The 264,293-nt window shown below is 47.7% G+C and overlaps 1 protein-coding gene across 3 annotated transcripts; it reads right to left on the minus strand.

The window, feature by feature from the left end:
- Positions 1-15,130: 15,130 nt before the first annotated feature.
- On the minus strand, positions 15,131-189,627 carry LOC119374846 (zinc finger protein 423). 3 transcript variants are annotated; one of them, XM_049420348.1, is made up of 7 exons: positions 189,076-189,627; positions 172,512-172,649; positions 155,288-155,437; positions 23,822-24,069; positions 21,021-21,416; positions 19,093-19,203; positions 15,131-17,448 (listed from the first exon to the last, which is right to left on the minus strand). In XM_049420348.1, the coding sequence occupies exons 1-7, from the start codon at positions 189,113-189,115 to the stop codon at positions 15,742-15,744; spliced, it is 2,790 nt and encodes a 929-aa protein (XP_049276305.1). In that variant the 5' UTR covers positions 189,116-189,627; the 3' UTR covers positions 15,131-15,741. The 3 variants fall into 3 exon arrangements, with proteins under 3 accessions (XP_049276305.1, XP_049276307.1, XP_037500981.2); XM_049420350.1 differs by lacking the exons at positions 155,288-155,437; positions 172,512-172,649; positions 189,076-189,627 and adding an exon at positions 97,844-97,951; XM_037645053.2 differs by lacking the exons at positions 155,288-155,437; positions 172,512-172,649; positions 189,076-189,627 and adding an exon at positions 33,853-34,030.
- Between the last annotated feature and the right edge of the window lie 74,666 nt (positions 189,628-264,293).

Here is a 264,293-nt window from a genome sequence, read left to right on the forward strand (position 1 = left end):
GAGACACACAAAGGGAATGTGTGCCTCTTTTTAATTTTTTTTTCGTGAATTGCAGCGAGATGCGGGGCTAATGTGCCGCCGTTTCCCATGCGTTCGTGTCCTCGCGGTTAGCGCATCGAGCAGACGCCAGCCCTGGAAACGAAAGTAATGTTCTGGCGCGTTCGACCACTCATTATGCTCATCTATTCTACCGCGTCCAAGTAAACGTTAATGCGGCACTGGCTCATGATACCGCCACTCTCGTGCCCGTACAAATGTCGCAACTTTCATGCCCGTCCCGCAGAAACAGACAGTACACCACAGAGAACGCCGGCACAACGCCCACGGCCGCTACGTAAAAAAAAAAAGGTAGCGGCCGTGCAACGCCATTCGCGTGCTCGGGCTGGCTCGTGCACGTCATGCGCACGTGACCATGCATGCGCATGACGTGTTCATGCGTATGTGTTAAGTGAAGAGGGCAGGGAAGGGATTTGGCTCGCGAAGGCTACACGGGGCGAGTGGCAAAGGTTTGAAACTCGCCTCCCCGCATCATGGTTTCGCGCCGCTACAAATTATTGTTTTCCTCAGCTCGTAATGCACCGATCTGAAAAATTCTTGCGGCGTACTGCTCTCCATTCGGCACACAACAACTTCCAGCTTCTAACTAAAAATTGCTATGTGGCCTGGTGAGGGGCGTTTTAAGTGCCAGGTATCTCTGTGCCCTTTACAATTGCGTGTTTTGTCTGTTAACGATCGACGCAAGAGACACGCAAGGGTATATGCATGCGATCTCGTACACGACGTGCTGCACGCCATTAAACGAAAAATGAAACAAAGGAAGGAGGTTCGCGCGCATTTCTAACCGAGTGCAACCACATGCAGTCCGAGCACGTAGAATTTTGCCTCGCGCTCTCGTTGCTTACAAAGTGATAAACAGTGCACGAGACCGCGCAGATCTTGCATTAGCGCGGTTACTGGGAACGTTTATCTCACACATATATTTTTTAAAAACTCATTTCCATTTATGCTGCGCACTTAGCGTTAAAGGGTTTTGCTTGCTTGGCTTTGCAAGCTAACGATCACGAACGCGTCGCGGAAAAATCAGCCCCTCAGGTTTTACATCATGAGCCAGAGATAGCGAATAACCTGCATGGTCTTCTCATTTCACCGCTGCTGCGCGAGCACAGCCGTACGTCAGCACACGATCAAACAAGAGTGAGTGCGTATACGTGCCTTTCCGCAGTGTTGTTCAGGGCAGTTCGGACTTCGGGTCGCTTTCCTTGAATCAGCTTTCCAAGGAGGTTGAGATGATGTTCGTTTACCTGGTCTTGGCAGCTAATAAACGAGCAGCGCGGTACGAGATTATGGCATGGTGACATGTTCGAAGGCTCACTGAACATGCAAAGTAAAAAAATTGAGCAGCTTGCATTCAGTCGCGCAAGACTGGGGCAGTGGAAAGCTGGTCGGCACTCGCTTGTGCTGGCTTGACTAGGCACGAAGTCTCCACATGATCACATTGTAATAACTGGTAAGGTCTAACGTCCCAAAACCACGATGTGATTACGAGGGACGCTGTAGTGGAGGACTCCGGAAATTTCGACCACCTGGGGTTCTTTAACGTGGACCTAAATAAAAGTACACGGGCCTCAAGCATTCTCGCCTCCATTGAAAATGTGGCCGCCGCGGCAGGTATTCGATCCCGCGACCCTCGAGCCAGCAGTCGCGCCCCATAACCACTAGACCAGCGTGAGGCGGGTGTGATCACATTGTAAATCACGAGTATTGACTAGGTATCGATCGGGTTCGATTGGGAATCGCTTGGCAATCACAGCACCAGGTAGCTTAATTACCTTGGTTATCTTAATTAGCTTAATCAGGCTATTTAGCTTAATTCGCTTAATTTGCGTATCCGATGCTTGGTCTCGATTACCTTGCATCCCAAGTCAACCTAGGCATAATGAGTCAATTGTCCCAATTATCACTAACTAGTCTCAATCTTAATTCGTCTTAATTACTCTTAGCTCAGACCATCTTGCCGAGCTCGGCATGGATGTGTACACCAGAATCTCAACTCCGCTTGATTATGAGCAATTAGGCTTTGGCTTAATTAGCTTAATTACGTTTAACTGATTAGGTATTACCATCCTCAACTAGGCTTAATTAGGCTTGGCTATGATTAACTTGGCTTAACGTGGCCGCACCGGCGTGATGATTATTTATTGTCTGCAAACAGCTCTGTTTTAAAAGGAGCTCAAGGTGTAGTGTGCGCGCACGCACGCACGCACGCACGCGCACGCACACACACACACACACACACACACACACACACACACACACACACACACACACACACACACACACACACACACACACACACACACACACACACACACACACACACACACACACGCACGCACGCACAGAGTGACGATCGGACAGTATACGTGCTCCTCATACAAATAGTCCACCAATACAAACAGTCCACCAATCTGCAGTTATTCTTTCTTTTTTGCATGCCCAGTTGCATGCACATGTTATTGAGTGTTTCTAATATACTGTTTTGCATTTCGTGCAGCAGATCCACCTACGGTCGTTTATTTGTCTCTTTTATTAATAATAATATCTCGGGTTTTACGTGCCAAAGCCACGATATGACGGTGAGGCACGACGTATTGAGGAATCCACGAATTTTGACCATCTCGTGTTCTTTAACCTGCACTTACATCGCACAGTACACGGGCCTCTGGCATTTCGCCTCCACCGAAATGCGACCGCCGCGGCCGGGATCCAACCCGCGACTTTTGGGGGCAGCAGCCGAGCACCGTAACCACTATACCACCGAGGCGGACGTCACCATATGACGTCATCACGACGTCACATATTTTGGCGTGACGTCACATGATGCCATCGGGATACGACATCATAGCTTGGTCAAAAGTGGGCAGATGACGGAGGCAGTGCAAAGCCAGGTGAGGTGCCTCCGATCCTGGGGCCAATGCAAAACCACGCTAGGTGCGCAAAGCTTTCGGGCTGTTGCGGGGCAGGATCAATACATCGACTGAGAAGGAGAAGATGACTTTCGCCTTCCAGTCGTCTTAAGTGAATGCATAAGGGACCCTGTGAGTTTTTATTAACTAGTTTTCCATGAGGGGCTCATTGTACAATTTGACCTTAGTTTCATGCATTTTTACTGGCAGCGTGTCTACTGTACACAATGCTGCACCGTCTTCTTGCTTTCATGCGTCTTCTTTGTACAGACGCTTCACGAGTGCTGTTTGTATGCGCACTCCCGTATGAGCATTCATGGCTTACATTATTAATAAATAAATAAATGATAAATAAGTTATGCTTGCTCAAAGAATTTAAATACTGAATGTGTGTGTGTGTGTGTGTGTGTGTGTGTGTGTGTGTGTGTGTGTGTGTGTGTGTGTGTGTGTGTGTGTGTGTGTGTGTGTGTGTGTGTGTGTGTGTGTGTGTAAAAGGTAACCTTTTACAGGTAACACAGAAACAGTAAGAATAAAAAAGATTTAACTGCACACATATAATACATGGGCATCAGACAACACAGAAGGCGTACCTAAACCACGGAAAGGAATATAGAAAACAAGAACCCACCGTGGTTCCTAGTGGTTATGGTGCTCGACTGCTGACCCAAAAGTCGCGGGGTCGAATCCCGGCCGCAGCGGCCCCATTTCGATGGAGGCGAAGTGCCAGAGGCCCGTGTACTTAGATTTAGGAGCACGTTAAAGAACAACAGATGGTATAAATTTCCAGAGCCCTCCACTACGGCGTCTCTCATGATCATATCGTGGTTTTGGGACGTAAATTCCCACAAATTATTATTATTCGAAAAAAATAAACATATATTCTGCAGACAAACACGCATAATGTATTCCATGATACATTTCACATCCCCCCCCCCCCCCCAAAAAAAAAAGCGAAAGCAAAATATTAAAGGCAGATACAGGACCAACCAAGTGCAGTAAGGAATGTTTACAAAGTAAAATGCAGGGATTCATGCACACGTGAACCAAAATCCTTTAAGCATACAGCTGATATCAGTGTGCCCATTTTCTTACGCAAGGTTGACGCCGGCAGAAGTTTTGCTTGCATTCCATTCGAAATGCCGGCTGGAAACTTACGCTGCGAAGGGATGATGATGTACAGCTTGTTTCCCTTCAATCGAATATTACGAGCGTACGTCGATTATTATGTTACGTCAAATATTACGAAGTTACGGCGCAGCTCATAGCTGAATCGTGCCGCTCGCTGGCGTTGCGGCGTGATACTGCGCCTCGGCAAGAGCAAACGCGGTGGGCGGGCCCGAGCCTTGCCGTGGGCGCCTGTCAATCAAACTACTTGGCACGCGAGCTCGGCTTGAAACTCGTTGATTCTGAGAAGGCCCCAGTTCAACTTGTGACTGTCATAGTGCGAGGGTGACTGTTATGCGTTTCATGCGGTGGACGCTAATTAGCAGCTTTTTCCAACTTTTTACGCGGCTAAACGTCAACTCATTCTTCTCGGTCTGCTCAGTCTGCTTCGGAGTGAAGACCGCGTCAGCTCGGTATCAATTTTCATGGTATTAATTAACTTGGTCTTATTTACTAAGGTATTAATTAACATGACATTGAATATACCTGTCTTAATTAGAACTTTCTAATTATTATGACCTTAATTAGCTCATGCTTACATAGCAAGGTCTTCATTAGCTTGGTCATGATTAGCATCGTATTGATTAGCGTGGTTTTAATTAGTTCGGCCTTAGCATGACACGGCTTCATTAGCGAGGGCTTAATTATCATGGCCTTAATTGGCATGTTCTTAGCAAGACGTAGCTTAATAAGCTCGTTCTTAGCATGACTTAGCTCGGTCATAGCATCTCTTGGTTTAATTAACTAGGTCTAGCGTCTAGCTAATTAGCTAATCAGCCGGGCGCATGTGTTCGGGGAGCAAGCAGAAGATGAAGAAGAGGACGAAGAGAGCGAGCGCCGGCCGAGCAGCGCGCTAGAAAGTAGAGGCCCATCATGATCGTTATGATGACACATGTGGCCTCGGTGATAAGCTCCGGCCGCGCGCTGTTGAAAGACGTTTGGCCGGAGCTAATCTCGGAGGCCGTGGTACTAATTATTCTAAAGAATATTTAGTGCTGGCTTTAAACGCTTGAAAATGAATTTAAACAGCCCGTACCTATAAAAACATCATTGAAGCATTGGAGGGCGAAGTAATGCATGTTATGGGCACGTATCTATATCTAGTATATAGTCAGCCTAATTATATAAGTTTTCAAGGTTAATTAAAAGCAAATTCTCAAGCATTAACGATATAGAGCAAAACTTTGAATAATAAAGTTAGTGCGCTCTAGGGAACATCGCATTCGGCAGCTTCTGATTTACTGCTTGTTACGTAATTGTTTCGCTTGCTCCTTGAAGTAAGCCCACGTTAAAAAAAGAAAAAGAAAAATCATGTGAGAAGCCCTCTTGCGCGCTGCGATTGCCGTGCTATCAAACATGCCGCGTATTAAAAAGCAGCGCCTTTAGCGTGGTGGGATATACCGCTTGAAAAGCGACAGGGCTGTGAATGACGGTGCAGTCTTCATATATGTAGGTTACATGATCCTCTCCGGAGATCCAGAGAGGTGACGCAAATCGCGCAGCCAACGACTGCGTTGGTATCCTGTCATTTATTAAAGCGGCATTACATGAGACTTAACGCGTTATTCATTAATAAGCGGCACGCTTGAAAGCACTGTAATCGCGGCGCACAAGTGGGTATGGCACGTGCTCCTTGTTTTCCTTTTCTCCTTTTATATATTTCGCGGGCTTTTTCTAGGTTGTAAAACATAGAGATATTAGATAACTAGAAGAGTTACAGAAGCTTTTGAATTAAATGTGTCTCGGTAAATACGCTCTACAACTTTCTCGCTGGTACTAGCCTAAAGTTAATACTTGCGAAGTTGGTAAGCCGGTGACGCATACTCTGTACAATAGCCAACAACACGGACCTGGTTGCGTCCTTTCAAGGTGCCTTGGTGCGTTCTTAAACTTCGGTTGATGTTATCTGGGACTGTATAAAATACAGATAGGTTTTAAGAAAATCGGTAAGCTGCTATTTACGGAGTCGGGACTCGGGAGTTGTCGTATGTGCTCCAAACCGTATTTATTCGTTGCTGTGGCTATACGAGTTCCAAAGTTTGATAGAATGGCAAAATTGAACTTTTTATCTATAGAAATTCGACCGCTTGAGCTTTCTTGATACTTTTGCTATTGCTAACTTGCGACCTGATTAAGCTTTACGAAAGGTTCTTCGACGAAGTTTTATGCATGAAGCTGTTCAAATATTCCATTTATGGCTGTAAGTTGGCAGTTCATATTTTACAAGTATTTACAGCATCTTTGTCTGCACGACTGATAGATAAGCTGGCTGCTCAGTTTTGAGCCAACGGGTCTTGGTCAGGTACTCTATATAGTTGTATGTTGCGGGTGAGGAAACAGGAGCAAAAAGAAATATCGATGATGGTTGCGATGGGTCATAGAAAAGAATCGCGTGCATCTTATGCGAGAAAGAGAAATTGCCACTAGCAGAGGCGAAGGCCGAATCTGTTTTGTGCAAGAACAATTCCACCTTCCTGCATTTTGGGTGGATACAATGTTTCATTCACCATTGCATCATTCTCGTGCAGAGTTGCAATGTATATACTCTGTATTGATGGGCCACCGTAACGTTGCGGATGTTGTCAAAGATTCAACTTCAGGGTTACCAACGAAAAGATACGGTGGGGTGATACTGCGCTGCTACGGCAACTCGTTTAGCATATAACATGGTCACACTCGAGCAGAGCCATGTGGGGCGCGCCCCTTGTTTACGTTCCTTCCAAAACACGTATAAACGTCGACGGCACGCGCATCATCACTTTGTAGGGCGCGCACACCAAGCGGCGGCTTTGGCATGTTTAGCACCTTCCAGGTCCCGCACAGAACTGCTCGCAAAAAACCTCGCCTGCGAAACGTAAACAGTACGAAAGCCTCCAACAAGTAAAAGGATAAAAAAACAAAGGTTCGTGAAGCAGAGGAGGCGATACACGTCGTCAGAGCCGTCGGCGCAATTAAAGGCGCATCGGGTTGACGCCGGGCGCACGCTGGGCGAGCGGCCGTCCAGCATCGGGAGAGGCCCCTCGTAATCTTTAAGGCCCATTAAAGGCACTTGGGCCGGCATCGGCGAAAGGTGGCCTTTTTTCCGGCGGCCGAATAGGGTGGGGACGGTGGAGAGGGGCAGGTGCAAAGGAGGCCGACGCGGCGCGTGAGTGATTAGGCCGTCGGCCGCCGGAGACACGCGAACATAAAAACCGGAGCTATAAAAAGGGTGTAAAAGGCGACCGGGATGGCTTCCGGAAACTAAGATAAATTCCTCTTAATCCGGCACTTTTAAGTGAAAAAAAGGAAAGGGTCTTCGGCAAGGGCCCTGGTGTCGAGGGTGTGATTTCGCGGGCACCCCAGACGAGCGCTGACTAGAGGGGCGCTTCCCATTTACGGACGAAGCTCGTTTTGCGAGTGCGTGTCGCTGTTTTTGGGGCTCGGTGGCTTCTGCGCGAGGGAGGAGAAGAGGCCGCGCAGCAGCAAAAAGAAGTAAAAAAATGGTGACAAGGAGGCCGGAGAGACGCGATTTACGTCGCGCCCGCTGCTCCGAAGAGAGAGCGATCCATACATCTTTGTTTCTGATTAGGGCGGCAAAAGTTACAAAACAGCCGGCGCTCGCCTAAAAGCGGCCGAGCGAGGTGTATAAATGCAGAGCGCCGCGCACTAGCGACCGAGGCTGCTGTTTGTACCTTTGCCAGGCTTGATTATGGATCGTTGTTCACTCCGCGTGCGCTTTTTATCCTTCCGCCCGTCCCGACTTCTGAGGGTGCGCTGCTTATCTCTGTGCGCGAGACATTTGTTTACGGCAGGAAAGAAGAGTGGCGAATTAGGGGCACAACGAGCTGGTGGACATGGGGTAATAAAAGATTAGGGCGCTCTCGCGGATGCTCATGCCCGAGTTCCGCAGGCGCAAGGAATATGGTAATTTCGATAAATCTAAATTAACGCTGTTTGGGCTGGTGCAAATGAGTGGGGTTATATATACGGCGTCAGAGAGGACCTGTACATGTATACGGAGAATACGGGTATGGCTCGCGCGGAACTTTCTGCAACTTACGCATACCACGCCATCGCGTTATACATGTGGTATAGTGGTATAGAAAATAGAAATTGCTGCAACAACAAAATAAGCACGCCCGCTACAGCGCACTAGCACACTCACTCTCTCTCTCTCTCTCAAACACACACACACACACACACACACACACACACACACACACACACACACACACACACACACACACACACACACACACACACACACACACACACACACGTATATATATACCCCCTGCCAACGGATGAGACCAGGACGGCCGGATGGATAGACAGGTGGTTTTCTTAAATCATGCATACGCCCGTGCACACTTTCTCGAGGTGGTTTACTAGGAGTCGTTGAGCACTAGGAGCCATACCAAATTAATGAAAAATGGCGTGCGTTGTGCGATACGTCAGCAGAAGCATATGTCAGCAATTACAGGCCTATATTTTTTACAAATATCTGCAAAATTAATATCAGAGCATATCTTTTGTAGTAACATTATGACATTCATAGCCAACCATAACCTCCTTAACCAAAAGCAACACAGTTTCAGACAAGGACTTTGCTGTATAACCCAGTATATACAGAATTCGTTCATGACATTCGCAGTACACTGCAGACGGCCGTTTGATTCACGAAGGACTTAATTTGATCAAGAGTAGGCAAAAATAGAGATATGAAAAATGCGAATGGCACTGCGCACTGTACTTTAAGGGAACACTAAAAAGAGTGACGCTAATTCAGGGCCCGTATTCATAAAAAGTTCTTACTTTGAAAAGTTAGTAAGAGAAAATTTCAGCCAATCCTGATATTGGACATATTATTAGCGAAGGTAGATAGCCAATGGGAAATATCGCACGAACGAATATCTATGTAAATTCGGCCCCTGTTGTGTAAAGTATAATGTTTGAAAAATATTATTTTCATTAATATGAGGGCATTCTTTTTTTAATTATTACTCCATAAAATTAAAGCAAAGGGCAAAGGTTCCTCTTTCATTGATGCTGCGACAATCCACCAGCACCGGTAACATCTATACGTGTTATACCCAAGAATTTCCTCATATATGGCCCGTTTTGGTGCTAGAAGATCGCGACTTATTATGTGAAGTCTATAAATTACTTTAAAATGTGATGCAACTCACTTATTGTCAAATAATCGACTATTCGTTCAAACATACGCTGTCTAAATTGGGTGCTTCCCAGAGGGATTTCGCTAACTTCAATTCGGCAGCGATACCGTATTCCTTCTTGCTCACCAAGCACCCTATAGTAAATATGGCCTTTTTAATATTGTAGAAATGTCAAGTTAGACACCAGTGGACAGTCAGCATTTTTTTTTTAAATCGTACACCTCGCATGACATCCGTTTATTCTTTCAACCCCTCGTAACAATCACCGATAAACTTCATCGACAAAAACATCATGGCGGTATACACGGAAACTAAAGGCAGTTCCCGACTACCCTGTACATTCCTCTCAACGAAATAAAAGGCGCAAGGTGAGCGCGTGCTGTCACTTCCCATCATAGGCGTGTGCAAGGTTCCCCATCAGGGGGGGGGGGGGGGCAAAGGTTCATCGCAGCGCCCCCCCCCCACCCTACTAAGTCAATGTATGGGGCAGATTTTGCGCCCCCCACCCAACTTAGGTGACTAGAAGGGTCAATGTACGGGGCAGATTTTGCGCCCCCCTCTTAAGTGATTAGGGGGGCGGCCGCCCCCCCCCCCTGCCCCCCCTGTGCGCACGCCTATGCTTCCCATGTATCTTGTTCATACTATATTCAGTTGATCTCGTTAGTGAATAAACCAATCGAACAGTTTGCCTCATAGCACATTTATAAATGTTTTCACAACGCCCATCATTGCCCCCAAAACCAAACAACTTAAATCTCTATATAATGTATCTGTTTTGCGAAGGCCTATTCGTACGTCAACGGCCTTTGGTAGTCACACAGACGCATGGCACCCATTCAGAAACAGCGTGAAACTCGCGCAAAAGTCACGCGATCCCACCGTCCCGGCCGCCTCTCTCTTTCTGCTGGATACACTCAGGTGCATAGAATAGCCGTTATACATGCAGATGGAGGGGCTGGTCGTGGCTGACATCGCGCCTATCGCGCTCGCACTTGGCATAGCTAGACCTCAGCCCTTCATGAGCAGTCAAATGCTGTCACAGCTTAACCGAAAACGGCAGCATAAAGTAAAGCGGCGATAACTTGGCTTCGGACTCGATTTTTTCCCCTAATTTATTCCTAATAGTAATTGTTGGGGTTTTACGTCCCAAAACCACGATATGATTATGAGAGACGCCGTATAGGAGAGGGCTCCGGAAATTTCGACCTGATCTCACAGTACACGGGACTCTAGAATTTTGCCTTCCATCGAAATGCGGCTGCCGCGGCCGGGATTCGATCCCGCGACCTGCGGGTCAGCAGTTGAGCGCCATAACCATAAGGCCACCGCAGCGGATAACTCGTTTATTATTATTATTGCGGATTAGGTGGGACGCGCATTTACTGGCTCCGTGGTTATACCAATTTTCGAAGACATCTTAATGGCCTGTGCTCGAGTGATTGTATGTAAAACGGCCGTAGGTAGAACGAACCATGCATCCAAGAAGCGCGAAATCCTGATAGGCTCAACACTTAGTGCTACATTGTCCACGTGTGTCCTGTAGAAATAAAGGGCGAGGACGAGTTAGTGTTTGCAGGCATGGCAGCGAAGGCGAGAAATAAACCGCTCTCTTGTCCTCGAAATCAGAGTGGCTTAGGGGTCATTTAAGAGTACAGCGCCTTACGGAAGGTCATGTGACTATGTATGAAGAGTAGGCGCTGTTTATATTCGAACATAAGTACACCAACACGTTATTCCTAATATTATACATGCGCAGCGCTCCAAAGAATAATACAGGAAAAAGAAATGTCTATAGGCGGATACGACCCAGCGCACTTGCCTTGTTCTTTCACCGCAGCGCGAAGTCTGCAAGGGCCTAAGCCTGATCACGGCCGCTGGATGAACCGTGGCCAGATAATCTCAGTCTCTTGGCAACATAAACGCTAACAATCAATCAATCAATCAATCAATCAATCAATCAATCAATCAATCAATCAATCAATCAATCAATCAATCAATCAATCAATCAATCAATCAATCAATCAATCAATCAATCAATCAATCAATCAATCAGCATGCCCAGGACCATCCTGGCGTAATAATAATAATAATAATAATAATAATAATAATAATAATAATAATAATAATAATAATAATAATAATAATAATTCTATATATGCGATACAATATTCAAGGATAAAAGGTGAAAGTAAGATTTGAGAAAAGCATATGTCAAAGGCAGGCTTTGCTTCAACCCTTTCGCGTAGTGCACAGAAGCAACCTTTACATACCGGTGCGTAAAGTTTTTTGTGCACTGCGGGCAGTGCTGGACATTCCCAGAGAATATGCGCTACTGTGGCCCTATTGGTGCAATACTTGCATTAGTTGGTTGTATACAAATCAGGGTAAATGTGCTTCATAATTACGGGATTAGTGTAGGTGACTGTTTGTAATTGCCGCCATTGAACGGACTGGGCCCGGGTGCGTTGGCGGGCCGCGCTGCTCAGCTCAGGACTAGACAATCAACTCTGGGCGATCCCAAGGAAGCTGCTGAGAGACACGGTCTCTCGGCCGGTTCCTAGGCGGGAACCCAGCCCGGAAACCTGCAGGAACTGAATAAAGTTATTCACTCACTCACTCACTGCGGGCAGTCTCCCGCAGGTAACTGTGTCTACCACACTTCGTGATCATGTTGTTCCCACAAATTGGTCAATTTTCATCGACTTTTCTGGATCTGGCGTTGCGACACTGAGTAGCCACAATATTGTACGCAAGGTGTTCGTACAACAACTCCCACCGAGCGATATTTCGGTGTCGCTTTTGATGCATTCAGGAGAAAGCAAGGCCTAACGATCGATTAAATTTATGTAAACGTGATTGTCAGTGACTGTACAGAGCTTGCGAAGGGATGGAGACTGCAAAGAACGAACGCTATACCATTTCGTTCTTTTTACTGGCTGTACTTTGCACAGTGTATAGAGTGTTGATAGAAGTTGGGCGGAAAGTAGCGTCGAAATAATCGATTATTTAGTACTTCTTCAGTTATTTCCGTGACACTAATAGGCCACGACAATCAATTAAATTCCGGCATGAAGTAACTGTAATCGTTTTTTTTTTTCTTTCTTCCATATAACGAATACAAGTATGGTACATAGCAACCTCCGCATTTATCTTTCCTGGAGCTGATGTGTACTTTGGCCACGCTTGCTCCGAAATGCGTAGGGCATTACGTACGCGACCCGTCAGCTATCGCCCTCAATGCAACATCGTCTAGTGGTGCCGGCTGCCGACTCACGTACCATTTCAATCGGCAATCGCCAGCGTCTTGGAGATCCTGACAGCGCCCACACTGCAGGCAGCTCCATGCCGTTGGTTGCACTTGCACAGCTGCTCCTCCTCATCGCATTTCACCTCATCGACAACCGCGTAAATTGCAGCCCCTTCGCCTTTTGTTCCAAAGTTAATCGCCACATGCACTCCTTCTCCTCAGCCAGCCTAAGCGTTCTCTCTGTCATATTTCTACTCCCCCTCTTCACTTCCTTGTGCAGAGCATCCAACGTACCTGATCCTTTAGCATTAACCTCTCCCTCTCAAGGTAAATGGCTCTCGGACGCGGGTGATATATTTGTTTCAAAAGGCACAACAACCATCGTGCAAGTTGGAAGAGGTTCACGACATTGTCAGCGAGAGGGCAATTTCGTGGTTCGAGACAAGAGTGACTGTGTGTAACGGGGTTCCTGTTTCACTTGAGGAGCTCCGAAGAGCTCAGAATTAATGAAAGCGTCGCCCTCGCCCTCGGGAGCTTCAAAGCACGAAGAGAGCTCAAGGAATAGAAGCAACTTAACAACTGGGGCCGAATTTTCAAAGCTTTTCGTTTATTGTTTGCGATTGGCCGGCCGCCGACGCTAATAATATATCTACTACAAGGATTGATTGGCATTTTTCTTATGAACAGAAACTGAGAGAGACATTTAAATATAACAGTACTTGTGCAAGACCTCTTTGTGAACGCAGGCCCAGGAGTCAAACTCACAAAGATTTTCGCTTCGAAGTGCTCTTTGCTGGCCATCTTCGCTAATTAGATGTCCAGGATCAGCATTGGTTGGAATGCACTCTTACGAACAGTTATACCGTAAAAGCTGTTTCAATGAGGACCTTGTTCGCTCACCTTGCGCAAGTGAACAGAGTGGAGACGAACGCTGTTCAATTTCAATGACTACCGATATGGTGTTATGATCGGATGTGGTCACTCATTGTTCCCACCATGGCGACCGGAGCTGCGTTCCCGCTTATAGCAGTTCAGGTGAGTTTTACATTGGTCGAATGGAATTCGGCATGGATGTCGATATAGTAAAGAATTCACTTGCAGGCTCTCGATTCAGTAATACGGTTGCACCTGTCGCCTTGTCTACACCGATGTGTGAGGATTGTACTATGTCACTTGGTGGCTGAGCAAATGTGGTGTTCATTTGACACTCTTTTTTTTCCTCTGCCTGTAAGCGAAGATCGCGAGCGGTTGTGGCAACGCTCACAGCAGCGGCGAACCAATAATGACCGTACTTCTTTCTCTCCTTTTCACAATCAATGACTTGCCCTCACACTTTTAGGCTTGTCGGTTATACTTTTAGGCTTTTCGGTTAGATATGCTGCTGCTTACCTTGCAATTGTTTTGTTTGTTTGTCCTGTGCGTTGTTCACTAGCCTTTCATATAAAGAGGCGAGTGTGCAAGGTCATTGCCTCATACCCTCTCATTATATCTCGATCTACCTGCTGTTTGCACTAGCGGTGTACATCTCCTCACTGATTGTCCTCCATGCCTTTCCTTCTCCTTCTCCTCTTTCACAAATATGTGTTTTATTAACTTTGCCATGGCGATCAAGAGCAGTGCAACGGTTTTCGAGGCCTAACGAAATAATGGCCACCTGCGACTATGCGACTAACTCTGAAGTGTACTTGTGCACAGTATATCCTATACCCTCACCATTTACCTACGTAAGCTAGATTTCCTTGGTGGTCGACATTTCTGTACCGGTTATGACACAAGAAGTAATCCACGAAAAGCAAGATAAACCGTGCCCTCGTTCGCTTTCAAGTACGCACGCATGCACGCGCACCGCCTCAGCTTTTGTGCCTCTGAAACTCCACTGTTGTTTCGAAATACGACTCTGCTCATTAGTGACAGCAGGCTTCGTCATGTTGCATGCCTATATACTGCCTTTATTTCCAAATTACTTATTGTTGTAGTTACTTTACACCCCACGCCCAGCCGTGCTTTTGTAAAGTGGTCTTCCGAGACCAATGACGGCCTTTCTTGGGCTGACCACTTATAGCTTACTGATTTGTTGCGACTATGTTTACATGCTTTTGACATATACGAGTTCATAGGTGACTACTTTCAAAGTGAAAAATGGTATGTGTGATCACCACCACGTACCTCTGAATCCAGAAAAGCCTCTGACGCCCCTTCTTAAACATAAAGGCGCCAACATTAGTGTAGAGAGAAAGCGCATACCCAAAACACCATGAAGTATAGAGTTCGCAGCTGGCCTGCAGAGCTGGTTTGATGTATCCTACCACGTTAGGCTGTTCTAAACTGCAAGCCATGCGTTGTCTAACGAAGAGTTGCAGGCAATGGAAGCACAACTTCATTACGTTTCACACCAACTCATTAACGTTGTGCCACTTTCCCGTGATCTTAGCCAAGCGGAGACAATCCGCTTGTCTTAAATAGTTCAGGTGTTGGTCCCTTTAAACGTTGTCTGTCTTGTCATCCTGTCTGCTTTGTTCAGAGGCAAACCTTTGCAAACACTGTCGACAGGAACATGCATGCGTATTCGTGCAAGAATGAAAAACAAAATGCGTGTCTCCCTTGAAAATACGAACTTTATTTGCCTCGTGAACCTTGTAAACCACACAGGCAAAACGTAAAAATAAAAAAAAAATATCAAAAATAAAGAACTAATTGATATTGTATAGTTGCGTAAAGAAACATAAGGATGCTTCCGAAACACAAACACTGATACTTAAACACTGGGATGAATAAACTATTCATATTTGGCTGTGGTGTATTCACTGTTACAAACGTGCTTCATGAAGAGTATTATACCAAGGCATAAAACAACCGGCAGCTTAAAATGTATGCAGTTTCATACCCTGCTTTATGATGTCGACACACAGAACAAAAACATGGCGATGAGTATGGATAACTTGTATTTACATATTTGGGTGAAATTCTGCACCAGAGAAGCACTCGGGTAAGAACAGCCTGAAGACCACACACGCCCTTTTCGTTTTGACAAGATGATCAGATATATTAGGAGGTACACTTTCTAAATAGACGTGTTGCGATTTGTCTCGAGCCACGACTGGGAAAACACGAGAGGCGCGCCACGGAAGAGAAATAAGTTAACAGAAAGACCGCGGGCGCGTTTGATTGTTTGCGATGTGCACACCGGTGATGAATGAAATGGAGCTGCTCAGCCGCCGTGGCTGCTGCGCACATGTTGTTCGAGCTCGAGTGGCGACTCGAACTTGATTCGGCACTCGGGGCAGCGGCCCTGGTCCTGGACACCCTTAGCGTGGAAGCAGTCTTTGCACATAAACGACTGCCGCTCCTGCTGGCGGCCGGTGATGATGCGGCTGGCCGCGTCCAGGGGCCGCTCGCAGACGCAGCAGAGCGAGCCTTTGTCGCAGTGGGCCACGTGGAAGCGAGCGTGCATGCGCAGTTCCACCTGAGACATTAGCGTTTGGCGGCACACCACGCAGGGCAGCGGCAACGCGGGGCCTCCACCGTGAGAGTTGACGTGCGTCAAGAACTGCTCCTCGGAGCGGAGCACCTCGCGGCAACCGGCACACGTGGAACCCTTGACGACCTTGCAGTGTGTCAACTTGTGCTCGGCCAGCGTGGTCGCCGAGGGGCACATCTCGTCGCAGATGTTGCACTTGTGCTTACTGGGACTTGCCGTGTGGCTCTTCATGTGGTTCTCCAGGTCCGAGCGCGACTTGCACGGTTCGTTGCAGTACGCGCACAGCAGGCTCACCGACTTCTGCGACGAAGAGCGCACGTTGTGCACTTGCTTGCGGTGCGCCGCGAGCAGGGAGTCCGTTCCAAACGCCTGGTCACAGATGTCGCACCTGTTGTCCTTGATCCTCGACTTGACGCTCAGGTTCTGCACACCATCTGGATGCAAGGTTAGGTCGGCCGCGTGACAAGCCTGCATGTGCTTCTCGAGCAAAAACTCTACGTGAAAGGCTTGGCTGCACAGGGCACACGCGAATTGTTTGCCGTGCGTATCCAGGTGGCTTTGCAGCAGGGGCTCGCTAGCAAATGTCTGGTCGCACAGCAGGCACCGGTAGGGAGCAGCCTTAGCCAAGTGCGTGACTTGAACATGAAGCGCGAACTCTGGCTCAGACCGGTAGGCGGCGTTGCAAGCGCTACACTTGAATACTTGGCACTCGTTGCTATGTTTGACGGCGAAGTGAACCTGAACTCCAACTTTGGAGTCGAAGACGTCCCGGCAGAGCGCACAGCGGTAGAGGTGGTGGGCGTGCACGTCCAGCAGGTGCTTCTGAAGCTCGTCAGGCCGCGGGAAGAGCTTTAGGCAAGCCTGACAGCCGTACTCCACCGACGTGGCCAGGAAGTGCGCGGCGACGTGCGCTTCGAGCTGCTGCGAGGATGGGAATTCGGCGCGGCACTCGGGGCAGCAACGCGACATGCGTCCTTCCAGGTGAGACGCCAAGTGCGCCCGGAACGACTCGAAGTCCGGCGACGCGGCGCCGCACTGGCTGCAGAGCAGAGGCCCACCGCCCGAGTCGGCCCCCATCATGGCCGACATACGCTTGCTCAGCACCTCGCTGAAGCTGTGCGCGGCTAGCGTATGAGTCTGCAGGGCGTGAACGCTGGGCAGCTTCATACCGCAGTACTCGCACTCGTACGATGCGTCCACCAACGACGAAGCCGTGGTAGCGGCCGGCGGTGACTGGCGGGACGCCGAGCGAGGCTCCGGCCGCAGTTGGCCCCCGTGTGACGGCCCCACCAGTGAAGCCGCCGAGAAGGGAACATGGGAGGCGCGCACGTGCGCCTGCAGAGATTCTAGGTTGCTGAAGTCGCGCCGGCTGCAGAAGCCGCACGCCAACGGCTCGCCGCCGTCGCGGGGACTCGTGCTGCCAGCCCGCTCGGATATCTGCAACGAAACGCAGGTCGTCAGCCTCTAGAACACATCCGTCTTAGAAGGTTGATGAAAAAGCCACAGGCAAACCTTTTTTTTTTTTTTTTGCAAATTTAAAAAGCGAGATTAAAGCCTGGTCATTGCAATACTAAAGCTTGCTCCTTTTACATCACGTCGCAAACTCTCCTTTATGGCTTCATGGAAATTCATTTTGAATATGCAGAACGGGGGGACATGAAGGAAGCGGTTCGATACAATCCACATGACCCCGAGTGACCAGGCACGAAGCGAGAAGATCTGCGCGAGCGCACTCCTCTCCCCATTTCTAACAAATAAAGAAAATACGCGAAAAAAAAATGTTACGTACGAAAGCACCTTACCTTCGACCGGGCAAACAAAGCTCACCGTCGTATGTGCCTTACCCCGCTATTCATTTCGATCCGGGAAGAAAAGCCCCAACTCCTATATCTTTTTGTTACGTTGCCTCCCTGCTATACACAACGTGCATCGTCGCATGCAAATACAAGTCATCCTCCCACCCCCGCTGTGGTCCTACCCAGTCAAACACAACCGAACTGTTGGATACGGATCCCAGTACTTTTTGTTTGTCTGTTTTTTTTTTTCCGTTTCCCGCTGGGAATAGATGGACAACAGATTTTCCTCTTTTGATAAAGGAAGAAGAATAGTACGTCCACTTTCAAATCTGCGTGGCTCAGGTTCCATACGAAGCTGCATCCACCAAAATCCCCCATATAGACTCTGCGCGGACGCCGCGGCAGCCACTATGAATTGCACGGATGGGGCTATGCGCATGGATTCCACGTGTGGAGTCAGCACGAACAGGAGCCCTTTGCGTATTCTGTTTTACTGAGCATCCGCGTCTCTCGACAGTGCCCGTATCAGAGGAGAAGTACTTTAGCCGGTCTGTTTACAAATTAAAATGATTCGCTCGCCGTCATTTCATGTCCGAATACCGTTGTTTGCAGCAACAAAGCACCAACTTCACGGGGCTTTAGCTCACTAATAAAACGCCCTGGGTGTGAGTGCGAAAAGCGACAGAAGTCCCAAGACACCGCGCATAGGTCCGGTTGAATTAAACGGGAAATGAAACTTGTCGCAAGTACCGTGAAACACAATATGGGGCATCGCGAAATCACCAGAATGAGGTATGTTCATTACTTCAATTTGTTCGGCATACGACAGCGTACGGATGTGTTTGCTTCAAAACATTATCAACTCACAACGAAAAAAACTGAGTTCGTATTTAACTATGAGTTACTTACACCGATAAATTCTCGGCCGGCCTCTTGCTGCGGACTCTTATTTGTGTCGGCACACGTCGTATTAAGGAACGTGACAATTTCGTTTAATTTGTGAAAGCAGCTCACTTTTAGCCCACATTATTCACACTGGCACAAGCACACCTTACAGGAACCCTCGACTATAACGTTGTCGCTTACAACTTGTAAATGCTGCCCAAAAGGGCAGCTTTCTTGCATATTTATAATTTCTTGTGCTTTGTTAGGAGTGAAGGGAAAACTCGGCGTACGCGCGAACGTAACTGTAGTTGGATGGCAGGTATAGTGCAACCATCTTATAGTATACCGCCGTAAGACGTCACAAACAGGGCTCGGATCGAAATGGTGAGTGTATACTTACCGATTTGCACCCGTTTGTTTGGACTTCAACGCTGCCCGGACCAGGGCTGCCACCTGTTAGGCTCAGTTTGTCAGTCGAGCACGAGGAACTGTCGTCCCGGGACATGGACGTCTGCGACAAGACGGGCATGTATACGTTAGAACAGTATCAGAAAGGCCGCACGTGCGCACGCATACAGTGTGCACTCGTGCAACTCTTAAAGGTAGTTGCACTACATTTGGTAAGGTTGTAGATTATTACTTCATATTTATTTTTTACATTTCAGGTTTTGGTTTAAAAAATGCAAAATGATACTATAGGATGGGACGCCAGGAAGCAGTCGCTCGTTTTGCGAACTATCGTCGAAGTGGCGTAGCTTCTCTCTCGTTAGTGGTGTTTGCCACTGGCCAGCTTGCCTTCGCTTATGAAAATGACGAATGACTGTCAACTTCCTTTACGAACGCGGAGCAAAAACTTTTTTTTTTTTTTGCGAATACAGATCCCCTCAGCTCTGGACTACTCGTGTAATAAAATGCACGTGGAAAAAAAAAAAAAAGCATTCCGTACTGCATGCAAGTGGCGCGGCGTAGCATATGCGACATGCTATTGCCTATTTGGTGGGCGTCTGAGCCACCCTTACGCAGCAAGTATATACTGGTACTTATAATTGTTGCTATAATACTACTGCTACTAACAAAAAAAAATAAATAAAGACGGGCCTCTCGATCCATTCTTCTTCTTTCGTTCGCGAGGCCGCTTAGGCTGAGGTTTTTATAAATGCGAAGCACTTCTTAGCGAACCTAAGGCACTTTGAGCGTTTCTATCTATCTATCTATCTATCTAGCCGCCTACGTGTGGGCCCTCTGGTGATCGCCTCCTTATCTTGGGGTACACCAAAACAGGCAAGGGAAGGCAAGAGGATTTCACGAATATGACTGTCTGGTCATGACATGAATAACGTGAAAATCCTGTCCCGTACGTCGTCAAACCCTTTCCTCCAGACACGTGTGACACATACCCGTTTACCACGGCCAGCGGTGTACGGGTATGCGCCATAGGTGATTGACTGTTTATATCTACCCAGGAACGTCGAGAACAGACATTGGCAATTTCAATGCGACAGCGTTGAGAAAAACCGACATCGGCAGCGTTCACCCGACGAATGCAAAGAATAAAAATTAGGATCCCGGCAGGAATCGAACTCAAGCCTTCCGCGTGGGAGTCAGGTATTCTACCACAGAGCCACGCCAGGTCCAGAAATTGCTTAGGAAAAACATCCTCTGCAGGCGCGGTGCAACGTCAATTGTGGTTGTGGTCCTCGCTATCTAATTTTATAACAAAGCAATAAACCCTACATATGCACTCCTATGATACAGGCGTCATATCAGATTAACGTCTGTGGTTCCAGTGTTGGCTCCGCTTTTATAGCAGTCTCATAAACGTTCAGTTTGTATTCCTCTAATTCAGCAAGCAATATTCAAGCGTTGCTCGACCCCGAAGGAATACGTTAACGAAAGTTACGTATAATACTCACATTATCGCACCGTAAAGTGCACTTCATTTCGATAATTGGCGTATGTGCTCTGACGTGAGTGCTGACGTTACGTCACACTATAGGTTACCCTTTAAACGCCGGAAGAGGACTTTGAGGGGCTCGGTTCTTCGTTTGACACAACGTTAATGAAAACCAGCAGACAATGACGCCAGTGTTGTCGACGTGCCTGGTAAGCCCACGATATGCACACAACTACTACGTTTACAAAACACGTCGATCCACCTGGTAACGCTTGGCTCAAAGCCAAAAGATTCAACATATAACTACTCGTTGACTGCTTTGCATGAAACCGATTCCCACAAGGCGTGGGATCTTCCGAATTTTTCTTTTTAAGATACTGGCGCAACTTCTTTAGGGGGAAATCAAAGCGTTTTAGCGTATGGCATATACTCACCGAACCACCGTCAGCTGGATTTCCCATTGCAGTGAGCGTGTTCGTTCCATTAGCCGATGCCAGACTGGAGCCGGGCCGGGAGAGCGCGGCCGACGGCTCGAGGCCATTGGTGGCGGCCGCTGCAGCGGCGCTCTTGCGGTGGTTCTGCATGTGCGAGGTGAGGGCCGCGGCCGTGTTGTAGCCGCGGTTGCACATGGCACACTGGAACGGCTTTGCGTGGTCGTGGGTCTTCATGTGGATCTTGAGGTGGTCGGAGCGCGAGAATGCCGCCTCGCACTGCGAACACCGGTACTTGCGGTCGCCCGTGTGCAGCTTCACGTGTCGGTCGCGACTGCGTTTGTGCTTGAACAGCCGCTGACAGAAGTCGCACCGAAATGGCATCCGGTCGCTGTGCACCTGCGAAGCAAAAGCAGCCACGTTCGACGTCACGATCACCGCCTCACGGCAAGTTGCCGAAGAGCGCCGTGCAAGCTGAGACATGCACGAGGTGTCAGAAGCCTTACATCTGGCCGACTTGGATGTGTTGAACCTCGACAGTCGTGAGAACCAAAGCAGCCGTGTACTGCACGTTTATCGGGAAAGTTCAGGTTGCTCAAGCCAATTAAGTTACTTGGTGCCTCTAACCCACATGTATTTCTCGAATTATTTAACTATATAGTGTCCTCACCGTTGTTTGCAGTGTATATACATTGGATTACTAATGCCGTCGAGCTTTAACGAAACGCCGTTCCAAGAAAGCAATGAGCTCCTTTTTGAGCATACAAGTTTATCCGACAAACAGCCGGACGATTATCGGTGAGCATTTTCATCTCGTCATCAACATCAACGAAATGCCGATGTCTCTCAGACGTTTGAAACACCCGCTAAAACTTGTTGACAAGATAATTTTCTTTCACTTCTAGTGCGAGTGTTCTGGTTGCCGAACAAATTCGTGACAGAAGCGTGGTGCTCTCGCTGCTTAAATGTTCGAGAGCACCACGCTGCTCAGTCGGCAATTCTGCAAGCTCAAACCTGACCGCGCAATGCAGACGCTACCAATGCGACCCCCTCTTCCACCAAGCCACGGTACTATTCAAAAATGGAAATCAAGCAAGCCGATAAATACTATAGAGGCGTAAATCATGCGCATAATTTCTCCTCGCGTGTTTGTAAAACAGCAATTTCAATGCATCAAAAAGAAACAGAATTTTTGAATGGCATGACTGCCTGATACCTTGAAAGACGTAGAGGAAAACATGAATGCCTGATACCCTTGCTTATTTGGGGTGCACCCCGTGATCTGAGTATTTATTATGACTTGCAATAAACTTTCAGTTGTCATTTCAGTGCTCGTGTCGTCCATACTTTGTACCTCGTCCGTGTTGAGCCGCACATACATGCCAAAAATGTTAACTTACCAACTCGCCCAACTGTGTGTGGTAATTCTTTTAGCGACAGGGATAAGAAACGTGCTGGGTTTTTAATACTTAATGCGGGAGTGAGTGCTAACAAATCTCTCTCTCTCTCTCTCACACACACACACACACACACACACACACACACACACACACACACACACACACACACACACACACACACACACACACACACACACACACACACACACACACACACACACACACACACACACACACACACACACACATATCTACACGTGCTGCATTATATTTATAAGACCCGCTAAGAAGACGAAAAGTCGTCTACGCAGCCATGAGATTGCGTTCTGTCCATTAGCGCGGAAGGGTGTGCTTCGCTGCCTGTGTTGACCGAGCAGACAATGGCAGCACCATAGTTAGTCCTCGCTTGTTACGCATAGACGCCCTTGCACAAAAGCTCATTTGCGCTCGCGTAAGCCCGTAAGTGGACATGCGCGCTTCTCTGGATGGTCAGATCAACGGTGTCCTCCGATCCGCCTCGGCGGTAGGCAGTCACGATTGACGGCGAGTTGGCGCCCATTAGCGGGCCAACCAGATAAACAGGCCGAATGGGAAGCAGAAGCAGGACAGCGAGTATACTACCCCAGAGGTAACCGGCCGGCGTTAATCCACTTTGGCCGGCTGCAAGGCCAAGCCGGGGATGCCTCAAATTAGATGATCTAAATTGCGTTGTCGCACCTCGGCGCCATTCTCTCCGTTTTTCTTCTGTTGTGCGGCGCCAGGTCCAACGGCCATGATATTCGCGGGTCCTGGATTAGGCGTAAGCACGTTAATGTGGATCGGGTAACCGCATTGCGGGAAGGGACTCGATCGTGCTCTCGAGGGAGTGGGGTCTGGTCAGCGTCTCCTCGTGGCACGCTGCATTGCGGGGAGCCGCTTTATGTCTCGGCGCTGAGCGGGCGAAGGACGGCCCCTCTCGTCAAAGATTTATAGCCTTTTTTATAGGCTGGGCACTCTCCCGAGCGACCCGTTCTGTGGCGTGCGAGCCTCGGAGCGAGACAATTGTCAACGAAGGGCAGAAAGGACAAGTCCTCGGCAGCTCCCACGAAAATGCTGTGGACCTCATACCTCGCACACTGTGCCAGAAATTGCCGAGGCAAATAGCTAATAAAAACGGGCGTTGTTGGTGCGCGAGCGCATAGCACGAGCAGACCGAAGCCAGCAGCAGGCGGTTAAAGTGAGCCCGTCCCATCAAACAGCGTGGCGTAAGGGAGAGCATTCGTTCGACGCTGGTCGTTTGGCTAGAAAGGGAACTATGCATTCATGTGGCTTGCCTATTAGTGGCGTATTCTATGCGCAGGGCGGCATTCGAAGAACGTATTGCGCGCGGGAGGATGCGCGATTCGGAACCACGGTTTGGCGTACCTGTTCGTGTCGCTTGAGGTAGCTGAGCCTGGGAAAAGCCTTGTCGCAGAAGTGGCAGGCGTAGGGCGTCGCCTCAGTGACACCGATGGTGAAGGACAGCTCGGAGTCGGAGCAGGAGGCCGACGCCGGGCCTCCGGCCAGCAGCGAGGGCGGGGGCGACAGTGACGCCGACGTCAGCTCGTCCTCGGGGCTGCCGGACGAAGAGCGCCACGACGAGGGCGTGCCTGCGCCGCCGCCCGGGGCTGCCCCTGGGGACAAGAAAGGCGCGCGCTCAGAACCCGCGGACACGCCCGGCGCGACAGCACGTGTCTGCCGCCTTCGCACACTGCCTCATCTTCCCGAGTGGCACTTAGGCAAGCAGCGCTTCAATAACGCCAGGAGAAAAACGGGCATCACTCGGACAAGTTCAAGGGCACTTTGCAGAACGCATCCGTGAGTTTGTATGACATGCAGCAAGGAAGCGAGCAATAAGTAACACATGTCTCGATGTGGTCATGTGCAAGGCAGACGACACCCAATTGCGCGCACCCTGTCCGGGCGAACCCTTGCCGCGACGCAAGGGCGTGCGTGGCCGCCCGCCGAGATGCGAGCGCATCCCAGACGCGCTCCACGGGGGGTCGCGCGTTTAATAACCGGCGTCGGAAAAGGAGGAAGTGCGCACAATGGTAGCGGGGGACCGCAGCAGCGGTGCTCCATAAAGCTGCCTCCCCCAACCGTGACCTCTCCGCCACCCACCCGCGATCGGGAAAAATAAACCTAGCGCACGCTGCCAGGGGCTCTCTTCCCAGAACTCGTCGGCGTCTGGCGGGGCCGTTTTGTCAGCCCCATCGGTCGGTGCCGGATTTTCGGGACCCAAGGTGGCCCTTCTTTCCGTCACGGAGAGGGCGAGAAAGCGCCGTTTCGCGAGCCTTGTCTAAATCAAGCGCCGCGTGTGTGCTCCACCCAGTTGGGCGCCATCGCCCCTCCCCCTTCCTTGCGGCGCTTGCTTGGCCGCTTGCTCATCCGAGCTGACAACTCAATAGAGCGGGCCGCTGGGTGACCCTGCGCACAAAGGGCCATCCAGGCCGGATTCCTCGAAATACCCCCCCGTCGCGGTCTCCGCAACAGGTCCGGACGTCTTCATCGACGAACCCACTGCGCGCCGCCCCGGTGTGCTTGCGCGAGCCCTTTGTGGCGCGGCTGCGCCCGTGGCATTCCGTGGGGCCCGGAGGTGGCAAAACTGAGCTAGCTCATGAGCGTGAGCTGCGTACGTGAGCACCATTAAATGAGAGACAAGGCGAGCCAAGCTGGCTTTCCATAAAATGCCCTCGCTTCAAACCCCTCGATCGCAGATAAGGTCCTCAAGATCCGGTGACCGAAAACTGGACGCGCACCAGTACATCTCACAGAGCATACAAATTAAGTTACTTGGCGTTGAATTTATTAAAGGTGTAATATATAGGCGTGAACTATTCTCCTCCCCCCCCCCCCCCCCCAAGAAAAAGAAAGTGCCTTAAGTAAGATACTCAAACGTCATACGTGACTTTGATTTCTTCTTTGAGCAGAGTTCGGAGAAAGGTTTGCCATTAAATGAAAATAATAATAACCATAGTAATCATAGTGAAAGAAATATTCATCTTTGAGATCGCCCTCCCATCATGTTTCTCTTCTCAAGAACAAAAAGTGAGAGCTGTACATTTTTGAGAGTGATCATAGTATATTCAACCCACAGTTTCTGTGCCGCAACAGGGAAACATGCCTGCTGCTATTACTAGCATCATTTTTATTACAGCCACAAGGAACTATTCAGCCGAAGTGGCCCGCAGCTGTCTTTGGCAACTTCACACAACGGGCGCACATACACGCAGGAAGCCTTAATGGAATGGCAGCTAGAGCATGATTTGTGCGCGCCTTTAAAGAGCTTGTTGCGTCTGTCTGTGCTGTTTGGAGAAATACTTCAATGAAGAGAGCGATAAGCAGAAGGGGCGACTTGCCAGGTAACGCAAAAATGAAGTACATGCCCCCAGGAAACAAAGTGCTTGACACAAAATTCCAAGCTACCGAGTCACCGGAAAAAAAAGAAAAAAAGAAGAAAGGTGGGCCCCCGAGTATAATCTCGTGGAAAGTACTCAGGTCGAGTGCCCGCCTGCTAAAAACAAACTCGGCTAGTGACGAGGAACGTGAAAAACCGCATCCGCCGCAGTCGAACGGGCAGTCCATTCAGCCAGCGCTTTGGCACCTTATCGGCATCTCTTCGGACGGAGAGATTGCGCTGCTGGCCCGTGTCCGGCAGCCGCAGGGCGGCCGTCCTGGCTTGGGCCAGCAGCGAAAGCGAGAGCCCACCGCGCGTGGGCACTTTTACGACTTTGTTTTTGCACTGTCTCTTTCTTCGTGCCCCTCCACTGCTGGAGCGTCTCGGCGAAGGTGGTCTTTGCTGGGCGCGCCCGCCGCAGACTGTGCTTGGAGTGGGGGGTGGTGGGTGGGTGGTGGTGCCGCGGGGGTCACAAGTGTCGCCCGCGTGGCCGGCTCGGTGCCACGCACGCGCGCGCTCACCATGCGCGGGCGGGGGTCGTCTCTGCCCCCCCCCCCCCCTCCCCCAGTCCTTCCTACCCTCACTCTACGGACGCTGCACCGGGGAACGCTCGCGCGCCAGGGAGGTCGCACGGCCAGATGCAGCGGACAGATAGGGCGCAGCACCTCTTCGCCCCTGCGGCCTGCCGAGCGCGGCGTCGCGTGCGTACCTCCGGCCACTGTCTCTACAATCGCGGACCTCCGCAAAGCTTGCCTCTTTGTCCACAATGACCCGCGATGCCGCTCAGCGCTTGGGACACAAAGAGATTCAAGGGCTCGGCCATTCTTTGTCGGCCTGGCTGCAAGCAGCGTCGCTACAGTAGTTTGTTTCCAGAGCGTTTTTCTTTTTTGGTGATCCATTCACTCGAGCTATATTTTGTTGCATGGTTCCACTCTCCCATAAGAACTGCTTGACTGTCTTCATCAATCTAGTCAGCCAACACCAGTGACGTTATTATTTAATTCGCGAGACATGAAGCACCGGCGAAGCAACACCTCGCGACCAGAGAACGACTTGCCGCAGGACAGGAAAAAAAAAAAAATGCAAGAAATGACTAGTCACACGGGCTCCCAGACATGACGGGGTTTTCATCACGAGAGAGCTGTCGGGCCTGGCTGCCGCACCTGAGCTCGATGCAAGCACATGCGGAACAGTCGATGCGCGTTAACAGACACGACTGCGAGATTTTCTCCAAGGGAACCGAGGTTAAGGATCATACTGCGACAGCATTCGTCTCAACGAAACCTCCGCGAGCGAATTGAGACATTAGTAGTTGTATAAGCGCGCTGACAGACGGTCGGTGGGTTGGAAGGGGTGCAGCGCAACCTCGGACAAAAGAAGGGCTGTTGCAGAAGAAAGCCGTACTTGTCTAGCTACGACCCGTAATTTTCCAAGAAGCGGCAGCGGTCCCGTCTGAGGCACGCCGCCGACATGTGAGTGCACCTTGCGGGGGGGGGGGGGGGGGGGGGGGGGGGGCTTTCGCTACGGCCAAGGTGCGCGGCCGAGTGGAGTCCACGACAGAGGGGCGCGGTGGGAGGCGCTCCTTGCACCCACATGTGAGCCGCGCCGCAGAAAGCGAGGAGGGGAAGCGGGCAGAACGCAAGAAAAAAAGAAAGCGTGCTCGAGCTTGGGAGTCGGCGGCGGCGAACAAAAGTGAACCGCAGCGGCAATTGCGTGCGCGCCGCTGGGCCGGCATCTTCCCGTAATGAGGCAGCGCGGAGAGATTGAGCTGTTCGCGCAGGAGATGATCGGTGGCGTCTATTTATCTGCCCACGTACTACACGCACCCGCGGTTTGTTTCTCTCCGCTCGTTCGCTTCCTAACTTAATTTACGCGAAGTGAGAAGACACGGCTGCAATTTACGCCACCCGCGCAGATCGGAAGAAAAAAAAAATAGGGAACGGCACTTGGGCGCCAAAAAGAAGAAGGTAGGTGATGTGCCAACCTTGAGAAATAGGACGTTTCAGGGCTGGCCGTATAGAGTCGAGCGGTGGCCTGCATCCCTGTTTTTCGCTTGTTTTCTGTTGTTGATGGTGCGATCATTTTTCGTGTGTAAATTGCTGCGGGGAAACCGCGGACCACCGCCGTCGCTCGGGGAGAGCCAATATCGAGCCGGCGCAGCACCTGTCGGGCCGAGCGCGTAAATTTTTTACTATATGAAAAGCCACGATGTCCGGAATGAACGGCGAAAAGTGTCGGGGCATGTTTCACGCCCAGCCGCGTCGGCGAAGCCATGCAACGTATAAATCAGTGTGTCAGCAGTGGCGGCTCGCAAGAATCAAGAACCTGTCGGGACGGTTCAGAAAAAGAATCCATTCGCCTCTGACAAACGGAATCCCGCGTCTGTTGAAATTCCCCGACATTCCCAGGACGAATGTTCGCTGTTGCTGCGTCGGCCCTTCAAGCCTCCTTTATACGTCTGTCGCCCACGGCAGCTCCCGGAGTGAGGATCTAGAAAGACGCGCCTTCTCGCGTTTCAGCGGATAGACGCAACAGAGCTGAAGGCGACTCGAATCACGAGCTTAGCGCCGCAGTCGGTTCGCAGCTCTTCCGTGCGCTTGCTCCGGTACCCGAAACACGTGAGCTGCCATTGACGCCGAGTAACACAAGACGGTGGCCATGTTTCTGTTCGCGAGTGTTCGTATGTACTCCTGCTGTAGCAGCGGAGTTACGCGAGTGCTGAAGCCGCGTATTTCGCTCTCGACAATGGGAACTGACAAGTCACAAGAGATACACTCATTCTTGAGGCCCATGTGCTTAGATTTAGGTGCACGTCAAAGAACCCCAGGTGGTCGAAATTTACGGAGCCCTCCACTACGGCGTCCCAGAAAGTCATATCGGGGTTTGGGATGTTAAACCCCAACAATTACAGTGAAAGCTCGATGATACGAATCTCACGGGACCACCAAAAATATTCGTATCATCCGAAATTCGTATCACCAGAAAGCATGGAAAATTAGCATGCGACAAAAGAAAGCTGGCGTGCATTTTTATTTATTGTTTTTCAGGGCCGCAGCAACGTCAGAAAGTTGTTGTTGCTAGTAGCGCTGTGTAGTGTTCCTGTGTGCCTTCTCGTGTCCGTGTTTGCTTTCGCGCTACACCAAAAGCCTTTCAAGTCAGAAAGAAGCCTGAATAATTGTCAGTTGAGTTTTTATATGTCGGCAATTATACCAGCACTCGTAAATATACGGCCCGTACGCTCGTATTTAATTAATGAACCAGGTGCGTTGTGACCCACGCCCCTTCAAAATTTTAGTATGCTTTTTTGCATGACAACGGAGTACTGCAGCGAAAGTAACAAAAGAAGCGCCTTGACGCGATGGATCAAGGCCAGAAAATTACTAAACCATGCTCCTGTGTTATGATTTTGTTATTGCGGAAGAGTTGGGGATGCTTTTTGGGAGATTTACGGCTGCGCCCGCAAAAGTGCAACCTCAACAGTCGCGCATGTTGACGATGTGAGGCCTTACTCCTTCGCTAAGACCATCCTCGCCTTGTTTCGGACCTTGTCCACCTTTCATAGGATGTCTGATGCTCGATGCAGGCACGTGTAAACACAGTACAACGACAGCAGCCCGTGTCGACACGTTAGAAAAAAAAAAACATGGCGCTAATGTCCTCTGTAATCTAAACGCGAAGGCACACGGGGGCACATAAGAGCCTCAAAGATTCGCGCACACAATATCGGAGGCCGCGACGCGTTTCTGAAGGTTTATTCTGACTGTAAGAAAAGTGTTTTTCTTACACCGTGATTCTGACGATTTGGCGGTGCGGCGCGCATGCCCACACTTGCGTTCCCGCGCTCGCACGTGCTTGGCGCGTCTTCCGCGACAGCGCGGACAGCACCTATTCGTACCTGGGCGGTAGTGTACGTTCGTATCAAACGTGGCTGGGTGAAAATAGGTTCGCAACAACCGTAATACATTACATTGCAGGCCAATGGGCCTTGGCCGGGACCAACGAAAAATTTGTATAACCCCGAAATTCGTATGAGCTGTGATCGTATCACCGAGGTTTCACTGTATTATTCAGATGCACTCATCGAGAATACCCCGCTGATGAATAAAATATTGAAGCTGTTTTCTTGTTTGCTTCGAGAGTGACTGCATGTAAGATGATCCTCTGTCACGGTACAAGTTGCTTAGATGAAGAGTTTCACTGCCGAGTAAAAGGCGCGGCTTGCGAGATTAGGATATGTGAATTCTAAAAAGAAAAAAAAAAGAAAGAATATCAAGGAAAGCGCGCAGAAGGAAGACAGAGAAGACGCCTCACTATCCTCTTGAAGAACATCATATCTGTCCGTACCAATAAAACTAAACTGCTGAAGTATACATTAGGCATCACAATTCAACCGCACATGCACTTTGAGTAGTATGATCAAACTTCGTGCAGCTCCCAGCCACACTTACATCATTTGTAATTTTTTCCTGTCAAAGAGCATTGCGTGCATCGAAAATTGGAACATGCGACTAAAAGCATACAAGTACAAATAATAATAAAAAAAAGAATCAAGAACACAGAGCTTCATTGAATGTGGGGAGAGCGGACACCTCTGACAGGCAGGGAAAAGGGGTTAAAGGCGTCTCGTCGCGTCGTTGGAAAGCTGAACTGAATGCGCATGTGTATACGAAAGATATGAGCACAGTCGTCGTTATTTACAGGAGAAAAATGGTTACGGCTGTATTTTCCAGGTGTCGCCGGTCGGTCGTATCGCCCCCTCTGGTCCCTAATATAAGAATTGGGCAAAGGATTCGGCGCCGCGAAGCCACAGTTCTGGGTGAAAGGGACGCCGTTGTGGAGATCGCTTATGGGATGATTTTTTATCACTGAGGTTCGCGCAACGAAAATTCACTGGCCCCTCTCCCTCGTGAAAATCTGGCCATCGAGGCCTAAATCGAAACCGCGTGTACACCATGGCCACCGAGACATCGTGGCAGGTGCCTATCACACTAAAAGAAAGTATTTGTGGCGTCTTTCTGACAAACAACAACAATCATTATCTGTCCTGCGCGCCTTCTCTGGTGTATCGCCAGGCGTCCAGTGAGTATATATGCTTTCAGGTCACGAACGGCGTGCGCCCTATCTGCGTGAGTAGCATTCTTAATAGGAAAGTAGGGAGCGGGCAGTTTTAGAGAAAGGAAACGCAAGTAAGCCAGATGACGATTACCGCTGTGTGGCAGAAGCACGGCCGAATACGCTTTCTTTCTTTCTTTCTTTAGAGAGAACGTGCTAATTTTAACACCTTTATGGATGTATCAAAGGTCCCAGTGCTGACACCTTCGTTTTTACGAGGTAAGATGAAATCATATAAGTGGTAACAAAAGCAAATTTCTTGTGTGTCGACCTTGGACGACACCTGTAACAACGGACAACCGCAGAAGTGTTGTCAGATATTTCTGTGCACGCCAGGTGTCGGAATTATTACACAGTATTTATAACGACGCGTTTTCTCGTTACATATATACAGTTAGAGCTAGCTGTCGCGTGTAAATTTTATGATTGCCGGTAAGGTAAGGCTGTTGATACACCTTGGGTGCAACAATACACACTAAATAAAGTAGAATTTAAATGGTGTATGGTTCTTTAATCGTATCTTCGATTGAGTTATTGCTGTTCGTCAGTAATTTTGTTATTCAAAGAGCACTTTGTATTTTGTCATACAAAGAACATTTCAGATGGCAGAAAAAAAAGGGGGGGGGGTACGCTTGGTGCATACCTATGAGAATACGAAAACATTATTAGTTAGTACAGCGTGACACGAGCCACAGGTTCACATATACGTTTGTGTACTGTTCATAAGATATACAGCGTCTAGGGTGATTGCGGAGTACATTATTAACTGCCCACGACGGCGAGTAGGGGCCGCCATATGCCCTAAAGTACGACACACGTATTCTAAATTTCAAACTTTACATGCCTCACACGCAAAAAGTTGGAAGCTTAGAACGGGGATATAATATTTTGAATAGTGTTGCCTTTATTGTGACCAGCACAGCCATTCGTGGAGTAAAAGAGCACAGTTTCTACATAAAGATTATGATGATATTATTATTATTATTATTATTATTATTATTATTATTATTATTATTATTATTATTATTATTATTATTATTATTATTTGCTGCCGATGCCCTGAGTTAGGGAAGCAGCAATGAAGTATCAGTGCCCCTGCAGTTGGTTGTGTTGTTTTAGCGTTAGTACAACTTCAAGACCAGATAAGTATAGCCAGATTCACGAATGGGGATGATGATGCGCAAAAAGAAAATTGCGGTAGGTTGTAACACATTTACAACATATTTACATAAAGTATATGCGCCGAGGATTATTTGGACAAAAGGCCGCGTGTAAATTTTGTTCACACAGCTCAGTGGCCAGATAGCCAGATTCAGGAACGTCGGTGGGGGATATGCGAATGATTCTTCGCCCGAAGATCGAATAAGTTTGAATGGGTATACGCACACAGTAAAATACGGGCGTGCTTTAGTACAAAGGCTCGTGCTCTCTGAAAACAAGCGTACCGGCTGGAGATATGCAGGCGCGAGAGAATATTTTTTAAGGCTTCAGAATTGTTAGTTGTACGTTTGTTTGCCACTGAGAACGGTGGGGCTACGGTTTATAAAAATAAATAAGTAAAAACGTGGCCATATTATCACAGATCGTAGAAGAGAGAAAGCTCTTCAATGAAAAACAGAGAATTCTTCCGGCGTATACAAAGGCGCATACATGCTACTCTGTATAGGGGAAAAGGATTGAGGACAGAAAGGCCCTAGGAGATCGTATGAAGACATTGTTAGGTATATTTGATGTAATGTAGTTTTCTGTTTCCCTATATTAGCACCCGTAAAATACATCTACGTTATAGGCAATACAGGATAACATGTAATGGCATTCTGTACCCCGACGATAGCTCCTGATTGACTATTCGCGTTGTGCCCTAAGATCACTCTAAAGAATTACAGAGTAATTTTTTAAACCCTGGTTGTAGCTCTCATGTGAGGGAAACTTTTAGAAGTGCTGTCATTTGAAAGCTGCAGCAACGAGTCACAGTTGTCGTGAACCTTTACTGCACAATTCAAAAGAGCAACAAAGCTTGCAAACTGAACGTCAGCGCCGAAAGCGCAAGCACCTATATAGCCGTGCAAACTGCATTTATAAGAATAAACTGCTTGTCAATCACCAAATTTTAGAAAACTGAAATGAAAGTGCTCAATGTCTCATTACGTCATGCCACCACATTGTATATAGTATGTGGCGCATTACAATACGCTACTCTGTTCTAGCATGCTGTGTTAGCACCGTACGCTCTTCGCAGGGCTGTGATCATATCCTCGCGCTGCATGAACGTCGAGAAAGCAGCACTATATACGGATCATAACCACTGCTGTCCTTCCTTCTTCACAATTTGCGCAGTTTCGTATGGTATCGATATTACTCGCGAAGTTGTCACTTTCGTGCAATTTTACGCACAGCTGTAAAGCCGAGCTAAATGTCCACTGTTTCAAAAAGTTGTATACTACACACTTCGCATATTTCTAGTTCGTTCAAATGCTGTACTAAAGTTATGGCTCCTTCACTTTGAATTGGTACTTTGCTTAACGCAGTGTGTAAAGATAAAACTGTCATGTAATTCAGTGACATTCTGGTCAAAGTCGCGACAGCTTATCCGCCGGAAGTTACCTCACATTTAACGTTACCGAATTTGAAAGTTACGACCAGGCACAATATAAATACCGTCAGACACAGGACGTCGGTCAAGCCACCGAGTTACGAACATTGACATGCAGTGATCCTCGAGTATTTGAAGGCACCAAATACGCGTGGCAAACTCACGGGACGCACAGCTGACACATGGTAGTGGACGAGCGCCGAGGAAGGTCGGCGGCGACCACCAAGGAAGCCAGCGCCCAGAGCGGCGAAGGCGGTCAAAACTCGAGGCGCACGTTTTGACGGCCCTCGCGGAGGTTCAGCGCACGTCACTCACCGAGTCTAGAGGCGTCGAGCATTTCCTGCGGTTGCGATTCGGAGCCGACGTCGAGCTCCTCGGTGCCGTCGACGTCCACGTCGGAGCCGGGGTCCGAGGCGGCCATCTCTCGGCACATCCCGCACCAAGTCCCGGACAGAGCGGCGCGCGCGATGCGAGCGTGTCGGCCAGCGGCGGTCGACTCGCGCGGCGAGCGGGCGAGCGGGGCTACCCACGGGGAGGCGGGACCCCCCGGAGGAAGAGGGCGCCGGGGGGGTCCCGAGGGGGGCCGCAGCACGCGACCTCCCACAGAGCGCGCACCCCCTCTGGGCTCTCTTGTTGCCCGCTTCTTCTTCCCTTCCCCCTCGCTGGGTCACCCTGGTGATTATACGACCACCGGCTTTCTCTCCGGCGCGCCGAGAGAGAGCGTGGGGGCTCTCAGACGATGTCTTCATTACGGCGACTCGCTGTACGCCTTTATTTATGCTCTCGGCCAGGTACGAGGCCACTTCTCTCGCTGCATTTTATGCTTTATTTTTTGCCGGGCGCTCAAGAAACGCCGGCCGAGCGCTGCCAAGAGAAGACATGGGTGGCGGGCTCCCTTCTGGCCGGCAGGTGCGACTGTGTGTGAGCGCGCGCGCGCGGCGGTGGCGGCTAATGAACCTCGCGTGCGCGTCTTCGCCGAGCGCGGGCCCCGGGTCGCCTGACGAACGTGCGCTCCGCAGGGGGCCTCTCAGGCCGCGCATTTCAGGGTAGACGGTGTCCACGCTAAGCGATGTGCCAGCTCGCACGCGACGCGGGTGGGACGCACCCCGTGGAAACGCTGCCTCCCCGCGGCGCGTCCATCTGCTGCAGTGTCTGTCCATAATGAAGACTCGACAGTCGCAAGTGGACTTAATCGCGCGCGACTGTTATCGCACGACGCAACGCAGCACTTTCACGCAGAGTATGTAGGCGCACTGCTCAACTTGCTTGGGTGTTCTCGATACGCTATACGTTCTGTTAAATACACGACAACGGTGTGCAACGGCTTCCACGTGTATTCTTCAAGACAACGGAGGGTGAAGAGGATATGACAAGCATGTGGCCTTATAGCTGCAGTATTGGATGGATCACTATGGAGCAAGAATTACTTCCTTTCCGTTGAAAAGCACCCCTGATAAGAACTAAAACCGTGGATGACAATTTGGACATTGTTTCTATCCATGAGCGAAAAAAGACGCCAGACATGCGCTGAACACGCAGTAGTCAGAGGGTGGGCGGAAGGAACGGCCTTCCTAGAGCCCGTTATAAGCTCTCTTAATTGCGAGGTACCGATAAGCACTACGCTTATCTTCATCATTTCGCGAACTAGGTAAGACTACGCCACAATTAATTATTTTGCGAAGTAGCGAGGTACCCACGCGTCTGTAAGGTAATGCGCGCACATTATATATCTAGCTGCACACTTTGTTGACACTGTCGCTGAAGATGAATTATGGCTGAGCCCTTTTTTGTAATGGATGGGAAGCCTTAAACCACCCACTCGTCACGCAATCCACAGTGTGTGACGCCTGGTGTGATCTCATTCATCTGCCACGCAATCGTATACATGTGTTAGCATGATTCTTCGCCCGACACGACGCTTGTATAGGGTGTTTTTGCGAAGAAGTTTGAAGCTTCTTGTATACGCTTATAGAGGCGGCCTTGAGTATTTTGTTCTCTATGTATATACATTAGGCACATTAGTTATAAATACCATGAAGGGAAGGGGAAAAAAAACCCGGCACGGCTCTGTGATAGAACATTCGATTGCAACGCAGAATGCGTGGGTTCGATTCCCGCTCGAACTCTGCTTTCTTTTTCTTTTTTCATTGTGTGCAATAACGGACAACTACGCCATAATAATCGGCTGCTGTTGTGAGCTCCATAACACCTTATGCTGTAAAAAAAAAAAAGATCATTTGCTGATAGTATATCGCACTATATTCACGATGACCTTAAGTTTTTTTTTCCTCCTTTCTTGTTCTTCCCTTGAAGGGAGTAGCGTATGAGTATCCTACTACGGCAATTACTAAGATTTATCAAACACTCTACAGTTGGTTGACATGCAGATGGACACAAGTGAGCGCACTCTTCCAGTCTGCATGACGATCAGCCACTTGACGTGTAGTCTGGCTAGGGTCCCTATAGTCTGGCCACTCAGTTCGTTGACCTTTCCAATCATTGTAACTGCTGCACTTGACACAATTTGCTCGAAGAGAATTCAATTAGGAAAAAAAAACTCGATTAGGAAATAATATTCAAGTATTTGCAAGTAACTGCCCCGAATACGTTCAACACTTCCATAAAAAAAAAGGAAGCAAACACTGAACAGTACGACCATTATACTTCGAGAACGAGGAGAGTTGCAAAGTAGATGACATCTCATGCGCTTGTGAAAAATATTCATTTCAAAGAAGGAGCCTGCCCTCAAGTGAAAGGAGCAGGGAAAAAAAAAAAAACAACAACAAACATTTGCACATATTTGTCATACGCGAAACCACTGGGACATGGTCTATATAGATTTTATTTTTTTTTTTTTTTTGTCGTGTGTAAGCTGCTTTTCTCCGAAAGAGTGTACCAAAGATATGTAATGTAGTGCGAAGTGCCCATGTGAAAGGAGACGAGGCAGAGGCATGCGCGAGCTTTACGTTCGAGATACACATATGCATTGTATACGCACAACTTTTCCTGGTTTATTTCGTAGTCAAAGTACTTTTCTGTGCAACAGCGATGATGCGGTAATGTACTGTGCACAGCCGAATATACTGACACTATACAGGGTGTTCAAAGTTAAGCGTTCTGGTTTTGTTAAAATTCAAATTTGTTGTCGCTGTCAGCCGCCCAATTAAATTAACTAAGATAAAATAATTAACTTTTTAATGAGTGCATCAAGCGTGCATGTTTGTATCGAAAAGTTGGAGGCAGTAGCGTTTCCACACAGTTCCACTTGGAAGAATTCTTCTAGCATGTCTGTGTCCCGAGATACCCCACTGCAAAGTTTAATTGCATTTTGCATGATTACGCATGCAAGACAGTCCGCATTCGAGCAAAGCTCCTCCCCAATGTGCCGCGGCAGTTGCGTGCGGCGTTTAATCTGACAACTGGTCGAAGGCATAGGCAAAGATGATAACGGTACACTTTTGCTACCGGCTGGCGATAGCAAGCAATGAGTGCTCGTCACATCAGGGAGGAACATTGCGCCAATCCTCACCGTCTTGTATGCGTAACCATGCAAACCGCATTTAAACTTGCAGCGGGATATCTCGGGGCACAGACATGCTAGAAGAATTCTTCCAAGCGCAGCTGTGTATAAAAAGCGATGCCTCCAACTTTTCAATACAAATATGCCCGCTTGCTGCACTCATAAAAAGTTCATTATTTTATCTTAGTTAATCGGGCGGCTGACAGTGATAATTATTGTCTCACTTTGTGTCCCCCCGGATAGAACACTTATCTGCAAAGGTGGTTTTCACGCGCCTCCCAGTGCTGAATTTCAGCAAAACCAGAAAGCTTAACTTTGAACACCTACATATGCGTCCTTGCGGAGTTAACCATCTTTTTTTTTTTTTTTAGTAAGTATAGGAGCGCTTCTTTCGCTTGCAGTGTTGAATGTATATACTTCCAAGAGTTAGGACACTTTTTTTTTTAATGCTGTGCGGTTTCTACAAAACTATACTCAAGCGTTTCCTTTCATTGTTCCAAGGTGCCGAATGCACGTGGACCTTTTACGCATATAGGTATATATGTACATGCATGTGCACGCTCACAGCATTTGCAACATCACAGTCATAGATCAACATCTGTGCAAGCAGACGCTGCGCAGAATTTTCGATGCCGTGAATCTTCCCACTGCATGCCGTCGTTTAAACATTTCCTTTTCCTTAGGAAGGCTTTGCTCGTTGTCCCACAGTGCATGCGCTGTGCATCACGGCGCCCCTTATCCTGAATGAGCAGCTGCCTTTCAGAGCCGTGGACGGCTTGTTGCGCGCGTTGCTTCGTACTAGTGTACGTATACATACGTTTGTTTGCGCAACTCCGAAGCATTACGCGTATGATCCATTGTGCGTATTATCCATTGCGCGCGATGTGCAACAACATCGCGCCCGTCGGTGAAACACGATCGTGGATTTGAGAAATTTCGTCACGAGCACGTTGCGCGGACGTTGCACACGGCACTCGACTTTACATAATATCGGGTGGAAATCGCTATGTATAATTAACGAAACACAATTATTATTCTGTCTAAGAGCTCGAAAATCAACAGTGCGTGCGATGGATATTGAGACGCGCATATGCATCCTTGAATATATCCACGCATGGGAATTGATATATATATATATATATATATATATATATATATATATATGTGTGGTGTGTGTGTGTGTGTGTGTGGTGTGTGTGTGGTGTGTGGTGTGTGTGGTGTGTGTGTGTGTAAAGGTCAACCTGATACGGCTACATTGTTTTGTCTCCGGATATGGTCGCATTATCTGAGCTGCCGTATTGTATACAGTTTCCAGCATATAATTTCGCGTCGTTACATCGACGGTGAATAGTCCCCGGACACATTATATTTTAATTATGCAATAAATAGAAGCTATCGCATACTTATGTGCACCAACTAAAAAACTAAAAAGAGGGGTAGGGTTGTGGACTTGTTCGAACATATACGGATTGGATTATACTGCATGGAAGCATGGTCCCGTTGATGGCCAATGACTGAGCGAAAACGAGGACAATTTTTTTTTTTGCTAATTCTATAAAGTATCTAGCCACTAGGAGGATGCCGCTCTGCGCACGCTAAACTGTATATACCGACACGCATAATGCTGACGTCTTCTTTCTCTGTCGGTTCACACGGCGTGCCATGCCACTCAGGGTGTAAGATTCCGTACCGCGCTATGTGCTACGCTAATAATCCCTTGATCTATGGAGTCGTTCTCACTCGAGAGAGCCGGGACTTCGGGGCATGCTGCGGTGGCCTCGGCGAACAGTGCGCACGCAGGTGACTGCGATGACAGATGGTTTGGTTACCGCGGATATGCGTCGTCTTTCTTGGCTGCTACCAACGCAAAAGACGATGAAGGAGGTAGCGACGAATTCGTGCGGAGCTGCGCGGAGCGCTGAGGATGGCTCCTCTCTTTGCGTGCAAGAATCTGCAGATCCGCGCACTCACGTATAGACCCGCTGTGCGAGCCGCCAGCCGTCCCGAACTTTAGTTGAAGATGTATGGTGCTGGTGGCGGCGTGTTGAGCCTGGTTTAGCCAGGCGATAGCGGCCGGCAATTGTTCCGCCTGGGCTTCTTAGCAATGCCACTATATAGGGTGCTTGCCACCTGTCGAACCGATTAGTCTACCTTAGAAATGCAAAAACAAGGCGTAAATATTCACTCTGGAAACACGAGGTGTCGCGTGTATACGCGCATGAAATACATTTCCTAATTCTGTAGATTTCGAAGAAGGTCCCTTTCCGGGATGATTGGGCACGACCACAGAAAGTGCTCGATGTTTCTTGTCCCATCGCACAAAGCGCAGGCGGGAGAATCGATATGCCGCCTCTAGAATGATCGTGCGTGGGTATATATACATGCAGATGCTGTCCTTATTTCCAGTGCAGCATGAAAACGTACGCCTGTCTACTGCCATGTGCGCAAGGCGCAAGCGACAGAGTGCGGATGTCAGATTTCGTGTCTTCGTTGCTTTTTTCGTGTGCACGTTGACTTCATGGACGTGAGATATTCTACGTATGCAAGAGCATAGTGTTTAATCATTTCCCGCAATACTAACGTGAGACAGATTACAATCAAACTTCACTGTGAAGTCTTTGTTGTTGCGGTGTTTCATGAATGATATATCAACTAGCATCTAAACTCGCTGAATGGTATACGAGGGGTTGCTGAAATGTTCCCGGCTTTGCACAGAAATAATATAGTCATAGCTTTGAAAGCACACACTCAACGCAATCCCTCCTCAGACTGATGCCCTTTCTACATTGTCGTTTCATATTTTATAGTCCATAAAAAAAAGCTTGCGATTGGTCGTCAAACCAGCTCACGTCAGCATGTTTGACATCAGCAATGTGGTCAGAACGACGCTCCCTCAAGTGTTTCGTCATGTTAAGAAAAAGATGGTAATCGGAAGGGGCCAGGTCAGGTGCTCAGGAGCGATGGTTGACCGAATGAAAACCCAGGGTCTTCACTTCGGCATGCCACAACTTTGGACGTGTACGAATGTTCAGTGTTGAAACATTTCGTTACCCAGTTCGCTAAAAGCTTGCGCATGTGTAGGATATTGGTATATAGTGATGAAATAAACGGGCCCCCCACAGATGCCCAGGAACTGGACTACATATCTTTCTGGTGGATGTTCGCATATATCATCAAGAATCAGCTTGCGGACAGCACTACCGGATCCGTTGTGATTGTTGAGCGGTCATTGCTGTGTTCATCTTCAATAATAAGATGTGTCTTTAAACGAGATACCTAGGTTATTACTTTGCTGTAGCAAGGACACATCCCCCAGTGTTTTTGACATCTCATTGTGAATTTCCCGCGAAAAACAAGCAAACAAACAAAAAAAAAACCTTCATAACACTCGGAAGCTCCACAGACAATAAACCTGCTAGTGCCTCTGCAATCTTAAGTTCCGTCTGAAATTAAAGATAGTTACGAAAATCAGACACATCTCATACTGGCACAATAACTTAACAATATAGCAAGATTTTATGTGGTTCTACGTTTCGATTCTAAATGGAAGGTGACAAAGCCATGAACTTTTCAGCTCCCCCCGCCCCCCCCCCCTTCCCCTCGTAGGCCGCGAGAATGTTCTTACAACGTATCGTGTCGAGTGCGTATGGACAACGATATATTTCACAGGCGATGCCTTTATAGTTCTCGTCTTCAACTCGCTACGCCGTCGACAGCCGTTGATGAACTTAGACGCGGTTCGTCAAGTTATATCTATGTTTTCGTAATTTTATGTTCGTTTTTGACGTATACATGTCAGTCAGCAACACTTTCGAAAGGACGCGAAGAACACACCTGGGGGCTCATCTTCCTCTGCCACGTGCGCTCGATAAATGGCGAAGTAACCCCCCCCCCCTTACCAGCATAGCAGCTCTATAAAAATAGTGCGTCATACGTATGTATACTCCAGTCTGTATACCGATATTTCCCTTTACGCTGCTCTCCTGTGAACCTTAAGTTGTCATACATACATAGGGTGCCCCAGTTAACTCTAGCCAGAATTTAAAAGCATGCCGACACACTCTATGACGGCGAGGCCAAATGCATGCATGCTGCTGACTATTGCATGGATTAAGTTACTATCTTTTGTGTCTTGCTTCATTGCTTAATTAAGCAAGATTAATTAATGAAATTTTGAAGCAACGGAGCTCAGGGAAAAAATTCCAATGAGAAAGTTGTAGATCGGTTTGCAAAACGTCCGAATAGACAGTTTTTTAACTTTTTGTCTATTAAGTATTGGTCTTTTTTTCGGCTTACTATATATGCCCACAAAATACAAAAATATACCGCGTGACATGTCCGCTTGCGCGCCGTGATGCTTCCCTGGCGGCGGTAAGCTTGTGCGGCCGCAAGCAACAGGTGCGTCATCACACAGCCACCACTATCGTCGCTGCCCTGTCGCGGCAGCCCGTGCACCCGGGCAAAAAGGCCTACTATATAACGATGCGAACGACTATATCATAGTCGTTTGCACGCGGAACGTTAGGGAGCACTGCTATCACGGCGCGCATATATAGGTACGCAAACGGGTATGTCACGTGGTATATTTTTAATGAAACAATTGTGTCGAACAAAAGAAACGAGTCCTCGATCAATCCCCCCTCTTTCGTAGCATATTTGTATTTCGCCTGGCATCTGTAGTGAGCGGAAAAACGCTAATGCTTAATAAATAGAAAGTTAGAAACGGTCTAATCGGACGTTTCGCGAACCGATCTACAACTTTCTCATAGAAATTCTTGCCCAGCTTCATTGCTTCAAAAGTTGCTTAATTAAGCAATTATACAGAACACTCACAAAAAAAAAATAGTGTGACTTACTCTACGCAATAGTCAGCAACGTGCATTATTTTGTCGCGTCGTCATAAGGTGCGTCGTCATATTTTTAAACTCTGGCTAGAGTTAGCTGGGGCACCTTGTATGTATATGGGTCATTCCATAACAAGTGGGTCCGGTGGTTTTTCCGCCACCTCCAATCCCACTGAGAAAAATCGTGCTGACACATGTGAATGTGAGAAGCAGTTATTGAGGCGGTATTCTTCGGGAAAAAAATTTGTGATTCCGTGAGAGCGCTTCGAACTCTGCGCACGGAAGTTAAACTGTGTCGGGCAAAATAATTTATACAAAATTACTGTTTTGAGCCCTTACTATACGGAAAAACTTTTTCCTAATGTGAAGGCGCCGTTTTTCTATAGTTACCATAGTTTATTCATTTTTGTTGCAATGCGCGTTATATATGGCGACACCGGTTGGAAGCAAGTCTCTCAGGCGTTCATTACCGTCGCTCAGTATTCGGTTTTTCTACATTATCAATGGTTGCCGCATGTAATGGCGTGTGCGTGTGTGTTCCGCGCAGTAAGGTAAAGTGCACCCTACCTAGCATGGTGTAAAACAAAATGCAACATACCGTCACACTATTCTCGTAATAAGCACGTGCCTGTATCCTTGTAAGCAGAAGTTAATTCAGGCATAACGGCAGACCACCGTGGAAGATGAATGGAACGCGTGCACGTTTTGTTTTTCACAGTGAAAGGAGGCGCTTTGTCTTGAGAGAAGAGATATACGACACTGGAGGTTTTATAGCCCGATAAAAGAAAAGTAGATTAGTTAAGCGTCTACTAACCCGAAGAGAAGGGCATTGAAGGCAAGAATAGGGGAGAAGGCGTTAATCGCAACTAAGCACGGCGTGACTTGCAGGGTAGCCCCTCCGGTGCTCACACATTCGAGCCGGCCTGCCCTCCTCCTCTGAAACGACGAGAGGTGCACCCGTCCCGGGCCAGCCGGGTCGCCAGAGGTGGATCGCCCCCACGACGGTGAGACGCCATTGGCCGGCGGCTGGCCAGCCGGGCCGGCAGTGGGTGGACGCGCAGAAAGGGCGCGCGCTCGCCCTTCTGGGAATCGGCGGAGACCACACAGCGGGCCGCCGATCCCTGGGCGTAGCGCCCGGGACCTTGGCTGCGGGCCACGTGGGCCGCGGGGCGTCCGCGTGATTTGCGCACGACGCGCCGCTGCCGCCAGAGGCCGGAAGAGCTTCTCGGTACCGGTCCTGCGCGCCAGCCGTCCGGCGGCGCGCGTCACACTGTGGCCCCACCTGCTCTCGGCGCTTTATTTACGAGGCACCCCAGCCTTTGTGCTCGCGGCGTCTTCTTCAGGCGCGCGGTCTTCATTAGGGCGCCCGGCTGGAGGTCTACGAACCCGTGGCGACGCGTACTCCCGCGCGCCGCCACGCGCGCCAGCGGGCGCCCTTCCCTGAAAGCGCACCTCCCTAATCAGGCCTCGTTAAAGCACGCGCGCGTGCACCATGGCGCGAGTCGCGGTCACCACGGGTAACACGGGAGTCCCTTAGCGCCCGCACAATGTGTCCCCTGCACGCGCACAAAAACGCTACGGGTCCTCACGGCGGCCCGCCGGGCGCGCCTTCGGGGAAAGGAAGCCGGGCAGTGATGAATGCGTCACGATTCTTCTTGGGTGTTCGAATGCCATTCCCGGCTCCGTCACGCTTCTCTCTCCCACTGGTACACTCGAAGAGCCGACGATGCTCACCCATCGCGGCGCTCTCGGGATGAGCCAAGGACTGGCTGAGCACTGAGCGACTGCCGTTGCAGCGCTCTACATTTCGCTCATTCGAACAAGTAACGAGACAAACTATTTTGACTTCCTTATAATCTGTTCTCGCCCCTTTAAGAAATCAAACGAACGAATCGTTCTCGTGCATCTGCTCTCGCATGAGCCGGTGGTTCGCTGGGGAGAAAGAGTGTCTGGTCCAGTCTCACGACGCACGTTAACTACTCGATAAGTTCCGCTCATGCAGTTTTTAGCGTCGACGTCAGTACCAGAAAACAGCGGACCAGTCGTGCGAGTCTTTGCGCCGAGTTGTTGCCGTCATTTGCCTATGTGGGCGGAGGATGAAGAGAGAGTCAAAAAATGAAGAACCGGGGGCTTCGATCGGCGCTCAGACGCAGCGCGAACAAGGCCGCGCGGCGGAAGAAGCCGGTGAAGGAATCCCGGTGCAAGGCAACATCTCAATCATGCAGGCTCCTATTAGTCGAGAATGGAGGCTCCCCCCGGACTGATCCCTTCAAGGCCCTCGGCATGCTTCGGCGGGCACCGTTGCCGTGCAGGAAACTCTCTTCTTTCAGGATTAGCGCCCACGCGTCTCCGGCCGGCGCTGCGCAAGGGGAGAGCGCGGCGGTATGGGCGAGCTCTAATCCCCGGCCGCCGTCCTCGCCGGCCGCGACGCAACAGGTTCTAGGGCGAGCGCGTCTCGTACTTCCTGCATGCGCGCGCTGGCCGGTCGCGCGGCGACGGTGGTGGCCCGCAGCTGTGCGCTAGGCCGGCGGGATGCGGCAGAAAGAAGAGAGCGAGGGGGCCTTGCTCGAAGACGTGCGCAGACTGCGGCTTGTCGGCGTCTCTCCGGGAGCGGAGGGCGCTCTTCACCACTCGCGCAGATGACATTGTTATGTTAGAGGATAGCCTGAAAGGATATTACGCTCTTAGATAGCCAACGCGGCGGGCTATATAGGTTTCAAGTTCAAGGTGTGGAAGTATCGACCTTCATGGTGTAGCGATCAGAAATACCCCGGCCAGTGGCGTAGACAGGGGTGGGGGAGGGGTGGTTTGGGAGTTTCAAACCTCATCCCCTGCGAAATTTTTACGTTTTGTATGTATATACACATACGGGCGCACATACAAACACACGCACTCACATACATAAACGGAGAAGTCGCTCCCTCCTCACCACCAAAAAAAAAAAGCTTGCTGGCTACGCCCCTGTCCCCGGTGTATGGTTTATGAGTAGGGGAAAACATGGATAAACGGGAACAGGTAATTGATTCCAAAGGTCTATAGAGATGAAACGCTTGGAGGCGCGCTAGACTTCAGTTTGTGCTCGGAATGAAAGAAAGAGTCACGATTCCCGAAGTACTCCGTTGCAGTCCAATTTGTTCATACTCAATATCAATGTATTTGCAATATAAGTCCACGCCCAGCATTTTCTTTCTTTACAGCTTTCCTGTACTCGATGCAGTACACTGTTAAAAAGCGTTCTTACTTTCATTTTTTTCCTACGTATTTATCAATTGTAGAGCTTCAAAGATGGCTGATATACTGCTTCATCTCGCGCGAGGTGTATTAGACTGGATGAATCCAGTTTCTGTATATCATTTAAATTAGCTGTTCTTGTCTCTTTTTTTAATTAAAACATGTACTATCTCGTTGCGTACACACATGAAGTTTGGTTATAGAAATGTACTATCACCACTTTAGTTCGCACTTCATCGCATTGTGAGGTATGTGAGGTGTGTTTTCCCTTACACTGTGCTTATTTTTGTACGTTGCATAGCTAGTCACCCCCACTTCGTTACACGACCGTTATGTGACAAATTATTACGTGCACTGCAATGAAGAGAAATGAAGGAAGAAAATCATTCCAATGTGGTCCGCATTCATTGTTTTCCCTGGACAGAACTCAAGGTTGATATCAGGCACACTTTGGTAATTTCAAATATAGCTGCTCTCATAACGCTTACGACGTCTTGGTGCTGCGGTACATTAGCCCATTTACTACGGGTTATTACCCTGCCGTTTTAGTAGCTGATATACTAACTGCAGTTGCCATGCAGTTACTGACACGGTTGTAACATATGTGACAACATATTAACCTAGACCTGCTATAATTACTGCAACCTTTTTTCTAAGAGCTTCCAACTACCATTCCGGGAATCATCAATGAGTAATGTATCTAAAATTGGAAATTCAGACGGGTTTAAGAGAAAATTGATGGCAGGATTGTTTTAGCTGTGCATTTAAACAGCTAAAAATGACTCAGTGCAGGGAGACGCGCTCTCATAAAGGAGCCTTGCAACACTTTTTAAACACGGTCAGAAAACGCTGCTTATCGGTAGTCGAGACTATACGAACACGTGAGCCAAACGTTATAGCCCTGAGCACGACAGGGAATTAACAATTACGTTGAAAAGTCAGATAGAAATCGCTCACTCTTCTCTCGGCAAATTACCGCATCGACGGGCCCGACTGCGTCAATGGAGGGAGTTATACGGTCATTGGCTGATTTGATGTTCGCGAGAACATGATCAGGGTTATGACCCGCGCTGCCTCCTTGTGAGGTCATTCGATGATTACTTCGAAAAGCTTTGCAGGGCCCCTTTAAAATACACACTCTAGTGTGCCCAAGCTAGTAGTTATAACTACTTATGACATATTTTACGACCATTTTAGTGACTGCAGTTACAACGCGGCATAAGTCAGTTACTATGGAAATAGTAATTGTTACTAATGGTGCTAATCTACCGCCTCTGAAACCGTACAAGGTACATGGCGTCAAGGGGCGAGTAACGTTATACAGAAATATACACAACGCATCAATGCACTGGCTACTACGCGGCAAATGTTTAGTTCCCTCAAACATAAACGTAGGGACCGCAGTTCATGCAGGTGTGCACGTAGATATATTTTCAGAAATAACTGAAGATGTGGTCATATATTTCTGCGTCGAGAAAGGACTATAGTATATATACGAAGGCTAATAGGTAGGTGAGAGGACTATCACACTAAAGCGCATGTATAAAGAAGAACGCTGACGTACAGTGTAGAAGAATAACTACAGTTAAAACTCAATTTAACGAAATGATGAGCACACGCATTTCGTTAAATCAGGAAGTTCGTGAAATCGAGGAAGGAATTTTTCGGTCCTTAGATCTGTCAAATCACAACATAGCGACACCCAGAAGCGACCACGCCGTTGTTTTTGCCACCAACCCACGCCTGCGCATGTGATTGATTGATTGATTGATTGATTGATTGATTGATTGATTGATTGATTGATTGATTGATTGATTGAAAAACTTTACTCAATAGATAAGAGAGATAAGGGAGCAGCAAGGGTGCGTCCCTAGTCCAGGACTCCAGTGGCCGTTGCTGCGCTCAACCTGTGCAAGAGACGGTGAAAAAACCCGCGAGGGCGGCCCGCGCATGGAGCCTCCTATGTCGCCCGGCCATGGAGCTCCCCGTGTCCGGGGTGTGCAGGCCAGTAGACGGTCACGTGAAGCTATAATATGCTACCGATATGCAAATACGCGGCGAACGAATGTAGTGATTGTGCGATGAGGCCGAGCGATAAAGTTGCGAGTAGATGACGTCTGTCGTATAAACCATGCATAAGATAACGAGAGCAACCGCCGCAGTCCTTAGCGCCACTTGGTACGTAAGGGAGCTACCGACTAGTCCGTTGTAGCGTGCATGGGCTCGGCGTGGAGCCCCGTCAAATTGAAGCTAGGGTCGTGACTATAGGCGCCAAGGTGTTTTAACGCGATTGCGCTATAGAACGACGCTTGAAGAAAAACCCGTCTGTGCCAAGACCAGATGAAAATCATTGATTTTTTTACTCAGTTATTTCAGGAAAAAACTTCGCAAAATCGGGTTTGGTGGCCAAGTTAGTTCATTAAATCGGCTTGATGATAACATTGAACCATATGGCTACCTACCGAGGAATTAAATTTTTTTTAGTTAAATTGGGAACTTCGTAAATATCGGGTTTCGTTAGATCGAGTTTTAACTGAATTAATAGGAAGGAAATCCGTGAGCGAATCAAGTAAATGTCGATCGCAGACGATGTATAAGTGAAAAAAAAAGCTAAATATAATGTGTGTGTGTGTGTGTGTGTGTGTGTGTGTGTGTGTGCGTGCGTGCGTGCGTGCGTGCGTGTGCGTGTGTATGCGTGCGTGCGTGTGTGTGCGTGCGCGTGTGTGTGTGCGTGTGTGTGTGCGTGCGTGTGCGTGCGTGCGTGTGGGTGTGTGTGTGTGTGTGTAACGGTCTCTTGAAACCTGTAATTATAGAATATAGGGTGTCTAAAAGAACTTAGAGGCATGAATTGTCGCCATTAGTGCGACAGCCAGGAGTAGTGCGAAGTTGAAATTAATTAAATCATGTTCTGGTGTATTACGTGCTAGAACCACGGCATGCTGATGAGGGACACCGCGTATAGTGGGGAACTTCGGATCAATTTTGACCACCGCGCTTCACCTAAATCTGAGCACGCATGTGTTTTTGCATTTCACCCTCAATGAAGTGCGGCCGTCGTGGCTTGGAATCGAACCCGCGTTCTCGAGCCACAGCAGCGCAACACTTTGGCCGGTGCGGGTAGTAAGCATGAAGCTACAGAAAAGAAAAAGAAATGCTGGCTTTCTTCGTAACATGTATGGGATTTTACATTGTATAGGTTCTCGCTGTATACTTACAATATACTTTTGGGTCGACTCAAGAGGAGCATGCATGGTCCCTACAGAGCACACAATCTAGCTCGGCCGCGCGCCGTGAGCTTATTTGCAGTTACTGCGACAACGCAATAAGTGACGTATACGGTGGCACTCAGCTGGGTGGCAATCAGCTGATCTGAGCCAAGTTGCGGTGGAAAATCAGAAGAAACCCATCACATATAGCCACGCATTGCATTCGAGTCGGTGAATTAATCTTATCAACTATTTTGATCGCTGTTTCGTCGAAGCAGCTCGACCATGGCCCGAACAGAATTACAGACCGACTATCGGTCGTTTCGTGACGTTTTGTTGCATGAAACTGAAAAGGCAGTGTTAAACGCGAAGCATTTCGTAGCGAACCAAAGGCACTTTGACAGTTTGTACACATATCTCTATATATCTATCTGCCGCCTATGTCTTGGCGCTCTTGTGGTCGCTTCCATAACTTAATATTAACCAAAATTGGCATAAGAGGAGATGAGCGTATGACGAACACGATTTACAGGTCATGGCATGAATAACATGTTACGCATACCCGCATAACATGGCCGGTGGTATACGGGTATGCGCCACAGGTGATTCACAGTCTATATCAACCCAGGGACAGCGAGAATAAAATTTGGAAATCTTAATGCGATAGTGCTAAGAAGCCCGTGTTGCAAAAAAAGCCGGCGTTGTCCACAAACGAAAATCCCGATGGTAGCAAAGAATAAAAACCACAGTTCGAGGCGGGATCGGAGCCAGGTATTTTGCATGGCAGTCAAGTATTCTACCACAGAGCTACGCCAGCGCCTAAAATATATCTTAGTAAGAAGACCCTATCCTAGCATCATCTCGGGGTAACGCCAAATCTTGTTGCAGTGTGTGCTATCCGCCTTGATAAAAATGTAATAGACATTCACTCCGCAAGCTGCATGTATGCTCAAGCGTTGCTCGAATCCGCCAACGACTGCTACTTATGATATGCACATTATCGCACCGTAGCGTGCACTTCGTTGGGACAAAACTGAAATTGCTTTAACTTGAGTGGCGCCGTTACTCGGACCCTTAACGCGCAAGCGCAGTCGACGTGCCTGTCAAGCCCACGATATGCGCACAAATACTAAATTTACCCAAATACGTCAATCCACCTCGCAACGTTTGACTCAAAGCGAAAAATCCGGCATAGGCTGACTACTCGATCACCGACTGCTTCGCATGAAATCGGTTCCCACAATGCGTGGAATCTGCCAGATTTTTTTCTCTGTGACGATGATCGTCCCAGATCTCAAAAGATATTACCGGTGCGGTCAGCCGCTCGTGGCGCTGACATCAGTGCAGTAGCTGGGCCGCAAGGTGAGTGTTCGCTCTTCAGAATAATATGCTTCTCGATAGGGAGAGCGGCAAGCTGTCCCTAATGCGCAGTGAGCACGAAAAGTCGCTCTCAGGTATCCGAGCCACAGAACCTGCCGCCGTACTTGTCTCTGTTAGTGGTCTGGAACTTGCCCAGAAAATCTTGTCAAAGCACTTAAAAGACTTGAGCCTCTCAGTCTATTCAATTATGTATTCCAGCACAAGCGTATTTTTTAAACCTAATATTATCGTTTACCGCAAGTCCTGGTCCTGTGTTCGATAGCTTGAGCAGTACACCATCGTATAGCTAAACTGATTCCAAGAGCAAGAGGATTTCCAACGGGCGACTTCAACGCAGCGCATCTAAAAAACGATTTTTTTTTTTTGTTACGAAGGCTTGCCCTCGGCCATAATACGAAAGCGTGTCAAAAATAAACGAACAAACAGTGATTGGCTACCTTTTGCAGTTTGCGTAAACGAGCCATTCATGATAAAGCACTTCGATCCAGATCAGGCCCAATCACGATCAAAAGTGACCGTGTGACATCGGTATAACATCGGTATAACATCGGTATAACCATGTGACATCGGACCGTGTGACATCGATTCAGGTGGCAGTACCGTCACCAAGTTAGTCTGGAACGGTTGTCTCTGGCACGCGTTATCATTATACGTGACAGTGCTTTGAATTTTTCGATATAGGCCGATTGCTTGCTCATACAACGATCTGACTACAGTGAACTGGTGATCACTCCAATGATAATTTTATGCCCGAAACGCTCAAAGGGTTCCTTTTTTAAGCGTAACCGAAGCGCTAATAGACAACCTACAGTGTCTGGCACTCATCAGCCCATCTGTCCAATTCACTTGCTTGGTGTTCTTTTTTTTTTCACGGTTATCCTGCGTTCTGCTTACTCTGCTTGCACTGCTTTAGCGCAAACAAACAATAATGCTTCCTTTTCTGCCACACCTGTAACGAAGTCGTCTGTGTTCTTATACATCGAAGCTAAAGAACAAGTTAAGAACAGTTAAGTCTGCTTCACCGCTAGTATTTGCAAGTTTACAAAAACAGAACATGTTAGTGTTATTAACACTATTCGGAGGATCATAATGTTCATCCACGTATGCATATATTTACTACATTCACTGTAATAATTTACTATCTAACAAAAAGGTGTCAAGAAGGAAAGCAGATGATTTTTCAAGGGATCGTTTATCTTTGTTAGACACAATATTAATGAGAACTAACTTGTCTGTTAGTTCTCATTAAAAAGGTGTCAAGGTGTTCAGGCACGTAGCCAGGATTTTTTTCCGGGGGGGGGGGGGGGGGGGGGGGGGGGGCAACGCCTAATTATTCGAAAGAAAGTCTTTTCACGGTAAAAAGAAAAAAAGCTGCCCGGGAATATAAAAGGCTGGACGAATTTCGGGGGGGGGGGGGGGGCCTCCCCTTGCGTACGTGCCTGAAGGTGTTATTGTGCAGATACGTGCACTGTAGAACTTAGAATAAAACCGCGGTACGCCTGTCCTTTAATTCTTCAAGAGTCCGGCTTAACTTGATATATAGGCCTACCAATATGGCATAAGAGGACACGAGTGTATGACGAACACGATTCGCAGGCCATGACATGAATAACGGGTCTTTCCTATCGCGTACGTAATGAAATCCTTTCCACCAGTCACGTGTCGCACATGCCCGCATACAACGGCCCGTGGTATGCGGGTATACGTGCCACAGGTGATTCACAGTCCATATGAGCCCAGACTTCGGAAATCTTAACGCAACAAGGAGCCCGTGTCACAGAAAAGGCGGTGCAGGGGTCCGCGGTGTTGTCGATGGGTGAAATATCCCGATGGAAGCACATAATAAAAATTACGGTTCCAACCGGACTCGAACCCAGGCCTTCTGCATGGCAGTCAAGAATTCGGCCACAGAGCCACGCCAGTGCTTCAAACTGTTTCGGAAAAAGACCATTTACAAGCGTCAAGTCAGGACAACGCCAGCTGTGATTGCATGTGGTTATCCGCCTTTACATAAATGTAATAAACATTATACATACATACACCTATGCCTCAGCACGATATATAATAAAGTAGTATTGCGCGAATAAGCAAAGGAACCCTACTTATGATACGCACATCATCGCGCCTGTGGACCTCCTGGCGATAAAACTCACGTCTCTCCTCTAACGTGAGTGCACCGACGTTACGTCGGACCATGAGCTGCCCTTTACAAGCCAGTGTACTCGGCGCGCCTGGTAAGCCGAAGATATGCGCGAACCTATTGTATTTACACGAAGACGTCCATCCATCTCGTAACGCTTGGCTCAAAGCAAAAAATCCGGCATAGGCTGCTTCGCATAAAATTGATTCTCACAATGCGTGGGATCTGTCGGACTTTTGAAGTATAGCGTACCTCGTGTTTACTGCGTGTCAACAACGTATAGATTTTGCGAACTTGTCGAAGCAAAAATGCCTCTAAATATGCATCACACACACACACACACACAGACACACACACACACACACACACACACACATATATATATATATATTATATATATATATATATATATATATATATATATAATATATATATATATATATATATATATATATATATATATATATATATATATATGAGGGGGGGGGGGGGCACGAAAATTCCGACTGACAAAACGGAATGCCTTTTCAAAGTTACGGCCGGGGGACCGGCCTCCCTAGAGTAACCGTTATTCGAAATGGTGCTCATTCTTAGGAAGGCCGGTCCCTCGGCCGAAAAGTGAACAAGAAAAACATAAAAAAAGCACCCCTTTTTTTGGCGTGTGTCTTAATTTTCTTGAAATCCCTTGCCGGAATTCAGGAAGTACCTTCCTATCATTACATATATCGACTTGGGTATGCAGCATGATCGATATCACAGCTATAAGGTGTCTATAATGTACATGCGGTTCATTTATTAACAACTGTCCGTAATTACTGAACATATGGGACTTATTAAGGAAACTCGCCCACAGCAGAATCGGACGCCACTAACTGCGCGATGATCGCTAATAAGTTTCTTAATTACCTAGCATTTATTGATTACCTATGCGTTTATATCGTTTAACATTCCGAGGCAACATAGGGGTTGCGAGTGTCGCCGCACAGTTACGGCTCCGGATTATATATTTCGGCCACCTGGAGTTTCCTGGACTTCCTTTCGGCCACCTGGAGTGCTCGGTGTTGCATCCAACAAGTGTTGCGTCCACCATCGCTGCTCGCGCTAGACAATATAACTTTATATAGTCACTGATCCATTCAGTAATTACCTCTTAAATTAATAACTCTAGCGCTTTTGTTGCGTTTGAGGGGCAGTGGACGGTCACTCAGCCGTACAGCGCTTTAATGCGTGTCGACTTATCAGGGATCCTAAAGCTGAGGATACCGCCGTGCACTTTCGAGACACTCCAGTAAAAAAATCGGCAAATATGTGTCGATTCCGCCCCCACCCCCTTGCTGTTTTTCTCAAGAAATGCATCCAAGGAAAGTAAGAGGGAGATTCGGGAATATAAGATCCCCAAACCGCCTTGCGCACTTCAATACCGTAATTACTCTACGCCTGTTGCGTACGTTTCACTCTTAAAAAAAAGTTCGTAAAAAGGTAGTAACTGGAAGGAAAATGTTAGTAACAGCCACTGTTACTAACTCTCTGAGACAGTTACTAACCATTTACAAACTCGAAAGCAACAGGCGTGTTGTTACTACCCAAACAGCCAAGTTACTAACTCGAGTTAGTAACAAAAAGCTACTTTGCTTATAACCCTTCACAGTGCTGCAAAAACATGCATTCACTCACTGAGCGAAAGTTGTTAATATATTTTAATATATTTTCTCAAACCCTTCTCGTATTCACTTTTTTTGATCATGCCTTGAAGACATATAATTTGTACGGCCAACATTTTTAGAGGAATTGATATTTGAGTCTGATTGCACACTCCTATAAAAAAGTTTGGAAAAAGCTTGTAACCACGAGCAAATAGTAACAGCAGCTGTTACTAGCTTTCTTGGACCATTACTAACTTTTTGCTACCTTTTTACTACCTACGTTAGCAGACACTTAAAAGTTGCAACGGTTACTACCTCTTGCGTACCGTTACTAACTTTTTGCCATGCACCTGTTAAACGAGTTTGTTAAACCAATCTTAGAAGTTATTATTACGAGCTTTTTACAACCTATTCACTAGCACGGGAATCGATTCAAGTTCATTGAGGCGATATTAGTAAGCTTAGTACCCCGTCTTGGGTCTTGTATATTAGGCCATGTTGAGACGATATTACGCAAAATATACATAGCATATTGATTGTCTTAATATGCTTGATTAAAAGTCCTACGCTATGTCACCTCGCGCACCTAATAAAATTGTACGCTATATAAGTATAGGCGCATAACTTAAGCTATTTATCCTAAAGCCTAGCTGCCCACTGGCACCAGCTGCGTTCCCCAGAGGTAGGGCTATATATACTCCTGGAAACGCTTACGAATTGTACGTGTCGCGTAGCCTTGTTGTTGTGTATGTGTGCTGTTCTGATTCATGACGTGCTGTGCATAATTACCTAATGATATATCGCAATGTTGATGCTCGTGAAGTGACCGTTATAAAAAAAAGAGGCGAAAGGATCACGGCTACTTAATTTTTTTTTTTTTGTAGTAACCGTTACTACCTATTTTACAAGTTAGCAACGAGAAGGGTAGTAACCGATACTAAGTGCGTTTGTAACGGCGAGGGTAGTAACGGTTACTAACCTCCCCGTTACTAACCGCACTTACTAACAGGGTAGTAACATATGTGACAAGTAGTTAGTAAACCGAAGTTAGTAAGTACTACAACCTTTTTTTTAATTGTACTGTCTGTTGTTGAATCAAAGACGTAACTTTTCGCGGGTGGAAAAATAATGCAGGAGACATCCGCTCACTTTCAGCGCAGCGAGGAGACTATACTTTATTCCTGTACGAGAAAGTGCGGAAATTGGGTGAGACAAACGAAAACTCGCAACTCAATATGCAAAGAGTCAACAGTGCTTTTCCTGTCTAACTTGCACACCGCGCGTGCAGGCAGGCGCGACTTTGCCCAAAACCTTCAGGGAAGGAACCGCTTGCTACTGGTGTTTCTGTGACAACAGAAGTTCGCGGACTTTGTCGAAGGCATATTGGTGTACTGGAGCCCAGGGCGCCTCTGCGTCATTTTTTCTACACCCCGCGCGGCGCGGACCACCGTTTCGGTCGTTAAAAGTGATGGTGAACAGACCTCGCGCGGTTCTTCCCGGGAATGTTTACTGAAAGCGGCAGGCGCTTGCTTGTCATCGCGCCCCTCGCATTCGAACTCCGCCTTGTTGTGTTTCGAACCCGAGGACTCGCCCCTGGGTGGCTCCTCTTCACCTTGTCACGGGTGCCCTCAAGCCCAGCGACGCGTCCCAAAAGCGGATGCGACGTTCCAGAACGAGAGAAAACACAATTCACTGAACCAGATATGCCGCGCCATTCCAGTGCTGCATGTGTCTGCAGCGCTATACGGGGCCCAAACATAATGAGGCAGGACACAATATCACCGTGCTACTCGGAGTATGCCGTAGGGATGCTAATAATTTAAAGGCCAGTACTTTTGTGTTCCCCATTATACCTATGCTAATATGATATCCTGATTTGTGCCATATGTTTCAGAAGTGGATACGTCGTCAGCTGATATCGTGACTTCGATTCAGCAGATTCCACTGAGTGGAATGTTTTCTCATGAAGATTTAGTCAGTTAAGTTTATTCACTTGGCGATTATTGCTGAATTTCTCATGTCCATCCCAGCAACATCTCCGTCCCTTCCCTCCCTTCGTACTTTGAGCAGCAGGAATATACTTCTGCCTGAAATTCGCCACGTTTAATCATTGGATGGAGATCGCAGCTAAAAAACGGAACGATTGTTGTAAGTGGTGTCACCTAACATGTTCTGGCAGGCGCCTTCATTAGCGAACGACAATTTGGTACCGATGTACAGCACGTGCGAAAGCGTATAGTTCAACGGCTACATGCCGAAGTGAATACTTGATGCCGCATGGTCATAATGTATGTTATCGCTTGGAAGCTTTGAATATCAATATATATATATATATATATATATATATATATATATATATATATATATATATATATATATATATATATAATATATATATATATATATCTATATATATATATATATATATGTGTGTGTGTGTGTGTGTGTGTGTGTGTGTGTGTGTGTGTGTGTGTGTGGTGTGTGTGTGTGTGTGTGTGTGTGTGTTCGCAAGGGCACGAAGCGCTCGAACGGAACGAACATGAGCGAATTGCACCAACAAAACATCTGCAATGGTGCAAGTGCTCGAGCAGTCTGGCATTTATATATATTATGACGAAAGGGACGGATATGCAGGTTTAAAGCACGGAACGCAAATGGTTATGGGCCGACGACTAAGTGCGGACTCGCGTAGTACAGCATGCTGTATACATGTCCGCAACTGTAGTTACACAATATATGACACAAAATGGAGTTATTTATTTTTTTCTTCTCATTTTGACCGCTGTTCAGAGTTTAGTTAGCCACGGCGCGCAAATTGAATTCCAGTTTTTTCTTCTTCTGAATTCCTAACTGTCGCTATGGCCGTGAATAAATTGTGTGCGCATCACGTTGTAATGCAATCATGGTTAGTGGCTCTCGGCATTGGCGTAGCCAGATGAGGGTCGGGGGAGAAGTTCACGCTCCCCCCGCAATTTTTACATTTTTTAAGTGTATATATACACGAACACATACAAACACGCAAAAACATAAATAGAAAGGGGTAAGCAGAAATTCTGACAACGCCCCTGCCTTTCGGTTCGTAGATTGGTTTCTCCGAACAAGTTGGCACGATTGCCCACCCCCCCTTTTTTTCTACCGATTAATTAGCATTGGCACTTTGACAACTCTCTTTTGACTTGTTCTAGATGCTGTTCCATTTTTTTTTAATGCGAAGCATTTTTTAGCGAACCTTTGGTACTTTGAGCGTTTATATCTATCTATCTATCTATCTATCTATCTATCTATCTATCTATCTATCTATCTATCTATCTATCTATCTATCTATCTATCTATCTATCTATCTATCTATCTATCTATCTATCTATCTATCTATCTATCTATCTATTTAAAGATTCCTTAGAGGCCTCGTTAGAGGCATTGGGTTAGAGGCATATCTATCTATCTATCTATCTATCTATCTATCTATCTATCTATCTATCTATCTATCTATCTATCTATCTATCTATCTATCTATCTAGCCGCCCGTCTGGGTGCTCGCATGATCGCCTCCTTAACTTGGTGTAGTCCAAAATTGGCATGGGAGGGTAGTATATGGTTTGACGGATATGACTGACGGGTCATGACATGAACAACGTGAAAATCCTGTCGCGTACGTCGCCAAACCCTTCCCTCCAGACACGTGCGGCACATACCCGTTTACCACAGGCCGCGGTATACGGGTATGCGCCACAGCTGATTGACAGTTTATATCTCCAGGAACGGCGAGAACAGACATTGGTCATTTAAATGCGATAGCGTTCCGCCACGGTGGTCTAGTGGTTATGGCGCTCGACTGCTGACCCGAAGGTCGCGGGATCGAATCCCGGCCGCGGCGGCTGCATTTTCGATGCAGGCGAAAATGTTTGAGGCCCGTGTGCTTTGATTTATAGGTGCACGTTAAAGAACCCCAGGTGGTCGAAATTTCCGGAGCCCTCCACTACGGCGTCTCTCATAATCATATAGCGGTTTTGGGACGTTAAACCCCAGATATTGTTATTAAATGCGATAGCGTTAAGAAAAACCGACATCGGCAGCGTTGACCTGACGAATGGAAAGAATAAGAAATTAGGATCCCAGCAAGAATCGAACCCAAGCATTCTGCGTCGCAATCAGGTATTGTACCACAGAGCCACGCCAGGGCTATAAAGTGGTTTGAAAAAACATCCTATGCAGGCGTAATGTTAGTGCAACGTCAACTGTGGTTGTGGTGCTGGCTATCTAATTTCACAAGAAAGCCATGAGCACTACATATGTACTCTTACGATACAGGCGTCATATCAAATTACCGTCTGTCGTTCCAGTGTTGGCTCCGCTTAGGAGTCTAACAAACATCTCAGCTGAGTCTTGGGTCATCTTCACCGACTCAAGAGCGGCGCTGCAGTCTCTGAAGTCTCCACGCACGCAAGACCAACTCGTCATGGACATCAAATATCTATGCAACAAAGCCTGTGACCTCCATCACCGCATTGCTCTGCAGTGGATACCTGCCCACTGTGGAATACAAGGCAACGTCCATGCTGATGACGCTGCCAAAGCTGGACATGACGCCTCGAGAGAAATCATCAAGATACCTTTCTCGAGAAAAGATGCCGCGACAATCGTATCGGCACACGCTTGGCGGCTCCAGCGATCCCTCTGGACAGATGCTAATCACCAGTATGGACCACTTTACAAGATTGACCCATCGTGTAACTTTGATATGCCGCGAGACCTAAACAGGCAAGATGAAACATGCTTGCACCGCATCAGACTGAACGTCGCATACACCAACTACTTCAGGAGCAAGATTAAGCTGTCGGACTCACCAATGTGCGTCCAATGCAACGTCCAAGAAGATTTACATCATGTTCTTTGTGAATGCAAGCGATACGCATCAGAGAGACAGTCTCTGAAGGCAGCCTTGCATCTTCAACGGGGATCGTGCTTAGAGTTGCGACATGTTCTGGGCCCATGGCAAAGCAGCACCTGTGCGCTACGTGCCACGAAAGCGCTGTTGAATTTCTTGCGTACCACGAGCCTGAACCAAACTTTGTAAACTTGTGTGACTGTATGTGTTATGTGGTTATCACTGTATATATCATAATCGTCACCCAGCACCTGGAGTAGCATGTCAGGCGAACAGCCAGGCAAACATCTCCAGCTTCATTAAAATGTTTATCTCTCTCTCTCTCTCTATGATTCAGGAAGCTATATTCAAGCATTGCTCGACCCCGGAGGAATACATTACCGAAAGTTACGTATGATATTCACATGATTGCACCATAAAGTGGACTTAGTTTTCATAATACTGACGTATGTACTCTAACGTGAGGGCTGACGTTACGTCGCGCCATAAGTTAACCTTTCAACGCCAGTGTTGTCGACGTGCCTGGTAAGCACACAATGAACACACAGCAACTACACTTACAAAAACACGTCGATCCACCTCGCAGCGCTTGACTCAAAGCCATGAAACACAGCATAGAAGTACTCGCTGACTGCTTCGTATAAAACTGATTCCCACAACGCGTGGGATCTGCCAATTTTCTTTCTCTGACGATTGCTTCTTTTTAACAGTCTTTCTCGTTGAAATTATCTCGACCGTCCAACGTTCCACTTCCGATCTGTGTTCGTCATTCAAGGTTTCCATGGCACGTCGATCAATCAATGGCCTTCTCGTCAATGTCATATTATGTTTACCACCTTCCACTATCGAAACACTGTCCAGAAATTTCGATCTTTACCCGTCCGGGTTCTCAATCTATCCTTCGTCTTCTTTTTTTTTCATTATAAAAAAAAACTGATTTTTTCCCCCGTCTCGCCTTGCGCAAGACTGTGTTGTAAATGTCATCTAGCGTTTTAGGGGCACGTTCGAATAGTTTATTATCATTCTTGAGTATTAGCTTTCTCAGACAAAGGCCAGTTTGTACTGCACTCAAGAAGTTTAACCGATGTCCATCGAATCTCTATAAGACTTGCTTTGTTAATGATCCTGCGCACGTAGTGATGACGTATAGTGTTTTGTGGGCAAGGGATTCTGTGACACGGTCGACCGAACGCCAGCGAGCATGGAAACGACAGCAAATAAGAGGGCAAAATTTGTTCTACGTCGTTCAGAAACCCGCTTGAGCGAGAAACGAAAAATTGTGGAGGGATGGTATGCAAAGCTCACCACTTGTTCTTAACTGTCGGGCGTAAAGCATGCTGAGTAATATCAGTTCGTGCATACGTGGAGCTGCATGCTCTGTCACGTTTTGAACTAGAGTCAACTTAACGCGCACATTAAATTCGCTGCGTCACCTTGAATATTACAGCTCTAGTTACTATACAAACAAACTACCTGCATGTGGTGTAGTTCTGCTCGCAGCAACCACAGCTTTTTTTTTTTTTTTTTTTTTTGCGCATTGGCTTCTTTTTGCGATATAAGGAGGGAAACGGAATCCGAAAGTGCGCGCGGCATACAGGCATGCGGCGTTTGGAAACGGTCCTTCGAGGAAGGCCGGCACTCTTTAAGCGTCAACGCTGCAAAGTGATTCGGCTTCTGTATGCAGGAATTAAACTGTTCTGTTGAGATCATGTAGCTTATAATTGACAACATTGGAAAGTAGTCTGCAACACGCTTGTATATGTGTACGACTGTCATATATAAGGTTCCACACAGCACTTAGGGCCAAACAACGAAACGTTCCTTTCCTCAATAAGGAAGCCTTCATTTTGGTGAGGCCGCCTTATGTCACTCTGAAAGCTTCCTCACTGAGGAGCCCTCGGTGAAGGTTTCCTTGGCGCTTCCTCAGCTTAAGGTTGCTTTGGGGCTACCTTCGTGCGTCCTTAGGTCCGCTCCTGGGCCCTGAACGAGCGCTTCACCTCACAGCTAGCCCACGTGATGAGCTAGCCCACGTGATGCTTGTTTCCGAGGCAACCCTCCCACCCCACCTCTGCGGGAAGACGCGAGCGTGCGTGCACGGTGAAGCGCGTTTAGGCTGACAGCGTTGAGAGGCGGGCATTTTCAGTGTTGCTAGAACGCACCACGTTTTGCGCTCGACTACGGTGGCTTTTCACATTTAGTAATCGCAGTTGGAAGAAAGCGTACACGCGTCTCTGTATTAACACTTCAATTTGGAAGTGATGTGGTGACCCAACTTTTTCTTACAGAATAAACGCTTGTGAGCAAAGCTTATATTCTATAATCTCGAACGCTGGAGCGCGCAACCATTCCTCCCGCGAGGACGGGTGAAGGGAGCTTTCAGAGTACGCTTGCTTCCTCCGTCGGTACTTGGCTGTAAAGAGGCCTCACGTAAGGTGAGGACGCGGTCGAAAGAAAGGAACGTTTCGTTGTTTGGCCCTTAGCGCTTAGGCTTAGCGCTTATAAGGTTCCACAAAGCAGCAAGATGGCGCTTAGGTTGCTTCTCATAAAGATACGCTTCTATGCATGACAATTCTAGCAATACTTTTCTAGACTTTTTTTTGAAACGTTCAAAATGGTCATTTGCCTGTTCATGTATATACTGTCCTAACAAGCAAATTAAAAATAAACGAATAGGCCTACTGGCCGATTATTCAGTCCTAATAGACGAGACGTGCGCAGTCTCCCTTGTGTGCTGTCCTAACTGCGCATCGTCATTTTTGGAACAATCATGGTGCTGGACGTACAAGCGGTCGCTGTGCCAGCCGATGGCGAGCAGCACTTACGAATAGGCGATCGCACTGGGTGGGCCAGGGGGGCCGTGCCCCCTCACCTCCCCATTGCCTGGGGATTGGGACGGAACGAAAGAGGGGGGGGGGCACATGAGCCCCCCTCCCCCATTATGATTTTGCAAGTAGCACGCGGAAGATCACGCATTTCAGGTGAAATGACTGGAAAGAAAGACAAGGTTCTGGGGCCGAATTCACAAAACTCACTTACGAGCAAATTGTCGCGTAAGAGAAATTTTGTCGCGTAAGTCGATTCACGAAGCGAAAAAAAACGTCGTAAGAGGCCATCGTTATCACATCGGCCGCTGCGGTAAAGCGCGCTGTGACTGTCCAGGAACATGTCAGCGATGGTGATGCAGTTGCTATATTTGGTGACGTCACTGAAAAAGGCTCGTAAGTGGATTCACGAAGCGAAAAAATTGCGCGGAAACAGCGTGGCTACGAGAAAATCCCAAGAGTGGTCCGGACCACTCTTACGAACAATATGGCTGTTTAGAACATGCAACTGCGGCGGGTATCTGGGTGCCGTGGCTAATTTAGAGCTAATTCATGGCAATTTAAGGCTTCTTGATGATTGCTGGTACGCTTTATTTATTTAGGCGCTTTGAGTTTCGTGTGTTGTTTCGCTTGTACGCTATGGACTGTATTGGCACTCGTAGTCGTCCAATAAACTGGGAGTCGCAGTAATTAAAGAAGCCTATTGGGTGTCAATGGCGAAACATTATGCATGCAAAGACTTGTGGTTGGATTAAAACCAATGGTCTACATGAATGGTCGATGAAGTCCAAAGCGGCGCGGTATTTGGTCAACATTTTTTTGTTATGTTGTTGTGTTGATCCGACTTCCTCCAATTAGACGTCCAAGTTATCATGATGTACGCAGCATTGGTCTAAACCACCACCAAAGAGCTTCAGAGGAGCACATCAGCTGCACGCCATTGGAAATAAAATTGAGCGGAGCATTTCAATTAGCCGTTATTAAAGCCTATCATGTGATACCACAACTTGTCTAGTTGGATAGGCTTTAACTGCCCAATAGGCACGATCGCTGAAACGCAGCTGTCGCTAAGCGCTTTGGGTCAATCCAGAGCAGGCTCGTACATTGCAAATCGCAGCATATTATAGGTGTGCGAGATTATGCATGAAATCTGAAACAAATCAAGCTTTCGATGTTCACTGTTCGGAAACCGACACGGAACGCGTTTATACGGCGAGCAGTCAGAAGTAAATGGATCCAGTAATTTGAAACGACATCAAAAATATGTGCGAATGCTCACGATTCTCGAGTATAAACAAGCCTTTGCCGGATTCACGTCCCTTTGATTACTAACTGCCATTTAACATGGCGTGAGAATATCAATTGAAGGTGGCTTCACCCACTCATAAATGTATTTTGTGCTCATAAGCGTCAGCTTGACCTAGAAATCATCGCGTAGATAAGGCGAAACCCCCGCAGGAGGCTACTATCGTAGCAGACGACAAACGATAGCAGACGACGGCTTGGGCGAGAGGTGCAACTCGTGATTGGTTGGGAAGCAGTACTCTCTACAACAGCCCATCTTATGACGTTGACAAAACACTTCTTTCATCGCGCGCTCCTGTCGTGTTCGTCATATCTTCCCCCTCGCACATAAGAGAACTTTTTATCTTCTCGCGATCAACGCGAAAGAGCTTTTTCTAAGTTGTCTTAGCGCCTACCCCCTGCTGCGCAGTTTGTAAGAACAACATGGCGCCGTAAACTGTAGGTGTCGGCGCCGATTTTCGCAAACGCATGAGTTCCTTCAGCGTTCAACTGGATGTGCTGTGAATGCCGCTGCTTTTCCGGTGCGCGCAAGCAGTGTGAAGACCGACGGCAGTGTCTCTTGGTGTGTCGTGAAGCGTAGCGAAGCCTGTGCCACGGAGTGTTTATGAAGCGGGGATCGGCGCCTGTGTACCGACGGTAACTTGCACTGGAGGAGCCTGCAATGTGTGTTTGAGTGTCGGTAACACTTCGTTTGCTTCGCGTTCCTGTGTCTCATTAAGGTGCAGTGCGGCATTTCGAATTGACAGCATTTTGGCACGTTACTTGAGTGATTCCGTGCTTCCGTGATTCCGTACGGTAACGCATGAACTACGCTCTGTACTTTGTTCTTGCTTCGCCAGTGGTTAGCCCGTGCGCTTCTATTTTCTTGTGAGCAGTCCAGGCAAATGCAGTGTTCGGGAGTGAAACGATGTGCGTTGTGAACAGTGGTGCTGTGTTGACATTTCCAAGACTTGTGAAGAGGCTGTGCCCGTGTGACAGAAGATTAAAGTGTTGATAACCGTGTTTCGTCCTACGAAGTTGCGATGGTGCTTTTTGAGGGCTTTAAGGATTTGGCGCTGGGCTTGGCGCTTTCTTTTTTAACTCGTTGCTTCTCCTTTTTGTGATTACCGTAATTCGAACGTCATAACGTGTCGAACCAAAGTCGCTCGCCGAGACATTGTGCTGTAAATGTGGCTGCTTTGGCAGTATGCCTTGACAGTTCTCCGGTGAAAACTTGGACTTGTACCTGGCAGCAAAAGCACGTGGACGTCACGCTTCGCTCCGGACAGAACACAATTGTCACTGGTGCTTTGCCTTGGATGAAGTCGTAGACCAGCACCTGCTAACTACAGGTGTTCGAGCCCATCTGTCGTGTCGTTTTGCACGGGACTGGAGCCTTGACTACAGCGGCCCACGGCGATTTCTCACGCTTCACCAGTGGACGCACACGTCTTGCTAGCGTTGCATTTCTACGTCAACGGCAGTTTCCAGTCCACGGACGTCTTTTGCCTGTGGCTGCAGAGCACATTCCATTCCCGATGACGCTGACGGCTGCTAATATCGTTGTGCCATCGGTGAGTTGAACTTGCGCAACTAATTTCGTTGCTATTCGTGTAGTGCTATAACGTACGTTTGTAAGTTTTTCATCCCAGCAGATGTAATACCACCCCTTGTTAAGTTCAAGTACGAAAAATGTACTACTACCGCTTGGTATATACGTATATATGGCCTATATACATATATTGCAATAGGAGCAAGTACACCAGCATTTTTTATGATTTTGCTTAAGCAGGCTTTTATCTGATTATTAAGAGGAGCCTGTCTGTTTACCACGCTTGACAGTTGAGAGAAACATATTTGATGCGAATTTATCTTCCAGGAGCCATTTAGCACTTTTTCGGGAATTTCCTTTATATTGCAAAATTACTTGTATAGAAGATTACCGCTGTGGCAGCACTATACTTTACCAGGACATATACATTACAGTATGTAAAGCTTACATGGGGCTTCAGTTTGTTTCAAATTGAATAAAGCATATTTGATAGCTATGACTAAGCGATAATTTTTGTGTTTCTGCCAAATATGTATTAAGAGCGCTTTCAATGATGGTTTTTTTAATATATCCTTTTTGGCCTCTTCACAGATTGCAGATTTTCGTAAGGTCGTGGGATACATCGATTGCAAGCACTGGCAAATCAAGCCACCTTATGACTTGGAGCACCTGTACAGAAATAGGAAGGACTTGTACTCCCTAAATCTACAAGTCTTTTGCAACGGTGGGGGTGCCATCATCCAGCCGAGCTCAAAGGGGCCTGGAAGCACGCATGACAGCCTCATCTGGATGGACTGCGCTCGGCCTGGGAGCTTCAAGGGTAGAAAACTGCATAATGGCTGGTTGCTAGGTTAGTTTTTTTAGGTGTTTTATGTGTTTAACCACAGTAAACACCGGTTAATGTACACAGGCATCCACTGTTAAAGGGAACATCGGAGCGTGTGGCGGCAGCTCGGCGCCACCGCCGGCCAGCGGCTGCAACGAGTTTAGCGCAGGCGCAGTGCGCGCTGTGAGTCGTGCTCTTTCGTCGTCTGCTGCCGCCTGCTTCCGCGCTGCGAATCGTCGCGAAGCGAACCGCTGACGCGATAAAAAAGCACCGGGCACGGTGCTCACTGCGTCTGCGCGAATCTCGTTGCAGCAGACGGCCGGCGGTGGCGCCGAGCTGCCGCCACACGCTCCGATGTTCCCTTTAACAGTGGACGCCTGTGTACACACCTTCACAACCAAAACATTGTTACTAAAAGTGGATGCTTGTATTATTTTCACACAGCGATGCTAATTGGACGCGTAAAGAGAAGCAAATTATAATAGAATTGACAATGTCGAAAGTGTAAAGTCTACAGCTTATGAATTTTACTCCATAGATGTGAGACTGGAAAGTTGTGCTTTTGAAATAGCACAATTACTTTTATTGCTTATTGAGCTCTTGTGCCTGTCACTCACACAGTGTATCAAGTGCTCTGCATGGAAATAGCAAGCGGGAGAAAATCGCCTGGCTGTTCGCAACATGCCGGGAGAAAGAACTCTAGTTCAAGCCTCAGGCCACACAGGAGCAGTAAATGCGCATTTTACCTGCCGTAGCTTATCTTTTTTCAATGTGGTGGCACGTTGTATTTCCGCCGTACATGTTCTCAGCACAATTGCATAGTGGCACGGTCATTTCTACAAATCGTATGTGTCCTGAGTATACGCCTGTTGATCTCTGAAGGTGACTCTCGCTATGCCTGAGAGCCATGGGTGCTCACCCTCCTGTCCGTGGCTGGCCCAGCTGAGCAGCAGCGCAGTGCAGCCCCCACCCATGCAAGACAGGTCATACAGTGCACCTTTGGTGTTCTGAGCAGGACACAGCGTATCCGTCCGGCATGGCAGTGACATCAATAATAATGATGCTGAGTGTTTGTGGAAGCCATAAGAGCCCATTAACATGCATTTATGGATTATGAGTGTGTTTGTTGCTCGCAATCATTTCTCCTAATCAAGTGCATTTTTTGCAAAGTGTAATTTTGTTAGGAAAAACCGTTTCGAGCAACAAAAACACACATAATCCAATAATGCTTTGTGTTTTCAAGTCTTCAAAATTGCTCCTTCACACTGTATGATGAGGTGGCTATGTTAGATAACTTTAAAGTGATGAACAATAACTGTTGTCTTGTAACATAGAAATGCGTGAGTACACTCTAGGAACAAATCGTCTATTTGGGAGTATTTCTGCTACACAGCAATAATCAAAATCTTGCTTGCTCGCATTTCCTTTTATCAAAACTTCGCTCTTGGCACTTTTCTGTCAAGAATGCTATGTCACTTTGATAACACGCGCGTCATTCGTGACCCGGAAGTCCCGGGACCGTGGTGATAACGCGTGGAAAGTACGTGAGGTGGATGACGTTATAGTTGTGGGGTAGCAATACTCCACAAATACTTGATTTTTTCTTAGAGTGTAGCATGGCTAATGTCGCAACGGCGCAAAAGTCTTTCGAAGAAAAGTTTGTCGCAATGAATACGCGAATATTGAAAATCGAGGCCCAATGTGACAAAATCGATGACGTAAAAGAGCGGCTCAATCTAGCAAAAAATAAATAGTAAACTCAATTTTGGTCGGCTTCTTGCACCTAGTGTAAAGTCGAAATAGAAGATACTTTATTGGCTGATGTCTCACTATTAGGCAGAAGTTTGTTGCCTTCAAAATGAACATCGTAGGTATACATTTATATCAGAAAATAATTTTTCAAGGTCTTCATTGTTGGTGGCTCTATGTTCAGACCTTTTTGCCTTGTTTTTTTATTATATTTCATACTTGTCATTGGATTCTGAAAATACGACAGCTAGACTTTTTCGCACATATCAGCTGTCGATTTTTACACATAGCATGGTTGTAACAATCATCTGTATTTTTCTATGTTCCAGCAGTGCCATGGGATCAGGCGCCCCACTGTCATGTAATTGTACAGTGTATCTCGGACAAAACACACAAGGCCAACAAGTAGAGAGCGACTACCAGTGACTGTGTCCTTCTGTTCAAAGTGCACGTCAACAGAAAGAATGCTTTGTGATAGTTGGAACAGCTTGAATTGTATGGTGAGAATCTGCACAGCTGCAGTTTAATCGTTGAGCAGTGCATCATTCAGCAATTCCTTGCACCTGAGGATTCAAAATTAATTAAATGCTGCATTTAATATACCAAACCTTGACGTTGATGTAAATCACACTGTAGTGGTAATGTGCAAATTAATTTCGGCTACCTTGAATTTTTAACATGCACGTAACTCAAAGTGCATGTGCGTCTCTGCATTTCACTGCCATTAGAAACAGCAGCCATGGTCGGCAACCAAAACCGTGTTTTCATGCTTGGTAGTGCACGAATGAAACCATTGAAGCGCGTAGTTTTGCTTTTGGTCTATATAGGCGTTCAGGATACATGCATTATTATAGCACAAATGATTTTATGTATATATAAGCTCTGGAAAGTCATTTTCCGCGGAATATTTAGATGCAAAAGGAGCGTCACTATTCCCAGTATGTCCAACAGGCTTTAGCACCTGTGTAATGTTATCATATCGCATGCTTGTCCTCTTCAACGGTCAACCTTTCTGCATGTACTGTGTAAGTTTTAATTTTTTTTTTCATATAGTGTTTGCTGCCATATGTTTCTCTATAATGTACTTGTATACTCTGCAAATAGTTTATCATCTATGCAGCTTTGCTCATATTACTGCTGAAAGTATTTATTGCTTTTTGTATGGTGACTATGCATGCATTTACTTATGCCTTTTGATGCGCCTGTGCAATGGTTTAGCCTGAAGAGGGCTGCTGGTGTGCTCTAAACTTGAAACTGGCGACTTCGAACAAATTTGAAGGCTGATAACCATTACTACTATATTCAGACAAGCTGTGATAGCTCCATGAAAATATATTTAAGATTCTGTAAACTGTGCCAGGTAAATGTTCTTAAATTCCTTTATTGTTGTCCATGTTTCATGCACCTGAAACATAATTACTTTGTCGTGGCACATTATAAAATGTTATTCTGCCCATTTGTGCTGATCAACATTGCAGCTGAGGCCAGCAGCAAGATATACATGCAAGGTACTCAATCTTTGCATCACATTCCTTGCCCAGCAGTGCACTGAAATTTTTTTCAAGCGAAATGAGAGACTGATATACAGCAGTCTCTCATTTGAAGGAAGTCAGCACATGTGCACACTTTGAAACCTTTTTGAGGAGTGTTTTCAGAAGAAGCAATAGGGTATATACATGTTAACAACAGCATTATTTGTACCGAGCAGCTTAGTAACAGTGAATTGTTTTATTTATGTATTGTCGAGAATTTGTCCGAGCTGTGCCAATCTTCCAGCCCACGTCACCTGACATGGCTTGTTATAGTGTTGTCAATATGCCGGACTATGTAAATAAACTATGTGTCATCTTGCAGACATGTACCAGAATGTGATGCATTGCGTTTTTCCTTGGCATCACATTGTCGGGGGTTCTTTTCTTATATATCGCCGTAGGCTGCCGCCCACGAAAATGTATAAAAACTGCTTGTGAGTGGGCAGAAGCAGAAACTATACATGAAATTTTTCCAAGAGGGTTCGAGAAATGCCGAGTTGGCACATAAGAGTGGTGAGAGATTTCTCTCGTAAGTTACTGCCTTGAAACCTCATGTGCTCAAGACTGCGTGTATCAGCATTGTTGTTTTATAGCAGTTCATCCTATTTACTACTACTCAATGTATGTATGTATGTATGTATGTATGTATGTATGTATGTATGTATGTATGTATGTATGTATGTATGTATGTATGTATGTATGTATGTATGTATGTATGTATGTATGTATCTTTTAAACAAAAACTTACGTTTTTTTTGTTTAGTGTAACTTTCATAAAAATTTTGCTACTTGATTTCTAGTTCTTTTTCTATCTCATTTTCATTTCTCAAATATGTTTTCTACTGCGCAAAAATTAATGTAACCTTACAAAAAATATGTGCATTCAAACAAGATGTTTCACTTAACAACGTACAGTTCTCAGCAAGAAGTTGGCAACTATGCAACCAACCAGCAAAAATAAGTTTATAGGACAGCTCCTCTGTGTAACATTGCTTATACACATTGCGTTTGTCTAATATGTACAACAGACTAGGCGACTTCAACCAGGAGAACCACGCTTTCGCCCGTGGCTGTACATACTTTTACATATGTGCGTGGTATTTCTACGTATTGTCATACGTGTTGCCAATTACTATTAAGGGCACAAAACTAGTCAAGCTGAATATGCGGATTTTTGTCTGTTCACCTGTCATCTATACTGTAACTGCTGTTGATAAAGAATAAACTCGCGTTTAAAATGTTCATGTACTTACCAAGGGAAGAGTAGCCCTTTATGACGCAAATGAATTTGCCGTAATTTTTTGCAAGCCTACTGTTTTGCCCTCTCCTCAGAACTCGATAGCCTGCTGGAGTCCTTTATAGCCATTGACAGAGGCATTACACGGAGCTGCGCAACACGACAGAGACCGAGAGAGAAGACACAAACACATCACTGTGTTTGTGTGTTTTCTCTCTGTCCCTGTCGTTTTGCGCAGCTGCTTGTAATGAATCCCACCCAAATAGCACGCAAACGTGTCCCGACAATGGCACTCATCTTGGCCGCAAGCATTTTGGCCGCCGCGTGTCTCCTGATGTTATTGAAAACACCGCGATGTCTGACCGGCAGTCGAATAGCCAGAGTCGTGAAAAGTAATGCCCAGGTATGATAATTGGGTTTGGGGACTGGGCACCCTTGCGATAGTAGTGGTTAGAGCAAAAAAAAGATACTCTTATTTCTATGATCCGTGAGGGAGCACGGCAAAGCGCATTTGGGTATAAAGGGGCGTGAAAGAAGAGAGCGGAAAGGCCACCTTCTCAAGAAAAGAGTGCTCGCAACACATAACCTCAGGCCGTGCTATCCATTTTTCCATTTAAAAAAAAAGACGTGGGTGCTTGGCGACACTGCGAATCGAACCCAGTACCTCCCGCATTGTAGTCTGACGCTGTAACGACTCGACCACCGCTGCAGTGTTTCAGAAGAGAGCTGGCCACTGTAACACTTACTTCATTGTATATATATTATCTTTCCCTCGAAAGGCACGTTATTCAAGACGTCCGGTGAAAGTCGATCAAAAAAAGAAGAAAAAGCTCGGGATCCTAATGCATTCGCCTAAGGTGACTCGAAGGTTAAAGCCATTAAATGGGGCTATATTACCGTGCACTTTGTATCGAGTGCGACATCACTGATCAACTATCGCTAATTGACTGTCACTAATGTCACTTTCACTAATTGAATATTCAATGTGTTTCGATTATTGTCGTTTAAATAAACTTTCACTAAACAAATCGCTACTCACTTAATTTGCTTCGATTCTCATATATAAGCACAATCACACGTTCGCTCGCTTTTGTATGGCTTTCGCTCCCATAGACGTTAGTAAGTAACGCGAACGCCGTCTCTTTTTTTTTCTTATTATTAATCGTGCGAACGCGCAGCACGCGCGCCCTGTGAATCCAGGCGCATGTGTAGTCATGTCACTTCAGGCCGAGACAACACCGCTTCTTTTATGTTTGCTCACGCAAACTCGGCAAGGACGAAGTGACTGCGCCGTGTTTTCTGAAAAGCATTAGCACGTAGAAACCTCCCGACGAATCTTCCTTGTTTACGCGTGCAAATATCTAAGCGTATACGATTGCTCTCTCATTCCAGCCCTGTCAAAATGCTGCGGTGAATCGGACCTGCGGCATTACGCTATGATACCTTTCTTACTGCTGCTTTGTATTTCTGTACAGTTCTCCGTAGGCTCAAAAGCCGCTCCTATGTCTTGTACTGAGATCTTCGTAAGAAATGCAGAAGTTTACGTCTAGCTACAAAACGCCCTAATGGCAACCACCATACCGTGCTCGAACATGCCTAGTTAGTTTAGTGGCAGCGCAGCTTCATGAAAATGTAACTAAACTGGTTGTGGTAAACAAGGGGAGACGTTTCGGTCACATCTTCAAACCTTCAATGTTTCAATTTACTCGCGGTTTAAAGATGCAGTGCGTCTGGAGCGTTGTTCGCCTGCACTTGACGGGATAGCGCACGGATTATTAACGCCATCGAGCAACTAGATTTTTGTTAGCTACAGTCATCGATGAAACACGAGCACTGGGCTTCGCGGAAGACCCCAGGACGTCTGCGGCAACACGTAAGAGCTGTAGCAGACGCCCGGAACTGGAAGCTGAGATGCAGCGAAAATACATTGGGTATCATCGTATACCCTCGATGCTAGACGTTTCGCGTGCAGCCTTGCTATCACCTGCGCGCACTTCTTTCTTTCCTTGTCGTTTGATCGGCTTTCGCGTTGCCTCCTTGCCCTCAAAAGTGGCTGGTAAGTTAAATTCCTACCATTGCTATCGTAATCCCTCGAGATACGAGAATTCTTGGCTAAGAAATTGCGTAGGCAAGAGAAAGCTTTGTGAATTCGGGCCCTGAACACGTTTCGCGTCGGTGCTGAGAAAAAGTATACATGTCGGTTGCATTCGCGAATTTTTTTACTGTGTAACGCTGCGCTTTTTTTTAATTGAAATAAAAAATATATGAAGCGGTTGTCGCCATTTCTTGGCGACAGCTACTCCTTTCCGCTTGGTTGTTAGGATAAAAAATAAAATTTATGAAAAAGAATATATATACATATATACAGTCCTGAATTGGGCGAGTTCAAAAGTTCTTGTTGTAACACAGCGCACATAGAAGCACGGTGTAAAGCTGCGTTAGTTAAAATGCGATTAACTGTACTCGAGTACAGTTAATGTTCGAGCTGTGGTATAACATTTAAGTTGAAATCTATGCTTCCCTGAAAATAAATCATGCTGTATGTGCAAGCGAGGGCCCCCCCCCCCCCTTTTTTTTAGCGGACGCTAAAGACGAGGAGGGGCGGCGGGAGCGGGCACCTCAACGCAGGACCCAGCGCTATCTTATGCTGACGCACAAAAATCTTCGTCGTGAATTGGACCCATATTCAGCTTCCCCGCACGAAGAGAAGGGCTGGGGTGGAGCACCTAAATCTGAATCCGGAATTTCTGGCTATGATCCCGTTCTAACGCTGTCATTAATACGTGTTCCGACACAACTTCATACTGTCGCCAGAGGGCAACGCATACTTGGTGGAAAAAGGTTCGCAGAGGAACGCGAAGTCGTGGCACGTAGTGGGAAAGAGTTATCGCCGCATATAGCGGGGCAGCGCGCAAGCTGTGGCTGCCCACGAGGCGCGCCTCTTGCAGGCCCCCATGGCTGCACTTTAGTGTAACGGAGGAGCGACGACAATGTGCGCCACTTTCGCCGTCTGTGGGCCACCCGCTGGCGCGACAGCGCGCCCCTGTCAGCGCCAAGCGGCTCCGAGTTTTCACTGGAGAGTCCAAAAGGACGTGTAAACACGGCTGCGGACACACTGAAACCTTTCACGGGGCAACGGGATTGAGAGGCAGCGGCGGCATATGGCAGGCCGCTCGCGCACGCCAAGCTCTGCTGCTGCTGCTGGACAGGGCAGGGGAGCAAAAAAATCTCTTAATAGCTCTTTGAGGTTCACCTTTTTGGGCCGGTGGGGACGGGTTTTCCGAGTGGGCGATTCCACCTTAAAGGCGCCGGGTGAAAGCGGGCGGGCTCATGGCGCGATGGTCTCTTTGACGGGCCCACCTGCAGGGAGGACGGCTTGCGCGCCCCAACGGGACATTGTGCGCCCCCTTCCTACCGTCCTATAGCGCCTCCGTGACAGCAGTGTAGCTCGTGCCACGTCTTTGGCAAATCCTGACAGCAGCTTTTACTAAGCGGCCTTGCCATCGCTTTGAGTCGTGGTCTTTACTAGAGTCATTTGCATGCATCGCCCAGCAGGAGTCGCTGTAAGAAACGTTGCCATGTCGCGTATTGAGTCTCTCTTTTTCACCCGGGTGCGGTGAATGGATGTTTAACAGTAAGTATGCGCTTTGGGGCTGCTGCGGATATGAGGACGGATCATGCGGACGTACATGTCAAAACGTCCTCAAGCAAGCTCGAGCCAGTGAACGGGTGCCGAATAGGTAGTGTTGCGGCACACGATCGTATATTTTCCTTTTTTTTTTTTTTCATTCTTTGACTTCCTTGCGGCGTGTTGGTAAGGTTCATATTAGTCGGGGTGATCGGATTTACAATCTTTCCCGATCACTTTACATTCGGTGCGCTGTCCGCGCGCGGACTTCTATGTCGATGCTATCGCACTCAATGAATACAGCAAACGTGAGCTTCCGTGTCCCCACCAACCGAAATAAACTGCGGCCCGCATTGATTTTTTTTTTAATTTTAATTTCAGTTCAGTTCTGATCGATGTGGTGCACTCGAGCCCTGTCGACGTGGCTCTGAGACATGAAGCGAGAGCAGGAGTGACAGTGCAGCCAAGGGTGCGCTGTCATCGAGCGGACGGGCGTACGCATACGTGGAACAAACAACGAGGGCGGATGAATCGCGATCGTGTAGTAGTAGGGGGGGGGGGGGGGGCAGTATCCTCTCAGTGGTGGTCGACTGATGGCGGCCACAGCGAGTGTCGCGGCCGTATAGCGCGCAGGTCATGACGCGCGCGGTGGGCGTCTGTATATAAGATACAGCGGCGCGCGTGCGGCCGCCGGCGGGCGCCCGTCCGGCGGGGCCTTTTGATGGCCGGGCCGCCGGGGGCGATGCCGTCGCTCTCGGGTGCGTCCGCCACTGGACGATGGGAGACGGCGGCCGCCGATCGTCTGGCGTGAGCGCGAGATCCTGGGTGGTCGGGCCGCTTCTCCGTGTCCCCCCCCACCTTCCTCCCCCTGCAAGCAGCCCTACGCCCCGGCGGTTGTCGGCGGCGGTATTTCGGCCGGCCCCGGGGAAGGTAGTTATTTCTAAGGTGACGTTGTAATTTGAGCGGGAAGGGAGGCCACTTCCTCTTGTTTAAGCGACGGCCTGCGTGGGGGCTCTCGTGCCGGGGCTGGCCTCCTCCGACTCTGACAGCACGGACGACGGCTTCATCACCGCAGCTGCACAGCGCGGAGGACCCGCTCGCGTCTCGCCCCTGGATGGAGGCCGCTACAGTGAGTGCACCGGACTCGGAGGGACCGCGATTTGCAGCAAATCTATAGACACTTCGAAACCCCGGTGAAGGGATCTCACAAGTGTCAAGGATCCTGCAGAAAACTGTATTCTGAAAGTAAGAGAAGCCACGTACCGCCGAAGATGAACACATATATAGATGCAATCACACCAGTTCGTCAGATATTCTTGATGTTCAATAAAATGACGTGGTCTTGGGGAAAAAGCTATTGAATGGCTATATCACAAACGACTATAATAACAGCATCAATTCCAAATCAGAATTTAAGAAGATAAATTGGTGATACGCGTTTCCAGTTCATTGGTGAAATAAAGTGTTAAGATTCTTAAAATGAAGTGAGAAGAATCCCTGTTTGCGTACGCAAGAAGTGTACAGTATAAGACTCAGCAACATACAGGAGAAAAAGTAATAATACGACAATAGGAGTGGCAAGTTCACAGGAAGGCTTATAGGCATCCTGGAAGTAAGCAAGTGCAAACTATAGTATATATACGCACCAGTAGGCTCTCCGGTATTGCCCACGTAACAGGTGCTGTTGTAATCTTCGAATAGATCGTGAACGAAGTGTTTCACGCAGTGCTAGGGAATGTGCCGTCGTGCAAGTTGAGCGTGGCCAGGCGTATATCGGCAAGGTGTCGCGTTGGCCGAGCGTGCTGACACGCATCGCTAGACGGGCGCTGGGAGAGCAACGCAATAATGACAGACGCTCCCATCGAGCGCGATTCGGTGGGACCACCGCGCCCCGCACTTTTGTTGCCAAAACAGAGGTCCCCCACCTCGGAATGAAACCCGCACAAAGCGACCCGTCCGCCCGTAGACCAAAAATAAGCAATCCGAGCGGCACGAGAAAATTGTTTCCTAACTACCGCCGGATGCTGCCGGCGGCGCAGGGGCGATACGCGGCTTCCAGTTGGTCGAGGACCCCCCGCAAAGGCCCCGCTGCGCTGCCCCTTTTTTCTTTAAAGCGGGAAGAGGATCGGCGTCATCTGGCGTCTGCGGCGGCGGTGATGAGTCCCACCGAGAAAGCGCTCTTGAAGAGGCCGGCCGATAATCAACCAGCCGAATGAACTCGTTCCGGCTTCCGGAAAGTGGTCGGCGCAGATCGTTGCGCGACAATGAGTTTCGACAGGCGCTCGCCGTGGTCCGAGCGAGGCATAAGCGAGCGGAAGAAAGCGTCCAGGAAGAACGCGCCGAGAAATGGGCTGCAGGGAGGCGCGCACCGTGCCACTTCGCCCAATTGTCGGGCTCGACATCAATTATGACCGCCACAAATGATGGCGGCCGGAAGAAGGACCACTGTTTGAAAGACGCGTGGGGCAATCCACGGCACCATGGGGCTTGCGTCAGGACGACTCAGTGCGAATAGGAATTTGGCAGTATGAAATGCTCTGGACGCATACTGCGCCCCGTTGCGACCAATCACGGCAGTCGGCTTGCGAGATGTTTCTCTCGCGCGCGCCGGTATACGTCTTGCGTGGGAAGAATGTAGTGTTAACCTCCTGGGCGCAGTACGGTCGTTGAAGAATGGGCAAATTTTTCAGAGCCCTCTTCACGTTTCTGGGAACGAACCGAGCCTTAGGTACGTGAGAAGTGTGGCTTGCCGCCATGCAGATACAAAGCAATAAGAAACGCACAAATAAGAAATTCGAAGTTAATTAACAGTCCTGGAGTACAGTGCTCCCGACCAGCAGCAACCACGCATGTCGTACAGCGCTTTTCTGTTTATTTAACATAGAAAGGAGTTTAATCTCGACGCTTCTTGTCCGCCTTTTTTCTCTCCTTATGGTGTTCAGCGGCCTTTTTTATATTGAGAAAAATCAAACATACCATATCTAGTACACTTTCTCCAGGACGAAGCCTAAGAAAGCCTAAAGGAATATTTGAAATCTTTGATGGCTGCCACGTCTTTACGCTGACATTGCGCATTCGACAGACGTCGTCAGTTTTCTTCACAGCATATCAAAAGGCTGCGCTTAACGGCCTTAATACTAAATCTTTTTTTTTCTTCTATATATTTGCAGGTCCGAAGGGTCACTGCTCTCCAAAATTGCGCACTTTTCTGGCCATCGAAATCTACCGGAGAATACTTCACTACGAGGCGCTTCGCATGATGAGACGAAGCTAATGGCAACTGAACTGAGGCCATGCCTTGGCTGGAAGGGCCGAAGGAACGCGTATCCTGGGTGGGACCAGTGCAGGTCCTTGCGATAAAAGAGCGAGTAGCGCAGGAGCGCCGACATAGCACGGGGCTTCGTGGAGACAGCGAATGGGCGGCCCCCGGTGCCTGCTTGTTTGCTGTCCGCGCGAGAGCCTGCAGCAGTCGCAAGTGCCTTTGTCGCCGGCAGCTCCTGCGGCCGAGTCCATCAGCGGCCACTGAAGGCGTCACGCCGAGATGGACGGGGAAGAAGCGCGCTCGAGCGTCCAGCGTACTCCGCCGGGGACAGTCAGCCCCCGGACTTTAATGAAGGTCTTCGGAGAGTCTCACGGGAGCCGACGCGGGCTCCGGTTTTGTTCTCGCGTGGGGGCGGCCCCGAGCACGCCGGGTGGCCGCCGTCGAACGACGACGCTTCTGGTCCGCCGCGGCGCCGCCTTCCATTTGGCCACGACCGAGCCAAGGTCGGTTCTCAATGAAGCGGGCCCCCACCTTTCAAGATTGTCGCACCGCCGTCTTATTTTTATTATTTCCCGCCCTGGGCGTATTCCCAGTCACCACGGCCAACGCCCGGGCTGGGAAGCTCGCAGAATGTGGCCCGCGGAAACTTTAGGCACAGCGGCGTCGACCCTTCACCGACTCTCGGGGCGGCGGCGGACCGTCGGGGCGAGGCTTCTGCGCAGAGAAGACGACGGGCAGGCGGGACACCCGGGGCACCACCCTTGCTCCCGGACGATCGCGCGCAATGCAGGTGCAAGCCAGGCACCCCTCGCGGGGCGCGCGCCCGCTGACGAGCCCCTGCGGAATGCAAAGCGCGTGTTGCCGCAGGTTGTCGCTTAGCGGAGACGCCTGAGTCCACTGCGTGTGACTTACGCCAGGTCGCCGTCGCTGACTCGGAGGCTGATCACATAGGTACTGTAAACATACGCACCAGCTGCCTGTCAGTGCGTGCAATTAGAGTGAGGCTGTCATGGAAGTTTAGGCGAAGTGAGGGAACTCGGTTTAGCTGCACGTTAGAGCTCTGCGGAACACAATTTTGGTCGTTTGTCAGAATGAGGGAGCTGCTGCATCGACTGCAAGATGAGGAAAGCTTCCTGTATCGACCCTTTAACATTTTCGAGAAATTGAGTATTCGTCTCTCCAAAACTATACGCCACGCGGTTCTCACTCGCCGCTTGGGAAGAAGCTGAAACTCTTCACTTCCAGACTGTGATTATTTAGACAACGTGACCATATATGTATGCAAAGTTGAGTATATGAAAACTCCTTTCGACTCTGCAACGCGTTCGAAAAAAAATTAGGTTTTTTTTCACCTTTTATCTATTCAGGTCACATTTTAATTGTTAATGTATTTCCCAAACAAAGGGATACGTAGACAGAGTAGGGACAGCAGCTGCGGGCCTCTTGTGGTCACGCAGCCTCGGGAATGCAGCGGGTGCGCATGTCCCTTCAACAGCTGACGCCTCGTGGTGGCCAGGTTCCCATGTGAGGCTGCAGGCGGCCCGTTAGGCTTGCCTTGCCCACGGAACGTCTCAATCGCGCGGCGCCACAAAGCAGTTGCACGAGCCCCCGCGGCGCACTCGCGCTCCCCAGGCGTCGGCAGCGCAGGCCCCATTGACCTTTCGATTGGGGGCGGTCGCCGCAACGGTCGGGCGTCCAGCTGCAACCCCCGTTGTGGCCGCTGTTCAGGCCGCAGCCGGCAGCCCATTCTCCGAGACGCGGGCCTTCCAGCGAATTGGACATTCATTACGTCCCATTTAAAAACGGGGAGCGTCCTGGGCACGCGGGGGCTCGATGACAGTTGCCCTGTTAGAGCAAGCCTCCTCAGCGCAGAGAGCCGTCGTCGGGCCTTTGTTGCGCGCCCGAGTGGCTCGACTCCTTGTTCGGCACTCGGGGTCCGCCTCCGAAGGAGCGGCCCAGCCGAGATGCGTCACCACCCGGACCCAGCGGTCGACCCACCGCCACCCTGTTCGCTTTTTTTCCACGCTCACCGTCGTGACGATACAAAAAGAAGGCGCTCTACAAGCACGGCTCGCGCGCACACCGTGTTTCCACATGACGGCCTTGTGTGCAAACAGCAGATTGATGCGCCAGGGGCAGCGTACATAATGGGAAGACATTTGCTCGGAGCTGCTGGATACGCGGAAGCTCTGGCACCATAGTTGCGGATCAGATACTTTCTTCGAAAGGGCTAGAAATCGTGGCCGCTTAAAGGGTGCAAGAAGTGGGACCACTCAGAGGTTGCTGACTACCGAAACTGAAATGAAGGTCACTTGGGTCTTGGTACTTTTTCCTGAGGCCACTCTTCCGAAGTACAGCATTCAGAAGCACTGACTGTATTCGGTTTCCGCGCGCTTTGTCCGCTGTATACCACGTGCAGAGACAACTTTAATGAAAACCAGTAAATAATGAAGGCAAGGAAGGTACAGCGGACGTTAATTGTACTGTTTTAAGTGCATTGTAGTCAGTGGCGTACCAACTCGTTCGCGAGAGGGGGGGGGGGGGGGGGGGCTGGCGTCACTCACTATATATATATATATATATATATATATATATATATATATATATATATATATATATGTGTGTGTGTGTGTGTGTGTGTGTGTGTGTGTGTGTGTGTGATTCGAGGCCACATTTAATCTGTTCTTCATCTGAGCATTACATCGGCAAACTTCACAGTCTCAGTTTGGCGTTGTAAATACGATGAGTGTAAAGAACCTGCTATGACTCTAGCTTAAATTATCACTTATTAAGATAAGCCGAATGCCAATTTCTTTACTGTTAGAGCACTCTAATATAAAGTCTTTCTAAAGGAGAAGCTCAAGTTCAATCGAATAATCCTTAAGGAAACCACATTGAGCTGCTTGTGTATAGTTATACGATTATAAATTACTACGAATTTATGTCCTAGGTGTCGTTCCTTGCCCTCCTACTTTCCCCAGCTTGGGTGGGGGGGGGGGGGGGGTGGACGGAAAAGCGGTGAAGTGGCCCTTTACTCCTCCCCTCCGGTTCCTCCAAGTAAACAGGTCGTTGGCTATTAATGATTGGTCGAAATTTTCGGGCTCATGTTGACAGCACCTGCTCGTAAAACGACGCAACAACGTGACTCGTAAGTGATCCACCGCGTAATTACCACTTACGCATGACTGTGTAAAAAATAAATAATAATTAGCGTTAGTCTGCGCAAACTCGCGGCGTTAAAATGAAGTGTGCACAATAAGCAGCACATTACTGTGCTGAACAATAACTCTTATTTTTTTTCGGAATAGCGAGACTGTGTCTCTTTCTGAACGTAATTTAAGAAGGCTGCGCGCCAATCACATTGGCAGCGGCTGCTTATACCAGCGGGCGAGATGGATTCATATGTGCATAACAAATACTTTCAGTTGTAGTATAACGATGTTGAGCTGTTTTTGCGCGTGTAAAACTCTCTCTGAATTCATCGTTGCTGTCAAAGAGGTAGAGAGAGAAATAAACGATATTAGGAACAGACACAATCCTTTGCAGGTAGGCAGCCTTCTTAGTCCAGGAAACCGTGGCGCTGATCATCTCCCTGGTGAGGAAGATCAAGTAACGGGGCAAACTTAAAAGCTGGGCTTCCCAATGTGCTCGAGTCCACCGCCTTCTTAGCTGACCTGGCTAGGCACAACTAAAATACTGGACATTTCTGCACACTCAACCCACAGCAGCTTGGATGTGGAGCAGTGGCGATGCTATTCGTTTTCAAAGAAAGAAACTGAATTTCCTGAAAAAGGAGAGCGTTTGATCGGGCTATAAAACGTTCACTTGTCCCCGCACATATTTGCGTCGCCGATTACGTAAATTTCAGGCCAGGCAGGAGAAAACAAAATTATCACAGATTGCTGTGATGTTGCTACTGAGATTTCAGCCTCCTCTGCAATGCTCGTGCGCAAGGCGCACAAGCGTGGAATAGGCAGCCCACACCGCAAGAAGCCTACAGTGCGTGGCAGGCCCGTATCCAGCAGGAGGGGGGGGGGGCTACGGGCCCGCCCCGTCCCCGAAATTTTAGTGAAGTAGGTGGTTTTGCCTAAAATAAACAATGAAAATAGGTATTTTTCTCAAATAGTCAAGGTTTTCAGCAAGTGCCCCCCCCCCCCCCCGGGGAAATACCACGTGCAGAGACAACTTTAATGAAAACCAGTAAATAATGAAGGCAAGGAAGGTACAGCGGACGTTAATTGTACTGTTTTAAGTGCATTGTAGTCAGTGGCGTACCAACTCGTTCGCGAGAGGGGGGGGGGGGGCTGGCGTCACTCACTATATATATATATATATATATATATATATATATATATATATATATATATATATATATATGTGTGTGTGTGTGTGTGTGTGTGTGTGTGTGTGTGTGTGTGTGTGTGTGTGTGTGTGATTCGAGGCCACATTTAATCTGTTCTTCATCTGAGCATTACATCGGCAAACTTCACAGTCTCAGTTTGGCGTTGTAAATACGATGAGTGTAAAGAACCTGCTATGACTCTAGCTTAAATTATCACTTATTAAGATAAGCCGAATGCCAATTTCTTTACTGTTAGAGCACTCTAATATAAAGTCTTTCTAAAGGAGAAGCTCAAGTTCAATCGAATAATCCTTAAGGAAACCACATTGAGCTGCTTGTGTATAGTTATACGATTATAAATTACTACGAATTTATGTCCTAGGTGTCGTTCCTTGCCCTCCTACTTTCCCCAGCTTGGGTGGGGGGGGGGGGGGGGGGGGTGGACGGAAAAGCGGTGAAGTGGCCCTTTACTCCTCCCCTCCGGTTCCTCCAAGTAAACAGGCCGTTGGCTATTAATGATTGGTCGAAATTTTCGGGCTCATGTTGACAGCACCTGCTCGTAAAACGACGCAACAACGTGACTCGTAAGTGATCCACCGCGTAATTACCACTTACGCATGACTGTGTAAAAAATAAATAATAATTAGCGTTAGTCTGCGCAAACTCGCGGCGTTAAAATGAAGTGTGCACAATAAGCAGCACATTACTGTGCTGAACAATAACTCTTATTTTTTTTCGGAATAGCGAGACTGTGTCTCTTTCTGAACGTAATTTAAGAAGGCTGCGCGCCAATCACATTGGCAGCGGCTGCTTATACCAGCGGGCGAGATGGATTCATATGTGCATAACAAATACTTTCAGTTGTAGTATAACGATGTTGAGCTGTTTTTGCGCGTGTAAAACTCTCTCTGAATTCATCGTTGCTGTCAAAGAGGTAGAGAGAGAAATAAACGATATTAGGAACAGACACAATCCTTTGCAGGTAGGCAGCCTTCTTAGTCCAGGAAACCGTGGCGCTGATCATCTCCCTGGTGAGGAAGATCAAGTAACGGGGCAAACTTAAAAGCTGGGCTTCACAATGTGCTCGAGTCCACCGCCTTCTTAGCTGACCTGGCTAGGCACAACTAAAATACTGGACATTTCTGCACACTCAACCCACAGCAGCTTGGATGTGGAGCAGTGGCGATGCTATTCGTTTTCAAAGAAAGAAACTGAATTTTCTGAAAAAGGAGAGCGTTTGATCGGGCTATAAAACGTTCACTGGTCCCCGCACATATTTGCGTCGCCGATTACGTAAATTTCAGGCCAGGCAGGAGAAAACAAAATTATCACAGATTGCTGTGATGTTGCTACTGAGATTTCAGCCTCCTCTGCAATGCTCGTGCGCAAGGCGCACAAGCGTGGAATAGGCAGCCCACACCGCAAGAAGCCTACAGTGCGTGGCAGGCCCGTATCCAGCAGGAGGGGGGGGGGCTACGGGCCCGCCCCCTCCCCGAAATTTTAGTGAAGTAGGTGGTTTTGCCTAAAATAAACAATGAAAATAGGTATTTTTCTCAAATAGTCAAGGTTTTCAGCAAGTGCCCCCCCCCCCCCCGGGGGAAAGAAATTCCTGGCTACGGGCCTCCATGACACATGGAGGAGAGTCATCACAGCAGAGTCGTAGGACAAATTTTATTACATAATTACGTTATTGCTGCTTTCAAGTAAAACTTTGCCTTACTTGTTAGTTTCACAGTCTGCAACCGACAATAACTACTGTCGAAAGTGGGGGGCTCCGCCCCCCTAACAGTGCTCAATAGGGGGGCTAGAGCCCCCCTTGCCCCCCTTTAGATACGCCTATGATTGCAGTAATCATCATTCGAAAAAGTAACACAAGCAATTGCACATAGAGGCTGTTTCACACTTAGGGAAAAGCTTAGGGGTAATAAGTATACAGGTTTGAGGATAGCAAAGACGCTTATTGCTGCAACCCATAGGGAGCACGGCGCAGCCACGTTGGGGGACTGGGGTGCAAGAAGGGAACGGAAAGGAGAGGCCATCTTCTCAAGATGTGAAATCCCATGCACCGAGCGCCAGGTCGGGGTACCGTTCTCCCCATTAGAGAAGCCGGTGGGTGCCTGGTGGCACGGGGAATCGAACCCAGTGCCTCCCGCATGAGAGGCGGACGTTCTAACCGCTTGACTACCGCTGCGGTCTTTTTTAAGAGCACAGATCTTTGGGTTAGTTGGTTGGTACATTCAATGACACCATAGGGCTGAAAACAGAGGGACCAAGGAAGAGGACAGTCCCCCCCCCCTCTTTTTTTTGGTACTTATGTCCTCGACCTCTCATGCCATCTTATCCTTCTCTTTCACCCAGGGTGTCGGAACGGAACGAAAACCGAAAACGAAAAACGAAAAAAAACGATATTTTGGACCGGAACGAAAACGTAACCGAAACTTTATCTATTATTTCGTTCCGGAGTGAAAACGAAATTTTTTCAATCGTTTTTCGGTTCACGAGGAAACTTCGCAATCCGGAGCAACTGAGCTCGTGCAATGTGAGCATATCTCAGAGTACGGTATTAGCGCGTACCTCAGGCAGGAATTCCAAAGCAACGATATCTTGAAATTGTGCGAAAAACGAAAACAGTGGCAACCAGAGATGTTTATATTAACGCAAGTGGATTTTTGCGCGCCTGTCTCGCAGGCCAGCGTAGAGAGGGCATTGTCGGCGCTGAAGTTTGTTACAGCGAAAGCTGTTATGAGATCACAACAGCCAATTTTGGCATCATAGTTGTCCACCGCCGCCGGTGTCCGTGACCGCTATCGCGTGATATAAAAGAAATAAATGAGAAACAAATTTCTAAGATCGCATGGCATTTCAACCCGCGCCCTCTGCGTGGCAGTCGGGTCTTCCACCACAGTGCCACGCTAGTGCTTCTATGCTTGCGAGGAGCGCTTGACAAGCATGAGTGCTGACGAGCAGTGCGGCCCAGTGTTCCGTATTCGATACAAAGGCACAAGGTGCCTGAGCGGTGCACTGTTCCAACTAATACCAGCAGATCTAGAGGGTCTTATTCCCCATTAACCAAATCTTGCTTTCCTCCATATTCACAACCGCTCCAGACGCGTGGCAAAACTGCTTAGTCTTTTTGAATACTACTTTTGTCAGCAGAAAAATGCGCTACGTCGTCATTTTAGCCGTAACACATTTAAGCATAAACAATGTTAAAACACCACCAGTCGTTCAAACATGCTGACCATGCAAATACTATAGGTAGCGGGAGAACTGCCCCTATGGGAATTAGTAGAGTGGTTGTACTGCACGAGATATGTAACCAAGCTACTATCCCTCGACCTTGGTAACCTGTTTTGCGTACTATTGCAGTTCTTAATGCATCTGATGACATCAGATTTATGGGGAGTTCATTCTTAACTCAATAAAACTATCAAGATGCCTTTCTTACGTGTAGGAATTACATTGATGGATGCCTTTCTTACGTGTAGGAGCTGCCCGGCAATTCCCGGAGTGCGAATTTTTTCATTCCGAGGAATTGAAAGGAATGGAATTGCGACAAGTTCTAATTCCCCGCAATGGAATTGAAATAGAATGGAGGCGCCCATTCCGCCACACTGCTTCCCAGCCACTGCAAAGTGCTCAGCTATAATTCTTTATCATCATCAGTCACAGCGCAAAGTGCACATAATGCCTTACAGATGTGTAGCGTGTACCACGTGACTCCGAAGAATGACGAAAAATGGCATAGTGGGAACTTCTCTACTTCAGATGAATTGGGATGCTTTATGGCGTAGTGGGTACCTTGCATGTGTACTTGTATTATTGCCCCAAGAGGCTCTCCAACGGGCTCTACAAAGTCCGCTCTTCCAGCTTTCGTTGTGACTGTGCTGCGTGTGTCGCGCAGGCCTGGCGATCTCTTTATCAGAACAGCGGTCTCGCACATCAGAGAGTACACTCAATGACGTGCTGCTTCTGAGATCGTGCTCACTCCCTTGACACAAAGCATTGAGCCCACTAAAAAAATTCGTATTTGTCTTTTGAGAAAATATATACTATGACTTTGAAATTAATACTGGTTTGTGCTAGTTGGTAGAAACTCGTGGTACAGTTACTTCCGCTCCTCTGAAGAACGTATTTTACCCTTGTCTCACTTTCCTAAGAGGAGGGCAAGTAACTACATCACAAATCCAATGTTGATTATGATTACCTTAACTTCAAATTTTTCCATTAAAAAAAACCGTTACAAACCGTTACGGAACATTTTTTTTTTCGTTCCGGAGCAGAAACGGAACGGAACTTTTTGCGGTGGAACGAAACTAAAACCGAAACGAAAAACATTTCGTTCCGACACCCTGCTTTCACCTATTTCCTTCGTCGCGGTACAAAACAAGCTGCTACCGCTTAGCATCTTCCCTGTCTTTGGCTTATCCCTGTATGTGTCACGTTGCCGGGAACACTGTGACCGAGACGGTTATCAAGTATCAATATGCGCACACTTGCCCTGCGCCCTAAAAGATCACGTTGATGTGAGTTTACGCAAACAATCTCTGTTCATGAGCTATACCGCTATCATGAATGGGGAAAATAAAAACGAAGGAAGAATGACGAGGAAGACGAAAAAAGTTGTAAATTTTTAATCTTTTTTATTTTTTTTGCTAATGAACATGTACCAGAAGCATAGTTTGCTGAGCTATAGTGATGTTTTGCAGATTTAACAATACTGTCCCCGCCCCCTCGCCATAGGAAACACGAAAGATAACGTGTATACATAGACGGTGCACCTGACGCAGAAAAAAAAAAAAAAGGAAGGCACTTCTCAGCACTGATATGGGTAACTAAACGGAGCGATGTTAGGACTCGTGACGAACCAAAAGCTCATGCATATTATGAACCCAATGCGATCGAGAATCAGAGGAAAGGGATGCAAGACATGCCTGCTTAAAAGGAGATCAAAGAAGAGGCCGAGAGGGCACGGCGAGACATCGGCTGTCGTGGAATCGATGCATCACACCCGGAGGAGCTGACACCCAGCAGAGTATATACGAGAGACCGGGATAAAAGCAGAGTGTCTGGTTGGGAAGCAGTGCGGTGGGCTCCCGCTGCACGCTTGGCCGCGATCGCAATCAAGCGGCATGGAAACGCCGCGCTCGATCGGAGCTCTCTGCTCGCGCGAGGAGGGCTTAACCAGCGGTGCGGGGCATCTCCACGCTGACGGGACACAGCCATTTGCGCCGCTAAATTGCAGGAAACGAAGGGGATCCGCGGGCGGCCCGTGGCTATGCACACCTGGACACACGGCCGTGCGCGTAAGGTGCGCTATGCCAGCCGCGCGCGCCCTCTGTCCGCGCTCGCTGCTCTCTCTCGAGAGACAGAAGCGACGGAATTACGTGGTCTGGCCGGAGTCAGGCCGCTGGCCGACCGGCTTCGGCCCGAGAAAACCGCCGCGTTTCGTCAAGAACGAGCGAAGCGAGACTCGCCGCGCTGAACCGCGACTCGGAGCCGGCCCCCTGCAGCACGGGCGAGGCGAGCGGTAGTGCGCCAGACGCGGAAGCGAATGCCTATGCTGCTGCAACGGCGGGTGTCCGCGCGCAGATTGTGTACCCGGTATATCGTTCCGATCCGGTGTGACTGCTTAGCGTCTTATTTACTCTCTCTCTTTCGTTCCCCTTTACGCGCTCGATGATTACGGAAATCAAACCTGTGTCTAAGGTAGGGACATCTAGAAAACGCCACCAAGTTCTTGGCAGCTATCACCATCACCGTTATCATCATCGTCGTCACCACAACCACCACCACCACAATCATCGTCTTTTACGTTCAGCAAAGCTTCAATTTGGGCTAGTTGGTACGGCATAGCAATGTAGATGCGCTGAGTGAAGCACAAACGTAACAAGACTTACCACTATCCTGTCCCTTGTTACGTTCGTGCTTCACTCAGCGCATCTACATTGCTAAGTCTTTTACGTCCACTCCAGGACGAAGGGCTCACCCAGTGATCGCCAATTTGCCCTGCGCTGCGCGAGCCGATTCCATTTTATGCCTGCAAATTCCTTTATTTCATCACCCCACCCACTGCCGTTCTTCGCTGCGTTTCCCATTCCATGATATCAATTACGTCCCTCTGACTGACATTCGGTTATCTGTCCTAACGCATTACGTGACACGCCGAGGTTCTTGTTTTTTTCTTCTTCTTAACGTCAAAGTACAATGATTATGCACTTTCCTCTTTAGGGACAGCGATAAATTGTCGGTCATGATTTGGAAATGCCTGTCGTATGTGTTCCAGCCCATCCGACCATATTCTTCGGTTAAATATCCATAGCATGAGTATATGCTCCCTTCTTAGTACGCACAACTGACCTTCAGATGTACATACTCTTGTAAAGGTTCTGGCACCTGGTTGCCGATCGTGAACTCTTGTTCTCTCGCCAGGTTATAGAGCATTACCTTTATTTTCTGCATATTTATTTTCAGCCATACTTTAACACTTTCGTTCTTGGAAAAATTTGAACACTTTCGTCCCAATTTGTCGCCAGAATTTCTGATGTCATCTGCAACTGTAAGTTGCTGAGTTATGCTCCGTTAATCCTTATACTCATTCCTTCCCAGTGTAGTTGTTTGGATACTTATTTTAAGCGCGCAGGGAACAACATTGAAGCGATTGTATCTCCTTGACAGACCCTTTCTCAATTGCAATAGTTTTGCTTTTTTTGTGGGAAAGCAAGGTCGCTGTGGAGTCCTTGTAGATGTCAGCTGATGCATTCGCATACAGTGTTTCAAGTACTCTTTCTTTGGCGACAAAATCCTTTCGATACTACAGGTATGTTTCTACTGAGTTTAGGTCCTCATCGCAGTCTATGATAGCCATATAAAAGGGTTTGTTGTACTCGGCAGATTTGTCATTTATCCGATCGATCAAACGGCTGTAATAAATCGTAATGAACCCTTTCCTGAAGCCAGCTTGCTCTCTGGGTTGTTTAAGATCAAGTGACTCTCATCTTGTTCGAAATTATCTTCGTGAATATTTTGTTTTATACTGAAATAAAACTGATGAATCTATAATTCTTCACAGTCTTTTACGTCTCCCTTCTTCTGTGTTGATATAACGTTGGCGTTTTTCCAACTCACGGGTACATATCAAATCTTAAGACATTGTGTCAGAATGTCGCACTTAAGCTTCTTAGATATAAGATCCCCCCCTCCCCTAATTTTCGATCAAATTTAATGTCATACCGCCTTCACCGGCCGCTATTCCGCAGAACGTGCCTCGTATAGTGACCTTCTAACCTCATCGGTAGTTAGTGCGCATGGTAGTTGACTGCCTTGCTCGACATTGATTTCACGCAAGGTTGGATGACTGATCTGTGAACTGTATAAAAGTCATAATAGAATTCTTCTGCTACGTTTGCTATGTTACTAAAATTGCTAACAACTTTGCCCTGCCCACGGGCGACATTATAAGCACAGTGGTCGAAGTAAACTGAATAACGTGCGGACCACGCAAAACACACGATGGAAGGCCGTAAACGGTGAAAATGGGTATACAGGTTAATAACAGAATGCAATTAGTACCATTCTTATGAACGAGGTTACTTGTGCCACAACAAGAAAACGTTATTCGGACACCACGGCAGGCAGCGAAAAACGTTCTTTCATCCTGAGCAGCTGGGCGTGACCCGGAATTGGGACATTTCGATGTACGCCAGCAGCTAGAGGCCCGTGCACTGTCCTGAGCTTTATCAGGAACCCCCCCCCCCCCCGCCCCCAACTACAGCGTCTCTCATAGCCCGACTCGCTTTGGGACGGTAAACCTCATAAACCAACCAGTCAAGCTGAAATTGGGACATTCAGTGGATTATACTGAAGGAACACACACGCGAGGATTTCAGTGCTTCCTTATAGACTGCTCGTTCTATAGAAAAAGAAAATTAAAATCGTGGCATCGGATGTCTTCGAAACTTCGTTTGCCAGTGAGTGTATGCGAATTCTGTGCGAGAATTCTGTTCTGTGCGGAGGGTATCGGAGTGTGCGAATTCGAACCATAACTTTCCTTCATGATATGGCCTATTAGCAAACGAATGCACACACTCGCCACTAAAGCCATAGGCGTGCGCCGGGTCCTCCATTAGGGGGGACGGGGGTGGCGAAGTTTAGCCGCCCCCCATCACTACGAGTCCTCCATTACGGCGTGCCTCATAATCATATCGCAGTTTTGGCACATAAAACCCCAGCAATTATTAATTATTATTATTATTATTATTATTATTATTATTATTATTATTATTATTATTATTATTATTATTATTATTATTATTATTATTATTATTATTATTAATGTCGCCGACTCACAATAATGTCCCCGATGCCTTCCCACTATTGGGCTAAGGTAAATGAGGACATCAAGCGAGCTGAGGGCGCTGAATGTGCTCTTTATACGGACTTAATTGGCGCATGTTTTGAAGCTACGGGTTTTTTCCTTTTTTTTTTGCACCGCGTGCTTATTATAGGAGAGTGACATCCACAGGTATTTCTGGTATTGAACATCTTCAGCAGAATCCTGTAGCACCTACTCCACCCCAATAATATTTCTCCAGCCTCCGTTTTCTTCAACAAGCCTTTACCTTTCTTTTAACCTCATCTCTCTAATGTTCTCAAAGTGGAAACAAAAGTAAGGTAATCTTGGTGCTCCTCTTCGACTCTGTCACCGGGACAAATGTGAAAATGCAAGTGTATACTATGTCTTATCATGAACTTGTCTCAAAACAAGCGCTTCACGTCACAGTGTGCGAAGCAGCCGCCGGTTGGTACGGGCAACGGCGAAAGGCGAGTCCGCTCAGGAATACAGACGAGTTCCTCAACGAGCACAGAAAAAGGTCTTTGAAATTGACAGCCAGCAAGGACGACAAGTAGTTCGCGAACGCGTCAAGAGATAGCCACCGGCAGCCGGACAAAGCGGAATTGGAAGCGAGGCGGCAGGGATGGAGCTCGTTATAGGACCGCGGGCGGACCCAGCAGTGCTCATCGGTTCGAGAGAGACGGTTCCGAAAACGGTCGCTCGTCTATTGCCCGCGCTCTCGAGGGCCAGAAATTTGTGTCCTCCGTCGGAGCGTGAGAAGCGGCTCGACCGGCCCCCGCGATAATTGGCCCCAGCCAACGACCACGCACTGGCCGCCAAAGATAAAGCGGGCGAACCCAAGGAGAATAGGCGACGTCTCCCAGACAAAGCGCACGGATTCGCGCGCGCCACCTGGCCAAATAGCATTATACGCAGAAACTCGTTAAAATATGGCCACAATAACGGCGGCGCGCAGAGCGCCGTAACCCCGCCGCCACCTGCCCGCCTCCCGGCTAACGAGTGCGATCGATAATCATCGAAGGGTCGTCGATAATGCGCGCGATTGTCTTCGGCCGCTTTGTGCCGGGATGTCCGGGTGATGCTCGCCGTTGCGTCCCGAGGCGTCCTCGGCTTTTGTCATGTAAAGCGCCCGATTGTCGTTCGGCCGGGGAGCTCCTCGGCGGAGATGGGTCGTACAGTGTTTCACAATGTGGCACCGGACGCCCCGGAATGCCGAAGACGCCGCCGCCTGCGGCCAAGGCCCACGGCCGCATGGGAAATGCGCCCGTGAGAGCGCCCCTCGGCCCGCTTTCGCCTGTCCTCCTTGGCGCCCACGCGAAAAAAGTCCCGACACATGTGTTGTTACCAGTGCTAGCCCAATGTGACGGTATGCCCATCATTTTCGGACCAATTACAACAAGGTGTTGTGACTGGCACTGCCGTCTGTGCGCGTCCGATAAGTACGCCGTATCTTCCATGGTTCAACATTGAAGGCTTATGCAGAGAAAGAGAGATATTGAAAGAAACGTAAATGCAGAGAAGTTATCCTATGCAGGTTGCCGTTGCTCACAACTGCGTACATTGATGTTAAGAAATACGTTGGATTGTGCAAGTTGGTAGGGATTCGCTTGCCTAACACAGCGAATGCGGACCAAAAGAGAAGGCACACGAAACGCCACAACACATGCCTTGTCGCTTTTCGTATTCGCAGTGTCGGATTTCGTGCGCTTTATAATAGTTCCTTTTCCCTTACGCTGTGTTAGGGACATTGAGGCAATCTTTATACCCACAGAAGCTCCATTCTCTGGACAGATCAATACGGAGACGCGCAGGAATATAGATAAACACGACGCATCCCGCTTAAATAGAGTTAATATGATCCTTTCTTAGCCCTATAAAACACTGTATCGAGTACATTGTAAAAAGCCGCCCACCCCTGCTCCCTTTCCTACCCAATATACACACATTCACAATGTTAAAAAAAAAAAATCCGGCAGATCCTACACACTGTGGGAATCGATGCAATGCGAAGCAGCCAGCAAAGAGCTGCATACACCGCTTTGTTTATTTTTGAGACAAATGAAATCATTCATGCCATTGCATCTAGTTCACCATATATCGCATGTTTGCCATGCACGCGTGCATGCACAATATGGTATATACCATGCCACTGAAACGTATATTCTGGTATATACACTGCATGACCGGTCATTTATGTTCATCACGCACTCCTGTCATGCCATACCAATTTTGGTATATATCCAGTTATCTAAACAGCTGGAAGCGCACCATAAGTGTCATGTAAATCATACCGTACATGACATGCATAACATAATTCGCATGTTAGGACCTGTCATTTATGTTCGTCATACAGTCACATCGCACAATACCAATTTTGGTGTATATCAAACTAGCGAAGTGGCCGCGAGTCCACCATGAACGTGGCATGTAAATCATGCCATACATGACATGCATGTCATGGTTTTCATGCTACCACTTGTCATTTTTGTTCGTCATACATTCGCGTCACGCAATAGCAATTTTGGGGTATATCAAGCTAGCGAAACGGCCGCTATCGGACAATGAGCGTGGCATGTAAATCATGCCGTAAATGATATGCATATCATAATTTTCAAGTTACCACCTGTCATATATGTTTGTCATACAGTCACGTTGCGCAATACCAATTTTGGTGTATATCAAGCGAGCGAAACGGCCGCGAGCGCATCATGAGCGTGGTATGTAAATCATGTCGCACATGACTTGCCTGTCACGATTTTCATGTTACCACCTCTCATTTACGTTCGTCATACAGGCGCGTCGCGGAATATCAATTTTGGCGTATATCAAGCGAGTGAAACGTCCGCGAATGCACCATGAGCGTGGCATGTAAATCATGACATGCATGTCATGGTTTTCATGTTACCACCTGTTATTCATGTTCTTGATACAGTCACATCGCGCAATACCAATTTTGGTGTATATCAACCTAGCGAAACGGCTGCGAGTGCATCATGAGCGTGGCATGTAAATTATGTCGTGCATGACACGCGTGTCATGATTTTCATGTTACCACGTGTCAGTTATGTTCGTCATGTCGAAATGTCTCGTCATAGCAGTTTTTGTATACATCCATTCATTTAAACGGCCGCAAGCGCCCCGGGACCATGTCATGTAAATCATGCCGCACATGACATGCGTGTCATGATTTGCACGTTAGGACCTGTCATTATCTTCGCCTTGAACTCTTGTCACGTCATACCTGTTTTGGTACATGTGAAATTAACGGAATGGCCGCAAGAGCCCCAAGGCCGTGGAATGTAAATCATGCTGTTCATGACATGCATGTCATGTTTTTCATGTTAGGACCTGTCATTTATGTTCGTAATACGGTCATGTTATTCCATACCAATTTTGGTATACATCCGATTAACGAAACGGCCAGGAGAGCACAAAGTCATAGGCGGCTAGATAGATAGATAGATAGATAGATAGATAGATAGATAGATAGATAGATAGATAGATAGATAGATAGATAGATAGATAGATAGATAGATAGATAGATAGATAGATAGATAGATAGATAGATAGATAGATACGCTCAAACTCGCAGAAGTTCGCTAAGAAGTGCTTTGCATTTAAAACAAGGTTGATATGCAATGTTCGTGTAAGGGCGCCTGACAGGTAGCACGCAAACCGAATTGGTGCCGAAGTTCCAAGTTAACAAGTGTTCTACTTCGCCGCCGCGAACTGCCCAAGAAACCATTTGAGCCTACGAGCGTTGTTGACTTACGCTCCGTGTTTGGGACAGTGCTTGGTACGCAATACGGCACGGCAAATCGAAGAGACCCAACTTTCGTGGCTTCGATGTCTGCCTTCTCCACTCGGTTGTTCGTGACCGAAAATACACGCGGCCCTCTCAATTCTCTCGCGCAGCTTCAAAAATAAGAGCGCTCCCAAGAAAGGGAACCTAGGCTTAGTCACAACGACACTATAAAGCTGCAGATGCTCTTCACAGCGTGACAACCGACCACGAAAACGCCGTTGCTGAGTGCCCTCATGGCCATCCAGAAGCGCAGCATCAACGTGATACGTGCGTGGAAGGAAGAAGGGCGCGCGCGCATCCGTGCGGCAGATGAGCGGCGGATTTGGAGGAAACAGAGGACGCCAGCTAAGAAACGAGTGCACCTGCCGAACAAGTGGCGACGCGTGCCAGCGCGCGCAATGAGCATCCGGTGCGCGTGCGGACCGCCACGCGCGACACACAGTCCGAGCAAGGCGCGCAAATCCACTTCCCCAAAAAGAAACGAGCTTGGCATAATCGGCGAATCCCTTTTCATTAAGGGCGTCCAGCTGCCTCCCACATCGCAGAAGGCAGCTCCTGCTCGCCCCCGAGGTGCGCACCACGAGCAGCATCCACCTGCCCGTGCCACGGATGCGCCGCCGAAATAAGGCGCCGCGTCAACCCAACTGGCGACGGAGCGGGACTGTCCAGATGCGCGGTGCATACAAAACGCGAAGCCTGGGAACCGCTCGAGCGCGCGCGCGCACTCCGCCGGCAGCTGCTTGGCACCGCGTCGCGCCGTTGCGAATTTGATGGGCGCCAAGACACGGGCCTTAAGCCGCCGCTTGTGGGGGCAGGTATTGCGAGCACGGGCCATCGCTGCTCGCTGCTCGCCCAATCTCTGCCGACGCTCGCGTTGTTGCTATAACAGACAGCGCTGTCACCGTGCTCGGCTACCGTGCGTTGGTCCACCTTAATGGCGCCCCTGAGGAGTTATGGCCGGGGTGGCGATATGTAACACAAAACAGAAAGAAGGACCGCAGGCAGGACGAATGCGTCGAGGTCAGTGAGGGTATTTGTGACTTCTTCGTTTAATGACCAGGTGCTGTCTAGCATTTTTAACTGTCATATAAACAGACGAACATTTAAACGCCAAAGGCGGTCGGATAGTTGAATTGTGCTGCATCTTTGGCAGCTCCTGCGTGCGAGATCTAATTGGTCCTTTGAATAATTCGGTCCGCTCAACGGTTAAACATAGGGCACAGCACAGCGCGTATACATGTTCTTCATTACCATTTGCTGATATGATGTTAACATAGCACAGTGAGCGAAGCAAAGGTAACTGGTCTGATGCAGTGTTGCGGAATGGGCGCCTCCATTCCATTCCAATTCCATTCCGGGGAATTAGAACTTGCCGCAGTTCCATTCCTTTCAATTCCTAGGAATGAGGAAACTTAGCCCATTCCCACTCCTGGAATGGCCGGGCAGTTCAATTCCATTCCTGTAATTCCTGAACGTAGAAAATGCATCTTGATAGTTTTATTGAGTCAAGAATGAACGCCCCATAAAGCTGATGTCATCAGCTGCATTAAGAACTGCAAAAGTACGCAAAACACGTTACCAGGGTCGAGGGATAGTAGCTTGGTGACATATCTCCTTTAGTACAACCACCCTACTAATTCCCATATAGGGGCAGATCTCCCGCTACCTACACTCTTGGAAAAAAAGTTAGTAAACAAAGAATAAACGCATGTATTTACTAGCTTTGAGCGTATTTTACTACCTTTGCGATATCCCTTTACTAGCCAGCAGCTAGTAAAGCTTATAACTTTTGCCGTTACTAACCAGGGAGCCTTTCTTAGTGTATTTAACTAGGTAACTACTAAGCCACCCACGTTGCCAGATCTTTCGTAGATGCCGCAGTATATTTTGCCGTAATCGTGACAGTGTTTAGAAAATTTAGACAAACTCTAATTTTATTGATTACCTTGGAATAAAGGTTTCGTGTTATGTGATGGCACACATACAATAAAATGGAAGGGCACATGATGATGTGTAGAAAGCATCACTTATTCTTCTAAATTCCATGGCTGCTAACCAGTACACGGTGTGCTATCCCAAAGTAGGAGCATAAATAGCCTTCAAGCTGCTGCGAGAGAAAACATCAGCTAGGTAGAAGTCTTGATATTGTGTGTGTGCGTTTGTGTGTGTGTTCTCGTTTGTGATCCATTCATGCCTCTATGTATGTTGCTGTGATTCGTACTTACCATGGTAATTACATGGAGCAATTAGCAACCGTTAATTAATGTACGCGGACAATGCGAGTTCGCTTTTTTATCCTATACATACTTTTGTAATAAAATCATCTTGATATGGCAATGCACACGCCCATATAAACAAAATAGGTGTAAACCTGTAAGTGGCTTAATGCAGTTCACTAGACTTCATACGGTTACTAAGTTGCTAGCGCTGTTACTAACAACTTAGTAATAGACTAACCATTCGACTCGGCACTATCCACTTACTAACTAGGTAAATTTCACTAACCTGCATTTTACTACCTTCATTTTAGTGCTTTTTGTGACAAGTAAACGGTTAGTATTTTGTTAGTGAATATGCCGACCTTTTTTTTTTTTCTAAGAGTGTATAGTATTTGCATGGTCAGCATGTTTAAACAAATGGTGATGTTTTAATATTGTTTAAGCTCAGATGTGTTAATGCTAAAATGACGATATAGTGTATTTTTATGCTGAAAAAAGTAGTGTTCAAGAAGACTAAGCAGTTTTGCCACTCGTCTGGAGCGGTCGTGAATATGGAAAAAACTAAGATTTGGTTAATGGGGGGGGGGGGGGGGAAATCCCCTGGATCTGCTGGTATTAGTTGGAACAGTGCACCGCTCGGCCACCTTGTGCCTTTGCATCGAATACGGACCACTGGGCCACACTGCTGGTCAGCACTCACGCTTGTCAGGTGCGCCCCGCAAGCATGGATGGGGTGAGAACTTTTTGTGTTTGCCTGTGCGCAGGTATGCAATGTCTTGTTAAATTGTTAAATTCGAGGCTCTGACTTACTAATGTTTGATGTTTGAAAAACAGCGCGTAGACGAAAACGTGCTCTATTTTCGGGAAAAGACGAAATTCCATTCCCATTCCATTCCGTGCAAAAGGCGCTTAATTCCGTTCCCATTCCATTCCTCAAAGCGTTGTCCCCATTCCATTACCATTCCATTCCGGGGTCGCGAAAATGTGGAATGATTCCGGAGTCATTCCAATTCCGGAGTGGCAACTCCGCAACACTGGTCTGATGTCACCGTCCCTCAAAGAAGAACGAAAGGCGTCAGTGACAGCGTCACAGAACGTCACTGATGCGGACTAAGCCATCCACATGGTATACTAAGTGTATTCAAGTCAAGTATGGAGCATATATAGTGGCAACAAAACTTGCCAGACAGGCAATTAATAGAACATGAAATTGAATTCTGGCGTATTACGTACAAGATACATTATTAGGCATGCCATGGCGGGGGACTGCTGAATAATTTTGACCACCTGGCGTGAGGTTGTTTAGCGTGCACGTAAATCCAAGTCGCTAAAGCATCGCAGCGGCTATTCTAAGCAGTCAGCATGGGTCGCTGCAAACACTGTTGTAAAATCACGTTATAACATGATTTTAACGTGATTTTAGTGCCCATATAGGGACACTAAAGAAAAAAACTATTTTTTTCTTCTATTAGTAATAAATTGCCTTATCACAATAGCAAACGCACAACTCTTGCCGCGAGGAGGCGCTTGGTAAGAGAGCAAACACGAAAAATAAAATGTAGGTGGCGACGCCACCTCGAATTCCCGCACCAACTTTGTAGATTTTGAGACAGCGTCTGCTATGGCCCACGCAGTTCTTAATGGGTAAAATGAGGTACATCGACCTCTGAGGGGCCAGAGACTCAACGTACAAAGTTGCAGGAAATTTTGTTGAGCCGGTGTGGCCAAAATACGAATTATCCCTTCGACGACGTCGCGCCGACATTCATGTGCAGAGATTTTGGCTCGAAATTTGAAAATGTGACCCTTTTCTCTTCTATAATGCGAAATTAACGACAGTGCGGTTTCCAAGTAACAATTTATCAGTCTAAGCTGACTCATTACTTTCGCTTGTCAACTAATATTTATTATGAAAGGAGTTCTTACGCTATAATTTTTCGCAAATGCGGATGCAGATATTGGGAATTTTAGTGAAAGTGATCGGCCAATTACAAACAGAACTTACGAACAGAAATTCTCGCGAATTGGGGTCTCTAATCTTGCACGGGAATTATTACAAGTGCAGCGTAACCAGTTCCTGTCCCTCCTATATATCTAATTTTATAATGCCGCACGTCTGTAGTGCGCGAATTATTCTGTAAGTTGAACTTGGATAGGAACCACAAAATATTATTACGAGGCATTGCCTCACAGCAAAATGAACGTAGCCGTTAGAAGCCTACAGTGGTTTGTTAGTATAGTCTTATCGGAATGGTGCTGAGGTAACATATAAGCCAACTGTGTTGGCACGTACTTGAGTCCGAGTGCTGGTGCTGCGTAAATTACCTTCGAATCCGGGTCGCATATATGCGGTGGGCCTCGCCAAATGGAATTTTTTAGACTATATATATGAGTTCATTCACTGAGACAGCAGTCATTCACCGAGCACTTCCTTTTACGCACCCAACTTTGTCAGTATGGCAACGAACACAACGGCGGAGAGGCTGCAGCGGCGTGTCGGGATGAACGAAGGGGCGGCGCAAAGCATGCTTCAAGACAGTCGCAGTAAAATATTTTTGACGCAGCGTAGCCTGAAGGAGAATTTATACGAGAGGAGGGAACGTTGTTTTGAACACTGCGGAGCTAATGAGCATTGCACTCATTTAAACAGTTTAGGCAGCCGCTGATGCGCCGACGAGCTCCATCCGGACATCGTACACTGTCAAGGTAAAGCTTTCGGGACTGCCCAGCGCACGATCTCTCGCGCTCCTTTTGGTGCCCATCGAGTTCCCTCGTAAAGTGGACCGGGACAGGGGCGTGTGCGCAGCTCGGGCTGTCGAAGGCGCGTGGCGCCTCTCACTCACCGGGGCGGCGGCCGGTCGGCGTCGTCGGCCAGGACCAGAGCAGCGGTTCGAAGGCGGCCCAGCAGAGCGGCCATGCGGCCGCGCCTGCCGGCATCATGGCGTTCGCTAGTCTGCTGGGCCGCCTCACTGGCGCGTCCACGACGCGAGGTGTTGCATTGTCTGGCCCTGTCGAAGATGGATTGGCCCTTGCATCGGAAAGTAGCAGCGGCGGATAAACGCGCCGCAGGCGCACATATGCGTAGGGCGGCTCCCCGGGGAGACTTCCGTGGGGGTACAAGCTATAGGCGACCGGCGTCGCGTTCTGACCGCACTATCGCGCCTTCGCGGAGCTCTCAGCGCAGCCGCGAGGCAGAACAACGACATGTCGTAATGACAGCTGTATTGTCGACCCTTAGGTTGTCCGGCCGAACGCGTGGGCATTCTGCTTGGAACCCAATATCCGGGCGACAACTGTTTCGCACTCAAGTGTCCTCCCGAATATTTCTTACATAAAGTGGGCTTACGCGGCCCTCAAGATTGCCGGCTCACAGGTGCTGCTAAGCAGCTTTAACTTGAAATGAATTTCACGAGGAGGGAAAATAGCTCAATATGATACTTTCAATGATGCCATTAAGGGAGTTTAATGTTATTCAGATTCTGCCCAAGATCGAACTTTCCTGCATGTAACGAGTGCAAAGACTGTTGAGTTCGAATCCTGGGTAATTTCGTAAACAGCTGCGTCAAGTGTGCAAGCTCGCTATTCCCCTTCTCATATATAGTCCCGCGATCACGGATACTGATACCGCAGCTGAGTATGAAATGAATGCAGAAACGTAATCTGTGCAATACGTCACATCATGTGAATTCGGAAGCTTTCACTTGCCCTAGCTGTTACCAAACTGGGATCAGTCATTTAAATAGCCTTTATCGGATCTTAAATGGGCGGAGCGAAAGGCTCTAAAAATGCCTCGTCATGACCACAGCGAGGATCGATATTACAGAATACGCTACACTCATAGGCGTGTGCAGGGTTCCCCATCAGGGGGGTCAAAGGTGGATCGCAGCGCCCCCCCCCCCTACTATGTCAATGTATTGGGCAGATTTTGAGCCCCCCCCCCCCTCTTAGGTGACTAGAAGGGTCAATGTACGGGGCAGATTTTGCGCCCCCCCTCTTAGGTGATTAGGGGGGGTGGCCGCCCCCCCTCTGCGCTCGCCTATGGCTACACTAACTTGCCACTTCGTGTATACGTGCAGCTTGCATGCTGAGTGTATGTTTCTTGCAACTAACGTCTTAGTGACCATTCAACACAGCCACCCTTTTATCAGGAAGTTGTGCAAAGAATAACCGCGCTCCGAAGCATCAGACGCAGGCACAGAGCATGACCTTGTCTTGACTGATGGAAAGGGGGGGGGGGGGGCGTTATAGTTTTGCTGAGTAATTCTGCGGTCGTTGTAGCAGCATTTTCGAGCGACTGCGTGTCTTATAGATAACAGGTGTAGTTGAGGCCTATGTGGCACATGCCGGTGCAGTTGACCGACCATGCCAGGAAGCTATACGGGCACAACGGGGACAGGGCAAATGGCAAAGCACGCAGGCAGTTGTCGTGTGTGCTAACTAGACTGCACCCTTGCTGCGAGAAAGAAAAGGTAGAAAAAGGAGCACGCACACGGCTAGCGCACATATATAGTACGCGAAGTCTTCGAACAACAAAAAGGCGAGAGTGGCGCCGTCCAAAAGAGGGAGTATACAAGCGGTGCTCCTAGCGCACCAGCGCGGTCCTGTAATTCCAACGACTTGAAAAGATCGCGCGCGACCGCACTTCGCAGAGAGACAGGCCCGCAAGCGCCATTTTCTTCTTCTGTTTTTTGACAAATTGTGCCCGGGACGTCGAGCGATCAGAGCGGTGCTCGGTCGACGCCAGAGGCGAGGTGCATCGGGAGAACAAAGAAACAGCCCGACGAGGCGGCGCGCCCTGAAAGGTGCCGCCAAGTGGACTGTCCGGCAACGGCTCGTTCGGAGCCGGGACCAAAACGGCAGCTTCGCTCGTAAACGTTTTCTTTTCTCTTGCGCGGCGGACGCGAGATAACGCAAAGGGGGAGGGGGGGTGCACCACCGCCGCGTGCACGAGAGCGCGCGCACAATTTGACCCCCGCGCGGCCTCTGCGCCGCTCTTCATTCCGACGCTGAGGCACAGCGAACAAACACGGGGGCTGACAGCGGCCGAAGGCAACCTGTCAAAGCAAACCGACCTGCGTGGCAATCAGAGTGAGCCTCCGTGGCAACAGTAATCGTGGCAACCGAGGGGGCCACAGTCGCTGTGCATGTTTACCCAGGATCCGCCTCGATTTGATACAGAACCTTAGAAGGTTCGCCTCCGCAGGCGTGCTAGAACGGGACAAACTTTACTGCGGCAATTGCAGTCACCGCGAAGCCGTGCAATCCGCCCGCGACTAAACGCATAGACTGTATGGATAACCTAAAAGTGCTAAAAGCGCTAAGCTTGGGGCTGGTTTTCACACATGTCTGCGATAAAAAGGAATCGCAGGCGCGAATAAGGCATGCCGCCGGCGACACGCTGTCTGACGGACGCTGCATGGCGTGTAACATTCACGTGCACTTTTATCCTTTGAAACCCATATTTGGGTCTAAAAGATTATATACAAAACGTAACGTCAGGCGTTCCTCAAGGTGCAGGTTTATCCCCATTGCTGTTTCTAATCTATATATCAATGACCTTCACGCTAACATAAAATCAAAACTACGCCTCTTCACTGATGACTGCGTTCTTTATAACCCTATTCACAACTCGGATGACATCATTACTCTGCAACATGATTTAGACATTATCGCTACATGGTGTAAAGAGTGGTCTATGCCATTAAACTTATCGAAATGTAAACTAATCTCATTCTCGCGAAAACGCACTATGATTAACCATACATACCACATAAATTCGTCTCCCATGAGCTCAGCCGAAATTTACAAGTACTCAGGAGTGTACCTAACGCCATCATTATCATGGGTATCACATATCCAAACAATCTGTTCTCAGGCATCACGTACACTTGGTTACTTGAGTCGCAATCTGAAATCTGCATCCGCTGACATCAAGAAGCTGGCATACCTAACATATGTGCGACCGAAGCTCGAGTACGCGTCATCCATTTGGCACCCATCCCAATCATATCTTACAGATGAAATCGAAGCAGTGCAAAACCGCGCAGCGCGTTTTATATCATCCCAACACTCACCATACATTAGTATAACTGCTTTGAAACGCACCCTATCACTTCCAGCCCTTGAATCACGTCGCGTAATTGCTCGTCTTTGCCTGCTCCATTGCTTCTTTTATCAGTCAGCACATACGCTTCTTATTCCACCTGTACGAACATCATCGAGATGGGCTCACACATGTCCCATTGCACACATAAGTGGTCGCACAGTGGCGATGAATAACTCCTTTTTCCCACATGCAATAACCTTGTGGAACACGCTACCTAACGCCATTGCTTCCTGTTCAGATCGAGAAAAATTTCGCGAAAAACTAACCTGCCATTTTGTCCAACAATAGGTGCCTACCATAGCATGTTGAATTGTCTTGTGCACGCAATGCTACATTTGTTTCGCTTTTCCTTTTTTTGTAACCAATTACAGTTATTTTACCTTTGCGAAACCTGTGTATCTCCTATTTTTTCTAGTATGCGCCTACCGAAGGATGTTGAATTTTTCCTTGTGTACGTACCCGACGCTACATTTATTTGTTCTCTTTATTTTGTTTGATTTGATTTCTTACCAATTATTGTATCATACTGTTCAGAAACCTGTGTATGCCCCCCCCCCCTTATGTAATGCCTTCTGGCCCTTAAGGTGTAATAAATGAAATGAGATTATGCATACACAAACGTCTCCCGTTCACCTCCCTCATTACAGCGCAAACAAAACACGACACTATAGAGTAACCGAAAAAAAAAATGAAAATCTTCATACATATGTAATGGTTCTACTGTGTAACGATACTACTGTGTCGAATATTCAATACTTTCTGTGTGTCTATTTAAAGTACGCTGAACTTGAAATTAAGCGCACCGCCGCTACAAAATGTATCCGGTGTCCTGTTTAAACCGCGTCTTACTATAGCATTGTTGATCGGTGCTGCTTTTCGAAGATGCCACAAGTCACCTCCTTGCAGTGCAGAGCTGATCTATATCGCACATTTCCTTAATGTCCCTGGGCATCGGATGCTGCGTGTGGAATGTTGCAATATTCCAGTATCCACTGAAAAATCATCGTGTGCTACGCTTGACCGGGGTCTTTGCGAGTCCTCTGAGTCTCTCATAAACAATTATATAAGACTCGCTGTTTTCCCACTTACGCAACAAACCGTGCGAGTAATGCGCATAACACCTGAAAACTATTCGCTTTTGCTGCTCTCAAACGGAACTTATGAATTGAACCACACAGAGGATAGCGAACAGTTCATGTGATATATGTTAACCGCACCTGAGAAAACATTAAATTGTTTTTGTTTGTTAAGCTATAAGATAAAAACAAATGACGAAGCGTGTAACGTCCAAGGCAGCATCATTATCAATGAAGCTGTTGTTCCACATACTGTACGTATATGCAGTGTTGTCCGTGAATGCAGCAGGATTTTGATGCCATGACGCAATCACGCACTGCACAAGCTAGAATGCAGTGTCTAACGTTGAGAAAGCTGCGTGCTATAGTGAGCACAGACCTTACGTAAATGAGTACTTGAATTCTACACGCTATGTGGAAAAAAAAATGTATGTTGTTAAAAATCACGAGGAACAACAGTTTCTGCAGGGTGTCCTATGGGCGAGAGCGAGGGGACGAAATAGGTGTCGCTAATTTGTTGCAGGACTCCTTGCTTCATTCGCGGATAACTATAGCCCACTTAAATGGTACTGTTGTACAAGAGTACACTGTTAATATAAACACCCGGTTCCGTGAGTAGATTGCAAATAAATATTAATCGCGGATACGCACGTCTCACCGAATTATGTTATACACGCGATAGATTTCAGAGTACCCTATACGCTGGACCGAATTCGAAAATGCTTTCTTGTCTGATTCACAAGGACACTGCAGGGCGAGGTGATTTGCATTACACGTGTAGCTCGAGCGACGGATATAGACCATACACAAAGAACAGGGTATTCGTATTGCACTAGTATGTTTTTCGGATGTCAACGCATACTTCGCTCGGGCGACTGTTAGAATTCCTCGCAATGCTATCCGGCAGGGGCGTAGCCAGAAATTTTTTTCGGGGGGGGGGGGGGGGGTTCAACCATACTTTATGTATGTTCGTGCGTGCGTTTGTATGTGTGCGTGTATATATACGCAAGCAAAATTGAAAAATTTCGGGGGGGGGGGGGGTTGAACCCCCCCCCCCCCCCCCCCCCCCTGGCTACGCCCCTGCTATCCGGCTCGTGCTTTCCGCTGGCCCGCCGCTGCAGTGCGGTACTCTCAAACACGCGGTATAGCCGAACTAATTTTACCCGCGTAATGGACCGTTTCGGTAATGAAATATGACATGTCACCTCTCATTCGAAACGGCTGGTACACCTATACGTCCACCGTGGTCGGGTTGGCGTTACGCGGGAAATCGATAGCTTTGTCAGTCTGCTTATACCGCCGTCACAAACGGTCGTGCACCAAGGCTCGACGCTACAACAGCAATTACACCCAGCCATTAATATCACCTTGTCAAAGGGATGAAAACACCACAGCGTTAGGCATGGTGGTGTACCACAAATAACTCACTCCATACTTTTCAGCCGTGGAACGTGCGTTAGCGTCTTTTCAGCGTATTTAAGAGAGCAGTACTACTCTGCTAGGCAAGGCGATAGCTGGCAGACCTTTCGGCTTTCTCGCTTTTATAGATTAGAAGCGTACTTCACGAAATTTTTTTTAACGCTAGTCAAACGAAAAAACAAAAGTAGACACGCAAAGGCAGCACGCCGCAAAAATTTGAATTGATGGCTTTCGAATGTATTTTAATACAGTGCTGATGTATGCTATATGCCGTGCATATGATAATTAAGAAAGTTATTTAACTAATCAATGCAAACTAACCAATTAAGAAGAACGCAAATATACTAAAAGCTCATATCTGTTAGTAAGCCTCCTATCTGTTGCTAACAACGGCGTAAAGTGGGCTTCATCTCCACGCGGGGTTTCGATTGCTTAATACCGGTGTCACACGGGAACTTTTGATCGCGATCAGAGCCGATCCGAATCAGGTGCTGCGACACGGTCACATTTAATCGCGATTTGGCTGACGTATGCGCCAAACTCAATCCGGATTAGGCTGTACCATGTAGCAGCGACCTTCTTGTTCTTGTTCATCGCGATCAAGAAGTCCGATCCGGATCGGCCCTGATCACGATCAAAAGTGCTCGTGTGACACCGGTATAAAACATATGGGTGCATAATGTTACTAACAGCGCAAAAAAGGACGAGGGACTGCAAGAAGAAACACAGACAAGCGCTGACTTACAACTGAAGTTTATTTCCGAAACGAGACAGCATATAAGGAAACGGCACGTGGACAAAAAAGATTGCAAAGCACTTATTTGCAAAAAAAAAAAAAAAAACCAAGACAGTGTTATCAGCCTACATCACTTGCGGTGGTCATGCGCACGGGACATGTACCGAACTTCTTTTTCCATCAAGGCAATGGACGGGACACTCACGCACTTATCGCCAAGTTTCGCGATTTCTGCAGCCTCAGTTATTTCCCGCGTTGATTGAGAAGCAGATCGCCCCACCACACGGCACCTCTCGAATAGGGGTTTACACTCAGCAGAGTCACACGTGCTGCAACGAAGGGCTAAGTGCCCACTGTTCATTTGCCGAACATTGTTGCTGGTATCTTTCGTGAAAAATCATCCCCTTTAATTCATTACCCTTTGTTCTTCCTCTCAATAATTTGTTTTTGTTTGTGTGTGCTTTCTTTCTTTCTTTCTTTCTTTCTTATTACAGATTCAGAGCTGCGCAATTTTTTTTTACAACCGGCGCTTTTTTTTTTTTGTTACAATATGGTTGCAGCACGACCTTTGGTAGTGTCGTTTTGCTATTGGCATGTCACATTTCTGGTTTGTATACAGGGTGCTGCAGGTCCAAGGATTCAACAAACGTCGGTCACGAGCCCGTATGCATTCCTCCGATGGCGTTCGCCCAAGGCCTGTCACGCATCGCGTGCCGACAAACGCACAACACCACAAGTGCGCGTGGTGGCTCGAATTCTCGAGCACATGTGCGTCCAGCAGGCGCGAAGCGTATATACACCGCTCGCTGACGAGACCACATACATTGGTCCTCGAAATGGCACGGAAGGCAACACCGCTGATGTGGCATGGCGCTCGAGCGAGGAACGCGTGGTTGCACCGGTGTGGTACAATTCATGCGCCTGCGCTGCCGCCATCGTGAGTAAACACACGAGACACACGAGCAGCTCGAAAGCACCGCCCCGAACTGACTGCAGCGGGCTCATCTCGTGGTGGCGGGAGGGATTCCACGGCTATGCCGCGGGTATCGAGTTTCTGCCGCGTGAAAGCGCTAACACGCAGTGGGCCGAATGCTACGCTTTCAGCGATACGCAACAGCCCCGTCAGCCTAGCAGCAAAACTATATAGACCGTCCAGGCACGACCAGATTTATGGGCAAGACCGAGGCTCGCGAGGAACCTGTTATATGAACCGGACATAACTTTTGTCTAGGAACCGTCCTGCCTCGTGCGCTTTATTGTTTTTTTTTTCTTTTCGATGGAACCTCGCTCGAGGTTTTGTTTGACAGGCGACGCGGCACAGCTCGAAGTGTGAGGAACATCGATAGTATTCTACCGGCTCTTATAAAGCCTTCAGGGGCCCAAAGAAGAGCCGATGAAAACAGGGCGAGCGGCGAGTTTAGCGTTCATAGTTGCGCAAGACGGCTCGCTCCCTCCATTAGTGCGCAGGTGCGAGCTCTCGCGTTTCCCGTCGCTCCAACTTCGGACACGCGAAGCTCTAGTCGCCCTCAACCTCTCATGGCGTGGAATGCATGACGTCATCTGCGAGAAGGGCTTATAATGCACATACTAGTAATAATAATCATCATTACTATTGCTATAGCATATGCGCAGAAGACCCAGTATCGAGCTTATAACTATACTGTATCAGTAAACTCTTAAACTGTCGCGGCCCTTTTTGCAGATGCGGGATGGATGGGGCGCTTCCAAGCGGACCAAGTACTTTGGGCCAATGAGCGTACTATGGGGAAGGTATACAGCAGGGGCGTAGCCAGAGGGAGGGGGGGGGGATTGGGGGGTTCGAACCCCCCCCCCCCGCCCACGAATTTTTTCAGTTTTGCTTGCGTATATATATACCCCCCCCCCCCCCCAGAAAAAAATGGCTACGCCCCTGGTATACAGGGCGATCAGAATTAGGCTTTATGGTTTTCTTAAAATTCAGCAATGAGAGGTACGGGAAAACCACATTGGCAAGCATGTATCCAGGGGCACACAACGTGAAATGATAATGATCGCTGTCAGCCACCCAATTAAGTAAGGTTGAATAATGAACTTTTTAGATAGCGGGCATGCTTGTAATGAAAAGTCATAGACATTCGTGTTTCCACACAATTACACTTGGAAGAATTCTTCTAGCGTGTCGCAGGCACGTAGCCAGGATTTTTTTTCGGGGGGGGGCCCAAGGCCTAATTATTCGAAAGAAACTCTTTTCATGGTAAAAAGAAAAAAAGTTGCCCGGGAATGTAAAAGGCTGGACAAATTTCGGGGGGGGGGGGGCGGGCCCCCCGGGCCCCCCCCCCTTGCCTACGTGCCTGGCGTGTCGTGTCCATGCTCCGAGATATCCGGCGACAAAGTGTAATTGCGGTTCACATAATTACGAGAGCAAAACAGTGATGATTAGCGCAACCTCTGGAAGCGTCGTTGTATCGTCGTACACATCGACTGTCCACGGCATCAAACAAGCGCGCTGTTTTTATTTTTTTTGTTTACTTTACACCTATAGCTGTTGTTTCACATCGCAACTGTTTGCATGACCAGCTTCGCGTGCTTTCAACATTACAAGGCTTCAAGTCCAAATTAAATCTTCTGAAAAAGAACGAAAGAAAAGTAGGGCTCGAACGCCGGTGGAGATAACCAAAAGGGAATTCCGGCTACACGATACGCTTGTCGCTGCAGCGCAAGGACAGAGAACGGTGGCACGTATGCAGCTGGCGCTTCCAGGGGACTTCGTCACGCTACTTCGCAGATTTGGGGACACGGTGAGTAAAGCTAAAGACAGGGACCTCAGGTAAACCCATCAGCGAAACCAACGGCGAGCCCTCGCACATGCGAAGTCTATATGTTACTTGTTATGGGTTTCCCTAAATTTACCTGTATATCTTCGAACATATTTGTTCGTTCACTAACACGTCACCACCGATGCACGTTAGCAGTGACGTAACATAGTAAGCAGATTGCAGTGTTATAGTGAGCGGAAGTATTTACGAAAATTTCGCAATTTTTCGGTGATAACTGCAGCTTCATATGTATCGATACTTTAAAAAAAAAATTTTTTTTTGTGTCCACTGACAGCGGTGTTTCGTCTAATTTCGCTCAAGCGACAAGGCGTAGGCGGCATCTTTCCCTGTTACTGACGTATACGTAACTACATGTCTGCGACGAAAAAAAAAAAATTGTCGAGTTTCCCAATATTCAACCACAGTTGCCTGCTCACAGCTAAGAGACCCTGAACAAGACACCAGCTTTGTTTACTTCGCGGTAGATTGAACTATGAAAAAAAAAGATAAAGAAAACATAATGAAGAACAAACCCTGACTGACATTCAAGGAGGCGTTCAGCATACTTTGGAAGACGGTTATTTGTAACATTATGTTGCACTATGCGCCGAGGGTGGTGTCCCTCTTATCACCATGCCTTATCTCGATACACGGGAGCCCAGCGATACCTTGATCACCACTTAAGTTCGTACACACATGCAGCCTCTTCGACCAAAGGCGCAGCGTCTCAAGGAGAGTGTTTGAAAACGCTAGCTTTCACTGTGTAGCAAAAATGTTCGAGGACATTCTCCTTACCATCAGTACCAGCGGTACCGCCGTATAGGGTGTTGCGGTGATATAGCGTACCACAGTGGGGACCATGAATACGGCTATACTATGGTCAAAATAAAGAGTTCCCAAAGAACGTTAATAGCATAAAAAGATGGCCATCTAATAATGTCCTGACAACGTTCCTGCATGTCAGCACCGCGCATGGTGCATCATGAGCACTCTGTGGTGGTGCACTTTGTTACACGTTGGAACATAGTACGTAAAGCTGGTATAGGTGCATAAACAGAACGTGAATTATCGTCGAGTCAAAGTAAAACAATGCCAGCCGAGTCATCTTGCTTTAATATAGCAAGCCACATGGATGTGTGCCGACCTTTGAAAAAGTACTCGTTGTAAACGGGAAATATGTTGTAAAGTAAACAATAGACGCCAATTAAGCTTGCAATGAATGCCGTAACGCTGAACACGGCGCTGATCGATCGCGCCGATGTGATGGAAAGTTGTTGCTGCTGGAGAGTGCGATCTACGTGGGTGAGGGCGCGATAAATGCGTTTCTGTCGGCTCGAGTATCTCAAAAGCATCTGGGAGGGTTTATTGCATATAAATAGGATAACAAGCAGAAACAAAACCGCAGTAACGCATAGAACGCTATACTTAAACGCACATAATAAAGAGACAACAAGAACGTGTCGCTCGAAAGTAAACTTTTATACAACGCAAACGCCTATTAAAGCAAGAACCATGAAGGAATCACCCCTGTCACCACTTCCTGCTATTTCCCTGGCACTTAATTAAGTGATATCGATTTACTTCCGAAAGACGTAATCTGGCTTTACGATCTAGAGATGCCGTGTAGTGAACGATCGGAGTGGTTGTGCGAGGTGGGGCCATAGTCAGCCTCCATCGAAACGCAGCAGAGGGAGAAATCGAACCCCTATAGCCTCGTACTGAATCACCAAGGTGGCTTTTCCTGAGCTTGAGGACATTTACAATAAGCTCCTCTGAATATCGGCGCTATAGCCGCTACAAAACGCAATCGATGCTCGACTCTGTGGTGACCCTGGCCGTATACATCGCGCAAAACGCAAATAAATGGAGAGGTTTGCATTGCCGTTTGTAAATTACTTTTCTCTCCACCTTGAAGGAAGATACAGTGGTGTCCGAGCTGCGGAATAACCTCTTAGGTCCAGACCAGACACGAAGTACGGCGAAGGAAAGCAATATGTCACGGCGCCTACGCACGCACCACGGAGTGAACAAGCCTTCTTCGTTCGCGAACTTCACCCTGACATGATAAACCATTGCGAATGACGAATACTTCGGACACGGTACTTCGTCACACCAGGAGAAGTGCGTTCAGAACGTCACGATTTGAAAATTATTCGTTACTCAATCATATTTGGTATTATGGAACGCCCTGCTATAAGTGTCCTTGTTCGAAGTAACGCAAAGAAGTCGCGCCTTCCAATTCAGTTATCACTTAAAATACCTGTCCATGAACGCGGGAATAGAAAGAAGTTATGTTCAACAACAACGTGTGCATTTGACTTCGACAATATGTATTTCATGTTTTTGTATGATATTGCTAAACTGCGCGAACCCAGTGAACAATATAGAAGACCGTTTTTTTTTTTTTTCGCACTCTGTACGTCCGATTGGGGGTATCTGATTTACAGTTTTGGTTCTTTCTATTACTTGAGATCGACTACACCCCCCCCCCCCCCCCTGCGAACTGCTAAATTAGCTGAAAAGGTTCACGAAGTCACCCATCGTCACCCTTCATTCGTTTAAACATCGCGTGTTGCGGAGAACCCGGCGACATACTGCACTTGTTGCCAACATTTATAAGAATGAACTAATCAATCGCGAAGTGCACAATAAGCCTCTGCATTCATTTCTCTCAGAATATTGTCATTAGAGCGTGTGTCAGCGCGTCACTATTCCAGCCGATATCGTATAGGCTATTGAACAGCTCAAGGCGCCTCGTTTACATTTTGTAGCATCTTTTTTTCTTTTTTTTTAAGTTCTAAGTGTCGTCGCCAAATCTGTCACATCGGCATTCCACCGGTCGGTAGCATTTCACTGGCACAGGTCTCGGAAAGGGACGTCCTTTCCGACTGCAACTGACAGGCCCTGCGAGGCCAGCTCTCGGTTTGTACGTCGGGGACAAAGCCGGATATATGTTTGTTTTCAAAGTGGGTGCGTACACAACGCAAGCACGAGCTCTGAACCGTGTTTTCCGAGCGCCAGGTGCCCTCCCATTCACAGCTCACACCTCGAGGAGCGATTAAGCGCTCACCGTTTTGTGAAATGTCTCTGAAGAAGCAGAAGCTCCCCCAAGTGCGGCATAATGGGGCGGGTGCGGGAAGCACGTGAAGTGCGCGCCTCCCTTGTGCCACAAGCATTGCTGCAAACACAGCTGCAAGGACGCACAAAACCGCTTCTGCGACGCACTCACTCCGCAACCTGAGCATTGGGGCTACCGGTAGTGTGGCAGTTCATCTCGCTCGAGTCGGTCCGCTGCCACTTTTCGCTCGAGTATCTTTCGTTATCGCATTATTATTACTTTTTTATCATGAGCGGAGCATTCTGTTGACTTCGGTAGTAAGAGAATCCCCTAATTTATTTCCTGCTTCGGGGGTGGCGCGGTTAGGAGGGGAGGGAGGTGACTTAGGCACGCATAAATGTATCTATCTAAACACCCAGTTCAGCGAATGACAACCTCTTCGTCGGCCCCCGAACGCTGGGTGACGTACAGCTGAAGCGGCGGCACCGCCTGAGCGCCGTCAAAGACGCGAACGGGCCCATGTAGACGCCGGTGGATTCCAGACCCGCGCGACGGACTGGTGTGTAAAGATCGGCGGGAGTATTATACGCTGAGAAGGGTGAGTTCGAGAAAACAAGAACCGGAGAGAACGAAACAGAGTGAGCGTCGCAAAAAAAAAAAAAGAAATAACAAAAAGCGCCGCTCAGCAGTCACATTTTCTCGCGAAGCGCGCTCAACGGCGCACCACAGCTGGGAAGTTGGGTGGAGGAAGCCAGGAGAAGCGGGCGACTGCGCAAACAGTGGGGGCTCCGGCAATCGCGAAACCGAGCGAGGAGAGAGACGGCTAGTCCTTCATCCTCGGCGGCGATTCTCGCGGTCAGAGGTGCTTGGGTGAGGCAAACTGTTCGGCGCGCCAAACATTCTCTCGACCGCCCGTGGTGAGGCCCAAGGCGTCGGTCAGCGAGACGCGAACGCATATCTGTCCGCATCGGCCGCCGCGCGAGGTGCGCCTTCTTTGAGAAAACTGGCCCTCTCTCTCCTCTGCGGGCGGCCCCGCCTGCTGCAGAATCGGGGCCGAGTCGGGAGCGAAAGTCAACACGCGGTCGGCAGTGCGAAGAAGAGCCTTTCAGCGGACACTGCGCGCGCGCACACACCTGGCGGTTCTCGCTAGGAGACCTCAGCGACGAAGCCAAGTGGTGCTTCCAGCGAACGCCTCTGGAGTGGCGGCTGCTAGCTGCGTCTGTTAGAAAAGGGGGGGCGATCGCACCCCCCAACACCTTGGCCTCCGCAGGCCTATAGCACACTTTCGCTCGTCCCAACAGAGAGATTCAGAAGAGTGTAACTTGGCGTTCCGCCTCCTTGAGGGACAAGAGGGATACAAGGAGGTAAAATTTGAACCGTGAGTTAGCGAGTACACCTATACATGTGCATTCCAAGGCACACGATAAGAAAGCCCAATTCGATGTCGTAGTTCGGCTGTGGCCACATTTGTTTCGGCATCACACGAGCTCCGCTGGTGGAAGCTGAAGAATGAGAGAAGGTTCGTGTTCGCTTTGTTTGAGGCCTTTAGTTTTGCCCGACGGGTTAAATTTGACCACCTGGGCTTCTTTGATGTGCCCTGAAGTCTTACACGAGCTTTCCTTTTCCTTTCCCCGTTTTACTCCCATGGAAACGCAATCACCGCGGCAGGGATACAGCCCTCTTCCACAGCAACATCGCGTCATGTTTCTATTCATAAACAATCCTGATAACCTATTCATAAGCAATCAACATTTCAAATTTAGTACCGTAGCACCCTACTTGTAAGCTATACGGAGTGTCAGCGTATCTGGCAACAGATTTTGGGAACCACTATGCCGAAACTATAGTACTGACCACCTTTGACTCTGATTTCAAATCTGTGCCCTAAGGCAATGATTATAATGGTTTATTGTCAGTATTGGAAATTAATTTGAACAATTAATAAGCACAATGACGTCTGTGACCGCAATGAGTCCGTTCAGCAAGGACACAATTAATTCACTGATCGAACTGTCTTGAGTAAACGGCACGTTGTTCATAATCTGTATAACAACATGACATATATCACTGAAGCCTAGCAATATTAAAATTATAATTAGCGAAGTAAAGAAACCATCCTTAATCTAAATTTAAGGTACTTTTTTCTTGAAGATGTTCCGATTAAGCTAACCCGCGGCGCCTTTGATCAAAGCAATAGTGAGATTACCTCTCACGTGGGTAATAAGATGAAAAGAAATTCTTGTTTACTTGGGTTTAGCTCTTCAGCACGTAATACAACCTAACAAAATTTACAACCTAACCGGAGTACAATCTAACCTAACTGCATGTGCGCGGTCTCGCGCACATGCAGACTGGTTGCGCAATGGCTTTCGAGCACAAGCTTAAATAAATTACGTCAGTTAAAATTAAAGAAGACCACGAAAACGTCGACCGTATAAACAAACACAGCCGCTGTCATGTGCTTTTTGAGCTTGCTGCTCGCGGTGTTCGAAGACAACGGATTCGTACACGACCATCAGCTCAAGTTTTTATTGTCAACGTCAAAGTTGTAAATTTTTAGTCCCGCGAGCTTCTTCTATATGAGCGCGAAAGCTGCACATTTTCATCCCACGTGTATGTAAAGAGTGAGAGCTACAGGTATATACAAGAGCCGGGAGTGACAAATGCTCGTATATGAGTGAGGCCTTTTTTGTTTGTTTGTTTTTCGCATATATATTTTTCACACGCGAAGTATCCGTATGTCGGACAGTGCACATGTATACACATTCCAGCAAACGTGCTCACAAAAGTGCGCTGTAGGGCGAAGAGGCCCGGTGTCCAGGCGACCTGTCGCGCGCGAAGGTATATTGTAGGGGAGGGGGCTCGAGGATTGGCGTCACGGCTATATGTCCAAATTAGCGTGCGCCGAGCGCGCGCAGGGGCAGCTGCTGTTCCAGGCGACGGATTCTATCTGCGGCCAGTGGTCGCGCGCTGCCAGACGCGTTGCACGCTTCCGGCCGCGGCAGCGCCGGACGTCTGCCCCGCGAGCCGGCCATTAATAACGGAGACGCCGGTTTTGGCGCGCGCCAGGCTGATTTGATCGATCGGCACGGTGCGCGGATATAATCCTTCCGCCCTCGCTCCGTCCGGGTTCTATAATATATCGAGGGTGACCGGTGCAGACCCTCCGGGCGCCCACGGGGAACCACGCAGCGGCGCTCCCTTCCTTCGTCGCGCAGTGCACCCCGACCTGAAGCAGCGCTGCGCTGCGACGGCAGGCTAATTGCGGCGGCACGGCGCCCAGGTGATTTCGGCACCGGTACATCCCGCTAAGCTCCGGCGGGCCTCGCGCGAACCTCGACTTCCATCCGGCACCACTGGCTCCCAGCGTCGCGCCCTGCCTTCGGCTGTGCTGGCGACAGTCGCGGCTGCGGGGCGTCCGCGGTGCCTCGCGGGTACCACATTGCTGGCTCATCGCCAGATGGTTTTCTGGTTTGTGGCTATAGAGACGAATATACAGAAGCCGAGCTTGAGGTGGCGCGAGGGAGAGTAGCGGTTGGTGCAGGCTCTGCTATGTAAAGGCTGTTTCACAGTTAGCGGAAAACCCCCCAGTGTGAAACAGCGTGTACATAAAGGATGGAATGACGGAATCTATGCCGGATATTGATATGCAGTATTTATTTCCTTAATCTGCGTGTATACGCATTCAGCTTTTCACACATAGCGGCTTATCGACGGAGGCAGGGGCCGTTCTGGGCAAAATGTCCGAATAAAGATGGAACGAATTTACGTTGTCGCCAGATACCTCCTCGATTTTGCGGAAGCAAATTACTTCCTATGTTTGTCCCGCAATGGGCCCTCCGTTCCGTACGCGCTGAGGTACTATGCGCGCATGCGTATGGCAGCCTTCCCCAACTACAGCGGAGGGTGAGAGCGCATCCCGTTAGGAGGCGCGCGAAGGGGTCGATGCTGCTGGTCAGGCGCTGTCGGAATGCGCGTGGACACCTGAGGAGAGACGTCGCTCGCGGCCCTCCCGGGGGACAGGAGGATCAACGAACTCGGCGTGGCACGCAGCCATCCATCATGGGCGCAAGTGGCGCGCCGCGGAAGCCCGTGAATATTCAGGGTGACGATCTAATCCATTTCGAGCCGAGCGGGAAGAAAGCTGCGAGGGTCAGCGCATGGGAAACGCTGCTGGGTGCGTTCGGCCGACGCATGATGGAAAAGGTCCAGACCGCGGGGTCGGTGAGCGCGCGACCCTGTCAGGCCCCGTGGCTGCCGATCATGGTTTTCCACGTACTTTTCAATTACGGTCGCTGGGCGAGCGCCGCGCTCTTTAATGACGGATGTGGCGCTGACGACGGGAGGTGCAGCGCGCGCCAGGTGGCGTCTGCATCTCAATCCTCCGGCTTCCAACTTCATTACACGCGGCGACCACTGGTGGACATCTCGCGCGACGCAGCAGCGGTGGCAGCGGAGCGCCATTTCGGCGTCGCGCGGTCACGCGTCGTCAAAACGCGTCCGCGGCGCGGCTGCAGCGGGTGCGCGCGCGCGCCAGCGGCGTGGACCAAAGGGCCTTAATTCACGGGCACCTTCGCCAATTAGCCGAGAGGCCGGTACAAGAACGGACCGCTTAGAAGAACGAGTCCCGCCAAATTAAAACAGACGACGAATCGATAGGCGCCAAACTCAAAAGTACTTTCGGAGCTTCCAGAAAGGCCTCGTTGCTGCAAGCAAAGAGCAAAACTGGCGAACTTGGGTGCTGCAGCAACAGCAGCAGCAGCAGCAGCAGCAGCAGCAGCAAAAAGAGACAGAAGCGGCAACCTCGTTGTGCAGCCGGGCCAAAGAACAACAGGCAGCGTAAGCCCCGCCAATTACGAGCGAGGCGAAGAGGCTATTCTTCGGTGGCTCTCTCCCTTATTTAAATTCCTTAATTGGAAGCGCAATTCCCCGGGCGCGCGGCCCCCTCTTCCCCTCCGAGCTTCGCTTTTTTTTTTTTCCCCCGCTTGCTTGCCGAGACCGCGAGCGCCACCTCGGGAGCAGTGCATGCGACACATAATGGACGCCTTTTGCAGTCGCTCCCGCGTTAAACAAAAGACTGCCGCAAAAAGAGGTGCCACGAGTAGGTGCACCTTTGATCGCCCACTCGGAGCCACAAAAGAGGCAAGGTCGACTGGGAGCCACTTCCGCCGTCCGACAGGTGCTCAACAGCACCCTTGTTCTCCACATCCTGCAGCTCGCGCCCCGCCGCGATCTTGACATCAGTCTTGCTCGCTTCAAACTAGCTCAACTCTTGGTTCTTTCTTCTTCAAGCAACTGGCTCGCGGGGCACACAATGCATTAGAGTGCTTCGCCGCGTGACATCGTGCTACGAGTCTAACATCCGTGCAAGCGACTTATGTCGCGAGCGAGCTCATTTCCTTTCTTCTTATTGCAGTCCTTCCTGCTCTTATCGGCAAGCGTTTATTTGTTCGTTAATTCCTGCCTTCATATTATCATTGTAATTATGTTTTTGTTAACATTTACTTCTGATGGTTACTGCCCTGTGCGGTGCATCGGGAAATGATACAAGGATAATTCGTCGTCCCTGGACTCGTAAGCAGTATTTGCCAGAAATTTTCTCAACCAGCGCTGGTGGTCGAATTCCAATAACTAGAAAGCCTTGACGTATATATATATATATATATATATATATATATATATATATATATATATATATATATATATATATATATGCGAGAGGTACTGGGATCGATACCCAGCACCTCCACCACTTTGTTAAGGCGTTTATTGACGGCGGGATTGACGGCGACGATGCACAACGACAGAGCGCAGACTCGCAGACTCTCACGAGCACGAGCACGAGGGGCGTGCTCTCCGACAAGAGGCGAAGAGGGCGACCCACTAGAAGGCGCTGGAGAGGACGGCCCATTACAACGTTCCAATTCTTCTCTACAATTTATATATATATATATATATATATATATATATATATATATATATATATATATATATATATATATATATATATATATATTTCATTTCTTATTCATATGTTCGATTAAATACACGAGTGACTTTTCAAAGGATCCGTTGAAGCTATCTGAATCAGAATTCTTGGGTAGAGCAAAAAAAAAAAAAGAAAAATTAAAATCTAGTGCCATTTGGGAACAGCTACCTGTCTCCCACTTTTTGAGATGCCTACAGAGGTACTTGTAAAAAAAAAAAGAGAAAACCACCGACGTGAACGATGTGCTCTGATTATATTAGTATATATTTTTTTCGCTTTTATGTGCTGTGTTCGGTGTGTGGCGTCTGTTTCACGTGCCACAACTTTAGGTAATCCATACCGCACTGCCCCAATTGGTACTACAACAATGGACGTATCAACATTGCGAACCTCTGACTGACGGAAAACAAGAATATGCGAAAAAAGAAAACCTCCGATGGAGTTGTCCCCTTCCTCTTTGTTATTTAGAGCAATTTCATAGTTATACCGCAAGAGTAGTGAAATTCAGGCGAGTCGAAATATGTTTACTGTCAACTAGCGCAAACGCTACAAAACGACAAGAATAATTGATTCTGCAGTTGCTGTGGGGCTGGTTGACTGTGACGGCATTTACACGTAAGTAGAATTTCGCTTTAAGCGCTTTATCAGTCTGCAGAAACGCGGTACCATGCCTTTTTTTTAAAGACGATAGTCTTTCTTGGGGAACTTAGACGCAGAAATTTTGGTCTGTCTGTCTTTCTGTTTGTCTGTCTGTCACCCGATTCAACCACCCGGCCAAAGTTTAACCACTTTCTGAACGCCGAGCCATCTTGCACTGGTATCGCCGTTCATAATTGTGAACACTGTCGATCAAAAAGCAAATGCTACGCATACCTGAGGCGCAACCTCAATACATAAGTATTAGGCGGGGTGTTCCTTTACTAGAAAATACATAGTTACGTAATTCTACAGACCCTAGTGTTTCTTGCACTGCGCTCAAAAAGCTAGTGTTTTTGGCCTGCGCTGTAAATGCGAAGCTAGGAGCCAGACGCTGCGATTCAACATAGAGGAGGAGGACTCATGTAGTACGGCCGGCAGAAGACTATCGTCTTTCGACGACACTTGCAGCGAAGCACGCAGATACGCGGCCAATTTTTTTTTAACTGCGTAGTGCTTCTTAATAAACTCAGCATAAGCAGACTTTGTGCATCGAATAAACTATGTCTTCTTATCGACTTCCATGCAAAATAATAGCGAGTTTGCTCCTGTCTGCACTATATTAAAAAAAAAAAAAGGTGGGGGGGGGTGGGGAGGGGTCAGGGCGGAGCAGGAGTCTTTAGCATTGTCTCGTGTTCTTAATATATGAGAGCTATTTTTTTTTTCGCGATATACCGCGAAGCTAATTCAGAAAATTGTCCCATATACCACCGGTTACCTTACGGTCAGGAGAGACAACAGGTTCGTTCGATTCGCTTACACTTCGTAAAGTACTCCAGGGAGTGCTGCGGCTCACCGCTCCTTCCAGCTGTGTTAGCGAGTCACCCTCTAAACTGCACCGCGAGGAGATGTGCTCTGACGGCCTCCCGGAGTTTTCTTATAAATGGTAATTCAATTAATTTGATTCGATAGCAGATTCTATGAACTCTTTTCATCTGTTGATTTTATGAACTCATGCTGGCTGCGTGTTTGATGCAAAGACCACTTGCAAATTCACATTTTCGTGTTTCACGCACTTCGCCCGTAGTATCAAATAGACACTGATACTTATCTAGATAACAATATTTAATGATTACTCCGAATATGTTACCCTGGTGTGTGCATCGCCTGGATGCTACTCCCGGTGTAGGGTGACGACTACGGTATATACATTGATCCCAAGTACATACAAATAATACGTATCGTCACACACGCACATATACACAGAAGGCTTGTGTGCTACTTACGTAGGCTGCGGAGCCATGTAATCGCATCTGGTGAATCATTCGTTTAAGCACAATAGTCTTTCTTCCGAAATAATTGTCGAGCCTTCCCTGAACTGCATCCGGCACTGAAGTCAATGGAGATCCCAAGTGGTAGATAGATGAATAGACAACATACATACATACATACATACATACATACATACATACATACATACATACATACATACATACATACATACATACATACATACATACATACATACATACATACATACATACATACATACATACATACATACATACATACATACATACTAGAGCCTGCAGCAGAAAAAGAAAAGCTGGATAAGCTGCTGTTATGGAAATGCATGCGCGCAATTATTTATGCACCGCTGTGGCGAAATAAGGCCACAGAGAAGTCGTGATTTGTACTCCATACGCTTACGTCGTACGCGAAAAACATGTATAAGATGTCTGGCGCTGCGTCCTCACTCTGCAGCCCACGAGCCAGCCCGAACACCGAGCCTCAGCACGAGCTCTATTAGCGCAGCCTAAAGCGGTGCCTGCACGCAGCCAGCGCCGGGCATGATTTGCCGTCAAGCGGCGGTCGCGCAGAACGCCGGACGCCGCACTTGGGACCCGTATTGCCCGTATCGTGCGCCGGGTCCCCGATCTGCGACGGCGCACAGGTGGAAATGCGGGAGGGGGGGACATGGGCGGCACGCCACCGCGGGCTCGCACGAGCAGTCGTTAAGGCCGTCGCCAGGGGACGCTGGGAATTCGACGCGAGTTTTTAATCCCCGGAGGTGCGCCAGCATGAGTCCCGCTGTCGGGGAACGCAGGAAAAATGGCCACGCAGAAAAACGAGGAAAAATAAAAGTACTACGCGACGAGAAGGAATTAAGAAAAAAAAAGTGTATAAAAGCCGTGCGTCAAGCTGGGGAGGAGGGAGAGATGGTCCCCTCGCGAAAGAAGCTGGCAACGTGGGCGGAGATGAAGCGCGAGGCGCGTAAATAACGCAGTGTGATGAGAATATACGGCACCGCGACGAAGGCGTGGCTTTCAGCGACGTTTATCGTCGCCGACGAAGCTGCACCGCTACACCAGTCGCGCTGAGCGGAAACGATAGTGGAACAAAGGAGCGCCGAAGCGGGAACGTAGACGACGAGCCAACTGCGGTCTCCGCGTGCGCGAAGTTTCTTTTTTTTTTTTTTCTCCTTTTCCCAATGGGCGCCGCCGTGTGCTTATATGCAGTGCTCGTCGCTGGAGGAAAATGTATGCGTCGATTTGTTTCGTCATCCCTACGTTGGTATACGGGCGTGACAGAAATCTTGAGCAGGAGACGGGCAGAATATGGGTAGACTGGTGGCGACAAGTTGGCTTTTTGAATCGATCGCGCCAACTATTGCCGCTTAAATAAGGAACAACGTCATAGGTATACTATCAACTACATGTGTGGCCCATGGGATGCACACGGCTTTCGTGCAGAGAACGCGGCTTTCTCAGCGAAGAAAAGTCCTGCAGTATACGACTAGCAATACTGCTGCACGCTCAATCGGCAATTACAACCTGTTTGCGCTCTAAGGGACCCTCCCCACTCCTGGAACTCTCATTCACAAAGAGTGAGCGTTTCAAGAGAAGGTACAGGTGCGCATGCATGCATGGAGGGGACAGCGCACAGCGATTAAGAAATGAAGGTAAATTTTGTAAGAATAAAGGCGTAATGATAATTGTTGGCGTTTTACGTCCACCATATGATTATGAGGGACGCCGTAGTGAAGGGCTCCGACCTCTTCTTTAACGTGCGCCTAAATCATTTCGCCTCCATGGAAATGCGGCAGCCTCGGCCGGGATTCGATCACGCGACCTTCGGGTAAGCAGTCGAGCGTTATAACCACTACACCATCGTGGTGGGTAAGAATAAAGGGGTAAGAAAATGTTATCGCAGTCTTGAAGTAACGGAGATTTACTGCTTGTGTGTCCGGAGAACACCCTCCATGAACACACAAGATGCCCATTTAGTTGAATGAGAGACGGCAATACTTCTGTGTGGCTATTCAACACGATATAATAATGATAATAATAATAATAATAATAATAATAATAATAATAATAATAATAATAATAATAATAATAATAATAATAATAATAATAATAATAATAATAATATCGCATACTTAGTTTGATTTGAAGGGGTTTGCATCAGGGCGAAGACGCTCTTCTGTGTTCCTGGCCGCTCTATTAGACCATCGTCATCGTTGATCTGAGGATTCATGGATTGATTGATAGGTAACAACGACAGGCTCAATAGTATCTCCAACAGTGTACAGTGCACTGTCGAATCCTAACCGCAGAGACATCCACGAGTGTGGGACGGAGGCGCAATGTGCCCACTCTGAAACCAAGCGCGCTGGTTGCTCTTTCACGCGACTCTCAACTTGGCGGGAGCGCCACGTGCGTCGAGCGAATGGCTTCGCCGGAGTGGTGGAGAGCGCTGCGGGAGAGCCGCCTTGCAGGCGCGCTTCTTCAGCGACGCGCGCACCACGCAGAGAGCAGCGCTTCTTAGGCCGGCCGTGCGCCGCCGTATCCTTCAATCGTTAATGAGCGCTGACCGAGGCCCTGGCTAATGCCGTCTGCCGGAGGACGCCCCTCTCCCTTGCGAGGCCGCTAAAACGGAAGTTTGTTCAACTTAAGAGCCCTATATCGCGACAACGCGGCAGAGAGGATGTCCCTCGCAAGCAGTACGTGCCGGCACACCGAGCGCGACGCCACGGTCCAGATTCGATTTGGGAGCTCATTCCGGGCCCGGAGGCCAGCGTCCCTGGGGCCGGCAAGCCCCCGCCAGCCACTGGCCGAAATAAACTTTGAGATGAGCGCTGCCTCGCGGGGGTGTCTCCCTCAAGATGGCGCACGTGCGGCGCTGGCCGCCTGTCGGCGCCGAAGCCACTGCGCGACTCCCCCGGGGCCGCCATCCCGGGGGGCTACGCTCGCTGCCGGGGCGCCGATGCGCGCACGCAGCCCCCGCCGGTGACGGGAAAGAGCGCACGCCAGGGGAGCGCGCACGTTGCGAGCTGAGCACCGCGTCCCGCGGCGGCGTCAACGGATGCGGCGGCCTTATCGGGCGCGACCCTCTATGCAATCTGTGGCTCTGGTTGGCGTACAGCCAGTCCAGCACTTCCCGCTCACGTTGCGTTACTGCATTCTGTGGCATAAAGTGACGTACGCTCCCGAGGCAGAAAGTGTATTAGTAAGTTATTCTCAGCAGTGTGGAAGATTTCTCTGATTTTGGCTTTACGCGAAAGATGGCAAAGGAACGAAGGCTGGTTGTTTCTGACCTGCGAAGAAATTTCCAAAAGGAGTTCCAAAATTTCTCATGCGCATGTTCGACGCTGCGTAATTTTGAGTGTGCTGGACTGATTCTTGTAGCGTTACATCTGTCAAATCGCAAAAGATTACGGGCCTCCTAATATGCTGTCACCCTGGCAGACATATGATGAGCTGACACAAGCGTTAAAAATGTCCGGTGCAGCATCCATACAGTGATAGCAATGTGCAACACAATTAAACAAAGCAACGTCCGTTTTAGTGGCCATATGTATTGCAGAAAAAAAAAACAAAAAAATAACATCGCTTACTAATAAAAGCAAGCATGTCACGCGCCTATATACGGGCGTACGTGAGCAGGTTTTATTCGATGACCGCGAACAGTCACTGTCAGCGCTGGCTTGGTGAACAGCGCAAACATGTAATGAGCAAACGCATCAGCGTTGCCTTGATCGCTGAACATTTGAAGTAACGTGACTTCCAATACTAGGCGCGCGTGAAGATAGTACGCACGAAGCCACACAACCATTTCGACTCTCGTATCCTTTGCACCTGCTGCAGATTAATAACCTGCAAGAAGGCAACCTATTAGTCGAGTCACGCAGAGAGCTTGCGCAGCCGCGACGACAGGGCTGACTAGGTGAAGAAACGCGCGCTGATCCCCCCTCCTTCCCCCCCCCCCCCCCCCCCCTCGCCTGCCCGTGTGTGTAAACCGGGAACACAGCTAACACCCACAGCGTACCGTCGGCACGGCGCGATAGGCTCTTATCCTACTTGGACTTGATAGGGAACGCTCGAAACCTTACCGCAGACTCACACAGAGACGTCATCGACGCGCTGGGAAAAGGGAAACCTTTATTTACAGCTGCAAATTGAAAATCTTGGTATGTGTTGCCCTGCACTATACAGCACAGCAGCCGCTCGATCCCCAAGTGCCTTGCCACGGCGACCGCGAGTATGGCACAGCGCTTGCTCGACCTGCTCAACGAGGCGCACCACTTCAACCTTCCCTGTATAGAGGTCAATACGACCGCCCGTCTGGGGAATCGGATGAAAGCGGGCTGACTGAGCGCTCGCACGCGCGCGTTTGAGCTGCTGTTATTATTTTTTTTTTCTGCCATTATTTCTGTGACTCGCTGCACCTGACGAGTCGACCGCGGTTTCCTCGCTGCGACAGGGTCCCCTTTCCGTCGCGTGTGGGCCGGGGGTTCCTTCGGTCCGTCGGCCGCGTATAGGGTGCGCGCGGACACCCCCGAATCTGGTGGGAATCGGCGGTCGTGTAACCCATAATACGCCTAATTGAATGAGCGCGAGGGCGCACGTGATTGGGCGGGCAGCGTCAGCGGTTGATTGAGCGGGCACACGCCCACCCCTCGGCGACCGGCGCGCGCGGTCGCTCCGAAACAATGGTGAGCGGGGCGGGGTGCCGCAGCGGCGACGGGACAAAAGCGACCGGTGCGCATGTCAAGCCGGTCGCGCTATTAGGCGACGGATAAACGCGCGGCAAGATCCAGAGCGGGGCCGCGCGACGCAGCCGCGTGAGAACCCTAATACCTCGCCACCCTTCTCCCGCTCCCCGAGTTTCGGCGAACCGCGGCTTTTCTGCCGCAAATGGGCCGCGATTACTTGGCCATCGCGTACAGCGCGTGCGTGCGGGCCCTATATGCCGACCGAACACCAACAATGCGCCGATTCTTGGGCGACCCCTTTCAGCGAGTGCGCAAGGAGCGGGGGCTGTCGCTTTGTCGGTGTCCTGACGGCGGCGGCGGCACGCGGCATGTTCCGTGGTCGTGCACTCCGTGTTTCTGCGTGGCTTCCCGCCCGCCTGCACGGGCGCTCTTGTTCCTCCGGACTCGGGGAAAGTAAGCTCCGCATTTAAAGCAACAGGCTGGAGAAATATAGGACCCCGTATTCACAACGTGCATTACGATTATTCGTAAGTGAAAACTTCAGCCAATCTTGATGTGGGACATGTCGTTGTCCAAGGCAGCCGGCCAATGGCAAAGAGCATGTCTTTCACCAGCCGTGGAGAGAAACGTTACAATCGGAGCCAATGCGACGTGAAGCTGCAAGTGATGATGCTGAACGGATCACCGATAAATCACTGTAGTTTTCGCTGCGAGTATTTCCTTGAAGTTAGGAAGAAATCACTTCTGGTTTCGAAGAAGCGCAGTGATCATAGGCGTGCGCAGGGTTCCCCATCAGGGGGGGGGGGAGGTTCATCGCAGCGCCCCGCACGCTACTAAGTCAATGTATGGGGCAGATTTTGCGCCCCCCCTCCCCTTCTTGGGTGACTAGAAGGATCAATGTAAGGGGCAGATCTTGCGCCCCCACTCTTAGGTGATTAGGGGGGGGGGGCTGCCCCGCCTGTGCGCACGCCTATGGCAGTGATGAAGCGGGAACTTTGTGTCGGACGAACGTGGCGCATTTACACGCGACAGTTCATTTAGTAGGCACTCTTCCGTACTTTTATTCGTACACGCCCTTCAGTCGAGCAGGGACCGCATGCTCCAATCTGTTATAACGCAAGGCACTAAAGCCAGTTTGCGATATGCGAAACGGAAAGATAAGTTGGGTATGCAACTTGAACCGCGAGACAGTGTGGTTGCCCAAGTTGAGTGACCTAACGGAATGCAGACACCGAATTATCGGCTGATTAAAAAAAATCTTCGTACTACATATCTTGGTGACCGTAATAATACACGGTCGGGTAACAAGTGATTTATTATCGCGCAACTTCTATCGCACAGTTCCCGATTTACACATTTCCGCAAGGAGAGGCAAATAACTCGCTTAACGACGAGTAACTGGGAGACATGCATTTGCGTTTCTCGACCGCGTTTAGAAAAAAAAAAAAAAAAAACGCATGTACAGAAGTTTCGACAAGGAAGGTCGTCGGGAGTAGCGTCTTTAACGTGACGCTGTTTTGCTCTTAATGATTGTGTTTTCATGATGGCTAAAACGACGAGTCCAGATAAGTGAGCTAACTTTTATTTATCGTCTTTAAACTTGAAATAAATGGACTTTTAGCCATCTCCGGTCAACCGTAGTTCGAGAAAGTGCTTCATGTAAGCGTGCGAAACTTGCTCCAGCTAATTTTGTCTCTAAAATTAACGCCTGCTCTCGTTTAAGGTGAACGGACTTCCAAAACATGAGGATGTGAGTGGAGCTCTGATGTCCGCTCGCAGTGATATTATTTGTGTCTACCTGTCACGAACTTGCTGACCAAGTGATATCCTTCAGCGTTGACCAGTCATACGTAACTTGTAAGCTATTTTCTGTAAAATGGAGCGCGGACCTCAGGAGTATGCGCGCAAGTATTAAAACGCCGCTGAATTGCTCACGATCCTTTCAACACCCGTATCTGTCTCCCTGTCTGCATTTAATTGATGGCTGCCGACCTGTGGTATAGGGCCTCGGCTGAGAAGTGAGCGTTTTAATGAAGCAGACGAGCCTATCGAATAGTTGCTGCGGTGCAGCACGTGCGCATAGCTTTCCCTGTATACTTTCCCACAGAGGCCGCATGTCATGTAAAGTCACATATTTTCTCGCTTCTGAGAAATTTATGCTATTTTTTTCCTTATCTGGAGCTTTTCCTTATCTGGTGAAGGTAGGTGTGGTATCAGCGCGACGGCTTCACTGAGAAGTGTCAGACGCCCTCTGTAAAGCGTCCAGCAAATTCTTCAAGGTAAAACCCTAGTCTTAAATTCACGCACCTGGCTGCATTGTTCCTCATTTCCCTCTCCATGCTTGTACATACGTCGCTTAGACAAACTATATATCACGGCGTGCTCGATCAAAATATACATCGCCGCTAGCAAGACGCAAGATTCAATCTTTTTAAATGATAAAATTTTGCGTTAAACAAGTTTCTCTCATAATAAATGGCAGATTAAGGAAATTAACGCCGCTAACGGTTGTATGATTGCGTTGCGAAAGCGCGCCGACAGTGCTCGGAAGCGCGGTGAGGGCAGCAGGACCTTCTCTCCTACTCGTGGGAACAGGACGTGAGGATAAGAAAGACAAATATGAGTGACTGTCTTAAGCATCTCACCCAAGAATACTGAAAGAATAAAAAAGAGGGGAGAAAAAAAAAAAAACACTGTCTAACAGTATACACGTCGCGCTGTTTTCCTTCTTGCACTGCTTGTCTGAGCCCTTCCTGTAATACACGAAGGAAGCGCCCCCCCCCCCCCCCCCCCCCCCCCGACTTAGAAGGGCTCGCAGAAGTGAAAGCAAAATTACAAGCAATCTTTACAAACAAACGCCCGCCCGCTTTGCTTTCCATCTGTCTTGAGAAAACAAAAGCAAGAGCGAAGTGGAATTGTTTCCAAATCCCTTGACATGCCCTCGGAGGATTTACAAATAATGTGTTTTCCACATTCTGTGCAGCGAATGTTTTCATCTCTCTCCCTCTTTCTCTCGGTAGTCCCCTCACGTCGGCCTCCGTCTTTCCTCTCCCCACCAGCTATCAGTCTCGGGTCTGAGCTCCGTCCCGAAAAATCCGCCTCATTTGTTCGCCCGCTCGCCCCGCCACCTCATCCAGCTGTGATGCACGTCTCCCGGACAGAAAGACAGAACGCTCGTCATAGCGTACTCTCCCATCGCCCTCTCTCTCTTGTTTGATGTTTCTCCTTTCATACGACCGGCATTTAAGTGGACTAGTGAGTCGCAAAGCCGAGGTTCCGCACCAGTTGTGTAGTCTCACGGCGAGCGAGGACACACGCCTAAAGAGAAGGATATATACGCTGTAGGGGAAAAAAAAAGCACGCCTTTTCGCTTACAGCATTGCGCTGTACTGAATGTGCGACTCAGAGTAACAAAAAAAGAACAACAGAATAAATAATAACCAAGAAAACGCCGCGTATAGAGCACTATAGAGGGCGAATACACGAATGTTTTCGCTTTCTTGGGATATGCTCGTCGTTGCGACGTCACCTACACTAAAATTTGTTAGCACGATTGCACCTTCTTACGGTATGCTGACTATCACGATGATGTGGGTTCGTTCCTCTCGCGCTAAGGCGTCTCTAGTAACACAGGTGCAAACATTGGACGTTAGAATAAATAAGTAAACCGAACAAGACACTTGAGAAGTGCTATAGCTTATCCAACTAATTCGTGAATATGGTCTCAGAATACAGACGACTACATTGAAGCAAATATACAGAGCGAAAAATACGTCACCGAAAGAAAGCGATCGTGCATCTGTCATTTGGAAGCGGGTGTATATGCATCCGCATTAAATCTGCTGATCAATGCCTTTATGTACGTCAATTTTACCACCGCGCGTGAATTGACGTCAGCACGAATAAAACTCTCGAGCTTGCGCACGCACCGCTTCCCGGGCAGTGGCTTACAAACTGCCTCTGAGGAAGACGGTCTCCTAACCAGCAAGCAGTATGCAAACACATATGGGACACACGTGAAGCAATTTCTTGAAAAGGTCAACTAAACACACGGGAGGAAGAGCGTTAATTTTTGGTACGGTGTTAAGCTACAAGAACCCCAATATCGACTGCGATAGGGATGTCGGTAGAGGCTAGCAAAAAAGAGCTAAGCGATCGGTTCGGGCACACTTCAATGATCTCCCATCTTCTTCATCTTCAATGATATCCCTCTTCGTCATCGGGGTACTTCGTCCACTGACGTGGCATTTCGCTTCGCGAATGAGAGTACCTCATCTGGGAGCTAGCATCGAGCTCACTCATGAAGACCGTGCTCGTAATCAGGAGGGCTAAGGTTTGATTTCCGGCTCCTCCAAAGGGGCGACAAATTTCATTCGCTTTGTTTTTTCGGACGACCGTTGACGGATGGTCCCCTGCGCGAACAGCCAGCGAGGCTCTTAGCAGAAATTGGCTCAAACCGAACGAGCAAGCAGTTACACTTTCAAGTGAATTTTTACCCCTGATTACGACGACGACAAAAGCAAGAACACTGGCGTATACGCTTGTGCAAAGGAGGTTCACCAGAGTATGTATATAAAAACATAAAAAAAGAACCGCGACGGTTTCCTCCCTGCTTGTTTAGTCGGTTGTCTATATACGGCCGTTCCAAGCCCTCACTCACTTCCTTCTTCCAAGCTATTTGTAAACGCAACGCGAGTCTGTGAGCAACTTGAAATCACGCTGCACGTCAAGCCGAGATGGCAACCACGACACGCAATATATACGCACAAGTGCGTGAGATTTGAGATTCAGCGCAGGCAGGCCAAAAATAAGAAGAGGGACGATGGATCACTGGTGAGCTTGGCGAGCCGGTCTGCGCGCTGTCCCCGCGGGCGCTGGCCGCAGCTGAAACAAAGGCTGCACCGAGAGGAGCGGTTGGTGCGGGAGGGGCGCGCCCCGAAGCCGCGAGATGATCGACCACGAAGCGCGGTCCCAGCGAAGGGCCGACCAGCACCCCGCTGAGCACCCAGCTGGCGCGACCGGGGCGAACCGGTGGGGGAGAAAGGGCGCGGGGAAGGGCGAGCCCGCTTGGCTGCACTAATGACACGCTCCCATGGATGGGAGCTTTGGCATAGGGCGCGGAGGAGCGACCGCGGCTCCACAGGCCCCGGCAAGACCCCCCTTTCCCAGTGCGTCACTTGCCTCGACTGTCCGGCTACACCGTACCACCCTGTTGTTGCGAAGAGCCTTTCCCCTCTTCCGCCTGTGTTTCCCACGAGTGAACGACGCAAGCGCGCATATTGCCCAGAGTCAGGAGCCAGATTTTGATTTGGAATGTCGTGCTTCTCGGTGCCCGTTTGCCAATCATCTCTTGGAAATCACAGGTCGTCTGACTGGCACCTGTTAACGGCGTATGGAAGCATTCTAGGTTCCGAATCGCTCATTCTGCATGTGCAACGACAGTTTGTCACGTCGCAGCAATGCGCACGATTATTTATTTATTTATTTATTTATTTATTTATTTATTTATTTATTTATTTATTTTATGACTGATTGAGTTAATGTTCATCAATCATTCCTGCTAAGTTGCACACAGTTACGGCAGAACTCAAGTGTCATCTTCGTGTTGTGAAAGTTAACGTACCCACTTGCCGAATAGGCCAAGCAAGACTCATTTCCATGCGACGCTTTCCCGTACAGCGTCTCCTGTAAATCTGGCCTCCAAGTTTGCTTTCATGCATTGCGGGGCATACGACGCATAGGGACACAACTGGCCGCTTACTCCTGTTGTAAGCTGATTAAAAGCGCGCCACAGTGGCAAGAGAGCAAATCCAAAGATGCTCCTTAGTCGCATCCTGATCAAAACACAGCTAGGGATAGCTTTTTAAGGCGCAAAGCAAGACACGTACACAAGAGAACAAACAAATACAAGTGTACGTGTGCGCTTGTCTGCATGTGTTCGTTCCCTTGCCTTTGTCCTGTGATATGCACCAATTAGCCCGACCGCAGACGTTACAAAATGCAGTTCAACTAATATAATATAATTCAGACGGAGAAGCTTTGGTCATTCAATCGGCATAATTGAACATAGTGCCGTAATGGTCCGCCGTAAAACGTTTTCTCGCATTCTTACCATGATCACCAAAGCTTTAGCTCATATTAGCACTCTAAGAGCTCGCTTACATCGCCTTTAAAGCAATACATATCTAAACTTAAAAATATAACGCGATCGGGGAATAAGAACAAGTTACGTACGTCTGAGTGGTAACGAATATTTATTTGGTTTCGAAGCAAACACATTTCGTAGCTTGAATAACTCTCAGCTTGGCGGAAATGTCTATGAAAGTTCACGTTTCTGTAATGTCACCTCTTTAAGATTGACCAATTTTTCACGGCACAGAGACTCGTCGCGAGCGCAGTGCGGCAGTGGACATCTGCGGCCGTCGCGGCGAGTCCAGTTTTTAAAAGCAGCGGCCAGACACGTCTGTAGCCCGGGCAACGCAGGTTCATGGGCCCCAGGGCGGCTAGCAGCCAGGCAGCGCCGCCACGCGCGCACTATCCCCTTGAGCTCGCGACGGCGAGGATTGCGCAGTTGCGGCGCGCTTCGGTCGCTCCGTTAATCCCTTCGGGTAACCCCCCCTCAGGGAAGGGCCAGGGCGCCGCACCCGGGGGCCCTCGGGGCTCGCCGAATTGGAAAGTTTCCACGCGCCTCGTGGGAAGGGCGCTCGCCAGCGGCGGCCTCCAAGTTTCTGGCCGCGGTAATCCCCGCCAGTCCCTCCTGCAGCGTGTATCCGCGGCTCCTCCAAGGCATCGCGAGCCTATTTCTCATCTGTCGAACGAGCCGCGCGGTGGGCGTTAGGGAGCTTCCCCCTTTCCGGCCGCTCGCCCGCTTCCGTCGTGCTGGACACCCGCGAATGCCCACCGATAGCTCGCCGATCTCAACCGCACTGGGCCCACCGCCGCTTTTCCCTACTTTAGACGCGCCACGTCCTCGACCATCGCACGTGTGACGTGCGCGAGGAAAGGATGGCTCGTAGGAAACTTCGTTTAGCTCATCCTCGATGCGGTACGCATCGCGCACTGTGTATGTGTGTGTGTGTGTGTGTGAGGTTGATAGCGAGCTTGGTCAGCCACAGGTATACGCCTAGATGGCCTCGCACGACAGCGCTAAGCTGAGACGCGCGTGCGCGCAGACCCGGGGGTGGACGGGGCGAGCGGAGGCGCGGGATGAATAGGGCACGGCGTGCCTGAGAGAGACATTTCTCGGGGTGGAGGCGACACGTTACCCGCGGAGCACCGCTGCAGCGGAGAGAGCCCCCTATCTATTATGAGAAGCGCGCGCGCGCGCCGAGTGCGTGGCCATTGTGGCAGGCGCACATGCGCGCCAGCCGCCCCGAGGCGAGTCAATTTGGGCGACGGCGGCTCCCCGGGGGTCCGGCCCGGGCCGGCTCCGCGGCAGGGGGTCCGTCGGGGTCCCCGGGGGAGCGCGGCCGCCTGGTTAGGCCTAACGAGGGCCCGCTGGGACACGCGTCTCCGCTGTCCGAGCTCCTCGGCTGGCCGAGCTGCGGGCCGCGAACAAAGGGCCGCATGCGGCAGGCCATCGGGCAGCATGATGACCCAGTTTGCAGAAGGAGCCTCGCAGTTCGAGGAAGGCGCGTGGTTCTTGTTTCTTTCTCTTTTCTCGCTCCCCAGGAAAGGATGGCCTTTGGAGAAGTCGTGCGAAGGAGTGGCGTTTCTCGCCACCCTGGAAGCGCGAGGACTTGCGGCGCACCGCCACAGGGGACGGCGCACACATGGCAGTGGAAGGCCGGGAAAAGGCGCACTTTACGACTTGGGCGGGACTCGGAGTCACATCTTTCACAACAGACGCGCCTTTCGTCGTGGCACACAGAAACACCAGAACCGAGAGGATGACAGCTCTGCATAAAGCCTGGGATCGCACGTGTAGAAGTTAAAGCACTGATATGCAACGATAGCAACAGCAAAAGTCAATACGATAAAAATGTAACTACTATATTATAGAGATTAAGGCGTTTAATGAGACATTCGGCCTAATTGTTAGGTCGTTGCGTGTGACCAACATTATAGCACAAACCCTTTTATGCTCGAACGTGACGATACTTCCCTTTTCTCCACAACAGATGTTAGGCGATGCCCGCGCGTGTCTCGGCTTCATAAACTCAACGCACGCATCAACATCGTCTTCGCTTGTGTGTTTATCAGCGTGATTAAAGCAACCACATGTCTAGCTCATTTCAGTCATAAGGCATACGTACTTATTTCCCTCATCACCATGTTCCGTCTACGCTCCGTGGGAAGTCTGAGGCATTGTGTAGGATTGAATTTGAAAAGGCGGGCTGAAGGTAACCAGCAGATTATCTTGCATAGCAGGTACGAAATTCCGTTCTTTGATTAAGTGCGACAGAAGGAGATAATTCAGGAATAGGGATAGCGTACAGGTCCCGCAATAATACAGAACATCGAAAGCTACCGCTCAATAGCGCGCGCTTTAACGGGCCAAAATTGGTGATTTAAAGCGCACGCTATTGAGCGGTGTCTGTGAGCCCGATTACGCGTCTCTTTCTCTCTCTCTTCCCTTTCTTCCCCTCGTAGCGCCTCAGAACCTGAAGCTTTAAACTATATTCTGACACATATGCCTGTGTATTCAGTATTTAATCATGTATATGTCTGATGACTGTGCTATATCCATATTATGTAATGGACTTATTTGCATTATTAAAGGCCCTTTGCCTGCAAAATTCCAAGATTTTATGAGGCGTGCTGTAGTGGGGGACTCTAGATCAATTTCGACAACCAGGGGTTCTTTAACGTGCACCTACATCTAAGCGCACGTGTGTTCTTTACATTTCACCCCATCTAAATGCTTCCGCTGTCGCCGAGAATCGAACCCGCGCCCTCAAGCTTAGCAGCGCGATACGACACACCTTGTAGTCTTCACTGTCATATATTGCTTCCGCACCGCTACCCTTAAACTTTCATGATTGCAAACATGTGTTCAGGCGCGGCGCAGCACGTCGCATGTCCTTGACTTTTCTCGGCTCGCTATCCTCAGCTACAGCGACTGTGCACTGCGGTAAAGCTAGCTTGCTGTTGAAGTAACTTCACTATAATGTCCTCTTCAATGGCAGCATTCGTTGCACAGGAAACTCCGGGAATGGTCAGAAAAGTAAACGAAAGAACGACAAATCGTTCGAGTACGACGCAGCTGGAGTTGAGAGGAGATGCAGATACCTCAGTACCAACACGACCAAATGCACTCGAAGCTAAAGGGCGAGAAGACGTCTTTTCTAAGCAAGGGATGCATCTGAGACTTACTGGCCATTACTTTAACAAAACAAGGCAGCGAAGTGTCACTAAGGAGTATTAAAGCGGGCCCTTTTTTTATAAACTGAAAAAACATTATATTGTTTATGCCCAGACAGACACAACAAAGATGGTTCTACAAAGCTCGTGCGAACATCCAGCCGTAGAACCTTTCACGGGCTTACGAGTCGCCAGTGAGCAGTCTAAATCCAAACGAGCAGGAAGACTAAAACAAACAGAAATGCAAGTCATCCCATCAGAGATGAGTCGGAGGAGCTACGGAGCGACGGGCAAAAAGCACAGTTGGACGCGGGAGCAACGGGGAAAAGAAAATATGCGCCCCATTCCCTTCTCGGTCGGCACGCACGCCTGTAAACTTTCTCGGCGCGAGCACGTTACACGCTCGCCGAAACTGTTACAGCCAGAAAAAATCGCACAGTGCCCGTCAAGACGAACCGCGAACGACCGCCGACACGAAGCTCCGTGCTCTCTTTTACATGCCGCCGCCGCTTCTTCTCCTGCTGCTGCTGCTATTTGGCGCACGTACACCTCTTTTTATTATTCACCGTTGCGTCCCTCTTCTTTTCCGCTGTAAATTATTCACGCGCTGAGCGCGCGCAGTCGGCGAGCCGCGTCCAAAAAAGTGCTCGCCTCTGCCGGGAGGGCACTCCGCGTGCTGACCTCCGACGGGCGTGCGCGAGCGGCTCCGGTTCTTCGGGATGCGGACACCGGGCTGCCTACATATGCGCGCGCGTCCGTCGAGCGGAAGGGGACAGGTGCGCTCCCAGTCTCCGCAGGGGAGGTCACTTGGAGAACAAAAAAAAAGGGGGCCCCATCTGTACACACACTCGCATGAAGAGAGTGAAAAAAAAAAAAAAGATACATAATCAAAACAGCGTTCTGAAGGGGTTGAACGAGTCGCAGATGTGGGTTGTACGTTTCTTTCTACGCTCTCGCAAAAGCTATATATAGTGTACGCATTCCCGTGAGATAGTTGTTAATCCTTTTGTAGTAACTAAATCTATAGCGCGGAAAAAGCACATTGCACGAAAAGTATATATGAACGTGAACTCCACACGGAGTCTTTATTAGCCCGTGCTTTGTTTTATCTGATGTTCTAGGCTCGAATAAATGACGTTCTTAACAATGAATAAATGAATGACCCTTTAATTCGCACAGTCAAACGAACTGTCCAATGCTGCGAAGAGGTGGGGTGAGGTGGAAGTTTCGGATAGTGGAAGAGAAGGAGCAAGCATGCAGAAGGATAGGGCACCGTGCATACGTTAGGAGCCGCCACAGTCGCGCGCTGTCTCCAGCGCCAAAGCGGCCACGGCAGCAGATTTGGCGGGATAAGGAAGCAGACGACGCAGGCGGCGGCAAGCCACTGCGCCGTGCTTTGGTGCTTCGCTTGAGGCGTTTTCTTTCCCGCTTGCTTCCAAAAGACGTCAAATTTTTATCAGCTGTCAGAGAACGTAGCGTTAGCGCGTGTTCTTCTTTACGCTACACCTCGTGTATCCTCAGGCGAACGCGGCAACATAAAATGCATGAGCTGGGGCAAGACAACGAAGTTGACGAGCCCGTTGAGCGAAGCTGCCCACGTGTAACGCGGGCTGCCTCGCTTACTAAACAATCGCAGCCTATCACCCTCGGGCTAAGGCGGCAGCGAACTCAGCGGCAGCTTGAATCTGGCGATACCAGCAATTGCACTGTTACGGCCGCTGAATAACAAACGCTTTCCATCGAACGGCCATGGCACTGCATTCGCTGTGCCGACTTAACCAGTGCCGCCGAGTTCGTCGTCGAGGCTCGCGTTTTGCTGCCATGGCAAAACTCACTTTTTTTTCGTCGAACGAGTGCGGTCCACCGTTCAGGCCGATTCCGTTCATATTCTCTAAATGGAAACCGGTAAAAACGCGTGCCCGGTAAATTCCTGTAGGTGTTATTGCACCCAACAACGCAGCAATTATTCCTGGAGTTCGGCATTCCTACGAACAGAGGTACACTCGCGGAGCGATGTTTTATGCTATATTATTCTTATCGCCCACCACCTGCGGCTGAGTGATCGCGCTGATAACGCGGACGGACCGTCGCTCTGGTCACTGGCCAAGAGCGAAAAGCACGAAAAGTATAGTCATCGTAAAAGGCATCGTTCCTCGGCTTCACCCCATCGCGAGCGCGTGAGAGCATCCCGCCAAATCTGCGCTTTTTGCCGCTAGGGACGCATTCGCTCGAGCAGCGGAGTTCCGTCTGCACGGAGCCTCGGTCTTGTTGGAGAAGGCCTGAGGCTAGTTGTGTACACCCGGTACGCTTGTCATGCTGGTTATAAAAATTAAACTTGGTGACAAGACAGTGGAGAAGAGAGGTAGAGTATTATCGGCAGTACCGATGACTAAAGAAATGTATATGCCAGCGAGCCAACAGTAAACCTCGCGTTTTCCTACAACCAGTTTCTGCATTCCTTATTCAAACCGACGTGTTCACGGCGAAGACGTGTAGTTCACGCTCTCAGGGGTGACCAGGGGCCAGCATCTTAGAACATCCGGCACTGCATAGTTCAGAACGTCGCTACTATGCTGTGCAGTGAAGAATCAAGACGCAGCAAAATATGGGCGACTTATAATCACAAGGCCATCTTCGCACTACAAGCACTTCGTATGAATGAATAGGTGCCGGCAAATCGCGATAGCGTACACAATATTAGCTTAAAATCAAGAGTATATATATTTTTCAACCCTTCGAAATCAGCTGTTTCTTTACTTTCTTTGTTTTTTGTGCATTGTTTTTGCGCATTGTTTTTATGCACTGACATAAAAGTACATTGACGCACAAGTTTTTGCATCGGCACACAAGCTTTTTTTGTTCATTGACAATTTGCTATGAAGCATTCACCAGTCAAAATGCTGCGAGGGCGCCTGTGAACCATCTTTATGTGGACCATCTGTCAGTATACTTCCAATCCACCTCATACAGTTTGGTAAGGGAAAACATAAGTATTCAGAGAAGTGTCCATGCGCTTAACCTCGCATCTCTCGCCGTGCCTGAGCGACTTTGTACTGTCTTCCCCGCAAACAGATGCCCATTTCGAGAACATTAATATGACAGCGTGGCTTTGCTAAGTGTTCTCGCTTCGTCGTCGATAATCTTGCCTGTGCACATTACCGACGAAGCTCATCAGAATCTTTGCGCAATGTTTTCGTGCTTCGCTGCTTGCCTCTAGTTTTCTGACACCAAACAGAAGCTTTCAGAGAACAGGTCTTTGTGTTCTTGTCTTCGTGTTTGATTGTTCGCGAGTGTAGGAGACCAGTGAAAATAAGACAATGCTCCCGTCCTTGCAGGCGTACATTAGACTGCTATAACAGAGGTGATACCAATTTTGTGATTACTCAACACCCTAGGGATACGTTAATAATAATAATAACAATTGTTGGGGTTTAACGTCCCATAACCACGATATGATTATGAGAGACGCCGTAGTCGAGGTCTCCGGAAATTTCGACCACCTGGGGTTCTTTAACGTGCCCCTAAATCTAAGTACACGGGCCTCAAGAATTTTTGCCTCCATCGGAAATGCGGCCGCCTCGGTCGGGATAGGCATAAGTACCACACAATGTATATGACTTATAGCTTCAAAGAGCAAACCCGCCAAGGAAGCTTAGTGGATGTATGGGTAGCGCTGCTGAGGTCGCGGGTTAGATTCCGAACACGGCTGTCGCGTTTTATTGAGCTCTTGTAGAGACAGGTGCAGAATTGCATGTACAGTTGAATGAACTTAATTATGTGCAGAATATGTCTCTATGTCATATTTATTGCGTACAGCGAGCCCCGGCCAAGTCGGGAAATTTTTATTCTTTGGCCAAGGCCTCCATGTAGACATTTACTGATAATCATTTAAGTAAGAGAAAAAAACGGAAGCTGAGTGCGAGAAAAGTTGCCGTGGTTGAAGGCAGTTAAACCAAGTTTGTCGAGCGACAGCTAGGTTTTGCTTGTTTTGGGAAGAATGAGACCACTGGTTTGCAGAAATTTTAACTTTATTGCATGTCTTGGTTTAGGCAAGGATGACGAGAATTCTATACGCTTCGACTACACGCTGCGACAAGGGAGCCAATGTGTTGCTCTAGAAGGCAACACACAGACGCTGCTCGGCGCCGTCGGTGCTCTCGGTGCGAACGCGCAGTGAACTTGGAGGCAGCCAGCGCCTCTGGTGGTGGCGGCACGAAAGACTCACCTTGAGCCGCTGCTCGTTATCGGGAACGCGCCGCGATGGTGTTCGTTGAAGGTCTTTCGCCGGCGTTGACCTTGTCCGAGACTGAAGGTCAAACGCATGCACACATGCGTTTCCTAGGCTTGCACCGGGAGCAGTAGAGCTATCGCTCTAAAAACTTCATCCAATCTGATTTAGATTCATGACACCATGAATATATGGACGCCAAATTATATGAACGCCATTCAGAACTTTATTACGTCTTGGTTGCCGTTGCTGGAGCCGCTTTTCCAGGGCCCCACTGGCTATTGCGGCTCGCCAGGCCTGTCAAGGATCACCAACTGGCTTGACATGCGATTAGCATTGTGAACTCCACATGGAACGTCCGCAAAAGGCTTTCTGCTATGTTAATACCAAAGTATTTATATGAGGTGACGCTCACTGGTGTCAATTTAATGAAGCCAAGGAAAGCATATGGACCATTTATTGTAGTTTTTAACTGAAGTGTTGTAATTATGTTGCAAAGGGAAATTAACTAAGATTTACGAAAAAAAAATAAGTTGCCACCGCTGGGGACAGAACGCACAATATTCGTTTCGTGGTATTGATAACGTATTCTGAATGGCAATAGTACTGTTAACCAGTAGAACAATACGGTATACGTTATTTGAATGACGCGAGACATACGCATGCTCTTGCGCTTAGTGACGCTGATGTTCACTAGATAGTTGGAACGCGAGGAAGAAACGTTATCCAGGCCTTAGCAATTTTGCATTGCCAAGCAGTTCTTGCCAGTTCGATAAGCAACACATTCGTCGGCAAATAGGTTGATAGTACATAAAACTTTTGGCAATCACATCGTTTACATAGATTGGGAGTACACCGTGATAGGGAGTAACAGTGGCCATAGAACAAAAACACTGTGGAAGGCCAGAGACCACAGGATAAACTCTGGAATTACAGCCACTGCGTTGAACGACGATTCGAAAGACATTTGATGCACTTTAGTATGTTGACATTGATGTTAGCTGGCTTAGGTCATAATAGAGTAAAGAAATGAGGAAAGGAATCAGGAGTTTTAACAACCTTTAGGAATATGCAGGCTGTCATAAAACCATCGATGGCCTGAAACAACCACAATGGGACAAGACCTGTGTTTCGCAAGGAAAACCTTCGTGAAACCACGTCGAGGAGAAAAGAAACTAAATCACATTCAAGAAATCTGACCAAATGCGAGTATATTGAAATTTTATTAGTTTACGTGGAACACTGGTTAGCGACATTTGACAGGAATCGGGAGGTGATGCGAAGACTACCTGATTTATGCACAGGCAGTGCACCGCCTTTCCTATCGCCCAGTCGCGTCGTACGCTGCAGGACTACACTGACTGTGAGAAAATATCACAAATTCTAAAAGATGAGCGTATGCGGCGCCACCCTTTAACAATTTCGATTTAATGCCACCAATTCCAGAACGAGCTGATGTTAAAAAGCTCCTAATCAACAAAACAAAACCGTTGTAATCAATTCGACAGGGTACATAAGAATAAAGTGGCTATGGTAAAAAGGAGGATAAGTGCTTGCATGATAAAAAAAAAAATGATGCGAGAGCATCATTCACCATTCCAAAGCAGCTCCCACAATGGTGGGAGCTGCTTTGCAATGGTGGGTGTTGGTAAAGTATATAGCGCCTCGTAATTTGTGTAAATTGGGTGGCGCGGGTTGAGCAGGTTGTTAAAGTTCATTGTTGTTCGAGCTGCATCTATACGATCGTGCACTTACGAAGCCAGATCATATAGCCCATAAGGTATAAGATTAAAAGAACCAGATGATTGCCCGTCCATACAAATCTGATGGCGCTGCGTGCGAAGCGCGTGAACAATGCATCCGTTGAATTGCGCCACGGCCACGCAAACAAGACGGACGTATATTAACAAGGAGCATAATTTTATCTTAGAAAAGTACATAGTTGCGAAATCAGCATACCGCTGGCTTGCTTTCGCCAGGAGTAATGAGGTCCCGCGATCTTCCCCGGTTCAAACTTACGGCGAGACGGACCATAATTAGCTGCAAAATAACGTGGCTCGGTAACAAGGCGACTGCGAACCGGTGTCTCGCGAGGGGTGCCTGAAATCGAGGTCGATACACGGCCAGTGAGTGAGGGGCGCCGTTCATAAAAGCAGCGACAAAGGGCGGCGGCGGTGTGGGAACGAAAGGAAATATTAAAGACACTCATTCTTACGGGCACCGAGCTATACCAACACGGGAAGAAGTACGAACAAAGAAGAATACAAAGACGGGGTGCGGGCGCCGGATAAGGAAGAACGCTGCGAACTTATGCTCTCGAACGGAACACTCGTACATAGCCCCACTTGCGCTGTACGTAACATCTAATGAACAAGCGAAGAGGGGACAAGGAAGAGCGCGCGCATGAGCGATCGATGTTAACAAAGAACGCATTAGATAATTAAAACCGGGAGAAGGCTTCTCCTTAATTCAGAGGTAGCTAATCAAAACAAGGCAAGAGACTAACCGGCCTTTTTAATCTTCCGCGCCCATTAAGAAAAGTGTCTGCGCGCACTCCAAGAAGTGGCGGGCCGCCGCCTCTCCGCCTCTCCACCGTTTGACAGCCCGGGGCCGATGTCGAGTTTCGCGCGCGCTTCTTCTCTCGGAAGAGGAGAGGCGGCGCCGGTTCAAGACGAGCCCCTCTCTTCCCAACACTCACCGGCACTCGCGCAAAAAGAAAAAGAAATGTGCGATATGAAAGGAAGGGACTCGTTGAATTTAGAACGATCGCGGTCCATCAGACGAATATCAAGGTATACAACAATGAAGGAGAAGCCGAAACGAGGAGCCCTATGGTTTTGTCAGTCACAATAAGAGATGAAGTTAACAGACAAAGAGGCCAAAGGGAAGCATAGAGGACTTTACTTGTTTTCATTGAAGCTAAAGAAAAATGAAAGCGAACATAAGAACAGTCTGCTGCCGGTGCGTGCCAAACCCACAAGCTCCGCATTACGCATGTTAAGCGTGCACTTTCCAACCTATTGCGCTACAGCGGCGGCAGTTCGTACATTAGGGCCTTTTAGCAGTGCCGGTTTACTGTGCGGTAATTACGTAACTAACGTACCGTCGTGGTCGGCATTTCGCTATATTAATCTGCAAGACGTGTGTTAGCCAATATAGTCATCGCAACAAGTTAGCGGAGGCATCGAGAAATTCGCGCACTACAATGTTTTCGGATCGTGGTGCATTTAACCCTGAATGGTAATACCGTAGCGTAAACGGTTCATTGCTAAAAAAAAAGAAAATCTATTGACATTCTTAGATATGCGTATGTGCATACAAGAGTTGAACAGGGGAGCACAAGTGATACTAGCCTAGCCTAATCTTTATGCGGTTGGACAACTTAATGACGTTGTAATTAACATCTTGTAATTCGCCGATGTTTCTTATAACTGGGCGCAACCACACCCAAAAATATTGAACATTGCCTCTCCTGCAGTCTGTTGTACTTCACTACAGTACACCAGCGATCCTCAGAGGGCAGCATTTTCTTTTTAATCACAAGAAAGTGCCTACTTTCAACAAGTTTCATTTTCGACAAGGTATACTTCCGTCCATTGAGATACACCCTTAGACACAACTTCCGTTGAACTTAAAGCATCGTTTTGGCTCTGGTAATTTTTTCACATCTAAATAAGAAAAATCTTCATTGCAGCAGGGAATTTGTGATTAAGCACCGTAAATCCGTTTGTTATTAGAAGGAGGCAGTCTTTCGATGTTGCTGACGGAAAATTGTTGAAAGTAAGCCGACTTTTTCAAATATAATTTTTGAAAATGTTGCCCGTTCGGTAACGTTAGTTCACTGCCGAGAAGTTCAACAAATGACAGAAAGGGCGATAGTAAAATTATAAGGCACGCACTTCCTTGATAACATAAAATTTAGAGCAGTAATGCATGGTTTACGATTAATCATAATTGAGCAACTCACTGCCAGCAACAACAACAATAACAACAACAACAACGACAAAAGACAAGACTGATAGATGTTTAACCAGCCTGAAGATTACGTACTTGTTTCTGTTTGCGTAAACTGGTCGAGTTTTGTTTAAAACCTTGGAGCACTGGTAGATGAAAGCTAAGAGAACCCTTTATTGCACACCGCGATCTAAATAAAGTTTTAAGAGTGCCGACTTGATAGCGCTGGGGGGAAAATGTTATCTTTAGGCTCCTATATAACTAGGCTTTATATATCTATGTGAGATATGAAGAGATATGAAGTTAGGGTGCCATTTTGAAATAAGAAATCTGGCTTCTTCTTTTCTGGCGGGTGAATGTTTGCTGACATTTGTGGTCTAACGTTCCCGAACGATTACACTGTTCTTCTGTTGGGCAGTAACGTTCTTTACAAGCGATATGCTGACATTTGTGGTCTAACGTTCCCGAACGATTCCACTGTTCTTCTGTTGGGCAGCAACGTTCTTTACAAGCGATATGTTGACATGTGTGGTCTAACGTTCCCGAACGATTCCACTGTTCTTCTGTTGGGCAGCAATGTTCTTTACAAGCGATATGTTGACATTTGTGGTCTAACGTTCCCGAACGATTCCACTGTTCTTCTGTTGGGCAGCAACGTTCTTTACAAGCGATATGTTGACATTTGTGGTCTAACGTTCCCGAACGATTCCACTGTTCTTCTGTTGGGCAGCAACGTTCTTTACAAGCGATATGCTGACATTTGTGGTCTAACGTTCCCGAACGATTCCACTGTTCTTCTGTTGGGCAGCAACGTTCTTTACAAGCGATATGCTGACATTTGTGGTCTAACGTTCCCGAACGATTACACTGTTCTTCTGTTGGGCAGCAACGTTCTTTACAAGCGATATGCTGACATTTGTGGTCTAACGTTCCCGAACGATTCCACTGTTCTTCTGTTGGGCAGCAACGTTCTTTACAAGCGATATGCTGACATTTGTGGTCTAACGTTCCCGAACGATTCCACTGTTCTTCTGTTGGGCAGCAACGTTCTTTACAAGTGATATGCTGACATTTGTGGTCTAACGTTCCAGAACGATTACACTGTTCTTCTGTTGGGCAGCAACGTTCTTTACAAGCGATATGCTGACATTTGTGGTCTAACGTTCCCGAACGATTCCACTGTTCTTCTGTTGGGCAGCAACGTTCTTTACAAGCGATATGCTGACATTTGTGGTCTAACGTTCCGGAACGATTCCACTGTTCTTCTGTTGGGCAGCGACGTTCTTTACAAGCGATATGCTGACATTTGTGGTCTAACGTTCCCGAACGATTACACTGTTCTTCTGTTGGGCAGCAACGTTCTTTACAAGCGATATGCTGACATTTGTGGTCTAACGTTCCCGAACGATTCCACTGTTCTTCTGTTGGGCAGCAACGTTCTTTACAAGCGATATGTTGACATTTGTGGTCTAACGTTCCCGAACGATTCCACTGTTCTTCTGTTGGGCAGCAACGTTCTTTACAAGCGATATGCTGACATTTGTGGTCTAACGTTCCCGAACGATTACACTGTTCTTCTGTTGGGCAGCAACGTTCTTTACAAGCGATATGCTGACATTTGTGGTCTAACGTTCCCGAACGATTCCACTGTTCTTCTGTTGGGCAGCAACGTTCTTTACAAGCGATATGTTGACATTTGTGGTCTAACGTTCCCGAACGATTCCACTGTTCTTCTGTTGGGCAGCAACGTTCTTTACAAGCGATATGCTGACATTTGTGGTCTAACGTTCCCGAACGATTACACTGTTCTTCTGTTGGGCAGCAACGTTCTTTACAAGCGATATGTTGACATTTGTGGTCTAACGTTCCCGAACGATTCCACTGTTCTTCTGTTGGGCAGCAACGTTCTTTACAAGCGATATGCTGACATTTGTGGTCTAACGTTCCCGAACGATTCCACTGTTCTTCTGTTGGGCAGCAACGTTCTTTACAAGCGATATGTTGACATTTGTGGTCTAACGTTCCCGAACGATTCCACTGTTCTTCTGTTGGGCAGCAACGTTCTTTACAAGCGATATGCTGACATTTGTGGTCTAACGTTCCCGAACGATTACACTGTTCTTCTGTTGGGCAGCAACGTTCTTTACAAGCGATATGCTGACATTTGTGGTCTAACGTTCCCGAACGATTCCACTGTTCTTCTGTTGGGCAGCAACGTTCTTTACAAGCGATATGTTGACATTTGTGGTCTAACGTTCCCGAACGATTCCACTGTTCTTCTGTTGGGCAGCAACGTTCTTTACAAGCGATATGTTGACATTTGTGGTCTAACGTTCCCGAACGATTACACTGTTCTTCTGTTGGGCAGCAACGTTCTTTACAAGCGATATGCTGACATTTGTGGTCTAACGTTCCCGAACGATTACACTGTTCTTCTGTTGGGCAGCAACGTTCTTTACAAGCGATATGTTGACATTTGTGGTCTAACGTTCCCGAACGATTCCACTGTTCTTCTGTTGGGCAGCAACGTTCTTTACAAGCGATATGCTGACATTTGTGGTCTAACGTTCCCGAACGATTACACTGTTCTTCTGTTGGGCAGCAACGTTCTTTACAAGCGATATGTTGACATTTGTGGTCTAACGTTCCCGAACGATTACACTGTTCTTCTGTTGGGCAGCAACGTTCTTTACAAGCGATATGCTGACATTTGTGGTCTAACGTTCCCGAACGATTACACTGTTCTTCTGTTGGGCAGCAACGTTCTTTACAAGCGATATGCTGACATTTGTTGTCTAACGTTCCCGAACGATTACACTGTTCTTCTGTTGGGCAGCAACGTTCTTTACAAGCGATATGCTGACATTTGTGGTCTAACGTTCCCGAACGATTACACTGTTCTTCTGTTGGGCAGCAACGTTCTTTACAAGCGATATGTTGACATTTGTGGTCTAACGTTCCCGAATGATTCCACTGTTCTTCTGTTGGGCAGCAACGTTCTTTACAAGCGATATGCTGACATTTGTGGTCTAACGTTCCCGAACGATTACACTGTTCTTCTGTTGGGCAGCAACGTTCTTTACAAGCGATATGCTGACATTTGTGGTCTAACGTTCCCGAACGATTACACTGTTCTTCTGTTGGGCAGCAACGTTCTTTACAAGCGATATGTTGACATTTGTGGTCTAACGTTCCCGAACGATTCCACTGTTCTTCTGTTGGGCAGCAACGTTCTTTACAAGCGATATGCTGACATTTGTGGTCTAACGTTCCCGAACGATTCCACTGTTCTTCTGTTGGGCAGCAACGTTCTTTACAAGCGATATGCTGACATTTGTGGTCTAACGTTCCCGAACGATTACACTGTTCTTCTGTTGGGCAGCAACGTTCTTTACAAGCGATATGTTGACATTTGTGGTCTAACGTTCCCGAACGATTCCACTGTTCTTCTGTTGGGCAGCAACGTTCTTTACAAGCGATATGCTGACATTTGTGGTCTAACGTTCCCGAACGATTACACTGTTCTTCTGTTGGGCAGCAACGTTCTTTACAAGCGATATGTTGACATTTGTCGTCTAACGTTCCCGAACGATTCCACTGTTCTTCTGTTGGGCAGCAACGTTCTTTACAAGCGATATGCTGACATTTGTGGTCTAACGTTCCCGAACGATTACACTGTTCTTCTGTTGGGCAGCAACGTTCTTTACAAGCGATATGCTGACATTTGTGGTCTAACGTTCCCGAACGATTACACTGTTCCTCCGTTGGGCAGCAACGTTCTTTACAAGCGATATGTTCACATTTGTGGTCTAACGTTCTCGAACGATTACACTGTTCTTCTGTTGGGCAGCAACGTTCTTTACAAGCGATATGACTCAGACAAATTTGTAATGTTCAAGTAATGAACATATAACGCTCGCAAATCACGTTACGAACTCATACGTACAAATACACTTGATGACGGGCCGGCATATTATTAATACTACTGAAGGAAACATCATGAACAAGAATGAGCGTCCTGTTAGCGATTTCTTCTTTACTGATTTATTCGAGCTTAGAAGTATTCAACAAAGTAAGAAAATCACAAAGAGTAGTGCATGCGGGCACACCTGCTTCGAAAAAAGTGCGATGCTTTTCCTTGTCTAACAGGCGCTTGCTGTTGTAGGATATTATCATTTTCACATTGAGTATTTCTACGTTAATCGTATAGATTGCTGGGCTTTTCATTCTTCTGTGTTGTTATCCTGTTTTACTGGTTCGTGCTATGCAATCGTGACTAAAATTAATTAGATACCATATGTAGCCGAATCAGCCTATCTTTTTTTTTTTTGGCCTAATATAGTTAGATAAACACCCTCTTAACGTCACAGCTTTACCTTTTCAATGCAGAGCAACGTGAACACTGAGCTCGCTTCCGAGCCCCTTGCTGCCGTTTACATGGTAAATGCAACACAGAGGTCCACTGTCGTATTCATGAAAACTCGGCTGTTAAACGCAGCAAGCTTTCGATTACGGCAGTCTCCAAATACATTGTATATGCCGGTTTTCTCTTGAGTGTTAAGTGAAAAGAAGGCATATCCCATGCTCGTCCATACATGATGTTAAAAGGTCGGCAGGTGTTACACTTTTGTAACGCAAGAAGGCGAAAACCTGGCCGCCCTCATGTGAGGGGAATGAGGCGCAACGATCAAGTATACATGTTTTGCCTTACAATAAACCTTTGAACTCCTCACGGGAGCACTTTTGTCATTGTATGTCTTTTCTTCAAAAAAATTGCAGACCCACTACAAGTCTGTGAAGCAATACGCGCACCTATGCGTAGCTGCACACTTTGTTGATGCTGTGGCTGATGACGGTAATGAATGATGGCTGAGCCCTTCGTAATGGGTGGGAAGCTTCACACCACTCACTCGTTGCGCAATTTCCATGGTGTGACGCCTGGTGCTATCCTACGCTTCTGCCACGCAGTATTACGGCTATTAACCTCACTCTTCACCCGACATGAAACCTGTACAGGGTCTTTTCCCAAAGCAGCTTCTAGCACTGTAGTGGCTCTGAGGTAGAACAATTGACTACCACGCAGAGTTTCTGTAACGCACGCCGCGTTTTTCGAGCCCAGCGTCTGGTGAGGCACTTGAGGCTTTCGCCTTAGCCATACGATATATCTTGACTATTTTCTAAGTTGAGCAGCGCTCATTGGTTTTGTTAGACGTGTATTTATTATCATCACGTATACGAAAGGGCGAGCCTATGAAGACATCAGGCTTAACCTGATTAGCTCGGGGTGCGAAAATTTGGAATAACCCAGTTTTACTTTAAAACAAAGGGCCTTAGAATTATATATAATATGTAGCGGATACATATCACCCTGCACAGAAACATTGATCCAATTTCTTTTAACGGCTCATCGCAGCTTTCGTCTTCCTCGTCCTCCTTCGGTTCTTCCAGTCGGTCATCTTTGCTAATTTCTCGGCCGCGACAATGTGTACATCGCTCTGGCTGGTCACGCAGTTGTACAAATCGGCAAACTATGTAGAACACATTTTTAGAGTGCGGGCTTCACCATCCTCAGCCTATTTTGATGTCCACCGCAGTACGAAGGCCTCTTTCAATGATCCAGCATTTACCGTGTCCTGTGAGAGCCGATTCCATTTTGTGCATGCAAATGTCTTAGTTTTGTTGCCCCACCTAACCATCATGCTGTCCTCGGCTTCATCTCCTATCCCTTCCTATTCATTTCGCCGCTCTAAATGACCCCAGGTTTTCTGTCCTACGCATTACATGGCCTGCCCCGGTAAATTTTGTCAAGAATATCAGCAACGCCTGTTTGTCCTCTGATCTACGCTGTTGTCTTCCCGTCTTTAATACTACGCGTGACATTTCCCGTTCAATCGCACGCTGCGTAGTTCTTAAGTTGAGAAGAAGTTAACGACAGTGAGAGCTTAAGCTGTCTTAAAAGCAGAGATTACACCAGTTCACGAAGTAAAAGATACTGTTACTTATCGCATCTCTCCTGAACAGATACATGTTTAGGGATTCATATGTGTTGTATACGACAGCGGACCTGCATTCAAGGGTCATGCACTTGCACGGTGGGCAATGAATGAATGAATGAATGAATGAATGAATGAATGAATGAATGAATGAATGAATGAATAACCTTGAAGGTTACAGCCCCGTATAATATCCATCAGTTAATGGACTCGCTCAGCGGGTCACCCGAGACATAAATCAGTATATGCGTATATGCTCTTATGACTGGCAGTCGGTGGCGTCGCGCTGACCATGAGAATCGGCGGGCGAGGCGCTCTCACACTGCTAGAACACCTGCATCTTTCCTGGAAACGGCGTTCCCGGGACGGCAAAGCCGGAGACAATGGGCCACCTGGGCTTGACTTGGTATGCTGCCGAAACGACATGACCTGTATCTTTGGACAGGAGTCGCCGCAGACCCTTTTCTGCCTTCGGGGGAGAATCGGAGGAGCAAGCACGTTCTGCCTTCGGGGAAGAATCGGGGGAGCAAACACGTTCTGCCCTTCGGGGAAAAGAAGAGTACGAGGAACGAGCCCGAGGAACCTGTCGCCTTGCTTCCCCCACAAGCGTGCCGTTGACCACCTGACCCTTGCTGTTTCAAGAGTGCAACGACCCCTCAGCGACAGTGAAATAGACTGTGCCATGGTTAAAGTCCCTGCCATGGTGGGTGGGGTCGTGTGTGTGATTGGTGGTTATCAAGAAGGAGGAGCCAGCCTGAGGGGTTAAAACGACGGTGCTAAGTGAGAAATGGGGCTCTGAGCCCTCGGTAACAGGCTCATCCAATTCGCTCGTCGCTGAACTCTGACCTTGTCATGATGTAATTGAGTGCACGAAAAGTGCCAGTAAACTTGTTATTGTTTTCCCAACTTGCTAGCATCAGTTCCTCAACCCGGAGACTCGACTATATACGCTACCAAACGGAGTCTGGGTACGACGCTGCCCTATCGTAGCAACAACCTGGTTGCCGAGAAGGGATGGATGCAAATACCCAGGCACGACAATGCTGCTATAGGATTCCCGGGAGGGTTGCAAGTGTTGTACAGGCAGCACTGTATATGTGATCATTGTATATACCATAGTCATCACCCGACACCTGGAGTAGCAAGCCAGGCGACAAACCAGGCGAACCTCTCCGGGAATTTCATTAAAGAATATTATCTCTCTCTTTCTCAGGCAGCACTGTCGTATCCCAACATATCTTGTACGAATGCCCCGGTATGCAGTCCTCAATACGCCACCTTTTTTGAGCCAGCGTATCTGGCTGCGGACCACATGTATGCTCGGTATAACCGAGAAGCTTCACTTGGAGGAGTGGAAGACTCCAGAGGAGCAAACAAAAGCCCAGGGAAGCGATAAAGCCAGCATTCTGCTACCGCTATAACACTAACATATCCGCTATAGGCGATATGGTTGGAGTACGGAAATGGTATGAGGGTCCTATAGCACAAAACTCGTGGGCCTGTGTAGAGTGGTAAAATCAGGTAAGGCTGCACGTGGTGCGATGGAAACAGCAGCCGTCAGCCACATTACTTCTTATGTGCAGCGGAGAGATGAAACGAAACCCGGGAGAGTGCAGTGAGCCAAACGTGACAAAGGGCAGATGTGATGCAAATGGGGACGAGAAGAATAATAATAAATCAGATCGTTCTGGTATTCCGTGCGGGTCAGTCTTGAGATGATATGTCGCTGTTATACTCACCTAGGTTACGTTTGTCTTATTTTGGTTCACATGCATGTACTCATATAATTTCGTTGCGATACTTCTCCTTTTGGACATACGTGATATAAATGGTGTTACTGTACGTAACTACTTTTGGTATTTGTATATATGGCTTTTTTGCGCTTTTAACTATTTTCATGAAGTTTTAACATTGAGCATTGTATCATATTGGGTGCGAAATTAGCGTCAGGCGCTCTGTCAGGCTTTCGGCCTTTTCGCTGGTATCCTAAGTGCTCTTATAGTTTTGCCTGGCTGCTTGAAATAAATTTCAACGCCAGTGTTTCCGTCAAATTTCTGCAGTTGACATTAAAAAAAATCCATCTATAAATCGTGCGCTCATGTCCTCACTTGGCAGGTGTATTCGGTTATTTCGAGCGCAAATGCAAGTTCTTTATAGTCAAGCATGAAGCACAAACTTTTTCAGCCGAATTCAATCTCCGAAGTCTTCCAAGCGGCCACTAACAAAGAAAGCTATGTTATGTACTTCTGCACACAGTACGAGCGGGGCAATGTGAACAAGGCGAAAAAAAAAAAAGTCAGGAAAAGAAGAGGAACTAACGTGCTGAGTGCCGTCCACGTGAAAGGACCGCGCGACCGACTCAGTTACGTATCACTGGGCGAAAGCCTCGCTTTAGTGGGAGGCTTCTAAGGACGGCTTTCTGTTTCTATTCGCAGCACTCCGATTCAGCGAGTCCGAGCTGCCTTTAGCGCGCAGCTTTCTGGAGTGCGCGAATAATGGGCGACTCGGCAGGCTCTTCTCGTGCGCGTAACAATGATCAATACGGGCAGAAATGCGGGCCTGCTTACGGAGCCCTCGAGGCAAGCGGGAGTCTTTTATTTCCAGCGTCCACGAGAGTGGCTGGCCGCGCGCGCGGGGAGCTGTCGCCCGCCGGGCGCGGTGACGTCGAGGTGTCGCGCGCAGGCCCCTTTATAATCGAGGAAGGAAATGCCCGCTTCTCTCCTCCGCTTAAAGCGTCGCGTAGGCGTCCGCAGGGGTAGCGTCGGTGGCGTTCATTTATTAGGGGACCGGGGGAACGACTGCGCCGCCGCCGCCGCCAGCCCCGTGGGGGAACCGAGCGCGCCCGCGGCCCGCGCGCTCTCTCCGGGGCCGTCGCCATGACGACGCGCGCCACTCGGTTTCTCTCGGGACGTATGCAAATTACTCGGGTGACAATTGGAGGGCTGCCGGACGACGGACGGACAAACAGGCGGCCACAGCAGGGCGCACCTTGGGCGGCCGCCGAGGTGCGCGGGCTTGCATGTTCCACAGCGCCAAGTTGGCCGCAATGAAGACTTATGGTTCAGGTGAACGGCTCAGCCGGCTGGTCCCCCCGGACGCAACCGGCGGAGCGTCGCGACCTCTCAGGGATCCGCCGCGTATCTTCATTAGCTGTCCCCGGCGGCGTGCAACGTCGCCTCGGATCATTCCGCACCGGATCCCGGCGAGCGAGAGAGCGTGCCCCCGTGTGGCAGGGCGACGCATCTCCGACCCTAATCTCCCCTGGCACGGATGCGCGTGCGAGACGCGCAATGAATTGCTCCGCTTGGTTTCTGCCATGTTCGCGCACTGTCGGGCACATCACTCGCGGCGCTGATCAGCCGACAGCACCGGAGAGCACCAATAGACACAACCGCGCGCGCGACACAGAAAATGACCTTCGCTGCGCGTGTGCGGAAACGTAATACAGTGGCACTTCGTATACCGGTACTTTTCGCATGTGCATCGGCGAACCACAGAGAAGACCATGTTGGAGAAGGAGGGAGGTACAAATTTTAAAGATACCTGGTGTCTGGCTGCCGATGATCAGGAAACTATACCGAATTACGCACTTACCTCGTTCTCTATGTCTGGAAGCTATAGACGATGTACATGGCGTGAATCTCATTTTACACGACTTTTACGCTAAAGACTTGAGAGGAGCTTGTTTCCTTTTTCTCTCTCTTTCTCTTTCGCTTTAATTTTATTTATTGGGCGATGTAAAAGCTTTGGCGTCATGAGGGTATGAGAAGCTGCTTTATACCCATTCCTGGACACTCCGTGGTGATATAATAGAAAAAAAAAGTCGGCAGATCCCAAGCTCTGTGGGAATCGATGTTGCGCGAAGCAGCCAGCAAAGAGCTGCATACATCGCCCTGTTTGTCTTTGAGGCAAATGAAGTCATTCATGCCTCGACATCTAGACTCTAGTCCACTATATATTGCATGTTTGTCATGCATGCATGCGTGCATGTACAATATGGTATATCCCATACTAATGGAACGTATATTCTGGTACATACAATGCATGACCAGTCATTTATGATCGTCACGCACTCATGTCATGCCATACCAATTTTGGTATATACCCAGTTAACAAAACAGCCGGAAGCGTGACAAGACAGTGTCTGTAGATCATGCCGTACATGACATGCATATCACGATTTTCATGTTGCCACCTGACATTCATGTTCGTCATACAGTCACGTCGCGCAATACCAATTTTGGTGCATATCAAGCTAGCGAACCGGCCGCGTGTGCACCATTAGCGTAGCATGTAAATCATGATGTACATAAAATGCATGTCATGATTGTCATGTTACTAGTAACCTGTCATTTACTCTAAAAATACAGGGCGTGCAATCACGGACACAAGAAAGAAGTCACGACACCACAACGCCGTACCAAATTTGATACATGTCAAGCTAGCGAAACGGCCGCGAGCGCACCATGAGCATGGCAGGTATGTCATGCCGAACATGACATGCACGTCATGATTTTCGTGCTACCACCTGTCCTTTATGTTCATCATACAGAAATCTTTTGTCACACCAATTTTGTTATATATCGATCCAAGCAAACAGCCGCGAGCGCCCCGAGGCCATGTCATGTAAATCATGCTGTACATGACATGGATGTCATGATTTGCCCGTTAGGACTTATCCCTTATGTTCACCGTACACTCTTGTCACGCCATACCAATTTCGGTATATATTAAGTTAACGAAACGGCCGCAAGAGCACCAAGACCGTGGCATGTAAATCGTGCCGATCTTGACAGACATATTATGATTTTCATTTTATGACCTGTCATTTATGTTCGTCATACAGTCATGTTATGCCATACCAATTTAGTTCGCTAAGAAATGCACATTTAAAAACTAAGCAAGTGTCTAAGGACAGAATGTGTTGAGTGCCAGACACTGTTGAATGTCTGTTCGCGCTTCTTTTACGCATAATCAGAACGCTTTGCACGTTTCGGACATACGATTATCATTAACTTGGCAAAGGTATACTGCCACCTGAATCTCGCATTCAATGGGCTTGTTGTTTGCAAGGCGTATGTGCGTCTACATTCACGCGACTTAACCCGTCTTCGCCACCTCCGAGCAGGAGGCCTCGTGCCTGGCCGACCATCCGACCTTGAACGTTGGTTTCATGGGTCATTTAATCGCTCCTTTCAAGGCTTTGTGCACGATTAAAATTTGTTCGTTTATTTTTGACACGCTTTCGTATATCGCGGAGGGCAAGCCTTCGTAATTAAAAATAAAATGGTTTTTGAGATGCGCTGCGTCGAAGTCGCCCGTTGAAAAGCCTCGTGCTCATGGGATCAAATGAACTGCAGGGGTTTACTGCTCAAGCTGTCCAACACAGGACCCGGACTTGCGGTAAACGGTAATATTAGGTTAAAAGGAATACGCTTGTGTTGAGATCCATCATGAATACACTAAGAGAGTCAAGCTTTTATGTGTGTCGACAAGATTTTCTGGGCAAGTTCCAGACAGCTAACCGAGACAAGTACGGCGGTAGTGTAGATAGTGGTTTTGTGGCTGGGATATTTGAGAGTGTCAGTTGGTACACACTCCATGCTGTGCAGACTTGTTATGTAGCTGCGTAATTAGAGACAGCTTGCCGCTGTCCCCATCGAGAAACACATTATCGCAAAGCGCGGACTCTCCCGTGGGGCCCTTCGGCCCAGCTAGTGCACTAATGTCAGCACCACGAGCGGCTGCTCGGACCGGTAATTTCTTCCGAGATTCGGGACGATCATCGCCATAGCGAAAAAAATTGTGGCAGACCCCACGCATAGTAGGAATCGATTTCATGCGAAGCTATGCCGGATTTATCGCTTTCAGTCAAACGTTATACGAGGTCGATCGACGTTTTCGGGTAAATTTAGTAGTTATGCGCATATCGTGGGCTTGACAGGCAGGTCGACTACGCTTGCGTGTTAAGGGTAGATCATATAGTCCGACGTAACGTCGACACTCAAGTTAAAGCAATTTCAGTTTTATCCCAACGAAGTGCACGCTACGGTGCGATAATGTGCATATCATAAGAAGTGGTCGTCGGCGGATTCGAGAAACGCTGGACTACAGCTTGCGGAGTGAATGTTTATTACATTGTTATTAAGGCGGATAGCAAATTCACTGCAACAAGACTTGGCGTTACCCCGACGTGGAGCTTGTATAGTGTCTTTTAAGTGCGTCGCACTTTAGGGGCACGGCTTGTCGTCCATTCAGCCAGTGTCTGAGGTCGCATGGTCGCGCTCAAAATCAAGTGGTCAATACAGGCCTAAAACAAGGCTACAATAATATACTTAACAGAAATAACCAGGCAATAATTGCAATAATTAACTTAATATCCTTGAAAACGCTTCGGAAACCTGCGGCTGACCCGCGGGCCGCTCAAGAGACGGCGCCACCACCTCGCCAAGCGCGCTCATCCCCCCGGCGCTTCTCCGGCGCCTTCGTCGCTACGCCTGAAAGGAAAACAACTTGACAGAACTCGCTGCGGACGACACATATCTCAACTGCCGTAACCGTAACAAGCAGGAAGGCGATGAAGCGCCGCAAAAAGTAGCTCGCGTGTCACACACCGAGTTTGCGAGTCTCTTTCACGAGATTTCTTACTCGTGCCGGGGAAATCCTACATGCTTACCTCAAACATGGACGTCATCAACGGTTTGGTAAACGGAGCTGTGGGAACTCTACGATCGGGAATAGCTGGGTGCCCGTGCTGCGCACTTCCTCGGGTTTCACAGCAGTGCATTTAGCGCAGGATTTAGAGCTACACCAATCGCTACCAAAGAACGACATTTTTTTTTTTACTAAGCAGTTTTAGGCGCTGGCGTAACGAATTCCAGGGTTCGATTCCGGCTCGATCCATGATTTTAACTGCGGAGCTGTTTAAGCTTTCGCGTATAGCGCGTAGACGAGAAACGCGCGTTGCCTATATGGCAAACCCTTGGCACAACAGTACCCCGCTTCGCGTATGAAAGAGAACCATATGATTGCGTGGCTAAGGGCGAGAGAACGAGAAGAGACACACGGAGAGAGAAAGAAACACAGATAAAGAGAGACGACGAAAGAAAGAGAAATATATAGATAGAAACAATGAGAGGGAGAAAGAAAACATAGCATAGCGTTGTATAATAGAGCAAGGGGGTGGGAAAGGGAAGTGGGGGTGAGAAGGAAGGATAGGAGGAGGGTAAGGCCACCAGCTCCGCTGTTTGCTCAGTCTTCGCACCGCTAGTGCATAGGCGCCCCAATTTTTATTATTCGCTTCCATCGGGATTTTTCGTTCATGGACAACGCCGTCGACGTCGGCATCGGATTCTCTGCAACACGGGCTCCTTAAGGCTATTGTATCAAGATTTACAAAGGTTATGCTCGCTGTTCCTGGATTGATATAGACTGTGAATCACCCGTGGCGCATATACCACGGGCCGTGCTTTGCGGGTATGTGCCACACGTGACTGGTGGAAAGGGTTTCACGACGTACGAGGCACGCAAGTCACGTTATTCGCGCCATGACCTGTGAATCGTGTTCGTCATGCACTCATCTCCTTCTATGCCAGTTTTGGTATGCACCAAGCTAAGGAGATAGATAGATAGATAGATAGATAGATAGATAGATAGATAGATAGATAGATAGATAGATAGATAGATAGATAGATAGATAGATAGATAGATAGATAGATAGATAGATAGATAGATAGATAGATAGATAGATAGATAGATAGATAGATAGATAGATAGATAGATAGATTCAAAGTGCCTTCGGTTTCGCTAAGAAGTGCTTCGCATTAAACAAAAAAAGGTAGCAAATCGTTCAAAAATTGCTTTCTGGAATCGTACAGGTACCGGTCAAAGCCAAAAGTGAACCGTGTACGAAGTGCATCTTGACGACAACCTCAAACACAACGCGGTTCATTCTTGCGTAAACAACGCCAAGATGATCGCTTATCGCTCGAGCGTATTAAACAGACGGAATTATATGAGCCATGGTCAGTCCGAACAGATAAAGCTAAGGTAAAATGGATTTATACCGACTGCGCTTCGTACCTCGGACTCTCACGATGGTGATACGTGAAAGACTGCTAGAAAGTTTCTAAAAATTATGCACTACAGCAGCATCTTACGTAATAAGCGTATTGCTTGGTGCCACAGATAATTTATTATTGGGATAGTAGACAAGGTTATTGTGATCTCATTAGCTTTGCTTTGATATTCTGCGCAGGCAGGAGAAAAGGGAGGGAGAAAGACGACGAGGTGAGATGTTGTGAACAGGAAGAAGGCAATCATAGCCACAGCAGCGCCTGAAACGCCTACACAGTGGTCGTGAACTGCGTGGTACGATGGCATGACAGGAAAAGTCGACAACACTGCACCTATGCGAAAGGAAGGAAGGAGGAGGGGAATCTAAACAACAAAACGGCTGTAGGGCTGGCGATATAAAGGAACAGGACACACAATGAGAAGAATTATTTTTTTAGGACAACCAATAACATTGAACATTCGATGGTTTCTCGAAACGAACTATAGAGACCTCAAGTCTCCGGAAGTAAGGGCGCAGCTGACAGGCAAAAATACCGAGCTTGGCGCTAAAACCCACCACACCTTTTTAAAGGGAATGCTTACCATATCATCCACAAAACCATGCATCCGTCCACAGCTAAAGGAAACACAACATTTGGTCTCTGACATCAATTAAGGGCACGAAGGTAAGTTTTTTTGTGTCAACGTATGCCTGATTGATTGTGCCAACGGCTTTTCATCGCTACGGGCACAAAAATGATTTATTTACGTTGTTTTTAATAATGAATGCCTGTTCCACTTGACAGTGAACCGGACTGTACGTTCATGCACGTGTCGCACGTGCTAAACCTCCGGAGCTGTTCTCCGTGGGACCCGGGAGAGCACCGAGGCCGCGGCTGTCCCGAGTCCGGGGAGCGAGCTTCCAAAACGCGCAGGCTCACCGCGGCTGCAGTCGACGTTCCTGTGGAGCAGCAGGCTGTGCACGCTGTCGAGAGCCAGGCCGCAGCCGTCACAGCGGAACGGTGGCTTGTCCTCGTCCTCCCCGGCTGCTCGGCTCGCGTCGCTAGGAGGTTCCGGTCCCTGGTCCGAGCCTGCACCAGAGGGTCCAACACCACCTCTCCATCACCGTCGCACTCGAGAGTTTTCTGCACTGCCTCGTGAAGCGGACGAGGCGGAGAAGATTGCTAACCGCGAAGATTTCGGGGTATCTGTACCAGAATTTGCTTTTGCTTTCTGCAAATGCAAAACCAAACGTTTTGCTTTTGTCCATGCGTCAAATTGACAAAAGCAAAAGAAGCGCTGGCCTTATTTGTAGTCTTATTTTTATTTACTCTCGACGAATGTTTATTTATTCGTTTTTTACTGTTCTCAGTCTGCATTTAGAGAGATAGAGAACCCTTTATTGAAACGCAGAGAATTTAGCCCGCGTATAGAAATCGCTGACTTGCTACTGTGCGTGGGGAAGGGGAGTGGGGGAGAGAAAGACGGGAGGAAAGAGGCGTGAAAAAATAAAGCAAAAAGAAAGTGTTAAAATAGAAAAAAATTGGCCGCGTATCTGCGTGCTTCGCTGCAAATGTCGTCTAAAGACGATAGAAGAAGCGCTGCGTGAGAGATGAACGCCATCTGGCAATACGTCGGGAAACGTGAATGCTGTGTTGCGGGCTGGTAGTCCCGGTGCAGCAGCAGGCAAGACCGGCGGTGACCAACGCGACCGGCGGGGACGCCAACCAGCCCGAACACGCGGTTTAGCGCGAAGCGCCGAAGCAGAAGAAACGTCCGCACTCAACGAGTACTCTCCAGCTCTCCACACACTCTTTTATATTCACGTCGCCTGGGTAAAGCAGGAATGCCAGAGCGGCGCCCCATGGCACTCGTACAGTGCAATACTGAACTGAAACCGAAACACAACAATGAGCTCGCGCACAGGGCACGGAAGAAGCCAAGTTTCGGCGCAGTCGCATTTTCAGCGCAGCTTAAGAAACTAGGGTCTCTAGAATTACGTATCTATGTATTTTCTATTAAAGGAACACACCACCTAATACTTACCTAGTGATGTTGCGCCTCAGATATGCGTAATGTTTGCTTTTTGATCAACCATGTACACAAGTATGAACCTAGTGAGCCGTTCACGATGGCTGGCCCTTGTGCAAGTGGTTCAACTTTGGCCGAGTGGTTGAATCAATACCCGGAAACACTGCCGCTCCGGCGTCCCAAAGAATTACGTCATGATGACGTCACCGACACCATCTTGAATAATTAGCTAGTTCGGCGGCCTTTTAAAAGGGGCCGTAACTGAAGGTGAAATTGGCGCTAGTGTTCATGGAGATTCAAAATTAAAGCAGCCAATGGCAGCGTGCCGCCGTGCACCCCGCGCCGGCCACGGAGGCCGCGCGCGCGCCGCGACGCTAGGTTTGAATTCCTCGAAAGTTCCGTTGTAGCATGAAGCGAGTGCTGAGAGCGGGTGGAGCGGGCACCATGCTGGCCGTGCAGGGAGGCTATGCTTGGCGGACACCTGCAAGTCTCCCGTTGTGTTTAGCGGGTCATTGTTCGCTCTTGAGACTTATCGGAGTGGTCGTTATGTCAGCCGTGCTCCGTCGCCGCCATACAGGAGCCCGTCCTAGTCGCCGGCCTTGATATGAAGTTTCGTGATGTTCCGTTACATGAAGGGAGCTTTGGCCGGCGTGTGAAGTTTTCGTGGTGTTTGCGTGTTGTGCGCTCTTGCCGCCGTGGTGGTTAACGGCACGCACCATTCGTACATCATGGAACGGTGCACGGATACTTCAAGACCGGCCGAGCTCCGCAAGATTCTTCGAGGTTCCGAAAAACTAAAGGTGAGCATGCGGCTTGCGTTCGCAGCCACACATTTACGAATTGCAGTTGGACAACACAGTTATTGTTTTTTTAATTACGGCTGAATCGCGAAAAGCACGATGTTGCAGTTAATATCGCTGTTCCTAGAAGGAATGAAATTAAAGAACTTGAGACTCATAGTTTAACTTTTGCGTCTATGACAGAACTGCGTGGTGGAAGTGCGTTTTGCTTTTTTTGCCTGTTTATCACTCGCCATCGTTTAAATAAGCGTTCCTAAGACTCAATAGGCAGTTTTAGAATAGCGTACGAAAAGCTTTGCGTTGGCTTTTCGCGCAACTGTCATGCGTCGTACGCTAACCGCTTGCGGGCTCCCGTAGTGACGGAAATAGCGAGCCGCAAACGCTAAAATAGCGTACGCTATTCTAAAACTGCCTAATGTATCGCAGCTTGCACTGAGCCGAGACGACGAAACTACGTTTCCCTCATGCGACTGCGTAATTTGTATCGTTGGAATTAATAGTTTTTAATTGCTTTATTTCAGGACGGAAACGTTTTCGGAGTATTCGAGAAGGCAAGAACTGATGCGTTTGCCCAAGGAGGGGTTAACAGCTGTAGAAGCAGCTCTCTGCGAAGTCTCGATCAGCAACTCAAGTGGACCAGCTTTCTACCCTGCCCCCAGTGCTTCTTCTCGGTGCGTGAATATGCTATGTACTTACGGCTGAAGAAGTAGTTTGTGTGTTTATATATTGTCTCTATTATTGCCTATGGAAAAACCGCTCTAAGGATTCATGTGTAGGCATGAGACATGTCCTATATGCAGAATTTTACCGTTTGTGTTTGTCACAATGAAGTGCTCAGTGTACCCAACATGACGTCCTCCCTTCAGTGGCGTTATATTCAGCTAGGCATTGTATTCGCGGTGAAAGAAAAGCTGCGTATAGGCTTATTTCACCTGGTCGTTGAGTAATACGCTTTTCTTCGAATGTCATGTGCTGCTGCATAAACTGACCATGGCCTGCATCCCGTTGCCACCAACTAACTTTCAAGTAGTGTTCAAGTACCATATATTGTGTCTTGCTCTTTTTAGCGCAATGTACTACTTACTGTGCTAAATCTTATCTTTTTCATTTTGTTTATCTGGTGAAGGTGTCCAGCATTTCATGTATATTTGTGCAAAATCTGAGCAAATATGTAAGTAGTTGTTTTGTGTTTCGTATCATTTCAACGGTTAATAAGTAAATCATTGCAATATTATTTCATATTTACATATTTTGCGCTTCGTTATGTTTTTTTGTCATGCACTGACATTTCTTTAAACTACATGATTACCTCTCATCAGAGGCTCCTCTGCACTTTGCTCGGTATTGCACCAAATGAAAATCGTGTTTCTTATATGTGTGTACGTCAAAGGGCCTACACTTTCCAATGTGTTCGATTTTTTAATTTCTAAATTTTACAATGAACTGTTGTGTTTAGTCATGCACACACTGTGAATTCTTCCCTTCTGTTCTTCTCCTGAACTTGTATCGTGCCCCATTACATGCAAATCTTGAGTTTCGGAAACAGAACAATAAAAAGAGGTAACAGAAATGTTGTAGGTGGATTCATCCTTTATGCTCTAGCACGAGCTGGCTGCGGGCAAACGCGAATGCGTGGCCAAGCACAGCACGCGCGCGAGCGCACGCGAACAAAAAAAAAAAAAAAACCCGGCGCGGGGCATAGGAGAGGAGAAAAAGCAAGCCTACAAAATAAAAAACGGTGCGCGGCATGGGAGTGGAGAAAAAGCAAGCGCACGAAAAAATAGAAAGAAAACGGCGCGCGGAGAGGGAGGAAGAGGGGGTGGAGGCGAGCGGCTGTTGTTACTGTTGCCCTGACGACGTAAGCAACGTAATCGCTACGTCATCGCCCTTTGAGCTTGGCGGCCTTCTGCAAGGGGCGTAACTCAATAGCGCTCTCGGCGCTGTCGGCGCTTGCGTCGGCGGAGCGTTTGAATTTCGCGTCCTATGGGAGGTATACGAAGAAACCGACCCTTGGTTGAATCGAGGGACGTGCCGACAAACAGAAAGACAGACCAAAATTTCTGCGTTTAGGTTCCCCAAGAAAGACTATCGTCTTTAATAAACCAATCAGTCAGACGTCGCATGCATTCGATCACACAAAGGCCTTTCGCACTAGACTGTGTTTTAGGCCCTTTAGCCTGGATCATGCAACAGAGGCGTGAAGTGAAATTTTTATTTACATATTTGGATAGTATCGGTCAGCTCGAGAAACTTCAGTTCTACCTTGCCTGTCACCGTCATTCACCTTTCACGCAGCGATGATAATGATAATAATATCTGGGGTTTAACGTCCCAAAACCACGATATGATTACGAGGGACGCCGTAGTGGAGGAAATTTCGACCACCTGGGTTTCTTTATCGTGCACCTAAATCTAAGTACACGGGCCTATTTTCGCCTCCATCGAAAATGCTGCCGCCGTGCCGGCATTCGATCCCGCGACCTTCGGGTCGGCAGCCGAGCGCCATAACCACTAGACCTCCGTGGCGGGGCAATTTTCACGCAGCGAAATTTGTCGTGTAGGACGATGCACATATTGAAAGACTTTACCAGCGCAAGTCGCTCAAGAGTCTGGATGTATTTTCCTAACGAACCTCTAATTAATCTTTCGAAGAAGTTCTAACCACGAGAGAAGTACAATTAAAGGCTAATTTTTGTGCGGTAATAAGTGTGTACTGCGTCACTCAAGTGTTTGGTGTGATTATGACGCGCCCTATACGAAGCAGGAAAAAAAACCCCGTAAAATCGTATTACAGCGGACTGAAGTAAATGCTTAAAAAGTGCGTTTCAGGGGAAGCAGAAATGGTACTCATTGTTAAGAGGTGTGGCAGCACTGATCCAGAACCCCACATCTTCAGAGGGAAGTCACTATACGGCGAGATCAAAGTTAAGTTTCGTGGTTTTCTTAAAATTCACCAGTGGGAGGTACGTGAAGATTTGCATATAAGTTATGTATCCAGGGGGACACAAAGTGAGATGATAGCTATCGCTGTTAACCGCCTAATCAACTAAGATTGAATAATGAACTTTGTAGCGACTGCAGTAAGCGGGCATGTTTGAATTGAAACAGAAAAAATGACAGACATATTTGGAACAGTGGGTAGCCGTAAGGCTTGCTCGCTATTTTATCATCAGAAAATCAGAAAATTGTCCAGAAACGTGCCAAAATAGAAGTTCAACGTAGCCGTGGAGCAAACCAGACATTTTCATTTCTGGTCGCGAAGTAGCGAAATTGGCGCAAAGCAGCCAGCATGGCCACCCTGATGATATATCCTTTACGATCCTCACATGCGTGCCTTACGGTGCATCTTTCTATCGTATTTCTGTATATTGGTCACCTGAGACCACAAGCCCACTCGCACTTCTACGTATGAATTTTCGCATTTTTCCTGGTTTATTAGGTGCGGGCAGCTTGTTCGACTTGTCAAGTGCATGGAAACCGTAGCAAAACAACTTTGGTGCAGCACGAAACGACACACGGACAAGAGAATAGAGCTGTGCATGGGCCATATTTACGAGCCCGAGCCCGGCCCGGGCCCGCTGACATTGTCGAAGGCCCGCCCGAGCCCGACGGCAAAGGGCTGCGAGCCCGCCCGGCCCGGCCCGACGTACGAAAACACGATCCCGGGCCCGGCCCGGCCCGGCTTTTTGAAGGTTCGCTGCGAAAACAAAACACCGTTTTCCGGTAATTTGGCATTTCATTGAGCATATTAAATATGATCAAACGACACACGACGAACAGTCTCTATTTCACAGATTACAAATTGTCGTGCAAAGACAGCAAGCAAGTAGACGGCTTCATGCCAGCAACAATGGCGTTCGCTCGCCAAAGCCGTCACGTGTATGTGGTGTATGCCCATGCTATTCCTCCAAGGCCCATGCAAGCGTCAGCTTGCACGAAGGCGATCTACGTAGGGTCGCTCGTCGCTGTCGCGTGCATTTTCACTCATATGGGATTTGGCCTGAAATCTAACGCGAACAGTCGCGTGGCGTCGTCAGTAGCTCAGGTGGTGTTACTTCTTTGTTTGTCGGAGTGCAACAGAGGCAGTGCTTTACCTGCTCCCCTTTTATTTAAAGTAGCGAGTGGAAAGGAAAAGCGGTAAAGGGCGGTCGCGGAAAAGGCGCTGTATGCGTACTGGAAAACTATTTCCGCTCATTCTCTATATTTCGGGCTTGAATCGGGCTTTGCGCCGGGCCCGAACCCGGCCCGATAAAACTCCAAGTAGCTCGAGCCCGGCCAGGGCCCGAGGTGAAAATACGTCGGCCCGCCCGAGCCCGGCCCGCGGGCCGGGTCGGGCTCGGGCTTTCGGGCTACCCGGAGCCCGTGCACACCTCTACAAGAGAAGGCATAGAAATACACCAGGCAGCTATAAGTCACTATAGACTGGTCAACTGACAAAGCGCATCTCAACCGAAGGCGAGATGCGCTTATTTAACGAATCGAAATTATTGTGCACAGGTGATTTTCTCCGTGCATTTGCGTATGAACAGACTTATGTGGGCAACAATCACGGTTCTTTTAATGGCGGTATTATTCGAAGGAACTTGTCGTCCATATTTGTATAAGCGTCAACTGTTGTTGTCTGATAGGTTGTTAGGAAGGAATGAACTCCCTACAACTTCGAAAGGCGATTTCTCAAATCGAATACCAATCGAACAGGTAAGGACTATTCGATTTGTGTATTCGCGATTTAGAATGTTCGCAAAATTCTTTATGCCACCACATCAACATGTGGGCGCAATGCTACAGGCCATATTCGACGGGCAGCCGGCAACTGCATACGTAAAAAAAAAAAAAAGAATTACAGCCACGATATTTACAATGATTGTATTTACCGTGCTTGTGCCCTGATCGGGACCAGGACAAAAAGTGCAGCGGTTAAGCTCTGTTACAAGTGCAACGTTGGTAACGGTGCCCAAAGCGCGCTGACCAAAACCTCTCCGTATGTCCATTTTAATAATTCGCGTGTTATCTAAAACTCTGAGCTTAATTTGTTTCGTTTTGACACTTTATAACGAAGGACTGAAACAATGTGCAGCCAGCCTCGCCGGTGGCGCTCTCGGAATAAAATTCGCGTTCCGGCTGTAAGGGGTATTCCGTCATACATTTTCGTGTCCACTAAGCCCCTGGCATTAGATAATATCTGTGGGCTGCTTTCGTTGTCCTAGTTATCCCCTTGGTTCGATTAATTAACACGGCATGCAGTGTGGCACTCCAACACTGATAGGTTAGATTCCTCTATTTTGGCGCTTGATAAGTACCAAATTCCGCGGAAATAGCATTATCTTTCACGCTGTACGCTGGATAACCTTTAAAAATGTAGCTATGTCCATGAACACCACTGCTGCAGACGCAAGACGCTAATCAGAACAACTAAATAAAATGCTGCAGCGTGTTTCTCGCGCACATTATTATTATTATTATTATTATTATTATTATTATTATTATTATTATTATTATTATTATTATTGTTATTATTATTATTATTATTATTATTATTATTATTATTATTATTATTATTATTATTATTATTATTATTATTATAGTTGTGGTAGAAACTATGGGACCTAAGTGTCGAAGCAACTCCCGAGCAAACGATGCGCTGTCACGGTGGGCTCCGGATTATTTTTTAAACAGTTGATATTTTCTACCATGCATTCAAAACAAAAACACGTTCGCATTAGGCCCCCATCAGGTTGCGGCCGTAGCAGTCGCGAACTCAAATCTGAAAACGCTTTAATCTTTACAATGTAATTGCCCATTGACCTAAAATATAAGCGAGGATTTCGCAACATTTAATCTCTTCTGTCCTTTCGTTAATTTAGAAGGAATATTTCTGTGCCACTACGTATCTTTAAAACATTATCCGAGAAACGTCTCAAAGAGTGGCCCCATTAACCCAACCTTTATCGCATCTCTCATCCGTATTGAGGTCACGCGCGGGCAGAGTCGACGGGGCGCCACGGAGTGTCCCGACTTCTGAGTGCCTGATTGCATGGCGGGCCGTGACAAGTGCCGATCGGCTGTCACTGAGGCAAGCACGCATGAGTGGCTGTTAAGCATCGCAGGTCGGCCGATGCCATGCAGCGCCCCACACACGCCGGGGGTCCCGCATTGGCGGGCCCTGTCCAGGGCCCGGTGACCCGAGCCTACGGCGCCGCGAACTTCTAATCCCGGTGCCTGATTGCACGGTTTTACGGCGCGCATTCAGCGCCAGCCGGAGGCTAAGCCGCGACGACGCGAGGTCCGTCCCCGAGGGCTTCCCAGCAAGGCAACTGCACCTAGAAACGCCGCCGAAAGCCGCACTAAACCAAAGCGGACAGCGGCAAAGAGCTCTCTGAGAAGTCATCCATCAATTGGAAACAGCGCCGAAGCGCGCTCCCCGTCGCTCGCTCTTCCCGCCGGTGACGCCGTTCCATGGGAGCCCAGGGCAAAAACAAGGCGTCCCCCTGACGGCGAGACTTATAAATCACGATCCGCGGCTCCCCTTCTCGCCCACGCACCAGTCAGCGCACCGTTCTGTTGCGTGCGCCCCGGAGCGCGGGCTCCGCCGCGGCCCATTCGGGGTATCGGGTGATCACGTCGCTCGGACACCGAGCCCAGGGGCCACCGGAGGCCGCCGATGAGAAACCGAGGTGTCGTCACTAATTCTTACTTCTTAGCCGGCTCCTGGCGATAACTTTTTCGCGGCATCATTGTTTTCATCAAGCGCCCGAGCACATGCTTCACCCTACGACAGCCTTATTGCTTTGGCAACAACTGCTATTGCCTCGGGCAAGAAACACCGCCATATCCATCTCTCTTAGCATGAATGTCGCCGTTGTGTCGCCAATGAGGTTATTCGCGGAGACACGACCGAACTATATACGCACCGAACTTGATTGTGTAATTGTCTGCGTGGGAGATTCGCTTATGTGTGAACAACAGTTGGAGACAACTGGACACGACCTCACGCAAGGCATTCCCCAAAGTGGTATTCTTATCCCCACACTATAGAAGAAAAGCTTGCGCCCATTCGGGCGTGCGTTCTACTCTAAAGATGACCGTCATCGGCCTTTCTTGTGTTTCCTGAAAAACTGTTCTCTCTTTATTTCCTTGTCGAAAATGCTGCGTCACGCTGATAACGTGCGCCTAGTTCGTGACCCAGAAGCACCGCATGCACAACGTTAAATAAAGAAAAGATAGACGAGGAAAAACGCGCAGGGTCACACCAAAACCCGGGCCATCAATTTGTAGGATATTCAATAAAGTTGTCTCACTTATGCATTTACCTAAGACGACTCGCAGCCGAAAAGCCATCCGGTGTGGCTGCTTTATAACAACAACAACAACAACAACAACAACAACAACAACAACAACAACAACAACAACAACAACAACAACAACAACAACAACAACAACAATAATAATAATAATAATAATAATAATAATAATAATAAGAAGAAGAAGAAGAAGAAGAAGAAGAAGAATCGGAACTTGAGAGGTCACGTAAGTAGCTGCACACTTTGTTGACGCTTTATCTGAGGATGATGATGAATTATATCTTAGCCCTCAGCAATGGGTTGGCAGCTTTCAATCACCTACTCGCTACGCTCTTCACATGGTGTGACGCGCGCGATTGTACGGTTCTGCCACGCAATATTACTTGTGTTAGCGCGACTCCTTGCACGACATGACGACTGTAGAGGGTTTTTCTCCAAAGCGGCTTCTAGCGCTGGCGTCGACTCTGGGGCAGAAACTTGACTGCCACGCAGAATACCTGGGTTCGACTCCGGCTCGATCCCTTTATTTTTGGGGCGAAGCTCCTTAGGACCCAGCCTTGTCAGCGTCCGTCACGCTACACAAAACCTAAACCGAAACTCAACACCTGCACAACGAAAACGAAATGAAGGGAAACCGGAATACAGAACTCAAGACGATATAAGAATTATAAGTTGCGATTACGTTTACGATTATGAAGTCTCAGATAAGAGTCATATGCAACACTCAAAACACTGCTGAAATATCTTAATAAAAATGAAATCGAATAATAATTAAAGGCACTATGTTCCCAAAATCAACAAATCTGGCTATCACAATTCTGAAGGATGTGCACAGTGGGATGTGGAAGGTGTCGTATCCGAGAGCTTGACTAATTGCTCTCCATATCACAGACCACAAAGCTTTGTCCTTCTCGTGAATGTATTTCTAGCAAGAAAACGTCTTGTTTAATTGTTACTGATGTTAACCGTTTGTGATACAATAAATTTTTCTAAACACACAGCAATAATAACAAAGGGAAAACGGAATCCAGAACTCAAGACGCTAAACGAATCATAACAAGAGGATTAAAATATAGAAGGACATTAAAGAGGAACCAAATAAATACATTTGTATATATGTACACTTTATGACACTTAAATTACTTTCGCAGTGGCAATGCGCGGGTGACGTAGTACAGTGACATACCGGTACAATACCCAGTGCTTCGCCACTCGTCATGATTCATGTTAGTGGGATGCAGGGATGTTTATCTGAATTTTTTATAAGGTCACGCGGGCTTTTGTACCGCTCGCCGCGTTTTTCCAGGCCAGCGTCTGATGAGGCACTTGATGCTTACACCTCAATAACTGCTTGGGGACAAAGCTCTACTAGATGTCGAGAAGTATATTCTTCAATGGGACATAGGTGCATATATATCATCGTGAGTCTGCCGCGTTCTCTACAACTTTTACCGGATGAGAGAACTCTTTTTTCTAATTATCTGGTCGGGGTGGTCCTGACGTCTCCTATCATCAGCTCCTGGGTACCCGTCTGCCTTGGAACGCGTTCTAATGTGCCCGTTCTTTGCGCCTGCGGCAAATATACACATACTTATCCCCTGCTACTACTGTACCCTGGTACTCAGAACCGGTAGCGTAGCAAAAAATCTTTTTCGGGGGGGGGGGGGGGGGGGAGGAGGGGTTGTTCAACTATACTTTATGTATGTTCGTGCGTGCGTTTTTATGTGAGCGTGTATATATGCACGTGCAAAACTGAAATTATCTTTTTCTTGGGGGGGGGGGGGGGGGAGGGGGGGCCTCTCCCTTGGCTACGCAAGTGCTCAGAATGTAAGACAAAGGAGGCCCGCGGACGACAACCTTAAACATAATGGTCAAGAGAACTTACTGCTAGATAAAAAAAAACAATAAATGCGTAAGGCTATTATTGCATTACCTGCATGCCGTAAGGCTGCAGGCGTTTATTTTCCGTTTCTTTTAACAGCGGAGCTGTTTAAGCCGGCCGTAATCTGTCCAACGCGAACAAAAAAGCTCCACGCCGCGATGACGTCACCGCACGTTGCCTAGCAACCGGTTGCACAGCTGTGCACCTGCTTCGCTAGCGCGTACACTGCTCCACCACCAGCCGGCCTGCCTGAACACTGCGCGCAATCGCTCGGTCGCGCCAGACGTGACGTCATGGTCAACTGCACATGCACTGCTTCGCACGGTATAAAGCCGGCGCGCGGCGGCGGCGCGCGGCGCCAGACGCAGACATGGAAAAACCGAAGAAGGCTCGCTCTGCCGTTGAGGAAGCCGCTTACCGGGAATCCCGGCGCGCTGCCAAGCGAGACTGCTGGACTCGACTTGTTTAAAGTAGGCTACAACGTAGTACGGCGGAAACGTCGAGAGGCGACTATATTTTGGACTCGACTGGAACTTGGCACCACTTCGCATTACTTCGTACAACTTCTCATCACTTGGCATCACTTCGTATTACTTGGCATCACTTCGTATGGCCAGGACCAGCTAGGAACCGATCAGCTCCACTGTGCCTTTAGCCTTGCGTCACTATAGTGCAAGCTACGACCGGCTTTTCTTTTCTTTATTTTCTTCATCTTTTTACTACAAATGCGTTTTTATAAATCACCCTAATAACGAGCACTAACCGTCAAGTCATACGGCATTACCAAGGATGCCTTCTATGTGCAGTGCATATGCTCTTCTCCCGTGAGGACACAAGTGGTTTTGTCCCGCACATTGCACTGTGCTTGAAACTTGCCTGTTAATCCACCGACGCTCGTCGTCAATTTTCACCATCTACTGCACGCATCGATCTGCAGTGCGCCTGCAGCGTTTCTCAAGAGACCGGTCAAGCAAGTCGAGGGCTTCTATCGTAGCTCGGTGCTTCGTGTGGTCTTCTCCGGAAGCTTTTCGTAATTGTGACTTCAGTATAAGCTCTCTGAAGACGTCAGCCGCGTGCTGTGTCACTGCCGGCTTTACACCCCAATCTGAATTTAAAAAAAAAAGGTTAGATGGGTGATTTCCTCGGGAAAAGATGTGTGGAGCAACCCAGCCACGAAAATCTCCCTGCTCTATTACACCGGTCATGACTGACTTATAGATACACCTGTGCATTTAGACTTAATTATATTCCCTTCAAATAATCTCAGTCACCTTCCCCTGAAATAGCAAGTTCCGCACTTAGCATGACTTGCACCTTCAGCTTACACTGAACTCTCTCCTCGCATTCGACGTCTGTGGCCGCGGGGCGCGCGCATATAAGTTTCGGGCTTCTAATGCGATTGCGCTTAATTAGTTAGCAAAACGAGTACCTACTAAAGCGTAACGCCAATTCCTCGTCGTCCGTTTCCTTAACTTGCCTAGGCCGGCCTATCGAATCCCATGACACACTGTCAATTAGCGATAAGATGGATTCGGCTCCGGAAGCACTCGGAAAGCGCTCAGAAGGTACCCAGGGCCCATCATCCCTTACGCACAGACTTGCTGACAGGATTTTGATACGACGGGGCTGCCCGTTTCGAGACGGCTTGCTCCTGGCGCTGCTACTCCGTCATCTCGAACCGACGGTTTGCTCTTGTTGGTCCGTGTCACGAACGTCGACGATGTGGACACAGCGCTGCCGACGTTGGTAATAGGCAAGTGACCCTTCCGTCTGCTGCATACGTCCTTCTCGGTCAGCAGGGTCGCGTAAAGCTGGGCATGCGCGAAAGCGGACTAGCGTGGCGCGAAGCTCTGCAGTTGGTAGTGGTGGGACGTCTGGACTGTGCCTTCGCACCTCAAACACGCTCTCGCAACCTGAAACAGATGAGCCGGTCCCGGCAAAATGGGGTGCAGGTACTTTCGGCGCGCAAACGGGGCCCGGCCGCATGCGCACAGGTCGAGAGCAGCCATCCGTCACTGGGCGCCGCAGCAAGGTCACATCGTCGCTCCTAGGTGCAGTCCTTCCAATTTCCAACCGCTCGTCATGACAAAGAAAGGCGCCGCGAGCTCTGGCGACACCAGCGTTGTTGAGCAGTAGGACGTGCTTCGTTCGTTCATCCAGAGCGCTGTCACTTACGGGCGTCTCCGGACAGTCGAAGAATAAGCAAAGCCTGCACACCACACGTAACGCCGCATAGCGCGAGATAAAGCTAGCCACAGAGAGAGCATTTACCAGCCAACCAGAGCCATCCAGTGCCGAAGAGTATACGAAATGCTGAGGATGTGGGTTATGTGAAATTTTTTTTCTTGCTCTAACCTGTTTCTACACTCTGCTCACACGAAGCAACATGAAGAGTGTGGCGTTGCAAGAGCTAATATGTGGGACGCTATGCGGCCACACCGAAAATACATTTCTTCGCGCTTGCAGTCGTATTCTTCGTGCAATGAATCATAAAGGCGAAACAACTTCAAGTGAGAATAAAAGCTTTTACACGTCGTAACTTGTTGCCAGCCCATTGTAAACGACATAAGCGCATGGTGAAGTTCTGGCATAAACACTTTTGTCAAAGTAAACGTGGGTGTGACGCTCGGCTGCCGCCATTATATCTCGTTCTCTCTCAGGGGCGTAGCCAAGGGGGGCGGGGGGGGGGGGGGGCGGAGGGGTTCAACCCCCCCCCCCCCCCCGAAATTTTTCAATTGTGCTTGCGTATATATACCTGCACACATACAAACGCACGCACGCACATACATGAAGTATGGTTGAACCCCCCCCCCCCCCCCACCGAAAAAAATTCCTGGCTACGCCCCTGTTCTCTCTCGAATCAAAGAGGCACATAGTTTGGCTTTTTTTTTTTAATGGGAAAAACAGCGTCAAACGAGCCCGATCGAAGCACAAGCAAAGAAACACGCGGGACAAGCCCTGACTAACTACCGAAGGTTTTATTGATTTGACGCAATATAAACGAAAACTGGTGGGAAATCAACAGCATGTGAAATATAATAATAATTGTTGGGGTTTAACGTCCCAAAACACGATATGATTATGAGAGACGCCGTAGTTCCAGAAATTTCGACCACCTGGGGTTCTTTAGCGTGCACCTAAATCTAAGCACACGGGCCTCAATCATTTTCGCCTCCATTGAAAATGCGAAAGCCGCGGCTGCGATTCGATACCGCGACCTGCGTGTCAGCAGTCGAGCACCATAACCATTAGATCACCGTGGCGGGTTGGCATGTGAAATATCAAGCTTTGTAGTTAAGATGTATGGACACAAGATAAAGAGACTATCAAGAGACTACCAATGCACAATTCACATACGTTGTATCATTCGGCATATGCGAGATAATTTAACTCTTCTTTGCTTAGCGTTAGGGACGGTGCGCTTACGCGTGTGTCACCCCTTTGGTTGATAGCAAAGGCCTCAGCTATCAGTCAACTGAACGTGCTGGTGTATACCTCTCTACAACCTTGCATATTTAAGATTCCTGGGTGCACCCGCAGGCGTTGCAGCAATTAAGCCTTCAATTGTCAGTCAGCGCTTGTCCTGCGTGTATCTTCGCTTGTGCTTTGCCTCCTTTGGCGCTGGTTTTCCGATAAAAAGAATCTGTAAACTAGCCCAACGAACCAGACTTCTGAATAGTTTTCTTTGCTTCCTGGGCTGTTTTTAGAAAGAGAACATGATGATGCGACAAAATTAAACAACCACGAAAGCCGGAGAGAGTTTCTTTCGGCATTTGTTGGTGTAAAACTTGTGGCTCGAATGTGTAATAGCTCAAACGACAGACAATTCGCTGCACCGAGACATACAGACTATATATACATAAAAAAGTACCTGCGAATATTGAGCCTTCGGTAATATCTGAACGGACGGTCGTGCGCGAGCGAACGAGTTCTCGTACGCCTTGGCGCTGCGAGTCCTCGCTGAGCTCCGCAGTAATCTTTTATCGCTTTCATCAACTGCCAATACTCACCAACCGCCTCTCCCTCCCTCGAGGATTTCCAACAGTGCCGTAAATCACGAGCAGGATCCCCGGCCTGAGCGAGCGCTCCCCTGCTTTTCTCTTATTCTCAGCTGCGGCGCCATTTATATCTGCACTTCGAACCGCACAGTTTCAGAGAACCCCGTCTGAGAACCTCTCGCCATCGAACATTTTATTCTATTCGAAGCGCGGTCGTTGCATCTGCGACAGTGATGAAAGCTGCAGACAGGTAGAAAGGTATCCTTGGCTCGAAATTTCGTCCCGGCTTACCTCATTCGCAACCGTCAGCGACAGAGCTTTCGACGGCAGTTTTTCACCTGCTTCTCAGCGCTCCATGACACACCGTCAGTCGAAGCTCCTCAGAACACTCAGCGAGCGGCCGGCGTTCTTTGCAAGTTGTGTATTCGCAACAGCACGGGGCCACTTCCCGCATTGCGCGAGCAGCAGAAATGAAGAACCGGAGTTCTGTGCGCCATACATACATGTTTTGAGCGCCATCATCTTTACGGGAGATTGCATGCGTACACGGCCGATAAGCGTGAGTCGCAGCGACTCGCGCAGTGACTCTTACGCACTATTTGACGCAAGCTGCACATAGATGTAGGTAATATAGCAGAACAGTTATAGCTTTTCGCCACGAGTTTCGGCGGCCTCAGCGTAGCCTGCTGAATCATGTTCACTGCCTTTGTGAAAAGCAGGCGATCCACAGATAGCATAGCCAAACGAGTCACTTGCGGCTCAATTTTTTTTTTAATACTCAGGACAAAAACTCTTATCTCTCTTGAGCTTCTGAATACGCAGTGCGAAAGAAACGAGACCCAGGTGCGGTCACCTTCGTCCATATTACATTAGTTACGGTTCGCGTACATTGGACCTAATATGCGTCTGATTTATTTATTTATTTATTTATTTATTTATTTATTTATTTATTTATTTATTTATTTATTTATCGCAGCAGGGTTAGCAGCCCTCTGCGTGAAAATCATTCGCGCGCTCGTGGGGACAAGGATGGCTGTCCGATGGCGCGCACTGTGCCTTCAATTATGATTCCGTCATTTTACGTACTTATAGTAATACTTCAGTTTACAAGTCTAATATATGGACGCGATGTAGATAATTATAGCAATAGTTATGTATACATAGGTAATGTATGAGTGAGAAAAATATATGCCAAGAAGGCATATGTTGGTAGTAGCGCGCACTCGGGAAATTTTTACTACAGGGCGAGCAGAGGTCCTTTTGGGTTTGTGTTTAGGTATTAGCTCCTGAACTGCTGAAAAATTGTCTCAAGATCTTGCGTGCAGTCGGAAACCGCGGTGGAGGAGGAGCGGGAGGGGGGCGGGGTTCGTGATATCGAATAAATTGTTAGAAAGGAAGGAAGGAAAGAAGGAAACAGAAAGGCACAAGGCAGGGAGGTTAACCAGAGAAGCTTCGGGTTGGCTACCCTACACTGGGGATTAGGGAAGAGGTACAGAAAGATGAGAGAGAGAGAGAGAACGGCAGTGAATTCACTGGCGCGTGCTGGTCTGCATCACAAGTCACTGACGCGAAGATTCCTTTCTCTATCGGCTCTGGTTGGGAGTTGCCTTCACGAAGGCATGTACAACGTTGATTAGAATGGCCGACAGTGCGGCATGTGTTGTTTGCGGAACCGAGGAATAAATTCTTAGCACACGCCTTTACAATACGACCTGGATGAAATATATGGGCTGTCCCGTCTATCATGTACAAAGCTTCTTTTTATTGCTTTTTTTTAAAGGAAAAGCCATACCATCGCATGGCCTTATCCTATGGTCTACGTGGATAATACGAAATGCATGTTGCTCGTAGTCCAAGATCTTTTATTCGCTGACAGACAACCAGTTAATAAATAGTCGTGACATATATTTACATTAATTGTCGTTAAAATCGTCAAGGTGTTATTCAGGGGAGTTGTATCGTAAGAGACATGATGTTTTGAGCAAGTTATACGCACCTCGTGTTTATATACCTGTATGCACCAAGGCGCAGCACTGAAGACTATACTCCAGCAGAGCTGTCATTTCATTTTACTTAGTTCCCTGTCACGAAAATTCAAGAAACGTGTTGCATGTGCCTCACAGTCCTCAGAAAATTCTGGCTCGGTGTCTTACCGTCCAGCGGGCTGTCTCCGGGCGCGTAGGACGAGTTCTCCCCCGGGGAGTGGTCGGCTTCCTCCGATCTGCTGTCCACCTGCATCGCTTGGCAACGGTGCTCCTCGGTGGCTTCCGATTCGCCTGGGTCCTCGTCGGCTGCACACGGTTGGAAAGCGTCAGAGACAGGTCCGCTTCTTATACAGCGAACACGTGTTTTTCTTACGTGCTGTCCTCTCGCTTTGCTTTAAGTATCCTATAAAATACTCTTATTAAATTTAATTTATTGGGCCATGCAAGTGTGCGCTGATACATCTGTTGACAGCTCGGTGTAGGCCTTTCGTTGAGGCCAGAGGGGCGAAGGGACAGCTATTTCTTGCTGCCGGCGCACCGTACGTAGGTATAACAGTCAATATATAAAGAGTTGAAATTCACGATTTTCATTTACTCCTGCTACGAAAAAAGAAAAACAAGAAGTATATTTCTGGTCATGCTACGGCATTAATTATGGAAACTTATGGACGCTGTGTGCTGTGGCATACAGCACAACGAGGTCAGAGGTCATAGGACTTTTTGAGTGTGTCGTTACCGTTCTACCCATAGGCAGAGGGTTTTGATTTTCCCGGAGGGAGCTGGGCCCCGGCATGCTCTTCCACATCGCTTTCTCATTCTCTCCCCACACACACACAATATATATATATATATATATATATATATATATATATATATATATATTGTGTGTGTAACTTTAGTCTCTTAGGTGGCGGCACCGCGGTTATCATTATGAAGATCTCTCGTGGGAGATTCCACATTTATTTTTCAGTTTGCACAAAGACGTCTATCTACCTCTGAACGCTTGGCTCAAAGTAAAAAAAATGCCGCATAGGCTGCTCCTCGATGACTGCTTCGCATAAAATGGAATCTCACAATGCGTGAGATCAGCCGAATTTTTTTATAATCATGCTTTGCTTACATTGTTAAAACATGCTCCAGACAGGAGAGTGGGCTAATGCTGGCGCAGGAAGTTTAAATTATGCCAGTGAATTCAATTTAAGATGGCCAAAAATAATTTTCAGATCGTAACAAATACCATTTGCTACCACTACACCTTGTGCGAAGCTGCGGTTACGAATTTTTCCGCCAAAGGTTGTTTTCTGCTCCTCGGTGACCGAACTGGTAGCAAACATCTGTACTGATAAATAAAAAAACGCGTACCATCTTTTCTCGGCACTTTTATAGGCAGGCATGTCGAAGGCTACCCATTTGATACAACCAACAAATTACACTTTTTTTATGATGAGCACGTCTGTGCAAAAGCATTTTCTAACTGACTGTGTCGGAGATGCTTTTTATTCTCAGAAGCATTTTTGTTTTCTGAAAACCAGTCGCTACCAGGTTCAAGAATTACTTTAACTTGCCATAGCTAACACAACATATTCCGCACCTACAAATCCACTTGAGGGCCATTTTCCACTGAATGTTTGGCCCTGCTGCACATTGTAAAAGCCTAAAAGGAAAAATAAGCGGTCATAAACAGCCCTCTGTGAAATAGCTGCCGGACAGGACGGCTAACAGTCCGTTGTCAATGGACGGGGACCCAAGTCTAGCTCTTAAAAAATACCCAGCACCGGCGCCGGGAGAGGGGGGGGGGGGGGGGGGGTGGGGGAGGGGCCGAGCCCCTCAGTAGTCTCCCCCTATGGTTCTACTAATACCAGACATCCAGCGTCGTACTCTCAAGACGGCATTAAAACGGATGGACTCGAGGCCGTTTTCGGAAGCAAAGATTCTTGAACCATGGCCGTATGCAGTGAGGTCGCATGCAGTGCAACGAAAAAAAAAGTGGTGTGAAGGCGTTGATGGTGCACTTAAAATCCACTGTTCTATGCAAGCACCTGTAAACTTCACATGCAGCTGCATGCAACTGCGCACGCTGGAAGTGCTTTCTCGTTCTGTTTCCTTCTTTTTTTTTTTCCAATGCAGGGTGAAAAACCAGATGTGCACCTTTCTGCATTTCCTTCCTTCTCTCTCTATTTACCCACTGTGGGAGCTTAGCGGCCACGGGGTTGCGTTGATAAACACGAGGGCGCGGGTTCGATTCCCGGCCACGACTATCGCATTTTGATGGAGGCGAAATTGCAAAAACACACCGTATAAAACTTAGGCTTAGGTGCACGTTAAAGAACTCCAGCTGCTTCAAATAAATTCGGAGTCCCCACAACGGCGTGCCACATATTCATATCGTGGTTTTCATAACCAGAACCCCAGAATTCAGCTTTCATTTTTGTTTTTTCTGTGTACGGAAACGGTGTCACATGAAACGATAACTTTATGCCATAACTCTAATAAGAAAAGTGTAATAGGAAACACACACACAAACAAACACAGCACAGCTTAGCACAGGCGCGCACGCATGTACCTGCGCGAACACATTCTTCCAAATGAGCGACAGCCATCATGCAGATAGCGAAGCTCCCCGATCTGCCATCTAGCTTTGTCGACTGTGCACGATATTAACGTGCCCAGCTGCGTGCTGCCTTTTATTTTTTGTTGGTAAACTGCACGCGCGTACCAAACTACCGTGCATGCGACTGAGTGCCCAATGGCGCATGCAGCGCCGCTTCAGGCTTAATCCACCTCCGGGAAAACAGAGAGGAGCTAGCCTTGCGATGCGCGTGACATGTCGCTGGTCCCCCAACGTCTGCAGGATGAGGAACACAGGCGGCGCAGCAGCTGCGAGTGGCGGTCACTCGCGGTCCTCGAGGGCACCTGGCATCCCGAGAGGACGGCTCGGTGTACGTCTTTGGCCAGACCTATCAGTATTTCCAATTTCCCGTGGGTGGTTTTTCCAAGTCGAGCCTCAAGGTATACGGCGAGAAAGAACAATCCGAAAGGCTCGCCGAGGGCCATTCCGCGAGCCAGTGCGGCATCGAAGCAATCGGTCTCGGCGAGTACGATTCCGGGGCCCTTTCATTTTTGGCCGCACACTGGCGAGACGCGGGTGTGCGCGCCCTTTTGGCCCCCGGGGGACCTGTGTGTGCCGTGGCGGCCAGCGGGGCAAGGCGGCTGTGGCCGCGTGTCCTTGCGTGCCTCGGATATGGCCGCGCGAATTTCCCTAGCGTGGCATTTTTAAGCGGCCTGCTCGGAAATGACCCCCGCGGCCTGCATGGCGGCTCGGCCGGCCCCGGGGGCCCCGTTAGGCGGACCGAAGTAACGACCCCTGCGAGCCCGCGCGCACTGGCCCTACGGCCCCCTCGGGGTCTCCGGCCGGAGCGGGCTCAATTGGCACCCAGCGTTGGTCGATAGGGGGCCCCGCGGGTAGGGCGCGCCGCTAGCGCATCATTTCTCGCAGGGCGCGCGCCATGCCACGATTCCCCGACGCCTTTTAAATCTAATAAAGGCCAGAGGAATCTGCGCGCGTCAGATGCACCGCTGCCGGGTCATTTCTCATTACCGCGGAGCTCGTTAAAGTCGGCGCCCTTGGACGCAGCTGCCGACGGAAATCAACGACAGAATGCCACGGCTGGTTGAACGTCTCACCGGACCTAAACAGATGAAGCGCTATCGAAGCCTATATGCCGATCAAGAAGACAAGCGTTAGCAGCGCATCAAAGGCACCCGGATCTAGCCTCACCCCAAGAGCCCCCGTCACCATAATTAACGGGTGAAACGTGCACTCGTTTGTTGCAGAATGCTTCTTTAATAAGATGTCTGCGTCTCAGGCAAACGTCATATACAGTGGAACAATACTGACTCTGCCAATGATGTCGGCGCGAAATGTCGCGCGGGAAGAAGAGTGTCTTGATTCTGGGAGGCGCACACTTTTTTTTTTGATATATACGTTGAGGGCTGTCATGCACCTTGCACAATGAATAGCACCCAAATCGTGACAAAGCCTGCCCTTTACAACCTCGTTCGCACTAGGTTGCAAATTGCTCACACTTGTGAAGACGACTGCAGTAAGACTCCGGGACACAAGTGCCGTACGTATCCACTATTTTATGACATCACGTGGACGAAAATATTAACATAGAAATGCAGAAAACTAAAGCCTGCGAGGAACTATTCGGGGGCTCGCAAACTAGCGAGGATTAATGGGAGGTGTAATAGACATAGCCAAAGGCAAAATGGCATGTGAACAGTGCACTGGCGTGCTGCAGCACCGCAGCCCCATAGTCGCCCCCTTGTGCCATGTAGAACATGCGCTGTCGCGAGAGGTAGAGCATGCTTTCTTACTCCGGTTCTCTGTCGAACGCAGTTGATCATGGAGGCAGTGTGTCGCGTGAGGAAAGCGCTACATTTATAATAATTACCGAGGATGACAAAGCGAGCGAGGAGCTTTGTCTTACCCACTCATTCCTAATATGTTGTTATGGCCGACAGAGTTACTATATCGTTCGGACGGTACGGTGTTCGCGGTGGCTGAGGAATGACTAGTCGACTGCCAAAGCAGTGTAATGTAAATATAGAGCCTATATGAATGTATTAACTTACGCACTTTCCCTTTCACTGTCTTCAGCTGAACAAGCAAGTTTGTCGGAGTTGCGCCCTGATACGTCGACACGATTTATTCCATCCGTGCGTTTTCCCTTTTACCGGTTCACGATGCTAAATTGCTCGATTCCGTCTTTTACAGCGTTGGCTGACGTGAAAACAATCCAAGGCAACTTATCAGACGTATTCCAGGAAAAGAGAAACATATCTGTCGCCGCGGAGTTCATCGTGGTGCGCTTTCCTGTTAATGATAAGGCTGATAAATATTTACAATAATACTGGCTGTAGCGTACTGCGCAGCAAGAGCTGTGCGTTGCTTCTGTAGAGCGCGTATCGGAGCGATATCTGTGTTCGCATTCGAATGATGTGGGCCTATCGAAAACCGTAAGACCTTCGGGAACTATCATCCAACACGATAAACAGCCATGGCTAAAAAGATTGGGGCAGCTACGCATTAGTGACGCGAAGACTGAGTAAAGAGCGGAGCTAGTGGCCTTCCTTCTCCTCCTCCTTTCCCTCTATTCTTTTCCTCCTCACACTCAATTATCTTCCCGTCCCCTTGCTATGCTATGCGATACATGGCTATGCTATGATCTACACTCTCCCCTTCCCCATTCCCTCCTCGTCACCCTAACATCACTCATCCTCACCCACTTCCTTTTCCCACCCCTTTGCTATATTGTACTATACATGGCTATGTCGTGATTTACCCTCTCCCCTCCTCCTCACCCTCACTTCCATTTTACATCCCTTGCTATACTGTACTATACAAGGCTACGCTATGCTCATTTCCCTCATTCTCACCCTCACCTCCCTTTCCCAGCCCTTGGTACAGTATACTATACACGGCTATGCTACGCTTTACCATATCCCCCTCCTCCTCCTCCTCATCTTCCTAACCCTCAGTTCCTTTTCTCACCCCTCGCTATAATATACTATGCATGGCTATGCTATGCTCCCACTTGGCTTTGCACAGCTGTGCCGAGCTTTCTGCGGTCGCCGGATACGACCCCACCTCAAGCTTCGACAGCTCCGCTGTTAAATGTGCATCCGACTCTCACGCCAAAATCTGCCACTTTCCCTAAGTCCCACCAAGAATTTTTGCGCCAGGGCTCACTCATGGGGGCGTTTTGTATCTATAGGCACCGAATAGCCGCATGCGGATGGTCGACGCTCTATCACGCTCTATAATTTGTAGACTTCGAAGAATGTGCTATTGGACCAAAGGTCGCGATTAAAGCGTTCTTCCTTAGCGTACTGACGCGCGTACACGATTCAGTACGCAAAGCGAGCAGGCTACCATACCTACGTATAGCGACGTACGCGACACTCACATAAAATCAAGCAGCTTTACACCCGTCCCTTCCATGCGAATTTTCTTTCTTTTTTCTTTTTTAAGTGTTTATACCTCAGCAAGACAAATACAGACAGACAGGAAAGACGTAAGCTCTGGCCAAGCTATGCATATTTAAAATCGGGGCAGCCTTGCCTTACAATTAATGCGCTTTGAGTCGGGCATTAAAAAAATATTCTGCAGTTTCCGTACATAATACTTGCTACATAAGTGAGGAACTGATATAGGCACAATTTACACGGTGTAGATCACTCGGCACACTTAGCTGGTTATACATATTATATATATATATATATATATATATATATATATATATATATATATATATATATATAATATATATATAATATTATATAATTATATAATATATATATATATATATTATATATATATAAATATATATATTATATATATAATATATATATATATATATATATATAAGTTGCAGAGTTGCATAAACACGGATCCGCGGTATAACCAGTCTAGGTGGCGTTGGTATAACTTGTGTTGCACATTGTGTTTCCACCTGTTGACTCCCACCTTTACATTGCATACATGCCGGATATCATATCATTTGTTCGAGGCAATCTGCTTTCGGATTAGTATTGCCGCATTGGCAAGTCACGGATCTACACACTGACCTTTGCGTGGCTAAGACGACTGATTTAGTCCGCGATAAGGCGAGCGATTTCTTTCCTGACCGACATCGTCTGGCCCGCGAAGCCATCAGCATAGCCAGCAATATTGCGACAAGTTCGAGAAGGGGCACCCCGCTCATCTGGTATAGCTCATGATCGCAACAAATTACCCCGAACCAGCGAGCCTATACGCGGTATACAGCGCGAACGCACTGATCGAAGGGAGCTGATGATCAGCTACGTCTTCATTAGGACACGTGTGAATTGGCGCCGCTGCTTTGTAGATGATTAATTGTGTCGATAATGTTACGCGCCTAATCGATGAAGCTAACAGGCAACGCTGTTGGCTTAACATAGCTATAACTGCGACGTACGAAAACTGGGTCCCTCAATCAGTTGCCCTCCTTTGCAGTCATCCTCCGTGGCAGCCTAACGGCCAAGGTGTTGCGCTGCTAGGCTGGATCGAGGACCCGGGTTCGATTTCCGACCACGGTGTCCAGATTTCAATGTGGGCGAAATGTAAAAAAAAACACCTGTATACTTGGACTGAGATGCACAATTAAAGGGCCCAGCTGGTAATAATTAATCCAGAGCTCCCCCACGTGCAGTACGGCGGGTTTGGCACTTAACACCTTATAGTTTCTTCGTGCTTAATCATTGAAGCAGCAAAAATGAAATGATGTCCCGTTTCATTTCTTTATACGCCCATTTCCAACAGATCATCTGCTCACGTTAGCGCCTGTGTTATATCGAATTAAGTTTCCTGCGCATATCTGAGGTTGGGGCGCTATAAACTTACGACAACATCCGACCCTAACAACGCAAAACCTTTACTCTCATCTTTTTGCTTGTTATATAATGATAACCGACATTGTCAAGATACAATACTTCATACTCCGTGGGACATACTTGGTGCTCATTTTTTTTGCTAAAGAACGGAATAAATCCTTATTCTAGAATTGGCCGAGACATATTAGTACAAGGAATAAAATGACGAACACAAGAAGGAAGACGAAGACAAGATCTTTCCCGTGTTCGTCGTTTTATTCCTTGCGCTAAAATGTCTCAGCCAGTTATGCACGACCGAGTAGCCCAACAATTAACTCTTTTTTCCAGCCCACGGAGACCGTACATATACTGAACTGCACCTGATTTTTTTTTAAATGTATAAACCGGAAACTGCCCGAAGAAAAGAAGAATCACTCAGCAAAAATTTTTTCCTGCCCATCATGTTGAAATTTGTTCAGTGCATTACCCGAGCGGACAAGCATTGCGCGCACGCGTTGACAGCACGTCGCTTTTGAGCATGCAAACTTCTGTGGCGCAAGGGGGGAATGCCTTTGACGAACCGCTGAACGTAATTGACGAAGGAACAACAAAGACGAAAGAAAATGGAGAAGAAAAAAAAAACGACTTTGCCGGAATTTAGCGAAGTCGGTGCGAGCGTGATTTCGAGCTGCCTGTTTCCGACTGTCCTGTTCACTCGGAGTCACGTTCAGATGATTCCGTGCAATTTCTTCGCATTTCCGGTGCCTGGTCTTGGTTCAATCGTCCCTTTTGGAAACAATACCTTAAAATTGTTCCCTAAACTAAACGTAAGGCGGTTCATTTTGCAAGTAGTTTGTGGTAAAAAGAGAAAGTTAAGACAGCTTCGCATTAGTGGTGCCAATCCTGAATGAAGTGCGGAGCTGGGCGAGCTTCGTTGCTTCGCTTTATATTTCTCTTTAGCTCATCTCTCTGTTTTTTCTATGTCTTTTATGTCTGTATTTATTTCTCTTTCTTTCTTTCTCTCTCTCTATGTATTCCTTTCTCTTTCTCACTCTTTCTATCTTTCCCTTTCTTGCATTTCTTTCTCTCTTTCTGTGCTATAATTTACTCTCTCTCCTCCTTTCCCTCCCCCTCGCCCTCACTTCCCTTTCCCACCACCTTCCTACACTATACTACACAAGGCTATGCTACGCTCTGCAAGCGTGCCTGGATAGCCGAGTGGTTACGACGCTCGACTTCGGATCGCGGGTACGCGGGTTCGAATCCCGCCTCGCCAAGATATTTTCCCCCAAGAATTTCTCTCTTGCTTTGTGTCTCTTTCTTTCTCTTTGTCTATCCGTACTCGTTCCCTCGCTCATCAGAGTTGTTGCATCCCACGCCGGAGAAATCGGCGCACGTGTTGTGGGAGCGAAGCAGAAGATGAAGAAGAGTACGGAGATGAAGAAGAGGACGAAGAGAGCGCGTGCCGGTTCATGATGATGATTTCTATCCGCATTACCGGGCGCAACGAAAAGCTTAAACAGCGCCGCTGTTAAAAGGCTAAGTACTACACGCGCAATACATATAATCATGCATTTGTTAAAAATTAGTAAGAGCGACCTTCAGTTACTCTGAAAGTTTCAGCTCGTGTATTCGGAAAGGAAGAACTGTCATCCACCCTCTTGTGGAGCAGAGCTACGAGGAAATCCGTGCGGATTTATAAGAAAGTAAAGCTTCCTAGTTTACGAAAAATTCATCCTGGTTCAGTGTTCGAACTTGGTGCCAACGCCCTTCCAGGGCGGTCACCAATTAAGCTAAGGAGGAGGTTAGCGATTGGCAGTGCGAGGGCGCGAGTGTATATGCTCTAATGATCTTCTATAAAATACCCTTAGAACATATACACTTATCAGTTAAGAATATTTCACGTTGCAACAGCTGTGCGGCTTACCCAGAAACGTAAATCACACCAGTATTGTTTTCTGACCAAGTATGTTTTACTCTATACACGGAGAGTAAGACGATTCTCTAGCTTATTTCCCTCGACCATTCAGTTTTCTCTGGCACGGATATGAGTGGTTAGCTATTGTATTATATACTCCCTCCAAATTGTATTATGACACGGACATGCATAGAAACGACAAAAAAGAAAAAAAAATAAGCAACACAAAAAAAGGAATCTTCAACTGAAAGAGACCTTGACGACAGATACACACACACACGGAGGGGAACACGAAAAGTTCAATTTTCACACGCGGACAACACAATTTACACCGTCGCCGAGTGACAATTTCAAATGTCAAAACTTTTTCGCACCTCCGGCTTACAACGGCGTTATAATGAGCCCTCCCGTCTTTTGGCAGCGACGTCTCGACAAGGAGGGAGAGTCCCATATCCTCCCTACTTCCGAAGGCTTTTTTTTTTTCTTTCGTTTTTACGTTTATTATCTCCTTCCGAGCTCGACGGCGTACTTCTTTTCATGACATATTGGGGCCACGTATAGGCGGGAAACGTGCGCGCACTGGCCACGACGGGTGGCTGCAAAGCGCCCGCGTGGGGACAAGGGGATAAAGGTCTTCTGCTCGCGTAACTTGGTTCCCCCCCGGCGCGAGATGGTACGCAGGCGCATAAATAATAACTGGCCGAAGAACTCAAAGCCTAAAGTGGACGCTTCCTTCTTCTCAATGCTCTGACTGCACCGAGCTATAAATAATAACCGGGGGATGCATATTCACGACCGCCGCTGCGGCGCTTTTCTCCCAGCGCGCCGGGGTCATTGTGAGGGAACCAGAGGCACCCTGGGCTTGCTGGACGCGCGCATACACGTAGGCCCAGTCGCGCGGCGGGGTCCGTTCGCTTCCGAGGCGCGACTACGGATGTGGTTGTCGCTCGAGCATAGGGACACTGTCGCTGGACCGGACCCGGCGCCTGTCCTCCTTTGTGGCACCGGGGGTGGCCAGCAAAAAGAACGGAGGCAGGAGTGAGCGGGCATGTGGCCGCGGGGGGGAAGTGGTGGGGGAATTGGTGTTTCGCAACGCACGGACCCCTCAAAAGGCGACAGTCGGCGCGCTGAGTGCACGCCTTCTTCACGCCGACTCTGCACCTTGTACGAAAGGTGCGCGCTCGGACATCACCGGACCGTGGGCAGGCGGGGAGAGAGAGACAGACAGTCGGCACCGCGAAACGAACTCGGATTCAAGCCGGGGCGCTGGCGTTCTGAATGGAGCGGTGCTCACTTTAAGGTCACCGGGTCTCCCCGCGTAGAAGCGGAAGGCGCAGGTGAAAGTTGGCCCAATACGGCGCCGAACAAGGAAGAAGAGGTAGAAAGTGGGGGAAGCAGCGACAATCTGACCCACAGTCGTACACCGCTCCCACAGGAGCATGCAGGGCGGCCGAGGGGGTAGTGCGGGAGAAAGCGGCGCTCGGAAGCGCGGCTTCTTCTTCTTCATCCCCAAGTGGTTGGCATCCCCCGGCGGAAGGCGGCGAGCGCCTTCCCACTTCCTGCGCGCGCTTCTTTCTGCCGGCACCATTGTGCGACCGCAGAGAAGTGTCGGAATTGTTGACAAGCCCGGCGGGCGGCCGAGGAAGCGACACCTCTTGCATCTGCAGTTCCGGTTACACTGCGACGAACACATTTGTACATTGCCGAGCCCCGCGTCTCGTCGATTCGTTCCCGTGAAAAGTGAAAACGAAGAAAAGACAAATGGGAGCGTTTTCTCTCTCTCTCTCACTTTCATCTCCAACCACGCAGCGCCCAAGAAAAAGTAACACGTCGCAATCTTGCTTCTCTCTGCCGCGCTCACGGCTTTATTTCGTACTCTCGGGGTACACTTAATGTAATCTGATACACCGCTGGCGAACACAATGCACGCGCTTCTTAGCGAATGGTGCGAGCGCCGAAACCGATTTTGTTTCTTCTTGCTTTCTCGCAACCGATCTATGACATCACGGTGGGCGCACATTGGAGAGATGTCAGATTGTAGGAGGAAGTGCTGGGAGGCGCCGATACACTTCCGTGCCGCGTTGTAATCGAAAGCGTTTTTTATGACTTTTTGTACATAGTATAAGAACTGTGACAGGCAAAGAACGATTAATTTAGTCGACCAATGCTGTCAGGAACCAGATCATTGTGCGCACATCCGACGTACGCCTGTAGAAGAAAGGTAGAGGAAACGAATTGAAGCTGTAGACGTTGTACTTATAACAACGCCTGCCCTTATACTGTTGGTACCGTACGATGATACGCAGCATCGTGCTGACTGTTTTACTGGCAGCCTTCATTGTGCTTGTTTGGGAATGGGAAGTCAGTATACGGCACCTGGGTGTTGATAGTTGACTTTTAATTATGCCGTACGTATTCTTGAAGAAATGACGTGCAATGAATAAAGAAGTGATCGCTAGAACTCGCTAGGTCATCTAAGGCAGAAAAACATCTGATATACGTTAGAATCGTTCCTGAACACGACCGATTTTCAGCAAAGCCTGCCGCAGGACATAGAAATACCACAGCAAGGATGTCCGGTCAGTTGCATATATCACTCGCGATCGAAGAGCTTTGAGAATTCGTCTTTAGAAGCGTGAGAGAGCTTTTCTTAGAGAAACCATGCCTTTGACTATTTCAGGACATCAGCCAAACTTTTCTGATATTTTTTTTATAAGAGTGCAGTGAGGGTTTTGAGAAACACGTTCGGTGTTTTTGTAACCTACGGGGCGCATTTTGTTTACGTAATTATATGTACACAAAAATAGAGATATGTCAGTATGCATTCCAATCATAGACGTGCGTACGGGGGGGGGGGGGGGGGGGTATGGGGGCTTTCCCTTTAATTACCCAGCGGGCGGGGCGCAAAGTCTGCCCCATGTCGTTACTTTTGGACCTGTCCCATCATATGTTTAAAGATGCAGGCGATTGTGAGAAGCATGTCATCGCTTCGTTTTCGTTTTTTGCATGTTGTGTGTCGGACTCGACCAAAGGGGAAGGGGGGTCGCTGCGATGTGAAACTCTGCCCCCCCCCCCCTAATGGGCAACCCTGCGCACGCCTATGATTCTGACAATGTGTGTCCTTGCTGATTGCTAGAAACACAAGCTAGATTGGACGAGGGGAGTTTCGTTCAGCGAGTTGCCTACATAAAACAAAGCCAGGCACAAGCTGCAATTCGTTGCGCAACATCAGAACTGTTTTCAGCATCCGTCCATTGAGGCCCATGCGATTCAACGGTCAGAATAACGTCACATGTTGGTGAAGGAAATCGCCTTGCTATTGGGGTCAGCGGGGATTGAATTTGCGCCTGTTCTTACCGACAAAATAAGTGACCATCGCCACAGCCGTGGCCACGTGGATGCGGCGCTCTGCCAGTGGCCGCAGGGTCGACCCCGCCAGCGGCGGCCTCATTCCGACCAGAGCGTAGTAAAGAAGGAAAATGCTTGCGTAATTAAATTTAAACGCGCGTTAAGAAAACCCTGAAAGCCAAAATGAATTTGGAGTCCCCCCTCTGAATGCAGTGTCTAGTGCAAGCTCACTGCTCTTTTTTTTGGGGGGGGGGGGGGGGGGAGGGGTCACAATCATTGTTATATGAAATCGTTATTTCCATCTGGCAACGCGCCTGGTGAAGAACAACGCACACACACAAACACGCGCGCGCATAATACATACATACATACATACATACATACATACATACATACATACATACATACATACATACATACATACATACATACATACATACATACATACATACATACATACATACATACATACATACATACATACATACATACATACATACATACATACACACATACATACATAACAGGCGTATATGCGCGGGAGCTTTCCTCTCCCGACAAGCAAAATAAGTTTAGGCAGTGCATGGATGGCGTTACAGACTGAGCTTGATCGTGCTGAACAAGAGAGAGAGAGAGAAAGAATAATCATCTCTATTTCGAGACTATAGCTCAACTAGAACCAAAGTCTTAATCTTTCGTTTGAGCGCTTACGTCAAAGCATTATTGAAGTAGAACTGCCTGTCAGCTTCGTGCCGTCAACTTCCGCGAAGCTTGTGTTATGAAAACAGACTGCAGGCAAATTACAAAGTATTTTGCATCGACACGTTGTGATATGTGTCAAATTAGGATAGGTATCGTTCATCCTCACGAGGGTTTCAAAGAAGTCTGTAACGCTGGCCGATACTGTACGCAATGCAGTGCCACCTTCACGAGGTAAGTACATAGGCTGCGGAGCGCCAGGTTTCGGTACCTTTCTGCGCTTGACGCATACCAGTGGGTGATCGGCGGCACTGGGTATCGAATCCCGTACCTCTCGCATGATGCGGACGCTGTACCACTTCATTGCCGCTGCGGGGGCCACTCAACTCAGCTTTTCTTTTATAATACGATTGATCCCCGCAGCTATTGTCGCTCTGTTTTCGCGATATCATGATGAATCACCATGAGATTTTTACTTCTCCTTTGAAAGCAACTTAGGAAACGTTTGAAACGCCTCTATGGCCTATGGCCTCTATGGTATAGTCGCACGTACTGAGCGGTACACAAGTTATCGAGTGAATGATCCAGCCTCATGTGTCCCCTTTCGCTCTTTTTGTATCGCTTCTTCGCACCTATCACTCCCACTCTCAATTTGAGTTGGCAAAAAGAAGGATATAGCGTGGATGTCCATCCTCATTTCGGCCGCCTTTTATTCAGTTTCGCCCTGGAGCTTGACAAAAAGACCGGACACAAAGCAAACAACAGTCGTAGCTGCACAATTTACAGGATTTCAGAAGCTGTTGGCGTAAATTGTGACACTTGCAAGCGGATTTCAAGAGTAGAAGAGGGCATTAGACGTATGTCCACGATGTTTGGCCCTCGCCTACTCACATAGAATGAGAAACAAAACAAGATGCACGCTTGATTTTGTGCCAGGATTTGAAAAATCATGTGGAAAATAATTTAGACCTTCCTTAGAAAATCATCACGGCGGATGAAGGCTGGGGTGATGGGTATGACTTCAAAAAGAAGTTCCCAGCTTGTTAAACATGCCTTCAACTGTAGCGCAGCGAGAAATGTTTTTCGGGGGTTGGTTCAACCATATTTAATACATATTCGTGCGTGCGTTTGTATGTGTGCGTGTACACATGCAAAATTGAAAAATTTCGAAGGAAGTTTTTTTACCCCCCCCCTCCCCCCCCCCGGCTGCGACTCTGGCCTTCAAGTATACCGAAAAAAAAATTCAGGAAGTGCGCTTCTGTGAAAGCGATGATCGTCCTTTCTGTATCTCCTTTATTTTTCTTGCTTCGATGTTTGTGAAATATTGCAGCGGCACTTTGTTTCTCCTGGAGAGGCTGCCCGTCAGCAATTAAGTCGATTAAGAAAGAATATGAGAGGGCCACGCGCAATATCGTTGAGTGCGGGTGATTTGTTACTCCGCAACGAAAGCACCACAGCTAACGTTGCTTTGCCTACGGCGTGGCGTTTAGCCCCTGTCAGGGATGAGCCGCCGTTCCCCACGCGCCCAATTTATCGTGCCAAGCTTCCGACGATCTATTTCCTTACGTTGTAATAAAAAAAAATCAATACAGAATTGAAATCTATACCCCTGGGAACGAGGTGAAGACAACTTCTCAGGAGCCACTCAACAGCAATAAGCTTGAGGAGCAGCCCCAAGTTGGCTTTGTACTCTCAGAGAAAAATGTGGACACGTCTTTTCACTCCGTTCAAGATTATTAAGTTAAAGATTTAAGTGCTTTCAGCCAGTTTATATATATATATATATATATATATATATATATATATATATATATATATATATATATATATATATATATATATATATGTGTGTGTGTGTGTGTGTGTGTGTGTGTGTGTGTGTGTGTGTGTGTGTGTGTGTGTGTGTGTGTGTGTGTGTGTGTGTGTTCTTTTAAAAGAAGTCGGTTTTCCCGTTTTCCTTCTCCCCCGTCGTAGATCCCTAAATTTCCTTACTTGCAGAAAGACCTTCTTCATTGCAATACCAACGCCGTATCGGTATTGAGTGTGACAACAACCGTTGAGAAGCTTCCCGTTCACCTGTTCCAGCAGTGCGTGGAATTCGCATAAATTCTGAAAAGTATAGTGACAAGCGAACTAGTTTTATGTTTTTTTTTTGTGATGCCGAGAAAAGAAGGCCTGAGCCGTTCGTTCGTTCATTCATTCATTCATTCATTCATTCATTCATTCATTCATTCATTCATTCATTCATTCATTCATTCATTCATTCACGCACGTGTGCACTTTTGTGTGCGGTAATGAACCGGAAACACCCACTTCAGATTGAACCGAAATACGCATAAGTGTCCCATGAGGCTGACTGTTTAACCGGTAGAAACCGTTGGGTGCGTATGCACTTTCAAACGCCCTGTTCAGGCATCAATTCTGGTGATTAATCACTAGCAGCATGCTTTTGTGCTTTAACTTTTTTGTTTACTTTATAGCGTGTATCAATGTCGGAAACATAGTCGAGGTGAAAGAGATCGCCGCATTGCGTGATTTGAGTGTGTGTACAACTCGCAGGAGGATGTTCATTTTGAAGAAAGAAGCCGGCCAGCAACTCGCTGTCCCTGTTCTTGTCGCACACAAATGAAGCCATTGAACGACATCAAAACATTCAAGGTAGCGACGACGACGAAACCATGCACGATCTATATAATCGACACAAAGCAAGGCATGCAGCTGTATCTGGCATCCGCTAGAAATTTTCGATACATTGTGCTTATTTTTAATATACAATGTTATAGGGAACTACAACCACGCTTTCCACACTGCTCATTTACGGTTAACACTCTCAAGTCTTCCAGCCATTGCAATAGCCTCGAAAGTAAGTATCTCCTTTTTTTTTTTTTAATATTGACTGACAGCAGTTATCAGCCAAGTAAAGCAAACTAGAGCAATGGTAGGTTGCTGTAGTTGACTGACAACAGTTTGCAGCTCTTGTAACTGAGGTTATGCAGAAGTACTCAAGCTCATAGCTCATCCATATTTCCTGAATTAGAGAAGCAAACACAAGTATTAGCAATGCAAAATTATGAGAGTAAACTCGACTGAATTTAAAGCCTTAACGATCACATTTCGACAGCAGCCTAAACCACGTGCTTTTCTGGATGTAATCTTTATATTAGTGCTCAGTGGCCTTTATGGTTGAATTAAATTTATACGCCGCTTTTTCGCTCTCCTGTATTTTCGCACTTCCTATATCGTTTGCCTTTAGTCGCGCGGTAAGATTGAAATCAGTTACAACGTGCCGTTTTCGCTCTCAATTAATGACAACCGGCAGACACAGCCTCTGATAAATAACGGCAAAATATAGGTCTAATAGGCCCTTACGTTTCAGTGCTCTGGGTTTAGCTTGTTTCCTTCTTGACATGTCCGCGACGAGCAGTGTTTGAGTGGCCGGTACGGAGAGCAGTTGTTCAGCAGAGCTTGCCCGGACGCTGCTCCATTGCTCCGGTCCGCAACACTTGTCAGTCAAACAGCGGTCACGTGGGTCAACTATTGCCAGATGTTACGAGTTTCGGGTCGCTCGGAGACACTGGACACCTGTGGCGTCACCTCGCGCTGACCGTCAATACTAACGCTGTCCTCTTTTCTTTTTTCTTCTTCTTTGACGTTGCCGAAGTGGACAGCGACCACAACGACTTCCGTCTTACTTTGGAGGAAACTGTTTTTTTGCAGCCACACCACCCGAGACACCTCAGAGTAGAGTCTCTTGCATGCAATTCATCCCTTCTCCTGACTTCTTGGGGACTGTTTTGTTCCTCGTTATACTCCTGTTCGATGTCAACGTTTTAATTGACAGTGCAGAAAAGAAACAAACTATTCACTCCCTCGCAGGTTGCAGCGTCCACTCACAGTTATGTCCACCACTGCGCGCGACAGCGAGTGCTTGGCACTCCTTGGCTCAGTCAGTGATGATGGTGCAAGCACACGGCGAGGACGAACGTGTAATGATAGGAGAGAGGGGGGAGCCGGCGCGATGCGCGCCTCCTCACTGTCCGAGCGCGCACGAAACAACGTGACGGGCCGGAGTGCACACCGTGCGACCGGTGGCGCGGCGAGGTTCGAATCGAGTGGCGCCTCTTCCCGCGCGCACACCACAGTGCGCACTGAACAATCGGGTGTCAGTGGGCCGTGAGTAATCGATGACGACCGCTGCCGAGCGGACACGACAGAAGTGGCGGGCCAACACGGCGTGGACGCAACAAGGCAGTCTGGCAACAGGGCGCGCGGCGAGCAGACGACGCGGCGCTCGGCCACCGGTGCGGCGAAAGAGAACTCGTCGTCTGAGTTTCGTCGCGACGGCAGCAGACGACGGAGGCTGTTGAGGGGAAGCCGACCCGAGGCGCGCTCGCGGAGGAGAGAGAGCAGCGCGGGCCAGCGCAGGAAGCGCCGGTAGCCGCACGTTTCCGGTCATGCGCAGTGTCGCGCTGGCAAGCAGCGGGCACTTCTCACCGGCCTCACTTACCTACGCTGAAGCCTCCCTCCGCTTTCCCGCAGGTGTCCAACTGACGCGCCATGACAAAGTAACGGAACGAAAGAAACCTCCGCAAAACACTTTCAATATGCGTAGAGGGGAAGAAAGGAGCAAAGGGGGAGGGGTGTTTCGCTCCTTTGCTCTGTGATATGCTTACAGTTTGTGAAATCTATGTAATGGGATCGTCGGTACTTAATTCAACCTTAATAATGACACGAAACACACAACAAGGATGTGGAGTACGATGATTCCCTTGTTATATATATTTCGTGCGTGGTTACAGCGCGACGCTGCCAAGCATGACGCCGTGGTTTCGATGCAGGCGCAATGCAGAAAAGCGGCCGTGAAATTAGATTTACGTGCACCTGGAAGAAAACCAGATGGTCTAATTTAATCCAGAGTGCCCTCAGCAGGCCCGTAGCCAGGAATTTTTTTCGCGGGGGGGGGGGGGGGGCACTTGCTGAAAGCCTTGACTATTTGAGAAAAACGCCTATTTTCATGATTTATTTTCGATAAAACACAATGTGTCATCAAAATTTCGGGGGAGCCCGGGCCCCCTGCCTCCCCCCGACCCCTGGCTAGGGGCCTGGCCCTCAATATGGCGTACCTCGTAGGCATAATAATTATGGTTTTGGCACTCTAAAACCCTGGAACTCGCTATTAATGTGCTTAGTGTAGGGCAGTTTAGATCTCGTGTGCATCGGCAACGTGTCTCGTTATGAGTTTTACACACACGCACACGCACACGCACACGCACACGCACACACACACACACGCACAAAGAAAAGTGTTAAAAGAGAAAATAAAAAAAAGCATTATGTTTGCACATGTATTCTAGTGTGTACTACTTAGGGGATTATAGTTGGGGTGCGACCACCCACGCTACGCTCTCTTATAAATCGGTGAGTTATATACACTTTAGGTGTCGTACGCAATGCTACAAGACCATTATATAGTGTACTAGGTGTTTGCTTCCCCGGCTCCTCCAGAAAAAAAATAATAAAGAACTTTATTACTTATTGACAGACGCAACATCCTTGCGTTTTTGCAAAGAAAGAACAAACAAACAAAAAACAAACAAACACATAAATAAACAAACAAACAAAAAACTTCTTTTCATTTTTCATTCATTCATTTTTATTTCCTTAAAGACCCCCGAAAGGGTATTACATAAGGGGTGGGTAAATATACAATCAGTTGCGTTGTTACAATCATCAATGTGAAGTTATATTTGAAATGCTATGCATGAAACTTGATGGGCAGGTGATTGTGGCAACATCGTGGGAAAGGCCGTTCCAGTCTTTAGCTGCTCTGAGAAAAAAAGAAGCAGAAAATGTTTTAGTACGGGCACGTGGGCGAAAAACTTGCAGTGCATGGCCGGTGCGATGAGATATGTGAGCTGCGGGGATAATGTAAGGAGGGCGATGAAGGGGCGAGTGAAAAAACTTGTGAAATAATGAGAAGGTTGCAATGCGTCGGCGATAAGACAAAGATGATAAGTTGCACTCAGCTTTGAGGGTTGAAACACTGATGTCGTATGAGTACGAAGCATGAATGAATCTAGCTGCACGATTTTGAATGGTTTCTAGAGAATTGGTGAGACCAACTTCAGGCGGGTTTCAGATGGGAGATGCATATTCTAACTTTGACCTGACTAATGATGTATAAGCAAGTAGTTTTACATGACTAAGAGCGTTGCCTAAATGACGTTTTAAGAAGCCCAACGTTTTGTTAGATGATGATGTGATTTTAGCAATGTGAGTGTTCCACGACAAATTGTAGGATAGGGTGACTCCAAGGTATTTATATGTGGTTACTGATTCGACAGGGACGTTAGCTATGTTATATGAAAAGCGAAGAGGATTTAGACGACGAGTGAAGGAGATTAGTTTGCATTTAGCAGGGTTTAAGGACATAAGCCGGTCATCACACCATTGTAGGATGTGGTCGAGGTCTTCTTGCAATAAGATGTGGTCAGAAGGGTTAGTAATGGTTCGATAAATAACACAGTCGTCTGCAAACATGCGAAAATTTGAAGATACATGCAAAGGTAGGTCATTAATGTAAATTAGAAATAAAATAGGAGCGAGGACAGAGCCCTGGGGCACACCCGATGTCACCGGAAGAGGGTTAGACAATTTATCATTTGTAAACATTGATTGCGTGCGGTTAGTCAAGAATTCTTTTATCCATTTTAGTACATATGGGTGCAAGTTTAAGGAAGACAGTTTTATTATTAGGCGTTTGTCTAATAATAAGGGGCTGTCTGTTCGAAATAAGAGCACAAGAGGGAGGGTACGACATTAAAACTGGTAAAAATATACTCGGGATTTCGTTATTATTGCTTCATATTCCTCAGAACTATTTATCGATGGCCTTTGGCAGGTAGCGCGGTTCTATTCCTTGACCTGGACTATTAGAAGCGGCGGCCTCTACTTGCTCTAAAAATCAAAACGCATGTCTGATCTGACTGATTAAGAAATCACCAATTAGGCTTAAAACTAATTGCCTTTGAGGTCGAGTATTTGATGGAATACAGTCAGGCACTTTATAAATAATGGAAACAGCGCCGACTAAGGTAGCATGTATTCAATTAAGTTTCGGCTCATCAGCGAGGGTCTTGTTCACAATCAAATCGTTCGCCAAAGCTGCGGTGGGTATAGCAACGCACACGTGGGGAAGCCGAAACGCATTTTAATATAATACAGTACATGTCGGTCGGCACTGCGTGTATTATTTAGCTAATTGCTTTACGACACATCTTGTATTTCGCGAAATGTAGCCAGCAATGAATTAGTAATACGTATTCACTTGGAACAAATTCTCGGCCTCAGGACGGAATCGCGGAATGTAATAGTGTTAAGTTTCTCGGCCCCTATAGAACGCACGGATGTCGTTTCAGTACATTTTACCTTGATCGGCGATGTGCGAATTATTTAACTAATTACATTACGACAAATCTTGTAATGCTCGAACTGTAGCCAGCAGTGCATTCGCAAGACATTTTCGTTCGGAACAAATCCCTGGCTTCAGAACGAACGGGATTACAGAACGCGGTAGTGTTAAAATTTTCCGTTCCTAAGACGCAGCGACGTAGAATAAACAGCTGTATAATTGATTTCTTTTCCACTTCTCAAAGGTGACTACAGTGTTTTTATTTTTTTATGTTCTGCTCAGAGCTATGCGGATTCCCCTGGGAGTAACAAGGGAGGGGGGTGCGTGAAGTTCTGTAAAAACTGAGTTCATATATATGAAGCTCCTACATATTCGGATGATATTCACGCTTCCTCTTGACCAACCTCAGGACGCTTCTTTACTCGAATAACAACCTCTCTTTACAGCCAGTTTTCGGTGCTGCGGGCATTTTGCTGCCACTTGTGTATTCCCCACGGCAGCTGCGAACTTGCGCAAACCAGACACATATACAAACGCACAGAATCCTTTATCAATCCTTAATTTGAACGCCATCCTGAGTCACACGACTTTTTTTTATGGATTGATTGCTTTCTTGCTTGCCGACTGTTTACGTTCATTGCACCACGAGAGCACGTGCATGACATGCCATATAGTCCACGACCGAGCGTCCAAGCAGCAAAAGAAAACATTGTAGCACCGCCTGCACACAGGCCACCACTAATCAAGTGCGTAGCTTTGTTTCGTTAAATTAAAGTTCGTGGGAAAAAAAATGCCTCAAAGTTTCCATCGCTTCCTCCATCCATTACATTTTTTTTTCTCTCTCGCTCTTTTCTCCACACCTGAATCGTTATTGCTGATAAGAGCACACGTATGCGGTCGTAAGCTGAAACGTTAACGTATACGAAGGCGGAAATGAAGCTGACGTTCGCACGAGTGTCCGCACGTAAAAATGTGCGCGGGCCAATTAATTACGAGGGAGAGCAATTTCGTGGAAACAGTGTCAATCGCACAGGGCGAGCGAACACGCGTTCCGGGCAATGCACAAAAATTCATGTTTAATCTCCTCACGCTCGTGGTGAGCCGGTTTCGCTTTCGCCGTGCCGCGCACGGTCGACGGACTTTTAAATTACGGTCCCGAGCGTTTGCGAGTGTATAATTTCCGCCAGTGGTTGTCCAGGTTAAATGCTGACGCTTGTTCTCGATTGCTTTTGCCCGCCTATGTTCTTCGGATTTTTTCCCCCCACCTACCACCGTCGATTCCGACCTCCTTTCGAAAAAAAACAAAAGCAACAATGAGACAGCTGAAGCATTACCATTCATTCGAACGGACTATAGACGCACAGTCAATGGCGGATCCATTGTACGCAGTAAGTTCACCGCGTTAAGACTAAAAAAAAAAAAAAACACACTTTTGCCTTTCCTCTTTAGTCCCGAATTATTATGCACGCGAAAGGTGGAAGACCTTTACTGCTCTTCATTCCCAAGTCCTACAGAAGGTGCTGAATATATTTTTTTGCATTGTTTTGACTGGACAACGGTGAACAGGCGATCATCCGTCTCTGTTTTGCCGGCGTCGTTACTATATCTTCGTTCTCCTCACCAACAATGGCAGAGATTACCTAACGTTCACTCGCAATGTGAGACAATAGGCATGCCCACGGGCAGATTGAAAGCGGGTGCAGTGATGACGACCGCGTTCCTTTTGTGCATCCTGTCTAATCATTCCACGTTTCCGGCAGCGTGAACCGTGGTCGCCGAAATGGAAAACAAATATATGTGTTTTTCTACGTATACATATTGAAGCTGTTTAAAGAAAGATTGCACACTTACAAGCAGCGACATAGCGTTGCTGGTTAGTTCCCATCACGAGAAACAAATATTCACAATCCACCGCCGGTTGTTGCAGACGTATTGGCGAATGACTAGTCGCTTATACAAAGCTCTTCGCTTTGTCGAATTAGTGGTGTGCTTGAAGGTGTACATTCGTTTCTGCGTGGACATTTAGGTATAGTCACTCACTGCACGGTCCTAACAGAGCAGCTGTAGAGGTGTCGAAGTACTGACAGTCACCACGTGGGGTTCTACGATAGCGTCCGCAGACGCAAGCACGACGGTGAGCTGGTGGTGATGCGTCAGACGTCTCGACGCACGCTAACTGCTGTAGCTTGCACAAGAAAAGTTCCAAAGGATGTTCTATCCGCCCTGCCTGCGATTGCGTCCATGGCATATATGTATTAATACAATAAGAAATCGACCTAACGAAACCCGATCTTATGAAGTTCCCGATCTAACGAAGAAATTTCCATTCCCCGGTAGGTACCCATAGAGTTCAATGTTGTCAACTCGAATTAACGAAGCTGTCATGACATTAAACCCGCTTTAACTAAGTGTTTCCTGGAACAAATGAGGAAAAATGCTGCGATTTCTTTCTAATTTCGACACAGACGGGTTTTTCCTCGGGTGTACGCTGTAACACTAACGCGTTAAAACGTGTAGCCGCCGTCTTTTATTTCGACGAGGCTGCATGCCGTGCCCATGCACGGAACAACGGATTTAACAGTCGGTAGCGCTTTCACGTACCAAATGGCGCAGGGGCGGTGGTGAAATGCTCCCACAGGTACACAACGGTGGTTTTTTTTTCTCGTTATTTAATGTTTTATGCGACAGATGGCACTGATCGCCTCTTTGCAACTTTCCTCCTCTGCCTGCTCGCACAATCACTGCATCCTTTCTCCCCGTCTTTGCATATCGGCAGCTTGTCATAGCTTCACGTGACCGTCTATACCTCACCCGTACGTGGGGGGCTCCGTGTCCGGGCTGCCCTTGCGGACTATTCGCACGTGCACGCGTGTGTTAGTGGCAAGCAAAATGCCGCGGCATCTTTCGGGTGCCGCTACGTTACAGTTTTAGATTTGGAACGGCCAACAAATCCCTTTCTCTATTTTACGAACTTCACGATTTAACGAAAACATTCGAGCGTGGTCATTATTTCGTTAAATCAAGTTTCAACTGTACACGTATTCGCAATCATCAAGCGTTGGTACTCTGTAGCCCAGTGGTAAAGACACTCGCCTTCGGAGCGCGAGGCCCTTGGTTCAAGCCCCAGAACAGGAAAGGGTATTCCTTGTTCATTTATTTATTTATGGATATATTCTTCCCGAATCTCGGAAGATATTACCAGTGGAGTGAATCTTCGTATGCCTCCAATTTGTTATTTAAATACGGACGATACGCCAACGACAGCGCCAAGGACCCTTTCAGTTACGGCCCTTCAGACCGGGGTCAGGCGAGACGGTAGCGCTTACGTTGCTTACGTCATCATGGCAACAGGAACAACAGCCGCTCGCTCTGGTTCACAGCAGCTGGTCCACTTGGTGAAGTTGCGGATCGAGACTTCGCACACAGCAGATTCTGTAGTTGTTCACCTTTCCCTGGGCAAACGCATCAGTTCTAGCCTTCTCGAAAACGTTTCCGCCCTGAAGAAAAGCAATTGAAAGCTACGGATTCCAATTGGACAAGTTACGCAGTAGGATCACGCGAAAGTAGTTTCATCGTCTCGGCACAGTGCAAGTTGTGATGCATCTACCTTGAGTCTGAGAAACCCGTATTTATACGATAGCGAGCGATAAAGAGGAGAAAAATGTAGAACACACTTCCAAGCACGCGATCATAAATCTCAAGTGCTTTATTTTCCTGCTTCTTGGTACAACGATATTACTGCAACATCGTGCTCTTCACGATTCCGCCATATTTAAAAAAAACAATAACTGCTGCCCAACTACAATGAAGCTATGTGTGGCTGCGCACACTGTAATTGTCGCAAATGAAACGGTCGGCACGCAAACCGCATGCCCACCTTTTGTTTTTTGGAACACGGAAGAATCTTGCGGAACTTGGTCTTGAAGTATCCATGCACCATTGCATGATATACAAATGGTGCGTGCCGTTAACCACTGCGGCGGCAAGAGCGCACAACGAGCAAACACCGCAAAAACTCGCCAGCGCTCGCTTCTATGTAACGGTACATCACGAAACGTTATATCAAGGCCGGCGGCTTCAACAGGCGCCGATAGGGCGGAGCACGACTGCTGGCGCCGAAAATTAAGAAAATAAGGGGGGGGGGGGCGCACGGCTGCCAATGACACAGCTGCAAAGCACAGCTGCCATTGGCTGCTTTAAATATTACGCGCCCTCTACGCTACCGGCAAGGACGCCTTCAGTTACGGGCCTTCAGGTAGGGGCAAGATGGCGGCGCTTACGTCATTACGCGTCCCTCCGGAGCGGTGGTCTTTTCCGGCCAGCCGCTTGTGTCGCTGACAGCAGCGCAGTTGGTGCAGTAGCTCGACCGCAGGGCCCTACGCGAGTGTCCGCTCTTTACAATTATATGTTTATCGACGGGGAGAGAGGCAAACTGTCCCTAATTACGCAGCCACTCGTTCTGCAGCTTCATCACAAGTTTATACTCCATGGAGTGTGTATACTAAACTTCGCTCGATACAACCAGAGTCACAAAACCACTACCTACACTACAGGCGCACTTGCCTCGATTAGCTGCCAGCAACTTGCACAAAAAATTTTGTCAACCCACTTAAAAAATCACACCATCTCCCGCTAAAGGGGACCATGAGGCGATGCGAAGCAGCGTTTCGGCATATGGAGCCCGCGTTTCAGACGGGGAGGGGAAAGGGGGAGGGGAAAGGGGGAGGGGAGAGGGGGCAATGGGAAGAGGAGGGGGAGAGGGGGAGAGGGGAAGGGGAGAAGCGGTGGGGGGGAAAGGGGGAGAGGGGTAGTGGAGAAGAGGTGTGTGGAGAGGGTTTGCGCATGCGCAGTAAGGGTGGTCACGCCGCACACCACCACCACCGGATTGAACTCCGCCATCAGATGCTTCACGTCTAAAAACTTCAGTCCCTCAGTATATTCATGAAGTATTCCGCACAAGCATATTTTTAACATAGTGTCACCGTTTACCGCATGTACGGGTCGTGTGTTCGATAGCCTGAGCAGTAAACCATCGTATAGTTAAATTGATCCCGAGAGCAAGAGGCTTTCCAACGGGCGACTTTAACGCAGCGGATCTCAGAAACGATCTTTTTTTTTTCTTTTTTACGAAGGCTTGCCCTAGCTTCTCCATAATACGAAAGCGTGTCAAATATAAACGAACAACTTTTATTCGTGCAGAGTCTAGAAGGGAACGATGAAATGACCCATGAAACTAACGTTCAAGGTCGGGTAGTCGGCCAGGCATGAGGCCTACTGCTCGGAGGTGGCGAAGAAGGCTAAGCGGTGTTAACGTAGGCACATACTCCTTGCAAACAACAAGCCCATTGAATGCGAGATTAAGATTCAGGTGGCAGTAGAGTCGCCAAGTTAATATGGAAAGGCGGTCGCTGGCACGCGTTGTCATTGTACGTGATTGTGCTTCGAATTTTCCAATTTAGGCTGGATTGCTTGCTAATATAACGATGATTGCAGTGAACTGGCAATGTTTTGTACTCCAACGATAATTTTATGCCCGAAACGCGCAATGTGTTCCTATTACGCTTAAAAGAAGCCTGAACAGACATTCAACAGTGTCTGGCACTCATCAACACCGTCTCTCAGACACTTGCTTTATGGTTTTTGTGCATGTTTAGCTTGCGTTCTGCCTACTCTGCGCGCGCTGCTTTAGCGCGAGCAAACTATAATTCATGCTTTTCTGCCCTCACCTGTTATAATGAAGGTTGTGTTCCTGTACATCGAAGCTAAAGCAAGTTAAGAGCAGTTAACTTTGCTTCCCCGCTTACGTATAGGCGCCTTAGTTATAAGCTCTATATGTGAAATTTTTAAAAAATTTACAAGTTTTCAAAAATAGAACATGTTAGCGTTATTGACAGCATATTCGCAGGATCATCACGTTTCTCCACTTATGTATGTATTTACTACGTGCAAAGTAATAATACATCATATTTAACAGAAAGGTGTCAACGTGTTATTGTGCAGGTTCGTGCCCTGCAGTCGATTACAACCTAAGAACAAAACCGCAGTATGACTGTCTTTTAACTCTGCAAGAGTGGCCTACCAGGTGGTTTTCGTTCGAAGGGGAAGTACATTCTAATGCACATGCTAGGCATATTCTAAAACAAAAGTTTTCTTTTTCTATCTAAAATATCACTTTTCGCTGAGTATGGATGTCAGAATGTTTGGTGAAATCCTGCTGGGGCGATCCAAAAGGACTTCCTTTTGGGCGAGTTGATGCTTAGCTTTCTTAGCTATGCTTGACATCTCTTGTGCCACTGTGCCCAATTTGATGAAGATCGCCGGACTCTCCAGTGTGCCTTGGATAGACTGGATGACCGTCCCTTTAATGAAGCAAAGATCTTAGGAGCCTGGTCGCGCAGCATATCAGCCCAGAAAGCCACACGAGCCCTACTGCGGTACTTGAAAAGAACCCTATTGAGCGACCGCCTGTGAAACTCGGCACTGTGTGTGTGATGTGACATGTGTCTATCCTTCTCTCTCTCTCTTTTACTCCCCTATTCCCCCTCCCCATGTGTAGGGTAGCAAACTGGACGCATTGTCTAGTTAACCTCCCTGCCTTTCCTACATTCCTTCTCTCTCTCTCTCTCTTGACTGTGGCGCAAAATACATTTCGTGAAAAAAAGAAGGAAGGGGAGGGGGGCGGAGAAGCGAAGAAAGTGACTTTCAATTTCTTCTCTTTCGTACCAGCGAGTGCGCTGAAAGCTACGCAGGTCGCGATGTCAAGGGGGCGAGAAGCCATGTCCGTTCGTCAGCGCACGTCACGATCCTAGATGTTGTAGTAACCCAGACGCACACTCGATGCCAACGAAGGAATGCCGCTTTATTCACAGAACGCGCGCGTTTAAGTACGTTTCCCTTTTGCCTGCGGTGGCGCTGCTGCGGCCGTTGATGTTGGCGCGTTGACACAGCACTCTTTTCTCCCCTTCTTTTTTAAATTGTAACCCCACCGATCGGGCTGCCGTCGGAGAGGGACCGGTCCGGTCGAGGGGGTTCCGCATCGGCTATACGCCTGGTTCGCCGTGGTCTGGGCGTTGAGATGGGGTTGTCTTAGCTGCATCGCAAGCTGGGCTTGTTGCTCGCGGCGTTGCTGGCTCTGGCGTTCTGTCTTCGATAGAGGGAGGTGGTGCAGACTCTCGCGAAGTAGGTCCCGTTGGAGTTGCGTCAATGGGTCTGGCGTTCTCACTTGAAAGTGGCCGCCGAGTTCTGGGGAGGGGCACTGGGTGACGAATCTCCGGCTCTTCAGTGACAGGAAACGTTGCCTCTACTATATGATCTGCGTGAACGAAACGCTCTTGATTTTCTACGTTCACCACGTATGCCACAGCACTGATTCGTCTGCTGATGATTCCAACCATCCATGCAGGGTCACATGGTCTAGTTCCTTTCACCCGCACCCTGTCACCTTCTCTGAACTCGCGCCAGTGGGCAACCGGCGGCTTGTCTTGCCGTCGCTCGTGGTTCTCCAGGCGGTTGTGGAGCTCAGGGTGCAGCAACGTTAGCCGTATCCTTGGAGTCCATGACAAGAACAACTCGGTCGGTGTTTTCCCAGTTGCAGCACATGCATGGTGTGTTCCAGTAGTGGAAGAGAAACTGGTCTACGCGATGTTGAATGGATTTTCAAACTCCCATTCGTTGTTCATCCTTCAACTGTTTTTCTAAGTTTCTCTTCGCGGTCTGAACCAGGCGTTCTGCAGCTCCATTAGACGCCGGATGATAAGGTGGTGTCGTCTTGTGGCGGATTCCGTTGGATGAGAGGAAAGCTGCAAATTCCGATGACACGAACTGCGGACCGTTGTCGGTGACGACCTCTTCCGGCAAGCCAAAAGCCGCGAAAATAGTCCGTAGTTTCTCCACCATTTTGGCTGCAGTTGTAACAGACATGCAGATCACCTCTACCCATCTCGAGTAAGTGTCCACAAGAACAAGCGACCAGTGAGGATTGCAGTACGCAAAGTCAAAATGAAGTCTCTGCCATCGTCGCGTCGGCCACTGCCACGAAGTGATAGGCAAGCGCGGCGCGGCATTCTGAGTTGACTGGCAGCTTGCGCACTCCCTCACAGTTTTTTCAATGTCCTCAGTTTGATTAGGCCACCAGACATGGCTTCGGGCAAGTATTTTCATGCGCCTCTCTCCCGGATGCCCCCTCATGCAAGAGTTTCAGTACCAAGCATTTCAAAGAATTTGGCACGAGCACCCTGTTGCGCCATGTGATACAGTCTTTGTCAAGAGACAGCTCATAACGTCTAGAAAAATAAGGCAGAAGAGCCTCTTCTGTTACTTTAGAAGGCCATCCGTGCTTCGTGTACAGCAATACCTTCGACAATACTCGGTCCCGGCTAGTCTCCTTGCGGATATCATCAGCCGATACAGGCAGCTCGTCTGTCACCGAAAAGAACTGGACGTAGTCACTGACGTCATTGATGTTTTTCAGTGGAATACGTGACAGCGCGTCAGCGTTAGCCATCGAGCTGCCCTTCCGGTATTGCCACGTGTAGCGATAAGCTGCGAGCAAAAGCATCCATCTTTGTATTCGGGCTGCTGTTGAGGTAGACATTGGTTTGTCATGTCCGAGCAACCCTTTTAGAGGCAGATGATCTGAAAAGATCGTGAATTCGCGGCCGAAGATATATTTATGGAAACGTTTTATTCCAAAAACAAGAGCCAATGCCTCTTTTTCCAGTTGGAAATAGCCCGTTTCTGCTTTGCTCAGTGTGCGTGAAGCAGGGGCGTAGCCAAGGGGGGGGGGGGTTGGGGGGTTCAAACCCCCCCCGAAATTTTTCAGTTTTGCTTGCGTATATAGGCACGCACACATACAAACGCACGCACGAACATACATAAAGTATGGTTGAACCCCCCCCCCCCCGAAAAAAATTTCTGGCTACGCCCCTGGCGTGAAGCATATGCTATTGACTTTTCTTGACCGTTTACAACATGAAAAAGCACCACTCCTACTCCATAGGTAGATTCATCTGCCACTAATCCAAGTGGTTTGGAAGGGTCATAGAACGTCAAAATGTTCTCGCTTGTTAGCCATTGCTTGCTTTCTTGGAAACAGCGCTCTTCCTCAACTGACCAATGCCACTATGCTTTCTTTTTCAGTAGGTTGTACAATGGCTTAAGCTTGGAAGACATGTTCGGAATGAACTTCGCATAAAATGTAAGCATTCCCAGATAAGCCTTGAGCTCCGTCTGGTTTGTGGGAGCTGGAGCGCTTCTCACAGCCTCAACCTTTTCTGCCTGAATTTTATTCACAGAACGCGCGCGTTTAAGTAGGTTTCCCTTTTGCCTGCGGTGGCACTGCTGCGGCCATTGATGTTGGCGCGTTGATACAGCACTAAGCACTTTCCTTTCTTTTTTTTTTTTCGTCTAACGCGCTGTTTACTTTCAGTGTGGTCGCGATCGAGCGTGCGGGCATGTCGCAACATCTATGTAACTATGCAGCTCACAATGCTCAAATCAGTCAATATAGTTGTGGACTTTCAGTTTATGGCGCGGTCATTTCGGTTTATGGCATCATTTGTCGAGAGAAGAGCGAGCGATTTATAGCTGACTTCGAGAATTAATTGTGAGTTCCAGGCCACGTGCTGCGCTCTAATATGTTTGGCTCACATGTTCTGAGGGGCCTCGACCACCGATCGGCATAGTTTTCTGGCCATGCTGAAAAAGTGTTGAAGGGCCCCTTTAATGTATGCGGCAATGATTGCGCCTTTTCGTTTTCGTAATAAGTACCACACTTCCCTGCACATATTCAAGTTTGCGTATATTATATTTTGCCTTGTTTGCTCCTAGTTGAAATATCGTTTCTAGGCCGTGGTTATTATTATTATTATTATTATTATTATTATTATTATTATTATTATTATTATTATTATTATTATTATTATTATTATTATTATTATCTGATATCAGACAACAGCCCAAGGCGGTTAGCTCATCCAGTGCTTTGTCGCTGGATGAAAATCTTATCTGCGAATGCATTAAGCGCTTAAAACCATCCTTATCATGTGGGCCAGATGGCATCCCCTCCGCCATACTAAAAGCTTATGGTAGTATATTTGTCCCAGTACTAACTACGATATTTAATAACTGCCTGGACACTTCCACATTTCCAAGCATGTGGAAAACTGCTCGTGTTTTTCCAGTATTTAAGTCGGGCTCTAAAACAGATGCTTCTAATTATCGCCCGATTTCTCTACTATGTGCCACATCAAAGATCTTCGAGCTGGCTCTTCACGACATATTGTCTTTTAGTGTGAAAAACTCATTGATTCCTAATCAACATGGTTTTCTCGCTGGCCGCTCAACTACCACAAATCTTGCTAGTTTCATGACGCAGATCTCCACACCTATTTCTCAGAGAGGACAGGTTGACGTAATTTACTGTGACCTGAGCAAGGCTTTTGACGTAGTCAGCCACACGCTGATTATGGTTTAACTTGCGCACTTTGATGTTGACTTGTCAGTTGTGAATCTCCTGCAGAGCTATCTGCTCAATAGATATTGTTATGTTGCCGTAAATGGCCAAACGTCTTCTTTGTATAAAGTGACTAGTGGGGTCCCTCAAGGGTCGGTATTAGGCCCACTCCTATTTTTAATTTACGTTAATGATGTTTCTTTTGCCATTCGTAATTCTTCTTTCCTCTTGTATGCCGATGACATCAAGATTTTTAAGGAAATTCATTCAGTTAACGACTGTCGCTTGCTGCAGTCAGACTTGCGCTCTTTTTCCGAATGGTGCGACGGTAATAACCTTTCTCTGAATACCTCGAAGACAAAATTCATGTCTATCACTCGCAAAACATCTAGCGTGTCATTTCAATACTCTGTCAATTCTGTGCCGTTATGCAAGGTTTATGAAATCAGTGATCTTGGTGTTGTTGTTGACAGCGCGTTAAACTTTTCTTCTCACGTTAAGCGTGCTGCTATGCGGGGCCTTCGTTCTCTCGGATGTGTTTGTAGAATATCTCGAGAATTCAGGTCTCCCATGGCCCTACACAAATTGTACACGGCAATATGTCTTCCGCAACTTGAGTATGCGTCCGTGATATGGAATGGCATTGCTCAATCCAGCGGTAACACCATTGAACGAGTCCAGAAAAAATTCCTCAGCATATATAACCATCGCTTTGCTAAAAATGACTCTGGATCTCGTTCAAGTACTGCTGAATTATTATCACTGCCATCACTTCACTGCCGACGAAATTGCTCTGATCTCTTATTTCTTTACAAGCTAGTCCACGGTATCATATCCTGCCCTGTACTTCTCAATTGTGTAAATTTTCGAATTCCGCGTAAGTTAACCAGAGAGAACAGACCGTTTCATGTACCCGCCTGCTTCTTCCAACACTCTACCGTTCACAGAATACAAAGTCTCTATAATGTTAATTTTCTTGATCTTGACGTTTTTCATAGCCCACAATCATTGTTTTTATCCGAGCTTTGCACTGTTTTGACATAGTGTGGCACAATGTACAAAGTCTTCCCTTCTCAGTCTTTCCACATAGTTGTATATATGCAATCTAATTTTTTATGCCCCGTCAATATTTCTCGTGTTGTCTTATTTTACTCCTCCCCTTTTGTGTTCATTTCTCTTTGTATACGTGTTTTTGCTCTTTTTATTTCTGAAAACTGTCTGTATTGTATTGTTTATTTTTATTGTTTTTTTTGCGTGCGCCAGCACAAAGACCTTACGGTTGTTCCTGGGCACGTTAAATAAATCATTGATTGATTGATTGATTGATTGATTATTATTATTATTATTATTATTATTATTATTATTATTATTATTATTATTATTATTATTATTATTATTATTATTATTATTATTATTATTATTATTATCATGAATAGTGTATTACTATTATTGTTAACTTGTGAACCAGACGTTTTCTTTAATAATTAAGAATTTTGGGTATTAGAGGCGTAGTACATTGTTTATACTCATCGTCTTTGTATCTGAAACATCGCTTGGAGGGCCCTCCGGCACCTCCAAGCTAATACGCCAATGCAAGCGGTGCAACCGCAAATTTTCTTTGTAAAAATTATGGGCGATTATAACGTTAAATTTATCCGCATTGTTTCATTTCGTATTGGTCGTTAGCTGCTTATAATTGGTCGAAATTTATGGGTCATGCACACAGTAGCTGCTCGTAACATGCCGCAACAAATGACGCAACAAATGATCCACCATGTAATGACCACTTTACTTATGCACGACTACGTAAAATATGAGAGAATAGGCTACTTTCAATACGGCATATTTTTGGCTATTGGTTCTTCGGCATTCGTCAAAAAGTTTCGGTGTGCCATAAAATCGCCTGCTTGCTACGCGACGTCACAAATCCGTGAAATCTCGTGGCGTTAAAATGACGTGTGTACACTAAACAGCCCGTTCGTATGCTGAACAATACCTAAACTATTTTTCTGGAATAGCCGGACAGTGCCTGCTTCTGGACGTAATTCAAAAAGGCTGCCCACCGACCGCATTGGCAGCGGCTACTTAGAGCAGCTGGCGAGATGGATTCATATGAGTATAATAAATATTTTCAAATGTAGTATAACGACGTTGAGCTTTTTGTGCGCGTAAACAACTCTTTGAACTCATCCTTGCTGAGAGAGAGGAAGAGAGAGAGAAATAAGCAGCTCTGCGAGTGTGTCCTTCTTTGCCGTCCAGAATTTTGCGCTGTAAAAGTCAATACATTATTAATCAAGACCAACTAGCCATACTGTTATTTCAGTCTCGTTAGTCCAGAAAACCGTGGACCTCGACCATCTGTCTGGTCCGGTAAATCAAGTTGCGGGGCAGGCTTGAAAGCTGAGCTTCCCAACGTGCTCGAGTCCACAGCCTCATTCGTCGCCTTGTTGCAAGCAGCCGCGATCGCTGCAAGCTACCGTATGATAAGCAAGGCTAAGCAGGTTGATCGGAGACTAAAGCGGAAACTTTTTTTAGCACTTCCAGTTCGGCAAAATTGAAACACTCAAAACTTCTGCGCACTCATCGGCTCACAGTACCTATGATATAGAGCAGCGGTGATGCCATTCCTTTTCGATGAAAGAAAATGAAGAAAATGAAACGGCGCAAATACGAGAGGTCCGTCCCGTATGATTTGGCGGGAGGTTCCGCCTATGATTTACATTTCAGGCCAGGTAGAGCAAAAGAAAAGCATGACAGGCTCAGGCAGAGTGATCTAACGTCAGAGCTCCTGCTCAGCGGTAGCCTGCTCTGTAATGCTGGAGCACAAGGCGCGAAAGTGTCGCATAACTGGCCTGCCCCGCAGAGAGCCTACAGTGCGTGGTCGTGACAAACGGATGACAATCTTCACAGCAGAAGCTAGGATAAATTTCGTCATATACTTACGCGATTGCTTCGCGTTTCAGAAGAACCACGTATGCTGTCAGTATTCTCCTAGATCTTCAAAACCACTGTTAAATTTTTCGTTGAAGCGCTCGAAGGTTGTAAAAAACGGTATAGCCATGTCTTGCCTTATGTCTGCCCTCACCAACTCGTGTGAGCACAAAATGATTGATAGCTTTAACGCACAGGTTACGCGTCTTTTAGATGTAGGTTATCCTCGTGATGCAGTGGCCACTGTCGCTGAACGTTTAAAGAAGTCCATTATGTTAAGTCGAAGCATGGTTGCAGAAAGCGATAGGAAGAAAGGTGTCGTAGGTATACCGTACATTCATTGCGTATCTCACAGGCTAAAGAAAGTAGGAAGTAGATATGGCGTTAATGTTGTTTTCACGGCTGCCAATAAGCTAGGTAAGATTTGTGCCGCTGTGCAGAGGAAGAATGAGGGAGTAAAAGACAAGAAGAGGACCGATATTTGTTTCGTAAAACACACCAACAAATTCACTGATTGCCGTACATGTGTGATGTATAAGGTCCCTTTCAGCTGCGGCCGCTGCTACGTAGGACAGACGGGCCGCTGCATTAACCAGAGATTATTAGAACATAAAAGATCACTAACCGGAGGCTCACCTTCTAATCTATCGTTACATTGTCGAGAGAGTAAGTGCACACCCAAATTCGATGAATGCGCAGTTTTGTACCGGCATAGCAACGAAGGAACGGGCCTGATGATTGAGGCACGGCATATATAAAATAGTGGTAGCGCGTGCGTGAGCCAACCGTCGATTAACTTGCATAAAGATGAAATCAAATGCTTTAACAGTTATCTTTCACGTAGACCCCCACGCGTGCCAGATTGATAGGTTCGTCTATTGCATGGGCATGCGCAGAAAAGTTTTCGTGCCTTCTTTCTTTTCCACCGTTGTGCGCCTCTTCAGTTGTTAGTCGGCGTTTGTGGTGTCGTGGCTTCTTTCTCGTGTCCGTGTTTGCATGCCCAGTCTTCTTAGTGAAGCAATATGCAACGAGTGCTAGGACCCTTCGACAAAAATGAAGCATGGAAGACGTCTCGGTGTTCTTGATCCTGTGTGTCTCAAGGAGGGGCACTTTCCGGATTGGATCCCTCTATATACAAAAGCGAAGCAGCCCACCGGGAAAGTGTTTGCTTTGCTGCAGGAAGTGAGGTGACAAGGACCAGAAGATTAGAAAAGTAGCGACACATTTAGTTGTAGTAAACGCAGCAAAGCACTGGCTGTCATCCTATGCCCTGAACTATATCTTTTTTCATTTGATTTTTGTTGTTTCGTTTATTTCACCACGTCATCACCAATAAGGCGATCCTATAATGGCGAGGACAACGGAGGTAAAGCGGCGCTTCAGCTGCTCGACTAGCCCCGCACACCCAGGTAAAAAAAAAAAAAAAAGGAGCCAGCTAAAGACGGCGCTGGAGAATTCCTGCATTATATAACCTATAGCGTACATAACAAATATTTGCACTCTGTACTTGTTTGTACAGAGTATACAAAATATGAAAAGACCTTCACAAGAATACATTCGGGATGCCATTTCCAATATAGCGTTTTTCGATAAGAGACGCAAGTCGTCATCCGCGCCTAAGCCTACTTAGTATGCTGGGTATATCGATAAGAATGCAGCTGTTGTCGACCATTACCACGCTCCATTTTTCATGAGCCCCAGTTCTCGTCGGAACTCCTCGATGTATTTCCTGAAGCTTTCGAATCATTCATGCATGAAACTGATGAAATGATGAATGCGTGAGAGCCGAGCATGCATTTTTGTGCTAGCAGTTCAAAACTTTGCCACGTCACATCCCGCACGTCGATATATACACCAAGCTTCGCCGCCAGTTCATCCTGAATTTTTAGAACTCCTTTGATGGTACTTGGCTGCTCTCTTACAAGAGGCCTTCCAACGTCAACCAAGCTGCTACATAGGGTTTTCATAGCTCATGGCTCCGAAGGAACAAGCATCGAAAGCAGAAGGTATTTGCCAACACAAATTTGGCCCGGTCCAAAGCTAACAACGCAAACATTCCATCAGCACTTAAATGACACTTTTGGCAATAACAGCGACGACATCAAATAATGTAAATGCTATTAAAGAATAATACAGATTATTAACACGCATCAGCACATTGTATAAGGTTTGCAAATTGTTCTATTGCTGTCGTCATTACGGCCGAAGTCAAAGCAGCTCGTTGAGAACCACCCCTGAAGATGAAAGACGATAGTCGTGGCAGAAAAAATGAGGCTTTTTGTAGGCAAAAGTATACAGTCGTCAGCAAGCTTAATCGAACGCTCCGCAGCGTGTCCTGAAACGGTTCGATTGACGCCAGCGTCGCGCAGCTTTGAGTTCCGTTGCCGAGATGTTACCAATGCATGCCGACATACTATCCAAGCATACCGAGGTTTTATCTCGGCAACAGCGTACAGCGCTTCGCGGCTGCAGCATCAGTCAAACCAGTCCAGGCCACGCTGCGGAGCGTTCGAGTTAAGCTTGCTGACGACTGTACATGGCAAGGTCAACTCTATTTTGGAAGGCTTGAGCAAGCGCCGAACACACGGTTCTCACCGTTAAGGTAGTACATGTTGCACAGTGAACAGCATAAATTATTTCATCTGGCAACATGTGCCGTGTCCATCGTTCAGGATATATATGTGCAGTCCGCGCAGCAGAAAACCCTCTCCTCCCCCCCTTTCTGGTTTTCTGTTCTGATCGTTCATCTCACGATTCACACGGAATGACCCCAGGTATCGGCATTACAGATGGCTTGCACTGACGTCACTGAAACAGCCACATTGGAGCACCAACATCGTGGGACGCGAACTATGTGATGTTACGTTATCGTGTTATCAGCACATCGCATGCTGGTTCCTTCGTTATTCATGCACAGAGGTCCAATAACGTTCCAGCGACGTCGTCATCGCACTGAAGCACGTTAATCGCCCCGTGATTATAATGCCTTGAGTCCTTGACGTCACCTAAGCCACCAGAATTTGTCCATAAAATTATCAGTGCCCCAATTAGTTATCAAGCATATCGAAAAGGGCAAGCGCACTAAAACACGGACAACGAAAGAAAAAAAAAGCACGCAGAGTGCTTTTTGCATTGCCTTGTCTTAGTGCGCTTACCGTTTTCAATATCACCAACTAGCTTTGACCCAGACCTCAATTTAGTTATAAGTAATTCTAGAGCACACGCAAACCTCTTACAGCCCAACTCCGGTGACTTTTCGACCGTGTCATGTTAATTACGATTCTATATTCTTGAGGCACTCCTGTCACGCGCCTGATAGTAGAAATGCTCAGCAAATTCGAAAATAAATTTAAATAAGGAAAAAAAAGCGCGAAACCGAAACACGACCGAACTGTACACCCCTTGCGCGACGTATTAACGTTCCCAAGCGGGAAGACGTTCAAAGCATGCTGCGGTCTGGCCAGCTGAGAATGAAAAGCAGATGCTGCCGATTTGCGGCCGCTCGGTATCGTAGAACATGGCTGCCGAACTGTAAAACAGTGACAACTGCGATGTCGATGAATTCAACAACCATCAGCTACGAGACGCTTCCGATTTCTGGCCCCTCCTTATCACAGTGCTGTCAAAAGAGTGACAGCTGCGATGCCATTAATTGCCCCTCGCATCCGACCCGTCGCCACACCCGAGGCAGTTTAATAATCCCGGTAACCCCTCGCAGCACATCAGGCTGCAAGTGATGACCGAAGTTAGCCATAGCCGCTTTTAAGGCGAAAGCCTTAGATGCCTCATCTAACTGAAAAATTGAATGTCGGCGTCGTCGGCGGGGGCGCAATCGGCGGTGTCAACAAGAGTGATGTAAAAATGATCATCACGTGATGACGTCACCATGACGTTACATATCGCCAAACTGGGGGACGTCATCATGACGTCACATAACGCGACATCACCTGATGGCGTCATCACATGACATCGTCGCTTTGCACTGCCTCCGTGATCAGTGGGCCGTTCACGGAGGTGGTGCGAAACCAGTTGACGTGCCGAAAGCTTGCAGTGCCACCGATCCTGGAGGCAGTGCAAAACCACGTTAGTTGAAGAAATCTTTCGAGTGGGGGGGGGGGGGGGGGATCAATACATCGACTGAATAAAAAGTGGAAGATGGCATTCGCCTTCGAGTCGTCTTAGGCAAATGCATAAGAGACCCTGCGAGGTTTTTTTTTTCTTTTTCTTATTTCACCGGAAGAGCGTTGGCTCAGCCCAAAGACACAACCGCCGCACTTGTTACAGTGGCAAGTACAGTGGCGCTCAGTATGAGTTGCAACACGGTGGCCATGGTTAAAGGGGCACGAAGCCTACTGTAACACCGGCAAACGTGAAATTGGTTTTGGAAATACCAGTAGTTGAAACAGTATTTATGTCACCGATCGTTTTATAGGTCGCCGCCACCGTGCAGCGTTGACGGCGCTTTGACCACGAGCAGCATGTTGCAAGTCATATTGGACGCGACTGTACATTGACCGCTCGTCTATCGCGTGATATTGAATGAAAGCCGTGCGTCAGTGACATCGCATTGTGACAAAAGATAGAAAACCAAGCAGACTTTGCGCACATGAGCACCAGCGCATCTCTGAGTCGCGCTGATGCGAGCGACCGAACATCGAAAAACCCGCATTTCCCCGAAGGGGAGTATGAGGAAGTGCGAAGCACGGGGTGATGCTATGAGGGGGCGCGCGCGACTAAACTGCAGAGCCGAGCGAAGGAGACGGCAGCGAGAGAGCACGCGCCAGCCGACCCACGGAGGTCTCGCCGTTTTTAAGTGCAAAGCACTTTTACTGATGATGATGATCTGTCTTCCGAACTCGTTCCAAAGAACCCGCAACGCGTTCAACTTGTTGGCGGCGTTGCGCACGCCCGAGATGGGGCTCAGGTTGTTGTCGAACCACAGTCGATCGCACATCGCGCAGCTATATCCGAAGCTGCGGTCCAGGAATTCTCGCTTGAAGCGCGCGTCCGGCCGATCGAATTCGAGGGCCCGCGCTCGCTCACGCATCGCGCGTCCCCGCGCCAGATCGGCTTCGGGGTGCTCGGCTCGCTTCGCACGCTTTCGTTCGGTGTCTCGCCGCCGGCCTTCATCACCACAGGCAATGCGCGGGGCGCGCGCAGCCACGGAGCGGAGGGCGGAGCGCGCGCAGTCACGTGGGGCGTGACGTCGCTGCGCCGTTGCTACAGACGCTCCTCTCCGCTCCTCGCGCCGTTGCTATGGGACGGCGGATTCAGGGTCGCTTATAAAGTGCATTCGCACTTAAAACAGCGAGTGGGTGACCGTTTTTAAGTATACATTCTTTGTACTTTAGTGCGCACAGTTTGTGTATACATAGATTACGACTTTGCGCGTATGACTGCTCATTTCTAGATCGCGTAGTTTTCTCGCGGAATCGCCGATTCCAGAAGTGACACAGACAGTGGGTAAACGAGGCGGTTGTTTGTATACGCCCTGCTCTATCGAATGGACCACCGCTTGTTGCCCGCTTGGGATAACAGGCAAATAGAACATCTCAGGCGTTAAATAATTAGTCAGCATAACAACAAGCGCAAATAGCTCCATGTACGAAGTCACCTTTAATTTAGGGAAGTGCCGGCGAGTGAGCCTTGCAGCCTTCTAGGTTGAACAGAGCACCGTGGGGCTGCTTTGTGCTTTTTGTGCTTGCATTGTAAGAAAGGAATGGTTGACTTAAAATCCATATGATAAAAACTTAACTATAAAAGGAATTGTTATTCTTACGCTTCAGGTAAGGTTCACTGGTAGCTTATGCAAGAACTATACGCGGCTGTGCTATATATGCCTACAAACGGCTGAACGCGATCGACGTCAGCTCAAACTGCGTGTGCGGCTGGCGTGTGCCGAAGCATATGCAGTCAGCAGTGAACATCAATTGCTACCAATCACTTCACCGTGCACACAGAACGTAAATTTTAGAAACAGCACCGTTTAGCGCCGCGCTCACAAACATCGTACTCCCCGATGCTGCCGGCTGCATTCGCTCTCGTCAGCTTTGCCTTCCCAGCATGCTTTGCGCGTGCATGCGTACACGTCACACATAATGTGGCTAACATATGCGGGAAGTTAAGTGCGCGGTCCTACGTAATCAAATAAAGTTCACTTGTAGGAAATCTGTGCACCTCTCAAGCCTGCTCTTTTGCATAAATGACGGAAGTGCGCAGGGGAACGCACCCAGCGAATTTCATTGAGATCCATTGACCTCAAAAAATTTTCTACAAAAACCACTAGAGCACAACCACGTGACGGCTCAACCAGCATGAGAATGGTGCTTAGCGCATGTACTTCTCTAGAGTTCGTCTTTCCGGCTTCAAACGGCTTTCTGACTTTGCAAATTGATCATTTTCAACAGAATATTGTGGTATAAATGACAAATATATTTTTATTGTCCGTAACGGCATTCTTATGCGCGCAACGCCATTACGGACGCAACGGACACAGTACTAACTAAAGCCTTTACTGTGCTCTGTATTGTTGCTTTGTACTTTGGTTACATGATGATTCACGTGATCGGAGACGTTGTTTTCAGAAGGTACTTTTGCTCGGCTCGGTGAAGGTATTAAATGCCAATGCTGTTAGCAGCGCCTTTGTATCCAGTGTGCCTTTCTTTCGTCCTCGTCTTTGCCAGCGCTCAGCCACCATCGTTCAAGATGTACCAACATGCCCCAACCACCACCTTTGTCGATCTTGTGCAGACCGTTTCGCACTGGTCTGATGGTGTCAGCAGCCACTCTCTCATTGGTTAGTAGTCCTTAAAAAAAACCATACCTAAATTAATTTTGAAACGCAGCTGCTTTTCGCACTACCAAAAGACTACGTGCTGACGATTTCCGTGCATCTAAATACCTTGTAATTATACAGATGCCTCATAAATCACATTTCAAGCGCACCAAGTTGAGCCGGTTGGTAAAGTTACATGCCAGTCATGCAACACACCGAGAAACGTGAGAACACCTAATCTTATAACGATATGTACAGACTGTACATATCGATATGTACAGATATAACGATATGTACAGAATAAATTACTGCCGAGGCCGCATATTTGTCGCTATTAGCCATTCGCTATTCGTAAGAAATTTCCGGGCCGCGCCAACATTGCCTGTCTGTCACGCGGTGGCACAAAAACTTGAAAACTCATCATGTCGAAGTGACGTGTACGCTCTAAATAGCGCACTAATCATGCCGAAAAAAACAGAATTTTTCTTCCGGAATAGCTGTATATATGTTTGATTGTTGGGGTTTAATGTCCCAAAACCACGATATGATTATGAGGGATGCCGTAGTGGAGGTCTCCGGAAATTTCGACCACCTTGGGTACCTTAACGTGCACCTAAATTTAAGTATGCGGGCCTCAATCATTTTCGCCTCCATCGAAAATGCGGCCGCCACGGCAGGGATTCGAACCCGCGACCTTCGGGTCAGCAATCGAGCACCACAACCACTAGACCACCATGGCGGTTGGAATAGCCGGATAGTGCTCCATACATAGGAGATGACTGGCTATAGCTGTCGATCGTTCTGCCATTGGCCACTAGTATGCCTGCCGAAAGAATGGATTTATTTGCGTATAGTAAATATTTTGCACGGTAATATAACGCTGTCAAGTTTTTTCAGCACGCACATGCAACCTTACTCTGCCACCTCTTCTTCGCTGAGGATGCGTCATACTTAGGGACCCTTTGCTAGTCGCCGCGGCCGTAGCAAGCCACCACAAGATAAGCAAGGGGAAAGGGAATCGGACGATGTCCATGCGCATGCCCATGCTTTCGTCAACTACGAGTGAAAAACAGCGCTAAAAAAACGGGACAAGAAAGGACACGAGACCACGGCGCTGACTAACAACCAAATGTGTTTATTCCTCCAGCCAGCATGAATATACTTCACCACTATCACAATGAAGTGACAGAAAATTGAAGACTCAGCCTGCGCAGCGGCAGTAAGGCGATCAATGGGACATGAATTCTATCTCCTTCGGAAGGAGGGAAATAGAGGTGAGGCTTAAACATGCCTTTCCGCTATTGTGGATGTGATAAGCCTTAGTCAGGGTATTTTGACAAGATAATAATTAATGTCTGGGGTTTAACGTCCCAAAATCATGATATGAGAGACGCCGTAGTGGAGGGCTCCGAAAATTTCGACCACCTGGGGTTCTTTTACGTGCACCTAAATCTAAGTACATGGGCTTCAGACATTTTCGCCTCCATCGAAAATGCAGCCGCTGCGGCCGGGATTTGATCCCGCGACCTTCTCGTCAGCAGTCGAGCGCCATAACCACTATAGACAACCGTGGCAGGGCTATTTTGACAAGAAAGTGGTATCTTTAAGAGATGGGTGGCCACCGCAATCGTTACAATGAAGAGATAACTGACTATCTGTGGCTTGTTTTTGAACCTTGTTCGAATGCTTACGCATGCGGTGTTCAGCGCACCACCCACTTTGACCGACATAATAACGCCCGCAAGTATCTTGTACACAACACCTTGACGACATTCAACAAACTTCTGCCTGTGCTTCTTAGTACATCTTCTTTTGTTCTCTACCTCTCGATTGACTTGCTGGCACAAACCACCAAGCTTATTTTGGGCAGAAAACAGCAGCCTAATGCCTGCCGTGCCGACAACTTTCTTGAGATTGTGAGGTACCTTGTGCTCTCGGCAGTGTTAGCCAAAAGCGCTGCTGGAAAACCATCAAGCTTCAGGCGTGCTACTTGGGGAAAGAAAACTTGCTTCAACTTGGTGGTCATAAGACCTGTTTAGCACCGCCTTCATGCAAGCTCTTGCAATGCCGCATTTAAGAATCTTCTAGTGCGCAGAGGAAAAAGGGAGACGGCTCTTTTGAGACCTGGGCGCATAACCCCAACATACATGGCTATTTGAGAACGAGAGTTCCAAGTCTAAGAAGCGTAGTTGTTAGTCAGCGCCGTGGTCTCGTGTCCTTTCCTGTCCCGCCATTTTAGCGCCATTTTTCACTCGTAATTATGAACCAACCAGCCCTGCGTACCCTATTGTATTTCGTCAAATGCTACGTAATCTTAACGCCAAGCAGATTGGAATGGGATCACAATGGAATATCTTTACGTTATAGCACTCTGTATCTCAGCCACACCATGGGCGGAGTCACGAGATGTGACTTTTGACGAAAAACGACTTCAGCGCAAAACCTTCTAATAAGGGCCTAACACACTGCAGTTATAACATTAATGAAAACCAGCATATAATGAAGCCAAGAAAGTTATAGGGGACGTTAATTGTACTGTACCTTAATTGTACCGTTAATTGTAATGAATTGTACCAACAGGTATAATTACATGCAATTACAATTAAAATTACTTTCGGATCCGAAGGTTGTAGGTTCGGTCCCTGCCGGCGGCAAGTTGTCTTTTCGTCCACTTTACTTTCTTCACATCTGTATCACAATTAGTCAAATACACTTTAAACAGTGCAATTAACGTCCCCTATCCCTTCCTTGGCTTCATTATCTGCTGGTTTTCATTAAGGTTGGGTCTAACAAAGAAACGAGCCCTCAAAATTCCCTTCCCTCATTTGCAGTTATGACACGTGGCACACCACAAAAATAAAAAAAAATGATACTGCATCCATCTCGATCGTGCATCAAGCCTGGAGGACGTCTGCTCCAGGGAACGTCGAATGCAGATGGCTCCACTTGCAGCGAAAAAGTTCAGCTATTCATTTTGGTGAGACAGTTACGGCGTGTTAAAGCATTGAGACGCTGTGATAAACAAAAAAAAAAAAGGAATAAACTTAATGGGATGCGGGAAAGAACGCCCACTACGAACTCGCAATATTTTTGGGGGCATCTCTACATTCACGGAACGTCAGCAAAGAGATATGTTCCCTTTCTCAACAATCAACAAACAACAAATCCACAGTGCATAGCACTTTTCCTCCTTCTTTATCGGCGCAACTAAGAAAAAACAAACAAACAGAATTCTCATTATCACAGCGCCATGGAATTTGGACAGGAACGCACCAGTCTACTTTCGGAAAACAACACAATTTGTCCCATTTACTTGGAAATTTTTGTAGGCACATTCTGGCAATCAGACAGAAATGCGCCGGCGTTCGGCGTGCATTTGTTATGCGTCTGCCGTGAACGGAAATGAAGAACGGTGTACGGGCGAAAACGCTGCCACATACTCGAAGCTTGTTTCCCCACAACAAGACTTAGTCTGTGGAGAAGCCCTTCGTATATTTCCAGGCATTTTCACGCGCCAGCATTCAAGAACTCGGAATCAGGTTTGTCGGGCTCGATAGATCGTACGACCAGCGCTACCAGCGCTACAACCTGAGAATAAATGTAAGCTCTGCCCACAGGCATCCCCGTCCCACCTCGAGAGAATTTTCATAGATACCCTATCCAACTGCATTTGGTAACTTCGGTGAGGTCATGCCCATTTAGCGAGAGCCCTGTAAGTGAGTTTCCTACTCAGACACGTGTTCGTGTCGCTGGATTCCGGTCGCAAACTTGAGCTTCCTGACAAATTTCAGCAAAGACTTTGACATCGCTTCTCAGCTAAACGTAATATTTTAAGTAGCGACGTCGACCTGTTAATTCGTAATACACCTAGTGTTTACATTAGCAGAGAAAAAGTGCTCACGGTGAGAACGGAAACAACCTAACACGGCTCTCTTGCACAGATGAATGGCAGGCGTTTCGCAAATTCACGGGGCGGAGCTTGTATTTATGCTTAGGTTGTAACCGACGTCTCTAGGTATTTTTAGGTTGTAGCCGTCGTATCGAGGGCGGACAGCCAGCAGAGCCAAACTGGATAGGGGCAGCCAAAGAAATGTTGCACATTTAAGAAACCACGATTATTTTACAAATGACATTCAGATAGCAGTGTTTTCTTGCATCAAGCTAATTATACCTGTGTCACGCGGTCACTTTTGATCGCGATTGGGCCTGATCCTGATCGAGCTTCTTGATCGTGATTGGCTCCTTTAGGCAAGCTGCAAAAGGGAGCCAATCACTCATGAAAATTTTTTAACCCAGTTGGGCTTAATCGGGATCATCAATGTACCGTGTGACACCGGTGTTACACTCCGACGACTTACTGGCACGATGTTGTTAAACGAAGTAATTTCCGAAAACACGCTCGCGTAGCCCAGGTTAACGCTGTGATGCCCCTGCATAAAGACATTTTTTTTTCACATATTCTTGCATATTCTGACAGTATTATCTTTCTTTATGCGTCAAGTCGGAAATGTGCATCTCAGTTGAACACTGTTCCCGAGTTTTTACACGATCAACGAGACCTTCTCAGTCTGAATCATTTGCCTCCATGGTGGTGCTTCGCCGCATTATAGCCCACGAATAAAGGTTCTCCATGAAATAGTTACAGCCAGTGCAATAAAACGAAGCGATACATAGATAGAGAGGGAAACCTATGGTATATATGGAAGTGGAGCGAAATTAGCGGGTCGCGCTGCAATCAGCGCTTCAAAAAAAAAAAAAAAAGAAAGAAAGAAAGGAAAGAAAGAAAAAAAAAAAACACTTGCATATTAAACGGGCCTACAAGTTTCCCAGGGAAAGAAAAGGTACAACCAGCTGAGTTCACCCAGGCCCGACATACTGTGCACTGTATGTCGGGCCTGGTTCAGCGTCGTCGATATTAAGTGTCTAGAGTGTAATTTGCGAAAAATTACGCATTGATTAGCAATCAATTTTTTTAAGTGCTTCTTATAGAGTTACGCCGACCGCTTTTCCCCAGGGTCGGCTTCCACGAAGAAGTGAACGTCTCGCATTTTGCTTACATTTAAGTAACCATTTCATTTTACAAAGCACTGAGCACGAGTACTCAGATACTACGACTGAACTGGTACCTCCGATTTCCTACATACAAGCGCCAGCCATGCGAAGCTTTATCAAGTGCATGCGTTGCACGTATAATGACAGAAAACCGCAGTGTAACACGTGTAGAGAGAGAAAGAGTAGAGGAAGGCAGGGAGGTTAACCAGAAGTTTAATTAATTATTAGGCGTTGGCGGCTCCCGTCGCAAAGAATCAGCGGCAGTTCTCGATAGGAATTGTCCACATATTATCAGTCGAACGTCCGGCGCTTTAGCTAAGCACACGCATATGCCTACACTTCGTAACAAGAATTTGGAATCAACCGTTAGCAAACTCTCGTTTTCCCTATATAGGCTGCCAGCCGTACAATGCACTATTCATCTTGACTTCGGCACTGAAAAGTTAACTTCCGCGGTAAGTCATTATCAGTTGGCTGCCGACACACCTTATCACGCAAAATGGCAAATATTTATTACCTGTGGCAGTATACGAGCGTACTGGTGTCGTGTTTCCATTTCTGTGATCCTCTCGCTGTACGGGAACATGTGTAGCGCTGCTGACGCCAACTTACTAAAAATACGGAAACGCAACGAGAAGGTTGTAACAGGCTGAATCTCCAATTCGACATTGAGAAAGAGAATGCCCAGCGAAGCTATGGAAAACCAACTGCTGAGGGGCGCATTTTGGAAAATTCCAAAGCATTATATGGCGCATGAAGCGAAAAATCCGGCGTTAACATCCGATGGTACTTCATCCGATAGCTAATCCGATAGCTAATCAATAATCGATAACCAATCAATGCTGATCAATTATCAGTCTTGTGGCACACTTAGTAACAGTCGATCGATAGCCAATCAATGCTAATCGATGATCAATCACGTGATATACTTGCCTAGGCAGTTAACATATACCTCACTCGACTTCTTTACTAGATGCACCTGCGCAATGCACAACTGCAGTCCTCCCCCTCTACAGCTCGATCACACCATGCAAGACGTAATGTCACCTACGCATGTCGTCATCCAACCTGCGCATGCGCAGAAAAGGTCATAGCCAACTGTACATGCCCTCGGCCGTTCGTTATAAAGCCGGCGCGTGGCGGCGGCGCGCCAGATGCACACATAGCACATTGAAACCAATTCAGCTCCGCTGTGACTTTAGCGTTGCGCCACTAGTGCAAGCTACGCCCGACTTATATGCGAAGCATTTCTTAGCGAACCAAATATACGTTGGCCGTTTCTATCTATCTATCTATCTATCTATCTATCTATCTATCTATCTATCTATCTATCTATCTATCTATCTATCTATCTATCTATCTATCTATCTATCTATCTATCTATCTATCTATCTATCTATCTATCTATCTATCTATCTATCTATCTATCTATCTATCTATCTATCTATCTATCTATCTATCTATCTATCTATCTATCTATCTATCTATCTATCTATCTATCTATCTATCTATCTATCTATCTATCCGCCTACGTCTTGGTGCCCTCATGGTCGTCTCCTTAGCTTGGTACATACAAAAATTGGCATATGAGGATGGGAACGTATGACGAACACGATTCGCAGGACATGACATGAATAACGTGACTTCCCTGTCGCGTACGTCATGAAATCCTTTCCACCCGTCACGTGCGGCACATATCCACATACCGCAGCACATGGTGTGCGGGTATGCGCCAGAGGTGATACTCAGTCTATGGCAACCGAGACTTTGGAAATGTTAACCCGACAGTGTGAGGTGCCCGTGTCACAGAAAATGCGGTGCAGGGGTCGGCGGTGTTGTCGATGGATTGAATATCCCGATGGAAGCAAAGATTAAAAATCACGACTTGAGCCGGAATTGAACCCAGACATTTTTCATGGCAGTGAAGTATTCTACCCCAGAGTCACGCCAGTGCTTCAAACTGTTTCAGAAAAAGGCTCTATACAAGCGTTATTTCAGGACAACGCCAAATGGGGTAGCACTAGCAGCGTCGGCTATCCGCTTTTATATCATCGTAACAATCATTATATCTATGACTCCTCAAGCTATAGTCAAGCATAGCGCGAATACGCTGACAACGACTACGTATGATATGCACATCATCGCCATGTAGCGTGCACTGCGTGGCGATGAAACTAACGTCTCTGCTCTAACGTGAGTGGTGACGTTAAGGCGCGCCATTAGCTACCCTTTACGCGCCAGAGTACTCGGCATGCCTGGTAAGCACACGGCATGCTCAAAACTACTCAATTTACGCGAAGACGTCGAAGCACATCGTAACGCTTGGCTCGAAGCAAGAAATCTGGCGTAGGCTGCTACTCACTGTCTGCTTCGCCTGAAAGTGATTCCCACAATGCGTGCGATCTGCCCGATTTTTACAGCGAAAGCTGTTATGAGATCATTTCAGCGGCCGTTTTCGGCGCCGTAGTTGTACGCCGCCGCCGGTGTCCGTTAACCACTATCGCTCGAATTAAGAAAAAAAAAAATGAAATAAGAAAAATTTCAGGATGGAACGAGGTTCGCACCTGGGCCCTCTGCGTGGGAGCCCAGTATTCAACCTCCGAGCCATGCGGGTGCTTGAAACCGCTTTGCAAAAAGGTCCTATACAGGCTTCATGTCGGGAAGGAACCACATTAACATATGCGATATAGCGTGGTAGAAGAGTAAAATAAGCACCAAGCGTCGCACAAGGCGAATTCTGTAACCAGGCGTCACACAATGCGAAATGCGCAACGAGTAGGTTGTTGAATGCTTCCAACCCATTACAAAGGGTGGAGCCATAATTCTTCATCGTCATCAGTCGTCGCGTCAACAAAGTGCACATAATGCCTTACAGACGTGTAGCTGGTGCCTCGCTTCCCCGCAGAATGACGAATAATGGCTTAGTAGGTGCTTCCCAACTTCACAAAAATTGTGATTTATTGTACCTTGCTAGTGTATTAGTAGCCCCAAGAGAGCTTACAACGGGCTCTAGAAACGCCGCTCCTCCAGCTTTCGCTGTGACTGTGCTGCGGTTTCAGCGCAGGCCTGGCGTTTTTTTTTTTTTTTAACAGCGCAGCTGTTTAAGACGGCCGGAATCTGACCAACGAGAACAAAAAATAGATAAAATAAAAACTCCGCGCCCCGATTACGTCACTGCGCGTTGCCTAGCAAGCGGTTGCACAGCTGTACGCCTGCTTCCCTAGCCCATACACTGCTCCGCCACCAGCCTGCCTGCCTGGAAACTGCGCGCATCCACTCGGTCGCGCCAGACGTGACGTCACGGCCAACTGCACATGCTCTCCTTTTCTGTACACAGCGCCAGACGCAGACATGGGGTGACCGAAGAAGGTTCGCACTGCCGATGAGGTAGCCGCTTAGCGGGAATCGCGGCGCGCTGCCAGGCGATACTGCTGGACTCGACTCGTTTAATGTTGTCCACGACGTAGTACGGCCAATAACACTTTGAGTTGGGCGAGTTGATGTATACATACCCGGATACATGCAGCGCGACTTCGACGAAGACAGGAGACACATAAAACACAGACGAGCGCCGACTCTTGACTGGCAGGTAGATACCTGAGAGCCTGACACGTGCGCCCTGCTTCCCGGGCGCGAATCGCTGATTCTTTCCTGACTCCTGACTTGGATTCATGCACTCGGCAACTTGCTTGAATGGGAATTACCCAAGTTGAGCATGACGGTCGTTCGCCCCGCTTTTGCTGCTGTCGCGGTTGTTTTGTATGCGAGTGTGGGAAGAGTATAGTGTTTCCGCATGCGTATAACCTTAAAGGCAACCTGCATACATATACACTCATATAGTCCTGTATTTTACATTTCGCTTTCCCCACAAACGTACAGTTTGCTTTACTCTTCTTGTATGCGTATTATGCCTTATCCTCTCGTTTCCTCTTGTGTACGTGTTCTTTCCCATACGTACTGATTACGATTCTATCTGTGCTAAAGTGTGAGACCTAATTCTGTGTGGTTATCGCGTCACATCTGCCGGCCGCTGTCAAGCGCGTATCGGGAAAGGGGCTGGAGTGAAACAGCGCGAAAGAGGAAAGACCGGGCAGAGAAACACACAACAGTTGTATGTGTCTTTGTCTGCCTGGTCTTTCGTCTTTCGCGCTGTTTCACTCCAATATGTCGTACCAACACGCCCAAGCAACCACTTTAGTCAATACCGGGCCACGGGTCGGCCCGGTATCGCACTGCAGGAAGCCTGCTTTACCTCCCCAGCGGGTCGACCCAGTAGTGGACCATCACCGAGACCGGTCCGCAATTTGTGCTGGCGGACGATGGACAACACCACGAGAAATTCAGACAACCCCAACGCATACCACTAACTGCTTCGCTGTAGAATTGGCTTTGCTGCAGCGAACCATGCGGCGGACCATGCGAGAGGCAGACGACAGAGCGCTTAGCCCGAATGTTACGATAATGCGTCCTGCGGCCGCATGGTGCCAGGCGCCATTGATGTATATAAAGCCGCAATGACAGGAGAAAAGTGCACCAAAAAGATTTTGGAACCACGTAAGAACACCGGGGTCATCACGTACGAATGATCAAGCGTTCATAAAATACGAAAACGGGAAAATATTTGCAGGAGACGACAGGTTGCGTTACTTGAACGACGTTTTTAGCAATGAGTTGAGTTAGAAAGAAAAGCGTACTCTACATTCAACCAGGTCGCAAAACGAAGAAGCCTGGGAGCCCGAAGTCTAACGGGGAAAACAAAAAACAGCTGTAAGAGAATATATCTAACGACGCGGCAGCAACAATAGATAAGATTCCAATACACCTAATCAAGCAGCTGGACCCAAATAGTGAAGTACAATTAACTGCCATATAGAGCAAATTTTAAAATAAAGAAACCTCCATGAGGACAGCGTGAAAGCAAGCTGAATTTCGTCCGTCAAGGCAAAAGGGATAAGATAAACTCGGACAGGCCAGTTACAGTAACGTCGGGGATATACACAATGGCAACGCAAACCACAAAATTAGAGCTGTCGAAGTGGGTGGAATACCATGGTGTATCAGAACTACGAAATGCTTACAGCCCAAGCATACGTTTAGAAGACAACATCGTTGTGCTAAGTGCATAAACATTTCAGCAGTTCACTATAGACGCTTATGGATGGGACTGCTATGGGAAATTCTCAAGCTTGAGTGACTAGACGACGATTTCGTAGATTTCCGAAAGATATGGATAACCTCGTAAAAGTTGTTCGAGCAAAGAAATTAGATGAAAATTCATTAAAGAATGTCTTCTATATCCATTGTTGTTCACGCTTTATGTTAGAGGCATAAAATGATGAATGGAGAACAGTGGGTTAGATTTTTACTTATCTTACGAGCGTAATGTGCAAATGGTGAAAGAGAGGATGCTTAAATTGATGTAGGCGGACGACATAGTTTTACTGACGGAGAATGCAAAGAAATTAAAGGAATGGGCAAAACCATGTGTCAATGAGGCCACATATCTAGGCATCAACGATGGCACAGAGCAATCGGGAATTGTGATCTTTAATGAAGCAAGGACCATTGATGGGCTATCAATCCAACAGCAAGCCACTCCCAAAGTCAATCATTATGAATACCAAGGTGTATACATAAATGAAGGAAAAGCTTATGCAGTCATCCAATAAGATAATCTGAGAAGAAAAAAAAAACTAAATGCAGCAATAACGAAACAAAAATCACTTTGAGCACCCTATATTGGGAGTGCATTACGAGAGCTATAATACCAAATCATTTAGGGATCTGGGAGGCTGGCGAAGGGGGATTAGATGGGTGTATGCAACCTTCGTTCAATGTGAAAAAAAAAAGTCGAAATATTGTGTCAATATGTTTTTAAGAGTGACCTAGTGAAAGTCGTGAACAAGAACAGCTCGTTCCGAACAATTCCAATTAGAAAAATTAGGGAAAGATAGTAAAAAACTGTATTGCAATCAAACTGGGTGCAATACATCAACTTACTGGGGATCGGATGCTTAGAAACACGATAGATAAATTGAGGTCAACAGTTTAGAGAGAGATAGAGAATTTAATCGTGTCTGAATAAGTTAGCCAAGCGATAGGTCTGGCACTCATGCTACTTCAGGTGAGAAACGTGCGGCAATCTGCTCAGCTTATAACGCTTACCAGCACTGTCAGTGCTTCAAGTGAATGGCACTTCATAATTACCCGCACGTTTCGAGGGCCTATTTCTCGACATTGTGCTAGGTGCAGGATATCTCTAGTATGATATTTCTTCAGGTTGCCTCTAATTTCGCTATTATAACATTCTCCTTAAAGATCTCATTTAAAAGTTGTCTGGTGCATTTTCTATAATTATTACTTCGATGTGTGTATGTGTTCGAGGTCTATGCTATAACTTTACTTAAGACCGTAAAGCATCCATCGAGATGGACTTCGCGTTGACCACGTTGTCTCCTTTTTCTTTTTCTTTTTTTCCCCCTTAAAATTGGTATCGAAGGCACACTACAGCTGCTACAGGAAATAGAAATAGCGTGAATAGAAGGTAACACGTGAAGGGCCTTCTTCTAGAAGCGGCAGAGTGGTCACTAAGTTACGTCCACGCCGACAGTACCGATATCGCATTATACGTTTTATAAACGTATAAACCCGAAAGGAAATATCAATTGTATGCGTTTTTTAAAGCAAGGCGGCATACTAACGGGACAGCTAGAATGATGTAGATGAGGTTGTTTTGTTAACGGACAGCTATAGAATCATAATCCGCGTTTGTCAGACATTTCTCAATCTCTGGATATTTATTGTAGTGCAAGCGAATCAAGATTTGCGTTGTTTAATTTTACTGGTCATCAGGAGATCATTATAATATATGCGAAACGTAGAATAACATAAATGCTTTATAGAGTATGTGTTCTACAGTGGGAAAAATATATAAAAGAACATAAATGTAATACAATCTAAAGGAAAGGGAAACGGGGCCAAATGAAACACTGAGCGATTTGAGGGTCTAATGAGGTGCACAGAATAAGTATAGTGGAGTCAGAACTTACATCTTGTGGCCGAGATAAAGGGGGCTCTCATGAAAATAGGACGCTGCGGAGGTTTAAAAATAAATGATGCCCATAGCAATATGGATAGCAGGAAAAGTATAGTTGTAAGAACTAAGAACAAGGCCAAACGTAAGCACAATGAAAACATAGAACTCCGCGTGGGGGAACAAAAAACGAGACGTGTCGTGTCACTCGTGCCGTACAAGAGTCTGGAAACTCGGCGTTGCGTTATCCGAAGCGCAATAGGGATTACGGATGATGCAAAGGCTCTTTAAGAGGATTAGCTTTTGTCCAGGCAAGGATAAACTAAAACTACAAATGAAAGTTCATGGAGCCGCGAGTTGGGCGTCCTTCGAAGCATCAGATAACTGAGAAATATGAACGAAAAATTGAGGTACGTGCACCGACTCACAGAGGTGGAAAGGTAGAAGAAATGTAAGTAATATTTTCCCCCGAAATTAAAAAAAAAAACTGCAGAGAAAGAGGTGTAGAACGCAATGTAAGAAACGCATTGTAGTTACATTCTTTAGAGGACACTGTAGAGTGATGAAAATTAGCTAAACAACTCTGATGAACAGCAAATATTGAAATCGCAAAATGTTTTATGGTAATTCAATGGGTTGTGCCCTGCTGTTCAAAGCCATTTCGGGGTGTCTGAGGACGCAGTGCATTAGGGAAGAACGCGACGATATCAACTTATTCATTCACGGCGTGTGAAAATGACGCAACAATTCTTTAATGTACATTATTACACGGCACAGCATTAATTCAGGAGTAAATTATGACGCAAAAACATCGACCGCAGTTTCAAGGTTAGTACCTAATTGAATTATTGAGCAATTGAGGTGTACTGCAAAGGTCCATTTGAAGGCCGTTGACGAAAACGTGTGGACAAAGCAGGATATAAAAGGAACATTAGTGTTTTAAGTTTAACAGTTCTGAATAATTCTATGGGGTCCTTTCTAAACAGGCAGGGCGTGCGAAGACGGACACAAGAAAGAAGGACACAAGAATAAATACTTACCAACTAGCTCAGCTCTCTGTTATTCTATGGGATCATATGTTGGATAACAAACAGCAGCCGAAAGTTGAATAAAACGTGATTGGTGGCGCCAGTTCATGTCCTTTTTATCTTCAACCGTTCACGGTCAGCCGAACAAGGTAAGTCTAGTGAAACGCACCTCGACTCACTGACGAAGTGTGAGAAGAAATACCATTTATTTATTTATTTATTTATTTATTTATTTATTTATTTATTTATTTATTTATTTATTTATTTATTTATTTATTTATTTTGTTAAAAAAACCAAAGAGGTTCACCATGAAGCTTGTTTAGATGTAGCCTTGTTCAGATTTATTTGGCTCCTGAAATTTGGAGTCGCTTTGAAGGATTTACTTGGAGCTTTCAGAGAGTTTTCGCACAGCAAGACTGCGTAGGTACATAGGCCTTGTTAAGTGGTTGGTCACGGTAAGGTGTAGAGGGCTTCGGCTTTTTAGCCGCGCTGCAGCTTGTCCGAAATCACTGCCTATCCTCAATTGCACTGCGAATTATATAAACACAATGCACTTGAACATCCTGGTATAGCCATTTTGAAAACACTTAAGAGGGAATATTTTACATTTACTTCTCTTATTCTGCGTTGAATTGCGTGAAGACTGAAGCGGCAATCGTTGCATCGCGCCTTCCTGAAAAAAGGAAGAAAAAAGAAAAAAAAACTAAAGAGAGAGATATAGAGAATAAATTTTAGCTAACTCAGAGCTTCATTGAACCAATATTTTTCGAGTTCAACCAATTTTATAAAACGAAGGCCTCTCTCTGTCTGTCTTTACCTTCGGGTGTTTTTAGGCGCATCAATGTCAAATACTTAGACCAAGTATCTAAAGTCGTAAGGAAACAAGTTTGAGGAGTTTAAAGGTTCAAGGAAGCTTCAGTTGCAAATGGAAATGTGTCTTGCAACCCTTTCTGTTACTAAGTTTTTGCAAGTGCAGCGCGATTTACTGACGTGACAATTTCGTCGCAATGAATGCCTCTTTGTTCCCCTTATCGAGAAACGTGCAGAAATTCTTGAATACGGCGCTACGAAAGAGCTAGGTAGCGAGAGCCCTTATTCTGGCAACCATTCCGGCTTGCAAGAATGCATGATGACATTTCGTTCACTCTGTATGGCATTCTCGCGCTTCATTCAGAGAAAAACAAAAGACGAAGGTGGCAGCGCCGGCTCCAGTTGTCCAAGTGCAGGGCCAACAGGGAAGACAAATGGCCAGCTTTGCCCTCAACCGGGTCGCGACGAAACCGCGTGTTGCGTCAGGTCACCGGCGCCGCCTTTGGTCCGGAAAAAGAACCGCCGCCCGAATGCACGCCGGGGCGCCCTCAGCATCCGCAGGTGTTGCGTGCGGCCGGCTCGGGTCGCGCGCCGCGACTGCTCAGCTGGCGCCGAGGCGTCCGCCGCCGCCAGCGACGGTTTCCGCGCTGTCGATGCGCTCCCGCTGTAAATAACGCCTTGGGAGCCGTCTCGAGCGCGCTGAGCGATCAGCTATTGATCCTGCCGAGTGTCGTTCAACCTGGTGACGCGATGTAAATAACGGCCGCCCCTCGGCCGCTGGCCTCAGCGAGAACAATGAACGACCGGGGGGGGGGGGGGGTTGGCGGCGCTGTGCGGATGGGGGGAAGCTCCGACTTGGGCCGCCGACGTCGGCAGCAGCTGCGCTTCACCTGTCCCGCCGGGTTCCTCCCCCGCGGAGGGGGACGAACGACGCTGAAAAGCCGCTGGTCTCTGCTCCTCAGGACGCTTCTGGCCACGCAACAATCGGTGGGCCTCCGGGAGACCATCGTGCGCACCCGACACCGTCGCACTGCCTCGGTTATGTCGAAAGCAAACGGGCGCGAGCGCGTGAAATTCGGCGTTAACCACGCGCTTTGTTGGTACGAGCGCAATTGTCTTTTGAAAGCGTGCTTCCGCTGCGTACGAACAATGGAGGTTCGACGGAACCGTACAGAGAGGGGACGACCGAGTAATGCACTGTCTTAAATCTGCCGCAGTTCCAGGCGTGTTCGAGGAGACCACGTCGCAGCCGAACGACAATTTCTATATAGCTAGACTCTCCCGCTCTTTAAACTGTTCTTTACTCATCGGGCGCTCACCGCGAACAGAGCAACGACGTAGTATCGGTGCTCGGTCGGTCTCTCATGTAGATTCTCGCTAGGCGCTGCTGTACTGACGTATACGGCGGGTCTCCAGTGCTTTACGACTGTTTGGGCGACAGGTTTCGATGCGAGAGTCGAAACGAAATTATTGCACGTTGTTCGTGCGTTGCAGCCATGTGCTCCCGAGTTTAGCCTAATACAACAGGTGCATTCGGGCAAATTTGACTAGAGACAATATTTAAACTTCTACTTGTTTCATTTCTCGGTTTCACGCCGTCTGCATATCGCCCACGAGTGCATTTCACTACGCCCAGTCAAGGGATTTTAAGACACTATATGTAATGTGTGTTGTTTAGAGGTGCTTGACTTCTCGAAACTATCAACGACAGAACGGAAAGAAATGTGCTTCGTTCTGAATTTCGTTCTTAGTTCAACTGCTACGAAAATTGGTCGTACGACGCAACAAACGCGACAGTTTCGATCGGGAGTAATTGCCCCACGTTGGCGGAAATGAAAGCTAAGTGCAGTTGAGGAAGTTACCGGGTGTGTGGCCGCCTTGTGATTCGCCGTCATCCTGTATATACTTACCGACTAAAGCGTGCAGCTCGCTTCGGGCGCTGAGAGAAAGTGAAAAGCAATGGGGATTGTGCCGGGCACTGAGGAGAACACCTTCCACCCTACCTTATTTCTTGTCACCCAAAGCCTTTCCCGAGTCACAGAGACCTCGATCAGCATAGCGCAATGGCCAGAATGATCATCTTAAGTCCAGAAGGCTCAGTGCGAGAATAGGACCGAGCATAGTAGGCTTCTTCTTTGATTCGCGTTCTGTTCCTGCGCTCTTTATGGATGAGGAGACACGCATATGTGCTTCGGAAGCGTGGCACTGTAGCGTGGTAAAAGGAGCTGCAGTATAGAACGTTCGCTTAAGAATATTAGCTGCGTGACATCATGCTCCCACTCTAGTGTCTTTCCAATGTATACCAGGAACAAGCACGAACGCTCTTCGCTTCGCCGCTACATCGCGTCAGCGTTGTAAGAAGGCTGGTGATCGTTGTCACCAAATGACCTCTGTTCATGAGCGTGTGTGCGTGCCTGTGCGCGACGCCAGTCGTTTTCAGTACGTAAACGAATGTTTATGAAATGTACAGAGAAAGAGAGAAAGGCAAAGGAAAGGCAGGGAGGTTATAACCAGGTTGCACCCGGTTTGCTGCCCTACACGGGGGAGGGGGAAGGCGAGAAAAAGAATTTAGGAAGCAAGTTGGGAAGCGAGAACAAGTGATACGCGCGCACACCTATCTGCGTTCACCGCGCACACCCAGGTAGTCATAACCGAGAAGTATTTGAGACCGGTTCCTCTGCGGTTGTCTTAAGGTAGACTGGAATCCAAGATGTTAAAAATGTAACTGCCCCATAAAAATACGAATATTATACTGGCGCAATAGTCTAATACTTTACCCTCCTCGCTGTCAATGCGTAACTATGAATTTTGGCTATGAACGACATCTACAGTTTAATTAGAAGGCAGCCGAATTTTTGTGGGCCAAGAACCTTCCCGCTGAGCTCATTCCTAACACAAATAAACAAGTAAATATTCTAGTCTTACTCACACTATACACTTGCAAGTGAATAGCAAACGGCAGCCTCGGCGTGCGCCATCGCGAGGTCGCCCATTGCAACATATTTCGTTACACATTTGGCGATTACAGCACCTCCTGCCTGTTCGCGTTTTCCTTCGCTTTCGCTTCCGATCGTTAGCTCGTGGCTCCGATAAACGATTTCTGTCCCGTCGTCCTCAGCTGGCCTGCCACCCCAATATGAACAAATCCCGGCTCTTTTCTCGCCCCGCGGTCGCCTTTTTTTTCTTTTCTTTATATGCCCATTCACATTTCAATTCTGGCTCTGCTAACGTTCGATGCGTGCGGCAGGGATGAAGTCAGGCGTCCCCGCTCTTCTTCATCGCAATTCCTACTTCAGCCTACACTGCTTCCCTCGCTCTGTGAAAACCGAAGTGCGTATCGCGCAAAGCTCACGATACAGACAGCGCGCGCCCCGTGCTCCCGCCCTTTCCGTTCTTTTTCGCTCTGTCTCCGCGCCTGATGACTCCACCTACGATACGCAATAGAGGGCTATCTAGTCAAACACGAAGAAAACGGCTATATCCTCGCCTACTTCCTATGAGCATGCTGCCTCCCGTGAAGCGAAATTTCAGATACGAATATCGAATATTAGCGATTGATATTTATTAATTGTGTAAGACGGGTTCGCTGTTTACAAACACGTGCCCTGGACGGCTTCCGGTTTGGTGCGCCGACGTAGCCTAGTAGCAGTGGCGGGGAACAAAAGCCTTGGCGAGTAGCCCGCAAATTTTCAACACCTATCTCTCCGTATCTAGCCAAATACTTCAAATAAATGTTCTTCTACGCTATACACAACATTATAAGATTTAGTCCTTAACTTTATGCACCTTTCTTTGATCTGAAAGTGGAAACAGAGTCTTTCCTTACTCTGACACAACTTGGAAACACGCTCTCCGCTTCGGTTTCAGAGAGTGACAAATGAAGTGACCGGAAATTTTAAATGCGGAGCATTTCTTAGTCGCACCTGCGGCGTCGGCCGCCGTCCACACCCCCACTGCGCATGCTCGGCTCGTCTCGTGCCGGCAGCAAGCCTCTCCTCTCCCTCCCTCGCATGCTCGGCTCGTCTCGTGCCGGCAGCAGGCCTCTCCTCTCCCTCCCTCCCTCCTCTCCGTCCCTCCCTCCTCTCGATCGAACGCGGGCGGTGTGTATATAAGCGGCGGAGCGCGCGTTCGGAAGTCAGTCAAGGGCGTCTTTACTTGGCTTTCGCTTCACTTGACGCTTTGCTTGACTCGAGTAGATGCGATGGAAGCAACAGTACCTTCAATCAGCGTCCCACCACTCGTTGAAGGCAACGTTACTCCACCCTCACAGTCGTCGGCGTTAACAACAGCAAGCAACGCAGAAGACAAGGCTGTGAAGAGACGAGCATACGACGCTGAACGCAAGCGTTTGAAGCGAGCTGTGGATCCGGAACTTCGTGCACGAGACGGCAACGACGGGCTGCGGATCCTTCACTCGGGGAATGAGAAGCAGCTGCGAAACGGCAACGACGGGCTGTGGATCCTGAACGTCGTGCTCGAGAAGCAGCAACCGTTTGTGAACGTCGAGCAGCGGATCCATCACTCGGGCAGCGCGACGCTTCTGCGAAACCCAATTACGCAACATTCACGCGATACCCCCACCACTCTGCGACGCATTTACTCGAGTTCACCCCGTAAGAAGATACGGGCGAAATTTTTTTTTTTTTTTGGAGTACAACAATTGCTGCTACTATCTTAATCTTGAAACCGTCTATACAAGCACGATACAAGCACGCGACGCTTACCCAGACGATTAGAAGAACGCTAGCAACAGGGGATCTTCGAAATTCTGTAGGCGCCTCTTGTTCACCCACCTGGTTCTACTTAAACTAGCTGGTGACCTTAGCAATAGAAAGAAAGCACTAGCATAGGAGCTCGTGCGACGCCTCCCCCCAACTTGTGCGTAGGCCTGTGGGTCAAGGCGGTGTGCTATGCATTTAAAACGCACACACTACGTAAACGTTGTAGGTGGCGGAGTGCAAGCAGTCAATTGTCGTCAAATTTTCACGAGGCACCGTCACTGAAGTCAAGGTTGTGTGTTGTAATCGCAGTAGCAATACCTTTTTCGTTGCCCGGGATACTAATGAGGGATGGTATCCACGGAAATATCAGTGTTCAGTCTTAAGACGTAATGCTAAAAAAAAAAGATAAGATTTGTGGTCGTATTAAAAATAGACGGGATCTAATTGGAAGTCCGCAAAGAGAGAGGAGAAAAATGCAGACGAATGGTATCGTAGTATTTGATGGCGTGGGGACTTCATGAGGAAGGAGGTCTCGGGATCACTAAGAGAGAAATGGCCCACGACCGGCAGCAAGGAAGCTCATTAATTAATGCCAAGACACTATATTAAAGGACGGGACAATAAATATAATTAATTACTCACGTGCATTGATTCAAGTTTCGGTTGAGAAGGCAAGGCGGAAAAAGAAGTGACGAGCTCAGTGACCACAGTTTGGGAGAATGTGATGGATAGTTCAGTGTCTTCGGGACAAAAACACACAAGCCAGGTTAAGACAGGTTTCCAAGGCAATGACACAACCATCAAAACTTTGTACCTTATTGTGTAGAACATTAAAATCCCTAGTACGTGCAGGTTGACGTGGGTGTGTGGAGCGATGGAGGGAAGATAAAATTTGGAGTAACGTCATACTAGAAGCGGTTAACCTTGAACATTTTAGAACTTTTTCGAGTCCCGTATCGGCAAGAAGTCAATGCTATCGCCTTAGCTAATATGTTCGAGTCCATAATGGGCCGAAAATCGTCGCTTACGAACAGTTCTGGCGTAAGAATTTATTTATTTATTTATTTCTATTTTATTTTTATTTACTTTTATATTTGCGAATACTGATCCAAAACAGGATAAGACACCGAAGTGTGAAGCTTTCTTAGATTTTTATGCATTTTTAGTGATGCCTTTCATCAAACTTCTATCGACTGCGCAGGTGTCAGCGAGAGGTGTTTCGTCTTTCAGCTTATTCAAAAAAGATAACATATAGGCTACTAAGTAATCAGAAAGAGGTAATTGACGACATCATACGCACCCAAGCAGAGGCTCAGTTGCGAATGGCGTACCATCGGAAACTTCAGACAGCTTCAAAAAAGAAAAAAAAAACGCATAAAACGACATCATAACACGTCGTATAAATAAAGAGGCGTGAGCATTATATACACACCGTGTGTGTGTGTGTGTGTGTGTGTGTGTGTGTGTGTGTGTGTGTGTGTGTGTGTGTGCGCGTGCGTGCGTGCGTGCGTGCGTGTGTGTGTGTGTGTGTGTGTGTGTGTGTGTGTTCGTGCGTGTGTGCGTGTCTGTGTTTTTGAGTGTGTGTGCACCGCGCTATCAAAAACTAAGGAAGCTTCGTTTACATGCATAAGGAACATGCATACTCTGGTTTCTCCAGAGTATGCATGTTCACCCCTCCTTATTAAGTCAAAGTATGGGGCAGACTTTGCGCCCCCCCCCCCCTCTTAGGTGACTAGGGGGGCGGCCGCCCCCCCTGACCTCCCCCCCCCACAGAATTAGGGCAAATACCAGCACGCACCGCTCCGGCGTGGCCTGTAATAACCCTGATGGGTGAGAGAACGAGGACAGAGAGAGAGAGAAAGAAAGATATAAAGAATGAGAAAGAGAGAAATTCTTGCAGAAAAAAACTTCTTCGCGAGGCTGGACTTGAGCCCGCGTATACCCTCGTTCCGAAGGCGAGCGTCCTAACCATTCGGCTATCCAGGCACGCTAGCAGAGCTCAGCATAGCCTGGAAAAGGGAAGTCAGCGTGAGGAGGAGAGATGTGATGGTGAGGAGGAGGGAAAGGAGGAGGGGAGAGAGTAAAACGTAGCACAGAAATAATGAGAGAGAAATAGAGAGAAAGAAATGCAGAAAGAGAGAAAGAGGGAAGGTCAACGAAAGAAAGAGAGTGAGATAGACAGTGTGAAACTAAGATAGAAAGAAATAGGAAGCAAGCATTGCGTCTGATACTGCACCGCATCGCGTGGTCTGATACCAAGCCTTGCATGCGCAGTAGCTAAGCCACGCCCACCGACGGAGACATCGGGCGCAACCTCCGCTCTACAGTGCGTAGCCTAGCTGCGCCCGATCATGCCGAGGCAGTCATGGGGCGTCCTAAGAGAGTGCGTACTCCCGAGGAGGAAGCCGCGCATCTCGAAGCTAGACGTGTCGGTCGACGGGGAGTACGAGAGGCGACGGGACCGTGCTTCGCTGCGCCAAGCTTTGCGCCACTTGGTGCAAACTTCCCGCATGTTTTCCCCGCAGTTTAGTATCGCAAACCGAACTTTACGTTCTGCAGGACCTCTGTGTTTTTCTAGTTTCTCTCATCCCTCTCTTGTGCTGACTCGGGAAGTGCAACACGCGCAACAGTGACAGCCCACAAATTGAAAAAAAAAAAAAAAAAAAAACAATCGCATGGTTTCTCAGAATACATAGGTGGAAGTGAGAGCTCGGCTGAAATTCGCAGTCACTTCCCAATCGTAAACATGCATTATGATGAGCGCCTGCCAATTCATATATAAAAATGACGACAGCCCGTAAAAGCTTGCGATGCCTAGACAGGTGGTAACACCGTCTTCGCGAAAACATAAAAATGGCGCCTTTTAAAATCATAAGTGATGAGCTGGTGCATGAAACGGATCATCGGTGGTGCTCGCACAACGGGCCTGCGGGCTTAGTTCTTCAGGAAGTGGTTGACAGTGTTGCAAAAAAGACGCGAAAGCCCGCAATGACGTCACATATTATCGTGTTTCGTTACTTTCTACAGAATCCGAAAAAAAAATAATGCATGAGAGGTAATGTGATTGGAACAACTTTACTGGATGTTTCTGAGGATACCGTGCAACTTTTATAAGCAAAGTTGGGCCCTGAAACACACATTTAACGATTTGCCTATTTGACCATACGGAAATATATTGTTTTCGTACCCCACAAATACTGTAAACATTAGCGACTCAGGACAACTGGGAACAATATGTCATTGGTCTCAGTATACCAACTTGTTTTAAAAACCTTGGTTGAAGTTGCTGATACACCTGTCAGGAAAAATTTGAGTAGGAAAAATTAAATTACCACGTATGACATGACGACATAACCAATTACAGCCAAAGAACGCAGCACAGATAAAACCTGAACGGTAATATAAGAGCGTTAAGTAAGCTACGAGCCTTTTTTTTTTTTTAGCAAATGTTAAGGAAGCAGAGAAGAGAAGATTCTCGCCTCAAGAGGAGAGAAACCCAGTGCGAGGTGAAGTCGCAATGAACTTCAGCTCCGGAGGACCAGTTGACAGCAAAAATGATAGCGTTTGTAAACTGGAAAACCAAGAGAGATCAACTTATCGTAAGAGAAAAGCTGAGAGGTTTGACTGAACAACTACTATGTTCTAGCCTGTAGCTCAACATTCGTTCAAAGAAAACAAAAGAAAGGAAAAAAGGGGGAAAAACTGAAGCTAATGCTATAAGGAAATGAAAGTATATGCGCATTATTAAAAAAGAGAGAGAGAGATAACTCTTGTGACAGTGAACACAGTTCATGTTTTCTCGCTCTTCCAAAAACCAAAATTAAACGCGATGGCCTGCGTTACTCAACAAAATGAGTATTATGGCGATGGACCGACAAGAAAACTTTGAGATGTGGCAACTTTGGTTATCAATGCGTGCCAAAGACATGGTCAGTTATTGTCACATTTGCAAGAACAATGAGCATTCACAAAGCGCATGGTCTATAGACAACGCCGCGGAACAGTTTTTATAATCCGTGCTGTCCGCAATTCCAGTAAGGCGGTGACAGAGTTTTTGAATGAAGTCCATGAGAAATCTCAGTGCATGCATAATGAGGCTTGCATGGCTTCTTTGGTGCGTGATATCCTTAACGGAAGCTCCGGCTCAAGTTAATGATTACAGCGACTCAACGTGTCAAAAGGACCCGCATTATGTCGATTGGCATATTAGTATAGACAGTCGTAAATGGAACTGAAACAGAATTAAGGCTACGAAAGGCCATCTTTGGGAATCAAGAGAATCAATGTCATTTCAACGGTGGGGAGAGTGAAAGCCGAATGGGAAGCGCTACGGTAAAGTCCTGTGTACGAACACGCAACGAGGATGCGCCGGAACAGGAAGTGTGTATACGCAATTAGAAATACATATAACTGATCGATTTTAACACTACTCTCCGCAGTCATACTATTATCGAAAGGACAAGGTGCTGACTAGTAAATGCGATAACTTCAAAATTCGCTGGGGGACGAGAAACACGAAAGGCAATCTGGTAATTATGAGGACCGATGCATGTTGCAAAATGAATGTTGTGTAGTTTCCCTAGAGCGTAATTAAATCCAAATGATCTTGATATAGAATACTGCGGTGACACCTCAATCGCCAGTATAGATTCCGGCGCATAGTCCCTCAAGGTTTCGTAAGTGTGTAGTCACTACAGACTAATAGAAACAGTATAGCAACCTAGCTCCTCCCCTATAGTTCCCGCATTCGTACCCATGTCGAACCCACCGATGTGGTCTTACGTTGTTCGGTCCCGATGCCAGCCGTGACAGAGTCGCAGGTGTCGTACTTTCGATCGATCGCTTTTGAAGACACCTCTCTCATTGCGCGATGATTGGCAAGGCCCAATGGCAAAGTACTTTCTTTCGCGTATGTGGCGAAAGAAATTCGTGAGTAGGTAAGCTCCTATCAGCTGTCTTTTTTTTTTCTTTTCGCATTGCGTAGTCCAATCTGTGAAGGTGGATAGGTGTCGTGTTCAAAACCTGATGCAAAATGTTGTTGTTGTTGTTGTTGTTGTTGTTGTTATTATTATTATTATTATTATTATTATTATTATTATTATTATTATTATTATTATTATTATTATTATTATTATTATTAACTTCACCCTTGCTCACCAAATAGTCTGATCAGTAAGACAATATGGTATATCGAATGAGAATGGTACGCACATATTACTAGTTTTGTAGGAAAATAGCCGACGATATGCAACCAAAGACAAATAGCTAAATTGCAACGTGAAACATTACTCCCCGGAAAAGCTCCGTTTAATGACCCCCTACGGTTTTTAAGTTACTGAGAATTCTTCGTAACATTTGTGTGGGTAGTACCGAAGGCTGAATCCACGCAGCTTCGACTTTCAAGGAGTTGACCGCAGGGCGATGCAGGAGAGGGCATGACTTGACTACGGCTTTTCTGTGATGGCTGTCACTTTGCGGAAGTTGGCAGCAGAAAATCTAGCTCCAACGGAAGAACTTGCCCTGAACAGAACCGGCACGGCCGGGGCACGACAGAGGTTTCACAGAATTTTCAACAAACGAACGAACCCGTGGATCGGTAGTGGGCACATCGACATGACGTGTTCTTTCTGGCTTTCGTAAGCTTCTTGAGAGGCCCCGTGAAAGGCGGATCGCGAGAGCACCTAAACGCATGTTGGGCTCCAAATTTTCGCAAAATCTGGAATTTTCCTGATGTGCACATTCTCCATGCCGACTTTACATCTTGTCCTGCAGAGGGCTTTCATGCCACTACCACGAAAGTCGACGAAGCCTTCATAGAAAGTGTTCTCCTTTTACATGCGTTTTGTACTGCGGGTACCACGCATTCATATGGTTCAGATATATTTACTTTCTGCAAGCACTGTGTAGCCCAGTGGTCAAGACACCCGCCTTCGGAGCGGGGGGGCCCGGGTCCAAGTGCAGCCTCACCAGAAAATTTATTTTGGTTTATTTATTTGTTTCTGGGAGTTTTTCTTCATATGCGGTTCTGATATATGTGGTTCTTCCGAATATCAGACTCTGAGACATGTTCTTCTTGTTACACGCGTTTAAAGTTAAACCAAACGTCGGCAACATAGTTATGCCTCTGGGCGGAACGCTCTCGTGTTTGTGTGGTTGTGATTGTTTTTTTTTACTTATTATTTATTTTCTCTCTCTTGCTTTCAACCCCCTATTCCCCAAACCCAGTGCAGGGTAGCATACCGGATACAAGCTCCTGGTTAACCTCCCTGCCTTCCTCTGCTCTTTCTCTCTCTCTATGTCTTTATCACTTCGCAAATGCGCGTGTCAACAGCCACAATCGCAAGAAGATTCTTGTGATGACACGCAACTGAAAGAAAGTAGGACAACTTCATTGGAAAAAGAAAAAAAGGCTACCAAAACTCGTTCCCTTCGATGAGACACATGTTCAATGCTTCGAGAACGCCGTCCTGCATGATTCGGGGGTTTTAGGTGTCAAAACCACCGATTTGATTATGAGGCACGCCGTAGCGGAGGGCTCCGGAAAATTTCGACTACCTGGGGTTCATTAACATGCACTGACATCCCATAGTACACGGGCCTCTATCATGTTGCCTCCATCAAAATGAGACCACCGCGGCCGGTATCGCACCAGCGTACTTAAGGTTAGCAACCGAGCACCATAAACACTGCGAAACCACGGCGGACGTCCCGCACGATTCGTCGAGTTTCAAAGTATTTAATATTTTTTTTTGAAATTTTAGTTGTGTCCTCCGGGCCAAGTAAGGGAGGTAGAAACATGATTTTGATTGCTCATGCAATTTTAGCTAAAAATAGAAGGTTATGTACAGTGAGAACAAGTGAGTTGCATTGCTTCGTTATACAAAAATTAGCTAGTGCGGAAAAGAAACTGTTGACGATCGGTGATGGTGACCACAGATCTCGGAGGGAGGTTCCAGTCCAAGATATGTTCAGGGGATAAGTGAGTCGCTGCATGTTTTGGATTAGCAGGACCACAGTACCGAGAGCGACTGTACTGGGGTCTCCATAAGAACGCATGCAGAGCACATGAATTCACGTTGCTATAACCTGCAAAGCATTTTGAGAGGACGCTAGATGGACAGACAAATTTTCAAAACGTACCTGCTCACCATTTCTATCTATTGAAAGTAAGGAGTTCGACCCGATCTCAGCCCAAATTGTTGTTTTTGTTTGCTTTTTTTGTCGGAATGATTGCACTGCGAGAGTGGAAGGAAAGAATACAGGCGGCGGATTGTGTGCGGCCGGTGTGGCCAGCGTAGTAGACGACGAGCGCTCGGGGCAACTCACGCCGCGGGGGACGTTTCATCGGCGCCAGGAGCGAGGGCGAGAGAGTGCCGTGCGTAGCCCTCAGGATCGATGCATCGATCTACTCTTTCCTCGCGGGCCGGACCAAGCTCCCACAAGGAATCTGCATGCCAACGAAGAACGGGGTTTCACTCCCGTGGGATATTTGCGCCTCCGCTGACTCCGCGCCGCCTTCCTGGCGGGTCACCCCCGTGGGACGCGCCGCCGCGTACTACGCACACGAGTGCCGCCTTGTGTCCGAGCCGCCGCGCGCACCTTTTGCGCGCGGACGCCCCGGGCGCCATCGGGGCCAGGGTAGCCCCGTGGGACGACCTCGACGGGTAAGACGCCTCGGCGCGCAGACATGCACGCCGCTAGCAGTCGTCGATGGCGAACGCACTCGGGGAGCCCTGTCCTGTCGCGCTGACGAATGGCACTACAGTGGAGACAATGTATTGGTCTCTCAATCAGGGCTCGCAAACAAGTCTGCTTTCTTTATGCAAAACTTGATTATTATTATTATTATTATTATTATTATTATTATTATTATTATTATTATTATTATTATTATTATTATTATTATTATTATTAACTTCACCCTTGCTCACGAAATAGTCCGATCAGTAAGACAATATGGCATATAGCCGACAGTTAAGAGTCGATTTAACGAAATCTGAATTTACGAAGTTCGCGATCTAACGGAGAAATTTCAATTCCCCAGCAAATACCCACAGGGTGTTATCATCAACCCGAATTAACGAACTAGCTTGGTCACTAAACCCGATTTAATGAAGTTTTTCCTGAGATAACAGGAAAAAAACGGTGACTTCCTTCAAATTTTGCAGAGGCGGGTTTTCCTTCGAGCGTGCGCTCTAACGTTATCACATTAGCTAGCTTCAGTTTGAACTAGCTTCAGTTTGAAGAAGCTGCACGCCGCGCCCACGCATGGAGCAATGGACTCGGCAGTCGGTAGCGCTCTTACGTACCGGGTGGGGCTACGGGCGGCAATGGTTGGTTTCGTGGTTTCACGGCACTAATCGTCTCCTTGCAACTTTCTGGCTCGGCCTACTCGCACAATCACTTCATTCGTTCTCTGAGTCTCCGCATATCGTTCGCCCGTCATTGCTTCACGTAACCCTCTTTCTAGCCTGCATCGCCCGGACACGGTGGCCCCTACACCAGGGTGACATGGGAGGCTCCATGTCAAGGCCGCCCTCGGGGACTTTTCACATGCGCAGGAGTAGAATGGTGGCAAGAACAAAGGCCTGGTAACTTTTGGTGGCCGCTACCTTAAAATTTTAGATTTTGAAGAGCCGAAAAACCCTTTCTCGATTTTACGAACTTCTTGAATTAACAAAATAATTCGAGCTTCCTCATCACTTCATTACATCGAGTTTGAACTGTATATCGAATGAGAAAGGTAAACACGTATAGTTTTGTAGGAAGATAGCCGAAGGCAAACAGCCACAGACAAATAGCTAAATTGCAACCTGAAACATTTCTCCCCCGAAAAGATCTGTTTAGTGACCCCCTACGGTTTTCAGGTTTCTGAGAATTCTTCATAACAGTTGTGTTGATAGTACCGAATACCGAGTCCACGCAGCTTCGACTTTCAAGGAGTTGACCGTAGGGCGATGCATGACTTGACAACAGCTCTTCTGTGAGGGCTGTCACTTCGCGGAAATTGGGAGCAGAAAACCTAGCTCTAACAGAAGAACTCGTCCTGAACAGAGCTGCCATGGCTGGACAACTTCGACTTGACGCGCGTGAATGTTTCGGCATTGTGGAACGTGCGGTAAAGTTTATGAACCACAGAAGCGTCACGTGACGTACAACATTATATGGTGGGCAGGGCATGCGTTATGAAGAACGAGAGGCATGAAGAGCTTAATTAACGTCCTATAGCACACTGAAATAGAAGAGCGATTTCTAGGCAGAGGATAAAAATCGTGAGGTTTGGACACTGAAAAAAAGAAGCGATATGATAACGGTCAGTGAGATGAAGTTTTGTTGTGCCCAGTAGGAGTAACGAATTCATGCTAGGCATGAGATTACGCGAGGCATGTTTTCGAAAAGACCAAAGATAAGCGCATTTCTTCGACGATTTCCTCGAATGGGGCGAAGTTTGACAAGTGTGATAAACGAAGCATAGAGATACACGGCAACTATTACCATTTAGGGGGCGTTAAGCAACGGCGTACGAACTAAAACTTTAGCTGGCGGATAACGGGCTCTGCGGCATGTTCTATACAAAGCCGCTGATCATCTCACCTTCAATTCCCTTCCATGATTCGCCGTTTTCGAGGACATTCGTCAGATAAAACGGAATACCTGATCATTGGAATAACAAACAGGAAGCGGAGCTAGTTGGTAGGGATTCATGTTAAAAGACGGGGCTTGCGAACACGGACACAAGAGAGAAGTCAGGACAACACAAATTGCGACTAAAAACTGAAAAGGCGCACAGCGGTGGAAAAGAAAGCATAGGCGCTGTCCGAAAGTAACACGACTTGTTACTCCCTACAAAACTTTAGTTTCTTCAGGGCTGCCTGAATTGCCACGCTTTCACATGCTGTCGACGAAACGACGCAGTCGAATCGCGCAGCCCGTTCTGCAACTGTTAAAGCATGTGTTTGTTCTGGAGAAGTGCACTCAAAAATCGCTGCATATTCTCAAAGACCTGCAGAGCGTTGGATTTAATATAAAGTTTCTATGGATTCCATCGCACGTGGGTATAGCGGGTAATGAGGCGGCTGACAAACTTGCTCGAAATGCTTTGAAACTTGGGCCAACGAAGAAGGCCTCCAGAGAGCCGCAACGTCTTTTAAGGGAAGCTGTCGCCATGAATTTTCATTCTGTATGGTTGGCACCTCACCAGCCACGTGTGACAAAAGGGGTAACCAGGGCAGAGGCCTCTCTGATACATCGCATCCGCACGGGGTCAGCGCATACACCAGCATGGCTCCATAAGATCAGACTTTCCGCGACGCCATTCTGCCCCGCTTGAAAGACCTGCGGTGATACCGAACATTATCTGCTTAAGTGCAATGAACTTGAGAAAGATCGCCAATGTTTCTTTACAAGCACTCCAACGTTTAGGCTCGTCACATGACAGTGTGAATGGTATCGTGTTTCCGCGTAGTCGCTGGACATTCAGGAAGGAGGTGTCATGGCTGCTTTTGAAGTTTTTAAACGTTACAGAACTCGCGTGTGACTGGTGATGAGTGAGACTTATGTTGGGTGCGGTATGGTGATATGGGGGCCCGGCACAACACCGTATTCTGGATAGTTTATAGGCTACCGACATGTGCATTGTTACGTCGCACTGCGCGCGCCTTCTTGGTAGGCGGCCCGCGCTTCGCTTAAAAAGAAAAAAGGGGCATTACTTAAACATAATCTGAAAGGAGGAAGCCAGGCGGGGCAATCGCCTGCAAATCTCAGAAGGCTAGATCCGCCGGCAACCTACAACATCCTCATCATCAAAGTGTAGACCCAAAAACTTATCTGCGCATGCCCAAGCAAGTGGCAATACCTATCAATCCGGCACGCGTGGGAGAATATATACGTGAGACCCCCACGCGTGACGGAGGCTCACCAACAGGTACAGGAATGAAGAGATGCGTCTAATGGTTCAGGCCTGGTATCGATAACACTGGTAGCGCATGCGTGAGCCAACCGTCGATTAACTTTCAGAAAAAAGAAATCAAACGCCTGAGCAGTTATCTCTCACGTATAGAACCCCACGCGTGCCGGATTGATAGGCATCGCCGCTTGCCTGGGCATGCGCAGATAAGTTTTTTGTGCCTTTCTTTTCCAGCGCTGTGCGACTTTTCAGTTGTTAGTCGGCATTTGTGTCGTCCTGACTTCTCTCTTGTGTCTGTGTTTGCAAGCCCCGTATTTTAACATGCCTAACTATGTGACGTATTTGTTGAACAGTGGCGAGTGGGACCTGCTCCGCTCACGATGCAGAGCTTCCCAGAGCGAGCATCTATAAAGCATTCCCCCACGGACCCGTGGTCGGCTGACTCTGCACACTTGATTATGTCCGAAGTTCTCAACGGCGCCGTCGTGGTGCTGGTCACTGTATGTGGCGGACGTCTCGGTCTCCCTTCTTCTCTTGCTGCGTGGTACACTTTCAGAGGCATCTTCTTCTTTTTATTTTTGTTTGATCGCTGGCTGTTCGTGCGCTACAGGTGCAATGCCCCTGTAGTGGAAGCTAGGAGCGCTTAGCGTGTGCTGTTCAAGGCGGGGCAGACCCCTTTTTTTTTACACTAGACATTTTTTTTTTACTGTTTTCACGGCTACGGAGTATAGATGGTGATCTTCATAATGCCGCTGCATGGAACTCTGTTCCTGGGCTTTTTACGTGACAACCGGCCACGAACAATATATACGCAAATTGAATATTAGCACACTCGAGAGCTTATACAGCCAGGCACTGCACAAGTATACCATTTAAGTAGTAACTCGATCGTGCAACAAGTACGAGTGCATCCACAGCTAGCTCACAAAGGTCAACTATTCAAACTATAAAGTTAAACTGAATAAATTTTTACTTACGCGACTGGCGGTACAGTGCCTGCTGCTAAGGACGATTTCGCCGCGCGCTCGTTCATAAAACGGCGGCAAGGAAAGCCTTGCGGGAGTAAACCTTTCTGTATCTCAGGAGCGCTGTTGGCGCTTCTGAACGTTGATGAATTTTCGCTACTGATGTTACTGGAGTCATTTTCCAGATTCCAGTAACGTTCTCGGGCACGCCCGTACGTATACGTTCAAAACAAGAATGTCTAAATGAACTCCTTTAATGCCGCGATATCATCGATTCCGTGTCACGACCGCAGTGTGCGGCATAAACGTCGCAGCTAACAAAGCATGCGCAGCGAGAGAGAGAGAGAAAAAAAAAAAGCAATGAGCGCGGAGTAATAGAAAAGCGGGATATATCATTTCGCTCTTGACATCCGATGCGAACAAGGTGTGGACAGCGCCACGTACTGGCTCTTCGATGCCGCTGTTCCTGCTTGGCATGGAAGGTGCGCTTTCCTGCGGGAGGGAAAAGAAGAAACAGGCAAAGGGTGAGAGGCGACATCGGCAGCTCCGAAAGCGCGCGCGCGCGCGCGCGCGGCGTTTCCGCACAGCGCCGCACATCACGAATGGAGAGCGTGTCACAATAAGCGGAGGACGGGGAGCGCTCGGCGCGCGCGCCCGCAGAAAAGGCGCAGTTGCGAGCCCTCCCCCACCTCCACCCGAGCAGCCCTCTGCCGCAATGCACTCCGCCGTAGCTGATAATACATTCCGGCTGCGGAGCTTTCCTCTGTCCATTTCATTTCTGAAAAAGCTTTCTGGCTCACACACACGCAACGACAAAAGGAGCTCGGCCGGGCATTGTCAGGTGGACGCTCTTGCCCGGGCCGCGTTCTGAGTCCTGCCTCGCGCCCCTCTCTCCTTTTTGATGTCCTCCTTTCCATTTTATCCCGCTCTGCAGCTCCCTTCCTTTTCCTGCAGTCTCTGTTTCCATTGCCACGGAATCGGCAGTAATAGGCTCATAACTCAGATTGAATGTGCAGTATAATTTTTCACTCTTTCAATTCGGTCGACGAAAAAAGTTAGTTCCGGTTGCACAGCCCAGGAAAGAAAAAGAAGGAAGGAGAGTTCCTTTTATTTTCTCTCTCATTCTCACTCGTTCGCCCAGATTTTAATTTTGCTGCGACAGCCCACCTCATCCTCAACCGTATAGCAAAGAAAAATTGCCCGCAACAAATTGTGCTCCGTTATTCGCGGGAAAGACAAGGTATTTGTTCCTTCCCGCTGCGCGGGCGCAATCAGGACGCAGAAGCCGCAGAATATGCGCATGTCGACCGTAATTTCTCGATCATTCGGCGCAATCTCGCCCAGAGGAATTGCACAGCAGCGTCCAAGGAATAGGATAATGAAAAGTTACGACAGAAACGTATGAGTGCTGCAAATGCCAGCAGGTTTTTCCGCACCTCACAGTTTCGATGCTAGCGTCGGTTGGGCGCTGCTCATGGCTGACAGGCTTGAGAGGGTGGCACGAGACTTTCAGACATAAATTTTCACGGAAGTTCACGTTGTTCTATAGCGTAAGCAGAACGCGTTGAGGGTGTTGTGATCCTGTGTGTTGCGTTGCAAGAGCAGTGATGTCTTCTTCATTCTATAGGCTATCCTATTTGACAAATACCGACAGGCTAACTAGATGTGAGATATATGTGATTGGTCTGAGAACAGACAATGCTTGCATACATAGAGTTTTGCGATTAGTCAACATTGTATACATTGTATTTCCGCATGTGTGGAAAGATCACAGAGTTGTTTATCTGTGATAAATGAACTAGACTTTCTTTTCAATAGCTTTGAAGCTTCACTTACCACATCACCACATTACTACGTTGCTAGCAAATATTAAAATGTTATTGATGTATGGGCCAGAGTACTGTCTCTGTGTCTAGATACATTCTATGCTTAATTTACCAACCCGTCGCTGCAGTTGTACAGCAGAGCACAATATAGCATTTTCCATTTCATCCCGTCGGTCAGTAATTCCGTAATTCCGGCCGTCACATTCAAGCTCTTCATTTTATTTGTGTGTAGTGTGTGTGTGTGTGTGTGTGTGTGTGTGTGTGTGTGTGTGTGTGTGTGTGTGTGTGTGTGTGTGTGTGTGTGTGTGTGTGTGTGTGTGTGTGTGTGTGTGTGTGTGTGTGTGTGTGTGTGTGTGTGTGTGTGTGTGTGTGTGTGTGTGTGTGTGTGTGTGTGTGTGTGTGTGTGTGTGTGTGTGTGTGTGTGTGTTATTACGCCCCGTATCACTACATCGGGCTCCACTAACAGGAAGTGTCGATATATTTTCTTCCTGGTTCTCGTCTTCAGTAAACTACAGCACCCCCCCTCCCCCCCACCAAAAAAAAAAAAAGTTCGGTCGAGATTGTGAAATGCACCTACTACTACGCTACGTGAAAGGGTGTTCTCTCAACTGTCTGCCTTGGGCAATTATTTAAATTAGTCAATTCGTTCCTGCAATTTCTAAATTTTTTGCGGTACTTTCTCATCCTTGAATAATGAAAACGATAATACTTTTCTCACCTGCAAAACACTGGCCAGTTACCGTCACGCGAGCCAGAGGGACTTGGAGGTTGGCTTCTCCTGCAATAGTGTAATCTTGCAGCAAAGCACCCTTTTAAAGTTATACAATGGAAAGGGTTCAAATGTTATTATGGGGTCCTAGTTTTTGCAGAGAATCAGTTTGAATTACCGCACATCTCGCAAACTTTTTTTGACGCCGGTAACAGAATTTTCAGTTTTACAGCGACCAGAACTTACGAGCAGTTACCACGGGGCTAGTAAGGATACACACGCACGAGCGCTGCGTGATTATCTTCTTGCGCTGTCCGGTGCCTTTCCGAAGTTTCTAAAGATCCTGTACCAACCAGCCCAAGTTGCTCTTCTAGTACAGTTAGTGCCGTGCACACCACAGCAAATGCCGCTCCGCAACACGTACACACAAACGCATGCACACACGCACAGGAGAGAGAGAGAAAGAGAGGCAAGGAAAGGCTGGAAGGTTAACCACATACATGTTCGGTTTGCTACCCTGCACTGAGGGAAGATGCAAAGGGGCGAAAATATAGGGGCACAGGGGGATGATAAAGGGGATGAAATATTTCTCTTTGCTTTCTTCATTCTATTTACCAACAGCCTCGCTCACTACACGATGTGTGCTTGCGCGTGAATCCGGTCCCCTGTCTCGGAATCGAAGCCTCCAGCGCCTTTTAGCGAAGTCTTCTCGCCATAAATGCTTAGGTAGCGAGAGATGTAGCTGGTACAACGCGACGGCTGCGCACGTGATAGAAAAGCAAGCTTTTCTCTCTCTCTTTTTCATCCCACAGCGATATCGCCGAGGGCTTTCCAAAAATACTGCTCGCTCGGTGGTGTTTTTGTGGCTCCCAGCGACGGCTTTCCGCGCACGCCCCGACTGCAAAGAGCGGCAGCCGGGAGTGGTGGCGTCGTCTGTGTGCCCGTCAGGATGAGCCTCACCGTGGCGCCTTCTCTCCCTTTTCCCGTTCGGGCCAGCCGAGCTACGTGCGCTGCATTCGCGCACGCCTATACTTGGCCCACCACTGCTCGGAGCTCGCTTGGGTGTGTCCCCCCTGTGGCCGAATCCCAGAGGTGGGCACACACAAAGCAGCGGGACGGCGACGACGAGATGCGCCGCCGACTATTGGGGCAGCCAACCCTTCCATGGATGTGCCAGGAATCCGCCCGTCTCGCAGGTGGGCACAGCTGGCAGCGTGCCCGATGTATCCGCAGTAGGAAGGAGGAATAATCACGTGGAAATATGCCAAGTAATGTGATCACTCACTGATGTGCTTACGAAATAAGCCGCGTAAAAGCGTTCGTGACGGCAACAGTTATCATGATTGTGGATATCAGGAAAGCAAAATTCGCAACTATTTTTGTTTCAATTGCAAAATCGAGGAAACAGCAGACTGAACTGGCACACAGCTGTGACCAGACCAACGATACAAATACCGCAACGCGAAGTATGCGTTTCAGCAACAGGTAAAAAAATCACGTCACAAATACACTTGAAAAGCAGGTACAAAACCCGCTCGCATGAGCCTACTTTGTTTTCTTCTTTTTTTCCAAGTATCCAAGTATCAAGTTCCACAAACTCGCGTCACAAACAGCGGGGGAAAAGCGAGGCACGTGACTCGCATTCAGTGCGAAGGTATTGCTTTATTGTCTCGGCTTTAACAAACCTCAGGATAATTATTCGTCTTCATTGTGGCAGAGGGAGGCTGTTGCGCGCCAGCACACGCGCACGGCGTTCACCACTGACGTGGTGGGCGTCGTCCTAATTGATTCGGCCCGTGGAAGGCTATACTCATCGTCTCGGTAGCGCGCGGTCGCCACCGCACGGCCGCCTCCATCAGCGGCCCCATAAAACCCAGGGTGATTCCGCAGAAAACAAGCATAGCGTTGATAATGGCTCACTGGCCAAGCGCGCTGCTTCTCTTATGCGCCCCGAGTATTGGAAGCCAACACCACGACACCGACGGCGCTGCTCTTCTCATCGAGGCCTGCGAGACGGCGCGTTTGAAGGGGGTCGGCGTGGCGTTCAACGCGCGCCTTGATTCCCGCTCTTGGTCGGCCATATTCCCGCAGGTACTTGGCATCCATCTATGACAAACCTCGGCCGGATTTTTGCATGTGCCACTGGTGCGTGTAATTCGACGAGGCGTAGTCCGGTGGCGCCGGCTGCACGCTCCCCGGCAGCGAGGGCCCCACGAGAGCCCTTGCTGAGCCGGAGATTTTCACTCTGCTCTTTTGTGAGCCCGCGTTTTTTTTTTTTTCTCTCAGGCTGCGCTAACGGTCACTGGGGAACACGACTCCGGTTGGGAGAAGAAGGCACCCCTAGAAGAAAAAAAGGCTTTAATGCAGGAGCGATATATGCATATGCGAGAGGCGCTTGAACATGTTCACGCCGGTGACGTGATTTTCCCGCATTTCCTTCTTCCGACGCTGTGTGTGTGTTTTTTTTTCCCGCGCTCTCTCTACAGTTCTTCGAAGGAATGGGGCCTGGCACGAAAGAAAAGGCGGCCCCTGAAAAGCTCTTCTCCGATGCAAATATGAAGAGGCCGCGGCGATTTTTTTTCCCCTCCTGCCCAGCTTCTCTCCTGCCAGGCTGAGAGAAAAGCGCTCCTCGCGCGGACGCGTGCCGCCAGCAGTAGGAGAACGGGGAGGAGGAGGGGAGTGCTCAATCGAAGCCACGAGGAAAGGCGGCTGCGGAGACAAGATATCAGCCGCGCCACACGTGTGGCCTCTTCCCGTGCGTGTGTGCGCGCGCGCGCGCCAGCCCACGCGATGCGCGTGTCTATGCACCAAATCGAAAAGTATATGCCGCGGGGATGTCACTATAAGCTTAAAACAAAACTGCGCGCGCGCACTTCCCTCCATTTCTGTTTTCCCGTCTTGCAGCTCACCTACGCCTTCTGTCTATGCATACTTTCTCGTCCCCTCTTGTTCCCCATTCTGGTTCTTCGTCCTGACGTCCTCCTCCGTGTTCCTCCGTGTTCTTGTTTTCTTACCCCCCCCCCCCCCTTTCTTCCAACTTCTTCTCGCTTTCTTGACATTTTGCAACTCTTCGCTCAAGAAGCTTCAAGGATTTGTTCACGCGCTTCGGCTCTTCTGGCACCTGCATCGCTATGGAGCGTTGTCTTGACTTTTTTGGTACCTTTCATTTTGCCCGCCCGCACCCCTGCAGCCCAAGAAGGGATTCGTGGAGCAAAGCTCTGGAACGAAAGCCAAGATGCGAGCGACGCGGCTCTTCTGTTGCGGCATCTCCTCGCCTCGTGTTTTCTACGCAAAAAAATGCAAACGCCAAGCGAACAGTATGCTTGGCCATCCAGCCTTCTATGCACCGTCCAGGCGGCTACTCGGGCCACGCACCCATGGAGGCCTGTGCACGAAGCGAGCGCATGGGCGGAGCGGTATGAATGCGAGCGCGGCCGTCATGCTGGTGCAATTCAGTGGCGTTCCTGAGAGCGTCAAGGAAACGAGTTACCAAAATGTTTCCGCGAAAGTACGTATTAATCATATAGAACGCCGTCGGCCCTGCTGCCGGCACATCGTCGGTCTCCGTGAGCCGAACGTTGCTCGCATCTGTAAATATGAAACTGGAGGCTTTTCGGTCAGCATCTGTCATGCCACGTGTAATATATACGGTACTGGCTTGAAAGGAATTCGCCGATTTTTCACGCATAGAGCGACTATCTTCATCCGCCACGCGTGTGCATGCGATCGTGACGGTCGAAGACACTGACCGGGCACACGTTGTTTCTCTCTCTCTTCTGTCTCTCTCTCTCTCTCTTTCTATATATATATATATATATATATATATATATATATATATATATATATATATATATATATATATATATATATATATAGGGAGAGAGACAGTGGGGTTAATGTCACTTTACACATACACGTGTGTGTGTGTGTGTGTGTGTGTGTGTGTGTGTGTGTGTGTGTGTGTGTGTGTGTGTGTGTGTGTGTGTGTGTGTGTGTGTGTGTGTGTGTGTGTGTGTGTGTGTGTGTGTGTGTGTGTGTGTGATATTAATCTCATTCTACCAAGAGTTTGTTGTCCACTATAATGACGACTACGTTTAGCGGCTAGAACGGTTTTGTGGTCTTGACTGTCGTCGCAACAAGTAAGTGTACTGTCAACGTATGCCAAAGCTGGCAAGCGTACATTGTGTTCAGATTGCCCCAAGCCGTCTTTCTTCGTAAGATCCTCGGCAGGTATGCCACGGGCCGTGGTATGCGGGTATGTGCCCCAAGTTACTGGTGGAAAGGGTTTCATGATGTACGCGACAGGATATTCATGTTATTCTTGTCAAAGCCTGTGAATCGTGTTTGTCATATACTCGTCCCCTGTTAGTTCAGGAGACGGTCATGAGAGAGCCCAGATCAGTGTTGCCAACTAATGTTTGGAAAATGCTTTACGTCATGGTCAAAATTACCCTACTTTACACATTTTTTTAATTACCCTACATTTCACCCTACGCCTAAAAATGACGTAGTGTAATAATACTAAGGTACAGACTATAATTCACTGTATTACATGTAGACGTGCGATGGTGCTGAAGTCGGTAGCGGCTTCAGCGGTTAGAAAATTAGTTTCCAAGAGAGGCTAAGGAATATGAAAGACAGCAGATGGGCAGATAAAGTGTCCCAGCATTTATATAGGAAGAACGTTGACTCACAGTGGAGAATAAGAACTGAGAGACTGACGAGCAAGTATACGGCTGGTAGCGTAAGCGATATGGCGAGAAAGGGCGTTAAGTACAGGACTTATTCGATAACAACAATAAAAAAAAAACGGCTCTGAGTAATTACCGAAAGGGCAATGACGAAATAAGAGGGATGCATTTTATGATAATTCAGGTGGACAATCGGGTTGCTTCAGAACGCGTAGTTATAAAGGGAGATTCAGTAAAGAAGAAGAACAATGTACATGCTGTGGGGAAGCTGAGGAAACGACGGAGCATGTTCTAACTGAAAGTGGAGATATCCACCCTGGTGTATGTTAGGGCACGAGCTTACATGAAGCCTTGAGTTTTAAGGATAACCATAGGTCGGCAAACTCACTCAGACTCAGATCGAGCCGTGAGTCTGAGTCTGGGTGAGTAATATATTGGTGAGTTTGAGTCTGAGTGAGTCCGTTTGGGAAAAATTTTAGTGAGTCTGAGTCCGAGTGAGTCCGGTTGATGAAATATTTGGTGAGTCTGAGTCCGAGTGGACCCTAAGCGTGAAATATATTTCTTGGGTGAGTCTAATGACGACGAAGTGTGCCCCTTATTCTTAATTTGATGTATTACTTATTATTGCCATTTCTTCTCTTCCTTTTTTTTAACCATTTAACATTCTTCGAATAAGATTTTAAGTTTCAACTGCGCATCCTTGGCCCATCTCCCAGAGTGGGTACGTGCAATAGAACAGAAGGAAAAACAAACAAACAAACAAACACGCACAGCGCTTTGTTTACTGGGTGATAGTTTTTGCTGATTTTTCGTGTTCATCGCGTAGCCATCGGTATTTTATTTGGCTACACTGGAAGTAGACTCACCTGCGCACCCTCCCCTCGAGGAAACGGAACAGCGAACTCAGCGACGCCGACAGTGCGTCCACCGAACTGTATTCGGCGAGCAGTGACGATTCCGGCGATGACTTCACGCCGGTTTACAGTCGTAAACCGAAACGAAGATCTCTGGGTGCTTCACCACCTTCAATGGCATCTACTGTTAGCCGAAGGTGGCTTCCACGAACTACACCGTCTTATTTGCGCCAATTAAGCCATCGGACAATCTGAGACACCTGAATAGGCAGACCATCTCGAGAAAACGCGAGTTTCTGGCGCCAAACGAAATGAAGGATGTACGAGTCAACCCCCGCAAGAATGTCTTGGCCATCGACGTTATACACACCAGGCAATTCTGCTTGCACTGACCAGGGTCACAGACTTCGACGGTATCAAGGTCCGAGCTCACATTCCACATAACAAGCAAATGGTGATAGGTGTAATATACGATGTCGACATCTCCATTCCTTGTGGCGACCTTCCAATGCTGATCAAGGCAGTTAGTGACCATAGCAACGTCGTCCAAGTCTCACGTCTGGGCAACTCGCGTTGCATAAAGATTGTCTTCAAAGGCGACATACTACCATCCGTGAAGGTGGGACACTGTCGTCACGTAGTCCGTCCATTTATACCAAGACCACTCCAGTGCCGCAAATGTCAAAAAAAAGTGGGTCATGGGGTGGGAAAGAGAGAGGTAAGAGGGTAAAAGCCTAGCTAAGACAGGACCAGCTAGGTGCCCACCAACTCTGCTGTGACCCAGCCTTGCGCGACCTAGTGCAATCTGCGCGACTGAATACATCGTGAGGAACTTTCGCCCTTCTTATTGGCTAAAAGGCCCTGTAGCCTCCACATTAGAGAGAACTTCTGAGATGGAGTGTATGACATTGGAAGCGACGATAAAGGCTGCCTCGGAAAAAGTGAAAGCCATGCGCGTGCTAGTACATGTCAAAAAGTCGACTCATTTTTCATAGTACAAGCTAGTCGATCTATATAGGCAGGCGTAATTTCCTATGTCGTTGACAGCGACGAAGAAGTTCGTTTAGTTGTTAAATCGACAAAACGGCAAGGTTAACAGTCCAATATGGTGGCACCGAAACCCATCTGTATAGGACAGGGGCGTAGGCAGGGGGGGGGGGTCTTATGGGGCTTCACCCCCCCCCCCTTCGTGTTTTGGTAATGTCTTGTATCGCCGGCCAAAAGAGCTACCTGCGCTGCAAATCATCCCGGCCTTTTCCAGAATTTCTTTTCACAGTCCCCTAGCGGCCCTTTATCTGGCTGTGCAGTGCGTGACCGTCAGAATTATACCCTACAAACAGACGGCCGTCTTTTTACCTAATACCTCTTACCTTGTGCAGAAGTACAGTGCATTGCAGTAAGCCCCTTTCATTGCTTTGAACCCATTTCAGAAAGAAGTTGCACCGATGGCACACGGTACCGCACGAAGTTGTTCAGGTGGTTCGTGGTCTCCGCGATCAGCTCCGGTTTCTCAAATGAGCCCCGCAAAAACAAAAGAGAGAGAGAGAGAGAAAGAAAGAAAGAAGAAGAAAAAGAGAGAGTGAGAGAAAAGGAAGAAAAGAGGCGCTGCTCGTTAAATCAGCAAAAGAGAAAACATTTGAAAAAAAGCCATGTGTTAGTTGGGGATTTTGTTGACGGCGCCCACTGTGCAGACTGCGATGCACCACACTAGTATTTACAAAGTAAATGTCTCTGTCGGAATTCAACATGTTGGCGCTAGCGACGTGATGCGGGCGTACAAAGGGTGTCGTCACGACCTCGGTAGTGCATTTTTGGGGTGTCACGCAAATTTACAACATCACAGAGGGTATCAGACGGCACCTACGGAGCCTCCGTTAAAAGGTTGCATTGAGTTGTGCACGCTGTGTGTGAGAGCAACCTTTAAGTTCCAAAAGTAGATGCGGGTTCTGCTTTCCTGAAAAGGAACATTGACGGGAGGGAGATACTCTTTTGTCGTGTGGCACATGAACGCCTTTCCGGAAGGTGTCCCCTCAAGTAAGAGACTTTTGAGTGCCCATATGTCAGGGGTATAAAACAAAGAGAGGACCGTATGCCGCACCGGCTGGGACCGAAGACATCGCCCCGTTCCCAAGAGGAAATCGTAGGTGCAGGATGCAAACGACATCTCTCTTAAGGTTTACTCTGACTTAACGGAACAATTATTTACGAATTGGCATAGACGTTTCGCCACCTATGCATCCAGGGGCGTAGCCAGGGGGGGGGGGGGTGTTCAAAATCCCCCGAAATTTTTCAATTTTGCTTGCGCATATATACACGCACACATACAAACGCACGCACCAACATACATATAGTATGGTTGAACCCCCCCCCCCCCCCACCCGAAAAAAAATTGCTGGCTACGCCCCTGTATGCATCTATGCACACCTCTGCACAGGGCATGGCTTCGGCCTGAGCAATGCGACGACACTAGCTCATGAACGAAGGTAGTGTGAAAGAAAACTCCTGGAATCGTGTTACATTCGGCGCGACGCATCGGCCTGCAAAAAGAACCGCGGCCCCCTACCGGACGTTTACAAGGACGTATCAGGGCGGAGTTTGGGAACTATGAAGTACGCGTGGTTGAACACATATCGAGGTCTTCCCCCTTCCCCAGTGGAGATGAAAGGTCATTTAAGCGAAGGTTTAGTCCAGTATGACACAGAAGCTGAACCTGTAAGAAGTTAGCGTTGCTAATTGTCGCATGGCCACCTAACCTTATCTGAACGTCTAGTTGAGGAACTGCGTATATATGCAACAAAGTATACGGTATAAATCAACCTATTGCCTGCAGAACTAGAACCCCAGGAAAATCTGCTCTGCAGTTCCATCAGACGCAAGAAGACTCGCCAGAACTCTGCGGGACTGCTCGGCTTCTTGGCTTTTGGGACTTATCAACGCTCCGTGGTCATCCGTATGCCAAATTTTGTTTACTTTTGAACCTTTGTTGTAGGTAGCCACTGTTAAGTGTATGCTTTTGAACTGTTAGCGAATTGCGATGCGCGCTGTCCTAATTTTAGTATCCATTGCTAATTTCTTACTACTTGCATTGTGGCATAACCACTGATCGTTTCTAAATGTATGCGTGCAAGTTGTTTTTTTAACAGCGAAGCTGTTCTAGCTCGGCGTAAAGTGTGTGACCGTGCCCAAAAACTATCATCATCATGAACGGGTATGCGCCAGATAATCTGGGCAGATCCCACTACTCATCGCTACAGCGTGGCCTGTAATAACCCTGAGAACGAGTACAGAGAGAAAGAAAGGGGGAGACAAAGAAATAGAGAAACAAACAGAGAAACGGAAAGAAAAATATAAATAAAGAGAAAAATTCTTGCTGAAAAAATTTTGTTCATTCGAACCACTCGGCTATCCAGGCACGCAAGCAGAGCATAGCATAGTCTTGTATAATATAGTGTAGCAAAGGGGTCGGAAAGGGAAGTGAGCTTTAGGAGCAGATATGTGATGGTGAGGATGAGGGAGAGGTGGATGGGCGAGAGTAAAGCGTAGCACAGAAAGAATGAGAAAGATGGAAATAGAGAGAAAGAAAAAGAAAGCGAGAACATCAACCAAAGAGGGAGAAAGAAGTAGAGAGAGAGAGAGAGAGAAAATGTTAGAAAGAAAGAGAAAGCAAGCATCGCGTCGTCAAGCGACCAGATACCGCACCACCTGGCCAAGCCGCGCATTCGCAGTAGCTAAGCCACGCCCACCGACGGAGACATCGCGCGCAAAGCCTGGATGCGTACTGTCGAGGAGGAAGCCGTGCTAGCCACCCTAGCCGTGCATCTCGAAGACGTGTTGGTGGACGGGAGTAAAGACGGGCGGCGGGCCCGTGCTTCGCTGTGCCAAGCAATTTTTTTCTTCGTCATAGTTTGTATTATTCTGTGTATCGACGTGCAGGATATAAACATCTCGCTTTTTTCCCCGCCTCCGACCCATTTACTTTGTCTGCTTGCGTAGCTGGTAAACGAATGTCTATGCAACTCTGGAAACGAATAAATACATTAGAGACTCATTCGCAAAACTTCGCGTCGTCTAAGTAGCATCAGGTAGCAACCTATAGTGCAACGGAAATTTTACACTTCGCTCATTGTTCTAGTCACTGACTTGCGGTCAAGATAACAACACATAATTTCTCTCCCCGGCTGTTCATCCTAACATTATTACATGCACCACGCATTATTAGGTTCCGCAATCTGTGTGCATGTTTACTGTGCTTTCTTGCAAATAAATTCTATTTGCGGCCTTACGAGAGTGTAACAGTGTATATTTAGTGGAACGTCCGCGGTGGAAAGATGGAAAAAACTACTTGGTGGGTTAACAAAATTACGAAGTCTTGTGCTGCAGTGCGCGCTAACAGAAGATAAACATGATTACGTTGTCTATGGCACAGCTAATACATGTAGATCTGCTGAACGTAACGCTACTCTTCTTTATTTGTTTCTGCAATCGTAAGTGGGCAGATTTCACGGGTAAGGTTGTTCCAACAATGAGAAGTATAGCACGTAAGAATAGCGCGCGTGTGCGATGTACATTTTGTTGTATCACCGTTTTCAACAGATGTTGATCAATTAGCGTCTCATGGGAATAAGAAAATTATAACGTTTGGAGCGGATTCTACTCGACCGATTATGTAGATGGAGTTCCGAACACGGGAGCAAAAATAGGAACATACATGTGCGTAGTAAACTCTAGCCAGGTTTAAATTTCCTGCGTTAGTTTCTATATTTTGTATCTACAGTAATAAATTGATCTTTTCTAAATGACTTTCTGACGTGATAGACTCAAATCAAGTGATGCTAACGTAAATATACGAGCTTTCGGACATCAATCTTTCATACTTGAAAGTCGCAGCAAGACTTATTTCCAGTAATTATATAAAACATGCACGACGATTGCGGCCGCGTAATAGATCCGTTTGGAACTAATGTTCGAAGTGAACTGCTGGAGAGGAAAATTGTGAGAGCCTTCTTGTCAGGAAACGTGTTAAGCAGCAACGTCGTGTCATTAGAAATAAGAGCAAAATGTAAAATGTCCTTAGGACTAGAACGCTGGTTAAACAATGTGCACTTCTGCGAATGAGCCCCAGAGATTGTAGTTTGTTTCCAGAGTTTTATAGACTCATTCACTCAGTTGGGCTGCTCTAGTAAAATACTCTTATTGTTCCATGCAATGGTAAACGGGCACAGTTCACCGGTGAGGTGCTGCGAACGATGAGAAGTATAACAAAAAAACAACAACTATGCATTTATATATATATATATATATATATATATATATATATATATATATATATATATATATATATATATATATATATATATATATATATTATATATAGATATATATATATATATATATATATATTATATATATATATATATATATATATGCAAATGTTGACAAGCGAGCCCCCCCCCCCCCCTCCGGCCTGAACAAAATTTCTGGCTACGCCACTGGTATAGGAGGCGTGCTGGAGGGAATGGCGGTGTTGTGACATATATGCGAGAACCTTGCGCAAGAGATGTTACAGAGTCGCTATGCCCGGGTCTTATCCTCTTGTATCAGTGCAGAACTTTACAGTTGAGAGGGCTCGGACTTCCTCAATGGAGGCGCTCCATTCAGTGCCAATTAAAAAGTAAGGTGGTCATCCCTATCGAGTCATTCTAGGGCTGGTTCAATATTGTCACGTGGTCGTGACGGTGAAGTAGGCTGCAGTAGGAGTGGTAAATACAAAGCTCTTTATTGGGCGAATTTGTGCCCAGGAATTGAAAACACAGCAGCCACGGTGGTCTAGTGGTTGGGGTGCTCGACTATTGACCCGCAGGTCGCGGGTTCGAATCCCGGCCGCGACGGCCGCTTTTTCGATGGAGGCGAAATTGTTAGAGGCCCGTGTACTTATATTTAGGTGCACGTTAAAGAATCCCAGGCGGTCGAAATTTCCGGAGCCCTCCACTACGGCGTCTCTCATAATCATATCGTGGTTTTTTTGAGACGTTAAACCCACACAATTATTATTTTAATTGAAAACACAAAGCACAAGCAGAGTTTTCACTTGGGCTTGTTGGTACAACTCAGTAAAGGGAGCAGCGCAGATACCGACGAGGATGAAGAAATGCACAAGTTAGACAAATAATATCTGGGGTGTAACGTCCCAAAACCACGATATGATTATGAGAGACGCCGTAGTGGAGGGCTCCGGAAATTTCGACTACCTGGGGTTCTTTAACGTGCACCTAAATCTATGTACACGGGCCTCAAACATTCTCGCCTCCATCGAAAATGCAGCCGGCGCGGCCGGGACTCGATCCCGCGACCTTCGGGTCAGCAGTCGAGTGCCATAACCACTACACCACCGTGGCAGAGCATGTTAGACAAACGCAGCACTGGCTTTTCTAATGTTATCCTCTTTCTAAGTGCGATGCATTTCTTAGCGTACCTTTGGCACCTTGAGCGTTTCTATCTATCTATCTATCTATCTATCTATCTATCTAGCCGCCTACGTATGGGTGCTCTCATGAACGCCTCCTTAACTTGGTGTAGACCAAAACTGGCACAGGATGGTAAGAGGATTTGAAGAATATGACTGTCGGGTCGTGACATTAATAACATGAAAATCCTGTCGAGTACGTCGTCCAACCCTTTCCTCCAGACACGTGTGGCACATACCCGTTTACCACGGGCCGTGGTGTACGAGTATGCGCCACAGCTGATTGACAGTTTATACGTATCTACCCATGAACGGCGAGAACAGACACTGGTATGTTAAATGCGACAGCCGACGAATGGAAAGGATACAAATTAGGATCCCAGCAGGAATCGAACCCAAGCATTCTGCGTGGCAATCAGATACTCTACCACAGAGCCACGCAAAGTCTACGAACTGGTTTGGAAAAACAGCCTATGCAGGCGTAATGTCGGTGCAACGTCAATTGGGGTTGTGGTTCTGGCTATCTAATTTTACAAGAAAGCAATAAACACTACATTTATACTCCTACGATACAGGCGTCATATCAGATTAACGTCGGTGGTTCCAGTGTTGGCTCCGCATTTATAGCAGTCTAATAAACATTACATTTGTATTCCTATGATTCAGCAAGGCGGAACATGGGAGAGGCCTTTGCCCTGCAGTGGGCGTAGACAGGCTGATGATGATGATGATGATTCAGCAAGCTGTATTAAAGCATTGCTCGACCCCGAAGGAGTACATTAACGAAGAGTGATTGTGGAGAGGAAAAAAGGAGTGCGCTCAACGAGAAGGACGAGGCAGTGCCTTCAGGATACAATACTCTACACTCTTAATCAAGTCCTGGCTAACTCATGCCCCGTAGGCGGGACGCTTCAAAACTCAGGAAAACTCCCGGCTATAGTAGGCCTTCGAAAAGGAGTTAGCCGTGACAAGTGTATATAAAAAACGTGCACCCTTCACTGCCGCCTTATAGACGGCCTGCAGTATTAGTCGCGCGCTGGTGGGCCGCGTAAGTGAGAATCCTGGCTACAGCTCAGCGTATGCTCCCGCATGTTACAACTTGTCGGCGCAAGCGTCGGTGTATACGCATGCGCCGACAGCGTCAGCCGCAAAGGCGAGCTATGCTGCGAGGAGGTATACGCATGGAGCTAACTACGGGCTCTCTCTTGCGTGCGTGAGAGAGAATAGGGGCTGCTACGCTCTCCGTTGCACTCCGCTTCTGCTGTTTTTGCGCAGAGAAAAGAAAGGAAGGAGGTGAAAACGAGAGTTCGAAGATATTGTGCGACGGGAAGGGGGTTGCGTTTTTGGCGCGAGTGGTTAGATTTAGCGCATTCCACGACAGCGGCGGATGTTTAATAGGTTGGTGTGGTTTGTTGAGCTTGCCGCGTGAACCGGTACTCGGCCGCCATGGAAAAATTCTCTTATGTCAATATTAAGGGGGTGTTGCGAGGACATAGCGACATCCCCTTGCACGTGCCATGGCTACACGCAAGCAGTTGACGCAGGATTACACGACCCTTTCGCGCCATTTCTGTCTCGCTGGTGCGCACACTGCGGACACAGCCCGGCGCATCGTACCCGCCTGGGTGAGTGTTCTTCTTTCTTCACATATATGCTCGTGCTGTTAGCGTTCACATTGTTGCATGCTTGTGCTGATATATATGAATGACGGTATTGAGCTGCCAGAATATTCTATTGCCGGCTTTTGAAATAACTATACGAGTATGCGTACGAGTAACTATACGAGTATACGAGTACTTATCTTTGTTGTAATCGTGATCCGTCTCTATAGTCGCGCACGTGTTGTCGTGCTGATCGCATTTATTGTGAACTCTCATACAGTTCAGAGGCTTTCGTCGCTCTTGACAGGTGTCACTGAGATAATCAATTCGTGTTGCTTGACAAGCTGTGTAATTTTAGCTCTCGCATGGCTTCTTATCTTTCGGCTTGTAACTGTCCTCTGCATTTATGGTCAATGATACAATGCGACAATCAAAGGAAGCATATTTTTGCTAGCAGTTGAATGATGATAGGACATCCTTCTATGGTAGGTCGTTATACTTCGCATTTACATTTCTTTTTTTTACCTTTGGGAAGCGGAAAAGTTTTCCCCCAACCAAAAAGTAATAAAACTGCACTTACGAGTACCGAAGACGTTAGTACCGTTTCATTGGATCAGGCGCTCATAGATACGAGTAGCAGCATGTCTTGTTTTTAGGAGGCAAAATCAGCAATTTGACCTTCTGAATAGCGACAGTCTTTAAAACGCGTTTTGCTGCCTAATTTCTAACAAGTTTTAAAGCCAGCCTCATTCATGCTCGTGAATACATTTGCGTATTTACTCTGCCCCTTCACTGATTTCTGTGGTTTCGGGCACATTTGCCCTTTGGTCTTATGCAGTGCCAAGTGAAGTGTGGACAAGTACATCAGTGCATCATGCACCAGCTCTGGTGCTTGTGCAAATTGCTGATCTCGATGAAGGTAAAGTAATGCGTCATATGTAATTTAAACGTTAGCTAGTTGATGGCATTTTTTTTCTCTCATCCATCATTTCATGCGATGCAACAGCGATATATAACCGTGGTTGTATAAAAGTATTGTTGTTTTCGTTGGCAGCTTATTATTTATGTTGGATTGATCATTGTTAATGTTATTACAGAGAAGTGAAATTCATACAGCAGTCGTAAAAAGGGATATAATTGTTGTTCATCCTCGTGATAGTATACACAGAATTTGAATACGTTTGCAGGTGACAAAACCTTCTGACACAAGAGCCAGGCGCAGTTTTATCGAGCAACTGGCCAGGAGCTCACACCTTGCAGGGTCTCCAGCAGCAGCAGCAGCAACACCGGCCGTGGTGTTATTTACAATGCCGTAACTGAGCATACGATCTTTCTTCTTGTGTTTTTTATTCATTTTCTTTTTTTTTTTGCGTTTCACTCCCATCTAAAAATTTAATTTACTGAACGAATGGATCGTCTATTGTAAAACTGCTTTCCTTGTACGTGATTCTCATCAAATTGCGACTGTGCTGTAGTTTTCACTTGCAGCCGACATTCGAAACAGAGCGTCACTTCTAAAAAAACTGGAAGTTTCATGGAGAAGCTCAACAAGGTCAAAGTCATCTTGCACTCCATGCACTCTATAGCACAATGAGGTGATTAAGGACCTCACATACCCAACTGGGTATGCTCAATGCTTCGTCTTGTGCAGAGTGCAATGAGAAATACCCAGTTGTTTCCCAGGTGTTTTGCAGGCGGGAAGCTGCTGAAGAAACATTGAAACGATCAAAAGAAACGATCATTGAAACTTCAAAAACGATCACTGAAACGATCAAAAGCACCAGAATATCGGATGTCACGTTTATCGTTTCCTTCAGCGCTGAGCATTGCTTTTAGCGCTGTTTGTATTTTTTTACAATAAATACTTATTTTTACACGTGAGTAGTACCTGTTTCTCGCATGCTTATACACGCCAGACACAGCAGGTACTGTTGAACTCTAAAGCTGATAGGGCCAGTCAAGTCATTCTCAACGAAAATGATTCCGCTGAACAATACATTTACGAGGAACATACATTTACCGAAAAAAAAGAATGCTAAGTTTTATACGCATGTCTAAACACACTTCATGCTTGTAGTTTCTAAGTAACTTGTATTGGTTACTCTAGGTAACCATCAAGGGGAAGCAGCGTAAAAACTCTCCTATGTGATGTAGTCGGTTCACGTTAAAAAAATCCCAAGTGGTTAAAATTAGGCACTATTAAAACTCGGTACCCAGAGCTTTGTGTGCACAATTTCTTGTGTGTGTTGCCATTGCACATCTGTCAAAGACTACGCACTAGTATACGCTTGTTACTATCCGAATACAGTATAGCGTACGTGTCCAGCCAACGCAACGTCTGCGTACACAATTCTAAAACTCCATTAGCCAAGAATCAACCATTACACGGCGTGCCATTTGACGTCAAGGGAGTCCGCATTAGGGATACCGCAGTCTGACTGCTTTCTTGGTTCTTGTGCATGCCACGAACACACAAAAATAGTAATGAAGACGCTGGATAGGATCAATGGGGGATTAGCGAAGAGACCTTCGCCCTAAAGTGGACATAAAATAGGTTGGTAATGATGAAAAACAAAATGCATCCTTGGACAAATGCGCGAATCGTTTGCCGTGAAATGTACATATCTAATTTAATGCTCTATTAAAAGCAACGGCATGATGTCGAAATCAAGTGCGAGCAGTAGAGCTCCCACGAGGTTTCTAGATTTCGCAAAACCGCTCACGCTTTTCTCCTAAATCCATGGTAAGCAATGCCTAAGTCTGGAAAACAATATTTGCATACTTAAATTACCGTCCTCTGGAACGTACATATGTGCCAGCGCGAGGTGCGCACGCCGGTGGGTGTACCTCGTAATAACATCGCTTCATTGGCCTGAAAAGTTCAGAAATCGTTAAACACCCTCATGTTCGACAAATGGCCACTCTACGTTAACTTTCTTGGGATAATATATCATAGCTTAGCAGTTCAAGTTCCTCGTGACGACTGCCACACTGAGGCGAAACCGCGTTGTATGTGCGCAATAAAAAAAATTAAAAATCCAGCTTGCACCAAAAGTTGCATCCTTCATAGACCATACGTTGTCTTTTAGCATCTGCGCATAGCTCTGCAACACTAGAACCTATTACTCGATGGTGTCAAATTCATTTTCCATTAATGCACCACTATACTACGTTCTGGATTTCTGGTGTGCGCGACACCTCTCAGTAATCCGCACATAAAAAAAAATTAAGTGCGTGTACAAGTAAAAAAACCCAGAAGGCTATCCCATGCACTCTATAGCACAATAAACTAACAGTCGCGTGCGCATGCAAATGCAGCTATGTGGATGTGCTCGCCAATTTTGCGTGTACCGCCGTATTAATCGCTGCGAAATATGCCAAAAATTTATTGAAAGGTGAAACTTGTATACAGTTAGGCACTGCATGCCCATGAAGGTACCTTTCGCACAAATACTGCGTATAGTACATTGCATGGATTCGCGCTTCCAGAAAATATTCTAGTAAACCTATGTGAAAAATGTTGTATCATCCAGTGTGAGTTTAGCGAATTCTCCGCTTTGAGACGAGTATGAGGTGATTTAAATTGCGCAGCGGGACCGCTATACCAGCATGAATCGAGATGTTCTGAAAAATATGGCCACTGATGGAGTCGTAACAGAACGTCGCAAATATTTCGGCGATATATACTGCCGGATATAAGATCCTGTTAATGTTAGCAGCCAATTCCCGCCCGCGCACCGCGTGTCAGACAACGGCGAATGCCGAGCCGCCATGTCTTTAGCGTGGACAGTCCACATCACGAGTCACGTCTGTCGCGCGAGTGTCGTCCAAAGTGAGCGCATGTGAGAGGCATTTCTTCCGCGGCGCAGTCCGCCGAGCGACCGCGAAGCTGCATGCAGTCAGCTCTACCTCCTCGCTTCCATGGTCGACCGAAACGTGGGCCGCACTTTCTGTTGACGCAAAAATAATATCTGCGGGAATAGTGTCATTCGTTTCAGGGGAAGCGACGTGCACTATTCAACGTTAAGAACCAAGGTGAGTTCCTTTACAAGTGAAGTTCACCTGCAGTGCATGCGCGGCACGCCGCACCTGCTCGAGCGTGTTCGCATATTGTACATATTGCCGACAATACCACGGTTATCAGCGCATGTTCATCTCAGTGTGTAATTATTACGCGGAGAGGGTCGAGCCAACAACGGTAAGAAGTAAAATATCCTGGCATATGAGCGTGAGCGCTTTGTTCTGAAACACCGTCGACTACGGCTTCGAAATAAACTGAATAGGCTTAGTGACGATATCGGCTACCGGCCCGGTTACCATCGGCGGTGAAGCGGCCAGCGACGTTACTTAAAACACG

The sequence above is a fragment of the Rhipicephalus sanguineus genome, chromosome 1 (assembly GCF_013339695.2).
Source record: "Rhipicephalus sanguineus isolate Rsan-2018 chromosome 1, BIME_Rsan_1.4, whole genome shotgun sequence".
Lineage (NCBI taxonomy): Eukaryota > Metazoa > Arthropoda > Arachnida > Ixodida > Ixodidae > Rhipicephalus > Rhipicephalus sanguineus.

Coding starts and splice junctions, on each gene's coding strand:
- LOC119374846 (XM_049420348.1), bottom strand. CDS start 189,115: ATGTCAAGAAGGAAACAAGCTAAACCCAGAGCACTGAAAC. Junction 19,204..21,020: donor ATCCAGCTGACGGTGGTTCG/GTGAGTATATGC, acceptor GTCTTGTCGCAG/ACGTCCATGTCCCGGGACGA. Junction 17,449..19,092: donor AAACAAACGGGTGCAAATCG/GTAAGTATACAC, acceptor GTTTCGTTGCAG/ATATCCGAGCGGGCTGGCAG.